At 43.0% G+C, this 288,358-nt stretch overlaps 6 protein-coding genes across 6 annotated transcripts; 4 read left to right on the top strand and 2 right to left on the bottom strand.

Moving 5' to 3' along the window:
* The first annotated feature begins 420 nt into the window (after positions 1–420).
* JAG1 (jagged canonical Notch ligand 1) lies at positions 421–35,248 on the top strand. Its single transcript, XM_072943821.1, has 26 exons — positions 421–1,003; positions 1,442–1,747; positions 10,153–10,204; positions 15,283–15,537; positions 17,333–17,393; positions 21,196–21,326; positions 21,620–21,739; positions 22,183–22,296; positions 23,542–23,655; positions 24,254–24,367; positions 24,761–24,807; positions 25,137–25,310; positions 25,713–25,863; positions 26,683–26,847; positions 27,334–27,447; positions 27,942–28,055; positions 28,138–28,251; positions 28,360–28,476; positions 28,956–28,983; positions 29,415–29,500; positions 30,649–30,762; positions 31,398–31,507; positions 31,594–31,827; positions 32,044–32,175; positions 32,367–32,517; positions 33,279–35,248. Exons 1-26 carry the CDS (start codon positions 923–925, stop codon positions 33,734–33,736), a joined length of 3,657 nt encoding a protein of 1,218 aa, XP_072799922.1. The 5' UTR covers positions 421–922; the 3' UTR covers positions 33,737–35,248.
* Positions 35,249–45,483: 10,235 nt separating this feature from the next.
* On the bottom strand, positions 45,484–49,041 carry SLX4IP (SLX4 interacting protein; the record flags this gene model as incomplete). The annotated part of the gene is given in 5 exon segments (XM_072944635.1): positions 45,484–48,562; positions 48,564–48,617; positions 48,619–48,685; positions 48,687–48,819; positions 48,822–49,041. Coding segments are annotated over 5 exon segments (669 nt in total), but the record flags the coding sequence as incomplete, so codon positions are not given.
* Positions 48,918–179,106, bottom strand: LOC102541385 (protein SLX4IP). The gene is made up of 6 exons (XM_072943822.1): positions 178,990–179,106; positions 111,033–111,122; positions 106,906–107,026; positions 69,415–69,492; positions 66,451–66,539; positions 48,918–49,056 (listed from the first exon to the last, which is right to left on the bottom strand). Exons 1-6 carry the CDS (start codon positions 179,038–179,040, stop codon positions 49,042–49,044), a joined length of 444 nt encoding a protein of 147 aa, XP_072799923.1. The 5' UTR covers positions 179,041–179,106; the 3' UTR covers positions 48,918–49,041.
* A 40,432-nt stretch (positions 179,107–219,538) lies between these two features.
* LOC107033820 (uncharacterized) lies at positions 219,539–232,837 on the top strand. Its single transcript, XM_072943823.1, has 3 exons — positions 219,539–219,695; positions 229,418–229,648; positions 232,610–232,837. The coding sequence occupies exon 2, from the start codon at positions 229,439–229,441 to the stop codon at positions 229,628–229,630; it is 192 nt and encodes a 63-aa protein (XP_072799924.1). The 5' UTR covers positions 219,539–219,695; positions 229,418–229,438; the 3' UTR covers positions 229,631–229,648; positions 232,610–232,837.
* Positions 232,652–232,837, top strand: LOC140687387 (uncharacterized). The gene has a single exon (XM_072943824.1). The coding sequence runs from the start codon at positions 232,652–232,654 to the stop codon at positions 232,811–232,813; it is 162 nt and encodes a 53-aa protein (XP_072799925.1). The 3' UTR covers positions 232,814–232,837.
* Positions 232,838–232,992: 155 nt separating this feature from the next.
* Positions 232,993–240,461, top strand: MKKS (MKKS centrosomal shuttling protein). The gene is made up of 4 exons (XM_006207388.4): positions 232,993–234,019; positions 236,234–236,409; positions 237,347–237,457; positions 239,132–240,461. Exons 1-4 carry the CDS (start codon positions 233,032–233,034, stop codon positions 239,573–239,575), a joined length of 1,719 nt encoding a protein of 572 aa, XP_006207450.2. The 5' UTR covers positions 232,993–233,031; the 3' UTR covers positions 239,576–240,461.
* Positions 240,462–288,358: the final 47,897 nt, after the last annotated feature.

The following is a 288,358-nucleotide window of genomic DNA, read 5'->3' on the forward strand; positions in this document are numbered from 1 at the left end:
CTGACGCAGGCGGCTCGGAAGGCGGAAGCTGCCCCGCTCCGACCGCTCGAGCAGCGCCGCCGCGCCTACACCTGGGGCCCCGACGGACGGCCAGAGGCGCCTGGTCTGAGGCGCCCGAGGGGGCGGTCCGCGCGGGGCTCCTCGGGCGTCGCGGGGCAACGGCGCCTTCACGTTCCTTCCCGCGCCCTGCCCCTGTTCCCGCCTGTCCCAAAGCTCCCGAAGGTGGGGGTCTGCGCGGGGCCCCAGACGTCTACGCGGTCCCGCGCATCCCAGAGCCCCGGGCCCCTTCCAAGTTCCTCCCAGTAGTCCCCCTCCCCATCCACCAGGAGGGAAGGGGCGTGTCAGGGCTGGGTACGCCCCCTCATGAATATTAATAAGAGCGCATGCGCCTGCCCAGCGTGCTGGGTAGAGGTGGCCAGCCCCGGCCGCGGCTCCCAGACGGGCTCTCTGAGTCCCTCTCCGAGAGCCGGGCGGGCACGCGTCATTGTGTTACCTGCGACCGGCCCGCGAGCTGGGCTCGGGTATTTTTTTTTTCCCTCCCCTCCCTCTCTCCGTTTTAAGCAGCTGATCTGAAAGGGAATAAAAGGCTGCGCATAATCATAATAATAAAAGAAGGGGAGCGCGAGAGAAGGAAAGAAAGCCGGGAGTGGAAGAGGAGGGGGAGCGTCTCAAAGAAGCGATCAGAATAATAAAAGGAGGCCGGGCTCTTTGCCTTCTGGAACGGGCCGCTCTTGAAAGGGCTTTTGAAAAGTGGTGTTGTTTTCCAGTCGTGCATGCTCCAATCGGCGGAGTATATTAGAGCCGGGACGCGGCGGCCGCAGGGGCAGCGGCGACAGCAGCACCGGCGGCAGCACCAGCGCGAGCAGCAGCGGCGGCGGCGGCGGCGGCGGAGTCCCGAGTGCCCGCGGCGCGCGGTGCAGCGATGCGGTCCCCACGGACGCGCGGCCGGCCCGGGCGCCCCCTGAGCCTCCTGCTCGCCCTGCTTTGCGCCCTGAGAGCCAAGGTAGGAGCCCGCCGGGCCTCCCTCCCTGCCCGCCCTCTCCTTTCCCTCGCGGCGCCCTGGACGCCTGCGGTTGAGCGCCTGGAGGGGGCTCAGGAGCCCTGAGGCGCCGGCTCCCGCCCGGGTCCCTGCGCCCGAGAGGCTGCACCTGGGTTGGGGGAGCCGCCAGGCCCCTAAATGTATCCTCCCGGCTGGGGACACGTTCGCTCCGCTCTTGCTCCCCGGCTTGGGGGGAGGCAGTCGTGTCGGATTGCTCCCACACCCGAGCCTCTTAAGCCCGGGAATCACGTTGATTCCTTGCACCGAGCCTTGCAAAATTATTTTCACTTGGCGCCAAGGGCTCGTTGGGGCAGGCGGGCGGGGAGGGAGTCGCCACTTCCACCCTCGAAGAAAGCAACTTTCCCCTGCGCTGACCTCCCTCCCGCCCTCCCTCGCCGGCAGGTGTGCTGGGCTTCTGGTCAATTCGAGTTGGAGATCCTGTCCATGCAGAACGTGAACGGGGAGCTGCAGAACGGGAACTGCTGTGGCGGCGCCCGGAACCCGGGGGACCGCAAGTGCTCCCGCGACGAGTGTGACACGTACTTCAAAGTGTGCCTCAAGGAGTACCAGTCGCGCGTCACGGCCGGGGGGCCCTGCAGCTTCGGCTCGGGGTCTACTCCTGTCATCGGGGGCAACACCTTCAACCTCAAGGGCAGTCGCGGCAACGAACGCAACCGCATCGTGCTGCCTTTCAGTTTCGCCTGGCCGGTGAGTGGCGGCCGCCGGGCGCCCCGGCCGGGGTTCGCGCCCCCGGACCAAGCCCTGCTTTCTCTGGCGAGAGGAGAGGGGTTTAAAGGGGCTTGGCAGGAAACTTGGCGCTAACCAGAGACATCTTTGGGGTGGGGGGTTAGGGAGCCGAGGCTTGTAGCTAGATCTTGGCAGGCCCCAGCCCCAATGTTTTTGGCTAAGCGCACGAAAGTGGGACCCCAGAGGGGATTGTGGGGCAAAGCTCCCAGGAAGGGCGGTTGAAATTTGCAACTTAGAGGCCCCAGAGTAACCGCCCCAGCCAGGAGGTCATTACAGATGATCTTTGCTCAACCAATTAAACCTGATGCGCCGGGGAAGGCGGCTCAGTACAGTTCTGGCCTCCGAACGCCGTCCAAATTGGCACCCTCCCGTTTCCCGTGAGCTGCCGGGAGGGCGGGTGTGTCCTTCCTGGAGGGTGTGGGGAGCCCGCTTCCCGCTGCTCCCCGGGAGATTTCGGTGCGTGCGGGGGCGCGCTCGGAGCTGGGTGTAAGGCCCGGGGGCTGCCGCTCCCGGGGTTGTCCGGGATTTCGCCCGAGTTGTGGGCCTGGGAGCCTCCGCCCCCTGCCGGCCCCTTCCTGCCCGCCCTCGCCCCCGCGCGGTGTAGCCCTTGTGGCCTCACTTCCAGCGGTTCCCGGGCTCTGGAACAGCTGTGTTTGCAAACTTCCCCGGGAAGGGCGGGGGTGCGCCCTCGTCCGGCGGGCGCGCGGTCCCCGCGGGCAATCGGGGGGCGTGCCGAGGCCTGGAAGGGGCGGTCCGCGAGAGGCAGCCCCTGCGGGTGCAAGTGCATGGACCCCAGCCCCCTGGAGCCGCGTGGGGCCCTGGCAACATCCAGAAATGGGTGGAAAGAAGACGAGCGCGATTGCAGAAGGGGAGGAAAGGGGAAAAATGTTGGTGCCCTCTGCCCTGCTCCCGCTGTCCGGGAGGCGTGACTCAATGCCAGGACTGGGGCTCGGCCCAGCCTGTGCCGGGCGGGTGGGTGGTGGGAGGGGGAGCTGGGTGCCCAGGGGACTGCTCTCCGCCACGTGCTCTGATGGGGCGCGCTCTGCTGCCTCCTATCCGCCGGCTGGGGCTGGGATCGCAGCTCCAGGAGGGGAGGAGAGTTGTCGGCCTTAATGTGTGTGAGAAGATTGGGGTGGCTCTCAAGGCCCGCGTTTACTGGAACTGGCGTTATAAAGTGCCCTCTGCTTGGGTGAGATGAGACAATTATCAGAAACATGCCATTAAAGGGGGCTTATAAAAACCTGTGGTTTGTGGAATTCTCTGAGAATGGAGGCCTGAGTCGGCTGTCTGCTGTGGGATTTCATTTTTACAAAGGGTGTTTATCTTTGTTTGTTAATCCCCTATTAAGGAGAACTTTAAGCTAAAGAGGTTGGCCACTTTTTAATCTGGCTGGGCCCACGTTGACTCTGACGACTGACTGCCCTTGCCCTTGATCGTATGTTTGGAGTTTAGGGGGAAGGGGCCTGCAGGTGGTTCCACCCTCCGGAGGATCAGTTCCGAGCCCCTCGCTTTTCACAAGACCATAAAAGGAATCTTATTAGTGATGTGGAAAAGCTGCAGGGCTGGCGGAGGTTCATTTTGGAGAATGGGGTCAGAGAAACAGCTGGGATGAACACAGGGAGCCTTGCTCCCCAGGCTGGCTGCGGAAAGTGACCCAGAAGGTGTGTCTGTCCCCTTTTGACACTTGGCAGCGAGCCCTTGATGGGAAGAGCGGAAGCGGCGTGTGAGGGCAGGGAGACGATTGATTTGCTGGTGCTCCTCTGTGGTTTCAGGCCCCAAGGGTCACCAACCATAAAGTAGACTCGGCTTTTCTAGAATAGGGGAGCCGGCTAGGGCTGCGCAGAGTGTGTGGTTCTTTTTAAGCCAGGCCAAGTGCGTGTGTCCCTCATAAACAACCCCCATCCTGCCCCAAAAGGCCCGCTGTGCTTGACTTCCCAAGAGAGCGTGGAGGTGAGGTGTACTGTGTTTTCTCCCCATTGGGGGTGGAGAAACACTGCAGTCCGGAACTTTCAAGGATGATTCCAGGGTGAGTGTTAACTGAAGTGAAAGCAGAGATAAGTACTGAGGTAGATAGCACAGCTTCATTCATTAACAATTAATAAGTGTGTCTATTTAAAGCTGATTTCTTGAATAGGTAATAGCTGAGCTTGGTACAGAATTCAAGGGGTAACAAGGAGAAATACAGGGTTTAAAAAAAAATCAAACCACCTTGGACTACCCTTAGGCAGCCACAATTACCATCCACGTGGGTCCTCCCAAGTTTGCTGACAGTGACAGAGCTGTTCAGGGTGTGCAGAAGAAGGTCTGTTTTAGAAGCTGGTGTAATTCATATCTTTTGTTTGGAATTATGACCCCAGCCATGTAACTGCCCAGGTTCTGGAGTGGAAGAGGTAGAAATGACTTGGTTAGATGTGAAGTGTAATCCACAGTCCTATGTCCACACGAAACTCTGGAGGTGGGCCTACCCAAGGGACAGTATCTGATTATGTTCCTCATGGTGTCCGCTGCCCGCACCCCAGCCTGGTGGTGGTTTTCTTCCGTGGCTTCTAGTCACCATGGCAGTGCTGCTTGGAGGGGGTGACTTTGAAGCAACGAGCCTGATTTATAAATCCTCCAATCGGGAGACCCAGTGATAAGAACATACATTATGAGAAGTAATTGGGCTCAACAGGAAACGATTGGGGAATGACCATTTAGAAATCACTGCAATGGTTAAGTTGCACTTCCCAAAATTAGCACTAAATCCCAGGAGTGCCTCCTTATTAAAAATGCATTAGTGTAATTACCACTACCCAGTCCTCAAAGCTTTTTAGGAACTCCAGATCCCCAGTTAGCTGTGCGGATGCATTGCTGGCCCTGGAGTGAAGTGAGTCTGGAGAAACTCTGGTGGAAGCAATTGAGGTACCTGGTCTCTTGGCCTCATAGTTAAATGCCATTGACAATGGTAAAAGGCTTGCTGAGATCAACTTCCATTTTTTTAGGAAAATCCAATGAAAAGTGTGATTCTTGCATACTGGAGGGATGCCAGCTTTGGCCCCCTTCACACTTGAGGCCTGAATGACCAGCTGCCAGGGGTTTGGGTAAATCGGATGCCACAAGGTTAGTTGCAGATTGTAATTGACATGTCCTTGCCTTCTGCTGTACTTCCTGGCCCCTGGGCCTCCACAGATGTGTGGAGCATGGAGGGACAGGGTTCTCATTTGAACTGGCTCCTTTCTGCAGCCAGTTTGCCACCCACTGATCACATGTGTATATGTGCTCAGAGCCTGGGACTTTTGGTGTGTGGGGAAAACACCCTTTGCCCTAAGACACCTAACTCAAACTACAGTGATGAAATATGTCTGCATTGCAAAACCAGGCTTGGGGGAGAGCTGTGCACCCATTCTATGTTCTACGGAGTGTATCTGCAGAATGGCTGCGCCCCACCTCGAATCCCTATTCAAGGTACTTGGTTTCTAAGTTTTTTTTCCTCTTCCAGGTGTAACCTCTGTGTGTTCCTTCTCCTTGTTGTCTTGTTTCTTAGCAACTTATTCAAACCTCCAGTACTTACATGAGTTTGCAACCCACCAACTCCACACCCATAATTCTACAGGGACTTCAAACATTTTTAGAGAGTGGTGAAGCTTTTGGCATCGAGGATATTGGGGGAGTTGGATGGGTAAAGAGGAGAGGCCACTGCCAAAGCGTTGTAGCCTTCCAGAAAACCAGCAGTCTGAATACTACCTACAATATTTACAGCAAATAGTGGTAAGGGACCTTCCGGATGGAAGGCAGGTGGAAAGTTTAGCCTGGAGAATAACTTTTACTCATGAAAAAATGAAGCCAAGGCAACAAGGAGTCTTTACGTTCTGATCTGAAAACAGGAATGCAAACAGAGGCCTTGGCTGGATTGACAGCAGCCGCTGGCCCATTGTAGAAGGGCCAGAGCTTGGTTTCAGTGTCAGGCTTTCAAGATTAGTTCCAATGTAAGAATGCATAATCTCTGGATGTGCATACAATTAGCATGGTTATCCATAAAGGCAAATACTCCTGAGAATTCGCCCCGGGAAAACTTCTAGAGGCATGTTTCTACCCTCTCCATCCCATCAGTCCCCAGGGTGAGGCTCCAAGCTGTTCCAGCATTTAAATACATTAAAAACAAACAAACAAATAAATGTAACCTAGTTTTATTTAGGAAGATGTGTGTGTTAGGATGCATGGGGTGATGATTCTTGTATTTTCTAGAATGGTGGAGGAGGTGGGTAGGGTTCTGGGTCCAGAATGTCCCGCCTCTGTCTTGGCTCATGGGGTTTGTGGCTTCCTTGCTGGTTTCTGATCACCGTGTGGGCTGCCCTGCGGCCCTTGTTTTTTTGGTGCCCGTGACATTCGTCACTGGTCCTGAGTATGTGAAGGAAAGAAATTCCACAGCGTGGCTCCCAGTGGTTAAGAGCGGTACATAAATAGTCATTCAGGGCCCTCTACCAGCTCAGCCTAGTTTTTATGCGCTTTTGGTTAACGAGTAGAAAGGCATCTTGTTCAGGCTTGCTCTGTGTGAACCGGACGGTTGTGCTTGGCTGGCTTCTCGGTATTCTATCTATTAACCTCGCCACCCTTTTGTAACTGGTGCATTTAATTATCAGTGGGATGCTTTTCAAACAGGTAGGGGTAATGATGAGAAAGGGGGTGGGGGCATCTCATTGAGAGTCTCGAATCTGGATGTGAGCTCTGGGGCCTGCTTGGTGAGACCTGGAGGTGGGCTTTATGAGAAAATCACCCTTTGTAACCAGATCAGACTCTATTGAAATGTCAAGCCCTGCAGACCAAATTGCCTTCTGTGGCTGCAGCCTCGGCAGGGATGCCGTGGGGCGGTGTCCTTGCTCCGTGCCTCCACAGTGCCCAAGCTCTGCCACACGTGAGTTGTTGGGGCGAGCGTGCGTGTGCCCACACGTGAAATCTCTGGAGCCTTTATTCACTAGGTCTGTGCCTGGAATCGTGAATGCTCTGGCCACCCAGATGCAGGCAGGACAATAGTGTGGCCGAATTGACTGAAATGAGGATTACAGGGAATAATGCAGCCGCTCCCCAAATAATGCAGATCAGGGCCAGCCACAGGAAGCGACAGTTGAGTCAGCAGAGCGCAGGGCCCCAGACAGACCCGGGGCCGATGACTCGGTACAATGGCCCCATGGGCACACCCGGCGCTCTCAGGGCTCGCTCCCCGCCGCCTGCCGCGCGGCCCGGGCTTTTGGCCGCCGCACGCGTGCCGTTTGCATGGCGGTCTGTTTGTGTCCATCAGCTTGGCAGGAGTGGAAGCAGCCGCTTCTCAGGGCTTGGTTTGGCTGCCACTGTTGCCAGGAAAAGGAAGCTCCCAGCTGCCAACACAATTACCTTTGTTTCTTACATCCCCCCTTCTTAATGTGGCAATTAAGTGCTTACCACTCCGCCCGGTGCCAAGGTAACCACCGTGGGGCGGGATAGGCGCAGAACACAGGCCTCCCGCAGCCCAAGTGCCTCGGGTGGAAGGAGGGGCTGGCGGCCCCAGGAGGCCTTGGCGCTTTGATGCCAGCATCCTCCTCTAGGTAGAACTCCACAGGCGTCCTCCCCAGAGGTCCTTCTGGAAGCTGACCATTGCTCTCCTGTTGCACAAGGATGAGAACCAGCCACTGTGTGGTCAGGTTTCCCCAGGGCCTGGAGCTGGGAGGGGACAGAAATGATTCACTCTGCAAACCCAGGCCTGAAGATCTGTTAGCTGCCCATCCCTCCTGCTCTGCCCTCAGGCCTTTTTTCTGGAAAAACTTCAGGGGAAAAAAGATGAAAGCCAGGTAACTTTTTGAAAGAATTCTCTTCTCATAGTTTGAAATCATTTTCTTTTTTTGTATGAACTCGTTAACAAGTTGAAACGCCCGCTCGTTGTCTTACCTGGCACCCCTTTCCAAGCTGTTAGAAGGGACTTGGCCTGTGCTGGGGGTCAGGTCAGGTTTGCGGTGGCCACTTGGGTGTGATGTGCTGATTTGGGACCTGGTGCTCGGCCTTGGTGGCGTGAGGTGTGCGTGGTCTGCATCTCGGAGTCTGGATGTGCATTCTGGGATGTACAGAGGTCACGCGTGAGCCTGGGAAAAATTAAAGTTCCCCAGCAGCTAATGATCATTGCCAGGTTATCTTGATTGTTGATCTGTAGCGTGGGGACGGAGTGGGAGGTAACAGTGCCTCCTAATAGGAGCCTTAGAGAGAGTCCTTTTCTCTGAAGGCTGGGTGGTAGGAATCCTCCTGCCCTGGGAGGTGAGTCCTAGAACCATAGTCCCGTCTCTGAACCAATGGAGAGAGACACTCCAGGGCTGCAGCTTTATTTTTCTGCCGAGGCCTCATTGCTAATGCTGCAGCCCCCAGCCCTCACCGCACCCCCACCTCCACCTCCCAGAAGGCAGCTTGTGGGAAAATCAGGATGCCAGCTGGTGTCAGGAGCTCTGTGCCCTCTTCCCCCTGCAGGTGGGGCATGCATGGTGGTCAGCAGAGTCTGAGGTCTTCGGTTCTGGCGAGGATGAGTGTGGTAGACAGCTTAGTCTTTCAGGTTCTTGTGCAAGGACTTAGGGTGCCCTGTCCCTTGAGCATTAAGCAGAGTTACTACTGGCAGGCCATGCCTGTCCCAGGATGCCCTTCCATGGGGTTTGTGGGTATTATGTATCTAGTGCTTGTGCAAGTCTGTCAAAACTCCAGGTATCAGTGCCTTTAATCAGAGAATTAATTACAACAATATGTGAAAGTGAACGTGGGTCTCGATGTGCCCAGCAAACGGAGGGTTTCGTTATCCAGAATCAGCCCCACATCTGGCCTCATTTGGACTTGGCTCTCATCTCAGCTCAACAGAGAAACCAAATTTCTCTCTGCTCTCAGGGAAGAGTCCTGTAATTGGTAGGAAGTCCGAGGAAATTCAGAGGCAGGCAATAAGGTGTAACTTTCACTAATAAAATATCAAAGCCAGCAGCCGTGAATTTGGACCCGTGGCCACTCATAGGAGAGGGCTGGGTATGTGCCCCGGCTTGCCCGGTTTTGCTTGTTTTTCTGAGCTTTTTCCCACAGTTATCAGTGAACGAAATGGAATGCTACTCTGCTTTGAGTACAAAACATATTTCGGCAGAATTCCAAGGCAGGGTCTATGACAGGATATTTTTATATTCCAAGACCTGCTGGGTCGCTGTGTGAGCAGTAAGCTTGCCTTGAGTTATGAATGAAGCTCCCCCCTTTTTTTTTCCCTCCCCTGTTTTTTTTTTTTTTTTTTTTGCCTTCACTTTGTAGGTGCCTTCTCTTGGTGACCCTGTGTTTTGGGAAGCATGGTATTATTTGATCCAAACTTGCTCCTGGTTCCCACCTACGGGGTCCCTGACAATGATGAGGCAGTCCCCAGCCCCTGGGATATATTTCCCCAGCACCAAGATAGCGGAAGTTTTCTTGAGACCCCGGTGCTTTGTAAGACTGACCTCATTCTAAATTACAAATGAAGATTTGAGTAAAAACAGGAATTTGCTAATGGCTTGGATTGGGGGGGGGTGGAATTCTGAGATAAGCCCGGAAGATAAAAGGTGACTTCAGTAGAAGAGCTGGCATCCCGCCAGTGTCCAGGGAATTTGTTTAGTTAGTGGACTCTGATTATTCCTGGAATGTTAGATCTTATTGATAGATAAGTTTATCAATAAATAGAACCCACCGGGTGCAGCTTTCTCTGCCTTTTGTACTTTCGTCCCTAGAGTCAGCTCCCCTGTGACCCCCCAAGTTAGGTTACTGCCTTTGGCTTTGGTGTCTCTTTGCACCTACCCCCTCTCCTGCTTCCTAGGGTCACCTGATACCTGTGGGAGCCGAGATGGTCTCACACAGACAGGGCTTTCAAAGGGGTTCTGAAAAGGAAAGGGGGCCTCCCCGGGGACCTCCCCACCAGGGCCTGAGGTGTAACCTTAGCAATACCCAGCCCTCCTCACTGGAAGAGCAGCCCCCACTCCCTGGTACAAGTACCTGGTTAGTTTAGCTTATAATCAATTCTTTGTGTATTTTTCTGATGCAGTGGAGTTGGAGTCTGGGAAGTTGGGGAAACCCGTGTGGGAAGTGTACACAGGAAGGGATGTGGCATTTCCCCATCGGGACTTTGGGGTCTTTCTGCACAAGGACCACAGTGGGCCCCGCATCTCCTGCCAACCTGGGGTGGGTGCTGATGGGGGAAGGGGGTGGGGAGTCAGTCTGGATTTAAACACGCAAGACCTCAGTCCAGCTGCAAATATAGTGTTCATTTTGGCTGCATAGTTTTGTTGGGCAGGGTATGCAGGGAGGCCAAGAAAGCATGACCTTTGAGAGCCGACCCCTGTTTCTGAGTACTGAGCTGCTGTTTATCTGTGTTGCAGAGGTCCTACACTTTGCTCGTGGAGGCGTGGGATTCCAGCAATGACACTGTCCGTAAGTATCGAAGGAGCCCGGCCACAGGCTGGCCTCTGAGCGTGAGTCTGGAAGCACAGAGCTTGACACCCAGGGCCTGTCAGAGCTGGACAGAGCTGTCCCCTGGCTGCTTCAGAGCTCCTCTGCCCTCCACGCTCACCCCCAGCCACCCCCCCCCCACCCCGACCAGGGTGAACCTCTCTGTGGAGTCTTTTTCTATCACTTCCCCTAGAATGTTCGCTTGGAATATTAAGTGGCCAGGACGGATTGCCAGCTAACTCAGTCCCTGAATATAGGTCCTAGATGATCACTGGGATAGAAACTTAATGGTTTGACAACCCCAAAGCCTTGTGGACTGCTAAAGGATCAAAGAAGTGACTTTTTAAAAGCCCATTTAAACTTGAAGTGAGCATTTAATCTGTCATCAGAAAGATAAAGCCCACAAAGGTGGCCCTGGGCTCTAAAGACCCACCTTGAACTTCACTGGGTGGGCGGGTGCGCCTCCAGCCGGTCAGGGTTTCCCACACCGCGCATGACAGGCCTTTCAGTGAAGCCGCGTCCCCATGCCTCTGCAGCCACCACACTGGCCCTGTCCCCTTCGGAAAGGTGACCTTGTTCTCAGCACTGTCTGCTCTTCAGGGCTCCTCAGGGGCGGGGGTCTCTGGGGGATGTGTGTGGAAGTAGCAACAGTCTTGCTGAGAATGTCCTCTTTGCTCTTTAATTGTAATTTTAAAATGTTTTCCCACACCCAGTTCCCTTTTTTGCCAGCGGGGTCTGGGTGGCCATCCTGGGAAAACCTGATTCTTGCTGAGATCTTGGTCTGCGCAGGAGGAAGGCTCGCCCAGCCTGGTGTCTCTGTTCCCATTCTGCCAGTGTCTCTTCCTTACTCTCCCTTGATGTTCTTGCTGCTAATTACATCTCCCCTCTTCTCACCTTGGTATTTTCTTACTGACTCAGAGAATGACCACCACCCAGAGTGGGCTCGGTGAGGGCCTGGAATCCTCCAGGCGGCTGCGTCTGGCTCGCTGGGCCCCTGGGGCCACAAGGTTACTGCTGAGCCCTGGTTGCCTGAGGCTCCAGGCCATTTGGGTCACTTCTTTTGCCTTGGCTTCTGATGTCCAGATTTATGGACTTCCTCCCCGAGTAACAGACCTGTCCTGCCGTGGGGTGGGAGGTGGGTTGGTGACCAGCCTCCATTGTGGCTGATGCCAGTCAGGGTTATAGGCGCTTGTTTGTTCTCTGTTCCCTCCCCTGCCCCAAACATTGGGGGTTGTGGGAGCGTTATTTCACTGTGACCTGCTTACCACGGTGACTAAGCATTGGGAAATGGGGGAGGGTGAACTGGGCTCCTCAGATACTCTGGTGCAGATGTTAACACATCTGGCTGGTTGGATGAGCATCCTTGCTCCTGACTCCTGGTAAGAAACACCTTTTAGGGCGTGCAAGGGACCTCTTGCATCTGCAGGGCCTTTCCTGGGTCTTTTGTAGGCTCACAGGTCAGGTAGCTGTTCCCCCAGGGAGCCAGTGCCCATCCAGAGCTGCCCACAGTTGTCTGCATTTCGGGGTAGCCCCATTTTGGGGTTCTGGGGCCTCATCTCTTGCTGGGAAGTAAAAATCACTGGAAAGGCACAGGGAAGACTTGGGGATAAAGGGCTTTCCGACCTCTACTTTTGAGGAGAGGGATTGCCGCAAAGTCACGGAAGCCCATCGCAGGGCGCTGAGCGTCCTTGTGAACCCGGTGGGGAGGGATGGGGGTTTGCAGGGAGTGGTTTACCCACTTGCTTGTCCAGCCTCCCTTTTGCGATGCTGCCGAGGTATCTTGAATTCTGCATGTTCACAACCAAATGTGGCATCTTCCCTCCCCAAAAGCAGGTCCTGCCAAGGGCCCTTTAGGGATGACTGGCACCAGCATTTGAATGCCCGGTACCATGAGCCAGAAATGTGGAAGATACTGTGAGCCTCCTTCTCTCTTATCAGCTATCTAATCCAGCTCCGAGTTCTGAAAGTCTTCCGCCCAGAGCTTCATTAGAATCCTCTTGCCTCCCTCCGTCTCCCCTGCTGCCGCCCGGGTCCAGTTCACCGCTTGCTCATGCACCCACATCTAGTCTGGTCTACCTCTAGTGCTTTCTCCATTCTCCTGCCATCCTAGTCTTTTCAGAGCATAACGTTTGATGGTCACCTTTACCAAGAGCTATCGGTAGCTACCTGTTGGTCTTGGTACAGATCTTTGTGGCCCTAAATCTCCTTGCACAGCCAGCCTTGTCTCCCTGCCAGCTCCATCTTACACACCACATTGTCACCCATCCTATCCCACCAATCACTTTTCTGCCCTCAAAAGCATTGCATTCTCTCCTGCCTCAGGGCCTTTGCACATGTTGTTCGTGCCACCTGGACTGTTTTGCTTTCTACTCCTTTCACCCTTTGTCCCTCCCAAGGGACTGTAGTCCATAGGGGCAGAAGCTGAGGGTGTGTAGCAACCCAGATGGAGTTGGCTGCTCTTTGGGGACCAGAGAAGTTGCAGACATCCAGGTTTCAGATTAGAGGAAGAGCCCTGAGGTTTGGAAAAGAGAATTCCTTCTCACATCAGCTCTGCAGTGAACCCTCATGAGCACAGCCTGGTCCTGGCAAAGCCCAGGTGCTGTTCATGTGTTATAAAGTGTCTAAGGCCGGCCCTCCTTACCAGCCCGAGGGTCACTGCTGTTACATCTCAGAACTTTAGTATATAAGGGTGCAGATTTACTTTCTTCCCCAGAACAAATGATTTCAGCTTATCATTCTGATCAGTAGATAGGCGAACACACATCGGCACACTTAAGGTCAGGTTCTCCTTCTACCTTAGCCTTCTTGGCTAAGCGTCCCCTCCGCCCCCCATCTAGGTTTGTGGTTGGCGTGGTTCCGGGGTTCTGCTCAGACTCGCCTCTCAGTGCCTCTTCCTCCTTGGCCTTCAAGGCTGTTGTGAGTGCTTCGTGCTTCATCTTCATGTAGTTGAAGATTGCAGGAAGGCCTGGTAACATCCTCTTCCAATCTTAGAGCTGGACTGTCAACTGAACTACCCCAGAAACATGGATAATGCCCCAAGCTGATGGGAAGTGTGACTCAGGAGGAAGCAGGCAAAGAAGTTGCTCTCTAACCCAGATGCCAGAAAGCATGACTCCTCCTCAGCCCTTAGGAAAAATCTGTCATGCAGGTGTGAAGTTACTTATACAGACTGGTTAGTCCCATCCCATGTGTGGAGGATTCTGAAATGATGTCTTCCCAGCATTTCCTGGAAATAAGTAGGAAACTAAATGACTGGAAATAACATGTTGGCCTGTGCCTTTAGGCTCGCCCCAGACTCTTGTCTGGATTGTTTGTTGTTGCTACCAGTCTGAGGAGCCAGGAGCCTTGGAGCCATGGCTAGTGTGTTGAAACAATTCCTTTATTAAGATCGCATCATTCCATGGTAATAGCTCACTACGCTTTTTGATTGAACCAGCAGAGCAAACACACAGTTAATGGAGGGACATTTTTGTCATTCTTTGGCCTGTGTTTATTTGCAAAACCCAAGTGAGTAAAGTGTTCTCTGGAAGTGGTTGGAGCGTGCTAGGGTGTAGGTCTGCAGGTATGCGGGCTTGTTCAAGGCTTGTCTTGCCCACAGGTACAGAGCCCAGAGGGCGAGGGCCGGACGCTGTTGGAAGTGGCGTGTGGGCCTCCTCTCCTGGTCACTTGTGGGCTTTGTGCAGCCTTGCAAATGAGCACAGGCCCTGGGCCTAGAAAAACAGGGATGTGAGTGGCTAAGACTCACAGACACACTGCAAGGAGGTCCTAAGGGTCTCTCCCAGGTGGCCTTGAATTTGACAAGGCGTCAAGGGTTGGTGCTGGCAGGTGTAAGGAAACAAACACAAGACTGGGCTGGGTGCTGACTGAGGCCTGGTTTCCTTTTCAAATCCCTCCCCTGAACTTCTGGCACCTGGTGTTTAGAGCTATTTTTGGACCTGTCTCTTCTCGGACTGACCCCAGGGCAGGGACCGCTTCTTTCTCCTAGAGCTGCTTGGGCCCCGGGCATGTTTATTTTCCTTAGTTGGTGCTCTTGAAGGAGCATGACTTGGCTCCAGGAAACCCTCAGTCTACCTGTCTGTAAGCTGGAGTGAGTGACTTCCCATCTGCTTCCTGGGCGAAGGTGAAACGTTAAAGGCATCGAGTTTGCGGTATGCAATTTGGATGCCAGCTTAAGAAATGGCGAAGTTTACAATAAAAAAAAAAAAAGGAACTCTACTCTTTGGCTTCCAGTGAAGAGTTTGGAGGTAGACAAAGCCTTTCTAAAGCAAGACACAAACCTCTAAAACCAGAAGAGAAAGATTGCTAACCCTTACCTGGAATCATGAAATCTCTTTTCAAGAGTAAGGAGATTTCTTCCATGAAGGGGCCACTTTCTAGAATATGTCAAGAGCTTTTGCAAATCCAACAGTGCCATAGAAGACTTGGCAAAGGAGAGGAAAAGGCTGCAGTTCAGAGGAACAGATACACATGTTTTTGTCAAAAGGGTGCTCACCATCATTTAATCAAGTACTCATTAAAACAAGAGATGCTTCTTTACCTATTGGGCATCGGCAGAAGGTCTGATGACACGCAGTGTTGGAGCTGGTGTTGGGAAAGTTTCCTGTGCTGGTGGGAGGACGGGTGGACAGGGCTTTGTTCCTGGGAGTTGGGGTTGTCTGGGCAGAAGCAGGTTGATTTTGCATGTCATCTCTGATCCAGCTCGTCCATTTCTGGAATATTTCTTCTTGAACCACACGTGGGCAAGTATGTTTAAGAATGTTCGTTGTGGCTTTGCTTAATAGCAAAAGGCCAAAACAACCTAAATGCACATTTTGGGAACTAGGTAAATTATTTCATTGTATTTCCAGACAGCAAAATTCTACACACCCAGTAAAAAGGGTAAAACGTATGATGGTTGCCTCTGGGGAGGGAGATAAATATCTTATTCTCTGCTCTTTTGTTCTGTTGGAATTTTGTATCGTGTGCCTTTGTTGTCGTTAATAATCATCAAAATGGTCAGGGGAGAAGGCTCTGATGTGAATGTTAGTATGATTAATCCTTTTTTTCCTTTTTGCCCCTAGAACCCGACAGCATTATTGAAAAGGCGTCTTACTCGGGCATGATCAACCCCAGCCGGCAGTGGCAGACACTGAAACAGAACACGGGGGTCGCCCACTTTGAGTACCAGATCCGTGTGACCTGTGATGACTATTACTATGGCTTTGGCTGCAATAAGTTCTGCCGACCCAGAGATGATTTCTTCGGACACTACGCCTGTGACCAGAATGGCAACAAAACGTGCATGGAAGGCTGGATGGGCCCCGAATGTAACAAAGGTGTGTGGGCGTGTGCCTGGTGGGGTACCTAGCTCCTGGTGGCTGTCTCAGAGAGGATGAGACTGGGGCTGTTTCCTAGGCCTGAAGCACAAAGACGTTGTTGGTACCCTGTTCCACTGATGCTCTGAGTGTTGGCTACTAGCATCTCACAGCTACTTCCTCTCTGGAGTGTTGTCCTTGTCAGGAGACACTCCATGCCCTGTCCCTCCACTCACAGTCTGAGTAGCCAATGTGGGATACGAAGGCAGCCCCCTTTGCCTTCACTCTGTGCTACAATTCACACCAGAGCCTCCCGGGGGATAAGGATGAGGCCAGGCTCCAACTGAGACCACATTCTTGGTCAGCTTCTTTCCTGGCCCCAATTGCTGCCCTCAGCCCCTTTCTCTATCCCCGAGCCCCCTTCTCAGGCTCTGCTTTTAAGGAGCCTGACCTAAAACAGATACCAAATGGGACCAGGGTGGCCCAGCCAACGTCTGAACAGATGATCCTGCAAGAAATGACAGCCCCTGAGCTCAGGGTGGTCTTGTGGCAGTTTTCACCGGGCATCTGTGAGGGCTGTGGCGGTGAGGGAGGCCGAGTGGTAAGCCTGAGCTTTCACACTTGTGTGCAGCTGAACACGTCCACGGTCGGATCCCCTTCAGGTGTCCTGTCTACAGTCTGAGTCCCATCCAATAGAATTCAGTGAGTTACCACATTTTCACAGATGTAACAGAATTATCTGTGGTCTTTACCTCTGCACAGCTTCTAATTCATAGCAAATTGGTGGGTAATGCCAGTTAAACACCTAATAGGCCCTCATGAACATGAATGCACTCTGCTTATTTCACGTAGCTTGGTAAATTCCTTTAAGATAAACTCACGTTAAAAAATGAAGTTTTAAGGAGGTATAGCTCAGGGGTAGAGTGTGTGCTTAGCATGCACGAGGTCCTGGGTTCAATCTCTAGTACCTTCATTAAAACAAACAAACAAACAACAACAAACAACAATGAATTTTTGAACTGTGACTGAAGGGCAGGGCAGAGAGGGGAATTGCATGTCTCCTGCGCGATACTACTTTCTTAAATAGTGAGAGACGAGAGTTTAAAAGGCTGGCCGGTCTGGGATCCAGATGAAAGAACTGATGAACATATTTTAAATAGTCAGTGTTCTAAACATCAGCAGCAATTACTGAAAAACTATCTGCCTAGTGTTTTTTTAATGTCTGTTCAAAAATCTTTTTAAAATAAAGGAAGCAGAATTGCTTTTTTGCGGATACTTTGCAAAAGTACCACCAGACCTGGCTCATGGCTTGGGCTGCCAAATGAAGCCGGCCTGGTTGGCTTTGTGAGTCCCAGGGGACTTGTGAGACACCAGGCATTTGGTTGGAGGGTTTTAAGGAAGCTGGAGTTCATCCGACTATGCCTGATGGGACAGAGTGGGTGTGACGAGGAAGGATTAGACCTCCTTTTTGCTTTTGGCGAGGGTGGGAACTGACCCAGAGCAGAGTGGCTATTGTTCAGAGAGACTCCAGGAAGGTCCCCTTCCCCCACCAGCTTGCCTGTATTTTGTCCCCATACAGTATCAGGTTTTGAGGATCCGCTCGCATGGCCTTGAAGTTGAAAGCTGGGTTTGTATTTGGGCACCTCCTTTCTTTCCCTCTGCTTACAGTGGACTTGATATGAGATCTCTTAAAATAATGGATTTTGTCGGCTTAGTGGTCGAGACCGTTCTCATGATGGTGGTGGTGTAAGAAACTGCCATTGTGCTGACGCATCCTTCTGTGTTTCTTTTTTTCTTTCTTTCTTTCTTTTTACAGCTATTTGCCGACAGGGTTGTAGCCCCAAGCACGGGTCTTGCAAACTCCCTGGTGACTGCAGGTAAACAACTAAAGTTTTTTTGTTAGTCATAACTATCCCTTTAATGCAAGAGGAGGACCGATTTGATTGTAAATATGCCTCTTTTCCTTTAGAAGATGAGAAAGCTTTACTGAAAAAAAAATTCAAATAGGCACATCCGAAGCTTATTAAATTATACCAGCTGTCCAGTGGAATGAACACACTCCTCTCTTGGGGAAAAAAAAGTCTTATGGGCATAGTCAGTGAATTCATGTATTAACTGTTCTGTAAATTATGACACGTTTTTATAATCTTTCGCTTCAAGTGCTAATGGACTAGGTGGAGGGACATGGGCTGGTTTCTTCGGGTCTCTGTCCCTCCACCCGGGCAGGTTTTCTGTCTCCCAGCCCTCCCCCACTTTTCCCATCAATAGGGGAAAGTGGAGCATTCTTTAGAATGGGATTAGGACAATCTCCTGGCCCCTTTGCAGGCGGGAGCCGGCGGTGCTGAGAGGTTAATGGCTGCGCTGGAATCTTGTCAGTTGAGCCTGATGAATGTAGACTTTTGCTGCTGGCCTTTGAAGTCTGTTCTTTTATGGTCGCGGACAATGCAGAAGCCAAAGGGAGACCTCCCCCCAGCCCCTGGCGTCCCGATTACAGTTTTTGGAACTTCTTGAAATTTACATCATGCCCATCTGGGAAAGGCCTGGTTCAGGAAATATTGTTGGTGTCGGTGGCATTTGGCCACAGTCGCACAGCACACTCTGCTCTCCTCCCAAATCTGAAGGATTAGCAGATTGAATGTGACACTCCGTGGGGTCCGTCGGGCCTGTCACTTTTGTCCCCCAGAGCTACCCCAGTTTGTGCCAAGGGAAGCTTACAGATCCTTAGTCTAAACCAGTGCATCTCGAACTAATGTTACCCGGGATCTTGTGAGGACGCAGGTCTTGATTCCGTAGGTGGGGGTGGGCCCACATCTCTGCCTTTCTAATAAGCCCCCAGGGATGTGGCTGTGGCTAGTGGGACCATACTTTGGGGCTAGCTGCCCCTGAACCTCAGTACTCCAAATATAATTGCCTGAATTAACCAGGGAAGTGGGGAAGTACAGATTCCTGGCTGCCAACCCACACCCATGGAATCCTTGTCCCTCAGTTTGGCCCAGAAGTCTACATTTTGACCATCCCACCGTGGCCCCAGGATTTTGCTGCTCAGAATTCTGAGGACTGCTGTGGTGGTCTTGACCTTTGTGGCCTCCCTGCTACATCGGTCCCCCAGCCCCCGACCTCGGGCAGCTGGGAGCTCTGAGCTCTGACTGAAGTGGGAATCAAGGCAGCTGGAAGTAAACAAAAAACAGGCTGGTCTCAAATGGCCTCTTCCTCCACTTCAGAGAGAGAAGTGTGTTTTCTGGAAGGCTGAGGGGGTTCGCCTTGCGATCCCCATCAGTGGCCACTGACTGGAGTACTTCGCAGCACGGGTGTCAGACGTGGAGCCTGGGCGCTCCCTGAGTGAGGTGTATTGCGGGGCTGTGAGGGACCCTGGCCTGCTCCAGGCTCGGCTCGGATGGGTATCAGAGGAGGCCAACTGTGATTTCTGCTACTGTCATCAGAATAAACACACTGCTGCACTGGGAGGGCCCTCCCAGCCAGAACAACAGGCTTTGTTTCCAGAATTGAGCCCTTTCTCTTTCGAAGTCTCCCTCCCACTCCCTGCCTGGACACGCTGGGCCTTATTTACTTAAGGTGTGACTTTCCCACGTGTCATTTGCATAGCCTCCCAGCCCATCCTCTCCTCCTTACCTTGAAAGAAAAATCAAAACAGAACCTTCCAGCTGAGGAGTTCAGGTTGTGTCCTGCTCCAGAAATAGCTGGATGGCAAGTTACTTGTAAGTTGGCCTTTGGATTATGTCTTACACAGGCGTGTGCCTCGTTTTGTTTTGTTTTGTTTTGTTTTGTTCCCCACCCCGCCATGAGAAAACTTTACTGCTTCTGTCGTTCCCCAGTCGACAGATTCCCCTTTTCCTGGGCGCACAGGCTGGCTTTATTGCGAGCCTGCCAATAATATCAAACTTAATTATGAATCATCAGATGAGGAAAGTCACGTCTGTTTCTCATGAGAACCTTAATCATATATTATTAAACTGGGAGAAATTTGTGGATGCCTCCTTGAGGGTCAGTATTTTTATTTGTTTCCTTTTGAAGTCATTCGTGGCTTGTGGTTCCTTTTTTACACTTGGGGGCTCAGCTCATTAATTAAGAGGTGAGGGTAGGCCCTCAGCTGCCTCCTCTTGCTTTTATTAAGTAAATTGAAGAGGTGTCTCGATCCTAACTTTGGAAGGGGATGAGGGAAAGACAGTAAGAATATTTGCTGTTTGCAAATCAGTTTCCTTTCAGTATCAGTCTTTCAAGCTAAGAATATCAGTCTTTTTACCAAAAGGCATCCCCCACCACCGACCTCCCACTAACTTGGATGTCCATTTCTTTTCAAAAAAAATTTCTACCAGATGATTTACCTTGTTCTTATTTTACTCCTTTAAACAGTCACTTGTCACACCGACTGATGTTTCGTCCTAGATAAGATCGTTCTGACTTGTAAACCACACATCCTGGTGCGTTTTTGTATCGGGGTGTGGATGGCTTGTTTTTAGAAGTTAGGAAGTGGTTAGTCAGAATTCTTGGGAGTGCAGTTAACTTGGCCGTGGGTGATGAATCCCTGTAATTCTTCCCAGGACGAGGGTTTTCAGCCTGCCCCCAGCTCTCTGGAAACTGAAAGCCTTTCCTTCTTGGGGTGCCTGATTTCCTGAGTTACAGCTGAGCGCCTGGGGGTGGGCATTGATTCTGCCCTGGCCTCCCCGGGTCCCATCAGGGTAGCACCTGCTGGTCGCTGTTCCTCTGTCCCACCTTCACTCCATCATCGGGCCCCCCCCCCCCCCGTCCCAGCCCCCTGCTGTTTGCTAAAGCCTGATTTCTGAGGAGGCAGTCAGTTTCAGAGGGCTTGAAACTTGAGGGGAGAGTGGCTGAGACCCTGCCCCAGGCGAAAGTTTGTTTGTGTTTTTCTTTGGGGATCAGAAGCACCATTTGGCCTCCAAAGAAGTCCGATTAATGAGGCGCTTAAAAAGGAAACTTGACTCCCTTCCCTAATACTAGATAAACCGAGTTGACCCTTTTTTTTTTTGGCAAAGTGAGAAATAGCTATACAATAAATTTGCATAAGTAGTCAGGGGAGTGGGTCATAAATTATCTGTGGAATTGGCTCCAAGTGCCCTTGCTTCCTCGCCGTCCCTGCAGAAGTGGGTTCAGGTTTGCCACCCTGTCTCTCTGAAGAAGGGTGCCCCTCCCTCCTTGTCTGAGTTCCCGAAGCCTTTTGGGGAGGCAGTTTCCTGCTGCACTGGGTGTCCCGTTGCATTTTTTGTGCGCCTGGGGTCGTGACTTGCTGTTGAGACAGAGCCCAGCCGAGCTGCTGTGTAAAACGGGCCCCAAGTGCTGCGTTTTGCGGAGACCTTCACATGCCTGTTGTCCCCAGAGTGAGCGCCCTTTCCTTTCCCCCAGAAGTCGATTTATTCCACGCCCCCCAACCCTGGGATCCTCTCGGGAGCCTGAGGAGAGAGTGGCTTTCTGAAGGGCAGCCCCTCGCTGGCTTCTCCCCAGACAGCCCTTCTTTTGTGGGAGCCCCCTGGGAGGGGACCAAGGCCCAAATGTTTGTTCAGAGGGAAGCGTCGGGCAGACCTTGAAAGTCTCCCATCCTGCCACAAAAGCCAGAGAGCCTGGGCTTCGCATCCTGGCTTGTCTTGATGGCGCAGACCTCTCTGCACGTCCTGAAGGGTAAGGAGGGTTGCTGTGTGTCCCCAGGTGCCAGTACGGCTGGCAGGGCCTGTACTGTGACAAGTGCATCCCACACCCTGGGTGCGTCCGCGGCACCTGCAACGAGCCCTGGCAGTGCCTCTGTGAGACCAACTGGGGAGGCCAGCTCTGCGACAAAGGTGCGTCCCGCGGAGGGTCCCAGGGCAGCCGGAGCCTCGGGGGGGGCGGCGGTAGATTTGGGGTTTTTTGGGGGAGGGAGGCGTTTACTTTTTATGGTGACTTGGTTTTTCCCTTTCATTCATTTTTATTTGCGGGGGCTTTTTATTCTGAATCCATTTGAATTTGCCTTTAATGCTGTGAATTTGGGTCTCTTTCCTCTTGGTTTTATTTTTAGAAGGGGAATGGGTCTAGAAACTCAGCGACTGACTGACTGTCTGGTCTCTGAGTGACTTCTTTGGGGTCTTTTTGGCAGACCTCAATTACTGCGGGACCCACCAGCCGTGTCTCAATGGAGGAACCTGTAGCAACACGGGGCCTGACAAGTACCAGTGTTCCTGCCCTGAGGGGTATTCAGGACCCAACTGTGAAATCGGTAAGTGGGCCAGGGGCAGTGAGCTCCTTTCGTCCCAATTTTTCTGTACACTCGGCTTAAATACACTTGTGGACTCTGTAAAAGGATGAAAATATCCTCCAACATTAAGACCTGTTATTCCAGCAGCTCCGTGGCTCTTTGAAGACTCCAAGTTGCTCAAGGGTTTTGGGGATGCCGACTAGCGTGGGGGGCGGCATGTGCAGGGCAGTGACCCAGCTCACAGGTGTCTTGGAATGTGTCCGGAGAGCTTCCAGAGACTGATGACTTCCTCCCCCCCCCACCAGACACAGCAGGGTTCTCTCCCACACAGGGTTTATTTCTTGAAAGAAGCTCGAGCCAGTGGCCCAGGAGTGGGATTTGTTTGGCGGGGGTGGTGGTGGCGGCGAGGGTTAGGGAGCCTTTTGGCGGGCGTCCCTTGCTGACTGCTGTGCTGGTCTCTGCAGCGGAGCACGCCTGCCTCTCTGATCCCTGCCACAACAGGGGCAGCTGCAAGGAGACGTCCCTGGGGTTTGAGTGTGAGTGTTCTCCGGGCTGGACCGGCCCCACGTGCTCCACAAGTAAGTTTGGGTTTTGGCCTGTGCCCTTTCTGGGAGGGAGGGGAACACTGTGTTCAGATACAGAGTTGGGGGCAGGTCCCTGGGCTTGTGGTCCCACATCGGTCTCAGTGATGAGTCTGTCTCAGTGGAGGTGGGTGGATGTGGTCGAGCGGTGTGGTGGAGAGTTTGGCCTGAGCTTTCAGCTTCTGTCTTCGGAACCCCCATCTACTCTGCTCAGTTAGCACCTCCATCAGTGCCTGGAAGACACTTCCTTCTGGGCTACCTCCTTCCTTTGCACATGCTCTCTGGAACTCTGCCTCCTCCAAATTGAATCCTGGCTCTCCTCCTCAAAGCTGTGGAGAGGCTGCCTGCAGGGGGGGTTGTCACTACTGAATTTTATCATGGGGCGACACAATTTTGAAAGAGGGACCAGAGCCAGAGTTGCCATGGTTGCACGACTGGGCTGCACACCAAGACCACCTTGGGGCTTCACAGTACAGATCTCTGGGTCCTGCAGTCCCTCTTAGGAACTGGGGAGTCCCTGTTCTTTAACAAGCTCCTGGATGTCTGAGGTGCAGCCGGGCCTGAGAACCGCTGTCATCAGCACCCCGAGAGCAGCATGTGACATAGTTAAGGATGTGGGTTCTGGGGTCGGATCGCCTGGGCTGGCTCCGTGGCCCCACCCACCACTTGTGGGACTCTGGTCTCTGCCAGCTGTGCCCTGTTTCAAGGGGAGAGTAGCGATTCACATCTCCTGGGGTTGTGAAGTCTCAGTGAGCATGTTCAGAGGAGACCCAGCACCTCCTCTGTGAGCAGGAGATGAATTAAGGGGCCTCGAGCCCAGAGCGGAGGTGGGCGGTAGGGTCCCCCAGGCATGTTGTCTTGGGGAAATTCTGCAAGTAAATACGAATACGATTTTTCACCAGGGAAGAAGTTATTTTTCTTTACCTCTCCTTAGTTAACTCTGAGCTACGATGAAACTGTTTTTAAAAAGTAAAGGGTAGGCAGAGAGAGGTCCCCAGTTCCCCAGGGCTGATGCTGTGAGGATTCAAGCTGGCTCTTCTGCCCGCGAGGTCAGGGATTAAATGAACTGGGCCAGTGGGGGATTTAGAGCTAAAATCAGGCCTCCTCGTCATTGTAACAGTCACTTGTAGCAGGTGTCCGGCTCCTAAGTGAAGGCCCCTCATGTGAGGGGTGGTATTAAATTATCTAATTGTCAAATGGATTGAGAGTAAATTGCCAACCCCCTCCTCTTTTGTTGACCAGACATTGATGACTGCACGCCAAATAACTGTTCCCACGGGGGCACCTGCCAGGACTTGGTTAACGGCTTTAAGTGTGTGTGCCCGCCCCAGTGGACTGGCAAAACGTGCCAGTTAGGTAAGAGAATCCGTGCAGCATGGCTGGCCTGATAATAGAGCCGTTAAGGAAGGTGAGCGTGTGGCCAGCGGTGCGGGTTTGCACGCCATCATCCAGAGAAGTGATTTATTGTCCCGAGTCCAGCCAGTGGGCCTGGGAGAAATAACTCGCATGCAAATGGACTGGCTCTTTTCGGCCCTGTGGGAAAGTCGTGGGATCCCTTGAACCATGTCAATCGTCTGTCCGAGGAGTGTTCAGCTGGGCTCCGAACAGGGATGATCTCATGAGGAATGAGCTGTCTGCATTCTTTTTGCCACATTTAAATCCCAGCAACTAGGCTGTGCTGAGTTTTACACAGGAATGCCTGGTGGCGCTCTGCTGTCCTGTTGGGGGAGGTGGTGGGGTGATTGTTAACAGCCGCCAGAAATTTATCAGTTAGCATTCCGTATTGGATAATGGCTAGGGAAAGGGTTCCGATGCTCAAAACAGAGGGAACCTAGTGTCTCTTATTTAGCTGATTAAAACGTCTCATTTCAGACAAACTGTTGGTGTGGTGTTTTGGCGGGGGATGGGGAGGGTGGAACTCCATTTCTCATTGTTCATCCTCTTTTTCTTTCAGATGCAAATGAATGCGAGGCCAAACCTTGTGTAAACGCCAAATCCTGTAAGAATCTGATTGCCAGCTACTACTGCGATTGCCTCCCGGGCTGGTCGGGTCAGAATTGTGAAATAAGTGAGTGAGACTGTTTTGATTTTGATTTTCATGAAACTAGGGTGTTGAAGGCGTCTGCCAGCCATACTCAGGCTCCAGTTCTGAGACTTGAGTAGTAGAAGGAAAACCTTAAAGAGGGAATGTTTCCGGAGAGAGAGTGATCAGCACAGAAATGAAAACAGACACATTATCAGGCTCATTAGCCGGTAAAACGACCGGGAGTCTGATAAGGCGGTTAAGACAATGATGTGAAGTTTCAGTAGCTCCGTCCAGCGTAATAACCTTATCTCACGGGAAGCACACAGGAAATCTGATTTGAGGTTTTTAATCTATCCTGAGCTGAGAAGACTTTTCAATTAAGTTCAATTTCAATGTAAATTGCCTCTCTAATACGATGACTTGTTTATTTTTTAGATATTAATGACTGCCTCGGCCAGTGTCAGAATGATGCCTCCTGTCGGGTATGTAAATCTTTGCTTGAGTCAAAACCTTAGTGATTGACAACAAGTCTTAAGATTTATGTGACCCTGGGAAAGCTCTGGGAGATTTAAAAGTACAGGTGAAAAGTGAGTCCCTGGAAGTTTCACTGGGGCTCATGTTACCCCCAGCCTCCCGGGAGTCATCCTGAAGGCATGCACATAGAAATTCCTCTCTCATTGTTTGGAGAAGCTTGGCATCTATTTCAGTGAATCAGCTGAACCAGACCGACTGTCCCACTGAATGGCTGAAGCCCTGTGTTGGTGGAGTTCCTAGAGAAAAAGCATATGTTTCTCTCCTCCTCCTCCTCCAGGATCTGGTTAATGGTTATCGCTGTATCTGTCCACCTGGCTACGCAGGCGATCACTGTGAGACAGACATTGACGAGTGTGCCAGCAACCCCTGTCTGAATGGGGGTCACTGTCAGAATGAAATCAACAGATTCCAGTGTCTGTGTCCCACTGGTTTCTCTGGGAACCTCTGTCAGGTGAGCTGGGCTGGAGCCTCCTACAGCCAAGTTTCCACTCTCCTTCCTCCTCGTCCCTTCCCAGTCCCCTCCTGACTGACCGTCTGGAGTCTCCTGGTGACTAGGGAGCTCTGCCACACACACGCCAGTGGAAGGAGATTGATGAGTGATTCTCCCCCTGGGGTCCGTACCCTGTCGATGTGTCTTTGATCCATCCCCGGACCCAGCCCTCTCCCACTCTGCCTGTTTTTCCCAGTGCATCCCTGGACGGTCTCTAGGACCCAGCTGTCCATTATGCTGGGTATTCTCCTAACCTGAGCAGACGGAGGGGTCAGATTCCAGGGGCCGCAGCCCCAGAGGAGTCATAATCACACCTTTGTTTTACTTTGTCCCCCTCCTTCCCCTGCTCCCCGGTCCTCGCAGCTGGACGTGGATTATTGTGAGCCCAATCCCTGCCAGAATGGTGCCCAATGCTACAACCGCGCCAGTGACTATTTCTGCAAGTGTCCGGAGGACTACGAAGGCAAGAACTGCTCCCACCTTAAAGACCACTGCCGCACCACCCCCTGTGAAGGTACCTCCCTCCCCTGCCCGGGTCCTGGCTTGTCTGCAAGGCTGCTCCTCTTTGTCCATTTGTCACTGCCCCATCACACCCAGAGCTGATGTGGATGGAAAGCCCCTGACCTGAGGGGCGGACACATGGAAACAATTCAGGCCCCCAGTATGGGGACCATGCCTGCAAGTCGGCCCGGGGAGAGAGGGGAAGTCATTTCGCACTCCAGTTCTGGGGTGGGCTGACCTGCAACGCTGAGACACGGTCCTCAGAGAACCCCGTCAGTAGAACTTTCTGCAGTGGTGGCGTCTGCACTGTCAGGTAGCATAGCCGTGGGCCACGTGTGGCCACGGAGCATTTTAGAGTGTGGCCAGGGCACCTAGAAATCCTTATTTACTTAATTGTAATTCACTTGATTTTAGTGTCCGTGCTGCTATGAGATGGCACCATCTTCCAGGTTCTTAAGTCTGTCTGCAGCCATCAGTGCTGTTACGTGCAGCGGAAAGCCGTTCCTCCCTCCTTAGCTGGCTTCCAACAAATCGGGGGGATGTTGAGGGAGGATGAACAGGGCCCGCAGACCTGTAGGCTTCGTAGCTACAGAGGGAGAAGACGCCTTAAAAAAAAGAATCCCCTCTCCGCCTGGAGTCTCAGCTCTGCCTGTCACAGCACGATGTGGCCCGGTGCCAGGGTGTTGGCCCCTGAGACGCCTGTTGGCTTCTTACCCTCCTTAGCCGACCGGTGGCTGTCTCCAGGCGAGCAGGGTGGCTCCTGGGCTTAGGCTCACCGTGGCTTCTGAGTCCCTGGTGGTGATCTGACCGTGCAGATCTGTCTGTCCCACAGTGATTGACAGCTGCACAGTGGCCATGGCCTCCAACGACACGCCAGAAGGGGTGCGCTATATCTCCTCGAACGTCTGCGGTCCCCATGGGAAGTGCAAGAGTCAGTCAGGAGGCAAATTCACCTGTGACTGTAACAAAGGCTTCACTGGAACGTACTGCCATGAAAGTAAGACCCCTAGTCGCCGTCAGGGAATGGGGCGCGGTGCCCCTGCCCAGCACGGGAGGGAGCACCTGAGTGAATCATTTCAGTCGAGACCAGTCCAGGTTTACCATTCCACCCAGGGTCTGAGACTGAGGTCACGCTTAACTCACCAGATCACTGACGCCTCTGAGTCTTCAGCATGTTTATTTTAGAATGTTCTGGAACCTCACTAAGTGGGTGGTTTGCTCTCTGTGGGAGTTTTTTCCCCATTCTCCCCAAGTAGCTTAGCGTGAGGATGTTAAATAAAATGGACCAGGTGTTCTCCAGAGGCCTCTGCTCGAGAGGCTGCCCACTGAGTCCAGAAACAGTCCTCATGGGGCTGAGACCACTGAGATGCCAGGTGTATTTCGCAGGGGGGGCTGGGAACCCCACAGCTCGGTGCTCGGCTGTGGCGTTCCTTGCCTGTGCTTTGTTGACCTGGTTTGTTGGTTGTTTCCCTCCCTCTGGCAGATATTAATGACTGTGAGAGCAACCCCTGTAAAAATGGGGGCACCTGCATCGACGGCGTCAACTCGTACAAGTGTATCTGCAGCGACGGCTGGGAGGGGGCCTACTGTGAGACCAGTGAGTCAGGGGGCCCCAGGGGCTGGGGCTGGGGCACAGGCAACGTGGGGAGCCTCTCTTCTTGATGGAAGTATCTGGAAGTAAGACCCCAGCCATTCCTGCCTGGGGACAGCACGGCTGGGGCAGGTTTCTCTTGCGGATGCTGATGACAACCAGCAGGGAGGAGCCTCTGCGGAGCGGCTGTAGAATTAGATCCCGCAGTCAAGGCAATACGGAGCCCGCTTGCAGGGAGAGCCATCGTCTTTCCGTCCTGATGGGCATTTCAGCCCATTTGATTGTAACGTTGGTGGCCTGCCACCTGCCCTCCTAACTTGTCGGAGCTCCTTTATTCCTGGAAAAGGGTGACCCTGTTAAAGTCCCGGGATTGCTTCGCTGGTGTTGGAACTTGGCATGGAAAGCAGGGGGTGGTGGTGGCGAGACACAGCTCTTACGAGCCGTGGAGCATGGACGGTCCTGGGAGCGTCTTCAGCGGGGTGTCTCCTCCCTGTTTGCAGACATTAATGACTGCAGCCAGAACCCCTGCCACAACGGGGGCTCGTGTCGCGACCTGGTCAACGACTTTTACTGTGACTGTAAAAACGGGTGGAAAGGCAAGACCTGCCACTCGCGTAAGTGGTAGTGGGCTGGGGCCCCTCCCTGTCTTCTGTGACGGGGGCCGGCCGGGGGCTCACACGGGCTCATCTCCTCCAGGTGACAGTCAGTGTGATGAGGCCACGTGCAACAATGGTGGCACCTGCTATGACGAGGGGGATGCTTTCAAGTGCATGTGTCCCGGAGGCTGGGAAGGAACCACCTGTAACATAGGTACCTGTCTGCCCCGCCTTGGGACTGTCTTCCAGGCTCTGGGTTTGGCCCTCCAGGCCTGTCTGTGGGTGCTCAGGGAGGGCGGTCTTGTCTGCTCTTGCCTCGTAGCCAGAAACAGCAGCTGCCTGCCCAGCCCCTGCCACAACGGGGGCACCTGTGTGGTCAATGGCGAGTCTTTCACGTGCGTCTGCAAAGAAGGCTGGGAGGGGCCCGTCTGTACTCAGAGTGAGTGTCCCCCCCCACCCCCACCCCCTGGCACGCTGAGGGCCTCAGGAGCACATCCTGACACCCCTGGGGACTGGCAATGGGAACCAGAAGCCGAACTGTTTGATGTCGCCCTCTGCATCACCTGGGTCTGTTCTAATGACTTGATGGGATGCAGCCCTGACCTGGGCATGAGAAAGTCGCTGAGGAGATAAGTGGAGACAGATGGCGTCTTGGTTCCCAGCACTAGTCTGACCAGCAGCCTCTCTCCATCCATTCTCACACCCCCTGTCCAGCCCGCCCAGGGCCTATTCCTGTGTCCTGTGTCCCATGGTGGAGGGAACAGTGTGGTGTGGGCCTGGTTCCAATTGAGCAGAGGCCTTAAGCTCATTTTGTGGGTTATCATTGGGGTATCGGGGAAATCACTGTGGTTTTACTGAGGGCTAAGACTGTGCTGCCCGGGCGAGGCCTCACTGTTAAGCTGTCTTTTTACGTTGCAGATACCAATGACTGCAGTCCTCACCCCTGGTAAGCATGACCACCTTTTAAGCTGGCACTTGCTGGCTGTGACGTGCATGGGCCTCTCCTGGGGATCTTGTTTAAAATGCAGGTTCTAGTTCAGAAGGTCTTGGCTGGGGTAGTGCGGGCAGGACTGCAGATGCTGCCTTTCTAACAAGCTCCCAGGCAGTGCCGAGCCTGCTGCTCCGTGGACCACACTTGAGTTAGGCTGTGTAGAGCAGTGATTCTCAATCTTGGCTGCACCCAAGAGTCACCTGGGGAGCATTTAGAAGTTCCAGCACCTGGGCTGTAACCAAGACCTGTGAAATTAAACTCTCTGGGGGTGGGACCCAGGCATCAGTATTTTTAAACTCCTGGGCTGGGGTGAGAGCCGCCGATTGTAACTGGCGTGGCTGCCTGTGAACTGGGAGGCGGTAACCGAGGGCTCTTTGCTTCCATAGCTACAACAGCGGCACGTGTGTGGATGGAGACAACTGGTACCGCTGCGAGTGTGCCCCTGGCTTCGCGGGGCCTGACTGCAGGATAAGTAAGGACCGCCTCTGTCCAGTCTCCCCACCCCACCCCTCGGCCTGAGAGTTTTCATCTTTAAAACAGTTATGGCAGTGGTTCCCTCTAAGTAGCCCTGACAGGTCATCTCCTGCCCTCTACTGGGGTCAAGACTCCCCGGGCTGGACCCTCCCAGGTGCCTGCTGGCCCTTCCCTGGGGGGGCACAGCCCTCCTTGTTCTAGGGGAGAGAGTACCAGTCATGGGACTGGAGGATTAATCTACGCTGAGGCCCTAAGGAAAGACTGTTTCTCCCCACGGTTATTAATGTGAAATTACGGGCAAGCGGACGTTGCCACAGCCATGCTGGGGGGGGGGGTACAGAGCTAATGCTGATGGCAGGGGCTGGGGCCGTGGTTTCCCACGGCCTGATCAGGCCCCGGTGGAATGACTAAAAGAGAAAATGGGGGCAGCCAATGCGGTGCTGCAGGAAGCTTTAAGTTTATTCTTTACTTTGAGCCTCTTTCCTGCTTTTTTACTTGCCCTTTCTTTTGCCAAAAAAGGTGATGGATGAGTTTTGAGGGTTTGTTTTTTTTTAATTTTTTTGTTCTTATCCCCAGATTATTTGAAATTTTACTGGTGCTTAAGGGCTCCAAGTCTGGGATCGGAGAACTATTAGATCTATTCCATGTTTCTGAATCGGGGGTGAGCAGACTCTGGCCTGGGGGCCACATCTGGCCCGCTGCCTGTTTTTGTAAATAAAGTTTTATCGGCACACAGCCACTCGTTTATGTACTGTCTAGGGCTACTTTCATGCTGTGACAACAGAGTTGAGCAGCCGTGATAGAGGCCACATGGCCTGCAAAGCCTAAAATATGTGCTATCTGACCCTTTTCAAGAACTTTGCCGGCCCTTGTTCTAAATTTATTGTCAGAGAAAAAGGCACTTTAATTCAAATTCGCATGGTGATTCTCAGCTGTTAGGAATCAGGTGTTCTCTGGGGGCAGTGACGGGAGATTTGGGGAATACCGATCTGCTTCTGTTTGGGTGCTGGTTACATGATGAAAAATGCATCAGGCTTATACTTGGGGTTTGTACGCTTTTCTATCTGTATGTTTGGTCAGTAAAAACTTAGAAGAAACGTTGACGGTCTCCCATGGGAGCCTAAACTTGAACTGCCTTGTTCCTAGACATCAACGAATGCCAGTCTTCACCTTGTGCCTTCGGGGCGACCTGTGTGGACGAGATCAATGGGTACCGGTGTGTCTGCCCCCCAGGGCACAGTGGTGCCAAATGCCAGGAAGGTATGTGGCCCCAGCTGCCTGTGTGTCCTGCAGGCGAGCGGGCACTGCAGTCTGCATTTTGATTGTTGAGTGGACACTGTGCTCAGGGAGGGAACATGGAGGGGACATACATGGGGCACCACAGGAGAGGGGAAATCTGGGAGGAGTCCCTTATAAATGGGGTGAGCTGTTGTTTTTAGTCAGCTGTTGCCACAGTTATGCCGTGTAACATACCATCCCCAAATTTTGTGCTTACACAAGTGTTTGTGTTGCTTGTGGACACGCAGGGCAGGCAGAGTGATGGATGCCTCAAGTTGGGTGCCCAGGTCTGTTCTGTGTGCCATGCTGTCCCCTGGGACCAGCACTGTGTCGAGGACATGTCCTCTTCCTGGTGGCAAATAGCAGGCCTGCGAGGGGCCAAGCTCACCCAGGAGAGACTCTGCTCACATCCCTTTGTGCCGCATAAACCAAAGTCGGTCACGTGGCCAGGCACAGAGGCCTACGGGGAGGGAGGGACACTTACCCATCACAGGAGCAACTGTGTTGTCACAGGGCAAAGGGCAGCAGGTATAATCACTTCCTGATGGGCCGGGAATGAAGAATCAGAACTATTGCCATAAAAGGCAATTCCTCCCACTCACGAGTCTCCACCTCAGTTTCAGGGAGACCTTGCATCACTGTGGGCAGCGTGATACCCGATGGGGCCAAGTGGGATGAGGACTGCAATGCCTGCCAGTGCCTGGACGGGAGGATTGCCTGCTCAAAGGTGGGCGTGGGTGTGGGCCGCAGGCCGCCTACCTTCTGGAACTGCTGATGGGCGTCTACTGAGCTCCGCTCCTTCTGTCTCTGCAGGTCTGGTGTGGCCCCCGCCCCTGCTCCCTGCACAAAGGGCACAGCGAGTGCCCCAGCGGGCAGAGCTGCCTCCCCATCCTGGACGCGCAGTGCTTCGTCCGCCCCTGCACGGGTGTGGGCGAGTGCCGGTCCTCCAGCCTGCAGCCAGTGAAGACCAAGTGTGCCTCCGACCCCTATTACCAGGACAACTGTGCAAACATCACGTTCACCTTCAACAAGGAGATGATGTCACCGGTATGGACACCTTCTTGCTCACTTGGGAGAGGTGGGGCGTGTCAGGTCTGCTTGCCCTAAAGCAGGAGTGGCAGGAGCTTGGATCTCGTGCTCCTCAGCATCGATTCTTATCCTAAAGCAACACTCACCTTGAACGTAGCCTCACTTTCAAGGAAACACCAGTCTTTTTTCCTTCCGCTCTCTTACACATTTGTGGGCTTTAAAATTTCGTTGTAGGGTCTTACCACGGAGCATATTTGCAGCGAATTGCGGAATCTGAATATTTTGAAGAATGTTTCTGCTGAATATTCAATCTACATAGCTTGTGAGCCTTCCCCTTCTGCGAATAACGAAATACACGTGGCCATCGTAAGTATGAGACCATTCACACTGAGTTGTTTGATGGCAGGGAGGTTCGGAAACTTCAGTGAGCCAGGACCCAAAGGAGCAGACAGACGTTGAGGGGGAGCCAGACATACCTGTGTGGTCAAGTGATACTGAGTAAAGGTGCCTGTTGAGTGTTCCCTGACCCTTCGGTCTGATGACGCATCTCTTTCCAGTCTGCCGAAGACATACGGGATGACGGAAACCCGATCAAGGAAATCACCGACAAAATCATCGATCTTGTTAGTAAGCGGGACGGGAACAGCTCGCTAATCGCTGCCGTGGCGGAAGTGCGAGTTCAGAGGCGTCCTCTGAAGAACAGAACAGGTTGGTGTCAGGGGACAGCAGTCCTTTTCTGTGGGGACTGTCAAATCCATCTCATCAGTAAAAGCAGTATGACCAGATGACCAGCATCCAGTAAAACCACCAAGCGGGGAGTTACCTGATTCCCTATTCAAGGACCAACCCCCCCACCCCATTTTTAACTGATGAGAAAACAGGCCAACTGATATGACCAAGGTTACGTGGCAATAGGCAGAAGTCACCCTAACTTGTTCCCATGCCAGCAAGCTGTGCTCAGGCAGGCAGCTGCCATCTCTGGGTCCATCTCGAAGCCCAGGGCAGAGCAAGGCTGTGCCTTGAGCTGGTGTCTGTGCTGAGCCCGCTTGGTGCTTGGGGGCAGCCTGTCCTAGGCACCAGGACATGGGCCTGATAGCTCAGTGGCCCTGCAGGACATCCAGAGTCCCCTGTGGGTGCCCCGAGCACCACTGTTCGATGAGAAGCCGGGCACAGGACCACATGGGGCAGTTGAGCCGTCTATGCTTGGACCCTCTTTCTGCTAATGCTGAAAACTGGCTCCTTTAATGAGCTGCCTGAGTAGCCAGACTCCCTGTGCCCAGAGGCGCCTGTACGAGCTGCCACGCTCAGCCTTGTCTCTCCAGGGACAAGCGTCCTGGTCCCAGCACTTACTACGCTGGGAACTGACAATGTGCAGCTGGGAAGAGTGACTTGTCCCCGCGAGCCCCTCTTAGGGACCGGGGACAGGGGAGCCTTGGGCGTGTGGCTCACGGGGCCTGCCTGCCTTGCAGATTTCCTGGTGCCCCTGCTCAGCTCGGTCCTGACCGTGGCCTGGGTCTGCTGCCTGGTGACCGCCTTCTACTGGTGTGTGCGGAAACGGCGGAAGCCTAGCAGCCACGCGCGCTCGGCCTCCGAGGACAACACCACCAACAACGTGCGGGAGCAGCTCAACCAGATCAAGAACCCCATCGAGAAGCACGGGGCCAACGCGGTCCCCATCAAGGACTACGAGAACAAAAACTCCAAAATGTCCAAAATAAGGACACACAACTCGGAGGTGGAGGAGGACGACATGGACAGGCACCAGCAGAAAGCCCGCTTCGCCAAGCAGGCCACCTACACGCTGGTCGACCGAGAGGAGAAGCCCCCCAACGGCACGCCGGCCAAACACCCAAACTGGACAAACAAACAGGACAACAGAGACCTGGAGAGCGCCCAGAGCCTGAGCCGGATGGAGTACATCGTATAGCAGGCGGCGCGCAGAGTCTGAGGGCGCCCGGGGCTCCCGGTTCTCCAGCTGTCCTGTCATGGTCCAGTCCGAGGCTGTCGCTGACGTAGACCCCTGTGTTAATTTAAGTTCTGACAAGCTGGCTTACACTGGCAATGGTAGTTTCTGTGGTTGGCTAGGCAGCACTGCATCGCACAGCTATGCAAACACCAGTCCCCCGGGGGCCCGGGGCACGGTCCCTGCGGCTCTGCACCTCTCGGATTAGGCCCCCAGGAGAGCGGCCGGCCCCCAGCCGGCCTCCGGCTTCCACTTCTGCCAGATGTCCCGATGGTGATGCAGTCTTAGGAGCATAGTTTTTATTTATATTTATTGACTCTTGAGTTGTTTTTGTATATTGGTTTTATGATGACGTCCAAGTAGTTCTGTATTTTGAAAGTGCCTTTGCAGCTCAGAACCACAGCAACTATCACAAATGAGTTTATTATTTATTTTTTTTATTGTATTTTTGTTGTTGTTGTTGTTGGGGGAGGGGGACTTTGATGTCAGCAGTTGCTGGTAAAATGAAGAATTTAAAGAGGAAAAATGTGTCAAAAGTAGAATTTTGTATAGTTATGTAAATAATTCTTTTTTTTATTAATCACTGTGTATATTTGATTTATTAACTTAATAATCAAGAGCCTTAAAAACATCATTCCTTTTTATTTATATGTATGTGTTTAGAATCGAAGGTTTTTGATAGCATTGTAAGCGTATGGCTTTATTTTTTTGAACTTATTTTCTTATTACGTGTTGCCTATAAGCCAAAATTAAGGTGTTTGAAAATAGTTTAAGACAATAGGATGGGCTTCTGTGCCTGGAATACTGGTGGAAAGTTTTTTTTTGTACGACGTCAGATGTTTAAAACACCTTCTATAGCATCACTTTAAAACACGTTTTAAGGACTGACTGAGGCAGTTTGAGAACTAGTCTAGAACAGGTGTTTTTTTTTTTTCTTTAGACTTGAAAAGAGACAGGCAGGCGATCTGCTTTACAGAGCAGTTTAAGGGAACAAGGTGAGCTATGACTACACGTAGCCAAGACGTGAGTGATTGAATATCATTAAAAATATCAAATTAATTGTGTGAAGTTGGAAGCACACCAATCTTAGTTTGTAAATTCTGATTTCTTTTCACCATTCGTAATGTAAGACTGAACCACTTTGTAGATTTGATTTTTGTTGTTATCTACTGCATTTAGGGAGTATTCTAATAAGCTAGATGAATACTTGAACCATAAAATGTCCAGTAAGATCACTGTTTAGATTTGCCATAGAGTACACTGCCTGCCTTAAGTGAGGAAATCGAAACGCTATGACGAAGTTTAAGAACAAAAGGCTTATTAAGACAGAGTGATTTCGTTGGTTCGCCGTTAAGACCATGAAGATACTTTGTATTGTCCTCTTAGTGTTATCCGAACATAAACATGCATCTTTGATGTGTTGTTCCTGGCAATAAATTTTGAAAAGTAATATTTATTAAATTTTTTGTACGAAAACACGGACCCGTGTGGCCTCTTCTGAGCTTACACAGTTCTGCCCGGCTCTGCCATCTGCCTTTGTCACCGCCCCCGAGGCTGTCCTGGTGACCAGGGTGTGAGACGTAGGCTGTGCTCAGTGGGGCCAGGATCAAGAACTGAAAGCCTTTTCAGCCATGAAATTCATCGTAGTTTCTCAAAAAGCCAAGGGGCTGCTGTGAAGCTGGAGCTGTGAGAGCCCCATCTTGGGGGCCTCATTCTCTTGTTACTTGACAGCAAGTGTGAATCCTGCTTGAATAAACGCCACTGGATGAACGGCCTGCAGTGTGGAGGTGAATTGTTTGTGAGCACTCCTGGGAAGTGCTCACCGCACTGAAAGGGTTTTAAATAGCTTGGAATTGGCGTCAGGGGGTGAAGAGGGAGACTGGATACTTTCTCTCTTCTTCCTCTGGCTCCTTGGATTAATGTTCGTCTCCTGCCATCATACAGGCCACACCCTTGTGGCTTTGGTGCACACTTATGCCTGCGGGCGGTTTCCGCGGGCGGTGGTAGTTACAAGCTTCCGGGGTTAGAGCCCATCTACTCATCACCTTGTTCCCAGGGAGTGAGTGAGCGGCTAGCCTCGCCCTGCAGCCCTGGGTGCCAGGTGCTGCTTGGCCTTCCGTGAGAGGCCGGAGTCAGACTCTTCCTGCCTGAAAAGGGCAGGAGAGCTGTGGTCTTCACTCGTGGCTGCTGGGGCCACCAGCCAACAAGCCTGCCCTGCTTTGTGGGGTGGGGCAGGGGAAGCTTTGCCTCTGGCATCCCTGCACTGAGGGATGAGCGTGGTGCTGAGCACATGGACCACTTCAGTAGCTGCGCGGAGTTGCCAGGAGCTCCCTCTGGTTAGGAAACCAAAGCTTACCCTCCTTGGAGCTGTGACACTCGGGTCTTAGAGTATAACTCCAACTGGAGTGAAAAACTCTGAATGGAGGAGACACTACAGGGATGTTTATCCTCATTCTTGGGAAACTTTCTTCTACCAGGCTAGGAATTACGTTCTGATGGACATCCTGGTTAAGAATGGATGGTGGGCTTGAGGTGTCCCTGGTTCCTTGTGCGTGAGCAGAGGCCATCACGGGGCTCAGTCCGGGACGGTGTTTTGGCTCGCTGGGGAGGCAGCCCAAAGGTCCGGGACAGTGATGAGTGTGTTCCCATGATGTCTCCCTGTCCTGGCGCAGCTCTATTTTCACTGCTCTCTGCCAGGAGACAGCTGATTTCTGCGGGGTGGGCTCAGAGGGCCGGAGAAGTGTTCTGGTACAGACCCGACGAGCAGGACAGTCTGAATTCAAACACTACCTTCCTTGCTCTGGTGGTTTGTAGACTTCGATTCTGCAGGACCCCAGCATTTCCTGGGTAATTGCCAGTACTTTTGTGCCAAGAAATAAGTCTAATGAGCCTCTGCAATTCTTTACTCCAGGAGGGAAGTGATCTGAGATTGCTGTTTTAAGGCGCCTTCTCTCCGGGACACACTCAGTAGTGGAGAGGCAGAGATGGGTGTCCTCTGGACACGGTTCAGAGCCAGGACCCTGATGGTTAAGGGTGGTTTTCCCCTTTCCCCAGGTAGAAGGGATCAGGCACAGAAACCCTGGCTGTCCTGGGGGCAGGGAAGTGCCAAAGAAGGGACTCAGAAACATCCTCATCCTGTGAACGTTCTGCACCCTAGAACATCCTGCAGGCCCTGGGAGAGGGAGGGTATTCCATCCAGAAACAAGGCTGACTAGAACTCCAGCAGTAGACTGTCTACACCCTGAAACTCCAGGGAAGAATTAGCTCAAAGCTGGTTGTTACAGGACAAGAAACTGTCCTGGGAATCTAGACTTAGACCCGCCTTTCCTCTTCTGAGGCTACACTGTATATCTTGAGTAAAAGTCCAGCAAGACTGGGTAACGATCAGAAGTGGAACTTGCAAACGGGTTTCTCTTAAATGCAGAGTCCCAGGCCAGGTCCGCAATTCCCAGGCGGGGCCTGGGAATCTGTATTTTCAACAAGCTGCCCTTCCTCCCCTCCACCCCCGTCCTCCTTGACTTCGGTGCAGCAAACTTTGAGAACAGCTTCACTGAAGTGCAAGCTCTTTGTTAATTACAAGGTTTTTCCTCCTTGTTAAACTGAATTAAGTAGCCTGGAAGCCGGTCTGTTGCTCAATTGCCACCTGACATCATTTTTAAGTCAAATAATTACACCACCTTGAGCAAGTTGGGGTGTGAGCACTTTGTTTTATTGGCGGATCTGAGGGGTCAGTGAGTCAAAGGTAACTTTGGTGATATTTCTTAGGCAGCAAAGAGCCAAAGGAACCAGACTGTGGGTTTCCCACATTTCTGTACGGAGAACACCTGTCCACCCCAAAGTGAGCAAGTGTGTGGCCAAAAACCAGTTCCCTTTAAAAAAAAAAAAAAAGTCCCACAGGCCTGCAGAGGTTTGCAACTTGGGCTGAGTATGTGTAATGGTCCAGCATTTCCGCTTTGACGGCGGCATTCTTTCTTGCCTCTACTGGGAATGAGAAACCGGAGTTCAGAGGTTCCCGGGCTGGGAAGACACACCAGCACTGGGTTATGGGAAGCCTCCTCCTGCTAATGTGTATTTATACTTTGTAAGCTCTGATTCATCTGAGCATTGGAACAGAAATCTGCTTCCTGAGGTTCTGTTTTTAAATAGATAGTTTGCAAAAACAACAATTATTTTTCTTAACATTTTTTTTCCAACCCACAAGCAGCTAAACATCCCTGCTCGGGCTATGTCAGACTCCAACTATGCCAACAGACAGCCTGGTTATCAGAGGTAGAGGGGTGCCCCAAGGCAGTTCTGTGGGGTTCTGGCCCCAGAAGTCTTAAAAACAAAGTTTAGAAACCATTAGGGCAACCTCGTTGCGTCACTTCAAGTCCACGAGATATTCCTGGGTTGACTGAAAATAATGAAGTGCCCTTTGTGAAGTTGCCTTCCGATGATGGTTAAAAGTAACAGCCAGTGGGGGTGGTGCCTGCAGGACTATGGGTACCACTGCCTGGCACAGGGGGGCTGCACACCTGCATGGCACCCTCTGAGATCATGTCACAAGGGTGCGGCTCCCCCACTTTGGACATAAACTACCTGTATTACTTGTTCTTGCATGCCAGGCTCAGCCTCCTGGCTTAGACTGTGTTTCTTTCAAGTCTCAGGCAGCTTTTACAAGTCTTAAATTATGTATCATTATGCACAAGTCCAGTATTAACCTGTGATATGCAAGTTGGGAAAATTAACTTGGAGAGCAGAGGCTCTTAAATCCAATAAGAACCCTGAATTGAGGCTGGCCCACCGCCTCCCCCACCCCCACATCATCCCCTCCCCCTGCAACGATCTACATGGGGCACCGAAGGGTTGAATTACCCAGAGAGCAAAAGCAGGTGCCAGCAACATGAAAGTCACAGCTTTGTCTGAAAGAGCAGCTCTCCTGGCAGGGATGTGTGTTGGGGGGTGTCCTCCACGATCCTTGGGGAATATGAGTTTGCAGCTGGCTTCCTAATGACTACTCATGACCCAGACACGCTGGGCTCCTCTCTGTTTTGCACCTGAAGAGTGAAAAGCTGCTTTACTTCATCCTTGCTGAGAAAGAGGCAGTTGAAAAGCCTTCACCTGAGACTCAATGGGTAGTAATGCAATTAGAGACCTTAGCAATCAAAGGCCTCAAATCCCATTGCTTTCCCGGGGGAGGGGGTGGAAACTGAGGTCTAGCGAGGTTGGGGACCTGTCACACAGAGTTTGCAACAGCCAGGACTAGAACGTGGGGCGTCTGCTAGCTGGGCTGCTGCGTTCTCTGTGTCTTCTGGGGATGTGCCAGGTTTATGCCCCAATGCTGCCCTTGATGTGATTTTTCTAAGGTGAAGAACTGGGAGATCAGCAATTTAGAAAGGAGGCCACAGGAAGCTGCTGTAAGACAGTGGCACCTATCCGAGCTGTGCCTCCTCCCGGCTTTGCCTAGAAAGTGACATCTTTATAAATCCGAGAGCAGCAGTTATTTTCCAAATCAAAGGCAGATTAAGCCCTATCCCTTTGTGGGTGGTTCCTTTGTTCTTGCGCTGCTTCAGATTTCCTTTTAAGTTTCTGCTTCATAGAATTAGCAAATGAATTGCAGGAAAAGAGGCTCAGAAAGGAAAGCAGCGGTCCCCCGCTACTGCCTACCACTCTCTGCGCGTGCGCACGCATGCACACACGGTACACACACGCACACTGCACAGGAGTCTTCAGGACGACGGCGACGCTCCCTGTGTCCCAGGCGTTTGGGAGGGTGCTGGCCACTGTCAGTTGACTGCAATAATCATAGACCTCCCCTCACATCCCCTAAACGCGCTTGCTTCCCGGAGCAGGCTACTCCCAGGTTATCGTGCAAAAAGCGCCTAAGCGGTTAAAGACACTGAGAGCCAAGGAGGCCGAGTGTGATGAAGTTCGCCACGTCCGGGGTGCTGCAGAGCCAGCACAGACACGTCCGCGAGTTCCTGGAACCGCCCGTGGGCAGCTCCGCCTCCTCCACCCAACATCCCCAGATGCCTACTTCCAGTGCTCTCTCCACCCGCCGCGAGGGGTGGGGGCAGATTCCACGTGCCGTCTTTAACCTGTTTGTCGTGTCAGGGAGGCCAGAATTCCCTTCATATGCTCATACAGACACACCTGGATGAAATTATTGCGTTTAATTGTCGAGAACTACTCAGTACTGGGGTTGAGTTTAATCACAAGAATTAAGTTTTATTGTGCAACATGGTATTACTTCATGATTGCCATTACAGTTACTTATCAAAAAGCATCTTAATTCAACAAAAATCAGGAAAACCATATATTTGGTCGGGCAAGCACCTGGTCGGGCAACTAAAGGTATGGTATTTGACAGATTCCCCGGAGTAACGATCTTCAACCAAGATAGAAAGCCAACAGCCTCCGCGGAAACCACCGGGAGAGCCCCCTTCCCCCACTGGCCTTATCCCCTCCTTTGTTCTGTTTAAACTATTAAAAATTACTTTAAATAGTTACACCTGCCAAGGGGATGAAACTAGTTACGTCGTGTAAATGAACCTCTTTTATGAATAAAAAGTAAAATTGTTTAAAAAAATTCGATGTGTATGTCACTTTTCTTTAAAGCAAGTGAATTAATCCCAAGGAATATACATTCAGAAATGCCCTTTGTGGGACATGCTACCTACAACTGTATTCTACTGGTTGGAGACTTTCTCCTCCTTGAAGGAATTCTAAGGGTTTGAAGACTGTTAAAATAATCAAAGGAGCTCTGCATTTGAACCCAGGGCCTTATAAAACTGTGGGGAGGATGGATATAGAGGAAAGAACCATGTTCTAGTGGTTGTTCCGAGGTCGCAGAGAGCTCGCTACACTTTCAGACCACACACTGTTGTAGTGGTGTCCTCACTGTGTAGCGACCATCTCCTCTGGACTGAAAGGGACTCAGTTTCAAGCCAAACTTTCTCACCATCTCCTCCCTCCTCAGCCTCCCCTCTTACAGTGGGCACCGGCCGAGGTGGGGGCACAAAGCCAGTGGCAGGAAATTAGGTTTCTATCAAGTATGGACTTTTCCTAAAATAATACCAGGACTGAAAATCAAACCCTTCAACCAGGACCCAGCACATGCGAGCTGAAAAGAGATATTGTCTCCCAGAGAAAGCAAGGCCAATCTGATGTAGAAAATTCCCAGGTGGATGGACAGTCTGCCGGCCTTTGAGCCTGTACAGAGAGTTTAGGTGACATCCACAAGGTTCTTCCATCTGGAGATTCTTACTAGCATCAAAACAAGAACCCCAACAGCAGGTCCCCTGCATCTCTGACACGGAGAGGGCTTCCTCCGCAAGGTGCTTTCAGATCGATGGGGCACTTCCCTTGGGGAGCCACTGAAGGGTGCTTTTCTGGATGCCTAGGCTCCGCCCGGGCAGCCTCCTCTCTGCTCTGCGTGGTCACTGAGCTGAGCAGAAGGCATGGGGAAGGGCTCACCAGGCAAGCATTTTAAGGAGAATAAACAAATTAAAGCAGCCCTGCTCTTTCACAAGCCCCCATTCACTCCGGCATCATTACAGGAAGGCTTTCCAGGCTCCTCCAATGGGGACACATCCCTAATGCCCAGCCCTGTCTCCCACGTCAAGGCAGGAGGTCGCCCTAATTTACCACCCCACCTTCTCCCTCTGACAGCAGGAATGGATGGGCTGGTGGTAATCCTCCCAGGCTCCCACAGTGGGTTTGGGAAAGAGCCCTTCGCACTCTTCTCACCAGCTGAGCATATGAAGGAGGAACGGAAAAGCCCTTAGGAGCCACAGGGCCTAGAAAAATCCCAGCCAATCCATCACCTGCCTCGTCTGGAGAAAGGTCTGCCTGTCCATCCCGCAATTCCAGGGCCAGTGGAAGGAGGGGTGTGAGGCGTTGGGGGGAAGTAAGAGCTAGGGCTGCATCCTCCAGTGTGTGTGTGTCCATGAGTGTGTGTGTGGTCCATGTTTGTATCTGGGTGTGTCCATGAGTGTGTGTGTACAAGCGTGTGCCCATGTGTGTCTGTATGTGTCCATGTGTGTGTCCATCAGTGCATCCATAAGCATGTCTGTGTCTGTGTCCATAAGCGTGTGTTCATGAGCGTGTGTCCATGAGCAATGAGCATGTGTGTCCATAAGGTGTCTGTGTGTGTATGTGTGTCCATCAGTGAGTCCATGAGGATGTTTGTGTGTCTATGTCCACGAGTGTGACCATGTGTGTCTATGAGCATGTCTGTGTGTGCCCCTGTGTGTGGGTCCATGAGTGTGTGTGTGTCCGTGAGTGTGTGTGTGTGTGTGTGTGTGTCTACACACGGAGACAGGACTAGTAATAGAAGAACCAGCGAGAGGGCGTGGGAGCCTGGGAACTTATTTATAAAAGCTCTTCTGCCCTAAAGCAAGTCAGACTCCCTGCTGAGGAGTCGATTTTTCTTCCTCCCTTTCGAGTCCTGTTGCTGAACTGACCCCTCCCCCAGCAGAGGTCAGCGCTCCTCACCTCGGACACACTTGGCCTTTGGGGGCTCCATTCCTTAGAAGCCTGAAGACGAGAGAATTCTTTAGCTCTAATTTCTGAAAGAAAAGCTGCAGTAAATCTCGTGAAGCTGGTTTTTTTTTTCCCCTAAAGAAATGTATGCATGTTACGATCTTTCAGGAACTGTGGAAAAAACAAAAGGCAAGCATGAAATGTGTCCATCGTGAGTCCCCTCCTGTAGCCTACGTCGCCCCCTAAGATCAGTCAGGCTGGGTAACGAACTAAGTTTTATGAAACGTGACTGCACGTAAAGTGCAAGGTCAGCGTCCCCTCCTAGGTGACCCTTCGGAGGAGGAGAAACTCTCCCGGTTTTCCCACAGGGTTACTTCACATGCGCTTTCTGAGCCAAACTATTTTAAAAGCGTTCTTCCTCCCACCGCCCTGCCAAATGCGAACTTGAGATTCACATGCAGTTTTTGAGAGCTTATTAATGATATTAATGATCATGGATCAAAGGCAAACCCCAGACAATTATTTCGGGGCTTTAAAACCTCATCTTCTGTCCGAGGGTAACAGCTTCTCAGTGCCGGCAAAGGTGAAGCTGGGCTCCAAGGTAGCGGGTCGAAAGCGGCAAGAGTAACATCGAGGGGCCTTTGGGAGAAGAGCAAACACGTGTCCCTGTAGGATTACAGTGTATGCCCACTGACACCTCGTCCCCTAAGCCTTTCTGGCTCGGCTCGTTTGAAAGTAGGTGCGCTTCCGATCTACAGAGAGCCCCTCTTGCAGAGGACGCTCCTCACAGACCCTGCCACTTGTAACAGTATTGAATCACCCCCACCCCCACTTTTAAACAATAGTTCTCAACCGCGGCACCTCATGAGGATCATTATCTGAGGAGCTTTTTAAAAACTGCCAGTGCCCAGGCCACATCTCCAGGATTCTTACTTAACGCGAAGCCGCTCAGGTGATTCCAGTGTGTGGCTGGGTGTCAAGGACCCACTTTTAAACGGATGGAGAAATGAACACATGGGGTGGCACCATCTCAGGGTTCCATGGAACCAAGCGTGGCTCTTAAAAGTACCAGAGATTATCTGACACATGAAGAAACTGAGGCCCAGGAGGTGAAGTGACTTGTCCCAAAACATATGAACCAATTGGTGGCAGAGCACAGGGTTGGCAGCACACGGCACCAGGCGGTCACCCAGCACCTGGCAAGGGCAGGGCAGCTCTCCCGGGACCTGAACGCCAAGAAACAGGCTTTCCTTCACCAACTGCAGTGGTTCTCAGCATTCAGATGTATGGTTCCAACTTGATATTGAAATGCTTCTGAAAAATTAGGTACAGGATCCGAGGAGAAATATATTTACAAGCAACCAGAGGCGGCTGGGATCCCGTCATAAAAGGCAGGGCAGAGGAAGAACCAGCCCAGGGCTTCACGCAGTGCTGAACAAGGACTAGATCCACTTAGAAAATGGAAATGAATCCGCTTGGGAAATGTCAAGATTCTCTGGAAAGGAGTCAAGGTCGCATACTTTAACCCCTCACAAGAGGCGTCTCTCTTAACTCACAACTGGGAGCAGAAGTGGGAACACAGCTGCATTGGAAAGACCACCCCCAATCTTAGGGACCAATTTAATCACAACGTCCCACACAGGGGGTTCCGACCTCAATCTTTCGGGCCCAGGGTTCAAATGCAGAGCTCCTTTGATTATTTTAACACAGCCTTCAAACCCTCAGAATTCCTTCAAGGAGGAGAAAGTCTCCAACCAGTAGAATACAGTTTTAGGTAGTGTGTCCCACAAAGGGCATTTCTGAATGTATATTCCTTGGGGTTAATTCACTTGCTTTAAAGGAAAGTGACATACACATCGAATTTTTTTAAACAATTTTACTTTTTATTCATAAAAGAGGTTCATTTACACGACGTAACTAGTTTCATCCCCTTGGCAGGTGCAACTATTTAAAGTAATTTTTAATAGTTTAAACAGAACAAAGGAGGGGATAAGGCCAGTGGGGGAAGGGGGCTCTCCCGGTGGTTTCCGCGGAGGCTGTTGGCTTTCTATCTTGGTTGAAGATCGTTACTCCGGGGAATCTGTCAAATACCATACCTTTAGTTGCCCGACCAGGTGCTTGGGGACCAAATATATGGTTTTCCTGATTTTTGTTGAATTAAGATGCTTTTTGATAAGTAACTGTAATGGCAATCATGAAGTAATACCATGTTGCACAATAAAACTTAATTCTTGTGATTAAACTCAACCCCAGTACTGAGTAGTTCTTGACAATTAAACGCAATAATTTCATCCACTCAGGTCCCCTCTGTTAAAGCTACATGTTGACATATATTTGTTCCTTGTCTTGTTAATACAGAAAGCAAATCAGAGGGAGTTCTTTAGATTTCTGAGAATTTAATTATACCATTAAATTGTAACATCAGTGATATATAGTGTTAGACCTCTGTCCTAAGTATCTGAATTAACCCCATTTTACAACACTTAATTCATTTTTTTACTAAGGAAACCTTTAAACTACTTCACAGAAATCAGCTTAACTTTGCTTTCGTACTTGCCCCAACGTGTTTCGATTCATTTGTGTTTAATAACAAGGATCAGACTCTCTCGTCCAGACAAACCAGGCATGGAAATTTCCCCACCAGAGAAAAGAAGACGTTAAAATGAGCTCCACAGCCGAGTCACAGCACGGCACACCGAAGGTTCTGGCTCTGAGCAGAGCCAAAGGAGGACCTACTCGCCAGAATTTTGTGGCAGTACCACAGGGGGGCCTGCCAAGAAGGGATTTAAGGAAACTGGGGACGGTGACACTGTGATCCCAGGCCACGCTCTTGTTACCTTGTGGGCTCCGCCCTCTCCGAGCTCTTTCTGAAGTCAAAGGCCACTGATATGCCCAACAGTTCATGCTAAAATCCCAACATGACACCCAAAGCAAACACATTAACAGTGGCCCCACTGTTGTCCCCAACTTATATCCTGAGATAGCTCCTTCAGGGAGAAGTTATGTTCTCCAAAAACCAAAATACAGAGGGTCTACAGGACTCTTGCTTTTTATAAAGTGAAATGCCTTTTCCTACTTCTTTTTTTTAATGTTAAAATAAGTGAACACAAAGCTGCAGAAGAGATGCGGTGCACCTCTCTCCCCAACGTCTGCTCCTCTGTGGGTAACAATATGCAAGCGTATCTGGATGACCGTTAACCTCCAGAGGCCAAGGAAAGAAGAATGTGTAAGAAAAATCACACTGCCTGTTCTCAGACATTTCTTATTTATGGGCATTCAAAAACAACAACAAAAACAGCAATTTATTAAAAAGTCATTTGAAAGCACGTGGAGGTGACTTAGAAGCCACGACACTGAGAAAGTTACAGAGTTCAAAGTTACAACCTTAATCAAATTGGGTTTACATTTCTTACAAGCATCCGAGTTACAGAAACGTGAATATACATTTAATTTGGGGTTATTAAATAAGTGGCTGAAGAACTTGTTCTTTTTAACTAAGAATACTGACAGGGTCTCAGACATTCAGATGCTGAATAATTAAGATTATTAAGAAAATGATAACACACCGACTCCCAGCAGCAGAGAACTCACTCCTCATTTCCCACCTAACAAGCAACCAAAGAACCTGGCAGCCATTTCCCCTTTTGTACATCCAAATATCCAAAGAATCAAACAACCACTCAAGTCACAAGAGATCCTGGGGAGTTTCAGACACGTGGAAGGAAAAGGCTTAAAGGCGAAATTCCTCAAACACATGCTGCCGGCGTGCGGAAGCGGACAGCTGTTCCGTGAATCCCGTCACGGTCCCGTGTACGTGATGGTCTGGGAGAGAGACCCCATCCATCTGCAGCCAAAGCCGCTATTTCCCCTCTTAGATCACAGTCCGTACCAAACGCCGATGCCCAGGCTTTTCTTGAAAGAAAAGTCATTAAAAATGCGAGTATGGGCTTCAGCCACCAGGCCTAGGTTAACTGGCAGAATAAAAACGCAATAAAAACTTTCTCTGGGGCCTCCAGTTCAAATGTCTCCTTCTAGTTCGGGGCCAGCAGGCGGCCCCTGTTCTGGAATGGCTCTTTTTGGTCCCAGGCTCTCTTCCAGGGAGCTCACTGCTGCTTGGCCTGTCACCTGGGTTATTATTTGTGCCCTCTTGGCTGGAACGGTTCTAATAATTGTTTCTCCTTAAGCAGATCCAATGGCACACTGTGGTCCTGCCTTCAGTGAAGAGCACACTCAGAGTACAGGTCACTCTGAGAGGGGGCCCACGGTGGGCCACGTTCTCCCACCTTCTCCACGGGGCTCCACTCTGTGCAGCCTGCCCCTCCTGGATGAGCAGAATCCGCTCCGCTGTGGCTGGATTCTGTTGGGCTCCCTCTTCTCCTATGGAATCCCCTGACTGGGATCACCTGGGGCCAGGGAAGAAGCTGGGGGGGAAGAGGAAATGGGCATCAGTGGTCGGGGCCGTGTTCCCGGTGAGGGTGGCGAGGCTGGGGCCGTAGGAAGGAGACAGGTTTCCCGGAAGAGCACCTGCAGCCACGGCCAGGCATGGCGCACTAGACTTAACTTCGTGACCTGAAACGGTGCCACGAAATACGCCTGCCTCCTGATGAGTCCTGTCCCACGAACAAGTGGGGAAAGGAGACCCGGGAAGGACAGACGGAGCCGGGAGACACCACTGATCAGTCTCACGCATGAACTTCCACTGAGTCTATTTCCATACTCTTTTATTTTGCTGGGCTTTCTGGGTTATTTTTTTGCTAACACCTACGTGTTGGGCAACACACTCGACTTTCCTTGTTACTAGGGAGGGACTACTTCAGAGGACCACCCAATGTTGAGAAGAAAGAAAAGATGTATTTGATGGGTGGCCTTTGAATATGGTTTCTTCCCTACTTTAGGATGAAACTGGGCTAAGGAAATCTATCGTAGGTGACCATGCAAAATAAATCACTGCTATGATTCACTGCGTGACATTCCAGCAAGCCCGCTGGAGACCATGGCGGGTAATACAGCAAGTGGAAAGCTCCTGCTTGGAGATTTAAACTGCCTGTGGAGACTTCCAAATGGGAAACTGGGAACTCTGGCCACTGAGCTCCCTCCCGTTGGGTTCCGGTCTGTCCCGAACTCCCCAGAATCCTCGAGGTGGCAGCAGGGACAGGGACATGCCTGTCCTACAAGCGAGAACGCGCCTCTCCTGTGTTTCCGCTCATGTTGGGCTGGATTATACGTAAACGCTCAGGGTCGGGAGAGCTCCCTGGGGCTGCAGCAGCCATACTTGAGAACCCGGGAACAGAGTGACTCACACCTGAACCCAGGCGCTTTACAAGTTTGAGGGGGCGGGAGGGGGTGCACGTCTGTGTCCACACATGGGCCCCTGTTGATGCGCCAGGGGCCACGGCAGCCAGGCTGGGGGAATAAACACCAGGGGGTCTCCAATTAGCCCAGTGGGTCTCGAACTTGGGCAGGCTTCAGAATCACCCAGGGACCCAGGCTCTGCATTTCTAACACATTTTCAGACAATGATGCTGGGGCCAGAGGCAGACGGTGTGGACCACTAGCCTGTTCCTTCCCTACAGCCCCACTCAGGCTGAAGAGCAGGACGGTAAACTGGATCCCTGGCCCTGGACAGCAGCACCGCAGCACCGGTCCTGACGTGGCCCACGGCGTGGTCTGCATGGGGACGTGATGGGGAGGCACAAGGCTGGTTCCCCCATGCGGTTCTTCACGAACGCTGTCACCGCTGACAAAGCAAATGGCGGCTTATCATTAAAGTAAGTTCCTGATCTTGTCATCAACTCAATTGGAAAAGACCCTGAAAAGGAATATGTGTGTAACTCTGCTGTACACCTGAAACGAACACAACATTGTATACTTCCATAAAAAAATTTAAAAATAGACAATAAGTAAAAAGGTTTCTAAAGATAGTTACAAAGGGTGATGAGAAGGCAGCAATGCTCTCAGGAAAAGCACACAGGCTCCTGGAGGTGATCGCCTGGAAAGCTCACAGACAGGAATTTTCTATTTGAAATAATCACTCGGATTCCTTTACCATCACAGCATCTATACACACTGCTCATTCCTCACAGGTTTGGCCACTGGACCCTCCACTGCAACTCTGCCCTCCTCCTCCGTAAGTTACAGGCCTCTTTCGGACTTCTTTCTTTCCTCGGTTGGGCTGCCCTGAGCTGGAGATAATCTGTCAGTGTTTGTGGCTGAGCCGGTTTGCTGTGCCTGTCCTGGCTTATTTTTCATAAGATGTCTGGAGGAGAGATTTTCCAAAACACGCAACTCTTCATCAGACGTGGTGTTTGCCAATTCCGGTTTCAAAAGGAACCCCAGGTCTTGACAGCTCTGAAGTTGGCAGGACCCTGACAGCTTCCCTTTCCCTGCACTGTTATTTCTCTCTGGGCTAATTGATCACTTCCAAGAGAAACTCTCTGGCGGTGGTCGGAGGCTGCGTTTCTGTGGTACTCTGGCCCCTTGTGGACCTTGTCTTGGACCCGGTGATGCTGACTCACAGCTACAGACAGGGCTCCTGCTCAGCAGCCCTGCCTCCAACCGCGCCCCAGGATGAGGTTTTCGCTGGCGGCTGTGTCTTCTGGCGGGGTCTGATGAACTTTTTCCAGCTTTGGAACAGGAAGCCCCCAGTGGCTCTCAGCTGCCTTTATGTAACGCTCGGCCCACGGGCTCTGATGGGGAACTGGATGGGGCCTGTTACCCCTCCTCCCTGCCACTTCTGCCATCACTGGGTCACTGGATGTTCCTGCAACGTCCCTGCTGCTCCACGATTTGCTCACGACGCTGCTCTTTCAGTTCTGTTCACACTAAAACAAAGAAAGATTTTTTTTTTTTTGTGAAGCTGTTAAGTCTGGTTTCCTCCCTGTTCCTCTTGTCACATTTTATGCACTTGAAGGAGGAGGTGTGTCCTCCCCTCCCTTCTTACCCGCCGGCAAATCTAGAAAAATCCCAAGTGCATGTTTACACATGCATTTTCCAATACACTAGGATACACTTTATTAATCACTGGGTTATCAATGGAGTATTGACGGAGTTCATATTTTAACCAAGGAAATTAAGGATCAATATTGCCTACATCTGATATATTGATTTTTTTTCCCAGAACTAAATGCTCAAATACGTCCAAAGTACAGGCTGTGTGTGTGTGTGTGTGTGTGTACAAACATGCTGCTGTACACACACACACACAAACCCTCCTTCTGCAACACAGACAGCAGACAATGCAAACTGCACTGTAAATATAAAACTCACTTGGGGGGCAGGGAAGATGCTGCTGGGGAGATTCAGAGCCTCGAGGCTTGGCTCTGGCATATCTTTGCAGCCTTGTGAATGGCCTGAAGTTTCTCAAACCGCCAACCACAAAATATCAAAGCTGAAATATTTATTTCGGCTCAGTGTTAGCCTGGAAACAAATACATACATTCACGTTCTGACTGCTGCTCTCAAGGGCCCAAGGATTATCATAAATGACACTGGGGTCCGAACACGCATCTTAGGAAAGGAGCGTATTTTTCTCCAGCTCTGTCTGGAGTTGCTCAGAAAGTTGCACAAAACACCATCAACAGGTGCTTTTCATCCTCAAAGGGCCTGGAATTAATTGTTCCTTGCAACACACCTGTGAAGCAAGGATCCCCACCCTGCCACCGTCCAGGGAGCACGAGGAAGAGCCTGGAAGGCGGAAAAGCAAGCGTGCGACTTCGGGTCAGGTCGGTGGCAGAGGGGCTTTGTCAGTGCTTTTGTCCACGCACTCCTGCTGAGTTCCAGACTTCGCGTTATGTGCCCAGCCGTACAGACAGCCCAACACGAGGAAAAGGAAACACACGGGACCTACATGTCTTTCAGAGCATTTCTCCTGAGCTCTGCGCCAGGAGGAAGGGGACTCAGCAAAATCCTCAGCTGCTCAGGGCAAGCCCTTCCCGTCTACTCCGAAAGATGACAAAGGTTCAACCAGAAATCCGCTAGCCGAACGTGAGCAAAAACAGTTACACTCTGAACGCCCTGGAGGACAGACTGATTTTGGTCAGGATTAGGTGAAACCGTATGGTGTTAGGCTGTTTCACGTTTTTTCAGTCTAGAACTTTTTTTGTAAATTGTCACTCCTTTTGGACTCCTGGCACACACGTTTCATCCATTACCATGTGTCACAAACACATGAGACTGTGAGGGAAAGGATGGCGATTGCAAGCCATCTAGGAACTCTCGGCCAGCGTCTGACACCTCTGCGGCCCCAACCACGATGCAGCCCACAGCCAGGAGCCAGGCAGCCGCAGGCCTGTGGGCCTGACCTTCAGAGACCTGGTGGCACGGCAGTCTGTACCCTGATTATCCTAAGAATTCCCTACATTTACTCTATTTACAAAAATACCAAAGATGGCCTTTGCAATTATACTAACGACTGCGGGAGAATTAAGCCTTTTAATACTGGTACTTTGAAAACTAGAATTTGTGATTCCTGGTTACTAAAAAACTGGAATTTTTTTTCCCCTTAAACTGACAGCATTAACATGGCTTTAGATAATTCTGAGACTACCTGACTTTCTATACTTAGATGTTCTGATGGAAGCTTCACAAGAAAGTAACTGTAAAAAGCAAAAACTTCCCAACCATCACCAACACCGACCCATTTCAGACTTTGGGAACTGGCTTCTTTTTGTTGGCACGTAGATAATTCAGACAATTCAGGTATTAGCTCCTTTCATTTGCTGGTACGTTTATAAGTACCCTTCTCCATCACATTCCATGATAAAATGTTGCTGTCACAAGAAACAGTATTGATAAGGTATCAGTAGATCCTTGCTTTATTTTAATTTTATTTTTTTTTTGTTAATGGAGGTACTGGGGATTGAACCCAGGACCTCATGCGTGCTAAGCATGCGCTCTACTGAGCTATACCGCCACCGCCCCAGTGGGTCCTTGCTTTAGACTTACACTGGAATTAAGAACGACAGCCTCAGAAAGCCTGGTAGGTGGCAGCCGCCAGTATGACACCTGGGTGTCCCACAGAGGGATGCTATGAGCTTTGGACAATCACTGCCTTGCACCCTGGGTACCAGCCTTTAGCTCTTACTAACCCTGCCTACGGTTTCAGACCCGGATCAATGTCACCCAGAGTCATATCCAGTTGTGAATGAAGTCAGTTTCTAAGGTCAGTGAGCAGAACACTGCGGCTTTTATTGGATTATACTGCATTTTGGTGCTTCTCCCTTTTCTTTCTCCTAAGATTTAGCAGTTAACCAGAAAGAGTTACTTTAAAAGTTAGATGACAGAGACAAAAAAGGGAGAGAGAGAGACTGAGATTTATGTGTGAAACACTTCTAAACATGCCCTATAAGTACAGTAGATTTTCCCCTTCCAGCCACACCCTGTAAGTGCAGCATTTTCAGAGCTGAACAATTAACGTAAGGAGCATGAGTCAGGCTTTGAACAACTCTGTGGGAACCAGAAAGCCTTTTGCTATTAGGAATGATGTAAATTCCCCAAGGCTGGAAGAGGTCCACAATGGAGGCAGACAGGGTCATAAATGGCAACAATGGACACTGCACAGGCCACGGAACGTAGGACACGGTGACAGCGACAGTCTTCACATCTCATATTCGACTATTCACCCACTGCCTTCATTTATTTATTTTTAAAGTGGAGTTTAAAGAACACTCGGTATTTCCTATGGGAACTTCAAAAACAACTCTGAAAAACAGGACAGTCGACTCTCATCCAGAATTCATCCGACCGCAGACAATGGGGGAGGATGTCCTCAGAAGAAAAAAAACAACAGAAAAAGTGACAGAAGGAAATACCCAGTTCTAAAAGTGCAAAACCTGTGACTTTGTTCCCACCTCCTCAAAAAAAAAAAAAAAAAAGAAAAAGAAAAGAAAAGGCGAAGTGTCCAGCTTACAAATTAAAAACACATTTGGCAATTTGTTGAAGGCGGCATATTTACATTTGTATGAAGACTGGGTGGGCAGGGGGGAAAAACAGAGATCAGACTCCTTCAGCTCTTGAACTGTCAGATCTCATTAGAAATCTATCATTCTTAACATTTCTGGGGTCAGTTCACTCCCCTTTGTCATGAAATCGCAGCCTCCAGTGCCTCCAGTGCAAACACGTCTTCCAGAGGAAGCAGCTATCACCCGGGAACAGGATTTCCCAGAAGGCTCATCCTGATTACTAATGGCTTCTCACGTCTGCCAACAAAATGCAAGCGTGAACTCTGCAGAAGCAAAACTCTCAAGGTGCCGGCCATGCGGGCGGAGAAGGCTGCAGGTGCCTCCGGGGCTTCACCCAGGTGACACTGCTCCTTTCCGGACTGGGCTATGACTAATGACTCCAACATCTTCTGCAAAGGATACAGACAAATCCAGCGTATTCAAAAAGGCTCCCAGGAGGCCATCTGGAGTCCAGAGTCAGCACCCCATGGGGCCGCAGTGCTTAAGAAACGAGTTAACCAAGAGGGCTGCTCTGGGCCACCTCAGCCATCAGGGATTCTCCACAACCTGGCAGCCGGCTCTGAGGCCAGCTCAGGAATACAATTCTGAAACTACCATTCCCTGACACCCCTCGCACCCCATTTATTTATTTATCTTTGGCAATACTTTGAGGATTTTAGTTTTAAGAGCTTCCACCTGTACAGTTGTCTATACATAGTTCCAGGAAAAAACCAAAGACGGGCAAGGCCACCAGCCCCAGAGGCCTGATTACGGACACACTCTCCTCAGCAGCTTAAGCAGGCCAGGAATGCTCCCAGAGCACGGGGTCAGGTCCGTCTCCATCCCTGGGGGTGCTCTGGAGACCAGTGGATACACCGTAAGTCGAGGGCAGTCAAAGCCCCTGCTCCAGTACAGGTCCAAGGGGGAGGCCAAGCAGATGAGTGTTGACAGGGGCATCACCCCCATGTTGTCTGGTCTGACCTGGGAAACATATTTTAAATTCCTGGACAGAACAGACTGCAAAGAGAGTACTCAGCAGAATAAGCTGGATTGAAATGGAGTTAGAAATACTGGCTGATGCTCGGGTAACAAAGCAGGTTGAAATCATGGATAAATCAAGTTCGCTCCATGGTGACTGAGTGCTGTGTTTGAACAGAATACTACTTACTGCTGGATTAATGAGGGATGGAGAGTGAGGCTGGCCTAAAAAGACATTAAAAATACCCACTCTTAAGTTCATATGCTCCTCCAGGAGCCCATCAAGCACAGCTGGGCCTCCTGAAGGATGGAGGGAAGACTGGCATTGAGGGAGCTTTACAAAAATATCAATTGCCAGGACCCGTCCCTGGAAGTTCTGATTCACAAGCTCTTGGGTGGGGTGAGGAGATCTATCTTTAGGTGTCCAGGTGGTTCAAGAAGAACTGCTGATATACGTGAAGCAATATTCCACAAAGCAGAGCAACGGATAAGCAAACGGAGACAGGTACACTGAGTCAGCCTCTGGCGAAGGGTGGTCCAGGTATGCTAGGCGTCAAAGGCACCCGGGAAGCTTGTTCAAAAACGTTCAGGATTCTACCCCAGAAGCTACTGCCCTGGGGGATCGGGGGGTGGCGGGGTTAGGTAAGCTCCCTTGTGATTCTCACACCCAGCAGAGTTAACTAACTTCTGTCCTAAAGGGACATGCAGTTGAAAACTGAGCAGAGTCATCCAATCAGGCACCACTGAACTCTGGACCCGGTGTTGTTTAAGGTCCTTGCAGAAAAGTACACAGACCCACCGAAAATGCTCCTGGCTCTCAGGGAGCCCCCATCCCAGCCGGGAAGACAACAAACAAACAAACATCCAATGCCAGGTCGTGATGAGGTCACGAGGAGAAATAAACCTCTAAAAGGTCACTGGGGTGCAGGTGCAGTTTGAGATACGATGGTCAGGGAAGGCCATGGTAGGTAACAAGGTAAGCTTTACCTAGAGACCAGAGTGGAGGATGAGCCATGTAAGGACATGGCGGGGAGCCCTCCTCCACTGATGGAGGGAGTGCAGTGCAGTGAAGCCATGATAGAAAACTGTACAGAGAATTTCTCAAAAAATTGAAAATAGAGTTACCCTATGATCCAGCAATCCCACTCCTGGGCATATATCTGGAGAGAATTCTAATTTGAAAAGATATCCCAGTGTTCACAGCAGCACTGTTTACAACAGCCAAGACATGTGAGCAATTTAAATGTCCTCAACAGATGACTGGATGAAGAAGTTGTGGTATATTTATACAATGGAATACTACTTAGCCATAGAAAATAATAAAATGATGCCATTTGCAGCAACGTGGATCGACCTGGAAAGCTTCATTCTAAGTGAAGTAAGCCAGAAAGAGAAAGAAAAATACCATATGGTATTGCTCGTAGGTGGAATTTAAATAAAAAAAGACACAAACTTATGGTTACCAGTGGGGAAAGTTGGTGGGAAGGGATAAATAGGGAGTTTGAGATTTGCAGATACTAACTGCTATATATAAAATAGATAAACAACAAGCCTCTACTGTATAACACAAGGAACTATATTCAATATTATGTAGTAACCTTTAATAAAAAAGAACATGAAAAGGAATATAGGTATGTATATGTATGACTGAAACATTATGCTGCACACCAGAAACTGACACATTTTAAACTGACTATACTTCCAAAAAAAAATGGCATATGGAGAGAGCATTTCAAACCAGGAAAAGGGGTCAGGGAACAGGTTAAGAGGGGTAGGGGTGGTGTGTGTGTGTGTGTGTGTGTGTGTGCGCGCGCGCTGGTGATGGAAAGGCCACTGGAAGGTTCCAAGAAGAAAAGTGACTTGGTATTTTAAAAGGATCACCTTGGGTTGAATAGAGAAACAAGGGTGGAAGCAGGGAGACCAGGGATGCAGCTAGAGCAATGGTCCATTCTAGGATGTGGGTCTTGGAGGAAGTGGTGGTGATGAGAAGTGGTTAGGCTGGAAATGTGATTTGAGGGGAGACCCAACCGAATGAGCTGATGGACTGGACACAGAGGGCGAGAGGAAGGAAAACGGCGAGGCTAACTCCAAGATCTGTGGTTTAAACAACTGGATGAAGGAAGTTACTAACTTGACCAACACAGGAAGTACTGGGGCAGGGGCAGGCTTGGGGAAGTGAAACCAAGAAACCTGTGGTAGGTATGTAAGCTTTAAGAGTCGTCCTGGACATCTAAATGGAGACACTGAGCAGGCGGTGAAGATACAGGTTCCAGGAAGAGTGGTCTGTCTGCAGTCCCGAAGTTGGGAAGTCCACAGAGATGGTGTCCGTCTGGATGAGAAAACAATAGAGTAGACGAAGAGGATTCAGGAGAGGAGACTATGAGGGAATCATTAGTGAGAAAAGAGAAAAATCAAGATAACATGATGTCCCTGGAGGCAAGAGAAGAAAGGGCTTCATTAAAAGTGAGAACCGTGTCAACCGCTGCTGAGCGGTTAGGACTGAACGCTGGCCAGAGGAAGGTGAGTTGACAAAAGTTATTTCTGGTGACGCGCTGGGACCCGAGCACATCTGGGATGGGCTCAAGAGTGAAGTGGAGACAGTGGAGACCAGAACTCTCCAGCAGAAATAGAAGAGACACTGTACAGGTAACTTTAAATCTTCTACAGACCCATGAAAAAGTAATAGGACGCGGGTGAAATTAAATTGCAATTTAATCCCAAATGTTATCGTTACAACATGTAATCAATATAAAAATATTGAGAGAGTTTATTTTTTTTGTGCCACCTTTGTAGCCTGGTGTGGATTCCACACTCTTAGTACATCATTTCTGACTACTCCCCACCCTCACCTTCAGATGCTTAATAGCCAGACGTGGCCAGTGGCCACAGGACTGGCCAGCACAGGAGCGGACAACACTTTTGAAGAGCTCTGAAGTGAAGGGGAGCAGAGAAATGGGTGGTAGCTGGACTCGGGGAGGTGAGGGGGTTAGCAGAGGGTGAGTGGGTGACGACCCTGGGATAGGCATCTTTGGTGGGATGGGATCGGCCACTACATGCCCAGCTCCAGCTGAGTGTCAGGCACTGTTCCAGAAGCTCTGCCTGCATTCACCAGCATCACCCTCAGAACAGCCTGGTGAGACAGGGAGTTTTGTTACTGCCACGCCCCATTCGTGGACGAACAGCACGAACGCAGCCCTACTACCCATCTGATAGCATGGCTTCTGCTGGGAGAATCCTGCTGCCCCCCCCCCCCAGCACCTGGCTGCGGGCCCCCAGGGTCCATGAGGATCGGGCTGCTGGTGACTCCGAGCATCCCCGTCACAGCTCACCCCAGCCACACAGCCTGCCTGTTGATACATGAGCACCCTGCATGGTCCTGGCTGTAAGATGTGACAGAAGCTATCTCACTGAACTCATGTTTCTAGGACTGTGGAACATCCTGCGGGATGTGAAGGCAATGGGGCAGGGGGAGAGATCCTCAACCTGTTGATGGAGGTAAAGCTATTGCAACTTTCTCACAGTAGTACTTAATGTGGTCATATGGTACTCTCATCTTTCATCTCTTGAGGGTCGGATCTATTTTCTCACGGCTATATACACGAGTTTCTTCTGATTCTGTTTTATTTACCCCTGAATGAAAATAATTGGTAACCCAAACAGAATATTTTAAAATTAGAAATTCACAGAATATTAGAATACGTACTCTTAGGTGACATCCATAATGTTACTGTATCTGAATCCCTCATGATCACATCTGCTGAGAATGATACACCCAGTGTTGATCAGATCAGATTAATGCTCCTAGGATGAGAGGTGGAACAGAGGCCAGGCCAGAACAGATGGGGAAGGGAGGCCAGGAATGGCACTCCTTGGTGGCTTGTCCCACAGCCAGGTTCATGTAAGCCCCTCAAGTTGGTGTATGATTGTCTGGGGAATGTAAATGCAGCAAGATTTATGAAGCACACTTTGGAAACTGGAAAGCACTGAACACATTTCTTTGACATTGTTGTGAAAGAAAACCTGTTATCTGCACAAGCCATATGGGTTTATAAGAAGGCAAAGCATGTTTTGCATCTGTAGGAAGCTGACATGACTATAGTGTTTTCCCCATGTCTCACTGGGGCCTCACTGAGTGTTCGGCAGAACGAGACCCAAGAGGCTAAGTGTCTGAGGCCACATGTTTAGCTCGGGGCAGGACTGAGTCAAGAAGTCCTGGCCCCGTGCAGTGCTCTCCCCACAGTTCCCAGGGGGTTATATGCCTTCCTGGTGAGAGATGGAAACAGAGAAAGGGCACAGGACCCTGAGCCGGAAGCCCATGGGTCCAGCCCTCCTCAGTCACTATCTCACTGGGGGACCTGGACAAGCCACTTATCATCTCTGAACATCAGTTTCCTCATCTATTAACGAAAAAAAGGGGCCAATAATCTAGCTAGTGGGCACTCATTCACTTTCTGGAAACTAGGGAATCATGTCCTCACTGTCCATCCAGTGTCCATACATTTCAGGAGGCCTTGTCTCCAAGCCTGACTCCAAGTGGGCCTGTGACCCAGGCCGGGAGAAACTGGGTGCAGAATTCAGAAGGCTCAAAGAGATGCATGGGCTACAGTGGCCTGGGAAGAGGTCTGCTCTCTTTTCCCAAGAACTTGGAGCCGCCAAGACCAACCACCACGTACAGGCTGAGAACGAAGCCAAACAGTGGAAAGCGGAGCCAAAAGATGGTGAGAAACAATCCTGATGAAATTCTTTGTGCCTCTGATCAGCATACCTGAAGTCTGGGCTTTTGAGGCACACAAGCCAAAAACCTTTTTTTTTTGCTCAGCCATTTAGAATTGGCCTTCCTGTCCCTTGAAAACTAAAATGTTCAAGACTGATACGATCTCTTCTCAGGTTAGCTGCACCGAACAAGTTATTGTATGTGACAGCCCTCTGCAAACAATAAAAGCCTTTTGCAAACAATAAAAGTAGAGCAAAAGTACTATATATCAGCTTATGGGAGGAGGGAGGCAAATAATAATATTAAAGTAAAAACTGCCACTATTTTCAGTTATGACTTTATAATAAGGCAAGAAGAAAAGGTCTTCTCCTAAGATTTAGCGTGATGCCTGATGACTTCCTGGAGCACCAGCATGGTGAGATGGGACGGGACACAGAGGGAGTAACTTACAGAAAAGCAGCCCAAGTAGAGCATGAACTATGACAAGGACCACAGTTTTAGACCGTGACGCAGTGTGGCCGTGTGGAAGCCACGTCTTAAAATGAGGAGGAGCTCTCCCTTTCCCAAATTTCATTTCTAATAGTTTCTCAAATTATTTGACATTTGATAAGGTAAGGAAGTGAAAAGGACAAAACAGGGGGGGCAGAGTGGTCATGAACAACTGAAAGAAAGTATAGGAGCACACGTGTGTGTATTGCCTCAAAGGACCTGAAGCAAAAAGAGGTAAATGAAAGGGAAAAGTGGTACCTCGTGAAATCCACTGTGGACTGAAGGTGTTTCGTTACAGACGACAGGGCTGGAGGACGTCTGTGCTGAGATACCGACAATGCACTCGATGCAGGGGCCAGTCCTCATGAGACGCCCACCAGGCGGACGTGAACTCCGCCGTCTCAGAGATGAGGAAACTGACACCCCAGCGGCCACATCCGTCATCCGCCCAGTTCCCACAGGGAGAGGCACGCCTTTCCGCGTCACTAGGGTCCTCCGGCCCCAGGCCCTCCGTTCTCTGCCCTCCCACGAAAGGACAAGGCTCCAAGGGGAAGCCGAGCACAGCCTCACCAATGAAGCTGCTACTTTGGTTAGCAGTTGGTACCCTAGTTTTGTTTTGTTTTGTTTTTAATGATTTTTTTTAAAGTTTTTATTTCTTCTGAGTTGATGACTGTGTGGACCTAGGGACCTAGGGAAGTACCAACCAATGAAAAGTTGCAATGACTCTTAACCTGAAAATGAAATCAGTGAAAAAAAAATCAAGGAACTTATCTTGCAGAGAGTACACATTTCACAGGGATTTTCCAGTTTATACTTACCTAACCCCCGAGAACCTAAAAATAAATCCTAGACAAACTTAGGCTCCACCATCTCTGGTGCCACACAAGTGTGACAAAACTTGAGTGCTTTCAAGAATTTCGTAGGTTTGGGACCAGTGCTTTGACCACTCTGAGAACTGAATAAAAGCTATTTTACTTTGACCAGAAAAACATAAAACCACATACAACTTAAAAAAAAAATCAGCCAAATCACAAATCATAGGTTAATAATGCCCAGCTTCAACGCAGAAGGGAAGTATCTGTGAAAAATAGAAGCTTAATGGTAATTAACCCCAGGCAGGACCAGCCTACCCCTGGAGGTCTCCTTGTTCAAAAAGACCTTCCCTCACAGAGGCCTGTGGTTGAAATATGCCAGCACCCACAGGAAGGCTGCCAGCCCTTCGTCCGTGGTGGTGATCCTTTTCCTGACATCTTCTGTGGCTGAGCCTGCGAAGATGGGACAGGATGGGAGAGGACAGAGGCGGGCAAATACGCAGTCTGGCCATGCAGGTAGCAGGACTGGCCGGACAGGGCCCACGGTGGCCCTCGTTGCTGGTGGGAAAGAAGTGGAAGAGCCAGAGAGAATACGTCACAGACGACTGTCTTATTTCAAAATTCTGCTCAGAGCTGGCCCTCTGCCCAGGGATGCAGAGGGAACAGCTCTTCCCACTTCCCTTCCTCACAGACAGCGAGACCCCCCTGTCCAAGACTCCACTCTCATGATAGTAACAGCTTCTGTGGACTCGTCTGGGAACCTCGCCCCACTTATGGCATCGTTTCCTTGGGAAAATGAGCACCGAATTCTAAATCATTCGTTTACTAATGAACTTTCCAAACATGATCCTCTCACATGGTGACTGTGTCTGTGCTATCGCTGTGGGTGTTCTGACAGCCGTGTGCACTTTTAGGGACTTGGCCTGAGAAATCTGCTGTTTCCCAACTCCTATGTGCCTTCAAGAAGTGACTGGGTCCTTTCTCCAAAGCCGTATCTCGCGGTGAGTCCACTAGCGGCTACTGGAGATGAAAGGCATTTTAACAGGGTGGTCTCTGCTCTTCCTCCCCCTCCTCCGGAGGTTAACAGAGCTCCCACTGGAGTTCACAAGTTTCTGCTCTTTGTCCATCACCGACTTGCTGGCTAAATGGGGGTTTATCACCTAACTTTTTGGTGTGTCATTTTTGATAGTTGCAAAGTGAAGCTGGGCTGGCAGATGGAGACAAAAAATGAACACGCCGAGCTTCTCAAGAAAATAACATGGGCGGGTGTTTTTCTCCTTCCTAGCAGGGAGGATAAGATGTTCGGCAATCTGCTAATCTGGTATCAATGGCATTTAAATTCACTCCTCTTTGGGGAAGAATGGAAATGATGAGGATGATAATTAACATTGCATCAGCGCTTTGGAATTTACAAGACATTTTATATCTGTCATCTCACTGGATCCCAAGGAAAGCTTGGGAAGGCTCGCATGGCAGGCATCACTTTTACTTCTGCTTAATGAGTCTGGGGACTGATGCTCCAAGAGGCCAAGTGCCTTGTCCAAGGTCATTAAGTGAGTGAGGGGACAGGCAATGGTCAAGGCCAGGTCTCATAATTTCACCTTTGATCCTTTTTCCACTTGATCTATTCCCTGCCGCGTTTTTCCTAATTCAACCTATCATCTGAGTGATCATGAAAGGGAGAAATTATAGGTCTCTCACAAGGAAAGGTACATTATGTGAAAAAGCACAAAGGATTAGAGGACCCAGATATATCCGATCTATATATATAACTAGTTACCCTAGTTAACTATTCTTAGTTATGTCCTACCTAACTTATCTATCCTGCCTGTCCTAGCTCAGCAAAGAGCAGGTTCCTGTGGAGCACTGGGGATGGGGGCATGAGCCATAACCATCTCATACCACTGGTTAGTTCTTTGGGAGGATTATATTGTGAGGAAAGGAGAACATAACATTAGATTACTGTAACATACAAGCAAAGGATCAACTTTTTTTAAGTTGATCTTAAAAAAAAAAAAAGAATTTCCCCTGAGAAAAAATTTTCTAATCATCTCTGTCATCCCCTAGAAACAGACCAGATCAATCAAGAACATCTCCATCCCCATGTTTTCCTAAGGATCATCCACCTGCCGGTCTACGTATGGGCAGAGCAGGTGGGTGATGGATGTGCTAGGGTTCCCACCCAGCCCATTGCAGGCTCTGCTGAAGACATGGACACCTACATCCCAGCAGCGTCATGAAACTGAAAAGTAAATGACAAACTCACTAAAGGTTACTTTCCTTACGTAAGAAGTTTTCATGTAGCAAGGAGTTTGTGAAATACAAAAATACCAACAGAAAAATGGACATAAACATACAATTCACCAATGAGTGGGTCCCAGTTAAAATAAATACACACTGACCTCAGTTATCAAGTATGAAGTATAGGGGGAGCACAGACTAGATCATTAACAGAGGCTATCTTTGGGCTGGGAGCTGTGGATAATTTCTACTTTCTTTGTATATATTTGGATTCTAAAATTTTTGGTACAATGAACGTGTACAATTTCAGTAAGCAGTGATTAAGTAAAAAACTAAGTTCGGAACGCTGTGGGAAATGTGAGATATGGAAATGACCTCTTCCCACTCTAGGAAAATTTCCCAGTGCTACAGGAATCTCTCGTTAATGGCTTCCATGTAATTAACCACCAGCATTGTTGAGGAAATACAGTAAGATAAGAAGAACAGATTCTTAAAGTCTATGCTACGGTATGAAAAACCTAGAAAAAGCTTCCACTGCTTATTTAATTACTTTTGATACAAAAAAAGGAGAGTTCTTTTCTTGAATGATCTGCTTTCTACTTCTGCAAAAGTTCTCTCATGAAAGCTGAATAATTCTGTCATCCGGGTACATAAGTTAGTGTACAAACTGTTGTTTATTTCTTCTATTCTAAAAAACGTAAGGACTAAAATGTTCCCTTATAATTTCTCTTCATCTTTCCTAGGATTAAAATATCACTCTACTCTGATTTTCTTTTTCAATCACAATTTTTAAAGCCACAAGTAAAGTTCTCTTTGGTGCAAAATTATTTTATGGTTTTTTCAATTTAGCTACAGTTTCATCTGCTTTCTCTGACAGAAATTCACTATGAGAAAGGATTTTTGAGATAATCTGATACCTTCCCCCTTGACTGAGAGTAAAGCTAAGGCCAACAGAGTTTCAGTTACGGACAGCTGAGAAACACGCCAGCCAAGCTAAAAATAACCCAGGCCGGGGTAGTTTATTGCTTCTTTAGACTCATTTTCATTTCAATTTTATACTCATAAGCTAGAAGGAGAATCTTTTAACATTAAACAGTAGTTTGGCTTAAGAGCAGTGTTTAATTTAGTGCTTAAATATTGTCTCTCGTCAGGATGGACCGGTGTGCCTTCTACTGGGAGGATGTTACAGGGAGGGAGTAGCATCGCGTGGCTGGGGTACACCCGAAGATTCTTGACGGCTGTTTCCACAGCTTGGCCACAACTCAAATGAAGGTGAGAAGAAGAGAGTCGAGAGAGCCCAAGTATCTTAATGGATATATCCACTTTTAAGCAGCACTAGTACTAAATGCCTTTTTTTTTTTTTTTGACTTACAAAAGAACCACAGACTTTTACAGCTTGGGTTTAAAAGAAAGAAAGTAACTTAGAATTCTGGACTTTCCCTCTGAATGGCAGAGGTGAACTATTAAGATACAGAATAGATACACCTGAATAACATTTTTCAGGTCACCAGGTAACTGTCGGGACCCTTGATCAGCCGGACTGAAAGCTCCTTGAGGGCAGGAGTGCTTTCCCCAGTGCCTGCCACAGCTCTGGGCACAGAGCCAGCACTCAGCAAATTGTGTTAAAACTTGATGGGAAGACCAGAGGGGAAGGGTCTCCAGAGACAGGAGTGGCTGGAACTGGTGCTCCAGGAGACAGCCCCTTCGTGCTGACCCTGAAAGGTCCCAGAGACAGACAGAGGCGTGTGGTTATTTACACAATAAAGTTATTACTCTGGAAAGCAAAGTCATTACTTCAGTTATGACTGGTTATTTACTCTAATAAAGGGATAATAAAAATGATAAATAATTTTGAATTTCCCAAAGGCCCCAGGGCTTTACATCTGAGGAAGAAAGCAGTCTTCACATAGGGACTTGGATTTGTAAATACGAAGGAGGACGTTGTTGGGATGGAATATGCTGAGTGTGATACAAGCTCACGCTCTTCTTATTTCTAAGGACAAGAAGGCGAGGGAGCAAAGAAAACTATGAAACTAAAGGTAAAAACTCGCAGAAAGGCTTCCCAGCTCCATGTCTAGCAATAGGTCAAAAACTGCGGCTCCAAGGGCTTCGAGATTTCTTATGAGAAACTGTAGTAAGAAAAACACCATGACTCATCCTGTAATAATGCCCTTTCTTCCCAAAGTACACATCACGATTCCCACATCCCTGGCACGCGGGCACTCGGGGCAGAGCTACTGCAGCTCGGAGCATCTCTCTGCACCCCGCGGCGGGGTGGCTGGCAGGGTGCGGGGGGCGGCACGGCCGCCCTCCTTCTGCCCCGAGGGAGGGGGATGACTCCCCCTGTGCTGCCTGATCTGGAACAGCGGTTCTTTTGTGCGGCCACCTTCCGGAGCCAGGGAGCTGAGTGCAGCTGGCCTCTGCGCACACAGGCGGAGAGAAGCCCTGGCAGGGCAGTTCTGAATAGGCCCTCCCAGATTTCCTAACCGATTGTCACTTAGACACCAAAGATCCAAAATGAAAAGAAAAGGAAAAAAAAATTTATGGGAAAAGGAATCGGCTACTCAAGGTTACAGCACGAGGAAGGTGCCCCGGTACTGACTCACTCCCTGTCCCTTCCGTGGCTGTGGAAGAGAAGTTAAGTAAACAGCTGTGGGAAAAATAAGTGAAGTTGATGCCAAAGAAGTATCTCCAATACGGTCGCTCAGGAAGCCTGTTTCCTGGGCCCTGCCCAGCCAGGCGAGCCTGGAGAATAACCACTGGGAGAAAATGAGGGGAATCCTGTCCTTTGGCAAATGTCACAGTAAACTGATAAAGGAATTCAAAGCTTTAAGGAACGTAAGGAAGTTGGAGGGGTGCTCGAGGGAGCCAGTCATCACTGGCTTCAGGCATTTGGAGTGCATAGCCAGGCAGAAGGCAATCCTGGGAGGGAAGGACTGTTTATTGATCCTTAAGGAGCGGAGCCTAGAGGGCTCTGCAGAGGTCAAATCTCAGTGAGGATTACGCTCTGTGGCACTTGTGGAAGGACCATGTTCTCGGCTGGGTGGGCCATTTGTGAGAGGGGACAGGGCCCTTTGCTCGACCTCGACATTTCACTGTTTCCAGGAGAAGGAGCTTACGGGGGTGGCAGAAGAGCCTGGGAGGAGGGGATGGGCACAGGTGAGCTGGACAAGAACGGAGGGTGCATGGAGCCTGAGTCCAGGGCTGAAGCCCTTCAGCAGTGTCTGGTGTTAGCTGACTTGTGTATGTGGGGCTGGGAAAGTGTGTGTGTGTGTGTGTGAAGGATGGTCAGAGGTGGGGGAAGAGGGCAGCTCAAGAGACAGAGACTGACCACATTCTAAAGAGAATCACTCAAAACAATGAAAGATCCTCACAATGTAAAGACATTTTTCTCATAAGCTCAGTTGGTTACTCTGACAGTGTTATCACTGGACATCAGAACATTTTGAAGATAAGAAAACTGAACTGGCTCATGCAAAAGGCTCAGACCAGTCAACTGCTCAGAACGAAAACTCTTAACATTTAGGAAGCCCTCCAGATTACAGGATTTATATGACAGCAGTATAGAACACTTACATCTGTATAAATATCAGTGCCCCTGAGGAGGATAATATTTCATTTGTATTGAGATGTTTTAATTCACCCTTAATAATTTAAAATAGTAAGTATTAATATGACATATACAAGATCTAATTTCTTCTACAGTCCATCTGAAAACAATATTACTTTCTGGTACAGTTAATTATTGTTTTCTTAAACCACAAATCAAGTTCTTCACTGGTCTGAGAATCAGTTAAGCTACATTCTATTATAGTTGTTTGCCAACAGCTTTACTATTTTAGTATTTATTAATTTACTAAGATAACTCAACATACTGGAAATACTTAAAAATATAAACTTTTAATACTTTTCACCAAATTTGCTTCATTTATTTCATTTAATGTGTATACTTAGAGTTTACCTGACAGATGAAGAAACAAAGGTCACACTGGCTTTTGTGAAGGGCTCATCTGCTCCAGATGAGGGTATCTCAATTTACATATGAGTTCTCTGCTCTTTACTTTTCATGGCTCTCTGTTCACCCTTCTAGTCTCTAAAACACTTTTCCTATGTATTTATTTAAGATGAGATAAGAAGCTGGTTTCAGACCATGCGGGCCAAATTTCAGATTTCATAAGGATTAAAAAATAATAAGCATACGGGGTAATCTAATATCCCCATAAATTATTCTAGAAGCATAATAATCATGTCATACTTCATGTCAGGTTTAATGTCTGCTAGGTTTTTTTTTTCTCTCTGCTAAAGCCTCAAGTCACATGTCCAAAAATACGGGGATAAAAAAATTGGTACAGATGTAAGTTCAGATAGACTGGGCTTTCGCTGCAGCAAGATACACACACATATACGCACAACAAGGAGACGCTCTCAAATGTATAGATCAAGCTTAAAAGACAAAGCTGTAAGCTATAACATTATAAGTGAATTTTCGTTATCTATTTGTCTGATAGAGAACTCCAATGAAACAGAAACAGGACCCAATGGAGCTCAAGACTTAGCACGAGAAGAGAGAGAAAAAAACAAACCCTATCAGCTAAGAAACAACACACTGGGGAAAAGTACTGGTTCTCATGAAAATGTCAGTGATTCACCATGGAATAAAATTCAAAAGCCACTGACCCCAATGAAAGCTTCCAGTGGAACATGTGGATTTTGCTTCATTTCATTTAAAGACTTTGCTTTATATTTCATTTAAATACTATCATAAGCACTGTCACAATTTTTGTGACATGTTGCTTTCTCATTTTAAATTGACATGGAAAGGTTTGATACTGCTGATCAAACTGAATTTTCAAGGACTCATCAGAAAAAGAATAGACCACGTCAATTAATCGATATTATCGTGCAAAGAAGGTTAGGAAATTTCCGCATGCAGTGTGTACTCAACAGCTGGATGCAAACAGAAGGCAAGTCTCTTTTCTAATTTTCACAGTAACTTATCATGTAAGCAGATTTATTGGTTTATAAAGTTTTTTTTATACATACCAGCTCCTCACTCTGACTTGGCAAAAGATCACGACTGAACACAAGCTGACTTACGCAGACCACGAATCTTTCGGGGAACATGCGGAGTTCTGTACAAAATGAAGGAAAACGCATCACTAAAGCTGTCAAAAGATGGTGAACACAGAGACGCTTGCCCCAGATTTCTGAGTTACAGCGATTACCGTGGATGTGTAAGACACGTGTCTCTTCCCCTCCCCTCCTTCCAGTGTCTGCACTGGTAGTGTGGGGCAAGCACAAAGCTCCAGGGACAGCGGAGGAGGCTGCAAATCGGTCTACCCGAGCCCCGGACCATTGCATTGTGTGACCCCCAGGCAGGGCCGACACAGCCTCCCCTTTGTGTCAGTTTGCTATCTTCTGTTCAGAACTCACACTTGGGAAACAGGATCAATGTTCGCTAATGAGTGTTTGGATTTACACAGGAAGGGAAGAAAATCTGAAACCGTGACTCGTCAAGTTCTTACCACGGAGCTTACTTATCCTCTCCTTTGTCAACGGTCTTGGAGGGGGTCCCTGAAACTGGAGGGCAAACTCCCAATCTGAACCAGGCTATGGAAACAGCGGTATCACTGATTAGGAATTAGGAACGTAAGGAGATGGTGAAATGTGCAATAAATAAAAGGAATTAGGAACGTAAGGAGATGGTGAAATGTGCAATAAATAAAAGGAATTAGGAACGTAAGGAGATGGTGAAATGTGCAATAAATAAAGATGATACAGTGATACCACAGTCGCAGCAATCTGTCACTGTTACTTCTGAGAGCAAAACCACTGACTTCCGGTATGGACGGCTGAATGAGTCAGGAGCTGGACTCTGTGACGTTCAATGGAAGGACTATAAAATGGTGAACGCCGTCTGTGTGCCTCCTTCTCCCGTCCGTCTACCCATCTATCCGTTCGTTCTTGCAGCCTCCACCCATCTGAGTGACGTTCAGCTGATGTTAACAGTGTGTGTTCTGGGGGGTGTGGAGGGTCTTCTCTCCCCGCCTTTTACTAGCTTCTATTGCCTGAGTGTTTTTATGATACACATGTATCGTATTTACAACAGATACAAAATCATTTTTCTAAACGAGGAAATTTCCCTCTCAATGTTTATTATTATGAATCCCAGAAGTGAAGTTTTTTGCACACACGGCACATTTCCAACGACAAATGACAACATGAGGGTCCGGAGGTAACAGCGGAAGGGCCAGCATGAAGGGGTCAGTTATGCGGACACACAACTTCCTCTCGGTTACCCCTTGGCGCCCCTTGGCCAGGTGAACTTCTAGCAAAAGCCCTGATGAGTCGGTGTTCTAGCATCAGCCCTCTCCTGTCCGCGTCCACTGCTTGGTGCTCACTCTTCTCTACTACACTTCATTCTTTTTTATTTTTATTTTAATTTTTATTTTATTTTATTTTATTTTATTTGGTAATTGGGTATATTCATTTATTTCTATTTGGAGGACGTGCTGGGGATTGAACCTGGGACCTTGTGTATGTCAAGCATGCGCCCTATCACTTGAGCTATACCCTTCTACTCCAAACTCATTCTACTCAGAGCAAGCCGGCTAGTGGTTCTAATCACAGCTCCGCTTACCCTGCTCAGACCCCTGCCCTGGCTCCTCGCTGCTCCCCACGCAACACGAGAACACACAGCCTCCAGGATTGGGGCCAACCCTGTCATTCTGGTCTTACCCTCTCAGGCCTTCTCATGCGGAAAACACCCAGCTCAGGGGGCCTGGGAGTGTTTAAACTCTGCCTCCACAGGGATGCTAGATCTGGCTAGCTGACTAAGGATGGACATGGAAAAGGCAGAAAAACAAACTTAACAAAGTGGTTAATATTTATTCATTAATGCTTAAAGTGTCTTATTGAGATAAGTAGTAAATAGTCTGTTTTTTGCCTGATGGGAGGGGAAACAGAGCCACAGAATTCAGTATTTGGGACACCCCCACCCCAATAAAAGTATCATTATCTTGAAATGAAATAGTTTATTGGTGGATCAGAACTAGAATTCAAAATTATCAGTTCTCTCCAATAATTCCTCTGAAAAGTAAGAACGCCAGCGTGGCAGATTTTAAGCAATTTGGTGCCAGGTATTATATAAACAGAAAGCCACTTACGTACCCGTTCGCTCTGCTGAGGTCATAATTGAGATCTGCATTCTTTCAATATTTAACTAAAGTAAAGATTTAGGCCATGGTAGTCCCTACCATGAAGGATAGATTGGCTATATTTTAACAGATACAAAGTTAACAGGTTTATTTTACTAAGAGAATTGAACAAAGTGGAAGGCCCTCCTGAAAGAGTAATGTACTCGAGTGACACTTCAGTTAAGAAAGTGCAGACAACTGTACAGATTCCAGGAGCAAATCTCCGTACAGTTAATTTCTGAAGTCCCTGTTTCATATCTTCTGTACTAAAATCGTCCAAGGAAGCTGAGTGAGATTTTGTTTCCAGGGCTCAGATCAGATGGACTTGGAGGACAGTCATCAGCATCTGACTGTTGTTGTTGGCTGAATGCGTTTGCCTTCATTTCCTGAGTGGACATCTCGGCTCAGGGAGTGAAGGCGGGGAGGGGGAGCTGGCCTCGTCACACACCTGGGAGCGGCTCTACTGGCCCTGGGCGGGGACGGCATCTTCTCGTGCACACACTTGCTCGTATCCCCGGGCCTCAGTGTGCACAGACAATGACCAAGTGATTCATAGCTTCACCGCCTGTCCAGTCACTCTGGAAGCTCAGTGAAAGTGCTGAGATGCAGCAGGACAGGAAAGCAGAGGGCGCCCGGCCCGCCGTGCCCGGGGGGCGGTCAACAGTGCAAGTTGAAAAAAAATCACAAATGTTTGCAAATACTCTTAATTAGGACTTCAGTGTCAGTAAGGTTAAGAAGCAACTAGGAATCTTCGTGTTTTAACTTTCATCCCTGCTCATGGTGCAGAATGCCCAAGAAATCAGCTCCTCACCTACGTTCCGGGAGCCCCCGAAGCAGCGGAGGCGTACCCCTCTCTTGAGGAAATAGGCTGTGATCTGAAAGCCGTAACCTGTAAAATGAAAGAGGACATCATTAGATTAGAAGCTTGTTTGCCATTGGATCCCTCAGGCCCAGCCCAGCGCCTGCCATCCAGGGAGCACTCAACAATTATGTCGCAATGAAAGAGCAAGAGGGCTGGAGAGGGCCTCGCTGGAGAGGACAAGGGACACAGTGCAGGCCTAGCTCTTCTGGAGGCCGGGCCGTGGCAGCTGGGATGGCCTGCAGTCCCGGCAGCGGCCCGGAAGTTACTTTATTTGCAAAATGGAAATGAATGAAGAGGTCTGATTAAACAGGCCTAACAATCAGGCCCTTTCAGGTAGGATGATTAATTCAGGCCGAGCTGGTGCATTGATTGGGGCCACCTTCTGGTACTCATTACTTACCAGCTCACAAAAAGAAGAGTTTAACACCTACTGAAGATGGGTGTATTTTGCCTGTAAATAAGTTATTACAATTCAAGTACAGTAAAGCCTTCGTGTAGGATGAGCTGAAAGAAATATGACAAGAGCCACCCCCTACCCTCCCAAACAAAAAGGAGGAAGAAAGAGAAGTCTCCAATCCACCAGAATGGCTGAACTGAAGAAGGCCAAGAGTGCCAAGTGCTGGGGAGAACGTGGGGGCCGGAGTTCTCCTGCACTGCTGGCAGGAGCGCCACACCTGACAGCTACTTGCAAAAGCCACTTGAGTATCTAAAGCTGAACTTAAGCATCAGCATACGGTGTCATAATGCCACTTTTCACAACAGTCCCAAACTGGAACCAATGCAAATATCCATCAAAAATAGAATTTTTTAAATTGAAAAACGGGGGGCAGGTAATGGTACACAGTGCCATGCTACACTGCCCCCCAAAATGAAGGAGCTACAATGACAGGACATCTCAGAACGAAATCTCGCAAACACAATGGTAAGTGAAGGAAGCCTGGTCCGAAGGAGGGCATTCTGGCTGTGACAGTGGGGACATTACCATTCATCTTAGAGAGTGGCAACAGGATTTCTGAGAGTTCACAGAAAGTACCAGCACAGTTCCTCCCTCCTCTGCTCCCCTTTTCCATCCTTGCAACCCACCTCCATGTATAAACTACCCTGTTGATGACTTTCCTGAAAAGATCAAATGAAAACGTCCGGTTTATGAAGTCGAGTCCTTGGTGTGGGAATCAGAAGAGAAAGGCCCACCAAAGAGGGGTGAGGGCTCCCAGGCTCTGAAACAACCTCAGGAAATTGCTAATCCTCAGAGACAGTACTTGATCCATGAAATTGAAAGGAGTTAAGAGGTGGTCTCCAGGCCCACTGGACTCTCCCAAGACCGTGACTATGAGTGTTTTGAAATAACTTGTATATAAAGAGCACAATTAAAGAATTTTCTCGTTTTACATGCAAGTATCCCTCTGCCACCCTCGTAGAAAGATCCAGAACATCAGTGACCACAGACTTGATGGTCTGTCTACACAAGTTACGGCCCTGACAGCACAACTGCTTTGGTCACGGGGATTTTGAAATACCAGTGACATCTATGATAGGATAATCTCCAGATTTACTGAGATGAAGTATATTTTCCTCCTAACACACTTGAAATGGACTGACTTTTGGTCATGTGGCTTTCTTCTGCTTAAAATGTCAAACAAAATATGCATACCACTGGCATTATTCTGAGTGCTTTAAAACAAATACTTCGGTCCTGACGTCACCTGGAGACTAGAAGTGACATCCACATCTGTTTGTCCTACTGCTGGGGGAGGGGGATTGTAAGAGAGCAGTCCTTAACAACTTGGGACACAGAAATGCACAAAGAAAAGTGATTTTCAAAGTAATGATTCATACTGTGAGTTTACCAGAGGATGGAAGAACAGTAAGAACAATACAAAAACAAAAACAAAAAAGCAACATCTAAGTCGTTCTGCCTTTGCTACCAAATCATGCTTAACACTTAAGAGCTCCAGGTGATCAAGATTCAGATGGCATGTCCGGATTTTCAAAAATCTTTTCCCTGCACAGAATCTCCAGCAACAAAATGTTATTAGTAGGAAGGGGCTTAAATCTGGAGGTGACTGTGCAAACTCGGGGGCAGGAAGCCTGGGATCTGGAGATACCACTGGAGTCATAAGTAAGTCCTGCTCAGTCAGCTGTCTCAGTATGACACCTTCCCCTACGGAAAGATAAAGCGGTACCAGTCAAATTCTGACTGATTTCCTACTGACATTACTAGGTGAACTGAGTTTATTAAAATCTTTCCTCCTCTGGCCCCCGCCCCCAGCATTATGTTAAAGGGAATCATTCCTGAGCTGGTGCCTTATTACGGTTTCAGTGGAAAACCCTGCCTAATGGCCCCTACAAGAGAGATGGCAAGTTTACCATGTAGAAGAGATTTGCACCTGCTTAGTCCAAAGTCTGCTGGTCACAAGAAACCTTACTGTTTCAAGAGAAACTTGAAGAAAAATAAAACACAAAAAGTATTTGTGCCTGTGCTTATGGCAAATTAATTTTAGTATGTAAACTAAGCAACTCACTGCTGCTGGAATATACTGAGCTGAAATGCTTGGGGAGATGTATTTCACTCACCATAGATAACAGGAAGTGACAGAGACCACATTATCTTTACTCTTTAATGAAACTGATTCACAGAGTTGACAGGGCACTGAGATTCTGTACTCATCCAGGTCGAAAGCAAAGCTCCACTATTCTCAAAAGCTAAACAGCAGCCTGGCAAAGAACCCAGGAGGCCCTCTGCTTCCCACTCTCGGAGGGCCAGCCCGCAGCTTGCCACACGGATGTTCTAAATGCACAGAACTGGGGTCGGGGCCCGGGGCCGAGGAAAGACGCAGAATGGAAATCATAAAGTGATAAACTTTTCATCTGAAAACTACCTGGTAGTGGCATTCTGAGATCCAGAAGCACATTTCAATCATATTTAAGGATGTCTGTTATCCTGCTAGCTACTGTGGTCCTCCTTGCCCTGAAAAAAACTGTCTTTTAGCCACAGAAAGAGACTAGGGTTAGAGAGAGGATAGCTTTGTAGTGAAAATCTCTTTCCACCAGGAATTTTCAGGTATGTCTACTTCTAGAAATAATTTACATTTCTGCACTGCTGAATGTCGTGTTACATCTGGTACCAGCAGGAAGCCGTTTTCTCCCCTGGCCTCTGAGCAGCCCCAAGGGTCTCCAGGCCCGTGCCTCCCACACACCAGACTTAATAAATTGCTGCTGGGCTTCTCACTCCCTTTCCACGGACAACCTCGCAAGCCCCAGTGAAGCCCCAAATGATGGCTTGGAACATTAGCTTTCTTCTGGCTCACCTGGTTGTTCACCAAAGAACATTAAGTATTGAGGGAAAAAAGGAGTCAGGGGTCAGTAATATTTGTGAGAGAAAGAAAGGGCGGTCCATGTTTTAAGGACAGAGTTCTGCTATTTTATTTCACATTCTGTCTAAAATAAAACTGCCCCAAATGGCTTTATTAGAAATTCAGAGACTTCATGAACAGAAAGGGGAAAACAAACAAACAAAAAAATCAAATATGAGTTGAACAAATTCCATCCTGGCTCAGTTTTAAGTAGTTCCGCGCTCCAATGAGCAATACTTTTTAAGGGAGTGGTCATTTATTTGGGTTGTTCTATTTCATAGTCCCAAGACACTAAGAGCAAATACCCAACGTGGAGTTTTTACTGTAAAACTATCCAGCTTCGCTTGCTTTCCAGGGGATTCATGGCCAAGGTGATCTGAGCTTCCCAGGACTGCCGAGGGGAGGCCGTGGTCTGGTGCGTCACAGCGGAAAGCCTTGTCCCACGGCGATGATGAGACCATTCACGGGGAGCCTGGGAAGCAAGCCGCCTCTGTGTGACCTGCTGAGCCCCGGACGTTCTGGCAGGTAAGCACGACTCACAGCGGGCTCCACCCACCGCTGCGTGGCTCTCCGCCAGCACAGCCTTCTCCCAAACCACAAGGCAGTCTGAGGAAGACCTGCTGCGCCCCACACGCTTCTCCCCCTCAGATGACTTCTTCCTCAGTATCATCGCTCATAAACGTGAAAACCTGTAAACATTCAAAAAGTGGACAAACAGTGCCCACCCAAAAGCCCACCACCTGGACTCAACGATGGTTAATATTGTGTCATATTTCAGACTCACACTTGCCAAACCATTTCAAAACAGACATCATGACACTTTGCTCCTAAAGACGCAAGCACAGACTCCCAAACAATGAAATTCTCCTACATCACAAACTACGATGGTCATACCTGACGTGACATTATTGCTCAGTCAGATCCAGTCCGTGTTCAGACTCTCAAACGGCCCCTAAAATGCGTATCACTGGTTTTCCTCCTCAACTAGGAACTAACCAAAGGCCATGCATTACATCCAGTTTTGTCTGTTACATCTCCTGGAATCTAGAATAATCTCCTCCCCACCTTTTCCCATAACTCTGACCTTTGAAAGAGATTAGGCCAGGCCGCCTCTCTCACTCCCTCCTCTCCAGAGACGGCCCGCACTCTGTGGAGTGTGTATCCACTTTTACTCTAACCCACGCACCCAACCCCCGCACCTCGTGGCCTTTCTCTTGCCTTAGGAAACAGTCTCCACTCTATGCATTAGGTATCTCTCTAAATAAATCTACCTTTACACAACTGTGGCTCACTCTTGAATTCCTTCCTGCACAAAGCCAAGGACCCACACTTGGCGGGGCACATGGCAGGGGGCCCAACGGAGACCTGGGACATGGCCCTCCTCACATCTCACAACCATTTTTCCTACATCATCTCTCTGGCATCCAACGTGGGGCATTTAATTAAAGAAACGGGGCTCAAAGGGCATAATCTCGATACGCCTATTGGGCTATGGCTCCCCTCTCTTCGGAGGATGGCGGGGGGTTTCTCCTGCGCCGTGCAGATTCAAGTAGCCCTTTAGGTGGTGGCGGATGCTGCCTGCAGGATCTGGCAGAGACCAGCTCTCTAGCCGTGAAGGAGCCCACCGAGCCCAAGGCTTTTCTCCCCTCGATCCTTTCTCTTTCTCCTCTAATGCTAGAGAAAGAAAAATACCACATGGTATCATTGATATGTGGAATCAAAAAAAAAAAAAGACAAATGAACTTATTTACAAAACAGAAACAGACTCACAGACATAGAAAACGGGAAGGGAATGGGAAGGGATAAATTGGTAGTTTGAGATTTTCAGGTACTAACCAATATACATAAAATAGATAAACAACAAGTTTATACTGTATAGCACAGGGAAATATATTCAATATCTTTAAGTAACTTATGGCGAAGAAGAATATGAGAACAAATTATGTATCTTCCTATGTGACTGCAGTATTGTGCTGTACACACCAGAAACTGACACAACATTGTAAACTGACTATACTTTAATAAAAATATATTTAACAAAAGAGATTTGGCTAGTTTTCCTGAAGAATGACCCCCTTTTGAGATTTGAACTTATAAAAAACCCCAAAACTCCGTTGCCTATATACAAATTTTCAACCTGCATGCTATTTTAGAAATGCCAACCACTTATTAATTTTGATGACTTCTTTAGCTGCTGCAGGAAACTGCAGGTTCAAACTAAAGCTACAATTACAATTCAAAGTCTGGATCACAGACATCTTGAAGATTTAGTCCTAAAGTTAATTTCAAATAAATCAAATCTTACATTTATGGATACTTCAATTTCAGCAAAGGCAGCTTAGCTAAGCAGGTGGGATAGTGGTCTCATATTGGTCTCATTTTTGTTCTAAGGAAGGGCACTTGGTGGCAATCAGATGACTCTACACTGTGCACCAGTTCAGACTTGTGCTGTTTCCAGGCTGAGGTCATGAGTCAGCGCTCATTCACCAGCTGAAGAATTGGGTGAGATTTAAGAAGAAAGGAGGAAGGAAGGGACTGATATCAATCAAGAATCGACAGTGTCTTGGGTACTAGACTAGGCCAGGAACACATGACATATTTAAAAGATGGAGGATATGTGTGTTTGAAAGCTATTTTGTTCAGGAGAAGTGAAGTTCTAACTCATGACGTCTGAAACTGTGCCTATTTGGAAAGTTATATCTGTCTTTATCAGAAGGTTACGGGTAGAGAACTCACAAGTTTGATGACGTCTCTCAGAACGTAGAGAGACTGAGACAGGGCCTTTGGGAAAGCTTTTCTGGGGCCCTTTCAAACATGCTGTAGGCCTAAGTATGGCCTTCACCACTGCTGCTGTGGGTGGGGTTGGAGATAGAGGTTGTTCTGTGGGAACCAAAAAACAAGAGTCCTGTCATAAGTTTAAGAATACACACACAGAATCCGAGTCTCAGACCACAACCGGGAAACAGTTCGGGTGGGTAAGTGGAATATTTGGTCCTGGGCTAAAAATTTCACTTATTACCCAAGACATTTAAGAGACTGCAGAAACGTTCCCTTGAGATAACATTTCATGTCCTTAAATAAGGACAGTACTGGACTCTGAGTCACAATAAAGCTATGTCTATTTGATGCCAAAACAAATGGGCAAACTGGTTAGTTCCAATAAAAAAAAAAACAAACCTGTGAACAAAATAATTACTTGAGGCCAAATTTACTTAGAAAAAACAAATTTTCTACCTGTAACCTCACTTTGCATGTCATACCACTGGCCACATGTACTATTAAATATTTTATTATCTATGGGATCCATCAGAGATTAACACTGAATGAGAAAGCTTCTAAGGGCAGACAAAAATGAGAATAAAACAAACTGAGAAAATTATCACTTCAGATTTTTTTCCCATACCACTTGCCCACTTTTTTGTTTATAGAAATATGCCCTTCACATTAGATATGAAAACCATGTTTAGATAATACATTCAAGCACGTATGAGATGATATTTACAACAGTGGTTCCCACAACAATCATGGGAATGACAGGATACTGGGCACTTATAAAACTCAGTTACCTAACAGAACCCTGCACTTTTATATAACTCACATTTATATAACTATGCATAAAAGAAACACCGATTTTTAAATAAACCATCTACCTGAAGTAGCAGTTGTTTGAACTGCTAGCTGTTTAAGTAGGTCCCCTTGCAGTCAAACTTCCTGTGCCTAAGACGAGCGATGCCAGATGAAGGGTGACCCCTGTGGCCTCCCTGTCTTGCAGGGGAACCCATTCCAGCTTTGAGGACCTGTGCGTCAAGGAAAGAAGTTCACGAACCACTGGACTATTCCAGCAGGCTCACAGACCCACATGACTAGAGCGATCTTTAAGAAGTCACTTAGTCCGCTTTCTGCTTATTAGTCAGGAGCAGATTTAAACCATATTTTAAAAACAATACTGAAAGGCCAAATGAAAAATACCACACCGACGCATGTGCAAACTCAATTCTCCCTTTACCATCTGAACTAAGGTCACAGACTTAAATGCTTAAGGGCAAGACAGGAAAGGGCTGGGTCCTGACAGTGGAAAACTGGAGAAAGCTCATACTTGGTTTAAAGGGGACAGCTGCTACTGAATTCCAGCCATCAGCTGCCACTGGTTGTGCCCTAATTAGGGCACAGGGTACTAGATTTTAGGCCTTCCCAGAAAAGCTGAAAACCTAAATTTTTATGTGAAATTTCCCAAATTTTAAATTAGCAATACATTCAAAGATACCTGCACCCAATGTTTGTAGCAGCACTATTTACAATAGCCAAGGCATGGAAATGACCTAAATGCCTATGGACAGATGACTGGAAGGTATGATATATATATATATAGAGGGGGAGAAGGGGGGGAAGAGAGAGGGATATCTATATATATCTATATCTATCTATCTATCTATCTATCTATCTATCTATCTATCTATATCTATATATCTATATATACACACACACACACACACACACACACACACACACACACACACAATGGAATATTACTCAGCTATAAAAAAGGAATGAAATAATGCCATTTGCAGTAATATAGATGGACCTGGAGAATGTCATACTAAGTGAAGCCAGAAAGAGAAAGAAAAATACCGTATGATATCACTCATATATAGAATCTAAGAAAATGAGACAAATGAACTTATTTACAAAAACAGAAACAGACTCACAGACATAGGAAACAAAATTGTAGTTACCAGGGGAGAAAGTAGGGATGGTGGAGCGATAAATTGGGAGTTCAGGATTTGCAGATACCACTACTATATATAAAATAGATAAATAGTAAGGTCCTACTGTATAGCACAGGGAACTACATTCAATATCTTGAATTAATAGCCTATAATGAAAAAGAGTATAGAAAGGAATATATACACACACACACACATAACTGAATCCTATACTGTACACTAGAAATTAATACAGCATTGTAAGCCAACTATACTTCAACAAACAAAAAAATTTAAAAAAAAGGAAAAAAATTAAAATATACTGTGTAGTCCAAAGAAAATGTTTCTGAGGGCCATTTCAGCTTTGCACTATCACTTTGCAATCTGCAATCGGGATGACTCACACTTTAGTTGAAGTTCATTTTCTTGTGTCCTGTCTTCAGCAAAGCTGAAGGAAAGGTGGCTGGGCCACTACCACGTGCCTGGAGATATAGGTATTCCGTTTCAATGCAGTCATTTCTTCTAAGCAAAATAAACCCAGGCCCTTCTTCAACCTCACCACACAGGACATGTTTATCTACATTTAAATCATCTTTCTGATACTTTTAAGTCCTGACGATAAAGATACACAGTAAGGGTCTGACTCAACGTGGGGGAAAATGGGAAGATTATACTATTTTAGAAAACAATAATTGTATACTATTTTAGAAAACATTAATGTGTGAGATCTGTATTTAAAAAAAAAATCACAAAGCTTACATTCTTTTAAAAAAAGGCTTGAAAAGATTTGCAAACATACCATGGGCTTGACTGGATGGGCTCACCAGTATAAAGATTCAAACTGCCCCATACTTATTTATTAAACAAACATGTACTGCGTGCCTACTGTGCACCAGACAATTCCAATCAAAATCTCAATGAAGATGTTATTTTTGTGTGTGAGGGGAGGAGGTAGTTTGGAAGTTGCCAAAAAGAATTCTAAAAATAAACAAAAAGAAGACTAAACCAGTAAAAAGGGGAAAAAATTCAAAATGAAAAATTTTCTAATTATAAGTAATGTATACTTAATGTATTGAAAAAAATACAAAACTAAACAAAAACTTAAAGGAGGTCTAAAGAGAACGTGAAATCATCAACAATCCAGCCACCCAGGGAGAGTCACTTTGTCACCTTGACTTTGATATCCTCCAGATCTTTTCTCAAGACATACAATCACACATTCTTCTCTCTTTTTACAAAAATGGAGGCATATTATAAATGCTGCTTTATAATCTGATTTAAAAAAAACTTCAGTGTTATGTACATTGGCTTCATGTACAGTATCCGTTAGAAATCCACTTTTATTCTTTCCTCAATAAATAACCAATTGAATATTCAATAGAAGATCCCCACTGGTTCGCAAAGCCAGTTTTGTCACATATAGGCCTGTCTTTCTGGGTTATTTTATTCCATTGACTCATCAGCCAATGCACATTGTGTTAATTACCTGAGCTTTATTTATAATAAATCTTAATATCCAGCAGTATAGGTTCCTCTCCTGATCTCCAACACTGTTTCTAGTCTTCATCAGGATTACTTGGAATTATTCTTGGCCTTTCATGCTGTCACAGAGCTTTTAGTATTAGCTTGTCAAGCTGCATGAAAAAACCCTGTTGGGAGTTCGATTAGAAAGGCCTTGAATATATAGATCAAGTTGGAGAAAACATCCTTATGATAATGAGACTTTCTATGCATTTAACAGGGTAAATTTCCCAATTATTTTAAGAACTATTAAAATCTCTTACAATAAAATTTAAAAATTTTCTATGTAAACTTCTTGCATAGTTTATTAAGTTTATTACGAGGTACCTTCTGTTTTTTTTATTGTTGTGATTGTACATGTAAGCTCCTTAAGATTACATTTTCCAACTGTCTGCTATTGTACTTGACTTCTGCATGTTGATCTGCAGCCGAAAACCCTGTTAAACCCTCTTATCAATTCCAATAATTAGTCTCTGTATTTTCTTTAGACTTTCTACATATACATTTACCCCCTTTTCTTCCTTATTTCCAATATCTCTACTATATTATTTTCCTTGTCTTATTGTTTGGGCTGGAACCTCCGGTAAGTGTTGAACATTGTAAAAACATTTTTGTGCTACTCTCAATTATAAAAGAAACGGTTTTCATGTTTTGCCACTGAGAACAATATTTACTGTAGGTTTTTTGTAAACACAATTCTAATTTTTCTAAGAATTTGTATCATGAATGATGGCTGCTTTTTCTGCATCTAGTGAAATCTGTCATATTGCATTGCTCTCCTTTAACATATTAATGTTGTAAATACTACTAATAGGCTTTCTTGGTTTCCAATGTTATATTAATTTCTAGTGTACAGCACAGTGACTCAGTTATGTATGTGTGTATACACACACACAGACACACACATATATATATATTCCTTTCTATACTCTTTTTCATTATAGGTTTTCATCAACTTTGTGTGATGTCATGATTCTTTTTCTACATTACCAAATTTGGTTTGCTAACATTTAGTTTAGGATTTCTGCTTTTATGTTTGAGTGAGACTGATTTGTAATTTTCCTCTCTTTTATTGTCCTTATCTGGTTTTAGTGTCAAGTTATAATAACACATAAAATGAACTGAAAATGTTAATACTCATTCAATTCTATAAAACTGGAATTATCTATTTCTTAAATTTTGAAGGAATTCACCTGGTAAAATATCTGGACCTGGTACTTTCTGACGCAGTGGTCCAAATTCTTTAATAGGGTCTATTCAGGTTTCCTATTTATTCTTAACTCAACTTTGCAGTTTATTATTTTTTTTCACCTAAGTTTTCAAATTTATTAGCCTAAAGTTGTTCTTAATAGACTTTTATTAGTCTTTTAATTTCCACTGAAATTTAATCACATCTTTTTCATTACTAGTATTTCAATTTCTAATACTTCATTTCCCCCTTGATTATAACCACTTTTATTCTTGAAAATTTCAAAAATCTTAATCTGAGCTATTTAAAAAATCCTTTCAACTATACATTTTCTGCATAATTTATTTATATCCTTTTATTTCTCTTTATTTTCCTCAAGTTTATTAATTTGTTCTTTATCTAACTTCTTTAGCTAAATGCTTAACACATTCATTTTCATCCTTTCTTCTTTTCTAATATAAGCTGCAAATTGCTCTATGTAGGTATGCCCTACAACTTCTGGAATGTAGTCTTTTAATTAGCATTCATTTATGATATGATCATATTCAATTTATGAATAAATATTCATAATGATCCAGTTTCATAAATGTTCTTTGCATGCTTGATAAATATAGACATCCTCTGGTTATTGAGTTCAGTGTTCAAATGTCCATTGGTTCAAGCTTGTCATTTGTTGTGGTCAAATCTTCTGTATCTTTTAGTTTTTTATCCTTTCAGTCAATTAATTAATGAGAATGGTGGGTTAAGCTCTCCCTTTATGATGGTGGATTTATCAATTTCTTTTCAGTTATGTTCATTTTGCATGATATTTTTAGGAACTGTATTGCATACATATAGGTTTAAAATTTTTATATATTCAATGAATTGAACCTTTTCTCAATAGTCAGTCATCTTCTCTAAGAAATGCTCTCTGCCTTAAAGGTTTTTGATCTGACACCAATGTATCAGCTCCAGCATTTTTCAGTGGGATTTGTCTGGCATACCCCTTTTCTTCCTTTCACTTTTGACTTTACTCAAGTCTTATGTTTTAGGAATATCTCTTGTAAATAGCACATGAATAACATCTTTAACAATCTAGTCTTAAAAATATTTCAACATGATTATCAATAAATATGGATTAATATTTATCATTTATTTTGTTATTTGTTTCACTTTTTCTATGTTTCCTTTCTAAAGCTCTTTTATTGCCATCTTTTGGGCTGATTTTTTTTCCTCTCTTCTTTCTACTTTCCTTCTTCTAATCTGAAGTTTGTATCATCTTTTTCTATTCTTGCAGTGCTCACACTACAATTTTTAAAATGAATATTTAACCTAATAAGTTTAAAGTTATTCCACCTTTTTACCCTCCTCCAAAAAAGTCAAGACCAAAGAACGCTTTAATCACATACACCCCTCTTCCACTACATACCTGCCAATGCCTTCTAGGATTTAGTTTTGTCTTGACTTTTCTAAATTCTACAAATCATTCCCTTCTGTTGCTTATCTGCACCCACATGATTATCATTTCCTTTGTTCACATCCGCCTGTCTCTGGGGACTCTTTCCTGGGATCACGCCTTGGTCCCCGAAGAACATCCTCTGGAAGTGCTTTAGTGACATTTTGTGAGTCACAAGCTTTTTCAGTTGTCTCTATGTTTCAAATGTCTCTATTTCACCTTCTGTCTTGAAAAACAATTTCACAGAATATAGAATTCTAGGTCAAAAATGATTTTTGTTTCAGAACTTTGAAAAAAGCATTTCAGGATTCGATTTGATTTTTGCTGTGAATTGATTGGCTTTTTAAAGATGCCACGTCTTTTCCTTCTGGCGGCTTTTAAGATCTCATTTAAGTGTTTGGTGGTTTCGAATTTACTACAATGTGTCCACGATCTTTCGAAAAATTTATCCTGCTGGGATCTGGTGGGATTTCCTAAACCAGAGAATATATACTCCACTAATTTTGGAAAGTTGTCAGTCTGTTTCACTTTAATTCCTGCCTCCAGTGCCTTTTACACTGTTCTCCTGGAAGTTTGATTTTTCTTATGATATGTTTTTCTCTTTTCCTTATTTGCCAAGATCCTGCTGAAACTCTGATATATTGCCACATTTCATTCCAGAAAAAAAAAAATCCTAATTCACATTCCCACCAACAGTATAACATCATGTCCATTTCCCCATATTTGTACCAACATTGGGCAATATAGGTTTCTGCCTACCTAACAGGTTAACAAGTTATTGCTCATTGCTTTTTTATTTCTATGTCTTTGATTGTAAGGACAAACTTTATTTCAGATGTCTACGATTCATGTGTATTTCTACATATCCTTTGTCCATTTCTATTAGAGTGTGTAGCTTTTTTTAGTTTGTTTTTTCCCTTGATTTGTAAGCATGATTTTATAATAAATACATTAACTGTTTATCTGAAAATGTTTTCTTCCCACAGTATCATTTGTATTTTAATTTTGTTTACAGTATTTTTTTGGCTTTGTCAAAGTTTTTCCCACTTTTACTTGGTCAAATACATGTTTTGTTTTGTTTTGTTTTGACATTCTGATATAAAGCCTTTCCTCAGGTGAAAAGAAAAAACATCACTTAACATTATCATTTTCTTATAATATTTTTATCTTATGTTTAAATCAAAACTCACAAACAAGTGGCCTACAGAGGTGCACATGAGGTTATAAATTTTTTAAATTAGTTACCAACATTTTAAAGACTGGGAAAGATTTACATGAAAATGTGGACTTTCAGCTTTGCTTGAAAAATCAGAATATTTAATGCATGGGCCTGCATTTCCACAATGCAGGGCATAGAGTGGCTGAAATGGGTAGAAGCTACTGCAAGCCAGGTGGGAGAAGGTGAGGAACATTGGTCACCATGGAATTAATGAGAAAGGGTCACGTTAAAGGGACACTTCAGAGACAGAAGCAGAGACAGGTCTGGTGGTCAACCAAAGACACGTGCAGAGAGGGTGAACTCCAATGATGGTGCTTCCAGCTTTGTTGATTAGGTGAGTGGAGGCTTGCTGGGGAACAGGGAGGGTGAGGAGAACTGGTAAGACAATGAGCCAAGCTTTAGACAGAAGGACCTATGAGATATCTGGAAGAAGCTGTCTAGGAAGCAAATGGAAATAACTCCATAGTTCAGAGAAGAAATGAAGACTGGAGATATATGCTGAGGCAACTCTGGCCAAAGGGCAAAAAGGGCCACGTGGAGCATGTTGAGGGACAAATGAAGAGGACTCGGGCAGAAGCAACACTGGGTTAGCAGAGAAAGAGGAGCCCAGGAGGAGTGGTCAGATGAGAGGAGGGATAACCAAGAAGGCGAAGTCTTGGAAGTCAAGGGAAAAGAGAGTTTCCAGATCATATGCCCGAGAGCATTAGTAAAGACAGGAACAGGACAAACTACTAGAAGTTGACAATGAAGAGATACCTGACAGCACTTCAGAGGTGGTTTCATGGTAGAAGAACAAATGAGGGTGAGGAGGGCACAAAAAGACAGTATCTGTTTGAGGAACTCAGCAAAGATGAGGAGCAGAAAATGAGCAGAAGACAACACGGGCGCTTCAGGGGAAACTACCCAAGTAGAGGACGACCTCCGTGTGTGTTTCTCCTCTGCCGCACTCCTGTTTCCCAGTCTCCACGGGCACGGGTGTGGCCTCACAGCTTCCTGCTGGGTGCCCTATTGTGCCTCTGTCCTTGATGACGTGCAATCACTGCTTTCTCCTCTGTGTTAATTTGTTTTTTGTTCTGTATCTGCTAGTTAGCACTTGTCTGTAACAAACATTCCTCTCAGGACTGTCACAATCATTTGGGATTTGTATCCCATTTCACAAGATATTAGGTCTTTACCCTATTTTTGATGCATTCACTTAAGTTATGGAGGAAAACACCAAATATTCCCCTACAGTCTTTTGCAGTTATCAAAGACACCACAATGAAGTTCAAGTAACCATATACTACTGGTCTAGAGTCTTTCCAACTCCCCATCATGAGTCCAATGCCCACATCTAAATCAGGGGATTCTGAGTCTCCAGTGCTAGAGTCTTTTACAAATGCATAGGTTCCTGTTTCCCCCGCATCTGAGAATCTGATGTAGATCTGGGGTGGGTGCCAGAGAATTGTATTCTTTTTAGAAAGCTCTGGGAGATTCTGATGCACAGTTCAGGTCTGGAAGTTACTGCTCTAAATTTTATTTTGTTGATTTACTGGTATGTTATAATGAAATTAGGAGCAAGAGTCTTACTAGAGTAATGGCAGTACTTCAGAGTTCTTGGAAGATGGAAACAAAATGCAAGTTCTGTGAGTGTAAGAGAGAAATTACCCTAGTTCCTTAAGCACAAACAAATAGGCCTTTTAACAAGAATCCTATAGCAACAGTGAAGAGGCGTGGGGAGTAAGCAAATTTCTAAGGCACTCAAGGCCCAAACTACCAAGGCAATTTATGAGAAGCCAATGCATATTAGCTCAATTATTCTCGCACCTCTGGAGGATTTCAAAGAGCAGTTCTCATGCCTTCTTTGTTTTCTTTTCTCCCTCTCTCTCTCTCTTTTTTTTTAAACTGCCTGCTGATCAACCTTTTCAGAGGGAAAGAAAAATCACCACATGCTTTTCATTTTTTATCTTCCACAAGTCCTTAGAGTTCACATAAAATGTACGTCATTTTGACGTGTGAAAAATAAAGTGAAGGCTTTACAATGACTTGTGATCTTAAGATGATAAATCAGATTTCATATAGGCTCAGATTAAAAAAGGAACTAACTATGGATGCTACAGGCAAAGTTTAGAAGACTATGTAAAGTGATCTTCTAAATTTTGTTTTGCTTCCACAATATTTACTGATAATATAAATATCGAAATGAACCAATCTAAAATACCGATTAATGAAAAGATCATAGAGCAGAAACTCCATTTTCATCCAACACATGTTGTTAACATGAAATTAAGAGAGACACCACCAGACATCACGTGCTGCCCAGTGAGATGTGGTGGGAGATACACTCCATCCACCACAACGCATTCTTGCACAAGAAACGGTGACAACAGGGACGTGACCTCATCAAGCTCATGGATCTAACTACCAGTTGATAGGAAATACAGGGCTGGAAGAACATGTTACCACTGCCATGGAGATGCAGCCAGCCAAACCCCACATGTGGGGAATTCCAGAGGACATTTGACCCAGTTTCTTCAATAAGTAAACAGCAAAAAAGAAAAAAAAAAACTGGGAAGGGTGTTCCCATCGGTTCAAAGAGATATTTATCTAAGGTAAAGAGAATCAACCAAATGCAATGCACATATAGACCAACCTTGTTTTGACCCAGATTTGAACAGCCTAACTATAAAAGGACTGAAGAGATATTCAGAGAACTCTGAAGGCAGACTATATATCTGATGACACCAATAATTTCTTTTCTTTTAATGGCATTTTAATCATTAGGGAAAAAAAAACTTTATCTTTTAGAGCCGTATATACTGAATCATTTGTGTGTAAAATAACATAATGTCCAGCATTGACTTTAAAATAATTGGGGAAGGGCAGGAAGAAGCAGGGGGGGTTTAAAGAAATAACAGTGGCCATATGTTAAAAATGTGACATGGGTGCTGGATAAGTGGGCATTTGTTGTACGATTCTATTGTTCTATGTATTTGGAATTTCTGATAAGTTACAAAATGAAAGTGAAGATTCTTTCAAAGAAGGCGTAATTTTTAAAAAGAAACACCATCATTTGATGAAAATATTCAAGAGCCTTTAAAAAGGATGTATTTTTTTTCTTTTAAATATTTGTGTTAATATCATCCTTCTTCCAAAGTCACAGAACGTAAATCTGGATTAAGCTGTTTGCTTTTCTAGGTAATTTGCTAACTTTGGAAAGACATTTTATAAGGAATACAAAATTATTCTTTACCATGTTGTGGAACTTAGACATAATCTTTAGAATCATCTTTTCTAAGCAGATAGTAACTAAAAGGCAACCGAAATAAAAATGGTTCAACAGGTGATTGTAAAACTCTTGTCTTCCTTAAGCCTCAATAAACACACTACTGTACGTACAAGTAACTTCACCTGGAGATTCTTTAAACACAAGCAGGCCAAGTTGAAAACATAACTGATTATAGGTATAGGTACAGACACACACACCTCACAGACTCGAGTCACATTACCAGTCTGGTAAGTATGGAGTAAAAAATACGGCCTTGCAGTAAAAAGGGCCCCTCTCTAATAACTGAATCTGAGGAATCTGGCAGACTGAGATAAGGAGACTATCCCACTAAGAACATAGAATCCGGGAAAAAGAAAAAACCTTGTTTAAATACACAAATGAACTCAAAAGAAATGGGAATACCAATGGGCAGACACCCTAAGGGCCGACGGAGAAGGTCAGAGGTACCCAGGCGAGGACTAAAGCTGGACCTGCCTGCATCCTAGTGCCCACCCAGCCCTGGGAGTAGACACTGCTCCATCATTCCATGAAAACTCCACTCTTGCTTGACTTGTCTAATTTTCCTTTGTTGAAAGCTGAGAATTCACCAGCCCCCAAGTCTCCACCAAAGCCTCCCATCACCCCCTACTTCATTATCCCAAGCCTCCCAGCTTCCGGGACGTGTGTCTCACAGAACCACTCCTCCTCCCTGTTGTTTCTGTCACCACCTTCCACATGCACCTGTTCAAGGTAAGACGCAGCTCTCAGTCACCTGACTGAAGCTGAGATGTTTCCAGTCACAGTTCTCTATGCTTTTCCTAGCAACTTGCTCTATTCCTTTAGTTACACGTGGCCTTTCCACTTGGAGTTTGAGAATACTAGACACTCTTGCAGTACTTTGGGTGGTTCCAGTGGGGTCCCGGAGCAGGTACAACGTGCTCCCAAGCAAGGGCACGAACGCGTATACTTCCTCCCGCCTGGAGCCCTGCCCCGTCCCTCCCACATCCCCACCCGGGCTTGTGCCTCTCCCTGGTTGACCACGTCTGTCTTCGTCTTTTCTCAGTGGCGCATGTCTCCCATCGGCTCTCCTGGAACCGAGATTCTACAAGAAGCTCAGTCCTTCCTCAGGGTTGTCTTCCACCCTGTCATCACCCTCGCCCCCACTCTGGCCCTGGGGTCTCCAGCTTCTACTCCAAAAGCCTGCTCTTCCCTGTCCACCTGGACCCATGCCTTCCACTCTGCTGGTGTCCATCCTAAAAACCCTTCCCATCAGAGCAAGGCTCAGTTTTTTCTCAGCCCTCTTCTCAAAACACAACTTCTCTAAAACAACACCACCACCAACAAAACCAAAAAAAAAAAAACCTATAACTTTGCTGAGCTCAGGAAAAATAAAAGATTTCTTAGAAATGGAAGTAGGACCAATGTTGCTCAGCAAGCGTGGGCTGCACACCTTTCTCTGGGAATGGTATGTCAGTCATATAACGCAAGTTAAATTTCATTACACTTCACACTGATGATGAGTTGTCATGGAGGGGGCAGGCTGGCAGCAAACTGGAATATTCCCAGGTAAGTGAGGCATTCTACAAAGGACAGAACTTACTCTTTCTGACCCTGAAGATGATCTCAGGAGAGGAGTTATCGGGACCCATGTGAACAGGAAATATGTATTTTTTTTAACTCTGTCAAAAGCTGGGTATTCCGCTAATAGTCTAACTCAGACCAGAGTCACCAACTCATGTTCCCTGCACACCTGTGACACCCAAGCACTTGGCGAAGCCCTGCATGTGCAGCAAAACTGCACTGGTCCCGAGGGACTCACTGAGGTCAGAGGAAGAGACAGCAGAGCTAAAGGACAACGTAAGTGCTACAACAAAGATGTGCCTCGGGAACTGCAGATGCCGAGAAAGGGTATGTCTAATTAAACAAGGGAGAGAAACAAACTGAATTGGGAGGAGGGAGGTCCCCAAGGAAGGGAGACATCCAAGCAGGGTCTGGAAGCATCAGGAGGATTCTGCCAGAAGGACTGAGGATAGGCGGGCACCAGGGACATGTCTGAGTAAAACCACGGGCCACTTCCATTGGCTCCCGGGACCCTGGTAGGGTAGACTGAGGCTTAGCGTTCAGGATGCATAGAAGGAAAGGGAGAGCGGAGGGGTGGGGCTGGAGGGAGAAGTAGAAGAGGTAGGACTTTAACCCACAGTCAACTTTACACCCTGAAGTAAAGGGTTTTAATGAGAGCGACTGAGAACTAGGAGGGTCCCCAGTCACGGCTCACAAATACTGATCACTCACTGAGGCTTTTCTATTAATACGAAGACCTTGATTCTACCAAGAATCATTTTTCTCTTCATTGATTTGGTTAAAATGGAATAATTAAGAGCTGATACATTTGTGAAAGAGTTTAATCTAAAGTCCTAGAAGCTCTTTGGTAGAATCAATAGTATTTAATTACTTCATTAAAAATCAGGTGTTTGTAACAATTTGAAGTAATGTTTATACTGACTAGGTTAAAAACAGAGTCCTGATCCTGACTAGTAAATGATGGCTTTAAACCTGCCAGGAAGACAAGAAAATAAGAATGGGAGGATGATTTAAAATTGACCACGAAGCTACAGTAATTGAGAGAGTGATACTGACATAAGGACAGACAAGTAAAAACAGAACTGAGAGTCCAGAAATACACCCTCACGTTCAGTGTCAACTGATTTCAACAAGGCTTCCAAGACAAGTAAATGCGGAAAGGATAGTTTTTCCAACAAGTGGTACTGGGACAACTGGACATCCACATGTACAAGAATGAAGCTGGACCCTCGCCTCACCTCATACACAAAATTAATTCAAAATGGATCAAGAACCTAAATGAAAGGCTTAAACTATGAAAGTCTTAGAAAAATACAGAGACGTTTGTAAATCTACGTGGACTTTGATTATGTAATCGTTTCTTAGCTACGACACCAAAAGCACAAGCAGCGAAAAGAAAATAAAAAAACTAGATAAATTGGGCATCAAAATTAAAAACTTCAGCGTTTCAAAGGGTACCACCAAGAAAGTGAAAAGACAACTCTTAGGAGAAAAAATTTGTAAATTACATAGCTGAGAGGGGACTTGTTTTGAAAATACGTAATTAACTCCTACAACTCACTAATAAAAAGACAACTCAATTAAGAAACAGATTTTTTAGGATTTGAATAGACACTGCTCCAAAGAAGATACACAAGTGACCAAGAAATGTCTGAACAGATGGAAAACATCATTAGCCATCAGGGAAACGGAAGTCAAAACCACAGTGAGACACCCAGTAGAATCGCCGTAATTGAAATGCCAGGTAATCACAAGTGCTGCCAAGACGTGAAGACGATGCAGCCCTCACACACTTCTGACGGAAATACAAACCGGTACAGCCACTTTGGAAAACAAGCGAGAAATTCCTTAATATGCTAAACACAGAGGGATCAAAGTACCCAGAAACACCATTCTTAGGTATGTACTTAGAAGAAATTAAAATAAATATCCGCTCAGAAACTGATACAAATGTTCACAGCAGCATTATTCATAACAGCCAAGTAGAGGAAACAACTCGAATGTTCATCAACTGATAAACAGATAAACAAAATGTGATACATCCGTAAAACAGAATATTATTTCACAATAAAAAGAAATGAAGTACGAGATGGACGAACTTTAAAAACATTACGTTAAAATCAAAAAGCCAGCTACAAAAAAAACGTAACAATCATAGTGTATGATTCAGCTTATATGAAACGTCTGCAACAGGCAGACTGACAGGAACAACACAAACTGGTGGTTGTCTGGGGCCGGGGGTGGGAAAGCAGTTGGGGCCAAATGGGTACGTGGTTTCTTTACAGAGTGCTGAAGACGTTCTAAAATTGATTCTGCCGATGTCTGCACAGCTTTGTGAATATATAAAACCCACTGAATTGTGTATGTTAAATGAGTGGATCATATGGTTTATGAATTACATCTCAAGAAAGCTATTATCTGAAGGAAAAAGAAAAGTGAAAATAAGATGAAATGTTCTTTGGCGACACGGATGGGAACTGTCAATGTTCCTCGGTCTTCAATCTCTAAAACAAACAGGGAGAAAGGATGCTCTCCTCTGGCGGAAAATGCCTGAGACTTTTAAAATGGGAAAAATGATCGGCTAAGATGCTGGCAAACACTAAAAGGCTCCAAGGAATGCTATTCCTCATCATCTCACTGGATTCAGCCAATGCATTCATGAGATAGTTTTTCTTTCTTTAATTTATTTTTTATTGACGTATAGTCAGTTTGCAACCTTGCATCAATTTCTGGTGTAAAGCAAAATGTTTCAGTCATCCATATACATGTGTGTGTATATATATATATATATATATTCCTTTTCATATTCTTTCTCATGTAGGTTACTACAAGATATTGAATATACTGCTATACAGTAGAAACTTGTTTAGCTATAGTTTTTCAAACATAGGCCTCCTAGTCCTACAGTTATCCTATTTAAATGTCATTGGTGTCTCTTGGCTCATTAGAAAGCCATATACTACTACAGGTCCTCAAAGTCTATTTAGACTAATTTTTACTTTTCTAAAAGTCTAGAGAGAAAAGATTTAATAAGCTAGAAATGGAAAAAGTAAAAAAAAAAAAAAGAAATAAGAAAAAGGCCTTCTCACAAGAGGAATATCTATAAGGTATACACTTTTGTTATTAAACAGTATTTTACTAAAATAAGGATAAACTTACATAATGCAACAATCTTATAGTCTTCCATAAGTTCATCTTACCTTGAAAGGAAATCCAGAAGCTGTTTTATTTTCAACCATATCTTACAAAGAAAGATTTGCTAACTGTTTCAAAAATGCTTTCTATTTAAGAGAAACCTGTACAAGTCGTTCTTGTAAATAATGGGAATTTCTTTTCCCCCAAGGGAATAATTCCTACTTCAGTGTTTCTAAGAATATACAGGGTTAAACCCGTGTAAAATAGATTTTCTCACAGCTGGGGGAGAGCAGGACTCCGCAAATAGGAAACCAGAGAGCTGAGAGGTCAAAGCACTACACTTCCAGGTCAGACTTCTGGTTGCAATTAAGTAAAATTCCTGCAAATATTTGTAAGGAAATCATATTTTTGGTGTCTCCTTTCAGGCCTTGTAACTTTTTTATTTTCTTTAGCAGCAGCTTATAGTTATGGATATAGACATAATCTTTATTATTCACTCAAGACAAACAGAAACACAGTACGCATTTGTGTGCGCACAGGCACCAATCTAGGACCCCGGAAGGCCGATTTGATCTCGGCCTCAAAGGTAAAAAAGACATCTTTTCTAGGTATTCATTCTTTTATGTTGGAGACTGTGTGGAGCTAGTTTTTGTTTTGCTTAATGCAGACTTGGATAATTTCCTCAAGACATTCCACATAATAGGTTAAGCCAAGTTTCCTATTAGCTAAATAGTTCACGATCAAATAGTTGAGATACATCTGAAGTTGATCGGAGTTTAGGCTCTAAGTAATAACAAACATAAACAAGCTGCACAATTAAGTGTAGCTAAGCAGATATTAAATACGCCTCAACGCGACTCCTGGGAACAGCCCGGGGCTGCGAATGCATCACAAATGCCCACCTCGCTCAGAAACCTGCGGTGGATTCATTTGGAGACAATGTCAATGTTTCTTGTCCCAAAGGGAGCAGGTCGTCTCTGCCCTGTTTACAGAAGTTATTACAGTGAATATAAAATTATTTTTGTTGTAAACAACTGCAGTGGTAAGCTTCATAGTAACTACAAAATCCGTAATTTTAGATTCTCCACTTTTATTCTACATAGAAGGGTGTCACGTGAGGGAATTTGAAAATGAAAGCGCTCCAGGTTTTAATCATCACTTGGGTTACTGTCCCCTAAATTCCCAAGATATTTAATTAGTAACACTCAGTCCCAAAGCATCATACCACAGCATGTTACCCTACACTAGACAGAGCCTCTTCACTCGTCCTCCATACCCTTCAAAATCAAAGAATTCTTACAGATGCTCAATCAGTTAGATAACTACTATCTATTTTCTCTCTTGAGCTTCCCAATGGCTATTAATATTAGTGATGTGACACTCAATTACACAAATTTTAAAATCTTGGCATTGCGATCAGAGGGCCTGGCCAAAGGAAAAGAATTTAAAGGGAACAGACACGCTGGTGAATGCCATAAGCACTTCCCAGACACAGGAAGGCTATTGCTACAGTGTAATGGACATAAAACTCCCAAGACATGTCCAGTACGTGCCAAGGTAAATAGTTTCCACTATACCATGTCATCCCACACGTTAAAAAATTATATGCAACTCCTGTGAGAAACGGCCATGGCTTTCTGGGTAGTGGGGGAGGTCGGGGAGGAGAGCTTTCCTCATTAGTTAATCTGTCAAACACAGGAGAGGGTGCCACTCTTTAAGACTTTGGGATTTGCCGAAGTACAGCCTTGTAGAGGGTCTCACCATCTCCTGGTGCCCCCACCCCTCACTCCAACACACATACACACACACGCACAACACACACACACACATTATGTGGCAGCTAAACCATTTTAACACTGTAAGGTTGGTGTCCCAAGGAGCACACTGCCATCATGCTGGGATAAACCACAATTTTCACTGGGTGAACTGGGGAGAGCTATAGGCCCCCCAGCCAGCTGTCACTATTAGAAATATTGTGACAGGACAAACAGATCACTAATCGAATGGCTTCTATTATCCTCTTGAAGGCAGGTGACTTTCTCACCCATTACTTTCTCCTCACTCTCTGAGCAGGGCAGGAGTGTCAGGACACTCGATCTGACAGCCAAGCGGGACTTGTCTTTGGAATATCCAGTAATAAAGGGTCAGTCTTCATGGAGCTGGTAAATGGGCAGGGACCACCATTTAACGACAAAGATCTTTCTAGAATCCAAGAGTCTCAGGGAATTCGGTAACGTTGTTTTGAACTTCCCAGTTCCCGAATATGCAGAAATTTGGGAGCAGAAAATCTGCACGTAAATGTGAACCAGCCCAAGTGGACTCAAAAGGAAAAATGGAGTTGCATCACCAATAAAAAGCCCCAACAGAACTGGCATTGTAATTTGCACCTCGGCAATGGCAATATAGACTTTAAGAGGGAAAAATCACTGTCTTTCTTCCAGGTGAGTAGGCGTGTTCGGGGGAAGGGCAGGGTGGGACGGGAGGCAGTTTACTCACCCAGCGACCAGTAGGGTCAGCCTAATAAGGTTTACACTAACATCGAAAAGGTCTTCTAGGTGGTTTGAATTGAAGTTTGAGAACCTCTTGGTATGATGAAAAGAACCCTAACTTCTTTCAAAGCTTTGTATGTTTGAGGTTTTTAATTTCTTATAAAATTAAAAAACAAAAGATCAGTCATTGCAACTGTGGCAACGTCCATCACAGGTGACTGTAAAAAGTGGAAACGTGACACTTAAAAGTTTAGAGATTTTGTTTTTCTTCAGCAGTTAGCCAAGTCTCCCCAGTTTTTGAGGACGCAAGGCATCTTGTGTTGTCATTGATGCTTTAGCACACTTCTGGTAATAAGCATAAAACTTACAGCTTTACAAATTGCCCATTCCTGGAAAAATCATCTCTGCTGAAATCATGGCACGTTCACCAAAGGGCTTGTGGGCGCTCGCTTCCATTATTGCCCTTTTTAAGCTTCTCATGTGTGGATGAAAGCCGAGCAAATGTTTTGATGGGGGACATTATGGGAAGAAATGTAAATAATAACCAGAACTATTTAAACACATGTGTAAAAAGAAAACACATGTTTCCACTGTGCCCGAGGACAGATCGAGGGAAATCCATTTCTATTTGTAAAGGGGTGTGGGTAGGGAAAAAAAAAAGTCGAAATATTAAGAATATTTACCAGAATGGCAGATCACTGAAAACATGTGCTGTTTTACTGTTTTAGAACCACATGAGTGCCCAGGTCCTCCTCTTTCATCCAGAGAAGTCCCTCCTTGGCAGTGCCTGCAAGTGCACCCAGCTTGGTCCCCATGGCTGGCACGGGCAGGAGCAAACGCTGACATGCCTGCGAACAGCTGACGCCCATCCCAAGGGGCTGTGGAGCTGGTTCTCTTGCTCCAGGGCCTGTGTTTTATCAGGACTAACAGTTGTTGGAGGGATGGTAATTGTCACTGCCCTTCACGTGTAAGAAAAGCATGGAGATGTTACTGTGCAAGGATCTGTTTCCAAGCAAGTTTTCACTGTCCTCACTGAAACCCCCTGATGGTTTCTATGGAGGAAGGGCTGGGCTCAAAGGGAGAAGGGTTTCATGTCCAAAATTTATTTGAAATAGGAAAAGGCCCTGTTTTCAACGGGCTGGGAAAATAAATACAAACCCAAACAAACAGCGCATATACAAATGTGCGCTCCTGGGGACCCCCGGGGAGGAGGGCTCACAATCAGGCCTGTGTCTGGAGCACAGCGAGAAAGCTTTCTTTGGCAGGTACCGCGCATCGGGCGTTGGGGAAGGAGGGGACCGCGGCTCAGACGGGGGAAGAATAGGAAGAACTTGCTTGTGTTGGCAACTCTCCCCTTTTTCTTTTGCTCCCTTGTTGTGTGAACACCCACTGATTTCCTAACATGGTGGTAACGTGCCCCGCCGCGGAAGGCTGTGTGGGTGTCGAGGAAGGAGGGGGAATGCCTGGTAACCTGGCCCTGAACATTCGCAGAAGATACCTTGGATGCCACAAAGGAGCCAGCGACCAACTACACGCTTTGGCTGGAGGTTTCGGCTCAGCTTTCAGAGGAGTGTTCAGCTTAGAAGAGAAGCCAAGAAGAAAGCCAGGGCAGACAGAAACCACAGTACCCAGGAAAATTTAATTTATTTTATGGCATTTTCCAAAGAACTGGGTTTCTTAGATGTTACTGAAGGAAAAAGATTACAAAGGATGGAATAATAGGCAGTAAAAAAAAAAAATTATAGCTTTACAAACACAAAAATGCAGCAGAGCCTTAATACATAGGCAACGTACTGAGTTATTCAGACAGTAGACAGCACTGAGGCAAGTGCCTGGAGCTGGAAGACGAGCTCTGTCTTGGAGTCTATTTCTCCTTGTCCATTTTGTGATCAGAGGGGAGGGGGTACAAAATCTAAATTAAAGATACCCACACAGGAGCTAAAGCAGAATGCTACTCCTGGTTCCCACATGGTTAAAGACAGCTTTGTTTTTTTTGACTAGAGGAACATGTTATTAAAAGAGAAAACACACACGCAATCTCCTTAATAGGGATACCGAAGCAGTGAAGACAAGCCAGGCGTCCGACAGCCGTGCTTTCACGGTGTCTCTGACACTTCCTAGTTATGGGACCTCGGGCACGTTGCCTGCACTCTGAGTCTGGTTCCCAACCTCAGAACCAGGGTTGAGGATGCTGGCTAGAAAGGGCTGCACGCAAGGATCCACCGCGAGTGTTTGGAAGAGCCAGCACAGTGCGGCCCCAGCAGGTTGAAGCTCAGTGATGGGTAACTAGTAGGAGGAGTCAGGCTAAAGGCCATCCAGGACGGGCAGGGCTGGGGGGCAGGTATCTGCAGACGAGTCAGAATTTCTGCAGCTAATCTTCCACTGGGGTAGGATGTGGTTGGGACTTTCTCAAAACCAAACGAGAACAACTATTTAGTAATTTGTAACTCAGACCACTTTCACCTCTGCCATTTGTTGGAGGGGCGAAGAGATGTTGCCATGGGCGCATACAACAAAGCCTTGGCCAATCAACATGTGACAGATGAGTAAGACTGTAGCTCATTCCTTTAGTTCCTCCAACTTGTGTGCTTTTCCCGAGTGACGGGCTCGGCACTGGGTGCTGCCCACAACAAGATCCTGGCCCTGTGGGAAGAGGGAGCGGTGAGTGTGCTACCATTTCAGCAGCTGCGAAAGGGAAGAGCAGCTCCTTGAGAAAGAAGATGTGTGGAATCAGATAAGGTTCCTTACGGGAAATGACACCGGAGCACAGGCCTGGCCCAGCGGCGTACAAGGAGAAGAGAGAGTTTTAGGGAGAGGAAGCAACATGTGCAAAGGTCCACAGGCGAGAAAGCAGGAAGTTCCAGGACCTGTCAGTCAGTCAGGCTCCAGTGCCAAGCTGATAAGTGACCACAGGAGTCCTCCCAGGGTTGCCTGGCCAAAGCCATCTGGGATCAATGACTCCCCTCCTCGCAGGGAGAGGGGCTCCTTCTGAACTCAGCTTCCCACAGGTCTGGCTGGAGGGCTGCCAGAGTTTCTGGGTACTAGGCAGTTGGCGTGCTCAGCATTTTTCTGAATGGCCAGATTGCCCAGTACCTATAATTGGGACCAAAATGTTTGCCTCTCCCCATTTCCACAAGATCGTTTTCATGCTTGCTCAATAAGAAGGCTGATCATCAGAGAACTGGGGTCCCTCTGCTGGAATGCAGCTATAAGGCACATGAGCTGTACGCTGGCTGGGCATCCCCAGCTACAGGACGACCAGAGAGCAGAGGAGCTGTGTGCAGGCTGATCCGTGTGAGATGGTTAGTTCGCACCAAGTGACTACCCTGCACTCCCCAGAACCCTCTGAACAAGGGGGGCCCAATGCAGGGAGGACACTGCTACTAGGGCCATTTCTGAGTGGACCTTATGGTTGAGGAACACCTTTTGGAGAGTAAGAGCTAGTTGCTGCAAGGACTAATGACCAGGACAGACATGGCATCTGGAGACCACCAAAGCCTAAGAGTGAGTGGGTCACCCAGTGACTAGTTGGCCTGAAATTTGCAGTCAACTAAAGTCCATGGCTGGGTGAGTCACATGGCCCACTAGAAGGCCATGAGTCAATGGCAACCTTGGTAGGAACCCTGTCCATGGTGTGATCCACAGACATCTTTGGCTTACTGGTTAACTGGTATGTCCATAACTCCAGATATGATGGAGAACATATGTGGACACTACTTAAACTGTACATTGTGGGCTGAATCATGTCTCTTCAAAGTTTTTCTGTTGAAGTCCTAACCCCCAGGAACTCAAAATGTGACTATATTTGGATATAGACTCTTTAAAGAGGTAATTAAAATGAGGTCATTAGGGTGGGCCCTAAGCCAATATGACTGCATAAGGGGTAGAATTTATAAAAGGAGGAGTTGAGGACACAGTGTACAGAGGGAAGACCATGTGAAGACACAGGGAGAAGACGGCCGCCAACAAGCTAAAGAGAGAGGCTTCAGAAGAAACCAACCCTGCTGACACCTTGATCTTGAACTTCCAACCTCCAGAACTGTGCGCAGATTCATTTCTGCTGTTTAACCGTCTGTGGTATTTTGTTATGACAGCCCCAGCAAGCTAATACCCTGTCTAACAGAGAAAAAAAAATCTAGGTGTGGCGAACAGGGGTCTGGCTTGGGCTACCTTGAAGGAGCTTTTCACCAGCCCCAGATCTGAGTCAGTCCTCCTTGAATAGAGAGCCAGGCAGCCCTCAAGTAAGGACTCTTCAAAATGATGGCAAGTACATTCTATAAATTCCCCATTTGGCATCTGCAACTGTTTACTCAGGTACCTGCACAATGAGAAGGCGGAAATACACAGAACTCTTGAGGCTGATTGGACACAGGCTCTGAGACAATGCTGGTTCTCGGGTTTCCGGTCACCACTGTGACTCACCAGAGGGGGGATAAACAGAAACTTGGCTTCAGTTCATCTCACAAGGGGCCCAACGGGGCTGTGAAAATCTGCCATCGTCTTCTCAGCTGTTGAGTCTACGACTGGGGCAGGCTTACTCTGCAACTGACAGAACCCACCCTCAGAGCCCTGGCTCCTGGAGGGCGTGCTGGTTTGGCAACAGAAGGCCGGAAGGAAGTCTCTGGAGTTCCCCATGCCCACCAAAACCGTAAGCCAAAAGCAACGTTGATCCCGAGGATTTCAAAGGGACCATGCCATCACCAAACACTTGAAATATTCAAGAGTATTTTGTCATACAATTTTCTCATTTAATTCACCGCTTTGGCCCAAGTAGAAGACAGACAGTTCTTGGAGGATGACAGTGGATTAATGGAGCTTTAATTTGGCAGAGATTCTTCGGGATTGGAGCCCTACCACACCTAGCATCAGCAACACAGAGCTGGGAAAATGTGGTGTTCCTATCCCAGTGAGCAGACAACACAGAAGCAGGTTTCTGCCGACAGTAGGGACAGCCACCCAGCTCCACTCCTGCCTCACTGCTCTGCTAACATTCTGGTTCAGTGACACTGTGAGCCCACCAGGACCGTCAGTATCTCACTGCCTCATAGGATATCAGGTCAACAACAGTGAACGCATAATGGAAGGGCTCATAGAGCAGAGAGTGGCACATATTCTAGATGCCATATAGACACGGGCATGTGTCAGACTGAAACCTGTGAAAATGGTTTCTGAACGTCCAGGGGTCTGGGGCATGTGAGAGAGTTCACCCAAAAGAAAAGTCAAGTTTTTGCACCCTGGACCCCTGAGCACTAAGAAGTTAGCACAAACACTGGTGGGCATATCTGTGTGTTTCTCTGACTTATATAAATGACCTGAAATGCTGGCAACTTGAGTGAACAGTTTACTAGCAGATACAATGGTGTGCCTGGTTAACCAATGACTCTGCCCACTTATGAAATGATACCACCCCACTGAGGGTGGAGCAGGGAAGTCTGCTCAGTGGGCAGAACGCTGAGTAGTGAATTTTGGCCTATAAGGAGAGGGAGACTGAGATCTGAATACTTGCACATTGGTAGAAACTCAGAAGGACCAGTGACAAGGACATTTGTGGAAAAGTTGTATGGAGTGGGAAAATATTTGAATTTGATGTGAATGTTCTCTGAGAGGCCCCACTAAGAACTTCTTATAATAATCTGGACAAGATGACCTGCCCCATGGATGCTGGCTGGCAGCTCTCCCCAGCTGCCGAAGTACCTGCTCACTGGGTTCATGAGCGATGTGGCCATGGTGGAAGGATGAACTTTATGCTTGGGCTCAACATGGACTTAACTGCACCGAGGCTGAGCCCTGCCAAATGCCCAATCTGAGCCGCCCCACCAACTCACTTCACAGGGAGATGGGCCAGCTGTGATGGGTGGATTATATTAGACCTCTTTTACCCCAGAGGCGGCAATAACTTATCTTCACTGCAGTGGACCTTATCCAGGACGTGGATGTATCCTCTACACTGGCCATGTTTCTGCTAGCCACATCGCCCATGGACTTTCTGAAGGCCTCATCCTCATCCACCATCACCACTGAGTGCTTCTGACCAAGAGGCTTATTTTGCAAAGTAAGGCAGTGGGCTCATAAAAGTCAGTGGTCCTACCAAGCAGTCAAGCAGGGCTCAAATGCAGCTGGACTTACACGATGGTGGAAAGGTCTACTGAAAATTCAGTTATGATTCAAACCACAAGGTGGGAGAGCACGTGGAACTGGGGTAAAATCCTACAAGATGTACTGCATATTCTGACCGGCACAACAGTTTGGCATTAGCCAGAACACACGGTTTCTGGAACCAGGGAGTGGAAGTGGGAAGTGACCACCTCAGCAAAGAGTCTGCTTTTCATCCCCACGACTGCATCTTTAGTGCTCGAGAAAAGACTGGAACAGAGAGGCTGACATGAGTCAGGCTGAAAGTTTGAAGTGCCACGTAACTATTTCAGGCCCTTTATGCCACCAGACAGACAGAAAGGGGAGCTGAAATGTTGTCGGCTCATGAGGGCATAACCGGGGCACAAGGTATACAGGCAACACAGGCATACAAGGGTTCTGCTAGAGGAGCGTGCCCAGTGCGAGAAGTGAAGGAGAACCATGGCAGCCTCAGACAGGTGTGACCACTGACAGCTCAGATCCCTCAGGAAGGAAGGTGTGGTCACCCTGCCAGGTCAAGAATCCTGACCAGCTGAGTCACTGGCTGAAGACAAAGGGAATGGGAAACAAATATTAGAGGAGGGAAGATACAAACACCAGCTCTTTATTTCATGTAACTGACTACAAAAGTTAGGATGGTAGCATCTTCCTAAACTGTCTTCCTTGCTGCATCTACTTATATATTAACTGAGTTTTTTGGCTTTTTATTTAAGGTTTGTGAGTAATAGTTTGCTTCCTCATATGGTCAGTAGATAAATTAACATGGGCCATGAATGAACTGAAGGAGGAAAAACGACACTCAGAAACCTCAGGCTTGGAGCCAGGACACAAGATTTGGGTTCTGTCTCTCCGGGGAGATGGTGAGCCTTAAGTACTCATAACCCCTGTAGCTGGGAGAGCTGTGTTGTCAGGCAAAAGCTTGCTGCTACTGTTTAGGAGTTTATAGAAGAAGGAAGCCAACAGGAAAACTCCAGTGGATATTTGTAACTTGCATCCACTTATCCAAAGCTTCAGACCATCCTCCCTGTGTTTTGGTAACTTCTCACATTTTGTGAGTCCCAGTTTCCCAAGGTGAAAGGCAAGCGCTTTGCGCTCCCCGGCTCCCCTGCAGCTAGGATGGAGGTGTGGGGTCTGGTTTTGCCTTGCGGTGGGCTCGGAGGGAGGAGCACTGTGTTGCGGCCACAGGCCAGGCCGCCAACATTTACAGGCTGGGCCAGAGGCTGACGCCTGGTCCTGAGCATGGCAGACAGCACTGAAACGGCGCACGTACCAAAGTCGTCCCCATCCTGTGATGGAGGCTGTGCTTGAGAATCGGGCTGCCTGGTCCTCCCACAGGTAGATTCTGTGAACTATCTAATATCTTTCATCAACTTCTCTGTTGAAGAGGCAGACAGATCCTGGCTAGTCTCAAGCAGAAATGAAATTAAATAAAGGACATCAGGCAACTCAGGTTCCTGGTCACAAAAGGTTTTAAAGCTGGAGATCATCACATTTTTGTCTTCGAGAGGCCACTTTGGCAGCAGAGGTGTGGATGAACAGGAAGGGATATCGGGAGGATGTGGCAGTGATTCAAGAACTGATAAAGAAGGTCCCTGGTTGGGGGGGTGTATGGCTTAGTGGTAGAGCGTGTGCCTAGCAAGCACAAGGTCCTGGGTTCAAGCCCCAGTACCTGCATATACATCTGTATATATATGAAGCCTAATTACCTCCTCTTCTACAAACAGCAACAACAAAACATACAGTGCTGTATGTCAATTCTACCTCAATAAAACTGGAAGAAAAAATAATAAAAACAAAACAAAAAGGACTTTGACCAAGGGAGTGAGAATGGAAAAAAGAGAAAAAATTAAAATGAAAAAGGCAAACAGCCCAATACAAAGATAAGCACTGGCTGTAAACACATAAAGATAATAATCAAAGAGCATGGTCTTTATGTGGGCTGCCAGACCAGCAAGAACACAAAACACTGGTGACACCCAATATTGGAAACACTAAGGGGGAAAATATTAATGAGGTAGAACTGACAGAAAATGACAGTTAAGTCTTTAAGAAAACTTTCTTACAATACTCATTTTTACTGAATCTACTGAAATGACAATTTCAGGTCACTTAAAAAGGATGAGGCTATTGGCAAATGTCTGCGCTGTGCTGTTCGCGCACAGTTTATGTTTATGTCAATACTCTTTGTATTCCTCAATGCGATACGATTACGGAAAAGGCCTCAAAGTCCTTTATGTTATTTTTTAGAAAAGATAACTCAGGGCTCCCAAGATATGAGTTTTATTAGAGCAAAGTTACCAGCCTGGCAACTCTAGCTCACCCAGCATTATGCGTCTATCCCAATGATGAACACATTAGCATTACTAGGATCTGGAAATGGAAAAGGGGAGAAACTCATGCAAATGGGAGAAGGTCCCCAATTTACACAAAAAGCATAAACACATTTACCCAAACCACCAATGCAGTAACAGCAACTCTATTTTCAGGGAACATGAGGCACAGAAATGAACACCGAGGGGGAAATAGGCAAGGCCTTACAGTCCGTGGCTTTGAAATCGCTCTTGGAAAGGCATTTAAAGTAAGGTATGGGAGCCACTGAGAACAAGCAGTTTCCATTTCCAGTGATGCTGGTAATAAACAATCTGGGGAGGGGGCACCACTGAGTGGGTCCGCTTTGTCCCTGTGGATGTGCATAGCCCAGAAGACGGCGAACCTCGGCCCACTGTGCAAAGCAGCCTTGTGGGCGAACAATGCTCTGACCTTCAGGAAAGTCACAGTTTAGCGTGAGGTTAAGTGCTCATAACCAGAAGCTGAGTTATCTGTTTATGCCCTTGAGTTAAATAGCAAGGTAACTTAGAGGAAAGAAGGAGGCTCTGGAGTGGTAACCGTTCCATCTGGACCACCAAAGGGAGGGGGAAAGACAGGTGAATTGATTCTGACACCACTATAACACAAGGTGACCAGTGTTATAACAGCATCATGAGCACGGAAGAGAGGAAACTGAGGGTGACTTTGAAGAAGTACTATTTGAGTTAGGTCTTAAAAGTTGACTCCTAGGAGTTTTCCAGAGAAAAGAGAAACCTGTAAGTGTAAAGGCACCAAGGTCTAAAGGATGTTGGTTTGCAGGAAATAGAAAAGTGAGTGGCAGGGGGAGACAAGGCGGGAGAGCTAAGACAAGGCAGGCCTCGACCTCAGTAGTTAGAGGAGAGCTATGTCCCTGTAATTTGTCACTTGTAGAAACATTTTTTAAGTACCTACTGCAACCTGAAAACATGCTCCCTGCTGGAGATACAACAGATCCTCAAACAGAACCTGTCTTTGAGGGGCTTACACATTTGTGGAAAGATCAACATTCATCAAATGGTGTCAACGGAAGTTCAGGAGGCTCGTGGGCCTGTAACAAGGGAGCCTGAGACAGGATAAACTTCCCTGCAGAGTGGACTTCGAGCAGAGAGCTGAAAGCAGCAGAGGGGAAGGGGAGGACCAACATGGGCAGAGGCCCCAAGGTGAGCAGAAGAATGGAACAGTGGAAGAGAGGACTTGAGTCTGCTCTGGCTGAAGCAAGAAAGAAGGAAAAAGTGACACCAGGTGAGGCTGGAGAGGCAGCCAGCCACTCCAGAGATCTCAGCCTTCGTCCTGGAGCCCTGGGCAAGTCCTGCAGGGCTCTACGCACAGGATCAGACCTGTGATGTTGGGGGATTCCTCTAACTGAAGTGTCGACAGCAGGTGGGGCAGCGGCCAGAGCTGCTGCAGGCGTCCGGGTGTCCAGGTGAGGCGGGAGCAGGGACCGGCTGGGAGCAGCAGAGAAGGGGACAAGCTCTGGTGTGAACATCAGAAGACGTGATCAGTTAGGGGTGAACTCTTCTCAGAAGTACTGAGGGGAAGGAAGATGGTGCTTTCACCCCAAGTCAACTTTCAAAGAGGGATGCTCAGCACAGCTTTTTCACTAACGAGTGAAGAGCTCATGGTTGCATCAGCATCATCCCACCTCACTCTGGGAATTAACCTCAGTCACCACTCTTCTCACCACAAGGAAGCCCAGCATTTGTCCTCAAAGGCTCCATGAGAGAAAAAGAGGCTTCTGATTTGTGACTGTACATTAGATTAACCAACTTAGAGGCAAATGACAAATTGAGAAGAACCACTTGCAACATATACAACACACAAAGCATTAATGTCCTTCAGGAGCTCTTACAAACCAACAAAAGTATGAACATGAAACAGAAATAAAGAGACTGAAGTATGCAAATACATAGATCATCAGAATGTTCACTGCACCACTGTTTCCAACAGTGAAAATATTAGATGCAATCTAAACATCCCACTGATAAGAGTGTGGACACTTAATGGAATCTATGCAGTCATTAAAAACAGTGTTGTGGACCCCAAATGGCCAAAAGGATCTTGAAAAACAATATCAAAATTGGAAAATTCATATCTCCTAATTTCACAACTTACTACAAAGTTATGGTAATCAAAACAGTGCAGTATGGGCATAAAGACAGACATACAGACCAATGGAACAGAACAGAGAGTCCAGAAATAAACCCTCATATTTACGGTCAAATGATTTTCAATAACAGTGCCAAAGCCATCCAATAGGGAAGAGGACAGGCTTTTCAGTGAATGATGCTAGGAAAACTGGATAACCACATGCAAAAGAACAAAGTTAGACCCTTACCTTAAGTCATATAAAAAAATTAACTCAAAATCAAACAAAGACCTAAATGTAGCAGCCAAATCTATAAAACTCTTAGAAGAGAAAATAGGGAAAAGCTTTGTGACATTGAATTTAGCGATGATTTCTCGGATATGACAACAACCGGCTACATCAAAATTAAAACCGTTTGTGGTCAAAGGGCATTATCACGAGACTGAAAGGGTATGCTCTCAGAATGGGGGAAAATATGCGCAAATCATATCTGAAAGAGATTAGTATCCATAATATATAAAGAATGCCTGCAACTCAAACAAATGAACAAACAACCTAATTTAAAAATGGGCCATGGACATAAATAGGTATTTCTCCAAAGATACACAAATAGTTGAAACGACGGTCAACATCATTAATCATTAGAGAAATGCGAACCAAAACCACAGTGTCACATCACTTCATAGCTATTAGGATAACTATTGTCTAAACAATAAGAAATAAGTGTTGGCAAGGTGGCAGAGAAATTGGAACCCTCGTGCATTGTTGGTGAGAATGTAAAATACTGTAGTTATTATCGAGAACAGGATGGCAGTTCCTCAAAAATTAAAAAAGAAATTAAACATAGAATTACCAATGATCCACATCCAGGCATATACACACCCTGAGAATTGAAAGCAGGGACTCAAACAAATATTTGTACATCGATGTTCACAGCAGCATTATTCACAACAGCCAAAAGTTGGAAACAACCCAACTGTCTACTGACAGATGAGTAGATAAACAAAGTGTGGTGTGTGTGTATGTCCCTATACATTCATATACCTATACACATATATAATATTTACATAACATATAGATGTATATTATATGAACATTATTCAGCCCCGAGAAGGAAAAAAATTCTGATAAATGCCACAACATGGATGAACTGAAAACACTATGCTAAATAAAATAAGCCAGACAGAAAAGAGTAAATATGGCATGATTCCACTTATATGAAGTACCTACACTGGTCCAATTCATAGAGCCAGCAAGCAGAAAAGTGATTACCAGGGGCTGCAGGGGACAGTTATGGGGAGCTGAGGTTTAACGGATAGAAAGTTCCAGCTCGGGATGATGACGAGGTTCTGGACCCTGAGGGTGACGCCTGCACAACAACACGAATGCTTTTCCTGTTGCTATATTGTAGTCCTGAAAATGGCTAAAATGGTAAATTCTATGACGTGAATAGTTTACTGCAATAAAACAAAATTTAAAAAGTGGTGCTGTATGGGTTTTAAAGGGCTTTTATATTATGTCAGGTGGGAAAAAAGAGATTACAAAATTGTCTGCACAGGAAGATCACTTTGCTGTTGAAGAACAAATTTCTTGCCCGCATGCACCCAAGGAAGGGCTGTGAGTTTCCTCTCGGGGCCAGAACAGCACGTGTGCCCTACCTGTGATGGAGGCGGGAGACTGAGTATCTAGCTTCCTTCACTCAGGAGAGGGGTGGTGGTGGGGTATCTGAGAATCAGCACTGACCACAAGCCACTGCCACACCAGAGACGGAGGTCCTGCAACTTTTTCTGCTCCTTCTCCGTCTGAACTGGTTAGAAAGTGAGATCAGCCAGGACCGTGGGGTATCAGGAGGCAAGCTCCTGAGGCTCCGCTCAAGAAGATTCAAACTGTTGCTAAGCAAAATGCCAAAGCGTCATCTAATACAGTATTGTTTGGACTGAAAATTCCATTTGTTCTAAGCTTTCAGTTTGGGTAAACTTCATGAGTCTGTCTCCTTATCAGCTGTGCCTGAGGAAACACTGCAGACTAAGTAGACCTTCAAAGGGGAGTGAGTACTTGACACAGTTCTGCTCTGAAGGAAGTGCTGGATTAGCATAATCTAGTTCATGGGCCGCTGGGCACCGTCCTGAGGATGAACGCCAGGGTTGACTGTATTTGTACTACAAACAGTGCCGGGAAATGCCGACTGGAAGTAAAAAAATTAAAAACACAACGACGACAGAGTGGAGAGACAATGGGGCTGGGGGGTCAGGTTCTGCCACTTGTCACCCAAGTCCTCTTTTGTTCAACGTATCCCTGAATCTGAGTCTCAGGCCCTGGGCTAATTGCTGGGGGCGGGGAGACAGGGGAGAAGGTGCCAGAGAAACAGGGACCCCCTTAGACATACAATCCTCAGCTTCTTCACCTTTAACTCAGAGATGTTACCATTCTCAACATGCTAGCAGGGTAACAGGACAGGATATTTCAACCTCCGTGTCCTCGATGTTTTGGGCAGGCAGTGCCTTGTGGGGGCTGCCCTGTGCACTGGTGGGCAGTTGGTGGCATCCCTGGTTTTGGCCCACCAGATGGGCCAGCAGCTCCCTGCCATGGATCCCACCCCAGTTATGACAACCAAAACTGTCTGCAAACATTACCGAATGTCCCCTGGGGAAAAGTCTCCCCCAGCTGAGGACCTCTGAAATATATGAAAGCATTAAAAAAAGCAGAAAGCCCCAAATCAAGTCAGTATTAATGTAAATCCATCTGTAAGACCACTTGTCGAAAACAAAAATCCTTTAAAGAATTTATAGTTTTCTTAGGAATGTTTTTTCTATTTTTATGTATTTGCCTACCATTTAAAGCCCTTCAGGGCTTTTTGGTTAATAATCTTTACCCAAACAAAGCATCTTCACTAGAACATATTTTTTAAATGTATCACTGTACTAACATGACAGTCAGAGTCAAACTTAATTTCCATCTCTACAAAGCAGAAATTTTATCCAGAATCAAAGTACTCTGTGCCTACCTTTTAAGGACAAGGGACTGGATCTTGTGAATTCTGTATTTGATGGCCTGTGCTGTTTACGAACTTCTAAGTACTCCTTAACTCTTGAAGTAATGGTTTCTTTCAACAGTAAACAGACTTCCTAAAGTAAATAAAAAAAATCAGATACAACTTTCTCATTCAATGCAATGCAGAAAAGTCAATATCATGCACATTAAGACAAAAATAAGCATTTCATTTAGTTTGCGTTTTAATTTACTATAAATGATGAAAGGAATGTTGTATGTGCTCACAGATAATACCAGATTTAAACTTGCCACTGAGGTTTGTTGGAAACCATGATGCTGGCTCACGCTGTGATCTAAGAGATACATTTCATTTCTCTCTATCTCAGTTCCACATTTCTAAAAGGAAGATGAAAATACTTCAGTGTAAAAATTGGGGTGATGAGGTGATGAAATCAGTGAGGGAAAGACTGTTTTCTTGTAAATATCAGCCAATCATATTGGGACAAATAGAAGAAAGAAGTCAAACAGAGCCAATGCCGGCTGGAGGCGGGTGCCCCAGAGATCTGCCTGAGGTGGCTGGGTAGGGGACCATGAGAAGGAGCCAGGGCAGTCAGAAGGAACCCTGACCCCAAACCAGCCAACAGGCGGCAGTCCCCTCAGCTTCATATGGGGGACACAAGGCACAGTGTCACCAGATCTTCCCATTTGTTTCAGAGGAGCTGGAAACAGTGATTTTTATACAAAAATGTCCCACTTTTCAAACTTGGTTCAAAAAACTTTTAACATCTAAGCACCATAATTCATTAGCTTCTGGTCTCCGGTTTACAAATCTACTGAAAAGAACAGCATTGAGTAGTGTGGGCTGAACAGAGAACTGGAAATCAGGAATTTGATTTTTCTTCCACAATCCTGTTGACACTATACATGCTCTGTGAAAATGGAACTATAGCCAGCTATTAATGGTAAAAATAATTTAACTTTTTGTATTTGTCAAAAGTAGATTAATATTTATTAGGCAACAGAAACACACGGTTTTAACACAATGTCAACACACCACACCACTAGCAAATTCGTGGAACTATTGTTTCATGTATCGGTGTTATTTATGAATGGAGAAACACAACCTTAAAAGTCAAACCACACAATGGGATGAGACTGCCCTTTTGAGCTACACTACAGAAACCAGTAACCTGATGCTGGGAAAGGAAAAAATTGCACACAAATCTAAATTTCTTCATTTAGATTAAGAGCTGTTGTGTCAGGACTGATAATTCTGGTTCAGTTCCCAACGACTCTGCAGAAGGCTTGGAGTTGCGAGGTCACCTCAAACCTGTTTCACTGGTTTCTCGCAATGCCATCTCGGGTTGATCTCTTAGAATCTTCATAAATTCAAATGAGACCAAAGTTTCATGCTGCTTCGAGGGGCAACGTGAGCCAAACGCTTCTTTTATTGCAAATACATGTACTCCTCCAACAGTAGAGAAAACCCTGGATTTCACTCACAAATATAAGTTTCTTGATAAGACACCAACACTCCATCTCCTCTCACCTGCTCTCATTTTATAGCCCAAGGATGCAGTGCCTCGTGGAGGACAGATACCCCTTTACAGTTGAGGGTTTTGGCAGTGTTCACGCAACAGAGAGGCAGCCTTGCCTCACACTGTTGTTTTAACAATTAAAGAACTTTGCTTCACATGCAGGGTTCAACTATGACTGAGCTAGAAAATATGTGGAAGACCTACATGGAAACAAGGATTGTTAAAATTTGGCCATAAATGCCCTATAAGGCCAGGACTAAAAATAGCCTGACAAAAATAAAGCAGAGGCCCATCCACATAAACGTTCTCCCTATAGTTACGGGGCTTTCCTCCCATGAGTCAGGTCTGACAAACGGAAGGCAGACCTTGAGCCCTGTGGTCCAGATGCCCGAGCAACTGCCCACACCACCCTTGGCGAAGCATTTTCTTCAGAACCACAGTGAGGCGAGAAAGGACAAATTCCCAGCTGCACTGAGGGGTCAGCGGGAAGACCAAGTTCAAATCAATGAGCAAGATGGCCGACATCTCCGGGCTGCCGGGGGCTCATGAGCGCGTCCCCAAGTCTGCAAATGGAACAGTCTGAGTTCAACTGTTTGGGAACAGAGACTACTCACGCTGGACTCAAAATAAATATGTGTTTAATACATGTAATTAGTTCCCTTTTGTGAAAGGGAACTGGATATTCTTAAGACTTTCACTGCATAAAGTAATGGGTAAATGCAATCAAACTGATTGCTCATGAAATGATTAGAAAAAGATGAACACACTGGGACACTGAACATGGGCTAACGTCATGTCCTCAACTAGACTTTCTCCTTTCTTACACACACACACACACACACACACATATTATCCCAGAGCAATTTTAATGTCGGGGAACATATTTTAAAGGAACAACTTGAAGAAAACCTGCAAAATATTTACTTTGCTTTGAGGGGAAACCTCGGCTTGCTGGCACAACCTGCTGCTGCATCGGAGCCTGGCAGGTCTAATTGTGCTCTGCGCATCTGCGCTAAGGCACGCCCAGCTGCCCGGATGCAGGTACGAAGCGGGGCAGCACAGCTGTGCGTGGCACCCTGGGAAAATCTAGCCTCATGCTTTGGCTGGGAGGTGAGTTACATACTCACAGCTTTATTGTAAAGCCTTCCAAATCAACCGATTCTTGGCAAAACTGACTAAATACCAAAAACAACAAAAAAGGTCTAGGGCCGAGGTGGCAAAGCTGGGAGAGAATAGAGGACAATCAGGAATGGAGAAAAACGTGGGGCCAGGAACGGTGGATTCTAGAATGTTGTTAACGTAAGTCAAACCTCATGGGTGAGGTCCCCATGATGCATATTAGTCACTTTGGGGAAATGAATTCACTGTTTTGAATCATGGGGACACGTGCTGAGAAGCCAAAGCTTGGGAGGACATGAAGATGAGCTGTAGGAGGAGACACTGGCCTCCCGAACAGCGAGTCCTGAACAGGACAGTCCACGGTTATCTACCTGAATGATAAATTCCATTACACAGAATCTTGTGCCTTCCTGCTCCCAGCTGCAGGCCACCTGGTAGCCTTCACAAAATTATGACAGCAAAGTCCTGACAATATTATCATCTTTAGACTGAAAATGTATTATTCATAAATTTTCTTTTGGGAGATCTTTTTTTCTAGCAGTCTCCAAAAGCTGAAAACAGTTATCACAGTAAACGGGGCAAAAAAGTGGCACAGAAAAGTACCACTATCCCTAGTTCCTTCTCTATATACCACCTTTTAATGACATTTAGTTTTATTTCTAGCTCTAAAAAGCTGTTGGGACCAGTGAATCTATCATGGGAGACACAAAGTACTCTAACATTTTGAAAGTTAAAAGCCACTGGCTGGCAATCCCGCTCTCTTGTAAACAGGGATCTGGAGAAGGAAGCAAAGCACGTGATGAGAGTTAGTGAACCTTCTCACCCTTTGCCGCAGCAGCACTTGGGTGGGACCTGGGAAACTGAGAGGCAGGGGTGACTCAGCCAGTACCTGGTAGAAGCCCTTCATTAGCAGACAAGGAGGCTGAGGCCCCAGGGCATTCACCATCATGCCCCGTCACACGACCATTTGCTTCACTGCCTGACCATTCGCTGAGCGACTGACCACGGTGACCTCGGTTGCCATGGTCAGCCATCTCCACATCTGCAGTCAAAGATTCATGAAGTGCAGAAGAGGATTCCAGACAGGTGGAAAAGACCAGGCTTGTGTCAAGCCCACACCTGCTCCAGGTGTTCAGTCCCTCCTTTACGATCTGTCAGGATGACAATCCCTGCTTACCTGGAATCGTCACTTTCACTTCTTTTTTTTAATACAAAGAATCCCTTCCCCACAAACAAAGAGGTAGGAAATCTCTGGTTTAAATACTAGAGTAGCATATGAAATATATAGATGTGTTAGTTTCCAAAGCTGGGGGCAGGGGCGGAAAAGCAGGCGCCTGTCTGTCGTGGGGAACACAACTGTTTTTCAAGGATTAAATATCACTCAATATTTATTGTCCACTAATGAAAATGAAAGCTGGAAGGAGCTAATATTCCTTTTAAAATCAGCTACTTGCATTTAAAATAGTGAAAAGTTTTTTGGTACCTCTTTCTTCTGTTCAGAAAACCAGCTGGTATCTCTGCTGGAACCTTGAGGTGATATGTGAAGATCCACCAGGACAGCGAAGTCCCCACACTGAAAGACATCAACGGCAGAGTGAGTGCATGGCCAGCAAACAAGGAGAGAAAATCTCACAAATTCCTATGTGGTTGCTCATGGTGAAATGGCAGCGAAGTTCATGACTGGACAGAAATGTTCCTATGGGACAGGGTATAAGCCATAACCCACTGATCTTTGCAAGTTTAGTATTCATGATAGAAATGCTAGGGAGAAATTTAATTTTAATCAGGATAGGAAAGAGAGAATATCTAGCCCTGGGCCGCCCGTTCAAGTGGGATGCCCAGAAATCCAGCAGCAGTTGGAATACTATGAAACATCAAGAAGAGTTAAGCAGGTCAGTACTAGGGGGGCTCCAAAAAAGAACGACTCTATGGAATTCCTTCTTCCAGGGAGGAGAGAACAGAGAGAAGCTACTGCATTTTTAGATGGACAGAAGATTGCCTGGCACCATACATCTTGTCTAGAAACAGAAGCCTGGATGAATGAAAAGGAAACAAGTGAGAGGAAGGCAGATGCTGGATGACAGTTATCAAAACTAGTTAAGTTTCATTAAAATACTCTATAGAACTGTGCAAAGCCTGTCTTCTTTCTTCTTCGATAGGCGAGTGCTGTCTAGCACTTTTGGAAAACTGGAATTTTCTACAGCTGTACTGTTCGATAGAACAGCCAGTAACATATGTGGTTATTGAGCACCTGACATGTGGCTGCTGTGACCGAGAAGCTGAATTTTTATTTAATTCCAATCTAATTTAAACAGCCACATTTGGCTAGCAGCTCTGTGGCACGGCTACAGACCTGTAAAAAGGTGTGCCTTCATAAATCCTCATACCTTATGAGTAAAGTAACCTGAGAATCTCAAGATAACTATGGATGAACTAACTTAGAAAGGCACTGTGAGTCCATTTATGGCCAGCAGGGAAAGTCACTTTTGCACCTCTTTGGCTAAACAGTCTTTTTTTTTTTTTTTTAAATTCTGTGCTGTAATTTAATGGTGAAAGGAAAATGTTTTCAACAAATGGTGTGTGAATACCAGATTTAATATGGAAAGAAAATGAAACTTGACACCTACCTCACACCATACACAAAAGCTTATTTGAGATGAATCATAGCCCTAAACATAAAAAAACCAAATCTATCTTCCCGACCCTGGGGTAGGAAAAGTTTTCTTAAATAGGACCCAGAAAGCACTAAATATAAAAGCAGACAAAATCATTACATTGGATTTGGAAAAAATTAAAAACTGTTGATCAAAAGATACCATTAATAAAACAGATATGTATGCCACAATCTGATATAAAATGTTCATAAATGCGTATGTTTGACATAAAGGACATATTTAAAAAATATCTAAAAATATTCCTAAAAATTGATAGTTATAAAATCACCCCAAGTTCAAACAGACACTTCACAATTAAAATGAACAACTGGTGAATCAGCATGTGAAAGTATTCAATATTATGTCATGGGGCGGGGGCTGGGAGTGTACAGCTCAGTGGTAGAGTGTGCGCTTAGCATGCACAAGGTCCTGGGTTCAATCCCCAGTACCTCCACTAAGATAACTAACTAACTAACTAACTAAATCTAATTACCACCCCCTCCAAAATCATCAGTCATCAAGCAAATGCAAATTAACACTATCAAGAGATATAATTGCACAACCTACCACAATGACTACAATGAAAAAGACTGACACACGGCAATGTTGCTAAGGATGGAGAGTGACCCACACTCACACACTGCTAGTGGAAATGGAAGATGGTTCAACCACCTTGGCAAATGGCTCATCAGTTTCCTATAGTTAGACACACATTTATTTACCATCCAAGCCAGCAATTCCACCTCAGGTAATTTACCTGAGGGAGATGAAACATATATGCACACAAAGACATGTATAGAAATGTGCCTGGAAGTTTTATTTGCAAGAGCCAAAATGGAAGACAACCCCAAAGCCTCAACAGGAGAATAAACAAATTGTGGTACATTCATGCAGTGAAACGTTCCTCACCAAACCACTGAGATGCTCAACATGGTCTCATCTCAGTAACACGAAACTGAACACAGCCAGGCTAAAATACATACTGTATGATTCCATTTATATGAAGCTCCAGAAAAGCAAAACCAAATCTATGGTCAAAGTAATCAGAACAGTGGTTGCCTAGGGAGAAACTGACTGAGAAAGGGCACAACAGGACTTTGTGCAGCCACGGGGATTTCATATCTTGACATCCACCTAAGATCAGTTTATTTCATTGTATAAATGTTATGTCTACCAATAATAAATAATTTTAATACTGTACAAAAGTACACTCTGTTGATAGTTACTTAAAATGTAAGTATTATGTCCCTAAAAATCTGTGGGTATTTTGGGGGAGATCAAAGTGAACCTCCCTGGGTAATAAATCATAAAGTATGATGAAGGACAGTCTCCTCTAATGTCAAATAGTGTGACCCACAGAACTGCAGTTTCATGTGCTGCAACCAGCATTTTATTTTAAGGAAAGAAAATCGGAGAGAATATTGCAATGGGATAAAAAATAACGTTTTACATGGTCAGGTCAAGTAGTATTTTGTGAAAATTACATATGAGTATACTGCGTTATGATATAAAGCCTATTTCTTACTGTGGGTTGTGATAAAAAATGTTTGAAAACAATATTCAAATATACTGTTATTTTAAGTTTTTTATAAATGTTGATTATAGAGTTAACCTCTAAGGAGTATGCTGCCACCAGGTGGAGGTCACATGTCACAACTACAGGGGTTTAGCCAGAGGGTTATTAACCTTTCATGTGCCATGGACCTCTTTGGCCAGTTGAAGACCTGCTCATAATGATGATTTTAAATGCCTAGAAGCACAGCGCATAGGATTAAAAAGAAAACCAATTATACAGACGTATGTTTAGCCAAATTAATTTAAAAAACCAAATTTGTAATATAGTAATGGATATATACTTGTTCAGTGAGGCATTGGCTCTTGTCACACAGTGGTGGATCAAATAACTCCTATAAATCTGAAGTGGCGACAAGCATAAAAGACATTTTCCGATCTCTGCCTAATATTAATGTAATATGAAAAGAGCTATGATTTCTAATGGTAACAAATATTCTTAATACTATGGTGTTTTGAATACTTCATTGCTAATAAAAACAAAATTTATTGGAACTAGGTCAAAATAAAGATGTAACTATTTTCCCCCACGCATGGCCTGCTGAGGTTCCAGGGATGGCAGAACAAGGGCCCCTCCAGAGCTGACATGTCTCACACATATTTCACTGGGTTTCTTGTGGGTGTTCTACCTTGACTGTTGGGTCAAACCATGTTCTCTGCTACTCCTCTGTCATTAGCAACAATGATTTTTTTTAATTAAAAAAAATAGTGATGTTTGAATAACTTGAACTGTAAACAGGAACTTCTAAAAAATTGAATAGTAAGGTTCAATTTGTGTTTTTTTCATCATTTGTAGCTCTGATCAGAAATAAACTAGTCCGAAAAAGAAAAGAAAGAAGAAAGAAAGAAGCTAGGCTGTTTGATTATACGCAGACTGATTAGAATGTCTTTTTTTTTTTTTAATGAAATCTTTGAATCTCACTCTGGTGCTCAGACTTTCCTGGGCTTTCTGCCAGACTCCACACGGCCCCTCCCCCATGGCGGGGCTCCCCAGCCCCCTCCGCAGCCAGCCTTCTGTGCTCTCCAGCAAGCGCCCTCTCAAACTCCCACGCTAATCAGAGGTATTTTGCCTTTCTAAAGTTCCCTGCTCTCAAAGCTTTGCTTCTTTTCTCCCATGAGTAAACAGAAGTGAAAAAAAAAAAAAACACCTCTGACTGAGGCCAGCAGCACAGCCCCCACCCCTCCTCCTCCTTAATTAGGAGGCGACTTCTCTCCCAGGATAAACTCTCCAGCTCAGGGAGAAGCAGCACAGTAAGCATCGCTAGTTCTCAGACCAGAGCTGCTCATTTTAGACAGGCCACCTTACCTCCCTCGAAGCCCAGAGGCTACTGGAGGAAGCTGTGCGCCCCATGCCCTGGGCTGGGAGTTCACCAGCCAGGAGCCTGTCCAGCTTCCTCCCACCTCCACCCAGAGGTTTCGGCCAAAAACCTGGGAGTCACCCCTACCTCCCCCTTCCCCAACCCTCTGCCATCAGTTGCCAGTCTGGTCAATTTCACTTCCTCAAGAGCTGAACACACCCCTGCTCTCTCCTTCCCCAGCTCGGAGCATGGGGCCCCTTCTCCTGGTGTCCCGGATAAACCCTCCAGGCCTCTGCTAGAGCCTCGGCTGCCAAGCCTGCTGGGGCTCTGGGCCTGAGGAACATAACCACAGGTCTCCGATGAGTACCCCCCGCCCCGTCTCCCACTGCTCCCTGGCACATGCACACTGCCATTTGCTTCAGTGCTCAGGGGGCTCCCACACATCCTCGAACCCTGGAAGCAGTGTGGGCATCTTGGAGCTTTTCTGACCAGCTTGTCACGCCCTCCTAGGGATCTGTGCTGGTTTATTTCCACACTAAGCGACTGGTCCTTGTAGGGGCCTTCCTTGCTAGACTGTCAGCTCCTTGGTGGAGGCAGGGTCCACACCTCAGTCACTCTGCAGCCCAGGGATGAGTGCGGTGCCAGCTCATAGTGAATGCTCACTACTTAATGAACAGAAGGAAGGAAGGAATGAACAAATGACAGGGCACCGAGCTCTGAGTTTAGGGCAAACCACGGCCTTATCTGCACACTGGGGACAAGGTCATCCTGCTTGAGCCCAGGACACTGATGTGTCAGAGAACAAATTTCTCCCTCCTTATTCTGGAGTGGTGAAAACTATGTCATCACCAGTGGCAACCACTCATTTTCCATATTTTGGCAAAAGGGAATTCAAGGATCCTAGGATTACCTCACCCCAAACTCACTGCCAAACAAGCTGGTTGGTGATTTTTCCTATCTCTTTCCTAAGAATTCCAAAGCCGAAATTTAACTATTACCAAGTCTTCAGGGGTGGGAGGTCTTGTCTTCCAATTTTACATTAAGTGTAAAATAAAGGGGAAAATGCTAACATTTTTCATACATGGAGATGTCTCAGAAGCAGGTGAGAACACAGATACATGGAAGGTTCCTCACATTCTCTCGTGCATTCATTCACTCCCCTGAGTTTCACAGGTTCACTGAGCAGACCCTGGAGAGGAAGGGTAGGACAGAGCCCTGGAGGAAGTGTGACCACAGTGCACACCCAGGGATCAAAGGCAGCAGAGTGACAGCTCTGCCTGAGGGAGGCCAGGAAAGAGGACGTGATGTCAGAGCTAAGTCCTGAGGAACAGGGCAGCAAGTGGTGGAGAAAGAAAATGCACCCACGCAGGGAAAGAGGCCCAAAGAGCTCAGTGTGCTCTGAGGACAAAGAGTCTGATGATGTGGAAATAGGGCATGTCAGCAGATGAGGTGACAAGGCAGGAGAGTTCAGAGCACAGAGGAGCCCCGGACAGGCCGAGGGGGCCGAAGAGGATGCAGGCTGGAGAGCTCTCCCACCTGAGACTGTGAGCACGGGCTGGGGGGTAGAAATGATCAGAGCCGGACATAGAGGGTTAAAGCCACTTCCAGAACCCAAACAAGAGGCAACAGAATGTGGTCCTGAGGTGAGGAGGAAGGGGCCAACTCAAGGGATACACTGAAGACAGATTCTAGAGGATGCAGTTGGGTGTCGGAGGAAGGAGGGCAAGGAGGACGCCCAAGGAACGGGAGCAGCTTCCACCTTGCCCCGGGGGCCCGCAGGTGGCTCCTAGAGTCTGATGCAACTGTCACCAGCATTGTGCACCCACCTGGACTGAAGGCAGTTTGGATTAACAAGGCAAAGATTTTAAATGGGGGAGTAAGAAAAACAAGGGTAAAAACATCAACGAAGCCAGCATTAGGTCTGACAGGCCTGTACCAAGGCCCCCGCAGTCTTAGGTCTCTGCGACACACTGCTCTCAGTTTGCTAGTTACCCATGAGGAACACAAGAGGCCAGTCTGAGGCGGTGAGATGAGAACAGATCTGTGCGGGGGGTAACTCAGTCATTCCCGAAGCTAACTCTGGAAAGACATTTCTCCTGAAGATCTTCACACACACAAAAAAAAAACACGGCATTTGCCTTCCTTTACTAACAGGCTTCGGGAAAACATATTAAAATATTTTCATATCAGAACAAACTGCATATATGTTAGAGCACGGAACTGAAAAGTCATGTGACGTTTAAAGAAAAAGCACAGTTTTAAATATTTAGCACTGTTTACAGAGTACCTACGTTCCAGGCAGCTGTAGCATTCAACATAACCCCCGTCACAAAGCTGCGAAGGGACATGACTACTGCTCACATTTTATAGGTCAGGGAGTGGAAGGCTGGAGGCAGAGAAGGGGAAGACTAGTCCAAGGTTAAAACCCCATCCCACCCCACCCCACCCATGCCTGGCAATGGAGGCAAGGAGTCTGAACAGGGTCACGCAGCTCCCTTCCCTGGGCTGAAGCAAGGCCCTGAGAGCTCAGATCCTGAAACTGCCATGGTGGGTTAGGTACCCTGTTGGAATAAGAGCAAAGCCTACCACAGAGAGAGTGGGGCCAGAGGGGTGTGGGCAGGGGTGAGGAGAAGGGAAAGGACGGCAGAGGACACCAGTGGCAGGTCACATGGAAGGTGGGGTAAGGGCGTCAGGGCAGGAAAAGAGGTCTCCTGACACCAAAGCCCGACCCAGAGAGTTCCAGCTGGAGAAAAATCAACACAAATATTTTGTCTATGTAACCCCCTTGGCCTGTCCCTCATTAAAAAAACTTGCCCAAGAAATCCCAGCTTGAAGTTTGCATTCGAGAAAAAGAAACCAGCATACCTTTAGGACGGCACATACAAGAAACCTACAGACAGTCAGGCCAGGGGACGAGAGAAGAAAGGGGCGTGCTGTTGGGACACACTACACCCTTAATCCAACTGCAGAAACTTCCTAAGGGGGAACACGCTGGCGGTCACAACAGTTAAGATTGGCAGAGCACGGACTGCGAGCCAGACCCGGCCTCAAGCCCTCTCAGGGCCTTTCTGCATTTAATTCTCAGGACAATCCAGAGAGGCAGGCACTGTTACCACTCAGCGTTCTGGAAACACTGAGAAGCTTCAGGGCTCGCTCTCTCTCTGAGAAGACCCCTGGTGATCATGGCTGGGTTTTGTATGGCGTGGTGCCTTGCCAACCTGGCAACACTCATTAGGCCTGCTACAAGGAACTCTCTCTATCCTTAGTGATCGAATTAGGCACAGCCTGAATTCGAGATCACAGCACACACAGAAGGCCTGGGGAAGGTCTTCTGCAGACAAGTGCGGGAACGGCCCAGCACAGGGAGTCCGAGGCCGCCCTCTCTTCTGACAACACCCTGGTTTGGGGGGGGTGTCTGTTTCCCATTGCAGAATGGCCCAACTAAGTCTCCTTCGTGGTGCCTTCTGCTCTACCATACCCTCTTGGTGGCGTTCTGGTTTGCAGCCATTTGCTTGGATTCCATCTGCCCCCACAACGACCGCCCTCCTGTGAAGGTGACAAAGAGCCACCCTGAGTCTGTCCCCAGATGTCCATGGTGGGTTGCCCACATACAGAAGGAAAATCACTGTCATTCTGGAGCAGACGACAGGAGAGCACACCTCCTGCTGCGCCGACCTCTGCGGTCACCAATGACAGAAAAGGTCACTCTCAGGGCTGGAAACCATGGTATGAACCACAGGACCCGGAGACGCTCAGTGAGGCTGGCAGAGGCAAACATCTGATCAACCAACGAGCTCTTCCCTCAAGGCACTCTCCGACCAGATTCAGGTGACACTGTGCTCCTCTGGGCTGCCCCGGCCTCGCATGCATGCTTTTGTCCCAGAACCCATGCCAGGCTGTCACCGCGTGCCTGCATACATCCCTCTCCCAAGGGCTGCCCATGAGGAGCAGCCACCTTCTCTTACCATTGGGTTGTCAGTGCCTAGAACTAGGTAGGCCTAGTTACACAGAAGGCAGCGGAGAATGTTTGTTCAATGAAGGAAGCAATACATCAGTGATGAAAAAGTGTCTGCCTTGTTCTCTTTCTGGAGGGATCACCACTCTCTCGCCTGCACCCTGTCCTCAGAGCAGAGTCAAGCTCATGGCTTGCAGCTGAGGTTGCCTCACAGATGCACAGGCTACTGTCACCCCAGAAAACGGGCAGAGATGCCCAGTGTTCCACGCCAGATGGCCAGTGTCCCATCTTCCAACCAGGTTGAGCGGGCTGCAGACCCCTGGCTGCTTACATGAATCCAGACCCAGTAGAGGGAACCTAGGTTGGGCTTCCCTGGTTGCAAAGTGATGACGACTCCTTTGAGCTCAAGTTTTTCTAGTTGAAAAAGACGTAGGGGAGGGTGTGACTTGTCTGAAGTGGAAGGGAATTGGGAGTGGAGGGAGTTTCTCCCTCCTGTTTGTTTGTTTGTCTTTAACAGTAATTGAACGTTTATTCCAGTTATAATGCAGGTTATGCTGCCTTTAAGGTAGCATCACATGGCATGCTTCTGAGTCCATTCCTGAGATATTCTGTTTGTACTTGACTCTGTCTGCTCTGCAGATCCGTCAGCTGTGGGACATTTGACTACAGGGATGTGCACCTTCCCAGTCACTTCCAGTTTGTTTTTCTTAACAGATTTATTGCTGCAGTTGGGAAAAGGTTCTACCTGGGCACAGAGCAAATCACAAAGGGATGAGAAAAAAAAAAAAAGACGGCAGAAAAGCAGAGCTAATGAGTTTGATGAGAATTCCCACAGGGAAGAAAAAGTAAGAGTCAGGAGCTGATGTCTTTCAGTAAATTGTCTCGTCTCTTGCTCAGAAAGAGTTTTGGGTTTTTTTTGCCTAGAACACTCACAGTGGTAGGATTCAAGGTCTCCATGGATAAGACTGGAGAAGGGAAGAAAAAGAATAAAGCAAAGGCCAACACAGTGGTATTAGGAAGCGATACTTAAGTTTAACACATGCCTCTGGAATCTTTAAGGAGTATTTGAGGCTGGATCACAGACTCTAAAACCCATCACTGCATGAAGAATGCAGTTAGGAACAGGCCCTCTCCCTTTGAGAGATAGGAACCGACTTCATTTCTTTAGACACTTTCCTTAATGACTTTCAAAAACTGATCCTTTCAAATGTAACCTGCAGGCTGTGATTCCTAGAAGCCCGGCCTGGGGCATGTACAGAGCCCTGGAGCAGTGAGGAGCAGGGTGATGACCGGGAAGGACAGACTTAGCAAAGAAGCCCCCCTGCGCCTCAGTGCCCCCTGCCCCAGGGAGGCTCCCGCAGTGAAAAGTGGAGACAATAATGGAAGACACTTTATGGAGTCGTTTTGAGGATTAAATGAGACAATCCAGGCACAAGACTTCAGCACAGTGCCTGCCATACAGAGGGCTCAAGAAAGAAAGATGGGTCATTTTGTTTGCTTTTTCTCCAAAGCTAGAATTTGCCTCAAATGCCAGAGCATTGTAAATGAACTCTGAATTGTCAGCTTCATGAGATTTACAAATTGATAGGGCGCAGGTTTCCACCTATTCCTACTAATAAACGCCTGAGAATTCTCTCCCACTGTCTTACTCTGGCCACACATTGCTTCTCGGAAGAACAACAGATGGCTTGTAATCACAGCAGATTACAGCAAGCTCTCTCCTCTCACATATTTCTGCAACAGAGAACATGAAATGAAAAGATAATCTGACAGAAATTATTATGTACTTGTCTATAGGGAACTTGTCTTGAGAGGGTCTTAAGTGGCCAGAAAAAAAAGCGACATTCACAGCGATGTTTCGGATGGTGAGGAGTGGGTTCAAAACCAGTTATGGCCAACGATCTAGTAATGTGAAAATGGAATCTGGTGAACACCAGGGGTGGCAGTCCCCACAAATTCTGCTCATAGCTTTATCCAGCATGTGTCATTGAGACGCTTTGGAATGTGGGTTTGAATTTAAACTCTAAAAATTAACATGCTGAAAATCTTTTAAAATAGACTTACTCTACGATCCAGGAATCATACTCCTGGGTATATATTTGGAGGGATCTCTTAATTCGAAAAGATGCATGCACCCCAATGCTCATAACAGCACTATTTACAATAGCCAAGACATGGAAGCAACCTAAATGTCCATCAACAGATGACTGGATAAAGAAGTTGTGGTATACTTATACAATGGAATAATACTCAGACATTTAAAAAGAATAAAACAATGCCATTTGCAGGAACATGGATGGACCTGGAGATTGTCATTCCAAGTGAAGCCAGGAAAAGAAAGAAAAATATATGATATCACTCATATGTGGAATCTTTAAAAAAAAAAAGAGACAAATGAATTTATTTAAAAAACTGAGACAGATTCACAGACATAGAAAACAAACCTATGGTTACAAGGGGTAATGGGGTGGGAAGGAATAAATCGGGAGTTTGGGATTTACAGATACTATTATGTATAAAATAGGTGAACAATAAGGTCATACTGTACAGCACAGGGACCTATATTCAGTACCTTGCAATAGTCTATAATGAAAAACAGTATAGAAACGAATATATAGATACACACACATAATTGAAGCACTATACTGTACACCAGGAATTGACACTGTAAATCAACTATACTTTAATGAATTTTTTAAATAAAATAAAAATTAAAAAAAAATCTTCTTTTATATTCCCAGAGAATCCTGACATTCTTCAGTGTCAAGAGGAACAAAAGAAAAGCAGGTCAGCCCATGAGTTAAAGAAATTTATGACAAATTATAAATGAATCAAACAAAAACAAAACCAAAAACTGTGTAAATATTCCCCTAAGCATGTGTGGATTGCTCTAAAGGGTGGTCAGTCCCAGAGGGAGATTTCTTGAAAGAGGAAGGGCGATAAAAGACGGGGGGCACAGTTTTCCTGCCTCTTCGGCAGAGGGGGGAACCAAAGAGTCTTTGATGAGTGCTTTGGGGATTCCGGATGACTTAGAGGAATTCTGTTTGGTTAATGTGAAATAATTTAAGGAATCCCCCACATCAGTGTTTTTCCCTCTGGAATCCTCATCGATTTTCAAGTATAATAAAGGACTTGCCCAGTAAAGCGGTGATGGGCATGCTCTGTTCAATCCAGCTGTCATTTAATTTTTTCTGGAGTATTAATGTTGTGTAGGTACTGCTGATGAAGGGGGCTGCATCCGCTCTTCTAAACCGGGGAAGGGTAGTGATTTCCAAGCCCACTTTGACAGGCCAAAGATAAGGCTGTGTGGAACCTTCACAGGAAGGAAGGCAAAGAGAATCCAAGCACGTGTCTGCAACCACCTCAGAGCGAGGCCCTCCTGAGGCTACTGCACATGGAAAGTGTCCACTTCTGTGGGGCTCAGGGTTACCCGTGTCTCAGAGACCCAACCAAGTCAAGTGCCGGGCCCCCCATCTCTTCCCTCGGCCATGCTTTTCATCCTGGTTCTGCCAGTTCAGGAAAGTTCTCTGTGTGTCCAACCTTAAGGATATTTGCCCACTAGAGTCTGGAGACCAAGATCTCAAAATACCAGCAGCATCAGTATCTCCTGGCTTGCTTTTCTGACATGCAAATTCAGAACTACTCAGTCCAAAGTGCTGGAATGGGGTCCAGTATCCTGAGTTTTAACAAGCACTCCAGATGGTTCTGGTACAGGCTCAGGTTTAAGAACCACTGCTGTAGGCTACTACATCTCTTTGAGGACCACTCCTGGCATTCTCTGTACAATACAGGAAATTTTTTGGAGATTACATTAGAAAGGAGAAAAAAATACATCTGATTAGGTTTCATAATGTAACACGCTAGAAGGTGACAGCTTACCACAATACACTATGATTCTAAAACCCACAGGGAAAGACATCACACCTCTATTATGACGATAAGAAAATAATTCCCTTAGAGTTGTAAGGAACTCAAACTATGATTTTCCTTAAAAAGAAAAAGCAGAAAACTTCCAAAGGTAAATGTGCTGTGCAGCCAGGGTTGAGAACCACAGACATAATAAAGCCTCCCTGAGCATCTTGAAAACTTCCCCCTGGATCAGGATGATGATGAGGGAAATTCAAAGGGAAAAGGAAATCTACCTGCTGGTCAAGGCAGAGCCTTAGGAAGAAATGGAAAGGAAAGGCCAAAAATGGAGAGGAAGGAAGCTGTAAGCCCCAAACTGTCAGGGAGGTCACACAACTGCACTGAAGTCCTTTAAATGAGTTCAGATCACTGGGCTCAGGGGAACGCATCCCAAAGCATGAGGAAGCTGGGCACTGCACATGGCTTGGCCGTTGGGATGAGGAGGAAGGCTGGAGTTGCGATGAGACCCTGATTGGGGCAAAGACATTGCACTTTGTAAAAAGGAGAGAAAAAAGGAGTTTACAACTACTAACTTAATCCCTAATAGATTAGTTGATTTACAGTATTTCAGGTGTACAGCAAAGAGATTAAGTTTTATATATATTTTTTTTTCAGATTTTTTTCCATTATATGTTATTACAAGATGTTGAATAGAGTTCCCTGTGCTATACAGTAGGTCCTTGTTGTTTTAAGGAAGACTTTCTCACTGGCAGGCTTTCTAACCAGGAAATGATCCACCATGGGAGGTGGTATGCTCACCAGCCAGCCCAGGAGATCACACTGCACTGACATAAAACACCTGAGAAGGGACAACTTCATAAATACTGCCTTATTATCACAGGACACTGGTCTAGTTGAGAGGAGTGATGAAAATGATGCAGGAAGGGGCATGCTACTGAGTCGCTGCATTTCATCCACTGGCCACTTCAATCATCCAGCACAACAGTGGTCAGTGGTTCTTGTTTTTTAGTGCACCCTTAAAGATGCGGGCTTATTAACTTCAAGAATCTGAGAAGTAGCGGGGAGGGCATAGCTCAAGTGTAAAGCAGATGCTTAGCATGCACAAGGTCCTGGGTTCAATCCCCAGTACCTACCTCCTCTAAAACTTGGTAAATAAACCTAATTACCACCCCCACACCCTGTTTCTCAGGCTCTCTGAATCTCAATCCCCTTGTCTGCAAAATGAGGGTAATCATGCCTGCTCTCCCAGAGCTGTCAGTAGGATTAAATTCAAAGAGAAAAAATAGAGTTGGAGTTAACAAATAGTAGTCCGCTAATAAACTGCGAGTAGTTAACAGATAATGACATCTTCTCAGCCCCAGTGTTCCAACAAATGAGGGTGACAAAACTGACCAGCACTGTCTGATAACTTCCTGTGATGATGGAAATGTTCTATGTCTTTGCTGTCAAACACCTTGGCCACAACACACATGAGGCTACTGAGCACCTGCATTGAGGCTGGTGTGACTTTTCAGTTTTATTTAATTCTAATTAATTTAAACTGGTTTATTAGCAATTAATTTATTAATTAACTTAAATAGCTACATGTAGCTAGTGGCTACTATACTGGACAGCGTAGATACTTCCCTAAAGTGACTCCTGGTTCAAAAATTTTGGTTCTATTATTTTAATGAGAGACTGAAACCAAAAGAGCAAACAACATTGGGAACCCCAGAACAGGAAGTGTCCAGTGATGTGAGGGGATTCCCATCCCGCAGGGAATTCCAGAAGGCTCCTCAGGCCGGCATGTGAGGGAATGGCAGGGACTAACCTGGGAAATTTCTATGAACTTTACCAAGGAAGGTGCCGATCCCATAGAACTGTTTTATTTAAAGGTATTTTCCTTGTAAAGAGAAAATGAAGCAATAAAAGCTGTTACTGCCAATTAGAGGATTAAGAAGTTTAAGTTTCCCGTCACCTTTCACCCCTTTCACCGTGACCCCGCTTTATCAAATCAGAAAACAAAATTCAAGGAGAATTCTTAAAATTATTATTGCAGCCACCATAATCACTCCTAAATCCCTTGGCTTTCAGTGAGAATGAACCTTCAAATGTGGTCCTTCCAACCCTGCCCTGCGTCTCAGAACTCAGGAAACAATCCCATAACTGCTTTCATCACTGCTTCATCAGGTTTCTATAAAATGAACAAGAGTTCAAAGGGAATTTGCAACCAATTCATGGCTAAGGCAGGGAATTGAAATACCAAATGGGAGAGAAGAATGTGAGACAAATACAGGCGAGGTCTGCTGGTGAGAGCCAGAGTTTTTCTTCCCCGACCCATTTTTAGAGAACTACAAAGAGGAATAAAGGGAGGCAGTTAATTGGTCACAGGACTTGTTTAGAGCCACCACCTCCACTTTCCTTTTCTAATTGACTGCTGGGAATAACACCGTCTTCAAGGACTGCTCAAAGGGAAACGTGCTGGGACAGGAGACCACTGATGAAATGGCTTCAGAAGCTGAAGATCATTAATTAAGGATATTGAGAGCAAGGCTGAAAGCTTAGCTGAAACGAGTGGGAGGGCCAAGTCGGTATCAGCTGCTACCTACACATTAGCAATTAAGCCTTGTAGAGGCTCTCAGTGGAAAGTTACAGCTCCCAGGCATCCTCCTTGGACACGTGAAGTCTCCTGAGGCAAGTGAACTCTAAAGACGGTATCTTCAGTGGTAGAGTGATATTTCCAACATCCACTATTACACACCCTCAATTCTCAGGATTCAGTGTTTTCTAAGCACCGCTACCTGCTGCTTAAAATAGTGTTCCTCAAACTTGAGCGTGCATCAGATTCATTCACCAGGGGCGCAGGTTACAAACTCAGATTGCAAAGGCTGGCCCCCAGAGTTTCTTATTTCCTAGGCTGGAGGTGGGGCAGAACTAGAGCACATCTAACACTCCCAGGTGATGTGGACGCGGGCGCTGATGCTGCTGGTCTGGAGGCCACAACTTCAGAATCACCAGCCTAGGGATAGGGGTTTGCAAACCTAGTGGCACATTAGAATCACCTGGGCAGATATTTAAAGATTATATCCAAATTCTACCCCAGACCAAGTTAATCAGATCCAGGAGAGAGTGGGATGGGGCCTGGACAGCAGCATTCGTAAACATCTCCCTACCTGATTGTAACATCCTGGCTGAGTTGAGAACCACCACAGAAAAGATTACTCTCAAACTCTTTAAATTTGGAGACTACATATACCCTTAAAATTAGAGACAGGGAGGCAGATCCTGGCATCTGCTTGATTCTACCTATTCTTGAGGGTGATACTTCACTGGTCACTTTATTCCCCCCACAAACCAAAATATAATGGTCCTCCTTGCACCAGCAAACCACATTCTCTCTCTCTCTCTCTCCAAGAATTCTCTGAAGATTTACTAATGAGAGCAGCTGATAAATCTGCGAATCCCTTGAAAACACGGTAGGTAACAAGTGATACATTTTGAAAAGAAAGCCCAACAGCGACATGAGCAGCAGGTAACAAGTTTTAAAACATTCAAAATCATCTAACATCTTTCTTTCTTCAGTCTCTTTTCTCTTCCCCTCGAGTTCCTTTTCCTTCTTTCCAAATCCGATTCTGTTCTTCCTCACCTCCAAACATTGCTTGCCTGCTTCTGCCCTTCCCTCCCCTCCTCACCTCTGCCTCAATATGACAAGAATGAAGCTTCCGGTTGGTTAGTCCTATAAAAGTAAGGGTTTAAGATGCCTGTTCCTTATTTAACAAACAGGGGGGCTAAATATTTTTCTTGATGAGAAAAAGACTAAATTGAATTATTTTTGGTATGTACCCTTTAATTAGCTCTGCCTTTGGGCATTAGCCCTCAACAGGAAATCTATTCTCCACCCTGAATTCCTAAAAGTAATGAATCTTCAGGCTAAAATATACCATGTGCCATAGATCAGCACCTACTGATAACGTGTGACAGTGTGATTTACCCCCAAATGGGAAGGCTGAAGAAGGAGGATAACCCAGAACTGTGGTTCTGGGGCAAAATCACCACTATCTTCCTCCCCACCCCCCGGTGTGCAGTGTCTGGAAACACTTGGGGGTTGTCACGACTGGGATCTAGTGGGGTAGAGTCCAGGAAAGCTGCTAAACATTCTGTAATACACCGGGCAGCCCACAACAGGGTCATCTGGTCCCTGCCGTCATCAGTGCCCAAGGAGAGAAACCCTGCTCTAGAAACTGCTACGTGGAGTCAGCGCGCTTCTCAGACACTGGAGAGCTGGCAGGGATCTAAGGCCGGCCAGGAGAAGGGAGAGACAGAGGGACAAAGGGTACAGAGTCGAAGAAGTACCACAAAATGCCCAGCCAGAGGAGAGAGCCGGGGCCACGGCTCATCCTCCCAACTGCCCAGAGCAATTCAGAAGGGGTCTTCTCGGCCTTGACCTAGCCAGACTGTGTCAATGAGGGCTTTTCTCAGGAAGTTAAAGATTTAATTTGGTAACAAACAATTCTATTCCTTGATTCAACACATGGCCAACTGACAGACTATCTGCACTCTTTAAAGCATTCTCCTACCACTGCTGACTCTGAAAAAGACCTAAACCAAGGAATGGATGAACGAAAAAAATAAATGCAGGAATTCTGAACAGACAACACTTTAGAAATAGACTGTATCATCGCTTTTGTAAAAATCTGAATGATAGTACTGCCCATTCTTTCATTTGAAAGACAGTTGTCTAACCATTTTTATCTGGGGCAATTTACAGAGGGGTTTTATTTAGCACAGGGGTAGATGGGATAAACCTTAAGGAGTTTTCTCAGGCATCATTAATACCACAATGAGATCATGACCATTAGAGGTATGTCCTGTGACTATTAAATTCCTAGAAAAATTACACTGATCAACAGAACCGTAAATATCAAACTGGTACAGCTTAAAAAGATCAACATTATGTGCTTAGACCTTTCATAATCAAGATAGGTATGGTAGCTGGCTTATATTTGTGACACTCTTCAGGTTTTTAAATGCCAAATGGCTACTTAACAGGTCATTTAAAAATCTAAATTTTAAGTGGAGTTATATCAAGGAAGTGCTTAAATGCCTCACAAAATAGCGTTTCTGTTCTAGGAACTCCCTACAGGGTCCCTTTAAACAGCAAAGCCCACGTGGTTCACCTGAGGGCTTACCTCCTTCCCAGCTAGGGAGGGAAAGAGAGGCTGCCAATCAAAGATTGATCAGAAAAGGATAAGCACCAGCAGGACAACAGGAACTGTCTTCGGGTTAAAGCAGAAGCCGCCATACACGGGCACCCCCTATTCTGACTGCCCCTTCCCGACAGAGTTAGTTATTTTAATATGGTCTTAAGTTTTCCCGTGTAACGTAAACTCGTCTCTAAATTATAAACTGTGTAAATATGTCACCAAGAAATGCTAAAATGCCCCTATTGAATATGAATTGTTTATCCCAGGCCTATAATGTTCCGTGCCCTAATGCTTCAGAGATATTAGATACTAAAATTTTACGAAAACCATATTCCTCGCATTTGCTGCCATCATCAGTGATGCAAATTCTCACATGTGTTAAGCTAATGAAGCAGTCAGACAGGGTTTCATAGGCGGAGAAAAGGCCGAAAGAAATCTTTTTTGCCAAATAGAAAGTGGCCCAACTGCGGAAAATGATTTGGAGAACTAAGGTAGTCCCCACAAGCCAAAACTGTAAATAAGGTTAGACCCTCACATGGTTCCACGGTCTGAGTATATATTACAATATTTTAAGCCAAACATCCATTTCATTATAGGGATTCATGCCAGCTGGCAAAGTGGAGTTGACCAAAAGTGAAAAATGAGCTTGAGTTTTCCTTCCTTGTAAAAGTCAGGGCATGTGCAGAGGTAGCCCCTTACCAGGAGAGGGCAATGGTGGCCCGGAGGGCAGGCCTCAGAGCCCTGGCAGTTACCTGCAGTCAAGGTAATTCCTGCCAAGGGAATCAGACCTCGGGGAAACAACCTGCAGAACTGAGGGCTTCTAAGTCTCATGCGTGCACAGGCTTGTGGCCTTTCCTTTTTCTGGGACGAATTAAGAGGCAGCTGCAAGACCAGCCCAGTCCAGTGTTTCCACGTGGTGACTTGGAGGTCCTGCTCACTGGAACCCAACCAACGCATTTTAACCAGCTCTCCCTGGTCACACCAGCTGTGGAACACTTCACATTCCAAAAACAAGAGGGTGCTTTAAAGGTCTTTGAATGGAGGAGAATATTATGTAAACAGCACATCAGAAGTCTCTATATTATAGAGGCCGTAAGAGCCGTTTTAAATACGACTCAAGTTCACTTGCAGTACCTTGGCTTTTCAGATGCCTTGGTGGACTGTCAGTTCTGCTCTGCGCTCCCTTGCTGGTGTTTCCCAGTTCATCTTCCCAACTGATGCTTTTCCAGCTCTGCATCTTTGAGCTTTTCCAAACAAAGCATTTTCCAACCTCCTCTCCCCAACAAACCATTCACTCTGCTGTGCAGGCTCACTCAACATTTGCTTTTTATAAAGCCAAGGATTTGTTTTCAGTGAATAAAATTTGAGGCATAAGTGAGGAGTGGATGGGGTAGCTGGAACAGCGGTGGTGCGTGAGTACGGTACCTTACTCTCTCCTCGTCTGGGAATTCACAAACCTCAGGATAAATCCTCTCCAGTTCATACCTTGACTTCTCAACCTGTCCCAAACTGCACATGCTCCCCAGACCCATTCTTTCTCACTGTTCTGGCTCAGCCAGGCCAGCAGCCCTCAAACCTGTCCAGCTCTGAGACTTTGACAGTGACCCTTCCTCAGCAGCCACATGCATCCTATCGCCATGTCCTGTGTTCCACCACCCTCTCCTGCCTGGCCCTTAACTGTGACAATCCCATGATCTCCTTAGTCCAGTCACTTTCCATCTGTTACCAGCCCGTGGCCAGAGCGATCAAGTCTTGTCCACCTCCACCCTCGCACCCAAGCTACATCCTTCCCAGGGGCCTGGCACTGCTCTCAAAGAGAAGGCTAGATGCCCTAAGGTGGCCTGCAAGAGGCTGACCATATACCCTAGTTTGCCTGGGTCAGTCTCACTTTGTGGCCTACTGTTCTAACATAATTATTCATAGCAGCCCCCTTTCCTCTAACAGGTGTCCCCATTTTCACAATTACCCAGATTTCACAATAACCTTGAACTACAAGACTCTGGGAGGTCTGGCCCCTGCCAGCTTCTCCAGCCCCATGTCACCCCACTGTCCTGTGCACCCTCTGATGGCTTTGGTTTTTTCACTTAATTCTCTTTGTTGACTGTACACCAGATCGTATCTCCAGGAGCTGTACACAGAGCAGGGAACAGAACGGAAAGGATTGCGGCCCCACCCTGCCTGCACCCACCTCCCCCTGGGCTCACACCGGCAGTCCTTCAGCCCTGGCTCAAGGCCTCTTCCTCGGGAAAACCTTCTGAGGGCTCCAGCCCAGGGCGTCCCACCCTTTACTCCACCAGCAGCGTCACGTGCCTCCCTTGGAAACAATGGTTCAAGACTGCAATTTTTCCTGCTTCCATGTGATTGATCTGACTGCCAGATTCTTCCAAGAGATGATGAGGTCTGCGTCTATTTTTGCTAGTTATGGAAGCCCTGATGCTGAGCAGTGCCTGGCTCACAGAAGGCATTCAATAAGTGTCCTACCGGAGGGAAGGAAAGGATAGGGGGGTCCACTGCTCCTCAACTCAGGGCCAGATCTCCTCCCTGGGGCCCAGCGTAGCTCTGATGGTGCCTAGAGGCTTATAAATCCTCTTGTGACCTCAGCTTCCGGCCCTGCTCACCCCAAGCCCCTAGGCTCCAGCCTGGTCCGAGGGAGCTCTGGCAGGGAGCAGAAGCCCCCCACCCCCTCCATCACCGTCCCCCTCCTCCGCTGAGGTGCAGGTGCTCTGAACAGACTCCCACACCCAGAGAGGGCAGGAGGGAGGTCTGCCTTGCAAACCTCAACCAAAGGAAAAAAGGGAGGCAAGGTGAAAAATCAGAAAAGAGAATTATAGGTGAAAATCTTTCAAAGAAACTGAGATGTTTCATAGAAATGGATCAAAGCATCCAGGAGACACGAGTCATGAGGCTTCACACACCGGACAGCCTTCTTCTCCCCACTGGAGGGATCTCTCTCTAATTTCTCTCCATTTCAGAGTACATCTCTGCTTCACTTGCACAAACATGAAGCTCATTGGAGCAGTTTTCCCAAAGAGGTTTTGAAATATTGAAGTTTCCCTCTCGTGACAGAAAAACACTGGCTGTGGTTTATAAAAGTCCATTTTTTTTTCCTTCAGCTTCTACCCATTATAGATTAAAATCTGAGTCTAAATTTCACCTTTGGCACACCCACCTCTCTGGGGTTGTGGGTAGGGGTACTAAAATGATGAGAAATTCTATTCAAGACACCAGCTCTTTTCACCACAATATCCCATGGGGCGGGGGGGAGGGGAGGACCCAAGTCTGGTTGTGATTTAGGTAACAGCCACACTGATGACACCCCAAAGCACGTGCCCCACCACATCCCAGTCATGAAGGGGAGCCAGCAGGTGAGGACGCCACAGTCACACCCTCCGCAGGAGGAACCCCTCCTCCCTTGCATCACCTTCCAGACAGAGGAGCATCAGATGCACCAGCCCAGTGAGAATGAATTTTTTTTAATTGAAGTATAGTTGACTCACAATGTTGTGTTTCTGGTTTCCAGCACAGTGATTCAGTTATATACACATCTGTTCTTTTTCATATTTTTTTCCTTTATAGGTTATTACAAGATATTGATTACAGTTCCCTGTGCTATACAGTAGGACCTTGTGGTTTATCTATTTTGTATACAGTAGTGTGTATCTGCAAATCCCAAACTCCTAATTTATCCCTCCCCATCCCCTTTCCCTTTTGGTAACCGTAAATTAGTTTTCTACATCTGTGGTCTGTTTCTGTTTTGTAAAAAAGTTCATTTGTATCATTTTTTAGAGCCCACATATAAGTGATATCATATGATATGTGTCTTTCTCTGTCTGACTTTAGTTGGTATGATAATCTCTAGGTCCATCCATGTTGCTGCAAATGGCATTATTTCAATTCTTTTTTATGGCTGAGTCATATTCCACTGTATATAACTACCACAATTTCTTTATCCAGTCATCTGTCGATGGATGTTTAGGTTGCTTCCATGTCTTAGCTATTGAAAATAGTGCTACTATGAACATTTTTATCATGCTAAATTTAGACACAAGTCTTAATATTTTCCCCACAGCAATGTGGGCCATTTAACTTCCTCCTACCCCACCCTGTCACATGCACCTGTAACTCTGGAGATCATACAGTCAACTGGGGAAACATCTGGATGACTTGGATGAGACCAGAGTCGAGTGCAGGCACAGCCCCACCAGCAAACACAAACTCAACAATGACAGGGACGCACCTGCTAAATCTCAGCGTGAGAATGAAATGGACAGTGACAGAGGATAAAAGCCATAAGAAAGTTAAAGTTCTCCTGAGGATCCAATGGAACAGACAGCACACAAATGCAGACAGAACTCCACAGACCTGCTCATCTAAGATGCCACATTTGTCTCTGTCTGGATGCCTCTGCATCTCTGTTCTCTCTGCTACAACTCGCTTCTGCCAGATCCCTGGGGAGGCACCTCCCTCTTTCTTCTTGGAGACCTACTGGATGCTGCTCCCTCGGGGAGGCCTCTGACCAGCCTACTTAAACCAGAACCACCGCTAGTCACATGCCATCAAACCACCATCCTTTACGCTCTTCACCACTCTCCTCAGTATCTGAAATTAATCTTGTTTCTTGCCTTGTGCGGCATCTATCTTCCCCCTGACTACATCATCACCTCCATGAGACCAGGCACCTTGTCGGTCTTCCTCAAAATGGTGCCTTCACGGCTGAGAACCATTCCTAGTACTTGGGAAGCAAGCGATAAATATTTAATGAATTAACAAAATGTTTAAAAACGACAAGAGAAACCCCAGAGTTGGGGAAGACTGAATCCACTTCTCTTGGCTCACACTGGATCAAGGAGGCAAAAATAAGTAAGACCAAAAAGGACATATAAAATATAATGTAGATCTGCGAGATAGATACAGGTATATATAGATCTATTTCTCAAACCAATAGAATGAAAGCAAAGAATACATCATCTTTTCAAACGTTTACATAATAGCCTCTGTATCTGTCAGTCTAAAATTCCAGTTTCCCAAGAATATCTTCCCTGCAGGCAGGAGGTGAGGGTGAGGGTCTGACTGCACGGCAATATAAAGCAGCTAGAGGTGGGGGTGGTCCCAGAAAAGGGGTCAGAGCCACAGGCTGGGCTACTGCCCCATAACCGTCCCTAGTGTCACATTGCTCAGTGGGCTCTCCATCCCCACGTTCAGTCTAACAGGGAGACACACTCTGACCTAGTTAGCCAGGAATAAACCTAGATATGTGTTTAAAGCTGAGGACTCCACAAATATGTGTTCTTTAAGCCACTGATGTACCCACTTTAAGAAACATCTCATCAAGTAATATGACAAACTGTGTTAATCAGGGCTCTGCTGTTCACACTGTTACGTAGAACCCAGCTGCAACGCTGGTTCTTTTGAAAAGTATCAGTAATTGTCCTTTATTTTCTAGCTTTGGGTCACCGTAGGAACAACTCCCCCCTCCCCTTAAAAAATTTGTTTCAAGACCAAAATTAATTCTTTTCTTTTTATAATCAAACCAGTTTTTGAAGCAAGACAGAAAAAGGCTCAGAGCCTCTACACCAAACCCTTATGCTCATGCCATAAATAATTTATAGCAAGATGGTTTCTTCTCAGCGGCAGGCTCAAATTCCCATTTTAATCAAAACTGATTTTGAAATCTATTTCTCAATTTACATGTGGTCAGGGAGCTTCTCACCACGTAAGCTCTCAGGCTCCTTCGTGGAAATGGGCACTCTTCCCAAACTCCTAAAACTCCGAGACGTTATTAACCGCTGGTAATCATTTTCTTCTCCTCTCCGACGCTCCTGACTTCATCAAAGGTTCATGTCATGGTGGCAGCTTCAGACAAAAATCAAAAGCTCAAAGCCACAAAACACCCGCGGTACTATGTTCACTGACATTTCCAAGTGTGTAAGCAGACCTCACAAAGTAAAAAGCTCAAAGATTCACTGAATCATCTAAACACACAAACTCATACCAGAAACATGAAGACAGTAAAGGAAAGTGCCCACCACTGTAGTACTGTGCTTCAAATCTCTAAAGCCATGTCTCCAAGACTGTATGCACTGCCTCACTCTGGGGCAGGAACATAGGAGAGTCTTTCTGTGCTATTTTTGTTTTCAAAAGCAGTCTATCCATCCCCCTGCAAAGCTTTTTGACTTTTTTTTTTAAATCTTTACAAAGTGGCTTCACTTACATTAAATATTAAGTAGGTGGAGTGTCAGCCTGTTCCTGACAGTCTCTCCGGTACGGCTTCTCAGCACCTCCGATGTGCTCGGGTCTGTGGTTGCCCACTGGCCAGGCAGGCACGGCTGCAGCAGAGAATCAGCACCTTCCCCAGCCCGCTCTGCCAGCTAACTCCCGACTCCCGCTCCATCAGTGAAAGCTCTGTGGGCTGCACACAGTCTTGAACTTCTCTACTAGTGGAGAAATAAAACAACTGCCCAAATGAGTCTTTTCTGAGGGCAGAGACTCAAAACTCATGAAATTCCCCTGGCTCAAGAATACTGCTAATGTCGGCTTCAGTTAGTTTATATCCAGGTGGACCAGAATTGAAAAGAACATTTTACACGGCAGCCATCATGGGAAGGGGTCTTAGAATTTTCAGTGACTTTGGTTCCTTCTTTCTTAGTGATATAAAATTCTAACAAAACTAAGATTAAAAAAAAAAAAGAACGTGAGTGATCAGGATCACTTTTCAACAAACAAAGCCATTTATTTTTTCCTTCTTGTTCCACAGCTGAAGAGCAAAACATGATCTAATCATAAAATTAAATATCTCTTACTAACATGACAGGGAAATTACATTCACCTACTCCTCCTAAAACTGGGTTTTAATGAGGTTAAAGCAGTGGAAAAATCTGAATCTACTTTTTGTTAGACACCATTTTAAACTATTATTACAAAGCACATAGACTCAGAAATCCATCCAAACAAATCACTAATGTATCATCAGGTATCTTCCTTGCACAGCTCAAAATGAAGTAATAGCACCGTGTCTGTAAGTCATGTAACAGAAAGGAAAGCTCCAGGCACTTCTAACAGCCTCACTTTTCAGCAGGGTTGCATTTGGCCACACAGTTTAAGGGTGTCCAGATGTTTGCATCTAGATTTAGAAGGTAAATCCCAAATTGCAAAAACATCTAACATGGCGAGACAAACATATGAAGGCCAGGGCAACAGGACCAGTGGGGCAAACACTGGCCAGCCACAGCAGTCAGCCTGGGTCATCACAGGACTCCAAGGGTTTTCTCTTCTGGGTCTTCAGACTGAGGCTGAGGAGTATAGGTCCTCCTCCCTTGTCCTGAAATGTTAAGGAGGCAGGGCTCACTCTAATGACCTAGTCTGGTACAAGAACGCAAGATCTCGGGAGTTTTAAAAGAAAAGAACAACCCACAAATACAGTAAGGTCAATGAAGTTTAAGTACACACGAGCCACGTGACCCTCCCAGGTGACCTAGTAAAATTATTTTCCACTTCATAAATGTTAGTTGGTCCTTTTGTAATTACTCACGAGCAACAGATGAAGGAGAGGGGAAAAGAGGGGCAAGAGGATGAGGGACAACGGAAGATGCAAATCCCACTGGAACGATTCACTCTCACCAGGAAAATCAGTCACATTTCACAAACAATGATGTTTATCAAACTAACATTAGGTTCCCCTGAAGGGTCCAGTTCTTGTCATAAGCACAAAGCTTTTAAAGACTGCTCCGATGCTCCTTTGTTTTGATATCATTTCAAACTTCAGAAAAGTTGTGAGAATAGTACAAAGTTGAAAAAAATTTCCTAATAGCACATTTTGAATCATCTTTTGAGAACTTAAAACTAGGTTTTTAATTGGCTTTGGAAGTTAAAAATAAAATCAGTTCTACTCTTTCCTGGTAAAAGGCTACACAATATTCATAAGGATCAATCGCTTGGGGAAGGTAGAAGTGCCAGGTCTGTCGCTATTTTTTTTTTTTTATTGGCACATTCAAGACAGAGGGTGACATTTGCGACCCATTTTCCCAGGAGTGCACAGATAAGGCAGGCTGGGGGTTTGGTGCAATTACACAGGCACCAGCTGTCCTCCCACCCTTTTCTTTCCCAAATGAAAATGCAGGATGGAATGCAAATGAAAAGGAGCAATTATAGTAATGGATAACCTTAAATGTGTGTCAGTCTTTTTTTTTGAGTGCGTGTATGTCTGTGTGTGTGTGTGTGTGTTTTTCCCCCCCGCAGCAAAGAAATCACTGCCAAACTTCAGCCCTTGATTTGTGCTAACAACTTATTTTACATACTGCACTGTTAAGAAACCCTGGATTAAAACCTCTAATAGAGGTGATAATTTTAGATTTGTAAGTTATTCTTCCTTATTACCTGAGTCCAAGAGAGCCTTAGAAGAATAACCTAAATAGTGGAAGTGTAATCAAGTACTCAAAACAAATGAAAGCAATACAGTATTTCCAAAGGCTGAAGAGGCACTTCCATTTGCTTTGCACCTTATAAAAACATCTTTCTTGGGAACAGAATGGAGTACATTTTTAGGGCAAGAAGTAAAGTGGCTTGTATTAAATAAACTGAGAGGATTTTTTAGAGAGTTCACTGCCTGGGTTCACTAAAGGGTTTGTATTTATATCATAAAGCCACGTTGCAAACTTAAAGTCTGCTCAGAACACCTTTGGTTGGTAAAGCATGAAATTAGTCCTTTGACTTGTCCTCTCTGCACGTTCTACATGTGTCTAAAGTATTTGCCAGAGTTCCTCTTTGGATTTCTAGCTCTTTATTTGTATTGTTATTAAAAAATGTATTCAAATAACAGATGAGCATTGTTGGGGAAAGCTGGCCTTTCCTGCAACACTGGGGGCTACTGAAGGAAAGAATTTTGTCTGTGTTGGCTTTTATAAATTCAGGACCCAGCACAGGGCCTGGTTCATGGTTTGTTTCCCTGTTAAGTGAATGGATGAGACTGCAAAATACTGACTGATGTGTTATCACCATGACCAAAGAACACTGTATCTTTTGATTATTGGAAGAGACCACATATCTCAAAGGATCCCTTGCTTTAGAGGCTAAGAGGGTTGAATGGTGGCCCCCACGGTGCATGTACTAATTGCCAGGACCTGTGAATGTTACCCTGTTTAGAGAATAGAAATTATTGAGGCTTTTGAGATGACGAGATCTTCCCGGATTATCTGAATCGGCCCTAATACAATCATAAATGTCCTTATACAAGAAACACTAGAATACAGCCACACCGATGAGAAGGTGACATAAAGACAAAGCAGAAGGATGTGGCCACAAGGCCAGGAAGTGGCCCCCATCAGAAGCTGGCAGAGGCAAGGACCAGACTCTCCACGAAAGCCTCCAGAGGGAGCATGGCCCTGCCAACTCAGGCTTGATTTCAGACTTCTGGCTTTCAGAACTGTGATAGCATAAACAGTGGTCTACTAAAAACATCTCAGAAGATCAAAAATAATTTGATGAAAACAACCCCTGAATGGCAATCTTGATGATATATTTTAGACAAATAGCCCTTGTTAGTCTCTTACTGTTTCTGAAGTTACAACACTGAACTTAGCTGCAAGTTACCTGCAACACTGAAATTATCTTATTTGGGGAAACATTATTAACTGTATTTGTTAGTGAATTATACCCTAGCTCATTCCAAAAAGGATCAAGGCAGTAGACAAACCCAAACCCAACCATGGCTATACACTTGCTAGAAAACTGTCATTTCATGCTTTGCTAAACAAAAGAAGAAATGTTGTCTCAACTATAATTTTTATTACCTGAATAGACATCTAGTCTGATGACCAGACTTTTTTTACCAGGTAGAAAACTGGAAAAGGGCCCTCCAGGCTAAGGGAATAGCATGGACAAATACAGAGATGTGAAAGTACATGGTGATGTTGAATCCTGCAGGAGGGTACAGTGGGGAAGATGAGGACTTAAATGTAGGCAAGAACAAAGTGGAGCAGCCAGCAGGCCTGGCAAGGAGTTGGGGAGAGGATGTCAATGAACAGCAAGACCCTTTGTACACTCAGCTCCAGGAATGCTGGCAGTGGAGCATTTACTACAAGACCCATGCGTCCTTGCCCTCTCATCCGCATTCCTTCCACAGGAAGTTTTCAGAAATGTGGTGCACCAAACAAAAAAATCAACCAAGAAAGTGCAAAGAGTAATAAGAAAGAGAGGAGCTAACATAGGAGAGGGGTGAAGATAAATCAGGTACATCGAGGACCATGCCTGTGTACCGAGCTCTACATGCCGCCAGTCCAGCAGGGTGACAATGGCAGGGAGAGACAAAGACACACACTGACACATCACCTAGCAGAGTAGATTGTGGGAAAACACTCTTTGGAAGGATTTTATAGTTCATTTGGATAACTGTGGAGAAAAACAGGGACATAGAACCAAAGAACACTATAATGACAAAAAATAAGAAGCAATTCTAAACTCCAGGAAAAACCAACCATCATAAGAAAATATTCATGGACTACAGTTTGGCACCACAATGAAAATACATGTATAGTTATAATAATATAAACACTAAAGATAGATTTACATAAACCCTGTGATACAACTATGGAGAACACCAAGCAGGGAAGTTTCCACGTGGTTAGGTGGAAGCAGGAGGTATGAGCGTGCTAATTCCCGCCTACAGAAGATAATGTCAAAATCTGGAAAATTAAGATATTTCAATATAAACAGCTAAAAAGAAAGATCTTCTGGGGTATAGGATTTAGGGATGAGGAGAAATAGGAAGGGGGACAGGGGCCTGCAAGTTTTCATTAAAACCCTGTAGTACTGCTATTTGATATTTGAAAGTATATACATATATGAAATGACAAAAACTGTCCACTATAAAGAAACTATGTTGGAAAGAAAGAAAAAAGCAAAGTGGACAAGACTGTAAAGATTTTTTAGTTTTCTTTCTTTTTACTTTAAATAATGTGCAAAGGACTTTTTATCATATAGGATAAATGTGTACAAACACACACACACAGATAAATAACAAAGAACACCCTGGCTCCAAAAGGGAATATTAGTGCAGAAAGGAGAAACTGAAGGCATGAAACTAGTTAAGTGGCTGCTAAAGTCTGGCGACCGAAGACAACGGCCTGAACACGACAGTGGCGTTGGAAATGAAGCAAGGAGAAGGGAGAGAAACAAGCAAATGTAACAGGGTAGGAGATGCGATTTCTGGACGCACTGAGTTTCAGAAGTTTAATGGAGAGGCTTCAGCTGAGAATTTAGGCTAGATGTACCCACCTGAGGTCATCAGTGCTTAGGTAATGACAGAAGCTAGGGACACGACACAGAATGAGATAAGATGAGGGCTTGGGGCAAAATGTTCACCTAATCTTCACCAGAAGCTTCAAATATGGGCAAGCACAGATCACTATCCCCATTTTTGAGAGCTGTAAACTGAGGCTTTGAAAAGGTAATGTCAACAGTGAATAACTGGTAGATCCCCAGTTCTTCTTGACACTGTGTTTTGTTGTTTTCCGAACAGACATATCTTGCTTAATTAATACTTTCGTAGCTCCACTACCATCCTGCCTTTTTTCCCCCAACCCCAAAGGTCAAATAAAAACTTGAAAGCAACTCACAAAAATATTAATTATTTTAAACCTCAAAGACATTTTTATGTGTACAGTAAACTGAATTTCCAATGAAATCTCTTCCCTCTGAGTGTTTTCTCATCACCACAGACTGGGCCCCTGGGAGCCCTGTGTGTTTCTGACGTCACCCCCAGGCCTGGCCACCGCTGATGGAACAATCATTTCACGTTGCTCAGCAACATGGAACTAGGGCACAGCGGGTGGTCAAGAGGGTCTCCCACCGTGGCCATGCCGTAACACGGAGCCCGGGGGCTGCATCAGAGTCTGGGAAGAACCCAGCGGATGCCCACAGAGAAGCAGACACGAGAAACTCTGCAGAGGGTCCCCTCATCCTCTGCCCAGAGTTCTGCGAACCAGCCCTGTGACTGTAATAAATGCCAAATGGACACGACCAGTCCGCCACGCCCAGGGGGCCTGCAGCCTTCCTCTCTCACACGGTCCGGGGCTGCCGCTGGGCTTTCTCCATCCCTCCCGATGCCCAGGCCTGCTGTGCACTCCACGTTCGACCGGCCAGTCCGGCCCACCCAGGCCTGGGTCAAGCAGGAAGGAAAACAAAGCATCGAACATCACAGCCGCCTCTTCCTGATTCACCTTTTAGAAAAACACTTCAACTACTTTAATCTGCTCAAGATTCTACAGCTTCAAGGGAGCGTCTCACGTAACACATCTTCAAGCACACAGCGCCAATGTCTCGTCTCCTGCAATAAATTCTCAGTAAGGCAGCACCGGATGCCTTGGTGCCAGGCATCGTGCTAAGTGCTGGGGAGGCCTCCAAAGGCATACGCAGTCCTGAACCCTGACTTCCCTGATGCTTAGAGTCAAATTTTAGAAACAGTTACTAGAATTTTTAATATAACATTAAAAAATGTGAAGGGGCTATTACTCTGTTTATCCTATAGTTAATCTCTCTCCATATAATAAGTACCTCTACAGGCATGGAGAAGTAAATACAAAAACATTTCACTATGTCCACATACAGAGGTCAGCTGAAAGGGGGGTTAAAAGAATATAACAAGTATCATGAAAACCAGTTAAATGTGATTTGAACTCATTCAACTCCCCACCCTACCTGAAAACTGGCTTAAGTGCAACTTTATCATTGGAAACAAACCTAGCATAAACTTCTGCCAGGAGAAAGCTATCGACTGTTTCCATCTCTCAGTGACTCTCACAGCAACTTGTGGCAGAGTCCCTCCCAGGTGGAACTGAGCTTGAGATCCACCTGGCCAGGAAGGCAGTGACCACCACCTTCTCCATACGCTTGTACCCACCACACCATCCCAAGAGGTCCTAAGTGATCTGATGCAGAGGACAGATCGGAGCTCTGGTTGTACTTGGGGTTTAAACACACACAGGCATATCTAGCAAAACCAGGGAGGGACGGTGGGTTGGAGACCTGGAAGCTAAATGGCAAGGAAAAAAAACCTACAGGGGCATCAGGGCTGGGTGAGAGCTTGGAGTGGAAGAGAAATGGGTCGTGTGCTCAGTCTGGTGGCTGTGACCTGCTGTCCTACAAAACTCTGTATTCACAAAAGACTGCAACCCTGCGGTGGGATCTGTTACCAAACCCCACCGACACACACATAAACACACACACACACAGCAGGAGAGATGCTCCCTCCATCACGTGCCTGGGGGCTGTAGCAGCACGGGTGGATTAAGAGCATTGGTGGCTGGGAACACAAACAAGGAGGATGCTCTGTGGGAAGGCCAGTAACAACCACCTGGGCAGGGCAGATACCTAAGCACCTGTGAAACAACCCCACCTCCCCTGGAACACAGAGCAGGTGGGCAGGTGGAGGAAGGATGCTTTAATGGCGGGAAGGCATGTGGGTGAGGACGAACACATCAGTAAAACCCAGGTTTCAGATTCACATGTTGTCATTTAGTTTCACCCACTGGCCCAGGAGGCCAGGAGCCTTGTCCCTCCCTCCCTCCTTCATACTCCCCTTTGCTCCTGGCTGAGATGCCTGGAGGGGTGGTGAGGTGGGGTCGGTAAAAAGAGGACAGGCTCACACCCACAGGGCACCTCCACTCTATGGGGCAGGGCACAGAGAAGAGGTATGGAAGGCACCAATTTGTAGCACTGAGCTTTGCTGGGGAGAGGGGAGAGCTTTAACAAGTTTTTACAAAAAGATCTAAGATCCCATGAAGAGGTAACACCAAGGGAGAACCAATAATCCCTTCGCATGAACTGCAGCCCAGCCTGCATTTTCTACTGACAGCAGAAGATCAAAACAGACATCTTCCAGTTTTTTTCTTGCTAGTAACTATTCCTAAGGCTTGCAAGTCACAACACATTTAATCAAACATCTATTCTGCGTCTCTGCACTGTGGAGCGCACCTCTCCCCAGCCTCCAGCCACTGCTCACTCTATCTTGTGATCTCTGTCACTTGCCACAGTGGCTTCTTCGTGTGTGCGACTGTGGGTAATGGACGCTCTAACTGATACCATTTACTGGGCAAGCTCTTGGTCAGCTCCCAAAATGAAGCTGCTCCTTCTTGATGTTGGGGAGAGAGGGCAGGGCCGCGTGGGTTCTGGTTCCACTTTAGTCCCATGTTCACTCAGAAAATCTTAACCTCAATCTCCTCCTTTGGACGATCTGAAGGGGCTGGTCCCGATATTGGCTAAAACCACTTCCAGATTTTTTTGTTCTGAGTAGTGGTCAGACTTAAAGATAGAACCCCAAAGTACACACTCAGTATGTTTTTATGTCAACATGTTATGCAAAACTCTCCTTTTTAGAATCTTGAAATGCTCTAATAATAGATTCCCTGGTTAAGTAAGATGATGTTACAACACTAAGACCTAAGGAGAGAAGGAGGAAGAGGGGGAGGGAGGGCAGGTGAAAGGGGGGAGGAGAGACACAGAGAGAGAAAGATCAGAAGATTTTTTAAAACATCACTGTATACTTATGTGCATATATCTGTACATACATACTTTTTTTTAACTTAGTGAACACAAATAGTTTTAGTGATAGAAATGCCATTTATAAGGACAGTCATGAGGATGTGCTTTTAAAGGCAGACAGAGGGGATTAAGTTCAGTCCAGGGCCCAGTAGGTACTCTATTCTCATAAGGAAAAGGATATAAGACAGTAATTCTTTTCTTCTTAATTATGATAAAAGTATTGTTCTACATGAAATTACTTTCTGGAAAATTAAAACTTACTCTTTTAAATATTTTGTGTTTATAAAGAACACCAGACACAAGGCCTAGGACAAAGCTACTGTAATAAATATCTCTGGATGGAAGGAGGGAGGGAAGGAAGGAGGGAAGGGAGGAGGAGAGGAAAGAGGGAGGGAAGGAGGGGAGAGAAGAGAGAAGGGAGGGAGGGAGGATGCGCCCTAATCAAGTGACACCTCTGTGTGATCCTGACTCCTGCAGGTATTTCTGTGGTAACATTAAATTATGTATTAAATGATGTATAATTCAGGTCTCTACTAATTATATGCTCATTTAAAAAATAATTCAAAAAAAAAATAATTCCACCATCTGTTCCTTAGCTAACTGGCACTTCTTACAGTTCACCGTGTGCCTGGTTCTAGCATTCCCTCTGCTCCTAATTGAGAAATTTTCCACTTATTCTCGGATGTGCCCTAGAAAGCCAAACAGTCAAGCACAGCAGAGCTGTATGTAAAAGAGAAGCTGATTCAATGGTGAGCAAAGCGTTTGCCTTCAGTGGGTGTATCTGGGGATGCAGCACCACTTCTGGTCCTCTCCTGGTAGGTTCTTGGTTCCTAGAGTTATGGTCCTGATGAATAAGACTTCCCTTCTGGGTAAGGAAGCTATTCTTGTTTCAGGATGCTTAACTGCTTCTAATTCATTTTCAGTAGCCATAAGCAGGAAAAGAAAATCCATGTTAGCTCAAGGATATTAACAAGAAACTTCATTAATCTGGGCACCAGTTTCTTCAGTTGTACGTAAAGGATCTCTGACTCCTCCAGGAAGCAGGGATCTCAGGCAGAGGAGGGGAGAGAAGGGAAGGGAACTCCTAAAAGAAGAGCATCAGGGGGTCTCTGGAAGATAGAAACCTGAGAGCAGCCAGCCTGGACTGAAAGAAGCAAAAGAGGACTCCAGGAAGGATGACTCCCAGCACAAAGATGACGGAAAGACAAAGAGAAAAAATGCAATAGAAAGATTATCTGTGGTACCTGATCATGTGGAGAACTGGATTGGCAGGCACTTTAAAGGCCTGCTCGGGGCTGAGGGACAACAGCCAGACCGCAAAGGACACGGAGCAAATGCAAACAAAACTGGGGGTGGGGATAGAAATGAACTCAAAGGAAAACAAAAATGACACAGAAAAAAAGAAGTATCAGAGAATACTACTCAGCTTCGCTGTAAACATTGTCATAATAATATAAAATACTGTCATAATAATGAAACACAATACAGATTTAAGTAAAAATGGTTCAAATTTAAATATATTGAGTTATATCATAATACAAAAAGAAACTGCCATATAAGCATGGTATTTAGAAATATGGAGGTTAAAAACGAGAAGAAACAGCTTAAAGAGTTTAGAGTGATCACTTCTGGGGAGTGGGAAGAGAGGATGGAGAGGGGTGGAACAGGGAACTGTTGCTTTTCTTTCAAAGTCTATAATGTGATGCCAAGACAATTAAACAGGGGAAAGAATTTAAAAGAGAAAGACAAGAAAATGTATGTTGACACACGTAACACAGATGGTGTTGGGCCAATCGGACACCACATGTGAAAGAATGAGGTTGGACCCATTCCTCAAACCATATACAGAAATTAACTCACAATGGATCACAGACCCAAATGTTAGAGCTAACACTATAAAACTCTCAGAAGAAAACACAGATATAAACCTCCATGACCCTAGTTAGGCAATGACTTCTTATATATGATACCAAAAACACAAGTGACAAAAGAATAAAGTAGACTTTACCAAAATGAAAACTTTGGTGCTCCAAAGCATAACATCAGGAAAGTGAAGAGACAATTCATGATATGGGAGATATTTGCAAATCGCATATCTGATCAAAACATATAAGGAATACTTACAACAACAACAAAGAGACAAATTACTAAATTTAAAGATGCACAAGACCTCAATAGACATTCCTCCAAAGAAGATAAACAAATGGCCAATAAGCACAGGAAAAGATGGCCAACATCACTAGCCATCAAGAAAAATGTAAATTAAAATCACACTGAGATACCACTAGGACGGCGATGATCAGGCAGACGGACAACAGTAAGTGCTGATGAGATGTGGGGAACAAGTGTACCCAAAAACTTTTACACAAATGTTCCTAGTAGTGTTGTTCATAACAGCCAAAAAAGTGGAAAATAAACCAAATATTCATTAACTGGTAAAGAGATAAACCAAAGATGGTATATCCACACAATGGAGCATGATTCAGTCATACAAAGGAAATACTGATACATGCTACAACATGAATGAACCCTGAAAACAATTTGCTAAGTGAAAAAAGCCCGTCATGAAAGACTGCAAATTGTATCCTACTTATAAAAAATGTCCAAAATTTGCAAGTTTATAAAAACAGGAAGTAGGCTAATGGTTGCCCAGGGCTAGGAGGCGGGGGGCGGAGGCAGGGGGGAAGGGGGGAGGAGTGACTGCTAATGGGTATGGGGTTTCTTTTTAGGGTGATGAAAATGATGTAAAATTACATTGTGGTCAGGTGGCTCAAGTCTGTGAATATATGAAAACTCACTGGAATCAGATACACTTTTCATAAGGGAATTATATGGCATGTGAATTGTATCTCAATAAAGCTGTTTTTTAAAGTCTCCAAGGCAATGGTTATTACACAGATGTAAACATCTGTCAAAACTCATCCAACTGTACACATAAATGAGTACATTTTGTTGTATATAAATTATGCCTCAAGAAAGTAGACTTTTAAAAAATATATCTAAAGCAATACATTTACTACAGTGAATTTAAACATGTTACTTTCAAGCAGGAAAACATACAAACTTATGACTGCCTTTTCTTGGTGGGCACTCATCTGTGTGAGGCAGGCATCCTCTGCCTTCATTAGAAAGGGCTGTGGTGCCCATCAGAGAATGGCGGCCATCCGTCAGTGACAAGGTTCAACTTCCAGCAGTAAAGCAACGATGTCAGTTTAGTCAACATCTTGAAGTTAGCAAGGGTGCCTTATGAGCTGAACTATTTGTTTTCCTAAATAGAACTCTAAAATATTAAAGTACTATTGTTACCGAGTCCAAACTTGTTTTGCTCACTGCACAACAGGCCAATAAATCGGGAGACAAGGTGTTGAGGCAAGGAATAGCGACTTTATTTGGAGAGCCTGCAGACCGAGAAGATGGCAGACTAGTATCTTGGAGAACCATCTTCCTCAAGTCAGAATTTAGGCTCCTTTTATACTAAAAAAGGGAGGGGCCGGGGTTGATTGTTGCAAACTTCTTGGTGTAGGAAGTCTTTGTCCTTGTAGCTGTCCACATGGGTCAGGTCATGGTGTCCCTGTAAAACCTCTAACAACACAAATGTTACTTTCTATTCTGCAACTTGTAATCTTTGTGTAAGTGCATAAGTGTTAATATCCTTAAAGGTCAGAGCCTTGAGAAGAGGCTCTCCTGTATTTTTCAGGCTAAATGCAACATTCTTTTACAAAAGGTACAGAGTTAGCAAAACTAAGCCTAGAGAACAGGGTTAAAGCCAAAGGAACAGGTCTAATATGGAGTCAGATTTGTTCTTTTCTGTCAAACTGTTTATTCTCAGTTAAAGAAATAAAATTTTCTTTGTGAAAGGGCTTAGGTATCAAACCCCTTCTTTTACAGACCTGGAAATTGCCCGGGGCCTAGAGAAGGTAAGGGATCTGCCCAGGAATGGCAGGAACACAAACTGACACAGCTGTGCCTGGACTCCCTGTGGACAAGCACCAGCTGGGGTATCCCATCCGCACCCCAGAGACGGGGTCCCATGTCAGCCCGCACCAGGGGCTTCTTGAATGCCAGGCACTGTGTTTGCACGTCACATGTTCTCCTCATGTCAACCCTACAAAGCTGGGACTATGACCCACTCTGCCTCCCCAAGAATCAGGAGCCGGGTGGTCACAGTTAAAGAGCTGCTATAACAGAGCCAGGAGTCCCACTCGGGCCATTCGCCCCCAGAACCTAAATGTCTAACCAGTAAGATGCGCCCACTTCCATAAAGCAAACACTTCACCTGTTCATTTCTTTTAATAAATGTTAGCACTCTACTTTCCTATACGTGGGAAGATACTCGGTGACATCATTCTGTTAGAACACTCTGTGTATCGCTACCTCACACAGAGTTCTGGCTATGTTCATCTTCTGTGTCAAATCTAGCCCCTCCTTTGCTTTCTGTTCTCTGATTTTCCCCTTGTCAAGCCAGACTCAGGCATGGCAGGACCCCTGGTCTTCAGCAGGGCAATAAAACCCAGCCCAGAACCGACAGGAGGAGGATGTAACAGAAGTTCAATCTTTGGGTGGCGTGTATTGAAGCAAAGAACCACTAAAGAGATGATGGCGTGTCATCGAGAGAAAAGCCTGGTTTAAACAATTTCATACATTCTTAGAAATGCTTGCTCAAATGTGATGTCTTAACAATTTCAAGTGATCAGGATGGACATACACAGTTCCTCCAGTGCTCACTCTCAGCTACTACTGTACCAAACACATCAGTCTATCTGGTTTTCAGCTGCAGGTTGACCTAAAAGATAATCTTGACCTCAAAATAAATCTATTAAGTATTGTATAGATTGAAGGGAAAGAAAAGGAGGCCTCTCTGAGAAGCAGTACCATATTTGGTCTTAGGAATCTGCTGGGATGTAAAACATAGACAAAATTATGGGCCGCTTTAGCACAAAGCTCTAACTGCCCAGACGGTTTTTGCTCTGTTAAAGGGAAAGACGGTTAAAGGCCAGTGGAGACAGCCTGAGCCACTCTGGGGTCTTATTTGCTAATGCCAGCAAATTCCTTCTTAAAAACACGGCGGCCAACTTATTACTTGATGTTTGTTTCACGGCTGTCTTTAGTGGGGTGAGCTTGGGAGTTTCTCCCTGTTAGACCCATCTTGATGGTGACGGGCTGTTAAGCAAGACTCTGACTTATAAAACATCCCCGAACTGACGTGTGCAAACAACACATTTTAGAAGCATAATGTTCATTCCTGAGTGCTGCCAATGCGGGGAAGTTTCCTCCAGAGTCCATTTGGAAGCCTCACAGTCATATCTCAGTTTTGCTCAATAACTACCTTATCTATCAACAGAGTCAATAGCCTGCCATTTTCTCTGAACCAAAAATCTCAGTCTCCCCTCCAAGATTAAAAACTTGGCAGTATCTGCATTTTCTAACCATGAAGAGAAGGCACTACTAGGCCAGGTACTACAGTGCAGATAAAAAGAAAGCAAGAGAGCGATCCCAGGTAACTGCACAGCAAGATCAGGTGTAAGGATGCTACTGCTTTTAAAATAATATTCGCTTTAAAGAATGAACTAATTGATACTCTGATACCAACCATACAATAGACTTAAAATGATAATAACATATACAAATATCTTACATTTTCAACTAAACAATAACAAAGTTTTCAAATTAAAAAAAAATACCATTCAAGTACAGTATTCAGTGAAGTGAAGTGGTGAGCTAGGCTTATGTCATGAATTTTATTCAGAAGACATCATTTCCTTCCAAATACTTGAGAAATATCAGTTTCCTAAGTCCTTAATTTATGCACACTATGCACATTATAATTGTAAATGTTTTGACTGGATTCCACTGGAGTAAGGAGCCAAGACCATCTTCAATATGCCAAAACAAAATAACACTGGTAATTATATTATTGGACTTGGTCCTTGTTTTAATCAGTCCTTTCTGAGCTTCTGAAAACAAATACATCATTTCAGATGCACACCTGTTTTACCAGAGAACAATTATTTAAAAAAGGCTTCAGCGTAGAAATAAATATGAATTCAATTTAATAACACCATATATCAATCTTTGATTCTTTTTTCCTCCAAAAGTATAGGATTTTTAAAAATACTCCAAGAGGGGCCAAATTCGAATAGTCCACATTCTCAATCAAAAAGCAAGGTCTTGGGGCCAGAGAGACCTTGTTCCCACGCTGCTCTTGCTGCTAACCCTACTCATAATCTCTCTGCACCGTAGTGGAGGCACACTTCTCTCCAACCTAAAAAGTATTAAACTGGAAAGAAATGCACAAAGCTCTGGGTTAATACTCATTCTATTTCTATGATCCCTTTTTACATGAAATGTTATGTTCAGAACATGCTATTGTTTCTAGGCTTATAAACTTCCAACCCCTCAAAGCTGCTTCGAAGAATTTCTCTCAATTTGACGCAAGTTAAGTTGACAGTGAAGAAATACATTTTTACCACATTAAGGCTCCCGTGTGGCCCATTAAAAGTGTTCGGGATTATTGTACAGTTGTTAAATGTTTAATGCATTATACAGAGGGTGATCTTCCCGTGCTGTGAGAACTTTAACTTTGGTGTGCTCCAACCAGAACGCTCAAACATGAAAGCTAACTGTTTGCAGATTTTTGTGCTTGGTGCCCTAAGATCAGTCAAAATGTGGAGAGAACTTAGCCAAGAGCTTAACAGAACAGAGAGAGAAGTCGGGGCAGAGTCAGGCAAACAGGAAACATCCTCTCATTTGTCCTGATGCCTAAATGAACTTAAGACAATTGTCCTGGGGCAACCCTGAGAGTCTGGGAAAGTACACCACGTATAACGCAGCTCGAAGAATACATGCTGAAAAGCAGGGGCCCGGAGGCAGACCCACTGGTTCTCCACTCACCTCCCACCCCTGGGAGGAGCTCTGAAACCAAACATCGCTCTTTACACTTTGAGTGAGGAGTTTGCAAAACCTCCAAGGACTGTCCGCATTGTGGCTAGGGTCACTGCTTTGGAAACTGTACAGAAAAATACCACCCAGAAATAATAAGAGTTGATGGGAATTATTTTTAAAGATTCCCTTTTGGCACAGGTTTATCTAAAGAAGGCAACTCCCTTTGAAAATGATATACAACTTGCTGTTCACTTTAAATCACTGAGCTAGGAGTACGGGGGCCTAACCTAGAAAAGCCCAGAAATGGCGGCGGCAGGGGAGGGGAGCACTCTTGACTCTGTCCCAGCCAGAAGCCACCAGCGTCCCAGGGAGATGCACATCGTGATGCCAGGCAGATGCTGTGCGGTGCCCAGACTTTTTCACTCACTGCGCAGAGGGGCTGTGACCAGGGACAAGCACAGCCGGGACTCTCCTATCCTGCCTGCCCTTTGGCCCAGCCGGACAAAGCCCTGAGTAGGCCAGAGGCAGCTCTGATGCAAAAAGTAGCCCCACGCCCCTCTTCAAGCCCTATATGCCTCCAGGTCCAAGGATGCCTTTGGCCCATCTGGCAGCTTCTAGCCTCAAGTCCCTCCAGTGCCCTTGCCATTTCTTCCAACTAAGGGTTTGGTATGTACTTTACTCCCCTTGAAAGGTCCCACCTAACCCTCACTGACCTCTGTGATGTTTCTACTCAAAATGGGTAAGGAGAGAGGTGATGTCTGTCATCTCTCCTGCCTGGTTCCATCCCAGTCTCGTCCTGCTTCCATCTGACTGATTTATTTGATTTCATTATTTAACACTTGATCATCTTAGAGCTTGGGTTCTGAGGTCAGAGGGTTCTGGTGTAAATCTAAAATCCAACCACTAGCGCTGTGACCCTGGGCAAATTTCCTAGCCTTCTGTGCCTCAGTTTACTTACTAGTAAAATGGGGATAATGATCACATTTAACTCATGGGATTAGTGTACATTTCCTGAGATGGTCCAGATGCAGCCCTCCGTACAGGGCCCAGCACACAAAGCACTGCAAGAAGCCGAGTGACAGCTACTCGTCTGGAAAAGTCTCTGCTTCCCTCCCTGCAAGTGCCTCCTTCCACTGCCAGGCCTTCTTGGACTGGAAGAGGACAGGAACTGATGGAAAGATCACTCGAGACAGAAAAGTCCTCCTTTCCAGCAGTGACGACCTCCCCACGAGAACACGCCTCTTGCAAAAGATCTCCCTCGTCCCTCCCCTGAAGAGGAGACGAGGAAACCCAAGAAGAAATGCCTGGTGCGGAGCTCTGGTGTGGATGTGAAGTGCCCCTGATGCTATGAGATCACCACCGTCTTGAGTGGTGCACTAACAGTTTTGTGTGTTGGCTGCTCTCCTGTCCTCTGCCACCCGACGCGGGGAAAAGCAAGGCTTGCAGAAGGATGCTCCTTCAGCCGGAAGCAGCACTGAAAGCATCAGGACGTGTGGGAAACCATCCCAGTAAACACATTTTGGATTAAAAAAAAAAATAGTAAAAGTCCTGACCGTTGTAACAAAACAGAAGTAAAGACGGACACCAGAGTATCTGACCGTCGTCTCATTCATAACCCTAAAGTGACATGATATGAGGGTGACAACCTATGAATTTATTGACCAAGACACTTTTGAAACTGAAAGGGGGTGTGATTAACAATTATGGCAAAGTCACGAGGACTGTCCTACTCGACGCCCACTCGTAAACACGTCCTCGCCAGCAGGAAAACCCCGTTCATGCAGACTGTGGAGTCCAGGTCCAAACCCAGCTGCTGCCTGTTTCTGTAAAGAAACTTTTACTAGAACACAACTGTCCTCATTTGTTTACATACATTCTCTGTCCGCCTTCGTCCACAAGGGCAGAGTTAAGTTGACGCAAGAGAGATTCGACGTCAGCAAAGCCTAAGCTTTTTAGCATCTGGCTCTTCACAGAGTAAGTTAGCCAACCTCTGGCCTAGGCTCATGAACTCAGAGACGTGGCCTTCCAAGCCCACAGTCACATGTGGGCGCTGACAAGAATACAGTAGCAAGTTACTTCTCCTAAGCACAGATTTCTATCACGTGGCAATTCCATATTTAAAATGAAACCAAAATTTATCGAAACACAGCCTCCTGATGGGCACCACATTTTCAGAGGATCCTGTCAAATGAGGAAGATATATAAAGAAGCAGGATTCTCTGGGTGTCAGTGTTACTGAGTCCAAACTCGGTCTGCTTGCCGCCCATCAGGCCAGTAAATCGGGAGACAGGGTGTTGGGGCAAGGAATAGCCCCAACTTTATTCGGAAAGCCGGCAGACCAAGAGGGGGGCAGACTAATGTCTTGGAGAACCATTCTGCTCCAGTCAGAATACAGGCTCCTTTTATACAAAAAACAGGCGAGGAGGTGTGGTTCATTGTTGCAAAATTCTTGCTGAGGGAATTCTTTGTTCTTGAAGCCGTCCATGTGAGTCAGGCCATGATGTCCCTGTAAACCTCTGACAAAACAAAGGTTATTCCCTATTTTGCAACTTGCCATCGCTACATAAGTGCAAAGGTTATTCTCTATTTTGCAAGTTGCCGTCTCTATATAAGTGCATCCTTAAAGGTCAGAGTCCTGAGAATAGGCTCTCCTGTATATTTCAGGCTAAAGGCAGTAAATCGTTTTTTATAAAAGGTGCAGAGCTGGCAAGACTAAGCCTAGGAAACAGGGCACAGTGGTCAAACCTGAAGGAACAGATCCAATATGGAGTCAACTACTTAATACCGAAGAAGAAAAGATGGGGTGGGAAGGACAGAATGGTGCACCAGAAGGTGGGAGCCAAGCCCTCGAGACGTGGTGACTCAGTGCTCTGCTCCTGAGTGGGGTCGTAACCAGGGTCCTCACCTCCCAGCCTCATCCTTGAAGCCGGGGTAGTAACAGGACCTTCCTCACAGGCAGATGATGAGCCGCAAATGAAAAGGAAAGTGCCCAGCTGCTGTGGCTTTTATTAAATTAATCACTTGTATTATTGTTATTATTGTGGACAAGCTGGTAGCCATATAATGTTGAGAAAATGGAAACAACTGAGGGTGGGCTTCAGTAGGCAGGTTTCAGCTCAACACAAGAACGGTCGTCTCATCTTACTGCCTGCCTGACGGTCAGATGAACACACTCTAAGTTCAAAACCAGTGCTCTTGCCCCAGAGGCGGCATGAACCGAGGCGGAAGCAGAGGCGCCTGCAGGAGAGTGATAACTGGTACTGAATGACTGCAATGTTTTTCTCCTCTGTGATTATATTTAAGAAGGTTTTATGTGCCCCTGAAATATGAGTCCCCGTCAATTTCTTGATAGGGAAGTATGATGCACCAGAGATGAAACAGATGTTGACAGATTAGGACGGTGTCCTGCAAACTTTTAAGTTTTAAAAGACCACTGGCAATGCAAAACTGAATGAGAAAACAAGCTGGCTCCATTTTGCCTGGAAGGTGAATGGAGGGGCAGGACCAGAGCATCAACAAGTGCATAAGGCTGGTGGATTAACCCAGGAAGGGGCTGGTCCCAAACAGCAGACCCAGAGGTTCTTCCAGGGTCCAGCAGAGGTACGTGGTGCTCCCTTCATGCTGGGCCCCTTCAATCTGGGCCCACTGACAGTTTGCCAGGTGCCCGAGGCTAAGCCCAGACCCTCTCACTGCAGCCTGCCTTGTCTTTGGCGGAGTGGACAAGCTCTGACCCACTGATCACGGCAGGTGAGAGGACAGCTGACTGTACTGTGGGCCTGGAGTCCCAGCTGCCTGTCACCCGTGGAGCACAGACTCATGCACTCCTGAGTGCCCTAGGGGCTTAAGGGTCATTAATTCATGATCCAAATACAAATCAAGAGTTTAAAAAAAAAAAGAGCAAGAGGAGAAGAGAGCAGGGGCTTGCTGTGAAATACAGTTGAAACACTGAAAACAAGGCCACTGAGGCTGAGGGTAGATAAATGGATAAAGGCAAGTACACTACTAGGGCATACTCGGTCAATATTTGCTTCTTGAATTAGTGTGAAATGTCTTTTCATAAGGTTATCAAATGTTCAGTGCCATCCATCTCAAGTCCTCTCGAGTCGGGCATGTGTAACATGGGCTCCTCCTTCACATGGAATGTCCCCACCAGGCTCAGGAGAAGGCACAGAACTCAACACAGTGAGCAGCAGGGCACCTCTAACCCCGGGCCACACTGTTTCACAGCGGAAGCACTGCTTGGTCAGTGACCATGGACTTGGTGATCTCGGTCATGTCATTTTTCCTTCGGGGCTTTGGTTTCTTCAGCTGTAAAACCAGGAGAGGGAATGTGATTGTCTCAACGTTCCCTGCTGCCTTTATAACTGAACGACTGGTTTTAGAGAAAAGAATATGGTTGAGAGGCCCAGCAGTGACTTTCTTCAACCATTTGATAGTCAGATTTCTCTAATGCTGAAGTACAATTTGAGGGCAGCCACCACAGCAACTCCCGAGAGGCCCTGCGCCCCAAGCTCTCAGTCAGGGAAGGTAGGAAGAATCTCTGGGAAGGAGAAGGGAGGCCCTGGCTCGATGGGGAAGGGGATGGAGCTGCGGAGCCTCCTACGGCAGCACTGCACTCAGCAGCGGGTATCTAGAAAAGACCACATGTCCCAATGTGTTGGCCAGTACAGGATGGCAGGCTGGCAGGTCTGATAGACACTCTGAAGCAGGACCTGAGGCCACAGAGAACCCTCAGTGCAGAGCCACTCACCTGGTGTCTTCTTTGGCCTGACCCAGAGTTTACGTCATTTGATCATCTTCTTCCCAGGCCAAAGCAGATGGGAACCCCTAGGCAAGGACTGAGAAGTGTGCCTGATGGAGAGTTAAAGGCAGACTGACTAACAGTGAGAAGGGAGAGCTGACAGCTGCTGGAGAAGGGCTGCCAGTTAGCACAAGCAGGCAGCAGACTTTGAGCAGAGTGGTCTGGGGTGATGCACTGTTGGAGAGAGGTGTGCAGGGCCCCTGGCAGCATTGATGGATATAGCTACTGGTGCCTAAAGGAACAATCCTGATTAAGTCACACCAAAGGTTAACAGACCTCATTTAAGAAGCTCAGGAAATTGAAATCTGCAAGACATTTTAGGATAATTTCCACGAAAAGCATTTCATATAAAAAAGGGATAATATGATGGAATACTACTCAGCCATAAAAAAGAATAAAATAATGCCATTTACAGCAATATGCATTGACCTGAAGATTGTCATACTAAGTGAAGCAAGCCAGAAAGAGAAAGAAAAATACCATAACGATATCACTTATATGTGGAATCTTTAAAAAAAAATGACACAAATGAGCTTATTTACAAAACAGAAAGAGACTCACAGACATAGAAAACAAACCTATGGTTACCAGAGGGTAGGTAAACGGGGTGGGGAGGGATAAACTGGGATTTGGGATTTGCAGATACAACTACTATATATAAAAAATATAAACAACAAGGTCTTACTGTATAGCACAGGGAATTATATTCAATACCTTGTAATAACCTATAATGAAAAAGATCATGTAAAGGAATATATATATATAACTGAATCACTATGCTATATACCAGAAGGTAACACAACATTGTAAATCAACTATACTTCAATTAAAAAGTAAAAATAAATTAATTAATTAAAAAGGGCTACACTTTGGTCATCTGGAAAAGTTGCCCACGCTGAGTGCCTCATCTGCTGAAGGTATCAAGGGCCTGGACAAGCGGCTCTAGGACACATCACATTAAAGGGATGTCAGGGATGAGGGCGGATTTCTCAGGGCGGGGCTGCTGAAGGCTCTGCCCATCCTGGCACGGTGCCCAGTGCTGTGGGAAGCCCAGGCTGGGCACTTGCTCAGCAGCCCTAATGCTGCAGAGATGCTGCCCCAATTCCAGCCAGGGGAGTGCTGGGCCACAAGGCCTGCTGTGCAGCCTCTTAGAAAACACCAGCTCTCCTCCCTGCCTCCCCTTTCTCCACCAGAAACAGGATCTGCTTAAAAAACTACTAGGCCAACAAGGCTGCCTCTAGGGTGGGGAAGGCAACTGAGGATGGGAACTGAAAAGAATTGTCTCACACACACACACACACAAATTTTACAAAGACTGCAAGCAAATATGCCAAAACATTAAGCACGATATATTCTGCATGGCTGACATATAAGTGCTATTAAAGTATTCTTGGGATTTTGTGTATATATTCTCCAAACAGCTCCAAAAATAAAAGGTAATAGGCTTCTGTCCCCCAGGAGGTACGTCATTAAATCACTGGTCCACATGTCCATCTACTCAAATGGGTCCTGCTTTGCTGTGCCTGCACCTGCCAGGCATGGGCTGCAGGCCGCACTGTGAGGACGAGGACATGGGGGTGAAGGAAGCAGATGGAGGTCCAGCCCTCAGACAGGCGGTTTCTGCCAAGTTGCCCTTCCATTCTCAGAAATCCTAGAAGACAGGTAGGAGAGAGCATCTCATCTCACTCTACCTCTCGCTTCACTCAGAGTACAACCTACACCCCTTGCCCTGACCACACAGTGCGTCCTGAGCTGCCTTGTCCTTCCTCTCCCAGCTCACCCATCTCCCTTTCACAGGGAAGCACAGCGGCCTCTTCTACTGCTTGGGCCCTTGGTCCTTGCCATTCCCATGCCTGGAATGCTCTTCACATGACAGGCTCGTCAGTTCCTTCAAACCTCACAACCTCATCCAAAGGCCTGTCCAAATATCCTGTGTCTAAAATAGCAGCCCACTGCTCTGCCAGCCCCCAGCTAGGCTCTCACACATCTACCCTCAGGACCTGGATGTCCCCCGCGCTCCCCTCCCTTTGCTCACCCCACTTCAGCCACACTTGCCTCCCTGCTCCTCTGAAACACACTGCTCTCCCACAGGCCTAGAACATCCTGCCCCCAGACCCTGCTGAGCTGACTCCCTCACCACTTCAAGTCTTCTCAGTGAGGCTCCCAGGATCACTGATTTTAAGCTGTGGTCCATTCCCTGTCTCACCCCTCCCAATACCTTTTATCTTGTTCTGCTTTTGCTTGCTCGACAGTACTTACTACCTATGGATGTGCTGGGTAACTTATGTATTTATTTTGGTTATTGCTTATTGTCTTCCCCCTGCACTAGAATGTAACACCTGTAAGAGAAGAAATTTTTGTCTGTTTTGTTCTCTGATCTATCCTAAGAGTCTCAGAAGTGCCCACAGTAAACATCTGATGTCGAAAAAGACCATTTCAGAGCAATCACAGATACAGTCTTTCTTGTTTATCTGATTTCTTGTTTACTGTTTCCCCCGTTGGGAGCCACAAGGCCAGAGCAACCACCACGGGCCAATAGCCCGTCTGTCCTGTTTAATCCGCACACCCAGCACGTAGAGAAGAGTCTGACACATCTGAGGTGTTCAGTAAATATTTGAAACAAAAGAGGACACTGTCAGACTGGGTCTGATGTGAGTTTTTCTATAAAAGGACTTCATGGGAACTCAGCGACCCACTTTCCTCTGATTCTCTGAAAGAATTTTCGCCATCTGCAAAGGAATCATTATTTCAGCTAGCATGTATCATGATGCAACAATAATTATTTCACTCATTCTGTGTCCCAAGATCGAGAGTCAGCTTCGGACTGTAATTGCTGCCCAAATCCTGGTAGTAAACAAAGCAGCTTTGCATTTTATATGTTACCACGAGGCTCTCCAGGTTTGCTCTTTCCAGCCAAAGAAATGTTGACACAGTTGCTCACCAAGTTTCAACATGCTGATCATGTTAAAATAGTGCACAAGAAATATTTTTCCACTTTATAAAAAGCCAGACTGTTTACATGCTTAAGTGGCCAGAGACTTTGCTATCTGTGTGTGGTCCTGAAGTTTCAATATCATAACCAGGAATACGAAGGGGAGCAGCATGCAACAGACTAGCTGATGTAGTTCCACTGCCAAATTGGGAATCAAAATGTTACTATGCCAGAATTAACAGATATATGGGCTGGTTAAAAGGGGCGGGGCAGGGGGTGGCTTTCAAAAGCTAATTTTAATATATTTTTGAAGAAAAAGAATAATTTGATATAGCTGGGTTATATGTGCACATACATAATGTATAAAAATATGTGTATTTATAAATTAATCAGAGAGAAAATGGGAAAGAAAGCATGAGAGAGGTCAGGAATGGCTCACAAGGTCTTTGACCTACAGATTTCTAGTCAAGATACATACAGATATGCTGAGCACAGCATTAACTACGAGCCCAGAGTCGAGTGGCAGAAAGATCTATGAAAAGTTCTCAAGCACAGGCCTCATACGAGCATTTGAGGGATGAGAGGCGTTACTAGGCTGGCCCAGGAGCTTAACTCAAGCTTTGTGCAGCCCCCAGGAGCACCCACCAGAGGAGGGGCCCCAACCAAGTTCACGGTCAGGCCAGACGGGAAGACATGCCCCGTCTCCTCTGCCTTTCCCATTTTCCAAGTAGCACTGGCTTTAGTCTACAATAATTCAGTCTTTCTACAAGCTAGAAATAGAATTTCAGGAGGGGCTCCACCCTGTCCAGACAACATATAAGTGAAAAAAGACCTCACAGAAAGAAAAATGACCTACATCTGACGGACTGAAGACATGCACTCGTTCCCAGAGTCTAGAGCTTAGATGGTCAAGACGGTTTCTGGATTCTGGGCTGTTTGCATTTATCATTCCTCTAAGTCCCCAAATGCTTCAGGTTCTCACATTTTTAATAGCCTTCTACTTGAAGAAGGTTCTCAGTACACTGTGTCTAAACAAAAAAAAATAAATCACTTAATGTAAGCAGGTTCGTGTTGCAACACGAAATGCCATTTCCCACTTAACTGCCAAATGCACAAACTGTTATTCTCAGTTGACTGAGTAAGGGGAAGAATGGTATGTTATTAGTTTTTTTTTTTCCTGGCATTATTTATTTTTCCTTCTACAATCTCTTTAACGGAGCCTTCCCCGGCTATAGGTCAGAACAGTTTTCCTGTTGCTATGGCAATGGTATAAATAAGTCAACTTTAAAATTCACGCTGGGGGTATGGAGCTCCCACATTTCCGGCTACCTAAGCCCTGCTGGGCGTGTTGCACACTCTTCCCTGCAGACAGTGGATCACAGCCATGGGCCTGGCCTCCCTCCATCACAGCCGCCATCTTTCTGGCCAGGAAAATCCCACAAGCCTCTCAGAGGCCCCTCTCTAACTGCTGGGACTCCTACACACAGGTCGGGATGAGTCTCCCATGCTTTAAAGGAGACAAAGGTAACCCCCATGTTACACTTCTCCAAATGTGGAGCCGTGAGGACTCCTCCAAGCATCTGCGGGGCCTACCACCTGTTACACAGCAATGCCACAGAGCAAGGAGCAATGTCTAAAATAAAGAGCCCTAAGCACACTTTAGCAGGGGCAGGATAAAGGCTCTGGCAGAGCACTTGACAAGGAGCTCTTCACATGCAAGAGGCTCCAACCACCTTTCCCCTGCTCCCACCGTCCTGCTGCAGCCTTCCAGAGTGACCTCACTGGAGGTCTGAGAGCTCCCAGGGGGACCAGCCTACACCCGCAGGAGGATGGTTCTTCCCATATTTTCAGGGAATTCTCCATTCACTGTCAGTCTGTCTATTCTCCCAGGGCTTCTGGACCCCAGAGCTTTCAGAGAAGGGACACCTGACTCACTTAACGGAACCGCGCTCCAGGGTCTGAAGAGGAAAGACCCCAGTCCTAGGAGAAGCCGATCACTAAAGACAAAAGTATTTAGGGAGTCTCACGGCTGTCGAGATGAGCTCAACATTGCTCTCTACCCTTAGAAAATGTCTAGGTTTTCTTCCTGGTTGCTGCTTCTTCCTCAAAAGGAGTGTTGCTGGTTGAATTGTGTGCCCCCCAAAAGATATATTAAAGTCCTGATTCCCTGTACCTGTGAGTGGGACCTTATTTGGAAATGGGTCTTTGCAGATGTAATCAAGTTAAGACAAGGTTAGTAGGGTATACCCTTAATCCAGTATGACTGGTGTCCTTATAAGAAGAAGAAAAAGACAGAAACACAGAGAGAAGGCAGCTGTGTGATGATGGAGGAGGCAAATTTGAGTGAAGGAACTCCAAGGGTTGCCAGCAAACACCAGAAACTGGAAGAGGCCTGAAGGATCTCCCCTTGAGCCTTCAGAGAGAAAGCAGGGCCCTGTCAATGCCTTGGTTTGGGATTTTAGCCTCCAGAACTGTGAGACAATAAATCACTGTTTTTAAGCCACCGAGTTGGTGGTACCTTGTTACAGCAGCCCCAGGAAACTAATGCGGGGAGCAATTCCCATCTTGAGCTAAAGAAAGAAATCATGGCATTTGTGAAAGCAACTGTCCTTCGGATGAAAGCAAAGCTGCCTGTGAGAGCACAGGGCAGACACACCAGACCCACGACGGCATGGCCAAAAAGCGGTCCTACACAAAACCACGGCGTGGCTACTTCTCAGGGAGCAGCTCAGCACCTGGCAAGCTTTGGCTCCACAATTTCTAAGTTGTTTTGATGGTCTATCCAACCCAGCCATGCCTCCAGGCCACCTATACTTAAAACCCACCCCCCAGTCACCTGCCATGTTCAGGAGACTCAGGAGTTACTTTATCCATCAGGCTCTGAGGACAGCAGGCCTGGGGACCTAGGAGCTCCTAAGAAGCCTGCAACACAGACAGCTTGGGTACCACCTAAACCCTGGCACATCAGAGGGTCTCATTCATATCTGGAAGGAATGAATTAAGGGGATATGGTTTGGATGAATGAGTTAGGGGGACTTGGAGCGGGTAAAGATAACAGGGTAGGCCTAACAGTGGTGGCCCGCAGTTGTATCGATGCTAGAGGGGTATCTGTCCACGGCAGCCAAAGAAGGAGAGCCAGATCCACAGCCAAGGTCAAACAGCACGGAAGACAGCACTCACCATCAAGTCTAAAGAGCTGGAGACACAATCTGAAGGGTGACGACCACACACTGGCAAATTCACCGAGTATTCACTGAGCACCTACTCTACACCAGGTATTATTGCAGACATTAAGAATACAGCAGTGATTAAGCCAGGTAAAGTTCCCTGCCTTCACTAAGTTTTCACTGTCATGGAGATAGACCAAAAAAAAAAAAAAAAAAGAAAACAAAAGCAAAATACATAGCATCAGACAACGATTTGAGCAGTGGAGGAATGCTGGTGATGGGGCTGGTTACTGGATTAAATGGAGTGATCAAGAAAGGCCTCAAGGAGAAGGTGGTACCTGGGGAAAGAGCACTCGAGGCAAGGGGAGCAGCAAAGCAAAGGCCAAAAGATGGGGGCTGGAGCTTTCAAAGAATGAGGCGGCCATCAGCAGAAGCCAAGGGGACGTGTGGCCGTGTGTGCACATTCACGCAGGGACTGCCAGGTCACGGAGGGCTTTGAGGACCTGGGCTTTGACTCTGTGGGAGTGACATGATCTGACAAGTGCTTAACACGGTCACTGGCTGCTCCATGGAGGGCAGGTGAAGAGGGTGAGGGCGCAGGCAGGGGGCCAGGGAGGAGGCTCCTGCCATAACTGCCACACCTTTGCTAGCATGTAGGGTGATAAACCCTGGCCAATGTGGTGCGGCTGGTTAACACCCCTTCTGAGCATCTATCCTGAAGGAAAAATAACAAACTGCCATTTCAGCTCCACCCAGTGAAAAGCCTGCCCATTCTTTCCTAAGTGAAACTACACGTCTACATTTATTTAAGGAGATATGGTCTACCCTAGTCACCATAATTCTGTAAACACTTGTATGGATTGCATTTTTGTATAGGCAGTTGAAACATTCCAAAGCAGTATATTTTCTAAAATAACAAAACATTAAAATTTTTTATAAGTTGTGTCTCAGAAGAAAATGAGAAGACATTAAGACATAAACTTTTCTTGATAGTGACAAAAATTCTCATTTCCCCATCAGACCTTTTTAAGTTTTTCTGCTGGGATAAGCAGAAGCAAGTAGAACACGCCATTAAGCATGACTGCCACCTCTTTGTGGCCACACAGTAAGTTTTGAGCTCTTTGACAGGTGATGGTCTTTGGCAACCCTGTCTACTAGACTCAAGCACCTAGTGGAGTGGCAACAGCAGAGGGCCAGTAAAACAAGGAGCCTTCTGTGCAGAGAGAAGTATTTCTCATCAGCAGTTATGCCCCTAAAGAAAGGGTATCTGAAGGAAGGTAATGAGCTCTTCAATGTCTCCAGGACCACAGAGAGGGTCGACCAGCTCCCTGGCAACTGTACACAGTCATCGTAATTCTTCAGTGATGGCGGACTCCATTTATGGACTAGGACAGCTCCTTTGGTGGGGGGGCTAGGTTTATTTACTTATTTATTTTTTTTAATGGCATTACTGGGGATTGAACCTAGGACCTCATGCATGCTAAGCATGTGTTCTATCACTTGAGCTATACCCTCCCCCAGGACAGTTCCTTTTTAAGTTCAAGTTCCTTCTATTTACTAGAATCTTTTTTGAGAGAACAGACGATGGGAGAGAAGAGAATAAATAAAATTCAAATTTAAACTGAATCATTAGCATATGGTGGACATTTTTCTGTACTGGCTAAGAGCACAGCTTCTGGAGTTAGACAACTTGGGGTTGTCTGTGTGTCTGTCTCAGTGTGTCAATCAGGGTTCTTCAGAGAAACAACCAATAAGGAGGGAGGGAGGGAGGGGGAGAGGAAGAGAGCAAGTGAGAGAGAGACAGAGGTAGAGAGAGAGAAATAGATGGACGGATAGATGGATGGATTTTAAGAAATTGGCTGACATGACTGTTCGGGCGGCAGTCTGGAGACCTAGGGAGGTGTTCATGTAGGAGTCTGCAAGGCAGTCTGGAGGTAGAATTCTTTCTTCCTCAGGAAACCTCAGTCCCGTCTTTCTCTAAAGCCTTGGCTGACTGGATGCAGCCCAACCACGTCACGGAGGGTAATCTCCGTGACTCCAAGTCTATGCATTTAAATGTTAATCTCACCTAAAAAATACGTTCACAGCAGCATCTAGACTGGTGTTTGACCAGAAATGGGGTGCCATAGCCTAGCCACGGTGAGACATAGAATCAGCTGTCACAATCAGGTTCTCATCAGAAAACAAAAAAGCCAAAGGTCACAAGACAGCTGTGGTTGTGGGTCTTACATGAGATACTCCATGTAAAATGTTAATTAGCTCACTGGAGGAGGCATATGAAAGGGCTGATAAATTTATGTGCTAGCCACCATTATCATGATCACTGCTGCCACCAGTACTGGTCTTCCTACTACATAGTAACTACAGCAGCTTCACCTATTTCAGACACCATCATTGCAAGTGCATATGGCTAAACTAGTCCTTCATCTGGGACCTGTCATGATTTACACAGGCATAATTCTTGTAAATAAAACCACCAACTAATCTCATCAAACATCATCAGGCCAGTGGAGAAGGACGCCCAAACTGAATGAACTCCTGAAAAGACCGACTTGGTTCTAGAGTGCTCTGATGTATCATCCCCCACAGACGTGGCTTTAATCTATGCTCACGTCACACACACATTCTGCATCTGATGCCTGGGTTTGGAAGCATCTTTACCAAGGACATTACCCCAGAAAACAAAACTGGCTATGAAACAGAATCCCAGAATAGTACCTAGGGCATAGGGAGAGGCAAAGGATATATTATAAATGCAAGGCCCTCTCATCCCCAGAGCTCAGATAATAGTCTAATAAGGGGCAGGATTTATAAATAATATTCCCGTCTCTTGCCCAAGGGGTGTATGTTTCTTAAATTAGTAAGAATTATATAATAACCACAGCTTTTCTTTTTCCATTTTTGACAGTATCATTTCCTTGAAATCAATGATTGAGTTTATATGCACTTTTGATAGCCATCATCATAGTTAGCTATATTTACTCTTAGATCCAGTTAAACTGAGGTTATTGATTTTTTTTTACAATTTTTTAAAATATCTTTTCTCAGAACAAATAGATTCTATGTTACCCTCTGTGAAAAGGAGTAAATAATGCCTTTATTCTCATGTATAATCACACCTTCCAGCATTCTCAGCAACACCAGAAAAGTTCTCTTGTTCATAGATAACACTTTTAATGCATTTGAATATTTCCTGTGCCAGTAATATAAGAAGATGAAGCAATTAACTAACTTCCATAGACAGTATCCACATACAATAGAAACTGTTTTATAAACAGGAACCCAACAGTGGGTCCTGAAACCAGATTATTGGTTTATAATCAATATTTTGTTTTACCGAAAATGAGTAGTCTAAAATTGAACAAATCAAAGTATATTACATGCTTAAAAAGCATTTTAAAAACATTACCAAAGCTAAATATTGCTTTGTGACACTTGTTACAGTTATAAGTATGAACGCCTGTGCGCAGGCATGTTGTGCATGACTGTGTTTGAGTACTTGAAATCATGTTATATATATTTCATATCACAGGTAGAATCAAAGTTTAAAGATGGGCAAGTGTTTCTCATTCAGTTAAAGAGAGTAAATCTTAAAAGTCTAAGTCACACATGATATAAAGAATCAAGGGATAAAACTTGTATTAGACTCACACTGCCTGTCATTAAAGAAATTAATTAATAAGATCACTAGGTATAAAAATGTGTTCAAGCATATAGTTAAGATGATAATAATTATTATAAAGATACAAATTAAGGAGTAAAGATGTCTTAACGTTTAAAACATCTATTTCAATTTTAGCTGTAATCACCCTTAACAAAGAACATATTGTCCAATTGCTTTTAAGTTCTTTTTCCTGCTTAGAGGAAAAGAAGCCAATAAGAACTGTCATTGTTATAATCTACTGTTACAGACTGTAACTGTATAATCACTTCTATAATCTACACAGATTGGGACAGACTGATATGATCACAAAATAACTTTGTCTAAAGCAGGAAGTTTTAAAAGTTAGATGATTTTTAAAAAGAATTTTAATATGGACATTTAAAAATGTAAATCCTGAGAGTAAGGGACAAGTCTCAATCACAACAGGGTATAAGATCCAACTGTGACTTCTGTCCCCGCCCCAAAAAAACCAAAACCACTTGCTACAAGTTCCACAGAACTTCTTATCAAGACTACACAGTAAGTTCTCATCTTGTAGCATCCCTGTGGCAATTGTCTTTTTTTTAAAACTATCCATAACTATCAAAATGCTAGATAAAGCCAAGTTCAAACCTCAGATAACCATGTCATGGGCCAGAAATGACTGAGAAGTAAGCCAGGGGCAGGGGAGGAGCCAGGGACCTGAGGCAGGAGCCAGGGAAGAGTCTCTCCTACGGAGGAACAGGGGAGAGAATCCCTGGGGCTGGAACGGTGGGTTGCCCAGAAGAAAACTGCTAACAGAGCCCTGAGACAACAGCATGAAAGGAAGCTGCCATCACAGGGCGGCAGGAGAACAAACACACTCTCGGCAGCTGAACAGAACTGCCCACTGGCTCAGCTAATAGATTAACAACATCTGTGTCACTGTGGGACAGATGATTTGAAACTATATTACCTAATCTATCAAATCTATGATGACATGAATGTTAAGGCATTATTAATCTACATACCGCTAAGAAAAAAATACTGCCAACTAAACCATGATTCCCCATGAGTTATAGATGCATTCCAATCTGAAAGATTTTAAAACCATGGAAAAAACGTGAGCTTTGGAACTAATGAAATAGACTCTATGACTTGATTCTAGACCTTATGCTGGAGGAGCCAAGAGAAGAGAGAGCTGGTTCTCAGTGAGAAAAGGTAAGTTTTTAGAAAATGCAAGATTAGGGATAAGGGTTTTATACAGAGAGTAAGAGAGGAAAATAAAAATGAAGAAAGATGAGGAGGAGGAGACGAAGGAGAAGGAAGAGAAGCAACAGCAGTAGCAGCAGCCATTGCCACCACCTATTCAAAATAAGCTTACAAACAAAAATTCTAAAATACAGGAAGAGTTCTAATGTTTAGAAAGGTGAGCAACAAAATCAGTAAGAAAAATAATTAATGTTCTAGAAAATTCTGGTAGACTTAAAATTAAGTATGTTTGAGAGATCTAAACAGGTAGATGAAAAGTTTTCATTTAAAAGATTAAGAAATTGTGATACAGAAGGAGACACACACAAACATTTAAAAAATACCAAAAGAACAAGTTAGAAATCTTGGACTATATTTTGAAAAAATTTTAGCATAAAGTCTAGACTAAAGTAAGCTGACAAAAACATTTTTAGTAAGCTGGTAGATAGCACTGAGGAACTTCCCCAGAATATGGCAGAGAGAAAGAGAAACAGAAGAGTACATGCATATAAGAGAACACATATGTCATGGAAGATAAATTGAGAGGCTACAGGAAGGCTGGAATAAGAGTTCCAGGAAAGGAAAGTGGAAGGACTGGTGGGAAAACAATATTTAAAGAGAGAACAATAAAAAATGTTCCAAAATTGAGGAAATGATTCCTCAGATGAGAACTCCTTTGGGTACAAAGCCAAAAATGAATCCACATCTGGACACACTATACTGGAACCACAAAATACTAGAGATTAAAAAAAATACTAGAGATTAAAAAAAAGTTGTGAGCATAAAGGTTATCAGAAAGTCTTTGCAGACATAGTAAACAATCTTATGGTTACCAGGGAAAGGGGGTGGTAAGGGATAAATTTGGGAGTTTGAGATTTACAAATGTTAGCCAATACATATAAAAAAAGACTTTAAAAAAAGTTACCAGAAAGTCTTAGAGAAGATTTCTAAACAGCAGGCAATGGAATAGCAGTACCCGCAAAATGCTCAAGGAAAATCACTATTGACCTAAAATTTTATACCCATGTAAACTACCATGCAAGATTCAATGCAAAGTGAAGACATTTCTGACATCAAACAACTAAGACAATGTATCACCCACAGACCCCTACAATTCCTCACTGAAAGTGCTTTTAAAGGATTTCCATCAACTGAAGGAAACGGATGGGATATAGGAAGCAATAATCTATCCAGATACTGAGTTTTTAAAAAGAAACACACACATACATTTATACATAAACTTAATTTCTGATTGAAGAAAATAAATGTCAATAACCATTCATTTTTTATCAAGAAAAGGTTGTGGAAGTTGCTCAATGTTTAAATAAAATGTACTAAGTTGTGGTGGAATAGGCAAAAAGCATAGAAATACTGAATAACCATAGAATTTGTTGGAAAATTTTAGAATGAATATGTATGGGAGACATTGCAGATGGTCTGACCTCAAATCCCATTTTCAATTTCTCCCCAGCTTCCTTCCAGTTATGAGAGGCTCATGGCACAGTCCTGGCCAACAAGATGGAAGTCTCTTAGGTGGTATTCCCAGAAAAGCCTTTATTTTTCTGACAAAAAAAGGGACTCAGTAGACACACCTTTCTTTGCCTGTTTGCCCTGTCCCAATTTCTTCCTGCCCAATACATGAATGTGATGCCTGAAGTGCAGCAGCTGGCTTACAGTCATGAAGCAGCAAAAATGAGGGAAAGCCCCTGACTTATGACTGATGGACCAGAGTTATGGATGATGGACCAGGGCTGGGTCCCTGATGGCAGGTCCACCTTCAGATTTTGTGTTGTGCAAGAAAAGTAAGGCCTATAGGTTTGTGGCCCTCTAACTGGTGTTCTGCTACTTGTAGTTGGATATTGTCTTAACTAGATAGTAAAAAGAATTTAGAATAAGCTCTCCAAGAATAGAATTACTATATATGTATTCCAAACCACAAGAGAATTCAAGAGGGAAGGAAATATAAAAACTGTTGATTAATTCAGTAGAAGGCATGAAAGGGGAAGATAAAAAAAAAATAAATGGTAAGCAAAATACTCTGTAGTTGAAATACATCCAAATATGTCAACATTTGCAATAAATGTAACCAATACAGAGGTATAGATTAGTACACTGGGCAAACAAAAGAAGACAGATAAACACAAAGCCAGCTACTTGATGCTTACAAAAAAGAAGATGCAAAGAAAGACCTGGAAAAGCAAATGTTTGGCATTTAACCAAAATAAAAACTAGTTAAAATATATATATATATATATATTAATACCAAACAAAATATTATCTTAGAGAAAAACCATTAATATCAGTAAAGATGAACACTTGATAACAAAAAATAGAAAAATATGTGAGAATAATAGAAGATCAAGAATCTGTTTATACTTAGTGGCACAGTTTAAACCATACAAAGCAAAAACTGACAAAATTATAAGGTGAAAATGACAAATGTGTTAATCACAGTAAGAGATACTGTCAGAAGCTGAAAAATCAGGCAGAATATTTGAGCAATAAAATGAACAGGCTTGATTTGCTATTTTAAAAAATGATTATAGAAAATGCTCTTTAAAAGTAGCAATTTGCAAAATTTAAGATGCAATCCTAAAAAAAAAAATCAGGAATTAAAAAAGAAATATCCATGTAAATCACAACATATTCAGAAGTTAACAATGAAAGTACTACATATCGAAATATATAACACGCAGCTAATGTGATACTTAGATGTGATTTTATAGCATTTTTTGAATTTTCTAAAATGGAAGAAGGAACCAAAATAAATTCAGTTTACAACAGAACAAACCCCAGAAAGAGGGAGAGACAGAAGGAGGTGAGAGGAGAAAGTGATAAAGAGATAACGTAGAAATTAAACAGAAATTAAAAATCAGCAAGTATTAACAAAACCAAATTCTTGTTCAATAGAAAAACTAAGCAGGCAAACCTCTTGCACAAATAAATAGTATTGGATAAAAAGGATAATATAATCTTAAGAATAAGATTAAAAAAAAAAACTGTAAGTCAGTTCTATATCAATATATTTGAAAACATGGATGAAACGGCTGTTTTGCTAAAAAATATTAATTACTAAAACAAACTCAAAAGAAATATTAAAATGTGTACAAATCAGTAAGTGATAAAGAAAATGAACCAATAATAAAAAGCCTATACCATCCTCCACCCCACAAACTCAGGTCCAGGCAGTTTCAGAAGAGAGTTTTACAGAGTCAAGAAATAGATAATCCCAATCTTACGCAAACTACTTTAAATATTTAAAAAAACCTGATCAACTCAACTTACTTAGTGAGAGTAGTAAAAAAGTCCAAAAAAAAAAAAAGAAAGAAAATTAAAGATAAAGCTCATTTATTAAAATAGTTTCAATGATCCTAAAGTTAAATACCGCCAAATCAAAACAGAATTTATCTCAGGAATAATCTATTAACAAAATCAGAACATCTACTAATATGACATACCATATCAAAAGATGAAAGAGAAAAACATAATCAGTTCAATACATACTTTTTAAAAATCTTCAGTGAAATTCAACACTGATTCATGACACAATGTGGTCACAAACCAAACCAGCAGGCAACTTTTTGATTTGAAAAGCGGTATCTATTTAAACCTAAAGCAAGCACTGTTCTTAATAGTGAGACTTTAAAATTCTTTCCATTAATATCAAGCACAAGACAAGAAAACACTACATTTTCATCGTACTAGTTGTCCTGCCCAATTCTATGTTTCAAGAAATAGAAAATGGATATATAAAAAGTGAATGGAAGAAACAAAACTGACCTTCCTTGTGGATAATGACAGGTTACATTAAAAAATCAAGAGACTCTTAGAGAAACTATTAAGTATAAATCTACTTTAAATATACTATTAAAATAAGACAGTTCAGTAAGGTTGCTGGTTTCAACACTTCATCTATAAGTGTGACTAATTCTCCTACGTCCTGTGATAATCTATTTCAAAACATAATAGAATAAAAGATCCTATTTGCAGCAGCAACAAAAACAAAATGCCTAGAAATAAACCTAATAAAAGGCCTTGATTAAGGCCTTTAAGGACCTCGTTCAAAGACTCAGAATCATAAAGAAAACAACACTCTCCAACCGGTTTATAAACTCGATGTCAGCTAAATCAAAATCCTGAATTTTTAAAGTATCAAAGGTCCCAGAGTAGTCAAGACAATTGTGAAAATGAAATAGGCAGAAGGACTTGTTCTGCTAGATGAAAGACTTAGAATACTACATTAATCAAAACAGCTGGCATTGGCAGAGGAAGAGGCAAAAGATACAGAAAACATATAAGTCAAAAAATACATCTATGTATATTTGGAATCATAATATATGACAAAGAGCATTACAGAACACTGAGGAAAGGATAAGTTGGTCTGGGACGACTGGTTCTCCATGTGGAACAAAATGAAATGAAAGTGGTACCTACCTGATATCACACACAAAACTAAGTTCCAGGTGGATTAGGATGTAAATGTAAAAACCAAAACCCTGAAATTTTTGAAAAACACATTTTGGTTGGAAAGAAGGTATTTTAAATCAGTCTAAAAATTTGCACAAGCCATAAAAAGAAAAGACTGATAAATCTGATTATATCAGAATTTAAAATGTCTGTTCCAAATAAAAATGTTGGCAAGGATTTGCAGAAAAGAGAACCCTCCTACACTGTTGGTGGGAATGTAAATTGGTGCAACCACTGTGGAAAACAGTATGGACGTTTCTCAAAAAAACTAAAAATAGAACTACCATATGATCCAGCAATTTGATTCCTGGGTATGTATCTGAAAAAAACAGAAACACTAATTTGAAAAGATACATGCACCCCAATGTTCACAGTGGCGTTATTTACAATTGCCAAGATACGGAAGCAACCTACATGTCCCTCAGCAAGTGACTGGGTAAAGATGTGCGGTGTGTGTGTGTGTGTGTGTGTGTGTGTGTATATATATATATATATATATATGTACGTACGTACACACAATGGAATACTACTCAGCCATAAAAAAGAATGAAATTTTGCCTTATGTAGCAACATGGATGGACTCGGGTGGCATTATGCTAAGTGAAATAAGTCAGAGAAAGGCAAATAGTGTATGATATCACATGTGGTATCTAAAAAATACAACAAATGTGAATAAGCTAAAAAAAAGAAGCAGCCTCACAGATATAGAGAACAAACTAATGGTTACCAGTAAGGAGAGGGAAGAGGGGAGGGGCAGCATAGGGGTAAGGGATAAAAAAATGGTTTATTATGAGATTATATAAAATCATGTGTGTGAAACTTTTGAAAATTGTCATGCAATATAGAATCTAAAGAATCTTTCATTCAGTAAAAATAAATAAACGAACAGTCTGTTAACAAAAGACACCAGAGACAAAGAGGCAAATCCAAGACTAGTATCTCAACACAGGGTTGCCACAAATCTTCAATTTGTAAAACAAATAAACAAACAAACAAAAGCAATAAAACAAAGCATGCCTGTATTCTTTTGTACGTATCAAATTATTACACAATACAAAAGTTAAAAGAGTTAATAGAAGAAACCGCCTATGAAGTTAAGAAAAAAAAATAAACCTCCAGGTCTAAAAGATACATCAAATTTGAGGGGAAACTGACAAAGCATAATTGCTTAAAAGATGTTTAGGTTACAGAACTTGTTACTGGCTCAAAAGCCAGAGACAAGTGTGGATTGGAATGGAAAGGTTGCTTTATTCAGAAGGTGGGCAACCTGGGGAGAAGGCAGACTCAGGTCCGAAAACTAACTATGAAGATTCTGCTGGACTTTGAAAGTTTTTAAAAGTAGAATCATTTGGGGAGGGGGTCAGAGTCTTTGTTATCTTTCACTATGTGCAGACTTTCTTCTGACTGGTTGGTGGTGAGGTAACAGGGCAGTGTTCCAGGAATCCTGTACTAAGCCTTAAGTTACTCTCCCCCACCTGGGCGGGCCTTAGTTCCTATAGAAGAACTCAAAGGTATTGTTAGGTATATTCCTTAAGGAGGAACCAGGACCCTGTTCCAAGGCTGCACTATTGTTTCTTGACTACCCCTCCCTTCTTTTTTTTAACTCCTTCACTTCTCTGATCTGCAACTGTCTGAATCTGCCCTTTAAAACTCAGGGAAGATCTATGTGGCTTATTGAAGCCTATTTCCTACAAACAAGAAATGGGGGAGGGGGGAGACTCGTCCCCACGAGAACCCCACAGGGTCCTGCTCTGTTTCAAACTCAGGCATTCTTCAGCTGCACACACAGAAAAATTCAGCTGCAAGAAGACGCTGTGGTAATCTTAATGTTTTCCATATCAGTTAATGAAGAAGACAATGGTACAAAGTCTCAAAGTGCTGAGGGAAAGAAAGTTAAACTCAAGAATATTACACCCATCCATGTTGCTGGTCCAGAATACACACAACAGTAAGGTATATGTCAAAAAGCAAAAAACAAACAAACAAACAAACAAACAACCCTCAGGGAAGGTGGTATCCAGGAGTTCTTCTGGAATTTTCTTTAGCATGAAAACTCCAGCCCACTCAGAGGTAAACAGAGAAGGTGTGGTCAAGGAGAAGCGACTAGTGTTAAGCATGAAACCCATTTACACAAAGAACCAAGAAAAAATGCCATAAAGATGATTACAGGGGATAAACATGAGCAGTCTTAGCTGTATAAAACAGTAATATAAAAACAGGGAAGTTGAGGAAGAAATGAGAGGAAATGAAAAAGTGTTAATTACTTCATTTTCTTAAAAAGAAGTTGGCAGATACTGCCTATGTTTGGCAAAATGCTATGAAATATTCAAACTGGAGAATGAGTACAAAGGTGTTCTTTATGTCATTATCTATTTTATTAAATATTTCAAGTACACAAATAAACTGTTTTTAAGAAGTCATTAGACCTACAAATGACTGAGGCAAGACAATAACCAAGTACCAGAGTTTGTAATGATTTGCTTTATTAAAAAGTGGAGCCAACTGACGGCCACGTGACAAAACCATTCTCTTTCACTTGCTCCCCACTGTACCATCCTGAATGGGAAAGAAAGGCGTGGAATTACAAGTAGCTTGCTTGGAATTCTGCATAACCCTGGATGCACCCCTGTGAGCGTGTGAGGCTTGTGAAAGCCATCTGTGTTGCAGCAGAAAAGAAGTTGAGAACCACTGAATCAGAGCATTCAAATCAAATAATGAATGCAAACTGGGCTCTTACCATGAGAAGCTATGTTCACAGGGAGAAGGGAAACTGACAGGGACACTTTAAAATAAACAACTGAACAACGATGAAAAAGAAAATCAGTCACTGTTCGGTCAATCATTTTAAACTGCAGACCCACCATATCTTTTCAACTTCTATTAACTAATAGCAACACCGATGGGTGGGTCTCAAGTCCTTCCCTTTTTTCTGGGTCCTTTGGAAAGGGACAAAGAAATAAAATGCCAAAACACTAGGCCTCCAGGGAAAAAAAAAAGTACTGGAATTAAAGAGCTGGTAAAATTCACAAAATGAGTGATTAGTGCCAACAATGTGATGTCAGAAGAATCTACAAGACCATGAATCTTAATCTAGAAAGGGCAGATTTATTTATTTTTAATCCACATTTGACACCATAAGAGGAAAATGTTACAGGAAACCACATGGTTACACCACAACTTAGTTGAACATCTTCTTTGTTACCACTGCTCTGTTTAAGCCAATGCAGAGGCTTAGAACCAGTATGAAAGCTCTCTGCCAGGCATGAATCCATAAGTGGAATATTTTAATTATTATATCTTATTCAGGAACAAAATGAAATTACAAATAGTCATAAATTATTTGTGCAAAGAACTTTACAAAGAAAGTTTTTACCTTTTAAAAAAGGAGAGTTTCATTACTTTAACTACTAACAGTATCTCCTTTTAAGACACCCATTTTTACGTTCACATGGCAGAGTTGTTTCTTGAGGCTTCCCACGGTGGTAATATTTTCTAAGGTGTGTCTTTCTTTATAACCCACAGGTGAGTCATTGGAGCCTCTTTAGAATAGATATTAACACTAGGGACATTTTCAGGGCCTTCCCTGTGTTTTAACCTATGAAAGATAAATAGGTGGGGCAGAATTAAATGAAGACGAAAATTTAAATCAGACTGGATTTCCAAGAGTGAGACATGATGCATGAAAACACTCACTGCATGTGTCAAAATACCTTCAGAAGGCAGTATAGTCATTCACGAAGAACCAGGTAAGCTTCACTGAGCATGGGAATGAAATCATTATCTTTAATTTGGCTGAATATAGTGAAACTATCCTCAGTAACCATTTCTCTATCCCTTTCACTAAGGAGTACAAAGGAAACAGAGCCATGAAGCCATCCAGCCATGCCCGACTACGGCTACTCCCACTGCCTTTTAAAATTCTCTCCCTAGGCTTAATCTGACCCCTTGGTCTTTCTGTCCTAGCAGACTGAGGAGAGGGGATGTTCTAGAAGAGGATGAAGATATAAAAGGGTTCTGAGGACAAAAGGAAGAACAGGAGAGAGCCTCAGACAGGAGGGCAAGTGGTATCAAACATTTCACTTATCCTGTCCTTTCTGTACTTCGAATCTAATATACAATGATTTTTTTTAAGAATGGGAAGATAATTTTATATTACTTATCTTTTCTTGAAAAGTTTAAGGCATACTTTTAAAAATTATTCACTACAATATAGGGACTAAAGTAAAGAAAGAAAAAAAAAATCTACAGAGAAGGTCCAAAGGTAGTATTATTTCAAACTTATCTTCAACGCTTCAGCTGCTAACCGTGTAAGGAAACATACTGGTGAAGAGGTGGGTGGCTGTTTCCTCCAGGGCAGCACCAAATACAACGTCACGGATTTTGCTGCATCCGTGGACCCAATGTGACGGATTGCCAAGTCAAGAAAGAAGGTCAACTCTAGGAGCTCCTTCCCGGTATCAAAGTCTGGCGTGAAGACCATCCCACAGTGCAGAGGGCACTGCTTAGGGGAGGCACCTAGCAAACACCTGAGTGCCTCTGTCTGTGGTAGCAGGCTCCTTTGGGAAATCCAGAATAAGCCTGTGGACATCTGAAAGAAATCAGTCCACAAAACTTGGGAAAATAAGTTAATGAAATGACATCCAAAGTATGCTAGCCCTCCAGCCAGCAGACGATCATTAAATGCTTTTAAGTGGTATGCTCCTCAGTTGTATGTTAGAAACAGACTAGACATGCGGTCATTTGTTTAGTGGGCTAACGCGGAAGAGACGGCCTTGCCCAATATTTAGCTTAAGGGAAGTACCACCAATGACTCCTGAAGGAAAAGAACAAAATTGGGAACTGAAAAATATGCGTATTCTTTACGTATTTTAGCTACATTAGGAAATAACAGTAACAATGGCTTTGCTGGAAATGGAGTGCACTTTTGAAGTATTGATCATCACACGTCCGAGGGGGAAGGCCCTGATATCATCCACCCCAATGCTGTTATTTTAAGAACAAATAAGGAAGCGGACATTCAGGAGATGGGAATGCTTGCTCAAGGTTCTGGGGCTTTTAGTGGGTCAGGATTATATTAGTTTTCTGGGGCTGCCGTAGCAAAGTACCAAAAATGGGATGGCTTAAAACAAGAGAAAATTATTGTCTCACAGTTCTTGGCCTTGGAGTCTGAAATGAAGGTGTCACAGGGTGGGTTCCTTCTGAGGGCTGGGAGGTAGAATCTGTTCCAGGCATCCCCGGGGCAAGCTGCTGGTAGCCTCAGGCACTCCTAGGCCTGCAGATGGCATTCTCCCAGTGTCTTCACGGGGCCTTCCTTCTGTGTGTGACTCTGTCCAAATTTCCCCTTTTTATAGGAACACCAGTAATACTGCATTAGGGCCCACCCCAATGACATCATTTAAACTTGATTACTCCTTTACTGACCCTGTTTCCAAATAAGGTCACCTCCTGGGCTACCAGGGCTTAGAACTTCAACCTATCTTTTGTGGGGAACACAATTCAACCCAGACCAAGGACTCTGAGTGCACTCTGCTCAGGAGCTGAGCAGAACCTAGGTCTCCCAATACCATGCCGGCAGCCTTTCTGATTCACAGGATTTTCTCTGCTACCGGGACATATGGTGGAGTCCAGAGTGGGTGGGCCCTCCTTATAGTCACCCACAATCTGTTGATATTTTGCCAAAATATTTTGCCAAAAAACAAACAAACAAAAAGAAATCAATGAAAACTTCAACAACCGGCAATGAGAAAACATCTTCCCAGTTGGTCACGAAAGGTTCACCAATGTCTTTTAATTTCCTCCCTCACAAAAATGCCTGAACTATTCCTGTGGTAGGCTGGCCCCGCTCTCTAAAATGTGTAACGGGACTCAGTTTCTTTCTGCCACCCTGGTTACCGAGTGAGGGGCCGGCTAAACTGGCAGGATCAGAAGTCAGGAGGCCAGGCTCACCCCTCAGCCTGGCGCTTCCCCCGGCAGTGACACTTCACAGCAGCCTCGCCTCTGTTCGAACTATTTAATCGTCACTCACTCTGCTGCCTAAGTTTTCTCGGGTCTGAAGATAATTGTCATATTGTCTCACTATTTTCCATTATAAATTAATGACATCTGTAACACTGAGTCATAAAATAGGCTATCCAAAGAACTGTATTAAAAATTACATGGAACTGATTTCCTTAACTGGCCTCTTGACAAACACACACCCCGCCCTTTTCCATGAAGGCCTTTAGAATCCTGATCTACAGCTGGCCTTGGAAAATTGGGAATTATATTTTACTGCACAAAGATCTAACAAGTTCTTACAGTTCCAAAAAATGTCTGCGTAAATAAGAGCTGAGCAGGATTAGACTGGATGCTGGGTTTTTCTTGGTGGTGTTGATGTTTCTGTTTTTAACCCTCAAAGATCTACTGCCTTAAGGAATAAATAATTTCCTACAGTACAGCACAGAGAGTTCAGGGCTGGAAGGGTGTGGGGGCTGCTCTAATCCAAAACCCTGTTTCCTGAGCAGGAACTAAGGCCCACGCTGAAGTGGATCAAGATTAACCATCAAGTGAACTAAATCAACACTTAATTGTGCCCTTCATTTGATTATTCAAAAGAAACAAAGTCTGAATGGAGAGATGCAGGCATTACCTTGTTCCAACAGGAGAATTGTCTTTTGGACTAGAATCTTTTCAAAGGGTGATTTTTAAACCTTCCAAGAAATGCTAGGGTTGAGTGTTTAGTGTAACTAACTTGATTCTAAGCAATATTTAAAGGACCATTAATTATCTTAGAGCTCAGCATTTTCTAAACAGGGACATAGAGCTGCCTTGGTTAGACCGTCTGCCTGATCATTTATCCCAGGAAAGATGTAGCAATCCTGAGTTATTTTATAAGAACTGATTGCCTTTCCTACCAACAGCCTCAAAGCAAATCCATCCAAGCCTATAACTGAAATGCTCATGCCATATAAATCAGCCCTCAGTCCCATTTCTCCTCTAAATATAGGGATTAAAAATGCTACCGGATGTTTCGAGGATTAAAGAAGACGTGGGAAAGTGCCTGGCACACGGCCACACCTCCTCCCGTCCCGGCTCCCACACAGGAAACAGCACCTCCTCTTCCTCTCACCCAATGGCACTGATCACTGCCTTTCTCATCATCTAAACCCCCGTGCGTGGAATCGCTCCATCTGAACTCCACGTAGCACTTGGTGTCCTGCATCCGACACGGCCTCAACGGATTTCTGTCTAAATGTTTCAAACAAAACATGTTTGCTCCTATCTGCAAGACAGTGTTAGAATCCCTATCTAGTGGAATAAAAAAAAAAGTGAAGAGCTGCTGATGATTTTGCTTAAGCTGCCAGAAAAAAGAAAAAAAAAAAAGAAAATGCAACAACCAAATATGGAAACCTGCTTAAACATATAAGCATCTTGCATGTAAGAGATTTACAGTCAAAGTACCCACTTGGTCTATCCACAACTTTAATAGTGAGTTTGTACATTTTAATCTAATCACTTCTTGGCTCAAGAACCCACCCTTATGCCCAAGGAAACAAACCCAGTCTCTCTTCTGGGCTTCACAGACCCTGGGCAGCCTGCAGCCACTCTCTCCCTCCACTGTACTTCCCTTCCCTGTTCTTCCCTCTACAACCAGAGTCAGTCCTTTCTCCTCAGAAGCTGTCTTCGTTTCTACCTTGGAGCTGGTATGAGTAGCATTCAAATATATTCTGAGTCTGAGACTCAGGCGTACCCACCTAGGTACCACTACCTCCACAGGCTCTTCTGAGCAGTCCTCGCCACCATCCTTCTCTTCCTCAGGCACCACGTGGATGATGTGAACACAGGGGACTTTTGTGGAGCCTTTTCCTACATGCATGGCTTAGTCTCCCAACTAGAATATACTCTTTGGAAGAAAAGGACTACATCTTACTTATTCTTTCATTCACTTATGCATTAAATATTCACAGAGCACCTGTAATACACAAAGGACCAGAGACATGAAAAGGAACACATAAGACACAACCCTTCCCCTCAGGACCTCACAATTTTATTACTTCCCACAGTGTCTCACACAGCGACAAGCACACAGAAGTCTTCACCCATCTGTTTACTGGAAGAGTGATGGGAAGCTAGCCATATTTCCTTTTGTATCTTCCTAATTGATCACCAGAGTAATGAGCCCCTGATAAATACTCCTTAGATATGTTAATGAAGCTCCTATTAAAGGAAGTGGAGATTATTTTTTAGTTCCTTCAGCCACACTATCTATCTTTGTAATCTAAAGACCACCAAAATTTGACTCTATGTTTCCACTAGAATGAAATAAATAAAAAGCTATCTCATCATAGAATCTTTTTCAGAAAGCAGTACTTTGGATTTTTTTTTCCTGTCTGCTACTTGTTTCTTTCACAGTCAGAAAGCAATTAAAATCTAATTTGCATTTTTGCAACTCGGAGGTTGAGCTTTTCCATTTACATATCATCCAATCAACAGTAGCAAACTAGCATGTTAAATTTGTGTACCATAAACTGTACCGGTGTTAAGTTTCCCATTTGATGAGTTTCAGAAAATTTACATAGCGTGCTACTGTCATCGTAATTTAGTTTTCCAGTAATTCCATCACCCACAAAAGTTCTCTCAGCCATTTGCCTACCCTAGCAAATATGCTTTTCTTTCCTTTTGTGAAGCACAGAAAATGGCTGTCCAGGAAACTGAGTTAACAGGATGTCCCAGTGGAAGAGGATCCAGTCCTGTACAACCCCTGCCCAACTAGGAGTGATGTGTGTGACACAGGATCTCTAACACGACCTCAGAAGAGAGTAGGAATCCAGGTATTCAGGTGTTTAACCTCCTCACCTCAGCTGAGCTTCCTCCCTCCAGAGACCATGCTTAACTGGTGCATAAAAGGAGCCAAAATACCCAGTCCTCAAATGGTACCTTGAAGAGAAATCATAACTGGCCTCAGATACAGAGGGAAGAATATAAAAAGTCACTCACACTACATTAAAGCAAAGAGAGTGAGTGAACAGACCCACCCAAGACCAAGGCTGAAATAAATGGAATGGCTTTAAGTATGTTTCTATCAAAAACACAGCACAAAAAGGGAACAAAAGGCACATGCCCAACCTAAAAGAAAACTCAATGTGAGAAACAGAAGTTAGGGGCCAGAGGAAAAAATCATTACTTTGAGAGCCCGAAGACAGATGATATAAAAAAATAAATAAAATGAAAAAGAGGGTATGGTGAGCAGCATCTGAGACAGCATCAGTGATCCTCACCTTGGTTTCCACGCTCTTGGATAATACCCATCTCTTGAGTGTGGGCTTCATGATTTGCTGCCAGCAAATAGAACATGATGAAGTGATGTCACCTTGAGGTAAGGTTACAGAGAGACCAAGGCTTGCGCCCTCTCTCGCTCCCTCTGAGGAAAGCCAGTTGCCATGTCGTGAGTCACCTTATGGTGAAGCAACACGTGTTGAGAAACAGATGTCTCCAGTCCACAGCCAGTGAGCACCTAAGACCTCCTGCCAATATCACATGAGGGAATAAATCCTTCCCCACTCAGGCCTGGAGAATACCACTGCCCAGATGACATCCTGATCGAGTCCTTGAGAGATCCTGAGCAAAACTCACCCACCTACATGATGCCTGTATTCCTGAGCCACAGAAACCAGGAGTCTGGAAATGTTTGCTGAGTTAACCTCTAAATTTGGGGGTAATCTGATGAACATTAATAGGTAACTAACATGGGGAAAAAAGAAAACAAATTGAGAGTAAAAATCAGTATCATTGTGAAATTAATAATTAAGTGAAAATAAGATAGTGAAAATTTGACAACCCTGAAAATTGATTTATTGACAGCAAAAAGGCTTGGACGATCATGGTGATATGTTTTGGATAATCAATTTTCAGGTTAAAAAGCAAAACAAACAAGGACATTAAAACAATTAGAGAAAAGCTAATAAATGTGGTAGGCAAATAAAAATAATTTAATAGGACAATATATCCCTAAAGAAGATAAGGACCTGAAGAAGCAATGGATCCCAAGATATGAGACAATATAAGAAACTCTCTGGTATGAAGAATGAACAGAACCTACAAACCAAGAAAAGCACACATTCTAAAAAAAAAAATTATGCCGCAAGAATATGCCACACTGAGAGATATTTGTAAAATCTTTCAGGTATCCAGGAACAAAAACCAAGTCATCTACATAATGGGGGAAATACTGGGCTGTCTTCACACTTCTCTAGAGCAATATTCAATGTCAAAGATACTAGTGAAAATTTTGTTTCAAAACTCTGAGGGAAAGTATAAGCCAAGCTATTGTCCAAATATAAAGGCAGAGAAGAGACATTCTCCAACATGAAGAATTCAGGAAATGCAACACCAATAACCTCTTCTTGAAAGCCAGTGTCATTGAAGAGAAACTTCTAGACTATCCCACTAGCCCCCTGTGGCTACTGAGCACTCAAAATGTGGCTATTAAGACTGAAAAACTGCATTTTTAATTGTATGCAAATGTAAATTTAAATAGTCACATGCAGCTAGCGGCTACCATACTGAACATGGGCACACAGGACAAGAATGTGATGAACAAAAATGGGACACATGAAAACAACAACAACAATTAGGAGGCGAGAAGACAGGAGAGGGGACAAAGGATGAGCTGCTGTTCCCCGCCTCACAGCATGGGGCCAATCAATACTAAGACAGATATTTAATTTTTTAAAAGATGAGTTCAACCTTATTTATTTTAAAACTATTTCAATCTTAAATCTTGTAGGAAATAAAATCTACATGACAGAAAAAAATTGAGGTTCAGCAATTCCTTAGGTTTCAATTCAGTTTCTTTTTTGACTCTTCAAGCAAAATTAATTTTGTTTTTAATTAAAATAATGGCTAAATGACCAATATTTAACAAAACTGTTTCTATCTTTTGCTCTAATCATTCTATCTGCACATATGACATATCCACAGTATTCATCTAGAATGATGTTCACCAAATGCTGACAAGAGTTGTTTCCAAAAGAGATTTGGAATGATTTATTTTTCTACCTTTGATTTCTTCATAATGTAAGTGGGTCATTTTAATAAAATAAGTTTTTATAAAACAAGAAGGTTTGCCTGTTTTAAGAGCCTACAAGTGAATAATGCAAGATGTTAACACAATAGAAATATGAAATTTGAGTAGTAGGAATATGGAAATTTTTCTTCTTTATACATTTCATATTTTTTTAATTTCTCAAAGGAAAAAAGTATACAAAAAGTCTAGAAGTTACATGATACTGATTCGCATTCCACACCCGCAGTAGCTAACTACCCAGACTGTCCTCAGCTTTCCTGGGAGGCAGGAACATCAACTGGAATGTGGTCAGTCACTGCTGGTCTCCAGATGGAAATTAATGATCCTATCGTCGACTTCTCAAGGTCTTCCTAACTTCTTCCCCAAGGCCAGGTCAGGACCTGGGCAGAGGCCTTAGTCAGAGGAGGACTGCCCATCCTGTCCCTGGAATTCTAGCTCCTGGGTGATTTTCTCTTGCTTCTACTTGACTACGGCAGTAACACCTTTTTCTCGAGGTCTGATCCCTTCCTTCTCTCACTTTCCCTCTTTGAACACCCTCTCACCTCACCAATTTCGTAAGTCAAAGGAGCTCAAAAATCTCTCTCTTGAGAGGGGCACCTACCCCCAGGAGGGCTTGGCAGAGGTAGCCTGGTCCAGTAAGGTCCACAAAGGCTAACAGGGCCCCAAACTGACCTCTGACCAACACAGTCTGCATCTTTTTCCCTAAAATGCCTTTTTGGAGGAGGAGAAGCAAAAAGAACCAGAATCAGGGGGCTCCAGGGTCTGCTCTTTAATAATGACACCTGCTCTGCCTACTTCTCAAGATACCATAATTTAACATGGTTAGTAAAAGTAACATACGTAAAACTGTAAAACTTATAAAGGACTATAAGTAGTTGCATTATTACTAGACGAGGGAGATTCTAAACCAAACTCTTTACAAGACTGTAGCTAACAGTTTCAACCTTCTTCATCAAAATGTATGACTTTCAGAGTAAGAGACCCTGGGCCTGAAACCTGCCATTGCCATTTCTGCCTCTGACCTGAGCGAATTCTCAACCTCACTGCCCTCACATCTGTGACCCGGACAGTGTTGTGAGAATTAAATAGGATAATACGTACAAAACACCCAGGTCAGCAGGCAGTCTGTAAATGTTAGTTCCCTTCTTATGCTGTCACAAAAGCTTTTAAGAGAGTGCTTCTAACAAGAAACACCACAACACACTTGAACTTCACATCTTAAGCAGCTGAAAGGAAATACCTGAAGAGGATAAGAGGGAGCCTACCTAATCTTAAAATCGGTCTGCTTTCCAGCTGGTATCTTTAATTTGATTACTAATAGCTAAATTCAGTGACTGTTTCCTAACTGCCAGGCACTGGATTAGACACCTTTTGCGTACCAACACCATGAAGATCGACACTTGTTATCTCCACGTTGGAGAGAAAATAAAATCAAGATCCCACAGATAGGACAAGCCTTGGGTCCCTGTAACTTGGTGCGATGATACCCCAACAAGAAATCCCCTCCAAGTAAAATTGGAAATCTAAGGAACACCGGCATCTTCAGGACCTCAATCAGCAATTTTGGTGGCTGTTTTTATCAGGGGAAAACCCACACTAATGCCCCAATAAGATCTCGTATTATATTTCTAATGCTGTTTCTTAGAATTTAAGCAGAAGACTGAAGGAAAGAGCTAAGGCTCTTCTGGTTTTGCAGAGACTTACCAACGGTGCTGAAATTTGGAAAATTCAGCTTAAACACACGAGTGTTAAGAGTCCCATGGTACCAGTTGCTGTTTTCAAACCAAACTTCAGCTTAATTATTAATTAAACTGTCCATAATGTTGAAGATGGGTTCAATGTTCATTATACTCCTTCCCCTTTAATAGTTTTAAAATTTTCCGTAAGAAGTTTTTTTAGAGTCTGTACATATCCACACTCCTCCAAAGATCCCTGCAGTGAGAGGCTGAATCATGTCAATTTTACAGAAGACACCCTTTTTTGGATAATTTTAACCTTCCCTAAAAATAAACACTCCAGTCACCAAGCCAGCGAGGGAGGGCAGCAGCTCAGGACTGCACCGTCATGGCAGATGGAGACTGAGTCGTTGTGGGAAGTGAAAGAGGCGCGCGCGGCATCGGAACTGATGCAGCGACATCTGATTCCATCAGGCCATCTTCAAAAGAGTAAGCATTTCATCAGCTGCTGGAAGACTGCACAGTGGCTAGCAGCAATACACGGCGACAATCAAAAACACTGAAGCTAGAATGCGGTTTCTGTAGTTGCATGCTCTGGGGGAAGTTGGGTGGAATGCTGAGTCAAAAGCAAGTGCAGACTCATCGCTGACGAGGGGCTCTGAGGAGGGCATTCAGCACTTCAGAACTCAAGATTTCACGCCAGATTCGTACCACTGAAGGTCCTGACTCAGAATTTCATCTACAGAGGAGATATTCAAAACTTTCGGTAGAATGACATCCTCTTAGATACTTTTCTTGATACTTTTCAGTACTTTGGCTTAACTACCATAACACACACCAAGGATGTGAACACCTTAAAACGCCTCCACGTGCGCATCAACAGTAAAGCAAGCTGGAAACTCTAAAGCAGTAATTACGCTCATCCTCATCCCCAATAACCAAGAGAAGCTTCTTGAGGGTCAGATTATTCCAGCTACCTTTTGGACACCCCGGAGACCTCTCTACATGTTTTAAGTACTCATTATGCTCTGTTAGAAGGCCTGTCTATGGAATTGCCAAGGAGAAACTTGCCCAAGGGTAGGCATAAGTGACGATGCCCCTGTGCTATGGTCACTGGAGCAAAGGTGGCTGCCTACCCAAAGCCACCTCAGAAGTTTGCTTATTGGGGCAAAAAGTACAGCAGATTTATAAACGATGTCACTTGGGGGTGAGGAGCCATCATGATCTACAACATGCACAGGAGAGCAAAGAGAGAGGCCAGCAGAGGGAGCTAACAAGGGAAACGCAGAGCACGGGCCCCCTTCTCAAAGACGGTCCACAGGGAGTGGCCAGAAGCTGTCTTCAGACCTTCACAAAGCTCCACCACAAAGCTCCACTCCCCATCATAAAGTACCCTTTTCAGTCCCAGCAGTTTGCACAGGTTGGTTTCTTCCTCCTAAGAGCCTTGATCACCACCAGCCCAGTATAGTCCTTGCTCTCTAAATAAGGCACTAAGTTCTCTTGGGCAATTTTTTAGATCCTCGCCTTCTGCTCCCCGAGGTTCTCAGCTTGTGTGTGAAGGAGGTGGACTACATCAGTGCTTTTCAATGTGCTGTCTGTCAGGTCCCCCCGGCCCTTAAATTCCATGCAGAACCCAATATAGCCAACCCACGGCAGTCGAGACAGGCAGGGGCAGGGCCGGGATCTCGCTCAGGCCCTCCACAGAAAGCAATGTCTCCCAGGAACATGGCTGGAACCCTGAGTATGATGCTCTCCAGGCCCCAGGGTACCCTATCCTCCAAGGGGTGAGCTGCTCCACACGCTGGTGCAAAGAAGGAGAGAGACAAGAGGGCAAGGACTAATCCTCCAGCCAAGACAAGAAAATGCAGGCAAGACAAGCCATCAAGCAATGGCCACGGCCTGAACCCACAGCTCCCTCGGTGAGAGCAAACGCGTCCAGTCGTGGTGGGAGGCGCCAGAGGGAGGCCAAGGTAAGTCATGACTGACAGCTCGGTGGTCAGACAGTGACATCCCAGAGAGCACCCATGCCTCTGAATCAGCAGGCCACAAAGACAGATCAACTGCTTTTCCCTTTGGGATTTGGCTTATGCACAGTGGTTAAGGGAGTGAAAAAGAGGAAGTGAAGAAGGCAGCAGGCCGAGGTGCAGAGGCTCTGGGCCCCCTTAACCCAGGCCCCTGAGGCCCAGCCAGCCTTCCTTCTGGGGTCCTTACTTGACCGCAAGTGAAAAGGAAGAAAAGAAAAACAAAGTAAGTCCACATAGAGACTTTTGTTTAAGGACACATATCTAAAATGAATTACAGAAAGGGAGTCTAGAGAGAGAATCCAGCTTTTAAAAGCAAATTCCAGAGTTCAGACGTTGCCTGGGGACTCATGAGTCCCACAAACATCAAGACTATAAACATATCTGCAGAACTATGTTGTACGATCTCTCAGCATCACTTTAGACTGAACACTATCTTCTTTGGAATTATGAAGCACCTTTAGACACTGCTTAAGCACATCTTCATTTACTTGACAACGTGAAGTGCTGTTAAACCAACAGATCATTTACAAAATTTTTAAAAGGGCAGATAAGAACCCTGGTAGCTTTAAGAAAAATTGCAAAATAAGCTACTTCATGAAACACCCTAGAAGAAAAAAGTTCATCATAATCATTAATATTTGTTGTGATGATGATGATTACTGAGAGAATGCCTACTGTTTACTAAAATGATTGTCTTTGTTAAGCACTTAATATGCATTATTTCACTTAACCCTCACCGTAACACTATGGTATAAATCCTGCAGTCAGTGCAGGAGATGCTAATGCTGCTGACCCAGGGAACACATTTTCAGAACCAGCACTTTGGAGACTACAGAGTCTATCTTTTCCTCTTCCTCCCCTTTGTCTCTGAGCTTTTTTTGAACCCAGTTAGCACTGCATGCCCCAGTCTCACACATCAGTCCTAGTTCGCAGGCCAGCCACCACCACAGCCCAAAACTGCCAGATCGAATGCTGGCCACCCCACATGGCTTTTTCTCTCTTCCAGAAAAAAGATACTAAAATGCCAAATAAGTCAGCTGTTCATGAACCAAAATGCATTTTCAAAATTCTTTTTTTGTTACTGTCTTGGGGCAGTTGTTTGTTTGTTTGTTGCTTATTTTTAAGCATGCTTTCTAAATAGCAACAATATTCTAGGAATAATTTACAATATCAAAATGGATACACAAACTGAACAGTCTTATTTGAACTGGTCTCAGAAAAATATGCTTGCACGGGCAAAACGTGATTATATACTTAAACAACTTTATATCAGAATTACACAAAATGAACTGCAATTAATGTCTTCAACTACCATTGGCTTTGAAAAGACTCACGTCAGGTAACAAGGAAGTGAAAGGGGAAGGATGCTAACACTTCCTAAGTGATGACTCTGTGCTGAGATGGACAATTATCCCAGAAGGAAGTTTAAATTAAAACTATTTAATTAACCTTATTTAATAGATGGGTACAAAAGCTCAGAAGGATTTAGATCACTTTCCAAAGTTCAGGTTAATGGTAAGGCTGGGTTCAAACCCAGACCTCTCTCTGCCTCCAAAGCCCAAATTCCTCCCACTATATAATACATAAAAAATTCCTCAAATAAAAATTTCTGGAATTATAAAAATGTAGGGCTAGACAGGTCCTTAGATACTTGCTAATTCAACAGCTCATTAAGTAGATACTAATAGATAAGAACAGACATGGTAAGCAATCCCCAAAGATGACCACCAATTCCTCCCCTATATAAGCACACCGCTGCTCCCACCAAGGGGCGGAGTTCATCTCCTCTCTCTCGGCCTTGTGATTTGCTGACCAATAGAATGTGGTGGAAGAAAGAGTTTGCCAGTTCCAGACATGGCCCTCAGGAAGCCCAGCAGCTTCCACCATGATGTTCTCTGGGAAGCCAGTGCCAGGCCGGAAAGAAGAGCAAGCTAGACTATGGAATGACAGACACCTTATAAAGAGAGAGGGGCCCCATGGGGGAGGGCGGAACATGGGAGTGAAGCCCTCCTGAGCTTGCCAGCTCAGTCTGTATCTGACTGATCCAAGTGAGTGACCCAGTCAATGCCATGCAAAGCAGAAAAACTGCCCAGTTAGATTTTCTGACCCATGGAATTAGGAAAAGTTTGGGGCTGGTTGGTTACACGGCTATAGATAACTAAAACAAGAAGTTAACTGATCCATCCATAATCAAGAATCAACAGTAAGGACCAAAAATCTAAGCTCCCTGACTTTTAGCCCTGACCACCTGCCACTGTCGCCCACCATGTAAACTGACCCCAAGTAGAGCACCCCAAACACCAAGAGACCTATGGCTTTGCCACAACAGCCTATGAAGAAACAGATCTGAACAAAGTGACGGTACTCATTTGTTTACAACTGAGCTACTCAGGGCAGTCTCTGTGTTTACTAACCTGTTGCTGTGATCATTTTGACACATGAATTTCTCATTACAAACCCCCTGAGGTCAGGGACAGACAATCATCACTCTTGTCCGCGTCTCTAGCACCTAACCCAGGGCCTTGCACACCAGGGATAAATGAAGATTTGCTAACTGACACCTCACATAGGAAAAGAATTAGACTAGTCCCCACCTCAAAGAATTATGAGACCAAAAACAAGTAAGAGGCCCAGGCCAAGTGCCTCTAATACTATACAGGATATCACTGCAAAGTAATTACTGAGGGCCCATGACATGCACAAAGTGTTCTTTTCCCAAACACTTTGACAGCACTGTCTTTTTATTATAACTCTGATTTTATCTTTTATTTCTTATATTTTATTATGACAAGAAACCCTGTCAAACAGATAGGCATAATAGCACCACCCCATAGCTGAAGAAATGGGTGCTCAGAGAAGTAACACAATTCACCCAGTCATCCACACTACACAAATGAAGCCACAACATGAAATCAGGAAACAAGATTAGAAGTCTGATGCTAATTTCACCCTCTAGAACCCTTTCCTCAAAAACCTGATGATCTAAATTTCAAGAAGGACTGTAAAAGAACCTAGAGTAACCTGAATATAGAGAATCACAGAAAGTTAGAATGAGACAGATTTCAACACTGACCCACAACAGACAGTGAATTCTTCAGGTCAAGGGAATTGGGACGCTAGACCTGGCCCAGGCCTTCCCAGAATCTATACGACACTCCATCTTTGTGAAACAGCATAACATTCTTTCCCACCTCAGATCAGACTCGCAAAAGATAGCACCTGCCTGACTGTGTAGGGTCACCATTACAAACTCATGATTTGATGTTTCTATTAGTCTTAAAATCAGAATGTTATTGTCACATGCTACTCACATGCAACGAAGTGACATATGCCATGGCCTAGCTTCCTTTATTACTTAATCATGGGTATTCCAAGAGGTTATGGCCACAGAAGAATCTACAAGGACAGCAGGAGTAAGCAAACACTGTGCATCTTTACATGATGCGGCTAATGACTGGACTGCTGCGTACTGGGGCCATTTCAGTAAAATGTTATTTCCATGGACACCCCCTGCCTGGGATCCTAGGATGTAAGCACACTCCGTTAGTCCCCACCCCACCTCTCACTTCCTCAATCTCCATCCCCCAAACTCACCGTAACAATAACAATAAGGAAAGGTGAGTAGGAAAAGCGGTATCCGTAATAACACTGTCACTTCACGGACTCTCTTCCAGGCGAACCCCTCCAGTCTTTACTGCTAGGACCAGGGCTGGGCGGGGCCCCAGAGCTTTCCAGGGACCAAGGGGATCCTCACTCTCAGCCCCTCACTTCCGCTTCCAGAATCTGGAAGGGAAGCAGGCCAGAGGCAGTCTTGTGTCACCGAGAATGCTTTCTGTGAGGCCGCTGTGGATAGTCTGGGTTGTTCTGATGGTTTTCTACGGCTGTGGTTAACGGTGGTGTCTCCTGGTGAGAACTGCAAGACACAGTGATCTAAATATCCACAGGCCTAACAGCCTACGGATGAGGGCATACAAACAACTCCCAGGCAAACAAACACAGGCATTTAGGACGTCATGATAATTTAGGAATGAGCCAGCGATTTTCAAAGCACTTTGGTTGTTGTGATTCCTCGGATCACGGTGTCTGCAGAGAGTGACTTTACAACACATGGAACAATGATGCCCTCTACAGCCCTCAGAGAGAATCCAAGGAACTTTCTGAGCTCTTGTATCTCTGAGCAATCCTGAATCTACTTTCCCACTAAGAATTATTTTTTTGCACTAGAATAAGTTAATAACATAACACATACTTATACGTGCTTTGTATGTAGGTTGGAAAAAAATTAAAGTATCAGAGTCTAACATTAAGGTGTTAACTGAAATAAAACAATGATGGCCAAAGAATTAACATCATTATACTGAAGTAATTTACTTTCCGGAGGGCCACTGTCATTTTGGCTATTAGCAGAGGCTATTTTCAAAGGAATTAGCTTAAAATATTTTCCAAGTGGAATTGTAGACTGTAGACTCTTGAAAGGAAAAACAGGTTGAGGTGAAAAAAAATTGTTTTTTAAAGAAAAGAAATACACTACAAAAGGAAGACTACAGCATTCCCTGTCTGGAACTGAAAAAGGACCAGTGAGAAATAACTCTGTGCTTGAGTGACTTCCCTGTCCTCCATAAGTCACAAGGAAAGAAACCCCTCATCTTTGTAATAAGGAAAGTAAGGGATGCTGGGTACCTCGGAAATGCTCCAGATTACTCAAGGCACATACAAAAGAAGCAAGCAGAGTACAGGTCCTTCTTCTCAGGAAATGTGGCTGCAAACAGTATGTTGTTAAAGCAGGGACTGATGTATAGAATACACACAACACCCGACAATGTAAGCTGCAGGCAGCAGGCAAAGGAACAAAGTGAGGGGTAATCAATGCAGGCAAACTTTAGATCTTGTGTGGAAAAAAAAAAAAAGGTGAGTCTTTAGTCAAGCCTGCAAAAAAGCTGATGGGAACAGACTGAAAAAGAAAACAGAGAACAGGGAGAGAAAAAAACCACAGGCTAGATCACTGCAGGAAATGCAAATGCATCAGTTTCATTGGAATAGGTGGGCCACGTTCCCAAGTTTCAAGTTGAAAACATGGGTCAGAGTTAAAGAGGAAGGGGAGAATAGTTATCAGAGTGCCTTAAATTTAGCTGGAGAGTTTAGATGAGATCTGATTAAATAAAAGGAATTACTCTGACCATTTAAGCAAGAAAAAAATATGATAAAACAGTGTTAAGAAAACATTTTCGTGGCCCTTGTCTAGATGCACTGGAATGATAGCACAAGAAAGGCACAGAGATCATCCAGAGATTACTGCAGAAATATAAACAACCTGTGATTTGAATTTGTAAGAAAAGGAGAGAGAAGATGCAAGTCCAGGATACTGTGTCGAAGAAGAGAGATGCATTAAGCTGGTAGGTGACTGTGAATGAAGGACAGGGAAACATCATAACTGGGCAAGCCCAGGATGTGATGTCTGTAGTGCCAGGGGCATTCAAAGCCAAAGCCAATTTAGAAGAAAACTGTGATAAACTGAATTCTTAGTTTGAACTTTTAAGGATCAATTTAGATAGAGACTTCGTGGAGGATTTATTTTGTTAGGACACTTTGGTTTTATTCTTTCCTAAAATTTGGTGGAGAGTCATTACCTAGAACTTGACTGATATGAAAATATTTGCATAAATCTTTTTTTTCAATATAATACACAAAATCAGTGCATCTATTTCCAAGTGAATATTGATGGCAAAGCGCCACATTCCCCTTTAAGTAATTAAAAAACCTAGGACACAGAATCTAAGTTATTCAGAGGCAAACCAGCAAGACAAAAGCCCACTTGCTCATCAACTTTCTCTCTCTCTCTGGAAGTTCAAAGAGTTACTCTTCACGTCTACTTTACTAAAAAGGGAAAATTACTGTCAATTCTTGGGCATATTTCTCTTTTTGCGGTTGTTCTAAAGAATGCAGAGACTAAGGTTAACTGAAATTCAGAAAAGAACATAAAACTATAATTGCTACAAAGGAGTGGAAAGAAAAACACAGATAGTAAAGCTGCAGGGAGATTTTTTTTAAAAATGTAAAATCTCTCTTCTCGTTAAAATTAATCGAATCTTCCATCTCTTACTTGAGATTTAGAAAATAACTTAGTCTTCACATCCCAAAAGTCCAGAGCACTGCACCACCCTCCGCCCCCAAATAAAAAGTGGACAACTATCAACAGCAAAAGTAAAAGCTCCAAGTCTCCTGGAGTGGGTGGGAAGGAGGAGGAGGAGGTCATTCCACACTCCCTGTGGAAGGAGACAAAGCCAGATCCACATTCCAGGGAAATCTGGCTGGTCTGAGTTTTCCCTTAAATACAGATTGGCTTGTCACTAAGCCAGGCGCTGTAATCTTCCCAGGCTGCCACTGCTAGGGAAGGCAGGAATCCCTTCTAATTAATCAAGCCCTCCCAACAAAGATTTTCCCACCCACAACAAAGTGCGCTAGGGGGAGGGGGAGTAGCAGAGAAAGCTTTGTAGCCAAAAGAATTCTAGACTTTGGTGTAATACCTAACTAATCCAAGAAAACAGATGCAGGAAGCAGAGGAAATGATCTACAAACAGAGACAGACAATGAAGTAGGAACCTTTCACAGTACTGCTCGGCTGGAAACCCAAGTTGAAAATTTAAAACCGTAGCGTTGGAATTATAATTGAATGGCAGTAAGACTGGGCAACATGAGTTTTTAAAACACCTGTAGAGCAGGGAATGGACCCATAAACTTTTTGGACATAGATACCATGCATTTGGTTTGACACTTTTAGCAATAATTTCTAGCTCAAATTTATTTTTTTTCAAAATTTTGTGTTTTAGTAGATAAAAGTCCATAATTAACACATCACATGTCCATGTCTGTTTCTTGCTTCCAATTGCAAAAGAAATAGCGTTGCCTTGGCCTTCCTGATTTGCCCTGCCCTTGCAGCTGGTTTAACCCAACATAACTCTATTGAAAGCTCTCTCTGACAAGGTGCAGGGAGGCAGGAGTACAGAAGGAGGCACTGATTCAGACCCACGCTGTCCAGTTCAGCTCCCCATGTGGTCTGCTGAGCACCTGAAATGTGGCCAGTAGGAACTGAGCAGTACGTTAAGAGAGGTAACGCGCTTATATGCCTAAGTCAGCTTACATCATATATAGATACTTCAGACTTTACAGGCAATAAGGTCTTTGCTGCAACTGTCCATTGTAGCACAAAAGCAGCCAGAGACAATATGCAAACAAATGGGAGAGTCTGTGTTCCAATAAAACTTTATTTACAAAAACAAGTGGCTAGTCTATAGGATGTTAAGCTGCTGACCCCTGGTCCCTAAGGAACTTAGGAAAGTTCTAAAATACTGGAGTGGGTGCAGAGCTCAAATTAAGATCACTGAGGAGCCTTGGGAGACATGTATCTGCTGCCACTACTTTCCACTGAGAAAGCAGTCATTGGAGTATAGGACACATCTTCCTGCCATGAGCTGCAGTGGCCCAGAAGCCAAGAGACCCTGAAAACTGTGGTTCCAAGGACTTTCTCATCCATACACTGCTGCCATTTCCTGAAATTCTGGTCTAGCAGTCACTTATAAGAAAATAAGTTCAAGGCCAGAGTCACAGCAGTTTTTAAAAAGAGCCCTCTTCTATGCAGGAAGGTCAGAAGACCTCTCTCCACATGACGAATAAGCTGTTTGCAATAGATAAGTAATACCACTCCCAGGAAAGTCTCAGAACAAACAACTGAGATGCAAGTGGCAAACTGGTATTCAGAGGTTTTCTGTTACTTTGGAAATCATGCTCTATCCAAGTATTTTCAACTCCAAATGGTGAAAAGTAAATGCATCTATATGGATATAGATATTTGCATAGGTGAATTCCTTTTAACTTTTATTCACTCATTTGATTTTTCATCATAGTAATCCATAGATCTATATACATAGATTAAAATAATACATCAAAAACAGGCCTCTTCTGCACTATCCTGCCTCCATCTTCCTTCCCAACTCTCACTCACTAGGAGCAACCATGCTGTTAGCCATTTCATCTGGTGTGCACTAAGTAGTTCTAAATATTTTGCTTATACCATAATTTCTTACTATTTCAGGTTTAAATACTACCTATGGAAAATGAAAACATAATGCCTACAACCCATGCTCCCACAAGTCTCCCTCCCCAGCCTTCCAAAACTGGAGATGACAACACATGAAATGTATCCGTTGTTCAAAGCTGAGCCATGCAGTGCACTATGCTCACCTTCCCATTTTGCATAATCTTGTTTCCTTAGTATTAAGGGTTATATCCTTTTCCGTTTGTTTAGTTTCCAATATTCCTACTATAAATCGTTCCTACACTCTCTGACAGACTTATAAAAACTCCTCTCAACGCATTTGAATACATGTGGTATTTTATTCATTTCATTTTTTGTTGGAAACATCTTTTATGGACTCCTCTCCTCTGTCCTGGTCCAATCAGACTGGCTGCTGTCTAGGAATGATACACGGTTGACCATCATGGGATTTACTTAGGCCCTTAACTACTGGATTCTCTTTTTTCCTGGATCCCCTATCTCACCCTTTCTCTGTTCACCCCCTCATGTGGGAAAAATCACATCTTTCCTAAAATAGAATACATTAGAAGGAAATTCTTTTTTTAAACTGCAAGTCTGAAAACATCTCTATTTCACCTTAACGTGGGATTCAATGTTGGGCTGTGAAAAGAATTCAGGGTTGGAAAGCATTATCCTTGGAATATTGAAGGAATCGTTCCATCGTCCCCAGCTGTGGCTGCCGAGAAGGCTGTTCTGAATCTGATCCTCTGAATGGGACCTGTTTTTCTTTTAGAATCTTCTCTGAATTCCCAGTGTTATGAAATTTTAGGATGATGTGCTTTAGTACAACTTGTTTTCATTGTCTTTTTTAGGTGCCCACCTACAGAAACGTTCAAATAGTGTCGTCATTTCTAGTAATTATATTGTTATTATTTCTTTCATAAGTTTCCTCTCCACCATTTTCTTTGCTTTCCTTTCTAGAACTCCAATGTTTCCTGTCAAGATTGTACCTCTATTTTTCCTGGGTTATCTTTCCATTTTTTATTTATCATCTTTTTGCTCCACTTTCTGGGCAGTATCCCTTTATCCATCTTCCCATACACTTAACTAAATTTTTATTTCTATTATATTTTTAATTGACAAACTTTCTTTCCTATTTTTAGGAATTTCTCTTGTTCACAATATCCTGAACTTGTTACATAGTTATAACAGCCTCCTTTTTTGCTCTGAGGACACAAATTATAATATTTTTAAGTCTTTTTCTTGCTCACTAGAATCTCTCTGACCCTCCAAATTTGTTAATTTTTCTTCTCTTTTTCTCAGTTCTCTGTTTCTGAAGTTTTCCTTAAATCTCTGATGGTACTCTTTTGTCCATTCTTAGTTAAAAATAGACAATGAAATGCTGATTTGAAACTTTGTGTACATAGGTGGCACTTATTGGCTGCTGAGTTTCGGAATCCAGTGGGACCCCATTTGGTAGGGGGATGCCAGATACAGGCTCTACTGATATCAGACAAGTAGACTTTAGGTTAATAAGTGTAACTAGCAATAAAAAGAGGTACCTCATAATGATTAAAGACGCTGTTCAACAGAAAAGGCAATCATTAATTTGTACATCCCTATAATAGAGGCTCCAGATTTACGAAGCAAGTATCAATAAAAGGACAAATATACAAATCTAAAATCAACTTTCAATTCTTCATATCAGCTTAGCACATAATACAAAGCTTGACAAATAAATAAGTGCTCAATGTGTAAATATCCTCATATAATTCTCTTTGGTTCATATGGGTAAGTTAGTCCATAATTTTTGGAGCAGAAGTTATTCAATAGAGATTTTCCTTCATTCTCTTGAAAAACTTTGGCTTTCCTGAAAATGCAATTCAAAAAAAAAAATCTCTGCTCTCTGACCAAGGAAGTAACATGGATGCCTGCCATCCACCCCGGGCTTTGAGGTAGAGAGGAAAAGGAAGAACAGCAAGAAAAATACTGAAAAACTATAAAAGCATTAAGCTTGTGCCATACTCTGTTGTGAGTTGCAAAGTCAGACTACCCACAAGGTGGTCGAGCCCCAAGCCACGAAATTAATATAAATCTGGTCTAAAACCACCAAAATGTCAATGGCTCCAGCAGAAGCAGATATGAAACTGCTCCACTGCTCTGCAGGGCTGGGTTCACAGGTCTTTCCACCAGTGTATTTCACATGTGGTAAATAACAGTGGAAATAACAGAACAATCTAAAAGAGGCTATGAAATAAATCACTTCGAGATTATGAAGGAGATAAAAGAAGGATATGAAACATATGGAAAAACAAGACAAGTATACAAAAAAAGAACTCCTAGAATTTGAATTTAAAAAAAGTAACCAAACACAAATTCTCAAATAAAAATTACAGTCACTAAAAAAAAAAAATTAAAAGGTAGATCAAATACAGATTAAAAAGCAGATTAAATACAGATAAGAAGCTTGTGGTGAACGGGAAGGGGCCTGATAGAAAGCACTCTGAACGCAACATAGACACATGGAGAGGAGAGAAAAAGGAAAGGGCAAATGGCCAAGCAGCTCACACATAAGGCTACTGGAGTGGAGTTCATCACAGAAGTCACCTGGTAACAGCAGCAGTAGCAGACGTGCATGTCTCCTGCTGCCCATGACCCTCTAGGGCAGCGCACAGCAGTCTGGCTGGGCGGGATGGCAGATGTTCGGAATGGGATCCCAATGCTTGGGTTGTGGAACTTTTAAGCTGCATGATTAGGGAAGCACTGGTCCCTTGCCTGGGTGATCAGAGGCAGGGATACCATCACAATATGATGTGTAGAATCTTCCATATAATGTGTCAGAACTCTGTCTATCCCAAACCTGCTGGCTTGATACCCAGGGTTGGGGTAACTGCCCTGCCTGGCATCATCTGAGTGCTAAGTCCCAGTCTTGCTAGCGCAGCTGTGAGATGAGGCGATCTGGTAGCAGAATCTGCCACGTCAGTGTTTTTGCCTTGGAAATCAACAGACCCATCTCTGGCATAATTAGGGGCCTGGGCACCAAGCTTCGCGGCTGATAAGGATTGTATGCCTGGCTGGACCACAGCCAGTCTGGGCGAAGCTTTGCAAGAAGCCCAGTCCTCTTCTGAGCAGACACCCTGCGGAGGCTCAGTCCTGAGTTAATAACGCCCTCTAGCACATAAGAAACAATTGTACGACACTATCCAACAAACTGTCTAAGAGTTCCAGATGAATAGAAGAGAAAGAGAGGAGCAGAACCTAAAGAGAAAAAGGTCGAATTTTTCCAAAATTGATGACAGACTTGACTCTTCCATAAGAAGATGTACATGTACCCCAAGCCAGACAGATAAACAAGTCTGTATCTTGAGATTTCACAGTGAAACTGGAGAATATCCAAGACAGAAATAAAATCTTAAGAGCAATCAGAGAGAACCAAGATATTTTGATAAGGAAGATAACAAAGAAAGGAATCAGGACAGGCTGGCGGCAGACTTGTATGCTGACCAGTCTCTACAGATGCACCCCTAAACTACCCCCTCCCCATGAGCACAAGCTGCCTCTCACATCAAGAGCTGCAGCCTCCCTGGGGCTGGCCGTTGGAGGGCTCTGACCAATGGAATACACAGGAAGTGGCATCTGAGAGTTCTGAGCCCAGGCCTTCAAGGGACTGTCAAATTATACTTCTTTCTTCCTGCAACTCATGCTCTGAGACACCATCCCTCAAAACTCAGCAACCAAGCTAGAAGCCCAGGCTACACAGAGTGACCACCTGAATGTAGAAGCCCAGGCTACACAGAGTGACCACCTGAATGTAGAAGCCCAGGCTACACAGAGTGACCACCTGAATGAGAACTGAAGGGCGACAATTAACAGCCCCAGGTGAGCTTCCAAGCACAGCCAGGATCAACTGACGGTCCTGGGCTCTGACATCACTGAGGTGCCAGCTGATCTGGGTCCCCAGATGCTGCAGCCCCAGCCAACGTCAAAAGGAAGGACCACCCAACTAATACCAGGCAACCTACAGAATCTTGAGAGAGAATAAAATGGCTTGTGTTTTAAGTCACTAAGGTTTAAGGTGGTTTTTAAGCATCAACTGATAATTAAAACCCTTCTCAGTTGCAATAACAGATTTCAGAAGACAATGTAAACATATCTTTAGAGTGCTGAGTGGAAATAATGTTCAACCCAAAATTCCAAAACAAACTTTGCTCTCTAAAACCAAAACGCATTTTGAGACAAACAGTGAAAGATAACCGCTTACAATCTTTCACAGAAATAAATACTATATACAGAATATACGGATACTAGAAATAATTGCAAGCAATGAAATGTATAAATACGTTATAAGTCTAAGCAAGCATTGACTTGGTAAAGATAAGACACAACTACGATATCAAATAGTCTCTGATCTGGTTAACTATTATAATTTGTTTTGGTGTTTTGAATTTCTGCTTACTGAAACACTAGCATAGAGAAATGTCCTAAATAACAAGCATATGTGAAAGCATCCTTTGTACACTCATTCCTCTCAGGAGACTGGATCTGCAGTTGGTTGGATGTAGGATCCTCAGATGCAGAACCTGAAGGATTGACTGTACTCGCTATTTGTCAATTCTTCCTCTCTTTCCCCACCACCCCTCACAGGTGACCCTCCCATCCTTCCCCACCTGACATGGTCTCGGATCCAACCATCAAGGGATAAAGAAGAGATGCTTGTAAGAGGAAGACAGAAGAGGGAAGCCAGGCAAGAACGCAGCCCGGTGCAGCATTTGCTGCCTGCCTCTTTACTTTCACCTGCATTATCATTCATGGACCAGCAATGTGGTCATTTTTTATATTAAGGATCAAGTTATGCCAAAAAGGTATCTTACCAAAGAATTTAAGCAAGAAACTCCCATGACCAAATGAACTATTCATTTCTTCCCCATCTCATTCTTAATATGCAAATTTTCAATCACCAACTTCAAGTTTTCAGTAGTGCCCCAAATTTCAAGAGTAGAAAGAAAGTTCAGGGCTTCAGTTTTCAATTAGCATAGAACTCAGTTATAGCAGAAAAATGATTAACCATTTTTAAAAAGGCTATTAAGCATTACTTACTTTAACAGCAAATTTCTTTGATGCCATGGCTTACTGGTTCCAGAGTAATTACAGACCTTTAATAGAAGAAAAAAGAAAGTTACAAATAGGTGTATCAAAGTCTCTTTCTAGTTGGATATAATATAGGAAAAAGTTTGGCTGAATAATCAAATATCAATAGTTATTTTTACAAGATGAATGTTCACTTATAACTGGTCTTAATAAAAAAACTACATTGAATCAGCAATTTAAAAACTGCCCAAAGAAAAGCACAGACCCAGATGTATCCTACCAAATGTTTAAAGACAGATTAATACCAATCCTTCTCAAACTATTTTAAAGAAATAGAAGCATGAAAAAACTTCTCGTATTACTCTAAGAGGCCAATATTACTCTGATACCAATACCAGAGATATCACAAGAAAGGAAATCTACACACCACTATTAAACAAAATATTACAAACCAAATCTAGCAACATATAAAAAGGATTATACACCATGACCACATTAGATTTATCATAGGAATATAAGGTTGGTTTTACATCAGAAAATTAATCAATATAATACACTACTTTAATAGAATAAAAGGAAAAAACAAAACACATGATCATCTCAAATCTGGAAAAGATTAACAAAACCCAACACATTTTTTTCTTTTGTCTTTGTTTATTTAATTAAACTTGTAAAGGTTAATAAATATAGTCCAGAGTTAGTAGGTTGGTATTATAACATTTATTAAAATAATGCTATGGGTTAACAGAAATAGCAAAGAATCAAAGAATTAAAATGCAAATTATGTAAAATCCCAACTAAAACCCAAAAGCGTTTAATGTATTCATCCACTAGCTAAAAGCCCAAGAAAGACAAGACACCCAGTATAATAAAGTACTGCAAAACAATTGGCAATTTTCAATTATCAAAATTGTGGATTTTCAACATTATAAACTGACTATACCTCAATAAAAATTGAAAAAAAAGAATCAAAAAAATTGTGGATTTTGTATCCTTTTCTCAATCAAGAAAAAAATTTTTGAATGTTGTATAACATACATATAAAACAATATAGAAAAATACACTACAAACTTGTAACAATGTCTGTAAATACATCATCTTACACCTTTCTCACAGGCAACAGGTTGGTTACGGCACACTCATAGCATGAAACTACTAAGATAATAAAGAATAGACAAAAACACATGTCAGCTGTACAGTAACATACAAGCGATACTCCCATCTACCTGCGCTAAAAAGTTACATAAGACTGTCGGAAAAAAAAGTCTTAAAAACTACATATTTTAATAAGAAATAAATTCAATAAAGAATGATAATACTGAGAACCCAGGCATTCAGAGATTCCAAAAGTCATGCTTTTTTTTAGATTATCCAAAATTTTGTCAACAAGTTTTCAAAAGTTTGTTCAGAGCCAACATTACTTACAAATGTCACACATTTATTTCATACATTTACTTTTCTCCCCATAAAAGGCCTTTGATAAACATCTAAAATGTCCAGGTGTAACACAGTTGAGATGAAATTGGATCAAATACTGGTATCGTTTTTAAACTATCACCTCAAGTGTTTTGAGTGTTGCAAATTTATTCAACCAAACAAACAAAATAAAAATCAAAATGGCACAGCATATATTGTAAATAAATCAAAACAACTGTATGTGTAACGGAAAGACAAAGCAGTGGCACATTACACCAAAGCTAGCTGAATACAAAACAATGAATGTCTATTGCATAGTAAATAAACTGAGAATGGTTTCCAAGTGAGGCAAGATAGAGGAGGAGGTTACCACGAAGGTGCTTACTGAGCTTACTGCAGAGCTTTGACTGTGAAGCTGTGAAGGTTTGCAAGAGGGAAGGAGTTGATAAGCTGGGGACCCACTGCCACCTGGTATTTGCCACATCTGGTACCAAGCAGTTAATGATTATGTAAGAGTTTAGATGTAGGCTTTGCGCACAAGTCACTTCAACTACAAAACTAACTGAACTTCATAAGATATTGGAAGTTTAAAGTCACATGTAGTTGAGTATTTATACGCATAATGATGCTAGTTTTTCACATTCTTTTAAAGTTAAAAAAAGAAAGGAGTGTGTATGGGGGTGGTGGGCGGGGTGGCTTAGGTTACTAAAGCCAGAAAAGAGACGGACTACCCAAGTGGTCTGGTAGGGCAGAAACAACTCTGGTTAAATTTGGGTTATTTAAAAACATTGTTTTCCAGAACAAAAATCACAAAGATTCATTTTTGTGAAAAAGATGGCTAAGTATACTCTTACCTCCAATTAGTCAGAAAAAAATCCAACACTCCGCCCACTGCCCTGAATAAAATAAAGCTCTAATTTTGCCTGTGGACTGATGTTCAAATTACACATAATTTTTATTTCAGAATCCTTTGGGCTAATATTAAATATGCAATAACTGAAAGCACTCACGCTTTTAAAAGAAGGATGTTTTAAAACTTACTTGTAAAGTATTAGAAAAGTTATCAAATTTTTTCACAGTATCAGATTTGGCAAATTTATATCAAGGTAACGTGGCAAAAATCATACAATTCAAACCATTAACTCAAATATTTGTCTCCCTTCAAATCTTCTTTCACATACTAGGTGATTGAGGAACATGAATTAACCTGTATTCTTAGGGAGGAGCTGATCTTTCGAGATACTTGACTAAATAACCATGAAGGAACATAAGGTACTTTCTTTTCTTTAGACTTATTCCAATACTTAAAAAAAAAAAAAAGGCAAAAGGCTGTTTTAATCTTTTGTTTCTTGACAACCACCAGAAAAAAATCATTTAATGAAATAAAAGGTTTCTTTGTTCTTTCTCTTTTTTTAATAACACTTGAAAGCAAAAAATGCTACATTTCTGAAAATATATATATTTTTTCCTGCACCAGCACACTTGTATAGTAAAAGTATGTACTTTTCATTTATTTCAATGCACTACACTTAATATACAATCTCATTACATGAATACAGCATACAGGTAAGCATGGCTTTTACATCCTTAATGTAAAAAACACATGATCATCTCAAGTTTAGAAAAGATTAACAAAACCCAACACATTTTGTTTTGATTAAAAAAACCCCAATATACTAGGAATAAAAGGAAGCGTACTCAACCTGATAAAGAGCACCTATGAAAAACCCACAGCTAAAATCATACTAAGTGAGGAAAGACTGAAAGCTTTCTCCTCAAAGAGGAAAAGATAGTGATGTCTGCTCTTGCCACTTCCCCTCATTGTATCAGAGGTTCTAGCCAGGGCAATTAGGCAAGAAATAGAAACAAAAGGCATCCAGATTGGGAAAGAAGAGATAAAACAAATGACAGTGTTCTTACATGTAGAAAATCCTGAAGAATTAAAAAAAATTAACAGAATTACAAAGCAAGGCTATAAGATATAAACATTTAAAAATCAACTATGCTTCTATATACTGGCAATGAGTAATCCTGAAATAAAATTAAGAAAACAATTTCATTTACCATAGCATCAGAAGAATACTTATGAGAAATTTTAACAACAACAAATAAGATTTGTACACCAAAACCCATAAAACATTGAAAAAATAAAATAAAAACTTAGGTAAATGGGCATATATCCCATGTTCATGGATTGGAACACTTAATATATTTTGAGACAGCCATACTCCCCAAATTGATCTACAACGCAATCTCCATCAAAATCCCACCTGACTTCTTTACAGAAATTGACAACCTTATCCTAAAATTCATATGAAAATATAAGACATCTGTAGTAGACAAAATAATCTTGAAAAAGAAGAACAAAGTTGAAGAATTCATACTTCCCCATTTGAGAACTTTCTACAAAGCTAGAGTAATCAAGATAATGTGGTACTGGCATAAAGACAGATCCATAGATCAATGGAATAAAACTGACAGCAGTCCAGAAACCCACCCTTACATTTATGCTCCAATTATTTTAAACAAGCGTACCGTGACAATTTAATGCAGAAAAAATCCTTTCAAAAAATGGTTCTAAGTCAATGGGATATCCACATGCAAAAGAACAAAGTTGGACCCCTACATCATACTATATACAAAAATTAACTTGAAATGGATCAAAGACCTAAATATTTGCAAGGGCTAAAACTATAAACTCTTATTAGAGGAAAACACAGATGTAAACTTTTGTGACCTCACATAAGGCAATAATTTCTTAGATATGATACCAAAAGCACAAGTGACAAAAGAAAAAAAACTGGTAAACCACATCTTATCAAAATTTACAACTTCAGTGTTTCAAAGGACACTATCAAGAAAGCTGAAAAGACAACCCACAGAGAGAATATCTGCAACTCACACAGCAAACAAGGGACTCTTGTCCAGAATATATAAAGAACACTTAAAACTTAATAATAGATTACTAATCCAATTTAAAAATGGACAAAGGACTTGAATAGACATTTCTCCAAAGAAGAAATACAAATGGCCAATAAGCACATAAGGAGATGCTCAAAATGCTAGTCATCAAGGAAATACAAATCAGAACCACAACAACATCCCCACCAGGATGGCTAAAATAAAAAAGACAAACAATAAATGTTGACAAAGATGTTGATAAATCAGAATTCCCATGCATGGCTGGTGAGAATGTACAAAATGTTGCAGCCACTTTGGAAAACAATTTGGCAGTTCTTCAAAAAGTAAAACATAGAACTGCCATATAATCCAGCATTTCCACTCCTAGGTATGTACCCAAGAAAAATTAAAAACATAAAACTTACACAGAAATGTTCACAGCAGCCTTAGTCATAGTAACCAAAAAAAAAAAAAAAAGGAAACAGTCCAAATGTCCATCAAATGGTGAATGGATAAACCAAATGGTGAATGGATAAGCCAAATGCATATGTACGTACAATGGAATATTATTTGGTAACAAAAAGGAATAAAGTTCTCATACTCCTCTTTACTGTGTTCAGCCAAGCAAATGCCCTCTCCCACCCTTGCAGAAGCCTGAAGAATTACTTTCTAGAGAGGGTAAGACAGACAATCTGTGGTCTGGAAAACATCAGGCCCAGTATAAAGTTTAGCGAATCCTACAGAAAAAAAAGAGAAATTAAGGGGCAGCCCACATGTCCCTTGTGACGGTTGATTTTATGTGCCACCTTGTCTAGGCTAAGGGATGCCTTATAACTAGTAAAACATTGTTTCAGGTGTGTCTGTGAGGGTGCTTCTGGAAGAGATTAGCAGACGGCCCTCCCCAACGTGGGTGAGCATCATTCAATGCACTGTGGGCCCAAACAAAACAAAAAGGTGGAGAAAGGGTGAATTCAAAATCTCCCTAATTAGGACAACCATCTTCTCCTGCCCCTGGACACTGGGACTCCTGGTTCTTGGGCATTTGGACTTGGACTGAATCATACCACTGCTTTTTCCCAGGTTTTTTCTGTTCTCTGGAGAAGCTTGACTAATACCCTTCTACCCTGCCTAGTCTCTCCAAATAAGAGACTGAAACCTCCCCATTCAGGGAACCAGATGGGTCTGAAAGAACTGACATCAGGGGTTCCCCAAGTAAACAGCCGAAACAGATGGCCTTAAAGTGAAGCCCACACCCACAAGCCCCACATCTGCGTGCAGCACTAACTTCCACCTTTTCAGTGTCCCGTTCTCATAGACACATAAACAACCAGGAATCAACTCCCATATAAGGAAAGATTATCATGAAAGAAAACAAAACAAACAGAAAAAAAAAAACTACTTGGCTGAAACCTAACTTTGCAAGGAGAAAGAAACCTTTTTTAAGAAACTATCACTAATACCAGCATGGCAGGAGATACTGCACCCATAAAGCAATAAATAACTTTTTTTTTAAAAAGGAACTTTTGGAAAACAACAAATTAAAACTATGATAGCTGAAATAAAAACTTCACAGAAGGTCTGGAGTATCAAATTGATTAAGTCACTCAGAACCTTCAGCAAAAATAAAGAAGATGAAAAATAAGAGAGAATAAATGAAAAATTAAAGGACCTGGTCAGGAGAACTGACAGGTAAAAATCAGGATAGAAGCAGACCCATAGGAGGGCATGAATTGCAGTAAAATTTCAAGCCTTGATGACAAAAAGAATCTTAAAAAAGTATGTGTGTGGGATGGTGAGCTGGGGTAGGGGAGGTGGTAAAGAGAATATTTGGCTCCAAACTGCCCAAAACAACTCTGGAAGCTAAAAGGCAACAGTAAAATACCCTCAAAAATCTGAAGAACATTGTTTTCAAGCTCCAGTTGCATTTAAACACAAGGGGGAATAGAACATTTTCAGACGTGCAAGGTCTTAAAAAATGTATGTCCCATGCATCCTTTCTTAGGAAGCTATGAAAGATGTGCTTCACCAAAATGAGGAAACTGCCCAAAAAAGAAAAAAAAAAAAAAACACAGAAGATACAGGAAACAGGAAGGCTGAGACAGGCAAAAGGCAGAGGAAATCCCAGGATCTGGTGAAAGCAGACCCCGGCATGAGACTCATGGGCTGGACAAGCAGAGAAACATCAGGACACACAGAGAGGTTGTGAGGGTCCAGGGAGGCATTTTCGGGACGTGTCTGGGTGCGTGCAGATGAATTTCAGACAACCAGTGGAGAACATGAGATTGAATTAGGGCAGAAGCACGGAAAGCTAAGCAACTGAATAATAACAAGGCAATTACTGATTCCAGGATAAACAAAAATTATGCAGAAAATAAAGAGAGTACTTTATACACAGCTCAGTTATGACCAGCATTTACAGTCTTGATAATAAACATTAAATCTTGTCCTAAATAATATTATGTTTACGACAACATCAGGAGGATGGGAAATGTGTATGCATGTATGTGGCAGGGACTCTGGGGTTAAAACGGAGCTCCCTTCAATGTTAATGGAACGTCTCAGAAGCAAAACTTACAACCAATAATAATCAACATCACCATCACCACCACAACAGAAATAATAAAGCAGAAATATGGAAAGAAACCTAAGGATAAGGACCCAGTTTTTAAGTGCAAATCTCTGCTCCAACGTGAAGAGCAAGTTGAAGGGAGCTGCTATGGAGGAAGGAATGGGTAGGAAGGATGCCCTTACTCATGAGCCTTGTGCGTGGAACTATCTGCCTGTTTCAGTCATGTGCACAGGTACTTTTAAAGAAGCATTGCCCAGCAGAAATATAATGCAAGCCACAGATGTAATTTTAAATATTCTAGTAGCTGCATTTAATATAGAGGTACACAAAAACAGGAGAAATTAATTTTAATAATATGTTTTATTTAACCCAGGAAATCCATCATATTATCATTTCGGCATGTAATCAATACAGAAATACTTACATTCTTGGTATTTTAACTAAGCTTTCCAATCAGGTATGTCTTGTACATTTCCGGCACCTCAATTTGGACTGGCTTACATGCCAAGTTAATGGCTACCGTAATGTACTGTTCAGTTTAAGGGGTTTTGGTTTTATTATAAGTAAAGCAGTTATTTCTGAATCCCACGCCCCTTATTTATAAAATTGGGATAGCAATACCTAACTCGAAATTATTGAAAGGACTAAGAATGTGAAAATCCTCAATAAAATCACTCATAAACTCTAGGCCCTGGAGGAATGTCAACAGTTATCATTACTTAGTCAATGGTGACTTTCTAAAAATCTGATGAATTTAATGATTTTTAAAAAATCTGATACCCTTGGATTCGAATGTTTTTAATACACAAAAATATCTTTACCCAAACCCTAAGTCACTTTAATTATTCATTCCTATTCTCTGAATAATGTAATGCATATGATTTAGAAAAAATTTTAATGATGTTCAACTTAGTAAGCCCATTTAGCAAGAGGTATAAACGGAAAAAATAAGTTTCTAGAAAGTCAGGAACATGTGTCTGAAAACAGCATTTACAAAGGTTGTTCTGAAAACTTTAGACAGAGCTTTCAACTTGTATTATTTGAGCCTGATAAACACAGTCCCTTAAATAAATGAAATTAGGCTTGAATAACTTCTACTAAGAATTTAGGGAGTCCCTCTTTGGGGTACTTAGAGGGGACACAAATGGTTTCAGCTAGACAGAGAAAAGGGGAAGAGAGTTTTGCCCGCAAGTACCTAACCAAAGCTGAAGCCTGTGTGATCTAATTATTTTTCATTATACACTGGTTTTCCCATATGTCCTCCCTTTCGCAAAGGACAGGAGGACCACACGGAAGACCGTATCTGCCATTAGACAGATTGTGAGTCATATTTATAGTGAAGGTTATATTTTCAACTCACAATAAGGTTCCAGTCAACTCTTCTTTAAAATGATACTTTTTTTCTTTTATTAATAAAGCAAGAGCAATGACATTTACTTTTTAAGGACTGAATTCTTCAAAAAGAATCATCAGAGCCCAATCTCAAAAATATGATCTGTAAGAATCAGAACTGAAAAGCTCATATTTTTATATGAAGTAATATGGTCGCTAGTGTAAAACAGGCTGCATGAAAAAAGAAACTAAACAATATATTTTGCATATTCTCAACCCATTTTTAATACCATGTGGCATTCTGCCTCTCAACGTAATTTTTTCATTTGTTTCCACAGTGTTTTCCATCTCAAAAAGTAACAATTTTAGGACTAAAAGAGACCCCACAGACCATCTATTCCCAGGCCTGACTTCTGCTCTCCTAACGAGAACTTGGGGGACCAGGCCAGGGTCTCATAGCTGAAGGCCAAGGGTGAGAGAGAGTCCTGTCAGCTCACTGAGGGCACCATCTGTCCCCTGCAGAAGTCCCAAAGTTGAAAGCTAACTGGGCTGTCAAGGTAGGGGTGCTCTCTCTCCCTTAACCTTCCCCACCCCCTGGCCCCACCAACACAAGTTCCCAACACAGAGGATGACTTCAAATAAAGCTACGTTAGTGGTTCTCTCCTGCTAATCAAAGAAAGAGAAAGAGAGAGAGAGAGGAAAAGACAGAGACAGAGAGGGGAGGGAGGGAGGGAAGGAGAGACTCTACAGCCAAGGTAAATGTGGTATGAATGAATTTAATTCACCATTATGCCATGTGACATGGCACACTTATTCACAAATGAAAAATACAGTCTACCAAGATAAAGCCCATCACACATCTGGACAGCAGTTGCACCGACCTCGAGCCTGCATACTGGCTGCGGTCATTTTAGATAAAGAAGGCATATTTCCTTTGCTTCATTACAGCATTGGGCACAGGTGCTAGACATGAACTACAGGGCAAATTGAAATCTGAAATGAACCGAACCAATCTGCTAATTTCCAAATATGGTGCAAGCACAAACTTACCCATCCTGGAAGGAGCAGCTTCTCACACTTGAAGAGCCGTCAGAGCCCCACTTAACACGACAGGGTGCTCAGGAAAGTCTGTTGGATGAAGAAATATCCCAGATAATAAGAACCGAGACTGTTTTACTTTTGTTTTTTTAAGGGAAATTTCCAAAAAATGTATTGAATCTTTCCTGACTTTCATTAAAATACCATATATTGAAAATTTCTTTGATACTCCAGATGAAAAGTATCACCTGTCATCACAGTGAGCAATATACATATTAACGCTCCACTGAGCTGCTGGTTCCCACACAGCGGAGCTGCCCACAGCAGGGCCAGGGAGGTTTTGCCTGCTCCCCAGGCTTTCTGTGAGCTGTCAGAGGGCCTGTCTCCCAAGGCCCCCTTTCCTCTCTCAGTTCTGTTGACCGTGGGGGAAAAAAACCCCACAACCTAAAAGCTGAGAATTATGTTTTATTTGGAGCATTACTGAGAAGTATAACCCCAAAACAGCCTCTCAGATAGCTCTGAGAAACTGTTTCAAAGAGATAACCTTTGTTTACTGAAATAGCAGGTGATATTCTTTGTCCCCAGTTCTTCAACTTAATGGGATAAGCCTAAAAACCTAAAAGACCAAGTTTGTCAGATGGTGTGTTTTCCAAGCCACTCTGTGGATTTGCGTGAAATTTGGTATGAAGGCTCTGAGCCCTCTCTTACATAATAAAATGGCTGTTACCTTTACTTGGGGATTAGGGTGTCTACAATGATGAAGTTGTGAGTCACTGTGCATCAGACTATGCCTTCTGGACCTGAGCCTCAGCATTTAACTCTTTCTGCCTCAGTAGAACAATCCTGTGAGACAGGCCCATCTCTAAGGTCTATTCCATTTCTAAATCTTTGTGATCCAAAATACAATAGCAGTTCCAGGAATAATGCCAGTGGGCAAATTATTCCAAAGAAGACAACAAGAGGGAACTCCTTCCCCCTCACAACCCCTTTTATGAAGCCCTGAAAGCAAAACCAGACAAGGACAGATTAAGAAAGGAAAAACCACAGCCAGTTCTATACATGAACATAAAAGCAAGAATTCTACACAAATAGAAGCAATCTGAATCTAGCAACATATAAAAAATACACCAGAACCAAGTGAGAGTTACCTGAGGAGTGCAAGGTTGGTTTAACACTAGAAAAGTAACCATACTTAAAAACCCAAGTAGAATAGAAGCACATGATCATTTTAATGGAGGTAGAAAAAAAATAAATCAAACACTAGAAATCTAAGAATGGAAAGAATTTCTCAATCTGAAAAAAAGCATGCACAAAAAAATGTAGCCAGTGTGCTTACTGATGAACCATAAAAGCAATTTCTCTGAAAAAGGTAGAAAATGTAGATTAAAATATCACTTAAACCAGCATCCCACAAATATAACATATCTAGGAACGAATTTAGTAAGATACGTGCAAGACAAGACCTCTTCACATAGACTTTCGAATTTAACGCAAACCCAGCCCCAATCTGGAACAGGGAATCTGAGCAAGCATAAAAAGGACTAAGATACTTGAGAGAGGGGGAAAAAAAAAAGAAAGAAAAGAAAAACAAAGGAGAGAGCTTATCTTACCAGATATAGCATAACTACCACAATGCTACAGTAAATCGAATAATGTGTTGGCAAAAGGGTTAACACAGAGGCCGAAGGGACAGACTACACAGCCCAGAAGCCAGCCCACGAGTTCATGGAAACGGATGATGGGAAAGAGTGCAGATCAGTGGGAAATAAAGAGGTTATTCATTCAATAAATTGTGGTCCAACAACTGTTTATCCACTTGGAAAAATATAAAACTGGACCACTGCTTCCCACAACACATAAAAATCAATTACAAATGAGCTAAAAACTTAAAGGTCAAAAGTTAGAACCTTTCAGAAAATATCTTCATGAACTCAGAGAAAGAAATGCATTTTTAAACTAGACACAAAAAGTACAATCCATAAAGAAAAAGAATGCTAGATTTGGCCATATTAATATTAAAATTTCTCTACAGACTGGAATATTTGCAATCCACATATCCAGTAAATGACTTATAAACTAGAACATGTAAAGAACTCTCAGAACTCAACAGTATGAAATACAAACAATCCAAAGTCAAAAATACAAACAAAAACAAAGTCAAAAAGTGAGCAAAGCCTGGGCATACATCCAGAGAAAGCCCTAATTCAAAAAGACACCTGCACCCCAATGTGTATAGCAGTAGTATTTACAATAGCCAAGACATGGAAACAACCTAAGTGTCCATTGAAGGATGACTAGATAAAGAAGTTGTGGTATATTTATACAATGGAATACTACTCAGCACTAAAAAACTGATAAAATAATGCCATTTGCAGCAACATGGATGACCCTGGAGAATGTCATTCTAAGTGAACTAAGCCAGAAAGAGAAAGAAAAATACCATATGATATCATTCATATGTGGGATCTTAAAAAAAAAAGACAAAGTAACTTATATATAAAACAGAAACAGGTTCACAGACAGAATACAGACTTGTGGTTGCCAGTGGTGGGGAGAGCCAGAAGGGATAAACTGGGAGTTTGAGATTTGCAGATACTGACTGGTATATATAAAATCGATAAACTGGTTTCTTCTGTATAGCACAGGGAACTATATTCAGTATCTTGTAGTAGCTTACGGTGAAAAAGAATATGAAAATGAATATACATATATTCATGTATGACTGAAGAATTGTGCTGTACACCAGAAACTGACACAACATTGTAAACCGATTATACTGCAATTGAAAAAAAAACAGTGAGCAAAGGACATGAACAGGTATTTCACCACAGAGGACAAACAGATGATAAACAAGCACATGACAAGATATTCAAATTATTACATACTGTATGCAAATATCAAATCACTACATAGTATACCTGAAACCAACATAATATTGTACACCAGCTATATTTCAATAAAAAGAAAAGATATTCCAGAGGAGAAGGCATAGCTCAGAGGTAGAGCACATGCTTAGCATGCACAAGGTCCTAGGTGCAATCCCCAGTACTTCCATTAAAAATAAATAACATAATTACCTCCCCCACCCCCCCAAAAAAAGCTTAAAAAATAAAAATTAAAACAAGATATTCAACATCAATAGACATCAGGAACATGCAAAATAAAACCTCAATGAGGTATCACTACATAACTACCAGAATGGCAAGCAAAAAATAGTGACATCAAATGCTGGTGAGGATGCAGAGGAAATGGACCTCACACACATTGCTGGTAGGACTATAAAGATGGTAGAGCCACTCTGGAAGAGACTGGCAGTTTCTTAGAAAGCTAAACATGCAGTTACCACATGATCCAAAAACTGCATTCCTGGTAACTTATTCCAGAAAATGAAAACCTAGGCTCACAACAAAATCTGTACACAAATGTTCATAGCCACTTTATTCTTAGTGGCCCAAAACTGGAAACAACCCAGATGTCCTTCGGTGGGTGAGTGGTCAAACAGACTGTGGTATATCTATACCACAGACATTAACCAGCAGTGATAAAGTGAACCACCGGTACACAAGACAACTTGGATGGACCTCAAGGGAATTACGCTTGGTGGGTGCAGGAGGGACAATCTGAAAAGGTTCTATAATGTACGATTCCACTTAAATAACAATCACTATTGAAACAACAAGACTGCAGAAGCAAAGAACACACAAGCAGTTGCCTGGGGTTAGGGATGGGGAGGGCACATGGCTATGGAGAGGTCCCAGGAGGGAGCCTGTGGAAACGGAGTTCTGTATCTTAATCGGAGTTCTGTACCTTAATCGTGGTGTTGGTTACATGAATAGAAACACGTGATAAAACCGTACAGAACTAAATGAATGCATGTAAAACCAGTTACATCTAATAAGCTCTGTGGATTGTACCAACGGCAATTTTCTGGTTTTAATATTTGCACCATAGTTCACAAGATGTTTCCATTGGAAGAAGCCAGAAAACGGGTACACACCCGGGACTCTCTGTACATTTTTACCAACGTCCCACATATCTATAATCAATTAAAAATAAAAAAGTTTAAAAAGTTAAAACTTTAGTTCATCAAAATACACCATAAAGAAATAGGGAGGGGAGGGGATGGTGGAATCATAAACTGGGGGAAGGTGTTTGCGAGACATGTAACAAGGAAAGGTTTAGTATCTACGTTAATAAAATAAGCCAAGGGGGAAAAAAAGGACACTAATGAACTGATCTACAAAACAGAAGCAGACTCACAGACATAGTAAACAGTCTTGTGGTTACTGGGGGGATGGGAGTGGGAAAAGAGAAATTGGAGAGTTTGAGATTTGTAAATGTTAGTCACTACATACAAAAATAGATTAAAAACAAACTTCTTCTCTATAGCACAGGGAAGTACATTCAATATCTTGTAATAACCTTTAACAAAAAACAATATGAAAACAAATATATGTATGTATATGCATGAATGGGACATTGTGCTGTGCACCAGAAATTGACACATTGTAACTGACTATGCTTCAATAAAAAATAAATAAATAAATAAAAATAAAACAACCCAACAGAGAAATGCGCAGAAGAGTTACCCAGAGCAAGGCACCCCCGTCTCCCAGCCAAGTCTCCACAGGTCTGGCCAGGTGGTGGGGGTGTAGGTAGGAGTGTCCCCATCTCTTCTACTATTTATGCCTTGACAACCACAGTACAACATCCAATCACGAGTCTCTTACCTCCTCTGGGTAGGTGAGGGGTACGTCCCTTTCTATCTTTTTATAAAACCCGAGAAGCGTGAAGTCTAAAAACAGAAAGACCATTTGCAGAGAATCTGGGGACAGCACACACACTGCTCTCTTCTCTCAGTGCCTGTCAAGTCACAGATGGTCCCATCTGCCTCCCACGAGAAGGAAAAACCGTTACCTGGTGATGCCAGGAGGTCTCAGACCCCAAAGAGCTAGTTACCCTGAAGGTCCCCCACAACCAGAGCCTCTCAAAGTACCTTCTGTCTCCATCTGTGCACCTCTCCATTCCCCAAACCATCACTAGAGGCATCCAGCAGGCATCCCTATTCAAAACTCTTCCCTAACGTCTCCTGGAGCAGCACAGGCCCTCTGCCAGCACCTGCCCACACCTCCACCTCACAGCTCAGGCAACCTCCAGCTTCAAGGTCTCCACATGGCCAAGTCCAGCACATGTCCTGGGACATGCAGCTCCAGCTCCCCAAAAATGTGCGGCACTACAGAACATCCTCTCTCCTAAGGCGAGTTATTCTCTGAAACCCAATTCAGATGCCACCTATTTCCCCAGAGCCCTCTTGGAATCTCCCTTCTCTGGGCCACACCAGCACCTCACACCACCTCTGCTCTCACACTTGGTTCCCCGAATCACACGTAACTCTGGTCCTCCGTCTGTCCTCTGCCTGACCACAGGCTTCCTTCCATGCTTGGCCTGTCTGACACCCGGCATGCGGCATGGTAGGCATCAAAAGTCCACTGACTTGAGTCTGTTAATGTTACTCCAATCAGTGGCTGTAGACTGTTAATTTGTTATTATTTTAGATTTATACCTATTTATCTACTGCATCGTTAGTGTCTCCAAATCTCAAATTCCACATTAAGCCTTCTAAAAAGGAGGTCAAAGCACTATCTCAATACTTAAGTGACGCTTAACATCAGGAAGACAAAGCTGAGAAAGTGGATATGCATATAAACATAAACACAAAGACTGAAGCATTTTATACTGAATATAATGGGTAACAGATGTAGGGTTAAAGTTTAGGCCATAAATGTGAGTTTTTCATTGTATTTTTTCATCTTTAAAATACTGACATTCTAACATTTGTATGAATGGAAAAGATTATTATGAGCCTCTGTAGTAATTAAGCTTTAAATCTGGGAACATCTTTAGGTCTTTCTAGACTTGTTTAGATCATTAAAAGATAAACGTGCACACACACACACATTTAAACAGCTAACATGCATCTTAAAAAATTACTTTCCTAGTTACTTTCAGGAGGGAACAGCAGGCTCAGTGCCTGGGGTTTAAAGCATGAACGTTAAAAAACCTTTAGCTATCGGAGCTGACAATTCGTCTAAAGTCAGTGGAATTTTTATTTTATTGCCTGTTTTTAAGAATTTCAGGACGATCTCTAAAACGATAAATTTTCCAAATATCTGAAAGCATATAATTCACATATGCTTGCTGAGAAGTTAAAGTATATTCTCAGTCTTACAAATAACGTTTCATCCTCTCTTCTGCATTCTTGAGCCCACTTTCTCTGACCTGAAAACAGGCATCCTTTCACAAAGACGAGACTTTGACAGCGTATGTCCCCACCAAAAATATGTGTGCATGTGTGTCTTTAGTGGAGAGGGAAAGATCCTCAAATCCTTAAGAAAATTAATTTTGCGAGGGGATGGGAGGAGATTAAATGATATCACATGATTGTCCTGTCATTTAAATACAAAGCAGAGATAAACTCTAATAAAGAAAGTCAGTGACCTTCTAGACTATTCTGTGGGAAAATCCAAGACACTCTGAAATTCACATTTGTCTTCCTTTTAGCATTGCTGGCCTGTGTCACAAGACAAAGCAACCACTCCAGATTAAAAAGACCAGAAATTAACTTTAGGCTTCTAACCTCCAGATTTCAAACATTATCAAGAAATTTATTATACTTCCTTCTATCTTCTCAAAAAACTTTCACTAGCAATGGGAGCAGAAACTGAACAACTGTAATTCAAGAATGAGAAATTTCATTCCCTGCTGCCCCAACTCCCCCAGTCTGATTTTATCACACACACATACACACAAAGGATAGCATCAAGGAAGGAATCACAAATCTTAACAAAATACCAAGGAAAAATGACAAATGAGCAAAGATCTTGCTGACAACAACTGAGATAAAATTTGAGAAGGCAACTGCAGTGTAAAAAACAGATCAGCTTTTCCTATTATTCATATGGCAATTTTGAATACCAAAGTGCACATCAAAATAAAAACAAAACAAAACAAACAAACAAAAAAACAAACAGGGAAGCATCCACAATGGAAGGAGGATAATGCAAGTGACAAAAAAATTTTCTTTCATTGTAGCTCATATATCGAAATCTTCCACCAAGATTAAGTCTGTGGAACAATCCTACCTTTTAGTCACTCTATGCTCTTAACCTGGTCAGTTGACCTGTGACCTGGCCTCCCATTCCTGCTGGGCCCACAGAAAATTTCCACCCAACCCTGTGTGTGTGTGTGGGATGCTTCACAAATAAACAATATTTAATTTTTATTTAATACTTATTTTGTCAGAAACAGACACAAGCACTGCCCTACGAAGCAGTCACAATCTCAGGTTCTAGTAAAACAGACATGCGTTCAAATTCTACCTTTTCATGTTTTCTTGCCTATGAGACAGATCAATCACTAATCATCAGGGAAATGCAAATCAAAACCACAATAAGATACCATCTCACATTTGTTAGAATGGCTAACAAAAAGACAACAAATACTGTTGGTGAAGATGTAGAGAAAAGGAAATCCTCCTACACCATAGACAGGAATGTAAACTGGTGCAGCCACTGTGGAAAACAGTATAAAGTTTCCTCAAAAAATTAAAAATAGAACTGCCACATGATCCTGCAATTTCACTTCTGGGTATTTATCTGAAGAACACAAAAACACTAACTCAAAAAGGTACCTGCACCCCCATGTTCATCGCAGCATTTTTTACAATGGCCAAGACATGGAAACAACCTGTGTCCATGACAGATGAATGGATAAAGAAAATGTGGTATATTATACAGTCATTAAAAAAGGAAATCCTGCCACTTGCAACAACATGAATGTGTGTGATGCTAAGTGTAAGTCACACAGAGAAAGACAAATACTGTATGATCTCAATTGTATGTGAAATCTAAAACAAACACCAAACTCCGATGCAGAGAACATACAGGTAGTTGTCAGAGGCAGGGGGTGGAGGGTAGGGGTGAATAGGGGGAAGGGAGTCAAAAGGTACAAACAAATTTATAAAGTACAAACTTTATAAATTACATAAGTCCTGGGAATGTAATGTACACCATGGTGACTATGGTTAATAATACTGTAGCATATACAGTTGACCCTTGAACAACATGGATTTGAACTGTGGGAGTCCACTTCACTTGGATTTTTTTTCAATAAGTGTATACTACAGTATCACACAATCCTTGTTGAATCCAAGGATGCAGAACCTTAGATATCAGGGGTTGACTGTAAAGTTATATGCAGATTTTCAACTGCACAGAGGGTCCACACCCCTAACCACAAGTTGTTCAACTGTATATCAAAATGATTATGTTGTTATCTCTGAAAGTAATATAATGCTGTATATAAATTACACCTCAATAAAAAGAGATCCAACCCACTAAACTGAATGCATGCATTTTGCACTTGTAAAAAGCTACATGTTTCATTCAGAAAGCATGAATTCAGAAACTATACAATGGCACAGGTGAAGTCCCGACACAAACATGTTGTACCACTGTCACCTCCTGGTTTTTCTGTATATGGAGGGCATGGAACACCAGATAATTAGACTTGTTTTTTTTTCCCCAATGTGAAAATGAGCGCTGTGAAAATAAAAACAACCTAAATGCCCTTCAATTGGCGAAATGTGTCAACAAATGACAGTCTATCCATGCAGTGGAATACTACTCAGTATTTACAAAGGAATGGACTGCAGACACCCACAACAACAAAGATGACTCTCAGTTACCATGAGTGAAAGAAACCAGATGCAACCCCAGTCCCCAAAATAGCACATATTTCAAGATTCCATTTTAGATAAAATCCTAGGAAACACAAACTTATCTAGAGTGACAGAAAACAGAAACAGTAGTTGCCTGGAAGAAAAAGGCTGGAGGGATTACAAAAGGGCCAGAAGATACTTTTGGAGGTAAGTGTATATTCATTATCTTGACTGTGGTCTTGGTTTCATGGGTGTATACAAGTAAAATACATCAAACTGTACAGTTCAAATACGTGTAGTTTATTCTATGACAACCATACTTCCAGAAAGCTGTTTGGAAAAAAGGAAAAGATGATTAAAAAAAAATATACACATCTTCCTGGCTTAGTATACTATATTTAAACCACTCTCTTTTCCAAACAGGTATATATCCTGAAAAGTCACGGAACTGCAATATCTTTCCACTTTAGTGATTTATATGCATGAACAAAACCTTAATAATCCAAAGACTTAATTATAATAATAATAGCTAATTACTATTTACATAGCTGGGACTATGTGCCAGGCATTGTTCTAAGCACTTTTCTTATATTAACATATCCAACCTTCATATCAACCCTGTTTTACAGATGAGGAAACTGAGGCACAGAAGGGTTAAGTAACCTGCTCAAGGTCACACAGCTGGGAGCTGGAGGAGCTAAGATTTGAACCCAGAGAGTCTGGCTCCAGAGTTCATTTCTACCCACTATGCTTTCTGGCACATACAACATCAGAAACAGGATAGGGAAATCAGAAGCAATGAATACCGACACTTGGAAAATACTGTTCTTCCTCACATTCACAGAATATAAATATTCACTACACTTTGTAACATTCACATGAGACTAAAAAACAGGGCCTTTGTTCTTCTTTTCCCAATTAATAGCTGGATGAAGGAGAGACAGAAAGACCAGACAATTTGCTCAGGACACAGACTAAATGCCAAGTTGATTGATAACTGGGAAGCAGGTCTACCATGATCCCAGTCCAACTCTCTTCACTGTCTTCAAATTCCTAATTATTTTAAATAAATCCATAAGGGAGGGAGAAAGTCTAACACACAACAACAGAGAAAATGTAAAAGTCATTTGTTGTTTCACAAATACCTTACTGGTTCCTGAATTCCATTCACAGGATCTCAACCTCTACTGATACTGGTGTGGAGTGTTTTTTTTTTTTTTTTTGAAAGCGCCCCAGGTGATTTTCATGAACAGCCAAAATTGAGAACCCCTGAGATAAATTAGATTTCTATTTCTCACTTTAAAAAGATGGGGAAAGGGCATATAGCACAGTGTTAAAGTGCCTGCTTAGCATGCATGAGGTCCTGGGCTCAATCCCTAGGACATCCATTTTAAAAATAACATAAAATATTAAGAGGGAAAAAAAAAAAAGCAAGGTGCCAAAAAAGCTTTGGTAAACTATGGCCCAAGGTTTTCCAAGTTGATACTGAACTACTGAACATACATAGGATTTTGAGTTCAACTTTAAATAAGTTAAAAATTAAAATATGCACACAGGACATGAAATGTTGTCATAGCACAAAGTATATAACAATATACTGAACTGAGAAATTCTCAAGTTCTTAGAATGATAAATTGGCACTGTGACATCAAGCTGATGGATAAAAGCACAAAAAAGTGTCATATGTCCACTGCATTTAAAACATGGACTAACAACACTGTAAATCAACTACACGTCAATAAAAAATTTCTTTAATTTAAAAAAAAACCCAAAAAACAAAAATTAAAAATCCAAAGAAATAGTTTTCTATTCTATCTGAACATTACACATTTTGGAATGTGTCCTGTATTAAACAATTTTTAAAACATGGAGTAAACTGACAATATATTCTGAACTGTTTCAGAAGCATAAATAAAAGAGACAGTCTTTGTCTTTGGTCCATGCTGAGAATCAGTGCTCTTTGACTAAAAGGTGCACTTCTGAGGGAAGATTCACTGGACTTTGGGATGGAGCTTGGGACTGCCCATTTCTAACAAGCTTGTTTCCAATGAGTTGCCAGGTGGTGCTGATGTGACAGACAGACCACACTTGGAGCAGCAAGGCCTTGAGTAAGTGGTTGTAAAATTACCCAGCTGGCTTATAATTACCATTATGTCAGGATCCAAGAAATAAGTGTCAATACAACTGATTTCTAGCTCGGTGGGAAAAAGGAGGGAATAAAGAGCAAACAAATGCTTGTTTGTATAGTGCAGCAAAGCTAAGAACCACAGAATACTGTTCCTTGTCCCAAACTAGTAGCTGTCAAGGTGATAGCAGGATGTAAGCACCATGAGATAAAGGTTTGGGGTTTTTTGGTTTGTTTTTTTAATTTACTGCAGAATCCTCATGGCCTAGTACACACTAAGAACTCAACGAATGAATGAGAAGTCTGTACAAACACAACCTGTGTCTGTGTCACAACCCAATAACTGTCTGGGAAGGGGGCCCTATTTGTACACACAGATGTTTGATACAAATACGTGGCCCACTCATTGCACTCCATTTTGTTTCAAAAAGCAAAAAGAATTTCCAGGCCAACACTTCCACTGTCAAGCCCAGGCTTCCCGCACCCTTAGGTTTAATAGCTGTTTAGCTCTCTGCAAACAATGGGGAGAGATGGAAACACAGGGAGGAAGATGCAGAAAAGGTTCAACAATCAAAGGGAAAAACCATAGGGGGACGGGAGATGGGCAAGCAGTTCAGTTCAAGTGAAGCAACATCTTAAAGTTGTCAGGATTTCCATGTTCTTACCTACGATGGTGGCAGGGTTTGGGTTCGGGCTTTTATTTGTTTTGTTACTGTCCGGGGCCACTGGTGAAGTAACACCTGGCCGTGCAAACTCAGACTAAATACAAAGCCGACTCTCAAGCCAACCTTTAGAAGTTTGGGGATTCGAGCTTTCGGCTTATTTCCTGCTTCCCAGGAGCTCCGCGCGCGCGCGCGCGCGTAAAGGAACGTACCGCTGCCCAAACACAAGATGAGTCGGGCAGCCTAGCTGTCGGCTTGAAGCCAAAACCAGGATTTAAGATGGCGGCGAAACACTAAGCGAGCGCACCAGATAGTGCGAGGAATTCGCCCAAAAGAAAAATGGCCTCCACTCCATGAACTCGCGGCTTTCAACGAAGACCCGAAACAAAAATGGCGGCAAAGGACGATATATTTAGAGGCTGAGACTGAGGTAAACGCGATTGCCCGGTGACGAATCACAGTTACCCAGTGTTAAACAGCGAGTGATCAAGAGGCATAGAGTGCTTCTAGCCACTGGAAAATTACTCGCACAAAGATGAGAAGGTTATAGAAAACACTGATTGGAAATTAAAGGTGGCTTTCCCAATTTCGGAAAAAATTTTAAATAGCCATGAATATAATTTCTTCCACAATTCTTTTGAATGGTACAGGAGAATAAAAGTCTTCTCCTAGAACTAAAAAGCAAGATGGGAGGTAGGGCAGAAATTACCTAATTGAAGGACACAAAGTTAGAGGACTTTCGACCGCCCTCAGAGGAAGGACTAAGGGCAGAAGCTGCTTTATTGAGCGCCACCAGCTCTCACTGCGCATGTCCGCTCTCCAACCCGATCCAGAGAAATGGTCACCGACACTTCCTTTTTTCTTGGTTTTCCAGGCAGCCGTACAGGAAGGCGGGGAATTGGCGAACATAATCCGGCGCTTTGTGATTGGTCAAGTGTGGGCGGCCTGAAATCCGCAGAGAACTGTAAATTGCTTTTTTATTCAATAAGTGCCTCTTAAGCGCGCACCATAAGGATGATACTAGGCCCTGACAAACCCATCTGATCTGTTGTTTAACGTTTTGCAGTTTCAACAATTTGCTGAGATTGACACTGAATAAGCTCCGCCCCCTGATCTTTCCGGTTCTCGGCCGAGAACTTCGCTATAACCCGGAGGAGCGGAACGTGAAAGGGGCGGCGCGAGCCGCAGAGCTGCGCATGCTCCGTCTCCAGGCGCGGGGCGTGGGTTGCCAGGACCGGCGGCAGCGGCTGCGTGGGGTTCAGCCTCGCGGGCCTGGTGGCGGCGGTGGCCGGGGCGGCGCAGCGGCTGGTGCGCAGGTGAGAGCGCCCGAACCTCAGGTGGAAAACCCAGCTCCCTACCCCGCCAAAGAGAGATGTGGGGGGCTTGTTGGTGCCTCTGCCCCGCTCGGAAGGGTCACTGGTGTCCTCACTGAAGGATATTTGGGGGCGGGGACAAGGAGGAGGCTGGCTCCTTGGTAAGCTAGCGATCTTCCTTTAAAACAGCTTTAGGCAGTGAGTACTTGTAGGAAGGAATGTGGATGGCGAGGAGGTGTTCCAGTGGCGTGGGTAGAGTTCCAGGTGTAGACGGTCCTCACTCTCCCCTCTGCGCGGCCACACCATAAAGGAGGCGGAAAAGGTGTCTAGTGAAAGCACCAATCGCACCTGCGCTGCCACCTGTGTCACTCGGGGAGGTGAGAGCCGCCCTCTGACGTGGAACTGGATGGCAGAAGTCTGTCCAGCAAGATAGTGCCAGCTCTGAAAGCAGAAGCAGGACTCGGGGCTTTGGACGTGATGGGGATGGAAGCCCTTTTGGGATGGAGACCTCCTGAGGTCATATGGTTCTTCCTCCCAAACTGGACCATGCCCAAATCCTGGTGCTGTTTCAGAAGCTCTCTGATACTGGCAGTTCCACTCATTCGTTAACATCCTCAGTTTATATTCATATTGGTCACACTGGGCTGAGTTAGCAGATACAGCAGTGACGGAGACAGGCATGGTCCCTGACTACATGGGGCTTATATTCAGTGGTGGGAGAGGAAGCAATAAACAAGTCCATTGATAAGTGAACAGGCTACTGTTCGGATTGTCCTAGCTTTGGTTCCTTGGGCTGCACACTCTAAGGAGATTTATGGGCAGGACATTTATTAGGGAGGACTTCTTGGATCTTACCACGGAGCAAAAGAAGCAGGACTGGGTGGATTAAAAAAAAGCTGAGCTACAGAGTGGTCCCGAGCAGGGCCTCAGTACCGGTTTCACTGTGACTCTGGTGCTTGGTTGGCCTTTCAGAGTTGTCCCAAGCTGGAGGGAAGGGCCAGGCCTTTATACCCCTACATTGTTCAGTCATTGGATACCCGTTGCCCTGGAAAGAAGGCATAACTTCAACTCTCTTCAGCCAGTCAATCCTGGCAGGGGACTGACAGCTGTCTCAGCACCCCCAGGAGCTTTAGTCAAACAGGAATCTCCAGAAGTGCCCATTTTCATACACTTTTGTATATGAGTTGTACTAAAGACAATGTACTACTACTAATTGCTGCCATGTATTGAACACTCACGTATCAGACACCGGGCTAAGCAGTAAATACAGATGTGTACGTAGGCATCTTCATTATATAGCCCAGTGCTTAATTTCATACAGACTATGAAATTAAGGCAGGAAAGAAGTAATTTGCCTGAGATCATAACTTGTGGTGGAGGTTAGCATTTGGTTCCTTTCGTTACTCAAAGCCTCATCACGCTAGGACTCTCTTGGCAACTTTTAACATTGTAAACTGTTATCAAAGAAACAAATAGGAAATTATCACCCTGTCTTTGCTGTTTTGCTCCGTCCTTAAGTTTTCCTCTTGCCTTCATGATTAGCTTTCCTAGCGCTCACTGTAGGAGCCAGTGTGTTATCTTTTCTATAACATCCTGGAATCTGATTATAGATCTAGCGTACTCTAACCAAAATAGCCCCAAAGACTTCAGAACCTCTTTCTTGAGAATCTGGGTGTTTTTATTCACATCTGAATGGAAACTGCCTAGAAAAGTAAACCTCCCCTGTGAGCCCACTTCCCTTAGTCATTCCAGTCCTCTCCAGTAATGTTTCTTTCCTGTTAAAATAACCAAAATAATAATAACAGCTAATAGTCACTGAGTCCAGCCTAAGTGTCAGGCATTATGCTAACTGCACAACTTTGTGACATGGATGTCATCATTCTCATTTTATGGATGATGGAACTGAGACATTGTGAGGCCAAGCAACTCATCCAAGGTAAAGAGAGAAGGCCGAGACTGAAAATCCAGACAGTCACATTCCACAACTCATCCCGTGAATCACTGTACAACAATGCACTTTTACTAAAGCAATCTGCCGTGCTTTACCTTCTGAAAAGTGGCAGGCAGGAACTAGCTCCTGGTGGGCTTTTTATGCTGTACTAGGAAATTTAGATTTCGTCTTCTGGTCAAACATGTCACTGAAGGCTTCTAAGCAGAGCAGAAACATAATCATATGTGTTGTTTCGCCTGAGGTGGCTGTGTTTAGAGGGTGGAGAATGGATAAGTGGGCAGTAGACGGGAACAGTGGTTCTCAAACCTTAAGCTTCAGAATCACCTAAATAATTTGTTAGAACTGAGGTTACTGGATCCCAGCCCTAGAGTACCGATTCAGTCGCCAGGGGCAGCCTGGGAATTGCATTTCTGCTAAGTTCCCAGATGCTGCTGCTGCTACCGGCAACCACACTGTGAGAACCATTGGGCTAGAAGCGAGGAGATCTTGTGAGGTCATGGGGGCCAGCTCTGTAGCTCTATGGAGAAGTTACGTAAAAGAAATGTCATGTCAAGTGGAGGATTGGGGGACTGACTTGAAGAGGAGTATAAGGAACAGGGCAGAGTCCACTATGTCTAGATTTTTTAATTGAATGGCATGGTAGATAATGCCTTTTTAAAAAAAAAAACAAACAGGAAGTAGAGGAGGAATTGCAGTTTGGGAAGGAAAGAGGGTTCATTTTTATGTGACATGAGTTTAGACGTTTGTGGGGAACAGTAGCAGTTGGATATGTGGGTCTAAGCTGGAGATGAAGACGTGGGAGTCTTTGATGGATGCATTAAAATAGAACCTTTAGATGTGAATGAGGCCACCCGGAAAACAAACACGGAGAGGATGGCTAAGGACAGGCCTTTGATACAAGTGAGTAGGTGGATGGAAACGGAGAGCCATTAAAGGAGACTGAGAAGGATCAAACTAGTCTTAAGTACTTAGTTTCAGGAACTCGAGAAATGCTGCAGAGAGATCAAGGAAAGGGAGAGATTGGTGATCTTCATAGTGAGAGCAGTTTCCATGGAGAGTGGAACAAAAGCAAATGACTTGGGTTTGAAGATGGAAGTGGGCAGTGGTTCTAGAAACATGCTTTATTCGGAAGGAATCAGAGTTTACAGTAGCTAGAAGGAAGGCTGGTAAAGGGCAGCTGCTTCAAGGAATTTGATTTTGGTTCTTTTCAATGGAGAAAAATGGTCAGGTTTTGCAGATGAGGAAGAACTTTACGAGGGGCAGATGGGAGACAGAAGAGAGGGGACAATGGAGTTAGACCCCAGGAGACACCGGAGCAGGTGGGACTGACTGGAGCAGAGTTACCCCAAGTGCCACTTCTTCCTTTGAGACAGGGAGGGAGGAGATGAAGATGAGAAGCGAGGTGGAGAGGGTTTTAACAGGAAGTGGAACTGCTCGTGTGCGCTTTCTCTGGCTGGCTGATGGGTCATCTGTAGAAACAAAAGGTGGAGGGTGAAATAGAAATCCCAAACATGATGAAGACAGAAACCAACCCTTTAGGGATTCAGAGCTGACAAGAGGAACATAAAATCATTGCTGTAACACTACAGGACCAGTCAGCTGCACATTTAATGTGGAACAGTGTTGTTTGCGTGATACCCTCTCCCCTTCCTCCACCAACCTCTGCATCAAAATGGTAGCCAGGTGTGAAAACAGTGAAAGGGGATGGAAAGGTTCTCAGACGACTCTAGAAACCAGAACAACTCTGCAAGACTTTCTGATAAACCGCAGCCTGGTAAGCTGACCAGCCCTTCCCCATTAGTCACTAAGCACTTACTGTTCACATCATAGGCTGCCAACAGTTAGCAAAGCTGCCGTATAACATTGTGATGCTTTCAGTATATTATTTACTTATGAATATGTTGAATCCACCGTAACAGAGTAGGGGATAACGGAGACTGTACGATGCTTACGCACAACCGTGTTCACTGTCACTGCACTATACTCTGCCTAAGCCTGAACCGCTCCTGAGAGCACAGCCCAGCAACTGCCTGAAGGTCAACGTGACCTTGAATAGGGGGAAGGGGTAGGATTTTGCAGAATGGAAACTTGAGGACTCAGGTATTGTCCACTCAGTTCATCACGAGTTGACAGTAATGTTTTTGGTATGTGTGTTTTTACAAGACTAGAAAAGTTCAGCAAAACTGTTATTTTAGGTGATGGAGTTTTTTTTTAAAAAAAGAAAAAAACTACTGTTCTCTTTGGTATGCCAGTCAGTTGAATAGGCCTGAAGACCGTATGCAGCCCTTCCTGATACGTACACTACAACTGCCAAAATGTGAAGTGCTGGGTTAGAAATTAAGGATAAAAAGAGCTATTTTCAGGGTCAGTAACTGGAATTCAGGAATGAAGAATTCATAAATAGTTAAAACCAACATTGTCATGGTAAAAGAAAAGACGTTATACCATTGCAGTAAACTTCATCAAATCTCCCAGCACAAGAGCTGGGTTACTTAATTGTTCAGTGTTCTGTCTAGTGTTCTCTTCATGGGTTTAAGTTGCATTCAGCAACTTTTTTTTAATTTTAAAAAATTACTATTTTTTTTCAAATGCTGTAAGCAGAGCAGCAATGAAGACAGATTAGCTACCTTACACTGTGTCCATATGACCAGCAGATGGCGCCCAGCAAGCCCAGTAGCAAAATGAGACCCTTACACACAGATCGTTTCTGTGTCCAGGTTGTTGCAGGCTGATGGATAGCAAAACCTGGTGGTTTTAATTGGCACGATGCTACATAGAAAGAATAATCTGACAGCCAGAGCCAGGTTGTTTAAGGTGCTCTGGGAAGCTTAATTGCTTTTTGCCTTTCACTTTACTGTCTGTCCAGTTCTACCACCAGGAAACCTTCATTTAGCTTGGAACATAGCAGGTTGCAGGGGGCCTGCCCGAGGCCTTCGTGGTAGAAACTGCAGAGGCAGTGATCTCTGTCACACACATCGTGGGGAGGGAGAGTTGCTGGCCTGGACACAGTAATGCCTTAAATTTATAGCGTGTTTGTGGTTGGAAGCCTGTATCTCAGGATTTTCCTTTCTGGGCCTTTATATGCACTCAAAAGGATTATAATATTTTAACGAGGCAGACTTTTCTCCTTTCTGTTCATTCATCTCTCGCTATTACCTCTGCACTGAGAAGTAAGCAAAAAAACTGAACTAAAATTAGCCCGACTAATCTCAGTCTTAATAGATCATGGATGTGTGGTCAGAGGAGATAGATTTTTTTAACACTTTCATTTTGGACCATGTGGCACAAGACTGTTGACCTGTAATATGCCTGACAGGAGAAGCAGGAGTACATGCCAGGTGGAATGCCCTAGGTAGTTGACCTCTGACCCTCACAGGTGTGCACCTGCACCCAGAGTGTTCTTCTCCTCCATTGTTTCATGCACTGGAAATTCTGCTTGACTCTGTTGCCAAAGCTGGGATGCTAATTCTTTACTTTTGAAAATTGCTTATTAGAAGACCAGCCAAGGCTTTTAGAACTCCAGAATCTAAATTGAGTGCCACAATTCACAATAATTTTGTAATCAAATCATTTAGTGTTTCCTCATATGTAAAGGAGTCTCATTAAATTGCTGTAAAATAAGATAAGAATATGAAACGGATAAAACCATCAGTATCAACTTTCTGTTTTAACTTAACGTAAGATTTACGGACCTCATTTCATTCCTCTTGGTTTCCTTCATCTTTCTAAGAGTTCCATACTGTTGTTTTTTTTAATTTTTTTTTTAGGAGTGTGTTTAAAGAACACGTAGGAAAGATAAGAAGAGGGTAGAGCAGGTGCACTAAGGCGGGTAAGGAGAGCGAGGAAATCTGCTGTCATTTCTGTTGCTGCTTTTACTCCAAGCAAACTTGCAAAGCTCAGTGAATGAATAACATGCACTAACTTAGAAACCAGCCTGATGTTGCTTATCAGATGTGATCATTTTGAGCATATTCTTGAGAAATTTTTGTTTCAGACTCAGGAATCTCTGTTGTCCATGAAATAGTTGCAGGCCACCTGGAATAACTTGTTGCCGAATGTTTGGGGGGAAAGGCCATCTCGAGATCGGCTATATTTAGCTTAATTTTCCAGTCCCAAGTTCTGCTCAGCACCATGAACCTTTGTAAAAGTCAGGTTTTAAAAACTTTCTTAGGGGCTGGGGGAGGGGATAGCTCAGTGGTAGACTGTGTGCTTAGCATGCATGAGGTCCTGGGTTCAATCCCCAGTACTTCCATTAAAAAAGAATGAATAATAAATAAACCTAATTATCTCCCCCCTAAAGAAAAAGATTAAAATATAAAATATATATTTCAAAACAAAACAAAACAAAACAAAACTTTCTTGTAAGTTAATTTGAAAAATGAGTTAATTGTTGTTAAGAATTCTAGTAAGACTTTACACTATCCTGAGAAGCAGCATATAGAGGCTAAGAGCATGGACACTGGAGTATTTACCAGAAATAGTATTCTTAGCATAGTCAGCAATAAAACATTGGAAAAAATCTCGAATTTCTATCTATCAGTGATCTGTCAGATTAGGACATCTCCATAAATCAAAAGCCAGTCACTAAAAATCATAATGAAGATTTGTATTCTTAGAGGGAGAAAAGCTTACAACACAGCATGTGTATTATCACATTTTTGTTAAAACTAAAATGATTACAGGTATGTGTAGCATTCTTTCCCTTATCTCTGTATTTTCTAACTTTAAAAATTAAGCCTGTATTATATTTTTTAGAAAAGGGTAGTGATGCTAATTTTCATTTTGAAAAAATTCCACAAAAAAAGACTTTAGAAGAAGAAAATGGGTTAAGTCAAAATTGTATCCCTAAAATATATCTGATTGCATTTAAAAGCCCAACAAGAAGATATGGAGAAAATAACACATTACTTCACTAACTGCTTTGTTGTCTTTTTTGACATCTAGCAGTGAGCTTATTTAGTAAAGTCTAATGTGTCTGGCCCTGTGAGGTGGGTTATTCAAGCAACAGAATACATGTAATATGCTGGAAAGCCATTAAGTGAAAGAAATGAATTAGGTTAAGGTTACTGTGCCATTTTACATTTTAAATCCATTTTGCTTGGCGGAGATGGACTGTTCCGTATACGGTGTGATACTTAGCGTTTTTATGGGATTTAAATATGAAGACTGTAAAAGTACCTCGTAAAGTAAAAGCCCCTAACATCCTGATCCTAATCGGTTTCCAGTCCTCCCAAAGGACAGCAGTATAATCATCGGAAAATAGTTACCTGCTCTCTCGCCCCCATTAGCCGAATCAATATGTGAGATGTGGAGAATTTGAGGAAATGGGGGCATGTAGGTGTTGAGTGAACATTAAAGCAATTAATCATTAAATCAGTTCACAGCATTTACTAACCAGGAAGTGATGTTCCTGGGCCTCAGTGATAATTGGCAAATAATGACTTTTCAGCCAAAACAGATACTAATTCCCAGGCTTAACTAAGCCTAAATCTAGAAAAAGATGCATAGATCCTTAAGTCATCTCAGTGGAAAAGAATAGTAGAATGTTAAACACAACATAAATAAAATGGAGCACCTCCTTTGTCCTTAACCCATGAATGACCCAAAGATTTGTTGAGTAAAGGAAGACAACTTGATCCTAATCTGAAACTCTTCTCGAGGAAGGGTCACAGTACATCACATGACACACTGCGATCTACAGGGAGAGAACAGTACGCTTTTCAAACATTGCTGTTACAGCTTGTAGTTTAATTTGTTCTGGATTTTAGTTATTGAGTTATTCACCCCACCTTTATTATTATATACTTTTATCCGAATGACTCTCTTTTCTGTAAGCTGTTTTCCTAAAAGTTAATAATTCCAGGAAAAGTGGCAGACAGTAAGCGATGGTATGTTAGTTAGTGATCATGAGACATAAGCGGTGAAGAGCAGAGATGCCATCTGTGAAAAGCACTGTGACTTGATAACCTCGGGTCGAGAGGGACAGAGTTAGAGGTGTTAAAGCCACCTTAAGTCCTGAGACTGGATATGAAGGACAGTATCTCCTACACCTTTTCTCCAGGGTATTCTGTGGGCAGAACTGGGGCGCCAGTCAGTCAACACAAGCCACGTGACTTTGGTGCGGCCTCATTCCCTCCTCCCGTCTAGGAAGTAACCCTTACAGATTTTCCCTCATTACTTCAAGTCACCCAGTGCCTCCCCTAATGGTTTTGCCACATCCTCAGATCGCAAGTGCTCTGAAGGCTTTTGCACAGCGGGCTTCACGATGACATAATCACGACACAATTATTTGTGATTGACTTTCTGCGAAGATAGAGCATAAGATGTCAATGAAAGTTATGGTCTCTAAAGGTTGCAAAAAGTGTATGGGACCCCAAAGCACTTTAGAAAAGGAAAAGACCATAAAATACTTGCAGTTGCAAAGCTGGCCGTGTTTTCTCCATCTAGTAATTTGTTCAAGTTTTGCAATAAAGTCCTTATAAAATGTGAACTTAGACCTTGAGAAATGGTTTCTAATCCTGGGAATAATATATGTTCATAGGCATGACTCTAAGCCTTCTGTTTATTTTTAACGTGTGTATACAGAACACAGAGACAGTTCAGATATTTAGCTCATTAGTCCTGTGTTTTAATCTTGACTTAAAATGGAAGGAGTAAGTAAAAATTCTGTTCAGACATTTTTCTAATGGCATTCACACAAAATTACTGTTAAATTTCGTGATAACAGAAACTCGTATACCTGCAGTTGAACCTAATTCTTAGTATCCCCCATAGCTGAAGGAGCAGTTCTTGTTGCCCTGTGCCCAGAGAGGAACTTGGAGGGTCGGTCCATTCATTTCATCACAAGTCTATAAGCTAATCACCAAAGCCTAGTGGATGTGTTTCTTTTTTTTTTCCAGTGGAGGTACTAGGGATTGAACCCAGGACCTTACGCATGCTAAGCATGCACTCTACCACTGAGCTACACCCATCCCCCTGAGCATCCCTTAAGTAAAAAAGTATAAGAAGTCTTTAGCAGTTGTCCAGACTCAAGTACCCAAACCCAACAGATCATCAGAAACAGACTTCCTGGGCCACACTCCACATTTTCCCAAAGATAGAGAAAAAAAATTATTCTCAATACTCCAGACAAGTTTCTTTATGTAAACTGGGTTGACAGTAACCCCTCTTGGGTATAGTTATTAGTGATAAGGATAAATACTTTAAAATGCAGTGGTAAAGAACATAAATGTGGAAGTGGCGTTAATTCATAGAGTTCAAGCCAAAATTCTTTTGCTATAGTTGGAATCCACGCATGACTCAATTTCAGTTCAAACATCATCACTTACACTCTGTCAGAATGTAGCATCTGAATTCTTACTACATTTTTAAGGGTTGTCATTTGAGTCTTCTGTTAAAATTGTGACTAAATACAATTCTTTTAGAAAATCTAACTTCATTGTGGTTCAGAGAAAGTATAATTAACTATAAAAGGAAAATCATATTGATGCATGAGTGTTTCCAAAGCTTCAGATGGCTTTCCCAGCAGGTAATGTTGCTCCTTTACAATTGCTGACTAGAAATTTGGTGTAATTGCTTTATAAGTTTCCCAAGCCTGATTTTCTGCTATCCCTTTAAGTCTACAGCACATTTCTCTGTTAATTAACATTGCAATGTACTGTAACTAAAAACGTAATGGTCAGCTTTTCTTAGTGCAATATTCTGCTTATGGCGGCTTACAGATGTAATTTGAGGAATTTTTCTGATTTTGTTTCAACTATTGACTTTTTCTTAGGTGCACGGATGCTGAAGGACTATGAGCTTTCAGAACTTCTGGAGAGACTACAAGGTTCTGGCAGTTATGGTACCTTTGGTTGTATTCATACATTTTGGGTGGCACAGAATCAAGAGCAGCCCTGTTTTCCAAAATCCTAATAAGGACAGCCTTTCTGAGCCAGACAGCCTGGCACTCACACATCCTGAGAAGAACCACGTTCAAGGGAAATAGCAGGCCTGCGAGCTTCAGGTGGGTTTTCTTTAATATGATCGACCAAATGGCGTGTTCCAACAAAGGGAAACCTAATCTTTAAGAAAGTGTAGGGCTCAGGCAAGAAAAAGCCTAAGTTGGTAGGTTACCGGTTGTTTTTATTAATGAACCACTGGCAAAATATTATCCTACAGATGCTTCTAGAAAAGTGTGTTCCTCAGAAACCTTTGACACTTGCCACGCAGAGTCACTTGGATGAAAAGAGGAGGGGCAGTCAGTCCATTATGTCCTGCCCTTTTCGATGGCAGTGTCACTGGGATCATGAGTGTGTCCAAAGGAGCAGTTGTCCCCTCGTCTTAAATCCATGCTGGAGCTGATAAATCTGTAACTTGCAAAAGGTTCTTTTCTTTATTATTGTTGTTCTCTGTTTTTTCCAAGGTAAATAAAACCAACTGTATTTATTCCTTAGTGTCTACAGCCGGCCCTCCGTATCCACAGGTTCCCTATCCATGCATTTAACCAACCACAGATAAAAAAAAAAAAAAAATTCAGAAAGTTCCAAAAAGCAAAGCTTAAATTGCCACACTGGCAACTATTTACATAGCATTTACATTCTATTAGGTATTATAAGTAATTTAAAGATGACTTAAAGTATGCAGGGGGGTGTGCCTAGGTTGTATGCAAATACTGCCCCATTTTACGTGAGGGACTTGAGCATCTGCGGATTTTGGTACCCACAGCAGGTCCTGGAACCAATCCCCCATGGATGCTGAGAAATGGCTGATGTTTTAGCTTCAAAATAATTTGTTACTTTTCTGAGCCACTGAACTAAGAGGATATAGTTATATAATTCAGGTCTATAGTCCCATATGAATAATTCCAAAATCCAGAAAGTTCTAAAATCTGAAAAGTTTTATCATAACTACTTAGGTAGCTGATCTTAACAGATATGAGGCAGTTTATAGTCTTTATTCCACTTAATATGAAAATTTTAGTTTCACTGCAGAAATACTGTGTTTGATTACAGTCATGTAGCTTTACTGTCATTTTAATTATTATCCTTCACTGCAAAAAGCCCATCTGCCAGGCCTCTGCATCCAGGAATAGTCAGGGCCATTCACGTGGTGGTAAGTTTTGGAATAATGGGTCACATTGTTTTGAAAAAAGGAAATATAGCTAAACCAACACTTCCAAATATACTCTATAAGCCAGCCCTGTGTTTCGTTTCTTTTTTTTTTTCCATTGCACATTATTTTGTCTAGATCTAGACACAAAACAGCAAGTTTTGACATCCTAAAAATGATTTGGGAATCACCAACACTTTCAGTGATTTCTAGCTTTCTCATTTTTTAGAGATAGTAGCCAAAAGATGTGGCTACTGGTCTCACCACCACAAGAGTATTAGAGATGCCAGTTGGACATCCTACTTTTGAAAAATTGTGTATCCCTGTTATGCATTGAAAAATAGCTAGAGAAATCATTTTATTGATCACAATCTCTGTTATGATTTGTGGTTTGTGTGTGTGTGTGCACGCATGTGTGTTGTAATAGGCAAATTTACATATGAAAGTCACCTCACTAAAGTTTCATTTAAATGTATTTCACAGATTTTGCGGTATCTAAAATAACCAATGAAATAACATTTAAGGACCATGGCTGTTCTTTGCATAATGAAGAGAAACATTTTTTCCTCCTCGTGCTATTAAAAAAAAGATGACTGTGGCATTGTCACTGTAGGGAGAAAGCTGGCCATCAGTGCCTGCACTTTATTTGGGCCCAGTTGCCATGGTTACAGCCCTTTAAGTAAACTGGGAGGAGTGGTAACCAAAATAACACTTTGCATAACATTCCTTTGTTCTCTTCACATCTTTTTTGCACGTCTTCAAATCACCTTCCTGGCCTGTATCGTACTGTGCCAGCGTCTGCTCTAGGTAGTACTGTAGTCTGGGTACTTTAATTAATTTTACTTACACTAAATACTGTCCAAGCGGTTAGCATACTTAGCATATTCCTGAAAATTAATAATTGGCTGAACCTTTACCTTCAAAGCACCAAGCCTCAACAGACAAGGTCATGACCGGAGATTTTTATTCTTCCTGCATACTATTCTGGTATCAGAATTTTGTGCCTCAGGCAGGCTACTTCCAGCCTTGTTGAGAGAATCAAGGCAAGGGCTAGCACGCTTGGTAAATAGTAACCAGTAATCTATCTACTGTCATTTACAGTGTTTATACGCTTTGAGATCAAATTGCAAATCAGATCGTGTTTTTCTCCTTGTCATCCTGCACATTTCCTGGTTTTTGTGTTTATTGTCATCAACCAGAATTTGGGGGAGAATTAGTTGTAGGACATAAAACTGAAAATCATTCATTGATAGGGTAAAACTACAGAAAATTGCCCTGATTTTAGCCAAATATTTAAAACATGGTTTATTCTTCAGTAAATGTGTCATACAGATTTATCCAGCCAGATGCAGACTGTACATTAGGCAGTGTCTGTATTAGGGATACTGACGGTTACCTCATTTTCATAATTACTGACCAGCAGGATTTGATGTAAATGCAGTTTTATTCAGATCTAAGGTTTCCATGCAAACCAAAATTCGAGAAAAAACAATATTAGCTCTTTCTGTAAGAGAATAAAAACATTTAGGACTTTTTTTTTTTTAACTCAGAGACCAAATTCTGTGATTTTGATTATATAGCATTTCTCTTCTAGAAGCATCATATTCAAATAATGGTACTTCTGGGTTTCTAGCGATGTTGCACTTTCCAAATTATTAAAATATCAGTACTTTTTCTTGTCGGGATTCATCAAAGAACAAAGAAATGAATGTTTAGTCTAAGTTGATTTACATTTTTCATTTTCTGGAGGTTTGTGCCAGTAATTCCTTTTTCTAAAGAAGGAGCAGAGCATTAAAATGAATGATTTTTAAACTACAACCTATAAAATCTTCTGGAATTATTTCTCTAATATGTTTTATTTTTATTTTCTTAACAGGAAGAAGCAGCTTTGAAGCTGAACTTGAGATTGAAAGAAGAGATGAAAAACACAAGTTGGATCAGAAAGAACTGGCTTCTTACAGCTGGGGTTTCTTTCATAGGCGTCCATCTCGGAACGTATTTGATACAGAGGGCTGCAAAACAGTCTGTAAAATCTCAGTCTGGAGGCAACCAAAGGAGTGTGAATAATGAAGTAAAATAAATGTTTGGAATTACTAGTATGTCATTAGATCGTCACGTGCTCATTAGCTCCGTAAACACAGAGCCAAGTATGTCACTTTATAGCCACAGTGCCACATATTCAGGTTTTCATTCCCCAGAGAATCATTTTGTTAAACATTAAACCCCAGGACAACACAGTAAATCGAAAACTATGGTTAACAAAATAAAAGCCGTCTTCACAATTCACCCCCTGAAGTAATGATGTCTCGTGTAGAAGCTAAAAAGCCGTCATCCTGTGAAAGTGAACCACTGACAAGTGAGAGAGTCAGGGTCACGCTCTCCGTCTTGAAAGGAGTCGTGACATCGTGCTACGGCCCGGCTGGCAGGCTGAAGCAGCTGCACAACGGCCGCGGGGGCTCCGTGCGCACAACCTCCCAGTCGGCAGCCCTGCTCGCCGGCCTGCCTGTCAGCCACCCCGTCCTAAAGATGCTGGCAGCTTCCGTGCAGAATCACGTGTCCTGCTTCAGCGACTGTGGCCTCTTCACAACCATTCTCTGCTGTAACCTGGTTGAAAATGTTCAGAGAATAGGCTTGCCACCCACCACTGTCATTAAATTAAACAAGCATCTTCTGAGCCTCTGCACCAGTTACCTAACGTCGGAGGCTTGTGGTTGTCGAATCCCAGTCGACTTTAGCTGCACTCAGATCCTCCTCTGCTTGGTGCGCAGCATATTAACAAGTAAACCTGCCTGTATGCTCACCAGAAAGGAAATCGACCATGTCAGTACTCTGATTCTGAGAGTCTTTTTGCTTACAATTCCAGAAAACACCAAAGACCGCATCATTTTAGGGAAGAGTGTAATTATCCCTTTAAAAGGTCAAAGAGTTACAGATTCGACGGTATTACCTGGAATACTTATTGAAATACCAGAAGTTCAATTGATGAAGATATTACCGATCAAAAAATCAGATTCCTTCAAGGTGGCGCTCTTCTGTGCGTCTTTATCTGGAGACCTTTCCGATACTGGAGAAGGAACTCTGGTGGTCAGTTATGGGGTTTCTCTTGAAAACGCAGTCCTGGACCAGTTGCTTAACCTAGGAAGACAGCTAGTTAGTGATCACGTAGATCTGGTCATGTGCCAAAAAGTTATACACCCATCTTTGAAACAGTTTCTCAGAACCCATGGTGTTACTGCCATAGACAGGGTTGGAGTGGCTCTGATGGAACCCCTGAGTAAAGCAACAGGTAAAAACCAATCTCCGCTTTTGCCCCTCGTAGTTAACAGATCACTTCTTTGGAGCAGGGCTATTCTCGGTGTGTGTCACTGTTAACATCTTAAAAAATTTGAAAACCTGCCAACTTCATAGCACATGTGAGTATCATTTCTGGCAGCAAAGATTGTTTCTGAAAAAGATCCAGTATTGTTCACTTACTAAAAGTTGAGTGATTATGACTCATTTCTATGTATTTTCCAGCCCCCAAATGTATTGCAGAGTCTGTCATAACCTAAAACTATTGACTCCCAAGCATTTTACAGATTATTGAGAAACCTAATACTCTCTTAAGCATATAAAGTTTTTCATACTTTAAACAAAATTCTACTTGCCTTTTACAAAGCTCTTAAGTCACATTGTATTCAGAAGGAAATTCTTCAGCTAGAATATCCCCTTCACTTTTATCTAACTCCAGCAAACAACTGCTTCTACCTAACTAGGGCCTCCTAATTAAGGGTGTGTGTGTGTGTGTGTGTGTACGTATGTACATATGCTATCTTTAACCCAGATACTTCAATCTGAGTTCCTTGCTGGGGCCATCTTTTTTTCAGTGCTTAACAATAGACCTGGTCCACAACATGGATTCTGAAATGTTTGTTGAATTAACAGTAATGTATTTATTAAAACAGAGACTCATAACAGGCCAGACATTCACTCTATCTCACAAACTCAGCAAATTAAAAAGCAGATGTAAGATTGGTAGTCACCTGTCAGAGCCAAAGAGAAATTGACAAGCTGAAGAGGTCTGATTGGAGCCACCTTTCGGTATCTCCCACTGCGCTGACAACCTGTCAGAAAGACAATCATTTCATTCTGATCAATTTCAATTCATAAGTTATTAGACTTAAAGGTTCAAGTCTAATAAGTTATATTTAAACTGTTGAAGTTGACTGTTTTTAGTCTTATAAATTATCAAAAGGAGAAATATGAATGCCAGTGTTCAATCCCTAATATCTCTGGGCTATCGCCCTACCTCTGTAAGAGTGTCAGATGATTGTCAGAGCAAAAGTTAGTAAGAAATAATGAAATTGTTTTTTGGAGCTCATTGGTGATGTAGGTCAGACACATCCTTAAATATTTCCTGGCTTTTCATGAATCGGGGCATTTCCAGTTGTGAATATTGGGTGTTACAGAGTCTGCAGTCAGTCTTTAAACTATGAAGCTTTTTCCCATGGGAACAGTATTCTAAGTAGGTACTGGGTCTCCACACTAGTTTTTAGATCTTCAGAAGTAAAGAAGAAAGGATGTTCAAAGAAGTGAACTTGTTCAAGATTATTTTCTGGGTGTTTACAAAGTTTGAGCAGCAAGTATTCTTAGACATTATTGCTTTAACTCCAGTAGTTTGAAAGAGGAAGCTTGCCCAAATCAGTGCATTGCTAAGGGTTACAGTTTTAATCATAAGATTTTAAACTAGCATTGTTACTTAGAGAAGTTTTGTGCTGTTGTTAACGTAACTGTACTACATTTAGAGATTTTAGAAATCTTCAAGTCATCCTAAATTCTCATTTATTCATATTTTTATTAATTGGAGTTTTGTAAAATTTTACTATTTTACCTGTGTAGGGGGGAGGGCAAAATATATTAAAGAATAACAAAGTGAAATAAGAATGTCACATACTTAATTTTGGCATAATTTAGGTAGTTGTTTGCATGCTAACAGTTGCTAGACAAAAAAAAAAAATCCTACCTATTCACTAAATAGAACCCCAAAGGAATTCGGCTACACAATTATTTGCATAGCTTTATTTGTGTGTTTCAGGTAAAAATAACACCTTTTTGAAAATAACCTGTCTCCTCACTTCATCCTTATTCCAGATTAGTGGGGTTCTTAATCTGAGGTCTTTGATCCCTGTGTGGGCTGCCAGGGTTCCTGGACTTTCTGAAAATGTATGTAAAATTGTGTGTGCCTTTTTCTGGAGGGTACAAGGTAGCTTCTAACAGATGCTTAAAAGAAATCCATAAACCAAAATAACCTCTGTTTTATTTGTGTATCACTTTAATAACAAAACACTAGTTAATTCATAGATTAAAGAAGATGCATCTTGTTATTTATCCTAAATTTCATATTTAAATGATATGCGGTGGGACTTCATATTAGCTAGGACTAAATATTGTAATTTTAAATGATTGTCTGCTCTGTCTTTACTCATAAATTTCGTATTTCCTAAACTCTTTTTAAAAACAGGAACACAGCCTATTGGTTCCTTAGCCTCAATCTCTCCCAGTAGTTATGGAAGCGTGAAAGATTTGGGCACTGCAAAATTTGGCAGCAAACATTTTTTTCATCTTATTCCTAACGAAGCAACTGTCTGCAGCTTGCTTCTCTGCAGCAGAAATGACACTGCCTGGGACGAGCTGAAGGTAAGCACTAAAGTTTGAATTTCATGTCTGAGGCAGGGATTAAATAGTCACTCAGGCAGGTATGATGGGTTTTTTTCACAGCATTGAGCTGTGCTTTTTTTTTTTTCCTTCATAACTCTCCCAGGTGGTATAGAAAGCAAAAAACAACAAAAATGTGAGGATTAAAGTCACAAGTAAGCTGATTTAATTGCCTAGGATATTACACTAGACTTGGCATTTGTTGCCTCTGATTATTTCTAGTATTCTACAAAGGAATCCAAAAGTCCTTGATGGGAACTTTTCTTAAGAAATTAACTTGAATTGTGTACTTGATGATGCTAATGTGTATGAATAATTCATTTAGAAATAGGTCCCCAGTTACACCCATCATCTACCTGTTAACAGAGCGTGTTGTTCCTGAACAGCAGGAACACACGCAGCTTTTATACAAGAGACGTGATGACCTACGGTATTGGTCACAGCCTTAAGGAGCGCGTGCTCAAGAGTATATCCTTGGTGAATAGTCAAGGTCTGTGTGTTTTTATTTCTCCTGGGTTGGATCATTTCCATAACAACTTGAAATAAATTCTATAGCATTTATAGAACTAATTCATTTAGACTGAAATACTTTGTGGGGTAGGAGTACTGTCACGCCTCACTGACCCGGTTGTGAGACCATCCCTTTGTGAGTCTCAGTTTGAAGAGCCAACTGTGTATGAGAGAAGATATTAATCTGGTCCATGAAAACAAACTTCTGGCTAAAGTACTGTTCAATCTCTAATCTTTATCGTTCTAAAATGTATTCGTCACATAGCAACCTTGGCGACGCCGGTTTTGTTCTTTTGCAGGTAAAGTCAGGCTCCTTGAGCCCACTGTCTAAGTTGCCTTGAGAACATGGTTATCTTCCTTTGTGTTTCTGATGTCAGTGTCTGGTTCTGATGATTTGTTTCTTTTTTAGCTCACATCTCAAACAGCACTGCATGCTCTGCAGCTAACAATCAGGGAGCCGTGCGTCTTGCTGGGAGGTGGCTGTACTGAAACTCATCTGGCGGCATATATCAGACACAAGGTAGGTTAGACCGTCCTTCCTAGACCATCTGAATTCTCAGTAACATTCATTTTATAAGATAATAAGCTAAATCAGAATACCCTGGGGCCCTTCGTGCTTAATTTCTCAGTAATCTAAATCAAATACTGTATTTGAAAATACTCGAGAAAAATAACGCTTTCAAATCTAAGGCCTTTATCACAGTGATTACTATTAGCCCAACTTTTAGCAAATGTTCACATTTTTTGACTATTGTCTAAATAGATAGTGCGTGTTGAAATGAGCCTTTTGTTAATGGGAGCTGTCATCTTAGAGATCTCGGCTGCTGTAGTACAGTCATCATTGATATTCACAAAGATTCTATGAAAAACTTCAGTACCTTCTGGATCTTCAGGAGGAAACTTAATTTCATTTATTAGAGCATTCTAATTGTTATCTTCTGTTATAATCTCTAAATTGATATTCATTTATGGTATAGATTCATTCTATTAAATAGAATTTTTAAATTAATCTATGAAACTCTATTTCCCGACAACAGATAAATTTAGTGCATCGTGGTTCTTGTTATTTCATTAACACTGATCTAGTTTATTTGAAAACGGGTACAAAAAATTATGTGTTTTCCAAGTATTTGCAGTTGACTCTTCGGTGACTCAGGAGTACAGAGCTCCCAGTGGATGCCTGGGATTGCTGACAGTGTAAATGTTTTTTATAGACATGCCCTGCCCTGCTTCCAAGTAATTAAAATCTGTTTGATGATGAAGCCCATTCTTGAAAAGTTATCAGAATAAACATTATGAAAAACAAAACCACTGCTAATCTGTTGACGCTGAATGGACAATAATATTGTCTGCAAATGAGACTGAGTAAACTATAATATGTGTGTTAGAGAAGGAAGATGTCTTAAGAAGGACTTTGAAGCAATAATATAGCACTGAAAATATGGGAGAAGAATATGCACTAGAGATTATCTCATCTGGTTCCAACCTCTTGGGCACGAGAAAAAAGTGGTCACTGCTTATAAGTAATTAGTATATGGGTTTCTATCATTCAAGTATTAGGTTGCTAATGTATTACTTTTTCTACCATGAAATTTCCAGGAAAATCTTTTTAGAACAGCGGAATAAATGCAGTTCAAAGTTGTATTACCTTCTCTTTACTTTAAAGAGAAGAATAGTTTTTTTTAACATTTTTTATTGATTTATAATCATTTTAGTTATTTTTTAAAAATTAATGTGAAAATGACACATGTGCTTCAACGGTTTTTCTCTTAGTAATAATAGGTGTATTGTCACTTCAAACAAATCCCAAACATTTGCTGAGTATAAATAAGTACTTCTTTTGGGATATTAGTCTTCACAAACTTCCTCCCATGTGGACGGAATCCTGTGATTCATGTCCTGCGCCTTGTTCTTCATGTATTGGGCAGTCATTCAGAATAAGTTGATGGTGGGGTTTATTCTGCTTCATTCATTCTGAGAACATGACTGCTAGCATGTGTTTCTACTGTAACAGCGAGGTTAGGGGGTTAGCCTGGCCAGCTGACCCCATACGTGCCCTTTACCTTGTGCCAAACCCCTAAGTGAGTAAAAGTACTTTATGAATAGAGGTTTGGCCATGTATTGTATTTTTCAGAAACATTTTTATAGTATTAATTGCTCTGTCTGTGTTTTCAATGGTCTTATTACTCTTTAGACTCGTAGTGAGCCAGAAAGCATTCTTCAAGATAGCTCATGTACCCAGACGGAACTTCAGTTGATTACCGAAGCCTTCTGTGGTGCCCTCGAATCTGTCGCTGGCTCTTTAGAACACGATGGAGGTGAAATGCTCACCGACGGGACTTACGGACACTTCTGGTCAGCTCAGGCAGATTCTTCCTCTGTTGTGAACTGGCCAGATTTGCTTTCGAGATGTGGCTGCGGACTACACAGCTGCCGCGGAGAGCTCGGCTTGTCTTTCTTGAGGAGTCCCCGTCCTCCTTTCTCGCCGCTTACCTGCCTTCCTCCCCAGGAAGCTGCGGGCGCAGCCAATAACCTGACCTTGGACTGTTTCACCGCGAAGCTTAGCGGCCTACAGGTGGCTGTGGAGACTGCCAATTTGATTTTGGATCTTTCATATGTCATTGAAGATAAAAACTGATGTAAGAGAATAGCATGGTTATATTGCAAGAAAAAAAAAAAACTAGTGAGGTGTCACTAAAAAATGTTCTGTTTCAAAGACCTGTTCTGCATATTTGGACTGATGGGCCATAAAACTATTGCTTTACTTACTTAAGGAAAGGAGACTTGATTCTTGAATAGAAATGCCATAGAATAATAAAAATATGAAACATTGTTACAGATATGATAATTAGCCAAGGGATTCCACACATACCACTGTACATTGTTCTCAATTTTTGTTCTTGTTATTTTGACATCATTCTAAGAACATACAGAAATTTAAAAAATTCCTAATCTATGTTCTTGCTTGCATATTTTTATTAGAGTTATTTTTTTAGTTTGTTGTAATTACATATGTTTAAAGGACAAAACTAGATTCCAAAGTATCACAAAGCTTCCAGTATATACCACTCACTCAAAAGAAATATTCAGACCACATATTTAGTAAAATTTCAGAGTTCTTTATCTGAGACTGTATCATTCAGTGGTTGGGTAATTGATATAGAAGCCGGTCTACCTGCAATTGCTAGTTTGTATCACAGTCCTTCATTTATTTTGTGGAAATGTGTAATTAGGGGGGGAAAAAAAGGGATGTCTATAGTAACAAAGTGATAAAAGAAGAAAAGTTATTTCTCTAATTCCATTAATAGTGCAAAAATGAACCTAGAACAGCTCTCAAATTCAAACACAGATCATATCAAGGAATGCAGTTTGAATTTTATGCAATGCAAGATGTATTGATAAATCGAAGAAGAAATGGAGAATGCAGCCAGAGGAAATCAGCATGCAGCTGTTAACAAGTGTTATATTAAAGTTTAGGAAAATGTTTTGAAAAGTTTTGGAACATTAAACAACCTAAGAGTCAATGATCGGATTTATAGCCATGATAGAGGGAGAGAGAATGTTTAAACAATTTCCTCCATGTTCTTGTAACCCGAAAGAATTTTTACCCTGAGCCAAGGAAAAAATTGCTGTACAAACTCACAACAATGCAACAGATATTGAAAAGTCTGCCACACTGAAAGCCTCACAAAATTCTGTAAAACTTTGCTTCTTTTATTATTAGTATGGAATAGACAGGGAAAATGGTAGGCAGCCCCTGAGACGGCCCCCAGTGCCCCCCCCCTTCCTCCACTGCCTGGTTTTCAGGCCCTGTGTAATCCCCTCCATTTGAGTGTGGGCCAGATGGAGGGGTTCCTCTGAGTTTGCCATTTCTTCCTTGGTAAACAGGAATGTCTCACATTGGTTATTCTTTGCCTGATCCATCACTGAATGTTGAGATGGAACTTGTCTTCACGAGTCTTCAGTGGAGAGGAACTGTGCTCCAGGAACTGTACCCGGAGAATTCCCCACCGGCCGCCTTACCCACCCTCACCTGATTTCAGTAATGAGATTCTGGGCTCTGAGCTGATGCTGAAATGCAGTGAGACTTTGGGGGACCTGGAAAGGATGTGAACATATTTTGCGTGTGATGGGCAGCCTCCAAGATGGCTCCCACTGATCCCACCTCCTGGTGCGCACCACTCTGGGGGGTGTGGGTGGGACTGAATGACTAGCTTTAATGAGTAGAATACAGCAGAGGAGATGGGCTGTCACTTCCGATATTAGGCTGTAAAAAGATGGGCTTTTCTCTTGATCTCTTGCTCACTCACTCAGATGGAGACTGGCTGCCACGTTGGGAACTGTCCTAAGGAAAGCCCCGCATGGCGAAGGGCAGAGTGGGGGGCTCCAGCCAACAGCCCGCAAGGAACTGAGTCCTAGCAACAACCATAAGATTGAATTTGGAAGCAGATCCTCCCAATGGGCCCCAACAGAAGTATACCCTTTATCATTGCAGCCTCATGAGACACCCTGAACCCAAGAATCTGAATTGGTCTCCAGATTGACTCCTGATCCACATAGTCTGTGAGATTAGAAACTGCGTTTTAAGTCAAGTTTGGGATGTAATGTGCTTTGCAGCAGTCGACATCTAAGAAAGGCAAAAGTAAAGCTGATTTAAAATTAACATACTGAAAACTTGTCACTCAAGTGACAAAAAGCATTCCTGAGGCCAGGCCTTTGCCTTTTCACCATCATTCCAAACATAAAGGCATTGTTCATCACACATGTTTACAGGGGGAAATATGGGAATTGTCCTGGGTCTCCGTGGTCCTCTACTGCATTTCCAAGTCGCTCCCAAAAGGGGTGCCACAGCCAACCTCTCCAATTGACCTTATAGTTTGAGGGTCTCCACGTTTCACGATAGCCACTTTTAGCTCTGTCATTTTTAGCTTTGCCTTTAAAGTCAATTATATTCCTTAATGAAACATCAGTGCTCTAGTTGCCAAAAGATCGGCCCCCGTCCCTGACAAGCCAAATAACTCAGGGACTGGGTTTTGAAGCTTAGAAGACAAGAAACAGCTTAATTACTTTGCCAGGCAAGGGGACAGGCTAATGCCTTCTGAAACTGTGAATGCACCTTGGGGTGTGGTAGGGTGGTTATATAGCCAGAGCTCAAACAAAAAAGCATCGACAAAAATCAACAGAATCATTTTCTCATCAGAAGACTTGGAATGGCGTCATGATGCCTCCAGGCGAACAGTTGTATAGAGGCCAGTGGTTGTCACTTTTTTGATCTCTTTATCTCAGCATTGCTCAAGGGGTGGTCTTCTTGGTATTTAGCCTACTTTGCAAGGTTACAGTTCTGTGACCTTCTCCCTGGAGATCGATTCAGAGACCAAGCATGATTATAGGTTTTGATTACTGCAATAAGTAGAAACAGTAAGATCAATAGCTCTAGTTTTAACAATGGGCCTGGAACTGTGAGTAGCAACCAGTCAGTGAGGTCAATTGACCATTTTAAGGGCAAGCATAAGAATACAATCTGTTAGCCTAAATGTAGCCATTTTATTAATCCTCCACCATCATTTTGAGTATGTCATAAATTTGATCAAATATTTTTTTACAAATTCATGTTTCCTGAAGTTGTGTGCAATCCTTAGTAGAAAACCCTGGAAATTAAAAAAAAAAAAACCAAAAAACTACTCTTAACAGTTCAAGAAAATCATCATTCAAACTCAGATGGTAAAATAGTAACTGAATATTCTTGATGAAATAATTTCAGAGGAGCTCATTTTGACAGAAATAAATGACAACAACAAAAAAATTGCAACGAAGTCCAGCCTCGGGCATTGTTTGGTGACTTAAAGTAAGACTGAAGTCTGAATATTGCTTTATGTTTCCTCAGCAGACAGAACAGGAAACCTTGATAGCTTTAAAAAAAAAAAAAAAGGAAAAGGAGAATACTACAGAAGGGAACGAAGCCACAAGCATTGCTCCATGCTTTTTTGGGACTCACATAACATATAGAATGTTTATTATTGTTGTTGTTGTTGTGGTTGTCTTATTATTAGTAACATATACCGAACCTAGGATTAGTATCTTATTAATCAAAAGAAGTTAGGATTTTGGCAGCATGGGGAAAAAAAGTTGGAGAATTAACACAAATTAAAAGACATTTTAAGTCAAAATACTCATTTGGTCTTATAAGTACCCAGTTCCTTAATTCTTCCCTTTGTACAATATTAGAGAATCTTTATATGTTAGACATTTAAATCAACTGTTAGAGTGGAGTATTGTCTGCAGGATATTTAAGTTATTAGTAGTGGTATTTTTTTTTATCATCACAGGTATTCTTGAACTCAGTTTGTGTAATCAAAACTATTTAGGAATACTATTCAGCCATAAAAAAGACAACATAATGCCATTTGCAGCAACATAGATGTCCCCGGAGAATGTCATTCTGAGTGAAGTAAGCCAGAAAGAAAGAAAAATACCATATGATATCACTCATATATGGAATCTTAAAAAAAAAAAAAGAAGAAGAAGACAAATGAACTTAAGTATAAAACAGAAACAGACTCACAGATATAGAATACAAACTTGTGGTTGCCATGGGTGAGATGGGTGGGAAGGGATAGACTGGGAGTTTGAGATTTGCAGATACTGACAGGTATATATAGAATAGATAAACAAGATTATACTGTATAGCACAGGGAGATATATACAAGCTCTTTCTTGTAGTAGCTCACAATGAAAAAGAATATGAAAATGAATATATATATCCATGTATGACTGAAAAATTGTGCTGTACACCAGAAATTGACTCAACATTGTAAACTGACTATAACTCAGTTTAAAAAAAACTATTTAGGCATTCATATGATAGAAGAAAAGTTTTTTTTTATACTACAGATGGGACTAGAAGCGAACTTTCAAGTAGCTTTATAAGACCCATCATATTCTGTATTCTTACAATCCTGGACAGTGTTTTGGATAACTAATTAACTTATTTATTTGTTTATTTATTAGAGGAGGTGCTGGAATTGAACCTAGGACCTCCTGCATGCTAGGCATGCGCTTTACCACTTGAGCTATACCATCCCCCACTGGGTAACTTTAAAATAAAACAAAATTGTTTGCAGTTACATAAGTTCTATAGGTTACTTATTTAAGAGTATCATGTATAAAAATCACTCTCATAATCGACACAGGCCCTGTCAAAACATCCAATTAGTTAGGTTATTCATTTCTGATCACCTTTGGGGAATAGTCAAGGAGACTAAACATGTCTTACAGGGCCCTATTTCAGCTGTGTAAATAAATTTATCTCTTAATCTGAAGGAAAAGGCAAGTTTGAACATCTGATATTTTTATAATTTTATTTCATGTTGTTAAGTGTTTCCACTTAGTAACTATAGTATCCCATAATCCTTGGAAATGTTTGCCATTCACCTTCAAAATTTAGAATTTAGATGCATCTAAACCCAATAGTAGCCTGTATTTTTGGATTACTAATGGATTTACATGCTTCTTTATTAAGAATATAGTAATTCTTCTAAAAGAGAATACAATCTCTGAAAACTATTCCTATATGTAGATCAAGCCTTTTGTTGGAGAGATAATTAGTAGACTAGATGCATTAAGCACAGTAGAATACCATTGTCTGCAATAAATTGTTATTTTAGAGAGAAATGAAGCAACTTGACATTCTCCTATTAAGAATTCACATTGGGGAAATATTTATGATAAGCATCCTATTTTATTCAGCCCCATCACTTTTGTTTGAAGCATTGTGACTTCATTTTGGGAATTATCAATTGAGATTTTTCTGTTTGCCAGACACAATTGTCAATGGTGTTAGAGATTAAACAAACAAACAAAAAGTTGTTGATAGTCCCTGACTTCAAGGAGCTGAGCATCTAGTTAGCAAGTCAACCATTTTAAGTATTATTTTTCCTTTTTTAAGAAATCATTTCATAAACTTATTATGAACACTATTTTGTAATAGTAGAAAACTTGGAAAATATGAATCTAAACACACACAAAAGGAAAACAAAGTCAAGTGTAGTCCTGCTACCCAGAGATGCCCACTATTTAGAGTTTACATGCATCCTTTCCATTTGTTCTCTATGCAGAGTTTTCCAAAAATGTGATCGTACAGTATGTTGCTTTATAATCTGTCCTTTTTACCTCATACGTCACGAACATCATAATCATGTATAAGCACTACACATTGTAACTACATCGTTTTTAATTCCTGAAGGAATTTCCATTGCAGAGATTACAGGTAGACCTCATTCAACTGCGTTTCACTTTGTTGCCCCTCACAGATACTGTGTTTTTGTGGCAGCCCTGCTTCGAGGGAGTCTACTTATGCCACTTTTCCAACAGCATTTGCTCACTTCATGTGTATGTCATACTTCGGTCATTTCTAACTTTTTCATTATTATTTTATTTGTCGTGGTGATCTGTGATCAGTGAGATATCACCATTACAAAAAGATTACAACTCAATCAAGGCTCAGAGAATGGTTAGCACTTTTTAGCAATAAGGTATTTATTTTTTTTTAGCAATAAGGTATTTTTAATTAAAGTACATACATTGTTTTTTAGCATAATGCCTTTGCATATTTAATAAGCTATAGTAGAGTGAAAACATAACTTTCATACACACTGGGAAATCAAAAAAATTTGTGTAATTTACTTTATTGCAGTATTTGCTCTATTGCAGTGGTCTGGAACTGAACCCATGATATCTCTGAGGAATACCATACCTGTATATCATCATCTATTTAATGTGCTTTTATTAATAAACTTTTAGACTATTTTCCTTTATTGTGTTAACATAAGCAACAATACAGTGAACATCTTTCATATATCTTGTTCTCAGATCCCTGATTTTTTGATGAATAAATGAATAGATGAATAAATGGAATTAAGTTTTATGGGTCCAGGTGTATTTGAAATGAAAAAGCTATTGATATATATTGTCTAATTGACTTCCAGAAACATTGCATCAATAAACTTCCACTCTAGTGTGGGAAAGTGTTCATTTTCCTGAACTTTGGTCAACACTAGTTATTATCTTTGCCAATTTAGTAGCAGAAAATGGAATCCTTTTTATAATGTGCATTTTTAAAATTGTTAGTAAGGTAGACACCTTTTCATCCGTCATGGGCCAGGTCTTCCTTTTTTGGTCAAATGCTTCTTTCACAGGCCTTCCAAATGTTATTTTCTATCAGTGAGTTTATCTTCCTCCTATGCATTTGTATTTTTATATTTATTTTCTCATATGCATTATTAAAGATACCTGTATAATGAGAGATAAATTTTTAAAGCAAATGCAATGCCTCTCTTCGGGGTCTCAATTTTGTAAACAGTTACACTTGCCCAAGCTAAACACAATAATTTCTTAATGTCACAGCTTTTTACATTTCTATTGATTTGTCACTTATAAGCAGCCACAAAATGATGAATTTAAAACAGGAGAAAAACTATTGCTTTTGACTTTTTCCTACCATCTAACTCTTTAAGCATCAGTGAAATGGGGTGGTGTAGCAGTTTCCCAGGGCTTCTGTAACAAATACCAGAAACTTGGTGGCTTAACAGAAATTTATTTTCTCACAGTTTTGGAGGCTAGAAGTCTGAAATCAAGGTGGTGGCAGGGCTTCACTACCAGCAGAGGCTCCAGGGGACACTCATCTCTTGTCCCTTCCAGTTTCTGGTGGCTATTGGCAATCTTTGGCATTCTCTGGCTTAAAGACACATTATTCCAATCTCTGCCTCTGTCTTCACATGGCCTTCCCACTTCTGTCTCTCAAATCTCCCTCTCCTTTCTCTTCTAAGAACAGCAGTCATTGGATTCAAGGCCCACCCTAAGTCCAGGATGATCTCGTCTCAACATCCTTAGCTTAATTACATCTGCAATGACCCTATTTCCAAATAAGATTATATTCACAGGATGGGGCAGAGAACTTGGATATATTATTTGGAGGGAGACCATTCAATTCACTACAGATGGCTAAAAAAACCCCCAAACTATCAAGATGTAAATCCTCCTTCCCCAGGGCTACAGCTGCACAGAGAGTGAAGTTTGTCCAGCCTGGACAGAGGGCACCAGTGCCAGGTTTTACCACCAAACATTTCAAATCATTTCTCCATTTATTGTTGTCCTTTAATTCCAGTCATTTTTTGGAGGGTACTGTCTCCCTTCCCCCCCTTTTCCCTTAAATCACCCAACACTTGACATTCTCTGTTACTCCCCTTCTCTGCCTACACCATCTTCATGCTTCTCTCCTGCCCCAGGTGTCACAGATAAACTACCCATCAGGTGTTGAAAGGCGGACATGATGTACTGTGTAAAAGGAACCGTGGTAAATAAGTCTTTAGTGATGCAGTGGGAAGTTCTGGGAAGAAGGCAGGCATTCTAGAGTCCTGCGATTGGACCTCAGTCTTTTGGTGAGCTTGTGCTCCTGGACAGTGAACTTCACCAGTGCTTCTCAGGGTTTTCCCCACTTAGGTGGAACAATGGCTAGAAAAGGGAGCAACCTTGTAGCATTAAATCTTGAACTTGTGGAATCTGATGCTGTCTCTCCAGGTAGAGAGTGTCAGGATTCAGCTGAATTGTAGGACCCTGCTGGTATCCAGGAAATTGCTTTTTGGTGTGGGGAAAGCTGCCTCCCCCACCCCCCGCATACAGGCAGACACACACATCCACAAATTTGGTGACCAGAACGACCTTTTATGGATCTAAGAAGAGTTGGTGATTTTTCAGTTTGTTCAGCTTTTTGTTTGTTAGAATGTAGTAGTGACTTCTAAGCTTCTAACAGACTAGATGAGAAACTAGAAGTCACAATATATATTTTTAAATACTCAAATTCATCAAACTTTAAAATAAAATGACTTCAGATGCCTATCACAAGACCTGGGTATCTACCTGTGCTTCTGACCAACTGGCTATAGACTCTATAGATTGGAGGTTCCAAACCTCCTTGAGTTCAATTTGTGAGGGTGAATCACAGAACTCAGAGAAACATTTTGCTTAGTAGATCACCAGTTTATTATAAAAGATATAACTCAGGAACAGCCAGATGGAAGCAATACATAAGGGCAAGTCATGGGGAAAGGGCACGGGAATTTCATGCTCTCTCAGAGTGCCACTCTTCCCAAATCTCCACATGTTCCCCAAAAAAGGAAGCTCTTAGAACCCTGTCCTTTTGGTTTTTATGGAGACCTCATTACTTAGGCACGATTGATTAAATCATTGGCCATTGGTAACTGATGCAACCTCCAGCCCTTTTGCCCTCTTTGGAGGTCAGGGGGTGAAACATAAAGTTCCAGCACTATATTCTTGGTTGGTTCCCCTGGCAACCAATCTCCATTCTCGGTGCAGTCCTAAAGTGACCTCATGAAGATCACAAAAGACACCTTAGTCACTCTCCTCTCTTGAGAAGTTCCATGGGTTTTAGGAGCTCTGTGCCAGAAACAGGGACAAAGACCAAACATATATTTCTTATTATAAATCACAATATCAATATCTGTCAGAGAAGTGAGGTCAAAGGGCAAACAGTTACTCACAAAACTGGAGAGAAAGACAGGTGGATACAGAGAATCACAAGTCAGAACAGAAACCCACAAGCAGGAACCACCATCCAAATAAGTGACAAAGTAGGAAAAACTGAACTGTAATGAATGAATTGCTGGAGGCTCAGTGTGGACAATTCTGAGAATTAAAGGCTCCAGAGGGACTGTGGGTGACTCCAGGGTCATAGTGGAGTCCCCACACTTCTGTGAATTTTAGCCCCCTCCCCCTAGGACCTCTACCATGTACTTATAGAGAATATGGAAGAAAAATCCCCTCGTGCTTCCAACAGGAAGAGAGGAAAGGGACCATTTGGAAACACACCAGAGTGTCTTGTTGTTCCTAACAAGGCTTGCCCTCGGGAGGACCTAGTTCATCAAAGTCTATTTTACCAAACCTGCTGGGGGTGTTAGTGCCTAGCCTACCTGGAGGAAGGGAAATACCCAAATTCAGCCCCCTTTGGATTCCAAGTGGAGGAGGGGAACTGCTCACCCCCAGCCCCAGCCAGACGTTCTCTTCCACCTAAGGGGTGGTTGGGGGGAACCTCGAGAAGCACTGGTGAAGTTCACAAGCTCGCCAAAAGACTGAGACCCAGTCATAGGGCTATATCATGGGTCCCCTCTCCCCAGAACTTCCCACTGCATCGTTAGAGACCTGTTTACCATGCTTCCTTTTCACAGTACATCATGTCCACCTTTCAGTGGAAAATAAAAAATAAAAAATAAAAAACACAGTTTGAAGAGACTGAACAAGCATCAGAACCAAAGTTAGATATGACAGGAATGTTGGAATTATCTGAACAGGGGTTTATTTTAAAATATGATTAATATGCTAAAGGATTTAATTGGAAAAAGTAGACAACATGTAGTAACAGATAATGTAGGCTGAGAGATGGAAATTCTAAAGAAGAATAAAAAAGAAATGCTAGAAATGAAAACCAGTGTAACAAATGAAGCACACCTTTAATCCTCATTGATAAATTAGACACAGCTGAAGAAAGAATCATTGCATTTGAGGATATGACAATAGAAACTTCCAAACTAAAAAGTAAAATTAAGAAAGGCTGAAAAAAAAAAAAGAACAGAAATTTATGAAGTTGGGTGGAGTGTTTACAAGGATAGTCAATCATTTGCTTAATTTCAAGTACTCTTGTAGACTTAGTAACTATACTGCATGTAATTTATAATCCTCTTAGGTTATGTCAGGGGCTATACACAATGGGCATATTTATTAAATTTCTCTGACAGTCTTGGTTCACTAGAAACATAGATATATGTGCTACATACTATTTTTATCAGTGCATCAGACACATCTATGGGTATTGAGTAGATGATTTCATTGCAAAGGAATTAAATATTCCCTGACTTTGAGAAAAATGAATTGAATTTTTGTCAACAACTTACTAGCACTTCTTATCAATGGTGCTTAAGATATAATCAAAACTACTATTCTTCATCTCTTTACTCTTATTTATATGTTTTGGCTGTAAGAAGTGAATAAATATGTGAAATACGTTTGAACCTATTTTACAATTATATGAGCAACTTGAAAATTCTTAGATAACTCATGAAAATTAAAGGAATTATTAAAACTAAAACAGGAATTTCCATCAAATTCTCAAGAGAAAATACCAGCTATTCTTATTTATTTTATTTATGACTTTAGTATGTGTGAACACTTTATTAAATTAGGTTATACTTGATGAAGTATAATGAAAAGTTTTAGCTTTGTAGCACATGAAACCAAGGTCTTTAAAACACAGATGAATTCAAGTTCTTGTTTAAATACTATTTTATTTTTGCTTTTTAATGAGCAGTACAAGAAATATCTTTATCATTTTCCATTATAAATTAAATTCTGATTATCTGCATGGATAATTCTCTCTTCTCATATTTGAATAATTTCTAGTTCTTATTTTCATTTTAAAGAATGAATTGATGTAAATATTGGGACTCTGCTGTGGGAACAACATCAAAATATGAAATTAAATATGGAGCATTTGCAGTTGGGTTTTTGACCCACGATTCTTACTTACTTAAAACCAAATTGTTTCTCCTCATTCAACAAAGAATTATTGATTGCTTGATCATGTCAGTCATTCTTGTGCATGTGTTTTTCCTATCTAGCTTCATTTTTCCACTTGTTTATTCGTTACCTAGAATCATAGCTAGAGATATCATTGTAAGTAGAAAAGAGATTGTCTCTGTTCTGATTAAGCTTAAAGTCTGAAAATCACCCACATAAGGGTTACTTTAAGTTGATCTATGAAGGAAGGAGATACAAGAAGTAAAACGGGAATCAAGATGTCCTTACCTAAGGAAAAGATGATTGAGTTGAGATCTTAGGGAGGATTAGAGTTAATTGCATAAGGAGAAATGAGATGACTCCAAGTGGAAAGAATAGCATGTACAAAAGCCCTGTGGCAGGAGGAAAGATATCTGAAGAGTTGAAAAGTCACTATGACCAAAGCTTAGAGCATGAGGGCAAATGCAATGGAAGATGACTTGGAAGATATAGGTGGGGGCAGGTCCAACTTTGTAAGCCATTATGAAGAGCTTGGAATTAATCCTAAAAGCAATGAAAATCCTGGCATTGTTTTAAGTTGAGGTAGGAGGGAGCAGTAGTGAGTTCAAGAAGGGAAAACCGGTTAGAAGTTGTTCACTAGAACAGGGAAGAAATGATGGCAAATGGTGGCAATATAGATGAGAGACACAGATGAATTCAAGAAACGTTCAGCAGATAAACTCAACAGGATTTGTGATGATTTGGATATTCACAAATGGAGACTTGGGTGGTTAAAGGTAACTCCCAGCTTTTTAGCTTACTCAACTGGATGGGGGGTAGAAGACAGGATTTGCAAGAGACAGTTCTTTTGAACATAATGAGTCTAAATTGCTTTCTTGCTAATCAAATGAGAAGATTAAAAAGGCAGTTAGATGTACAAGACTGGAGTTCAGAGGATAAATCTGGGGAAGAAATCTAAATATGTGGGTTGTTTGCATATAGGTTGTTATTAAAGCTGTTCATTTACTGATTATTTAATCACCACATATTTAACACACTACTACTATATTGCCAGGTACTGTCCTGGGTTCTGGGGATTCAGATAAATTTTAGAACTGGCTTGACAAGTCCCATGAAAATTCTTTGGATTTTATCTTGAATTTAATGATTACACTTATGTAACATTTCAGCTGCCCATGCTTAAAAATGATGTATCTCCCAACTTTACTTTGATTTTATTTAGTTCTTTAATACTTTAATAGTTTTTCATTTTACTATATGTCTTTTGTGTTTCTTTTGTTGAGTTTATTCCTAGATAATTTATAAGTTTTCTCGTCACAGTGAATGAAATCTTCGTCACACTTCTCAATTGCTTAAAATAGACCTGCAGAAAGGGCAATTGTACCACCAGTACAATTTGAAGAGTAAGAGGAATACTTAGAACTTCTTTTATTTTCTTTTGTGATGTTTCAAGTTTATATACTTCCCTAGTCAATGAGAAACATGTCTTTCGGGATATATTCAATAGTGTCCTCAAATGCTTGAATTAACACTGAAATGGTAATACATAAACTTAATCTATAGGCTTTATCATCAAAGTTTAAGTTTTAGCATTTTAATGGATTAAAAAAAATTATTGATATAATACGGACCTGGCAATTCCAAATAAGAAAGATATTTTTGGTTTTCCTGTTGGAGATCTACATACTGAAATATATCACGTGAGCATATAAAATAGTAGAAATAGCCAAGCCAATCTGAAGTGTGTGTATGTCTAAAAGGCTACAAAAATGGTAGCCAGAGTAGAAAGACCTTGTGTTCACTTCTTCTTTATTACAACTCTTTATTATTTTAAATTACTGAATGCCATGTTAATTTTCTCATGTTTCTGATAATATCTTTGACCTGAAAATTTTATAGAGCATACACTTCAAATTCTGCCTCTTAGTGCTTCTATAATTTATGAAGTTCAAAAGAACTTTTCTGGCCATTATCTTCCACTAGTTTCCCCCATATATTTCTTAGTCCCTTTCCTACAATTAGGTGAAAATAAACATGAAAAAGTGGAGTCATGATTGAGAAATTTTCAAAAGGTCTTAAAATGATTAGATTCCCAAGTGAACAAATTTAATTTTATTTTTGTGCCTATTTATTGGAGAATCAAAATATGAAAAGGAATTTTAAGAAAGTCTTACTCTCTAAGAAAAAAACAAACAACCCAATCCAAAAATGGGCAGAAGACCTAAACAAGCAATTCTCCAAGGAGACATACAAATGATCAATAGACACATGAAAAAATGCTCAATATCACTAATTATCAGAGAAATGCAAATTAAAACTACAATGAGGTATCACCTCATAGCAGTCAGAATGGCCATCATTCAAAATCCACAAATGACAAATGCTGGAGAGGCTGTGGAGAAAAGGGAACCCTCCTACACTGCTGGTGGGACTGAAGTTTGGTGCAGCCACTGTGGAAAACAGGATGGAGGTCCTCAGAAGACTAGGAATAGACTTACCATATGACCCAGGAATCCCGCTCCTGGGCATATATCCAGAAGGAACCCTATTTCAAAATGACACCTGCACCCCAATGTTCATAGCAGCACTATTTACAATAGCCAAGACATGGCAACAGCCTAAATGTCCATCAACAGATGATGGGATAAAGAAGAAGTGGTATATTTATACAATGGAATACTATTCAGCCGTAAAAACTTACAACATAACGCCATTTGCAGCAACACGGATGTTACTGGAGAATGTTATTCTAAGTGAAGTAAGCCAGAAAGAGAAAGAAAAATACCATATGAGATTGCTCATATGTGGAATCTAAAAAAAACAAAAAATAAAAAACAAAAATACAAAACAGAAACAGACTCATAGACATAGAATACAAATTTGTGGTTGCCAGGGGGACTAGGGGTGGGAAGGGACCAGGATTTCAAGATTGTAGAATAGATAAACAAGATTGTACTGTGTAGCACAGGCAAATATATACAGGATCTTGTGGTGGCTCACAGTGAAAGAAAATGTAACAATGAATGTATGTATGTTCATGTATAACTGAAAAATTGTGCTTTACACTGGAATTTGACACAACACTGTAAAATGATTATAAATCAATAAAAAATGCTAAAAAATAAACATTTTGAAACATCAGAAACAAACAAACAAAAAAAGTCTTACTCTGAGAACATCTGAACTCTGGTATGTCACAATCATAATTATTCATGTTATCAAAGGATTTACCTCAGCCTTCTTTATTTTTGGGGGGAGGAATTTAACTGTATTTAGTTTCATTGAAGTATAGTTGATTTACAATGTTGTGTTACTTTTGGGTGCACAGCAAAGTGATTCACTTATACATATATATTCTTTTTAGAATTTTTTCTATTATAAGTTATTGTAAGATATTGAATATAGCTCCCTGTGCTATAATGTTGATTCTTGTTGGTTATCTATTTTATATATAGTAGTGTGTGTATATTAATCCCAAACTCCTAATTTATCCCTCCTCCCCAAGCCCACACTTTTCTCTTTGGTAACCATAAGTTTGTTTTCTATGTGTATGAGTCTATTTCTGTTTTGTAAATAAGTTCATTTGTATCATTTTTTTTAGATTCCACATATAAGTGATATCATATGATATTTGTCTTTCTCTGTCTGACTTCACTTAGTATGATAATGTCTAAGTCTATTCACGTTGCTGCAAATGGCATTATTTCACTCCTTTTTATGGCTGAGTAATACATATATATATGTATGTGCATATATATATGTGTGTGTGTATGTGTGTGTGTATATATATATATATCTCACATCTTTATCCATTTATCTCTTGATGGACATTTAGTTTGCTTCCATGTCTTAGCTATTGTAAATAGTGCTGCTTTGAACATTGTGCTGCATGTGTCTTTTCAAATTAAATTTTCTTTGAATATATGCCCAGCAGTGGGATTGCTGGAGCTTATAGTAAGTCTATTTCTAGATTTTTAAGGAACCTCTGTACTGTTCTCCCATAGTGGCTAGCCAATTTACATTCTTACCAACAGTGTAGGAGGCTGCTTCCACTTGGGCACATAAAATAAATCATCCAAATTTGATTATTTTTAAGAACACACCCATTAGATAAAACAAGTATAATTACATTCAGAGCTGGAATCTTCTAAAAGATTGGAGAGTGTTTTTGTTGTGTTTTGTTTTATACTTTATTGAACTGCAATATACATAGAGAAAAGTGCACATAAATGTACAACTGATGGATATTTACAATGTAACCAGCACCCAGATCAAGAAACAGGACACTTCTCCTTTATGTCCCCATCAGTCACTACCTCCTCCCAAAAGAAACTGCTATCCTGACTTCTAACACATAGATTAGTGTTGCCTGTTCTCTGTATTTTGCATAAATGGTGTCAGGCTTTCTTTTTAAATAGGATAAAAGCATACACTTTAATAATTTTACATACACACAGGAATCTTCAGAAGAAAAATGGAGACAGAGAGAAGTAGTTAGGACCAAGAGATTATATACTTTTTTGACAAATAAATGATTAATTTTGGAAGAGTAACAGGACCCCAGTGTTTGGGCTGGGGCAGTACATTGTGGGAAAGGGACTAAGAAATGTATGGTGGAAGCAAGTGGAAGATAAGGGTCATTTTAGTAGAGTTGTTTTATACAGATCCATTTTGGCATCAACTCAGTCTCCAGTGATAAGAATGTTCTTTTCCTGGTACAGGGAGGGAACCTTTCCCACAGGAAATGTTATAATGTGTGTTTAGGTAGAAAGGAGAGTTCAGCGAGCCCTTCCTATACCTACTGTTTCTCAAATGCCTTTTGCTCAAAGTAATCAACATGTCATAGCTATATACTTCGGGCTGGCATTTCTGATTTCCTTCATGGGTAACAGGTAAAAACCTTAGTGATTATGTGTAAATTTACTTTAATGGAAAGCATACTGTCAGAAAATAGTTGCCATGTTTATCTTCTCTCACTCGTCATTGTGTTTGTGAGATTTATCCATGTTGTTTTGTGAAGTTAGAGATATGTCATTCTCATTGCTATTTTTTTATTGTGTTGTCAAATAGATAATTTATTTATGGATCCATTCTTCTGTTGTTGGACATTTGAGCTGTTTCCAGGTTTTGGCTATTATGAATAGTGCTGCTAAGAACATTCTTGCACTTGTCATTTGGTAAACATATGCATGAGTTTCTTTTGGGTATATAACTAGGAGCAGAACTGCTGAAACATGTATGCTCATAGTCAGTGTCAGCAGATGAAGCCAGAGCGACCCACGACTAACAGTGTGTGGGAGTTCCAGTTGCTCCACAGCCTACCCAACATTTGATATTATCTGTCTTTTTAATTGACCATTCCAGGGGATTTAAATTTGTGTGTGGTTTTACTTTGCATTTCACTCATGACTAACAGTTGAGTACATTTTCAAGTATTTATTGGCCATTTAGTTGTTCTCTTTTATAAGGTATCTGTTCAAGTCTTTTCCTTATTCCTATCAGATTGCCATCTTTTTTTCTTGTTGATTTGTAAGTGTTATTTATATGTTCTCAATAAAAGTCTTGTTAGACACTGGAACTTGACACAACATTGTAAAATGACTATAACTCAATAAAAAATGCTAAAAAAAAGTCTTTTGTTAGATATATGTATTGCAAATGTTCTTTCTGTGGGTTATGCTTTAATACCATTTACGTTGCCTCTTGGTACACAGAAGTTTGTAATTTTAATATAGTCTAATTTAATCAAATCTTTCCATTATGGTGAGAAGTTTGTTTTCTGTTTTAAAAAATCTTTACCAGTGAAAGTCATGAAGATGTTTTTCTATTTTTTTAAAAAAAATTTATCATGTCACTTGTCATACATAGATATACAATCCATCTGGAATTGATTTTTGTGTACGGTGTATAGGCATCAACTTACATGTGTATATTTTTTCATGGCGATAGTCATTTGGCCAACACCAGTAATTGAAAAGATTATTCTTTCCTCTCTCTCCTTCATGTCATAGATCAGGTACCTTGTGCGTTTGAGTAAGACTGAATCATTTTGAAAGAATTAAAGTGAGATGCATTTGATGGGGGAGGGGGAGAAAGGAAGGTGGTTATACTCACAAACTTAGAAATGTTTTTAAAATGAACACTTCTTCCCACCTGCAATCCTCTTGTTGTTCCTACCAACTATCAGTGCTCCTGAACAAGATGAAGGATGGATTAAAAAACTTTTATGGCTCTCCCAGTGTAAACTCCTCCTTTTCCTGCATTGTATGGGGAAATTATTGAGCCCATCTTACCATAGAAACACAGTCTTACTAAGCTTGAGTTAAAAACACACAGCAACAACAAGCAAAGTTAAGCAAAAGCCATAAAATACTGATCATTCATAAGAGAAATAAAAATCCATATTACTAACAACCAACATAAATCACCTTTCTACAATAGAACAAAGATTCTCCTGCCTCCGTCTGTCTTCATCATTTCTGTTTCTCTTGCTTTAAAATCTGCCCAGAGAAATAGCAGATAAGAGAGTGGTATCAGCTACCATCAGCTTCAGTGAAAAGGATCCACTCAGGAAGGATCAGAGAAGCATCAAAAGCCAAAAGTGCAGAAATTTATTTAGCTTCTTAACTTTGAAAGCCTAGGCTTAGCAACTAGAGAGCTGGATTTAAATCATCCTCAGCCTCAGAAAGATAGAGGGAAAATCATCAGTGACAGGTAATTGTCCAAAGCAGAACATTTGAAAAAGGATTGACAACACTTTCTGAGAGAAATGTGCTTCCTGATCAGTTTAGAATATTTCAAACCAATTTGCTCAAATCTTAGCTTGGAGTTTAATTGCAGAGAATTTACTCTTTCTTCATCAAAATGTATAATGAAAATTTATCACCCTGTGGGCTGAGACCTTTTCCCCCCTGTAACTGCAGTATGAAATGTCAAAATTAACCAATCTTTCTTTGTTATCTGTTGTAGAAGAGGATTATAACTATGAAAGTTTAATATATAAGAAAGGAGAATCAAAAAACTTGGCTGGACAGTACTCCCTCATTTACACCAGCTGGATCCTTTAACAGATGAGAAACCCGAGGCCAAAAACACATCGGGGCTTGTCCAAGGTCCTTCAGGGAGCTAATGAGAGAGTGACATTAGGAATGGAGACCAGGCCTTGATACTCCTTCAACATGTTCGTTTTGTTCGGTGCATTCATCTAGTTTTTATTTCCAAGACAAGAAAATAGAAAATTGCTGGCATCAGGCAGCAAAATTTCATTCATGGGAAATCTCTGCATATCAATTGCCTATTGCTGCCAAACCAACCACCATACCTATGTGGTGTAAAATGGCAACAGTCATTTGTTTGTCATTATAGGGTTTGGGGGTTCACTGGGCTCAGTGACGCAGTTCTCAGTGAGGAGTCTCTCATGCAGTTGCAGGCAGATGGCAGGTAGGTCCAGAGTCTTCTTGAGGTCTTCCTCACGGACATGTCTGGTGATGGATGCTGCTGTTCGCTGGGGCCTCAGCAGAATCTGTCAGCCAAACTCCTGCAAATGCTTCTCCATGTAGCCAGGGCTTCCTCCCAGCATGGTGTCTGCATTTCTAGAGCAGGTGTCCCAAGAGAAACCAGGCAAAAATTGCATTGCCTTTTGTGACTCAACTTCAGAAGTCACTAAGCATCACTGTAGTCACAAGTACACTCAGATTTCGGTGGAGGAAATATAGTTTTCATGTCTTCCTGGGAGGAGAGTAAGTAGAGCATGTGGTATGGGAGATAGTCTTGCTGCCATTTTGGAAAATACAATTGGCCACACTGTGGTTTAGTGGGGAATATAGCTCATCTTAGTCCCCAGTTCCTGACACAGAGCCTCAAAAACCCTTGGAATTTTCTGTAATAAGAGTGTCATTGTTATGCCAATGAGGTGACTCTTCGTGAGACCCTAGTTAGCTTGAAGATGAGGCTGGTCACCAGAAGGACCAACCTCATGATCTGAAGTTTGGAACTTCCCACAAACCTGACCTCCTGGGAGGAGAGGAGACTGGAGATTGAGTTCAAGCACCTGCCAATGATTTAATCAATTGTGCCCAAGTAATGAAACCCCAATGAAAACTCTGGACACTGAGTGTATTAGTCTGGGTTCTCCAGGGGAACAGAACCACTAGGATTTACAGTTGACCCTTGAGCAATGTGGGAGTTAGGGGTGCTGATCCCCTGTGCAAAAATCCATATATAAGTTTATAGTCACCCTACCATCCACAGTTTCAGATCTGTGGATTTAAGCAGCCACAGATTATGTCTAATCATAGTAGTTATTGAAAACATCCCTGTATAATTGGACCATGCTACTAAAACCCATATAGTTCAAGGGTCAAATGTGTGTGTGTGTGTATATATATATATATCCGTATATCAAATTATGTTTGATATCTGTATTATTCTCATTTTTATTCTCACTTATTTTAAAGGGGCATTTTGTATATATGGTGCTCACTCCACATGCTGAAGACAGCTTAAAGGTATCACCGACTGCTCAGAGAGCTCTCTATTTTTATTTCCAAAGCTCTCTCGTTTCCATTTTCTCCTTAATGCCAAAGATACCCAGTGAACATTTGTAATTTCCACTCCAGAGGATTTCCTATCCTGTCTTAAGATTTAGGGATCATGAAGGATTGGGCAACACTCCTTTCTGACGGTTCTGCTCTGATGGAGATTATTATAGCATCATCTCCAGGGCTCAGTCCTTGGATCTTTTCTTGTTTCTACTTACATTCTCTCCTTAGTTGATTTCATCCAGTATCATGGCTTTATATACCATCTCCTTACTGCAAAGTGGACGTTTCCTCTGAACCTCTGATTCTTACATTCAATTTTCCAGTCAACATCACTACTTACACATCTAATCCTTCTCTCAAATTTAACATGAGTTAAGAATGTTTCACCAAATCCTGCACCTCCCACAATCTTCCCAGTCTCAGTTAATGGCAGCTTCATCCTTCCAGTTGCCCAAATGTGATCCTTGACTCTCTTTCTTCCATATCCTGCATCTGATCCATCAGAAAATCCTAACAGCTCTATTTCTAGATATATTCTAAATTCAACTACTTCTCTCTGCCCTCACTGCCACCACTGGGTCTGAACCATCAGTATTTCTTGATTGAATTATTGCAGCATCCTCCCAAGCGATGTCTTTGCATCTACCTTGCCTCCATATTCACAGTCTATTTACAACACAGAGTGCAAAGAGATTCTGTTTAAAATAAGTTAAGAGCAAATAAATATTAGATCCTGTCACTTCTCAGCCCAAAGTCTCCAATGGTGCCCCATCCCATTCAGAGTAAAAGCCAAGTTCTTAGTAAAACCCATGGCCCTATGTGACCTGGCTCCATTTCCTCTCTGACTTCATTTCCCAACTTCACCTCCTTGTTCACTCCATTACAACCACAATGGTCTCCTTCCTGTTCCTCCAACATACTAGGCACACTCCCAGCTCTGGCTATTGTACTAAATACTCTCTTTGCTTGGAATGACACTCTCCCAAATACCCATGTGGCTCACCTCTCACTTAATTCAGGCCACTGCTCAGAGTTCTGCTTCTGAGTAAGACTTTCACTGGCCACCTTACTTAACATCTCAACCCACCTCCCTCTCCAGATATTCATAACCCCCCTTCCTACTTGATTGTTCTCCTTAGCTCCTGTAACTACCTAACACACTATATATTTACACCTCCAGTATCCAAGTAGGTACCAAATTAAGTACTTGAATCAACTTAAGAGTTTGAGAAAGGTGGAGATTTATAATAGCCAGGAAGGCTTCATAGAATAGGAAGATTTGAGCTGCCTTTTGGAGAAATGAGTGGGATTTGAATAGTCAGTAAGGAGAAAGGAGAAAATTCCATGTGAAAAAAGACATGAACCATTTTCCAGAGATTTGAGATGCAAAAATTATAAGGAGATCTTAATCAGTAGGGCATTACAGTACATTTTTGGACCTCTCTTTGACCCCAGTACCTGGCATAGATTAAAAATTCAATAAATGTCAGGTGGATTATTAGATGAATCGATGATGGGTGGTTGGATCAAAGGATACATGGGTGAGTAGGTGATACAGACTCATGGATCCAGATACTTTCTGTTTAAATGACATTGGATTCTGATGCATTATAATCATAAAGATAATTTTTAACTCAGTGGATCAAAGACTGACTTAGTTTTGACCCACACAAAGAAGAACCTTTTTTAAAAACTACAAGAATTTTTTCATTGTGGTAAAACACATACAACATTAGGTTTATCATCTTAATTTGTAAGTGTACAGTTCAGTAGTATTAAGATATTCACATTTCTGTGCAATAGATTTCTAGAGCTTTTTCGTCTTGTAACATTGAAACTCAACACTCACTAAATAATAATTACCCCACCACCCTCTGGCAGCTCATGGCAATCACCTTTCTACTTTCTGTTTCTATGATTTTTGACGATTTTAGATTATTCATATGAGTGGGATTATACAGTATTTGTCTTAAAAAGACTAGAAGAAAATTTAACCTCCTTTTCTGCTACTTTGACAGGAGCAGTCATTGGAAAACATTCTTGAAAGCTAAATTTCCCTGTGCAGTTCAAAACTAGGGTGGGACAAAAGAGCTGATTATTAATTTCTTGGTCTGATCTTTATGTGTATTCACTAGGGAAAATGATAATTACTCTCATTCTATAAATGAGATAAGTCAAAATACCGTATTTTATCAATTCTAAAATATGCATTTCCTCCCGTATTTTAATACCTCCAAAATAAAGATGTGTCTTATAATCAGTGGTGTTATAACATTGTGTCATAGTTTAATCGGTATCTTGTTTTCTTTCCTGGTGGTATTTTTTTATTGGTGTATTTTACAAACATTTATGCCTTAGAGCTATGAAATAAGATAAATGATTAGCTTACAATTTCACACACAGCCAATGGTCGAACTGGGATTGGAACTAAGTTTGCCTCCACTCAAATGTTTTAGTGGCCAGTAACATTTCCACTAAAAAAATGGAGCTCTTTCCAAATTACTTTTATGTCATGCTATATATACGACTTTCAGGAAACTATCATTCACCTCTAGATGTTTCCCATTTGATGTTAAAAGGGAAAAAATCTACAGAATGGGAGAAGATATTTGCAAGAGATGAGACTGACAAGGGCTTGATCTTGAGAATATATAAACAGTTCATACAACTTAATAAGAAAAAAGCAAATAACCCAATCCAAAAATGGGCAGAAGACCTAAACAAGCAATTCCGCAATGAAGACATATGAATGGCCAATAGACACATGAAAAAATGCTCAGTATCACTAATTATCAGAGAAATGCAAATCAAAACTACAATGAGCTATCACCTCACACCAGTCAGAGTGGCCATCATTCAAAAGTCCACAAATGATAAATGCTGGAGAGGGTGTGGAGAAAGGGGAACCCTCCTACACTGCTGGTGGGAATGTAGTTTGTGCAGCCATTATGGAAAACAGTATGGAAATTCTTCAAAAGACTGAAAAGAGAATTACCATATGATTCAGAAACCCCACTCCTGAGCATATATCCAGAAGGAAACTTAATTCAAAAAGACACCTGCACCCCAATATTCATAGCAGCACTATTTACAATAGCCAAGACATGGAAACAACCTAAATGTCCATCAAAGGATGACTGGATAAAGAAGATGTGGTATATTTATACAATGGACTACTACTCAGCCATAAAAAATAATAAAATAATGCCATTTGCAGCAACATGGATGTCCCTGGAGAATGTCATTCTAAGTGAAGTAAGCCAGAAAGAGAAAGAAAAATACCATATGATATCACTCATATGTGGAATCTAAAAAAAAAAAAGCAAATAAATTTATTTATAAAACAGAAACAGTCTCACATAGAAAACAAACTTATGGTTACTGGGGGAAGAGGGTGGTAAGGGATAAATTGGGAGTTCGAGATTTGCAGATACTGATGGGTATATATAAAATAAATAAACAAGTTTCTTCTGTACAGCACAGGGAACTGTATTCAATATCTTGTAGTAGCTTATGGTGAAAAAGAATATGAAAACAAATATATGTATATTCATGTATGACTGAAGTGTTGTGCTGTATACCAGAAATTGATGCAACATTGTAAATTGACTATACTTCAATTAAAAAAAAGTAAAAAAAAAAAAAGTATTAGGCAAAGCCAAGGGGAAGATAAATAAGCCTAGTCCATTGAGTGGACTATCAACAAAATCGTCGCCTGACCTAGGAATAAGCATTCTTAGCACCATGGGACACAATGGTCATGAAATGCTTGCCAAGCCATGGCAGAATTTATGATCATGAGGGGCCCTGCCAACTAAAACTGGCACTTGCTGTCTGTCTCTACAAGGAATAAGTCACAAGCCACTGCAGTTGCTGACTCAGGGTTGAGATCAGGGAAGAGGCCCTCTGTGCTCTGGTAAAAACTGTTGGAACAGGCCTTCAGATAGTTAGATAATTTTGGAAGATTTTATGGGCCAAATTCTTGCATCTCCTCATGTCGAGAAAAGCACTAAAATGATTAATGGTGGTATCTGCTCTGGCCGTTAAGGAAAGGAATACACTGGAAAGTAAGAAGGAAATAGTTGTAGTTCAGACATCCACAGTAAAACTAGGGAGCCACTGTGGACGTGATGTCAGAGCAGATTCTGTATTGCTGAGAACTTGTGTCTTCTGAGCTGTGTCGGACTTGGGATACCATCAGCCATTTTCAAGGCAGTGTCTGCTGGCAACTTGTAGCTGCAACCTTATGGTTTCAAGGTCACCGTGACCTCTAGGGAAGGCGTGTCATTTTGGGGAGACTTACAGCCAGGTAGCCAGTTGTCTAATGCTAACCTTTGACTCGGAATTTACATATACATAATAGGAGCTATTGACTACTACATATAAGTCTTTTTTACTGTTAGTATCTGATCTAAAGCAATTTCATGTCTAGAAACTGAATGATTACAAGAGGAGACCTTGAAACCATAAGGTTGTAGCTGAAAGTGGCTAGCAGATGCCACCTTGAGAATGGCTGATGGCTCCTTTTCTCTAAAACCTCAAGACTCCAACCTCAAGAGGGGCTCACAGTCTTAATAGCAGTACCCTGCTGTGACTCCCTTTGCCTGGCAAAGCAATAAAGCTGTTCTTTTCTGTCCTCCCAGAACCCTGCCTCCAACTCTCAACTCGGCTATTGGGGTACAGAGGCCAGTTTTTCAGCAACACTAACAAGCTGGATTTGGAATGAAACCTGTCTGGTTCTGCAGAGGCCAGGCTCAGAGCCTCAACCAGGAGACCCTGAAATTAAAAAAAGAGACTTATTTGGATTGAGAGATAGGTTTTAGGGAGAAATGGAATGAGGGGAATATTAAAAAGCCTTGGGAGTACCTAGAAATGGCATCTTGTATGTGGGCTAATTATTTTCAATGATGATTCATCCCCCAAGCAATTTACAGCTGACTCCCATTTATTTCTTCCTTTTAAACATTCATCTACATCAGTGTGGTTAAGGGTGGGTGGTTCAGGACAGATCCATTGTTCTTGTGGCTTTTGAGAATTCTCGTGGCCTCTCTTCAAGTCTTTTGCTTTTGTATCCAAAATCCTTAGGTCCTCTCTGCTCCTGGACTGTTTTTCTTGCCAGGAGAAGACAGGGATCCCCGGGGTCTCCAATCATTTCATTGGCTTCTGCTCAAGAAACATAACAGTTTAGTGAAAAGAAGATAGAAATTGGGAAGCTATAGCGCTCCTTTAGGAAGCATATGTTGTTTTTCTTTCTCAGCATATTCCTGAAGGTTTTTCTTTTGGCATCATCTTTTAAAAAGCAGATCTAAGCTGAGATGTGTCAGATCAAAGTTAGACTAAAAATTCAGAAGCAAATCATTTCTTTTTTTGAGATACTTTACTGACTAGAATAATCAAACACTTCAGAAGTGTAAGTCACTTTTTGGACAGTCTCAGGGTTTTTTGTAATGTAAATTTTATCAATATAGAGCATATATGCAGAAAATTGCATAAATCATAAGTGATCAGATAGATGACTTATCACAAAGCCTCCATGCTCTGTAGCCAGTGCCCAGACCAAGAAATAGAACATGACCAGCACTACAGAAGCCCTTCCTATGGTCCCCACCCAAGAGGGACCACCATCCAAACTTCTAAGACCATAGATTAATTTTGTTTGTGTTTTAATTTCACTTCTGATTTTTATTAATTTTGCATAACATTATTTTGAGATTCATCCACGTTGTTGCGATAGTGGATACTTGGATAACAGCATGATAGTTACACTATTTGCATTGCTGTGTAGTGTTCTGTTATCTGCTATGTTACTTAAGGATTCTACCCTTAACTGTCAGCTTGTTTTATTTATTTTTGTGATTGCTCTGGGCTATTATGACTAGTGCTGCTTTAAGCATCTCATACATGTCCCTTGGTGAACTTTCATATGCGTTCATGTTGGCCATTCCATAGGTGGGTCATGTAGGATATAGATGTTCAATTTTAGTAGACACAGCCAGTGGGCTTTCCAAAATGGTCAGACTCATTTTTACCCCCACCAGCAGTGCATGGGTGTTCCACGGTGCTCTTTAAAACATTTCCATGCACAGTAATATTTTTCAGTTTAGGTGTTTGAAGTTGTCCCTCTGTCTCATATCTGTAAGGATCCCCACAGTTAAGCTTCAAGCCTTTCCTTACATTTTAAAATAATCTCATGTTTCAAAGCAAGCTCCAGGTTTCAAAAGGAAAATATCTGGCTCACTGTTTCATGAGCTTCGTGGTACTTCCCTGTCCTTCCCTGACTGAGATTTTCAGCAAAACCTGGTGTACTGATTTGACCATTTCTGAACTTTTAGAGGGCAGGTTAAGGGACTTATAATTTGAGGAGAAAGATTCCGTCTTAAAACTTAATTAGTGAGGCACTGGAAAGTTAGCTGAGAAAGTGCGTCCAATTCTAGCAAAATCTAACACTGACCCTAACTTAAAAGAAAGCAAAGTTACAAGGCTGATTGTCATATGTAATTTCCATGTCTCATTATTTTGTAGTCACATTTATGGACATTCATAAGTCAAAGAATGTATAGCATCTTTGTGTAACTTACAGAAGGTATCATGTCCTGTTTCCTCTAGTTGAGGCCTTATTTTATGCACTAGTATATAAGCTAGTAAAAATAATGCCTATTTATTATCTGCTGAGCATGTGTCAAGCAGTGTGATCTAGGCTTTAGACTGTTGCTCCTCAAAGTGGATCAGTGGATACACATCACCTGCGTGTTTGCTGGAAAAACAGTCTCAGTACCCACCCAGAACTGAGCAGAAACTGTCATTTTAACAAGATTCCCAGGGGGATTCTGATATACATTAAATCTGAGACGTCCTTGTTTAGATACATTATCAGAATTAATCCTCATTATGATCACATAAGGATGGAAGAAGCAATATCTCTACTGTATTTATGAATTTATTTATGTCTTTTTAGCAGCTTTATTGTGACATAATTGACATATGACATTGTGTAAACCTAAGGGGTACAACATATTGATTTGATACATTTTTTAATGGTATTTTCTTTTTTTAGTTGAAGTACAGTTGACTTACAATGTTGTTAATTTCTGGTATACAGCATAGTGATCCAGTCATATGTGTGTGTGTGTGTGTGTGTGTGTGCGCGTGTGTATTCCCTTTCATATTCTTTTTCATTATAGGCTCTTACAAGATATGGAATATAGTTCCTTGTGCTATACAGTAGAACCTTGTTGTTTGCCTATTTTATATATGTAGTTAGTAGACTTGGTACACTATTGTATTGCAGAATGATTACCACCAAAGTGTTACCGACACGTGCATCACCTCACCTACTTACCATTTCCTTTTTGTGAAGATTTAGATCCACTCTCTTACTCTCTCAGTGACTTTCAAGTATGTGTGTGTATGTGTATGTGTGTGTGTGTGTGTATATTTTTTTCAGATCCTCTGCCCATTTTAAATTAGATTTTTTTTTTTTTGCTATTCAGTGGTATGAGTTTTTAATATATTTTGGATATCAATCCCTTACTAGATATAATTTGCAAGTGTTTTATCCCATACCATAATTTGCCTTTCTATTTTGTTAATGGTTTCCTTTGTATGTGCACAAAGTTTTTAATTTGATGTAGTCCCATTTTATTTATTTTTTAACTACCTTTGCCTTTGGTGTCAGATGCAAAAAAAATCATCACCAAGATAAATGTCAAGGAGTTTACCTCTTGTGTTTTCTTCTAGGAGTTTTATGGTTTCGGGTCTTACATTCAAGACTCTGACCCATTTGTGTATGGTGTAAGATAGTGGCCCAATTTTTTTTTTTTTTTTTACTCTGGCTGTCCAGTTTTCCCAACACCATTTATTGAAGAGACTGTCCTCAACCCATTTTATATTCTTGGTTCCTTTGTCATAAATTATTTAGCCATATAAGTGTGGATGTATTTTTGTTCTCTCTTTTCTGTTCCATTGATCTATGTGACTGTTTTTATGCCTATCCATTCATCCTTTGACAGACACTTAAATTGTTTCCATATTTTGGCTACTGTGAAAAATGCTGCAATGAACACAAGAGGGCAGATACCACTTTGAGTTCCTGTTTTCATTTCTTTTGAATATATATCAATAAGTCAGATCGCTAGATCATGTGGTAGTTTTATTTTTAATTTTTTGAGGAACCTCCATACTGTTGTCCTTCGTGGCTGCACCAAATGAACAGGTTTAATAATAAGTTTGGCATCTGGTCTTTTAAAGTATTGACTTTTGAGAATGCTGCTATTTCACTGGTAAATGATTAAACAAAGAAGAATGTGAGCATAGAGAACTTACTTTGTTCTCAGGAAAGGTGTTCAATTTGGTGGGGTGGGTATGGAGATGAATAAATGGTATTGGGAGCACTTACCCTCCCAATCGTTTGTTTTCTGAAACCCCACCAGCTTTGCCTTTTCCTGGAAATGGTTTACTGCAAAGAAGCACCCTCCCCCAAAGGACTTTGGTCAGACTGGCTGTCCACTCTTTCTCGTGGCTCTCATCAGACTTGAGATCACTCTCTGGTTGACCAGTGACAAGCCAAACATAGACCTTTCTCCTTGTGCTTGAGCTTGTGCAGGGCTAGAGGCAGACCGTCCACTCCCTATTCTTTGTCTCCTGAATGATTAGCTGAGATCAGAACCATTTGTCCCCTTGAATCTTGCTGGACACAGATATAAACATTTTCCGTTCAGCCTACTGACCATGACATCACCTGATAATAAAATATTTCCACTCTGAGTCACCCCACCTATAACTTGTCCACTCCTCCCTGTGAAAGCCTAAGGCAAACTACCCTGCAGAGATAATGTGGGATATTCTTCCTGTTTTACAGTCTGAATAAAATCAATTTCCTTACTTGTTCAGTTTTTGTCTTGGGCAGAGCTCATGGTGTTATGTCTTTAGTAATGAAGAGTTTGTGGTTAAACTGGAAAAAGATGAATCCTGCTTTATTATGTCTCAGTGTGGTAAGATCAAGGGTAAGAAATGACTTTTCTTTTGAAGCCTGCAAGAATATCTCTTCCCCAAATTATCGTCCTCTTGCCCCTGGTTTGGTAACTCTAATAAGCTACCATTTTCTCATAGGTTCTTTGGGGCCCAAGATATCACCTGAGCACCAGCCATAAGCCTATATTAAGTCCATCCTTAGCACGCTTAACAGTCTGAGTTTCTGCTAAGGTGCTGAAAGCTTTTGAAAAGTGTGAGGATGTTTAAAATGGAAATCCTCTCAATGGCTAAGTGTGTATGAGGTTGCAGAATTGATCTGAGAAACACTGGAAGGCTTAGACCTAAGATATATAATAGAGATGCTCTTTCAATATTTGCATTTTATTTAAGAATATAATTTTGCTCCTATAGAGGCCTGCTTAACCTTTGAACAAAAAGGTGTTATGGAAAAATATGTATTTATTCAATTTCATTTGTCACAAGGAAGAAAAAGCAACCACTTTCTTATACTTCACTAAAAGACAAAATTGAAATTTAGAAATAGCAGGGGATGGACATTTTCATTTACTCTATCTTCCTTTTTTGCCATTATAGAGGCAATCCTGAGATCGAATTTTTTAAAATTCTGAGCATTCTTTGTTGCGTTGCATCTGTGTTGTGGGTTCAATATTAACTGATTACAGAATAGAGAATAAATAAATAAAAAGTCCTTATTAACAAAATGGCTTTTAGCTTAGGTTTTTTTTGGTTTTCTTTTTGTTTTTTGGGTGCTTTCTTTTTGTCTTGAGATTTTAAATCTTGACAATTGAATGTACTATTTGATGGTCTTTTCAAAGAAAGTATAGAGTATATTTAATGAATTCAAGTTAGAAATTTTGAGGTGGGGGGGACTCTCTTAAAAATCAGGGCTAAGGCATCAGCAGAAAGTGAAATACAAAAATCTATTAATTGCTGTCTCTGTAAAACTCTGCAAAGCTATTGTTAGATTTGTTATAATCAAAGGTGTCAATATAGAAATGTTCATGACTGTTGGAATTGTCATTCTGCATGTAGGCCATATGCAGAAAGATCACTTACTTCCTTCTCAGGAATTTTCACTGCCCACCACCAACCTGTTTCTATGAGACATCAAACTTTATTTTCATATCTGTATTTTCTGGCCTGCCTCAAGAGAATAATTAAGCATAACACTGAAGATAATTTAAAGGCCACAATAGATTTCAGAGATAGCAAGAAATAACATCAAACAAAGTGTAGACCTTTATGTACTATAGCAACAGAGTGTCTGGATTTTTGAATCTACCAACTGAATTATTTTCATAGTATGAATATACAAATAGGCTATTGCAAAATTATCTTAATGTTTTCACAAAATAATCTTTTTGCTTTGAGTCAATGCACAGGATCTCAAGACAATCCATTGTTCATTATTTTTCTAAATTAATTATAAACTAATGTAATTTATGGTCAAAATGGCAGCATCTATTTTATAGAGATGTCACTGACATATGCATTGTAGAAGTTTATGATGCATAAGGTGATGATTTGATAAATGTATATATTGTGAAATGATTACCACAGTAAAGGTAGTCAACACTTCCATGACTTCATATACTTACTTTGCTATGTATGTGTGCTAAGATCATTTAAAATTTAATCCCTTAGGAACTTTCAAGTATATAATATAGTATTATTAACTAGTCACTATGCTGTACATTACTAGATCCCCAGTATTTATTCATCTTTCAACTAAAAGTTTTTACTCTTTGTCCAACATCTCCCCATTTCCCCACCCTAAGCCCCTGGCAACCACTAGTCTAGCCTCTGTCTATATGAAAAATATCTATTCAGGTCCTCTGAACTGGACTAAATTGTATTATTTAAGTTATTTATGTTTTTTGCTATTGAGTTGTATGAGTTCCTTATATATTTGAATATTAACCCTTAATCAGATGATAGTTTGCAAATTTTTTTCCCATTCCTTAGGTTGCCTTTTCATTTTGTTGATTGTTTCTTTTGCTGTGAAAAAGCTCTTTAGTTTAAGATGTCTATCTTTAAATCTCAGTAACTTCGCATAGTATTTATTTCTTATTCATGCAAAAGCCAATGTAGAACTGTTTTCTGATTATCTGGCCTTCTGAGAGGCTCTCCTTCAAGCAGTAACTCAGGCATCCATGCTCCTCACAGGAAAGGAACACAGAAGGTATAAAGAAAATAGAGGGTTGTGTGGCTGGTTTTATGGCCAGTCAGTCTAATGATCACGTTCACTTCTATTCCACTGGTCAGAACCCAGACATATGACTCCAACCTAAGATCAAGGGAGGCAGGAAAGTGTTATTTTCACATGGACCAGAAAAAGGAAGCAAGGTTGATGAGCATCTAGTCAGTCTTTACCAAACTATGATAGAATTAAATATTAGTATTTCAAAAAAGGCACCATGATTTTCAGATTTGTCACCTGAAGAATGTGAAAACCACTGAGATAGGTCCTTGTTTACAAAGTTGTCACTCCTCTTGAGCTCTAGAAATGTGGTTCCACCATTTTCAACCAAAAGATAATTTTCTTGATCAAAAACACAGAAGCAAATCCGACGGCTGTGGCCATCGATATAAATAAGTATCTTCATTCGAGGAATCCTTTATTCTTCCTCACCTTCCCATTCAAGAACTGAATTCCTGAAATAAAGTTGAGACAAATGTGTTTTTTTTTACCACTACAGACTTATTGGCTAGATTTCTTATTTTCCTTTTTAACTCTTTTATTCAACATTCACGCACGCTTCTAAATTACAGCAAATGCCAAGTGACTTAATTTCACTTTGCTGAGGCCTTTTAAGCATCTGTATCATTCTGAACAACACGTCCAGGACGCTTGTGTAGCTCTTGAGGGATGATGTGTATTTGGTATTGTGTAAGTGGAAGCTTAAAAAACTATATAAATGATATACAGTTTATACAAACATTTATGCTACACTTTACAATGAAATGAAAATCACTAAGTTAGAATCCAAAGCAAAAACCTTTATAACAAACATTAAATAGTTCATTGCTAGCATTGCAAAAATAAATTTAAGTGAATCAAGTGGAAATATTAAAAGAGGATCAAATATTTAGGATGGCTACTGCATTATTATTAAGATAAAGGATTTTTCTCTTTCTAGTAATTTTTGTGCTATTTATTATGAGATGTTGTTGGTTATGATAATGGTAACTCAATGGAAATCATGATGTTGTGTTTGATATAATTTTGGCAATATTCCAAGGAGGTATTACTAACCTCATTTTATTGAAGATGAAACTAAGGTCCAGTGTCCCATCTATCAGCTCATGATTAGAATCTATTGAGTCAAGACTCAAAAGAAAGTCTTCTATTTAAATTGTTAGTAACTCCTTTTTGTGTGTGTGTTATTACTTTAATTTGCATTTCTTATTTTAATTAAAAATTTATACAATCTTTACAGGTTACTTTCTATCTATTATTACAAAATTTTCTGTACCAGAGCTGTCTCCATTAAAACGGCACTCAACAATAGAAGACTGTATGATTTATGACAATACATCTTATATTGGATTTTGTTTTTATTTTTTCAGATTCCCAGGATGTTATAAAATTCCTCATGTACCCCTTTACAGAATCTTTGCCCATAAAAATTGTTATTGTTGATTCTCATTTTTTGGGAAGAAGAGTTATGTTTTATCAGGTTAGAAATGAGAAAGGAATTATTTATCAAACAAAGCAAAATGAAGCATTAACTTGAGGGAGTGAAAGATGATTGGGGTCTCACTGCCCAAGTTCTAAATATACAAAGGACAGAAAACAGACTCAGCAGGTGTATCATGGAAACTACTGTGAATGAAAAATACTGCAAACTATATTAGTAAACAAAGAAAGCTGAAACCATCAAATCATCATCAGCTGCTGCAACCCCCCAGTGAAGACAAGCCTGCAGCCCAGCCTCTGCAGCCACTCACAGTGATGCACTCTGAGGGGATTCAGAATAAGAAAGGACAGGATACTGGCCCTAGATAGCTAGGTGTTTGTCAAAGGAATGAATTCAGTGAGCCCAAATGTTTGCTCCCTCCCATAGATAGAAAAGCGCTAAACTCTTTAACATGAGATATCTGGTTTTCTTCAGTTAACAAGTATTCTTTTGATGTTCCAGCTACCTGGCCTTTGTTGTAAAACTCCTATATATCCTAGCTCCTCCCCTACCTCTTCAAAGCAGTCACTCAGAGCAATCTGGGAGGCTGTCATCCTGGGCTCGAGTCCTCAGAAATGTCTGCTGAATAAAACATAACTCCCAACTTTTAAGTTGTGCTTTTATTTCAGTTGACACTATGCATGGACTAGACAGAAAAATATTAACTCTGAAAAGCTCACAGCATTGATTCTTGTAGACAGAGTATCTATGTGCTTTAGTTTCTGGAAAAGACATCACTATTAAAGTTGTTCATTCCTTCTGGAGCTCAGTTTTCTCATCTGTGGAAATAGGAGGAATAAATCCTATTCTTCTCTTGGGGTTGTGATGGTCGAATGGATTAATAACCATTACTATTGACTTTTGTGCTGCTCCCAGGACCCTCTGTGGGCAGGCTCTGTCTTCCTGAGTGACATCAAGGGGCACAGGCTGCTCCATTTGCTGTGATCATGCAATTCTACATCCAGTTCCAACATGTGCATTTTCTCCCCACACCAAGTTGGGTGTCCTATACTTCAACTCACTTCTGACACTATTTACTTGGAGACAACATCAGATTCCACAGGTTAAAGGCTCAGTTCCCAACACTGACCTCCACTTCCAGATGCGAGATTCAGTCCAGGTTGTAGCCTGTGCTTCTGACCAACTGGCTGTAAATCAGAATATCCCACAACCCAATCCTTGGGTTTGATTACTTTGCAAGAGTGGCTCACAGAACTCAGGAAATCAGTTTACTCATTAGATTACTGATTTATTACAAAGGATTTTAAATGATACAAATCAACAGCCCGATGAGAGACCCACAGGGCAATTGTCTGGGGAGGGTCATGAAGCATCTATGCTTTCTGAGCATGCTTCTCTCCCCAAATCTCTAAATACTCACCAACCTGGAAGCTCTCTGAACCTCCTTTCTTTTTCTTTTCTCTTCTTTTTTTAATGGAGGTTTTAAACATAAGCACAGTTGATTAAATCATGGGCCTTTGGTGATTGAACTCAATGTCCATCCCCTTTCCCCTCCCTTGAGGTCAGGAGTGGTGGGCAGTGGGTGCAAGTGACTGAAAGTTCCCACCTTCTCACAGGCAAGGAGCCCCCATTCTCAGGTGACCTAGGGCATTTCCAAATGTCACTTTATTAGCATTACAAAAGACACCATTCTGGCTCTCAGCACTGAAGAAATTCCAAGAGTTTTAGGAGCTCTGTGCCAAGAAAGGGAAAAGAAGATCAAATATGTATTTCTTATTATAAATCACAATGTCACAAATACTAAGCCAGTCTTCTCAGGAGAGAAGAATGACAGTCATTTTTCAGCTTAAGGTTCCTTCCATAGCCAATGCCAATAGGAAAAAAATCGAGACCATGTGGCTATGTCATCCTCTGACTGATGATAGACTGACACTGACCAAGGCCAGGGAAAGAAATGTTATTTGGGCCCAGAAGCTCTCAAACAAGTAGGTTCCATTTAACTCCTTTATAAATAACTGAAGAGTGTTTTCCTCTCAAATTCATCCTTTGTGACCTAAATCCCAAGGTGGACCTAGAGGCCACGGCTAGCTCCACCTCTAATTACTATTTACTTCATTTGGGTATGTTTTTTCTCATTAGCAGATGGGAGAAGGCACGCCCTCCCTCACCAAGGCAATCCCAAGTAGGGATGTGTTCAGGCTCTGTGGGATTCCCTGCCCCTCTGGGTCACAGTCCACCTGTGTTCTTGGCTCAGATCACTTACATGACTTCAGGAATGTGAATAATTAGCCCTTTTCTCCTCCTCCTGCTGTTTATTTCTGCACAAAATCTCGATGACCCAAATACCTTCCTCAGAATTCATTAGTTTCATATATTCCATTTTTACAACTGACCTCAATACCTTTCCTTTCTTTGATACAATAAACTCCCCAGCAGATCCACACAGGCTCCTTGTAGTGAAAAGGCCATGAATAAACATGGGGCAGACCCTTTATAAACATGAAATTGCTGTTGTTAGATCTGTGTCGCTCATTTGAAACCTAAAACGTTAGCAAGGGTGAACTAGTTATCCCGACAATAGTGAGGGATGCATTTTACCTTTCTTGTCTCCGGGTTTTTGCTCCTGCTCTTCTGCCTCTTTCTAGGTGCTCCCCTCCTCCCCAGAAAGGTGTAAATTCTATCAATCCTGGTACTGAATATTGCCTATAAATGCTTCCTTAACCTGGAGTCATTAATTGGTATAAACTGGCTCTGGCCTTTATTGTTTGTAGAATATATTTATTAATTTGCTCCAGAACTGCTTTGCAGTATCATTTTACTTGCTCTCTTTTATCACAAATTTTCCTTTCATACTGTTCAGTTTCATGCTAACATCACTTCTTCCCACCTAGAATTTTGACTCCTTGAGAACAAGAACTGTTGATTATACTTCTTTCATTTAGGAGGCCTCTCAGAAATTGTTGTTGTTGTTTTTTTTTTTTTTTTGCTTGCTTGTTTGTTTTGTTTTAAATGTATGCTTCCTACATTTTGCCAAAGGAAATTAAATTGAGCTAGTACTTTAATCATTTCCAACTCTTTTACTCTGTGTGTGTGTATATATATATATATATATATATATATGTGTGTGTGTTATATATGTTTATTTTTTAATTTAAGATTTACTTTTTTAATTGAAACATTAACAGAGAGAAGTTGCTATGGCAGAGGTGGTGATGATGGAAGGTTTCACAAGTTGGGAATAATTATTGTCAGTGTTTAACAAGGGCTTCTTATGAATCATGCTGTGGTATAATTAAATAAATGCATTTGATATTTGTCCCAAGTTCTTGGCACAGAGCTTCAAAAACCTTTAGAATTTCATCAGTGATAGGAGTATATTTTGCTACTCTTAATAAGCCCCTTTCCACCATACCTGAGTTTATGCTAATGAGATGATTTAAGGTGGGGTCCTTAGATAGCTCCAGGATGGGGGCTGGTGATCAGAAAAACTGACCATCTGATTGGGAGGTTGAAACTTTCAGCCCTGTCTCCCAACAAGTGAGGAGGGGAGAGGAGCCAGGGATTGAGTTCAAGCATGTGGCTAAGGAGTTAATCATGTGGGCCTACACCATGAAACCTCAAGTAAAAAACTCAGTGGGAATGTAGTTTGGTGCAGCCATTATGGAAAACAGTGTGGAGAGTCCTCAAAAAACTAAAAATAGGCCTACCATATGATCCAGCAATCCCACTCCTGGACATATACTCAGAGGGAACTCTAATTCAAAAACATACAAGAACCCCAATGTTCGTAACACTATATACAATAGCCAAGATACGAAAACAACCTAAATGTCCATTGACAGATGACTGGATAAAGAAGTTGTGGCATATTTATACAATGGAATACTACTCAGCCATAAAAGAGAATAAAATAATGCCGTTGACAACATGGATGGAACTGGAGATCATCATTCTAAGTGAAGTAAGCCAGAAAGAGAAAAAAAAAAATACCATATGATATCACTCATATGTGGAATCTAGAAAAAAAAAAAAGAACATTGATGAACTCATCTACAAAACAGAAAAAGACTCGCAAACATAGTAAACAATCTTATGGTTACCAGGGAAGACGGTAGGAAGAGATAAATTTGGGAGTTTGAGATATTCAAGTGTTAACCACTAAATATAAACATTAATTAAAAAACCTCAGATTTCTTCTGTATAGCACAGAGAACTATATTCAATATCTTGTAATAACCTTTAGTGAAAGAGAATAAGAAAATGAATATATGAATATATATGCATGACTGAGGCATTATGCTGTACACCAGAGATTGACATATAGTAACTGACTATATTTCAATTGAAAAAAAAAGAAAAAGAAAGAAAACAAAACAAAATAAAAAAGCCCAAAACACTCAACAGTGAAGCTCTGTGGTTGGTAAGCATGATATACTGGTGGAGTGGTGGACCCTGGTGGACCCTGTTGGACCCTGCTGGACCCTAACTCCACAAGGACAGAAGCGCCTGTGCTCAGGACACTTCCCAACCTTGCATCCTATGTGTCTCTTCACTTTCTAATACAATGATAATCATAAGTATAGTGTTTTGCTGAGTTCTATGAATTGTTTTAGTGAAATTTTAAACTTGAGCAGCTATGTAGTTTGCCAGGCAGAAGTGTGGGTGGCTTGGGGACACCCAGGACTTGCAGCTGGTATCTGAAGTGCAGGGAGGGCCAGATTCATGGGACTAGCCATTAAGTCTGTGCCTGTGGCAGGTTGACCTTGGCTGGGGGCAGCCCCTTCCCAGGGTCCCCAGCAGCTGCTGGAGCTCAGGTCACTCCAGGCACAAGAGGGATTCTCCCCGACAGGTGCAGCTGCCCCACAGCCCTGAGGCTGTTTGAAGCTGAGAAATGTCTGGAGCTGTGGTTCACATTTGGTGATGCTAGGGGACATGCTCCTGTTTTGTTGAGAACTCGAATTTCCTGAACTGTGTCATACTCAGGATGCCATCAGCCATTCTTAAGCAGTATCTACTGGCAGATGGCAGCTGCAACCTTAAAACCTCAAGATCTCCTCTTTGCTAAAACCAGCACCAAATGGAAGAAATTAACTACTTCATGACCATGAGCACATGGCCCCCAGACCTTCTGTTGCCTAAGGATTGATCACCATCAATCCTGTGAGGTCTGTGATAACGTCAGATAATTAGTGTCTGAGTTGAATTGAATCGTTGGACACCCAGTTGGTGTCAGAAACTTAGTGTCAGAATGAACCTGTCCTGGCCTAAGCACTTTCTGTATATTATCTCATCTCATCTTCACAGTAAACTCATGAAGTAAATGTGGCTATTTACTTCATGTATTGCCACAATGACCAGTTCAGGATGTGCCTTGACAAACGTTGGGCAGAATATATCTCAATTCAGATCAGACAATCCCCTTTTATGCAAATACCTTTGGGAATAGGTCAGCATCTACACACCCAGATGAGAGGGGATGTGGACTCTTAACCAGCGAAGAATGGAAGCCGATGGGTGGGTAAATTCTTCTCTATTCCATTGAGATATGTTTTATAAAATACTTCAAAATGTCTTATGGGGTCAAACATCAGTTGTCACATAGTGGTGTCTTACCTAACAACACATACCTGTTTTCTTTCTCTCTCTTGCCCTGATGTCCTTCCCCCACCCCATGTTCCTGCTGCCCGAGATTATTTCACAAATATACTATCTACAGGCTTGCAGGCTCTGCTTTTCAAAGAAACCAGATGAAGACAAAATACTATTAACTTCAGCCAGAGAACTATTGATGATAGCTTAATAACACAAAGCACAGAGGGAAATGGGCTCTCACCGAGTTGAATGCTCCTGCACAAACTGATTTGTGATGAAACAAAGTATGTTGAAACTAATTAAAAGTGTCTCACATCATGAAATTTTAAAAAAAGGATTGCAGTGAACTAATAACATCTGAAATAATAAACGGTATGGCAATTGAAAAATTAACAGCAACGAAGAGTATTCATTAGAACCTATGGAAAAATTAATGTGAAGAGATTTCAGAGTAGATAAGACATTCTTATGGGAGTTTAAATTGTGTTCTATTTTAAATAAAATTTCAAATCCCTTCGGTTTAGAATAAAAATCTTTGAAAACTTATTATCTGGCTGAAGAAGGCCAGTGGCCATATTTTATTAATGTTGGCATTCTCACTTCCTTTGGTATCTGACACATAATAGACACTTAACAAAATATGTGTTGAATGAATAGAATTTTAAAATTGATGACCAGAGTTTGCAGTGGGTCAAGTTGGGCCACCAAAAACATGTTCACCTTTTAACCCAGGGCACCTGTGAATGTATTTGGAAAAAAGAGTCTTTGTAGGTACAACTCAATAAGGGATCTCAAGATGAGATCATCCTGGATTAACAAGGTGGGCCCTAAATCCAATGACAAATGTCTCTACAGGAAGAGAAGAAGAAACAGGCACAGAGGGGAAGGTTCCCTGTGAACTTGGAGGCAGCGACTGGAGTTACACAGCCACAAACCAAGGAAGTCTTGGAGCTGTCAGAACCTGGAAGAGGCAAGAAAGGGACTCCCCTCTCGAGGCCTTTGGAGAAAGTGTGACCCTGCCAACAGCTTGAATTCAGACTTCTGGCCTCAAGAACTATGATAGAATATATTTCTCTTGTTTTAAGCCACTAAATTTGTGGTAATTTGTTATGGCAGCCCTAAGGAAACTAATACAGAGATGTTAGAATAAAATAAAACATATGACAAAAGTTAATGGAACCTAAAAGATGGCTTCAACCATAAAACCATTCAGCAAATCTTTACTGAGCATGTACTATGTGCCAGCCATTTCTCTGGGGAAGCGTCAGTGAGCAGCACAGAGAGGCCCCTCCAGCCATGGCACTCACATTCTAGCAATATTCTTTCTGGTCAGAGAAGCCAGTTTCTTTCTTTCTTTCTTTCTTTTTTAATTGAAGTATAGTCAGTTTACAATGTTGTGCTAATTTCTAGTGTACAGCACAGTGATTCAGTTATACATGAAACGTACTCTTTTTCATTATGGGCTATTACAAGGTATTGAATATAGTTCCCTGTGCTCTACAGTAGGACTTTGTTGTTTGTCTGGTTTCGTCAAGGTTTTCCTTGTGTTTCCAATCGTACAAGAGCTTCTGCCGAAGTCCTGTAGGTATTCCGTGAGAATTATTCTACATGTAGATGTATTTTTGATGTATTCGTGGGAGAGGGTGAGCTCTGCGCCCTTCTATTCTGTCACCTCAAAGCCCCTCTCAGTTTATTTAAAACTCCTTTACCCTTAAAAAGAAAAACGAACCCAAACCAAACCAAAACAAAGGTGGTAGGGTGCATGCTTGGCATGCACGAAGTCCTGGGTTCAATCCCCAGTACCTCTATTAAAATAAATAAGTATATAAATAAACCTAATTACCTCTGCCCAACCAAACACAAACAAACAAACAAAGAAATAATAAAATCTTTTAACAAACAAAAGTCCTTTATCCTTAACCAAGATGTGGTCGTGTCTCTATTAATATATTAGAACCAATTATTAAACTCAGTTAGTGGTAGAGACATCACTCAGAGAATGGAGATTGCATAACAACTTGGGAAGAACTTGCTCTCCATGGAGAATGCAAGTGCTATATTTTCAGATAGGAGGTATTATTTTTTAACAATGATAATGAAGGGAAGACACTCAGGATTTTATGACCTCTAGACTTCTATTCAGCTGATGGGATAGATTGGAATGTCCACTCAGCTGCAGTGGAATGCTGACCTTGATTCTGCTATAAAGAAACAGTGTTCCAGTTTGGAAAAAAAAAAAAAGAAAATATTCCTTAAATTTGTTTTTCTACAATGCTTTTAAAAATATATATTATGTTTCTTAAACTTTTGACAGGCGCCATTGATTATCTGCCAGGGAGAACCAGCCGACTACTAGACCAATGAGCATAACAAACCAATATTGAGGGATAGGTTTAGTTTAAAAGCCGGTGTGTGTGTCTAATTGGATTTGTAAACTTGTGATTGTGATACTCGATAGCCTTTCAACTGCATAAATTTAATGAAATTAATGATCTCAATCAACATAAGTGTAAAATAATCAAAAATAATTTTGTGCTAAAGTGTTATTTATATAATTGAAATAAGACACAACAATATTTCATCATATTCTGGGAAAAGCACTTTGGTTTCCAAGTACTTTAATATGAGAACACTTGAGTCCTGCTGAGTTGGCATTGATCAGCAAGCAGAGCTAAGCTCTAAAATTCTGGAAAGAAAAAGCATTAAGTAAGGTGAGACATCAAATCCTATAAAACTTTTCGGTGCTTACAGATGAATCAGAAAACTTCTTTACATTTCACCATGACAGTGTTGAAAATAAATGTATTTGATTTATATGAATTTAACTTGGCAAACACACACACACATACACAAGCAATCTTTTAAATTGGTACCTGCCATTCCATTGATTGGGGGTAAGCCTATGGTCAGTGTGATATGGGAATCTTTGCTCCCTCAGCTTCCTAAGTCCCTGATTTCTGTGCGTGTGTTTGTAGCTGATTTGAATATAATTCTTGTATTCAAAGTACACAGTGTTTCATACATGTGCCATGATGCCAAGCCAACTACCATCACTGGACTTTAATGAGGCCTTTAACTGAATTTAAGTTTTTGAAGAGGATATAAGATGTTTTTAGGGATAATCTGAGGGTTTTTTAATAACTAAATTGATGCTGGAATTTCTATTTCATATAGAATCTAAACTCAAAAAGAAAAAAGAGAGACTGTCAGACATTATATTGACCAAAGCCCAAAACATAAACATTTTTTGAACATTAAAAAAAATGATGACTGTAGCCCTAGCAAATAGCTTGACTGCAATCTTATCTGAGGACCAGGGCCAGAATCACCCAGCTAAGCTACTTTTGGAGAAACACTGAGGAAATAAGTGCTTTTTTTATGGAGTGGATAATTAGGTTTATTTATTTAACGGAGTCACTGGGGATTGAACCCAGGACCTCCGGTATGCTAAGCAAGCACTCTACCACTGAGCTATACCCTCCCCCAAGTTCTTGTTGTTTTAAGCTGTTAAATTTAGGGGTAATTATTTTTTTTGTGTGCAGCAATAGATAACTAATAAGTATCATAGATTTGAAGAAGAAGTAGCCTTTGAGTATTTTGAAATCAAGAGGGAAGAGATACATGCAAAAAGCAACTATAAAACAATGTGAAAAATGCTTTAATCAGGGCAGGTCACTAGTGAGCTAAGAGATATTCAGGAACAAAAACAGGACATTCCTTTCCAGATCACTAGAGGACTACACATACTCCACTAGGCAAAGAAGTATCTGCTTCTGACAAAAAGTTCCCCACGAAGTCCAAGGAAATAAAAGGAGGAATTAGAGCAGGGTGGGTGGTGCTGGGAAGAACAAAGAAGAGTCACTGACTTACTGGTTACCTCCTACGTCCTATGTGCCTTATATACGTGATTTCATGCAGCCTTCACAACACTTGTATTAGGTAGGTATCTTTATCTTATAGATAGACGGGCACCTGAGGCCAGTATGTGATGGAGCTAGGATCTGAGTGTCTGAGCCGCTGGCTCCAAAAGCTAATTTTCGTTCTACTGCACCAGACTGCTTTCCCTTACCCCTCCAAGTTCTCGTGATGCCCAGGGGAATATCAAGACATGCAAAGACTTTCCTTTTGGAGTATTCTACAGCATTTGGCAAAGTTGATAGCTAAGACTTTGCTGGAAGTCAGACTCTCCAGCCTGAAGTAGACAGTGACCTGAATTTTCTTACTAGTGAACTGCCATCAGACACTTGTTTCAATGTCATCAGAGTTGGGCAAGTATTTCAGGATGGTAGAATAATTAAGCAGTAACAGTAACTTAAGCCATAGGTTGTGTTCTTCCCAGTTCCCTAACTTTATAGGCAAACTATTCTTTCCAATCTTAACTTTCCTGAAGTAATCCAAATGGAAATGTTCACTGTCATCTTTGCCTTGAGAGTTATGATTATGTCCAAATTTCTAAAATCCTTTAAGAATAAGCAAATGACATTTCTCTTCCAAGAAAAAGTACTGACAGCTGAAATTTCTTCAAGAACATAAAGTTTAGCATCACTCTTACTGATAATAGTCTATAATTCTGTGAAATTAGACTTGTAAAACTGAACTGAAAGGAAAATGGTTATTACCAAGTAAGGAATGGTTAGAAATTGGCCCAGAAAATTATATAGCTAGAGGAGTGAGCCATCTACTTTTGTACCTTGAGAGGTGCTGGAAAAGGTTACCCCACCACTGACTCCTTCATTGTTTTGTTAAAACACCAACAATTCCTATGATTAGAGTCATTCCTTCTGTGTTTCTTCAAGGCTTAATCCTAACTGTTGATGGGTAAGTGTCACATGTTCAGAAAACAAAACAACAACAGCAAGACACAGACCCAGGGACTTCCAGTATGAGCAAGTCTGCATAAGCAAGACTCCTTCTTCCTCAATATCTGAAAAATGTACAATATTTTCGAGGAGAATAAAAAAGTGCCCTCCCTCCACTTCCTCTGGTAGATTCCATCTTCTGTGAAAGTAGGAGGTGAATATGATCCATAGACTGTAAAATAAATAAACAGAGAGGAGCAACAGCTGAAAGAAGAAAGGGAAGGGAAAAAGAAAGAGATTTGTAAAAGGATCCAGACAAAAGCAGGTGGCAAGAGCACTGAAAGAGTACACTTGCTGAAGGTGATGGGCTCCCATGACGAGACCATGGACAGTACAGAAATGTTACAACCTACAAAAATGAGAGTGGAGAAGATAGTTTCTTTTTTGGATAAAACATTTTTACAACATCAAAGAATTAAAATATTTAATGTTATATTCATAATAGTGAACTATACTAAAAATCTGTGGTTTTAAGACATGTGACCAAGTTTTATCTAAGTTATACTTAGGGCTGAGTTTCAACCAGTTTGTTCAAATAAAATGACATTTAAGTGTCAGTGGATAATCAGCTATGGCTATGAGCCCCTTAGATAGTTCTCAAGGTGTCCCAGTCATCCCAGACTTTTCTCCCTTGAAGCCCCAGCCAACATCAGGCAGCTACCAAAGGGTTAACTCTGGCCCCAGTGGAGAACTAAAATCTAGTAAAGAGTCCATAGTGATTGGTAAGTGTCCTCACCATGTTGTGTGCTAAATATTTTACATTTTGCCTCTATGTTTCATTTCCCACATTACCAAATTGTTCACAGTCCCTTTCCATTTAAGTTCCTCCAGGCATCCACCAGCACATCACAAAATCAATGCAAATCTCTTTAAAAACAGCAGGGACAAATTACAAAGAAAAACAGGAGGGCCAAGCCTGGAATGGAAGCCAATCTCAATGCTACACCCAATGCTCTCTGAATGAGGGAAGACTGTGCAAACTATTCTAACAAAAGCCTCCAGGCATAATCAAGACAAGACTGAGTATCGGAGAATTGCACAGCCTGGTCTAGTGGAAATAACTTGGGCATTTATACACCCATTGGCAGAGGGGCATCTCACTGGGCAAGCCTGCAGGGAAAGAACAAAGAAAATAGAGAAACAAGACAAGGGAGCTTTGGAGAAAATCTCTGATTTTATATTGTGCTCAGTCTAAATTGTGTGCTCAGGAAAACGCATCCATTTTGATGTTAGCTTTCCTCAATTATTGAATGCTGTACTTCTATGTATTGAAGCTCAGATGCTGCTCGTGTCTTACCTGTATCCCGCTACTCTTCTTAATAGTTTGATGCACACTGGCCCAACTTTGAACAGCTGGCCTCTGCATTTCTTTCCCCCAAGGCTTTCACTGTCCTCTGGAACCCTTTCTGCAATTTGGTAGATAAATTTTCCAGTTCTTTTAATCTTCAGTTAAGATAACCCTGATGTATTCCACACTGGCTTTCAGAGTTTCCCCAGCAGAATCAATAAGTGTTTACTGAGATATTTTTGTATAATATTTTTGACTTCTTGAAACTTCAAGAATATCTGTAGTACCTGCAAAATTTTCAAAGTGCTTAAAATGATTTTTACTACAGATACAGGCACTTGTTCGTTTGTTTGTTTACTTAAATAGACTTTATTCTTTTATAGCAGTTTTGTGTTCACAACAGAATTGAGCAGAAAATACAGAGAGTTTGCAAATAGCCCTCCCAAACCACACATATGTACTCCCCTACCCTAACCTCCTCATCAGTGTGGCATATTTGGTACAATCAATGAACCAACATGGGCACATTATTATCAACCAAAGTCCATAGTTTACATTAGGGTTCACTCTTGATGTTGTACATTCTATGGGTTTTGACAAATGGGTAATGACATGTAGCCACCACTATAGTATTATACCGAAAAATTTCATTGCACTAAAAATGCCTTGAGCTCCATCTATTCATTCTTCCCTCCCTCCCTCTCCGCAAACCCCTGGAAACCACAATCTTTTTATTGTTTCTGTAGCTGCAGGCACTAGTTAATTTAGAAAATCTGTAGTTGGCTATTGAGACATAATTTTTAATTTATCATGTTTGGTAATGTCAGGAAATGAACAATTTAAAGTGTGCAACATAAAAACTTTAGTAGATTGAGTTCCAACGTAGTCTTTGAAATTACCCAAGTCTCTGTAGGTTTTTACACATGTCAACCTCAAAACATTTTACTCACATGTCTTAAAACCACAGATTTTTTAATATTGTTCACTATGATTATGAATATAATGTTAAATATTTTAATTCTTTGATGTTTCCTTGCTGAAACAACCTCAGAATTTCCTGTATCAGTGAAACTGAAGAAAAGAGAGGGCCTATTCTTATTTAAGAAACAATTTTTCAATGACATTTATTTTATATGCTTATTGTGGATAACTTGGAAAAGACAGATTAAAAAAAAAGTATAAGGTCAAAATTACCCAGTACCATTTAGCTGTGATTCCTGTGTATATGTCGCTTATATACACTTCCAGAAAAGAGGTGGGTTACAAAATTGGGCACCTTTGACAGGGTATGCAAAACAGCTTTTCTTTTTTTGATAAAGCATTTTTACAACATCAAATATTTTGCATAACAAAACTTACCCTTCTTTGAATACTTTTCCTGGTCACCTCCCCAAAACTTACCCCCCCCCCCACCTTCTTCCTTTGTTTTAGCTGAAGATGGCCTTTAGGCCAAAGTTCTAGCTACCTCTTTGAGTTACTCACTTGTGAGTTTCTCCCATGTATATCTGAGGTATATTGATAAACTTCTTTTTATTTTTCTCTTGTTAATCTGTCTTTTGTTCCAGGAGCCCCATGGAGAACCTAGAAGGGTAGAAGGAAAATATTTTTTTCCTCTCCTACAAGAGCACATGGCATGTGTTTTTAATTCTAATTGGATAATGTGCACAGGACAAACCTCTCACATTATTTTTTATTTTCTGGCAACATTTATCTCAAGATTACAGGTATTTTACCCATTAGAAGTAGTCAGCACACTTCTCTGATGTTAACTTTACTTTCATACATGAGAATGAAACAATGAAAATAGCTTTTCAGTGTATGCTAAAAGCCATTCATTAAACATATTTTCCCCAAAAAACAACCCTCAGGGAAATTTGAACATTCCAACTCCAGGTCCCCCTTTGGCTCACAGCAATGACTGTACTTCCTTTCAGGAGAGACTGAACCTTTGAAAGACAGCTGAGTTCATGCCAATCAGCAGGCAGTGGCAAAATGAAATGGATTTTCATTCACATTAGACTAGATGGTGTAGTGCTGAACTGAAAAATATTCTGATTCATTTTGGACTCATGTGTTTTTTTCCTACTCTTTGATTTGACTTGAAAGTCAAACTGAATGTCAGAGATAAAAATGTCATGCAGATCACAACTTGCTTCTCCTGGGTTCATTGGAGATGGACACAGCTGAGACTCTTGACTGAGGTGAGAGAGGTCAGTTCAGCTATGCTGTTCCCCAGCCATCCCCTGCTATTCCTCACTCCAAAAGAGTAGTTCTCTTTATTGTGTCCAGTTGAACCTCAGGTAAGACTAATATTCAGCTGGGCTCCTAGAAGCTGAGAGATAGTCAATTTATGACAGTATTAAAGGATTTTTTTTCTTTCAGAAAAAAATAAACCCTCATACATATTTAAAATGGGCACATGTGAAAGATTTTATTTAACTCATTAATTAATGAAGGAACCAGTAAGATGTTACAACCAGTTCAAAGGAGACTCCAAAGAGAATACACATATGTAGGCTATCAGGAATGTTGCAATGAATTTGAATTTGCTTAATTGGGGCCAAAATGGCTTCTTCCACAGAGAAGGAGGGAAATTGAGTGAGGTTTATCCAAATTCATTTACATATTTATGAACTTGATTATACACATCTCTTTCAGTTATCTACAACTTATGAAACCAAGGAGGATCCTGTGGGGCCCTCCCACTTACAAATACTTTCTGTGTCCCCCATTACTTGTTTGTAGGGTAGAAGGAAAATAGGCTTCATTCAGTCTCCTAGACCTGCCCTGAGTTCCAGAGGGCAGATTCAAATAGTTGCTAATCAAGAAAGTGAGGGAATGCAGATACAAAGGAGCAGGAGTCAAGAAATAATAGTGCAATAATAGGGCAGGACCCTGGTTCTTCCTCAAGGAATATACATGACAATATTTTTGAGTTCTTCTATGAGAACAAAGGCACTTACCTAGTTGGAAGGTGGTAACCTCAGGCTGAACACAAGAGTCCTGGAACACTGCCCAGTTACCTCAACACCAACCAAAAGAAAGTCTCCCCTCCCCGTTGCCCTCACCCCAAACTTTGCCTATAAAATTTCTCTCCTAAAACCATCAGGGAGTTTGGGTTTTTTGAGCATAAACCACTCATTTTCCTTGCTTGGCCCTGCAATAAAACTTCTGCTCCAACCTCTGACATCTTGGTTTGCTTGGCCTCACTCTGCATCAGGCACATGAACTTGTATTCAGTAACACTTAAAAGATCTGTGAAAAACACTAATACAATGAAAAGTGCAAAGGCCCCATAGAAACAGATAATTTGATGGGGTATGCTAGACAATACATAGTTTTGTTGCCCAAAGATGGGCCCCTCGTCCCTGAGGAGCCAAATAACTCAGAGACTGGGTCTTGGAGCTTAGAAGAAAAGAGGCAGCTTTATTGCTTTGCTGGGCAAAGGGGACCCACAGCAGGCTGGTGCCTTCAAAACTGTAACCCCCCTTGGGGATGTGGCAGGGTGGTTATATAGCCATAACTCAAGCAATAAAGCATCGATAACAATCAACAGAATCATTTTCTCATCAGATTACTTGGAATGGCATCCTGATGCCTCCAGGTGACCAATTGTGTAGAGGCCATTGGTTGTCACTTTTTTGATCTCTTATCTCATAAGTACTCAAGGCGTGGTCTTCTTGGTACTTAGCATACTTTGTTAAGGTTACATTTCTGTGACCTTCTCCCTGGAGATTGACTCAGAGACCAAGCATGATTATAGCTTTTGATTACTGGAATAAAGTAGAAACAGTAAGATCAATAGCTTTAGTTTGAACAACAGGCCTGGTACTGTGAGTAGAAACCCGTCATTCAGGTCAGCTGACCGTTTTAAGGGAAAGCATAAGAATAAGCCATCTGTTAACCTAAACATGGCCATTTTTTATTAATCTTCCTTCAGTTCTCCATTGAAAACATCCAGGAATTTTTGGGATGGGTTTCAGCCCTTCACAATTTTTCTTCACAAAAGAAAACCTGACTAACATTATGTTTGTATCTGTAGGGTTATGTAAACAGAAAGGGCAATAGTGTTCTCCTCCTGCATCTGTTTGTTAAAAACAATCAAAATAGGACAACAGATGGACTGGGTAGCAGATACTTGAAAGCTGGAGAAATCAAATGGAAGGAAAAGTGAACTTTGAAATATCCTTTGCTTAATCATTATCATAACAACATATTCCTCGGTGTTTCACATTGTGGAAAATATTATGAGAAACTCTAGCTGAGTAAGCTGGCCTTTAAACTTTACTGTTTTGATTTCACAACCTTTCAATGTTTTGGAATGTAAGGAAAAGCACTGTGAATCTTTGAACCTTGCATTAAAAGCTTTGGAGAATAATGTGAAAGTCTTATGACAATTTCTCATAAAAGAATTAGGAGATGCTACACTGCATTCTCTCCAGCAAGCCTCCCTAACAACCCTTCTTACTCACTCTCCCCCCACCTCAAAGTTCCACTCCTCGTGACTGTTCCTTCATCTCTCCTCTCCCATGTATGTTCCAAAAGTCTTTAGTTGTGCCAGCTCATCTCCTTATCATTTCTCCTTTTGTTTTCATAAAAAGTAATTTCACCTTCTCATTTCCTTCAAGTTTTCTCTCTTCCTATTGTGCATTTCAGCACAATGTCCAGGTAAACAAACCAAGCAAACACTATATCCTTTGAAGCAAATGGGGAGAGTTACCACAATAACTTGTGATTTGATATGTTCCTTCATGCCACACTTTATTTTCAACTTAGAGATTAAATATCTTTGCTATATATCTTGGAATATAAACAGCTGTCACATGATAATTTTAAGTAGGTACATAATAAATGATAATGATATTTATAAAAAATGATAATAACACTTATAAAGCTTAGGAATCCTAAGCTTTTTCTAAATGT

The sequence above is a fragment of the Vicugna pacos genome, chromosome 19 (genome assembly GCF_048564905.1).
Source record: "Vicugna pacos chromosome 19, VicPac4, whole genome shotgun sequence".
Classification (NCBI taxonomy): domain Eukaryota; kingdom Metazoa; phylum Chordata; class Mammalia; order Artiodactyla; family Camelidae; genus Vicugna; species Vicugna pacos.

Coding starts and splice junctions, on each gene's coding strand:
- JAG1 (XM_072943821.1), top strand. CDS start 923: ATGCGGTCCCCACGGACGCGCGGCCGGCCCGGGCGCCCCCTGAGCCTC. Junction 26,848..27,333: donor TGGAACGTACTGCCATGAAA/GTAAGACCCCTA, acceptor TCCCTCTGGCAG/ATATTAATGACTGTGAGAGC. Junction 28,056..28,137: donor AGGCAAGACCTGCCACTCGC/GTAAGTGGTAGT, acceptor CATCTCCTCCAG/GTGACAGTCAGTGTGATGAG.
- LOC102541385 (XM_072943822.1), bottom strand. CDS start 179,040: ATGAAGCCCACACTCAAGAGATGGGTATTATCCAAGAGCGTGGAAACC. Junction 107,027..111,032: donor TTTCTGAACAGAAGAAAGAG/GTACCAAAAAAC, acceptor TATTTACTTTAG/GAAGTCTGTTTACTGTTGAA. Junction 66,540..69,414: donor CGGGGGCTCCCGGAACGTAG/GTGAGGAGCTGA, acceptor CATTTTGTACAG/AACTCCGCATGTTCCCCGAA.
- LOC107033820 (XM_072943823.1), top strand. CDS start 229,439: ATGAGCTTTCAGAACTTCTGGAGAGACTACAAGGTTCTGGCAGTTATG.
- LOC140687387 (XM_072943824.1), top strand. CDS start 232,652: ATGAAAAACACAAGTTGGATCAGAAAGAACTGGCTTCTTACAGCTGGG.
- MKKS (XM_006207388.4), top strand. CDS start 233,032: ATGATGTCTCGTGTAGAAGCTAAAAAGCCGTCATCCTGTGAAAGTGAA. Junction 236,410..237,346: donor CTGCCTGGGACGAGCTGAAG/GTAAGCACTAAA, acceptor TTTCTTTTTTAG/CTCACATCTCAAACAGCACT. Junction 237,458..239,131: donor CGGCATATATCAGACACAAG/GTAGGTTAGACC, acceptor ATTACTCTTTAG/ACTCGTAGTGAGCCAGAAAG.